This window comes from Biomphalaria glabrata, chromosome 1 (genome assembly GCF_947242115.1).
Source record: "Biomphalaria glabrata chromosome 1, xgBioGlab47.1, whole genome shotgun sequence".
In the NCBI taxonomy this organism is placed as follows: domain Eukaryota; kingdom Metazoa; phylum Mollusca; class Gastropoda; family Planorbidae; genus Biomphalaria; species Biomphalaria glabrata.
This window is the reverse complement of record NC_074711.1, coordinates 35,230,355-35,470,628: the sequence shown is the minus strand read 5'-3', so window position 1 is coordinate 35,470,628 and position 240,274 is coordinate 35,230,355. Positions and strand designations below refer to the sequence as shown.

At 33.3% G+C, this 240,274-nt stretch overlaps 12 protein-coding genes across 26 annotated transcripts in view; 7 read left to right on the top strand and 5 right to left on the bottom strand.

Moving 5' to 3' along the window:
- The first annotated feature begins 6,085 nt into the window (after positions 1-6,085).
- LOC106068532 (histone RNA hairpin-binding protein-like) lies at positions 6,086-21,429 on the top strand. Of its 4 annotated transcripts, XM_056034161.1 has the most exons (11): positions 6,086-6,221; positions 6,346-6,473; positions 10,775-10,879; positions 12,993-13,118; positions 14,601-14,756; positions 14,842-14,985; positions 15,506-15,559; positions 15,680-15,748; positions 16,181-16,270; positions 16,369-16,521; positions 19,423-21,429. In XM_056034161.1, the coding sequence occupies exons 2-11, from the start codon at positions 6,358-6,360 to the stop codon at positions 19,610-19,612; spliced, it is 1,203 nt and encodes a 400-aa protein (XP_055890136.1). In that variant the 5' UTR covers positions 6,086-6,221; positions 6,346-6,357; the 3' UTR covers positions 19,613-21,429. The 4 variants fall into 4 exon arrangements, with proteins under 4 accessions (XP_055890136.1, XP_055890143.1, XP_055890152.1 ...); XM_056034168.1 differs by having other exon boundaries at positions 6,178-6,473; positions 14,604-14,756; XM_056034177.1 differs by lacking the exon at positions 12,993-13,118 and having other exon boundaries at positions 6,180-6,473; positions 14,604-14,756.
- A 4,217-nt stretch (positions 21,430-25,646) lies between these two features.
- On the top strand, positions 25,647-38,838 carry LOC106068533 (CREB3 regulatory factor-like). Of its 3 annotated transcripts, none has more exons than XM_056034142.1 (7): positions 25,647-25,675; positions 30,869-31,004; positions 31,221-32,217; positions 35,585-35,680; positions 36,016-36,489; positions 36,886-37,029; positions 37,214-38,838. In XM_056034142.1, exons 1-7 carry the CDS (start codon positions 25,662-25,664, stop codon positions 37,321-37,323), a joined length of 1,971 nt encoding a protein of 656 aa, XP_055890117.1. In that variant the 5' UTR covers positions 25,647-25,661; the 3' UTR covers positions 37,324-38,838. The 3 variants fall into 3 exon arrangements, with proteins under 3 accessions (XP_055890117.1, XP_013083378.2, XP_013083377.2); XM_013227924.2 differs by lacking the exon at positions 25,647-25,675 and adding an exon at positions 29,760-30,013; XM_013227923.2 differs by lacking the exon at positions 25,647-25,675 and adding an exon at positions 30,306-30,629.
- A 4,939-nt stretch (positions 38,839-43,777) lies between these two features.
- Positions 43,778-60,204, top strand: LOC106068534 (T-complex protein 1 subunit eta-like). The gene is made up of 12 exons (XM_013227925.2): positions 43,778-43,866; positions 48,209-48,362; positions 49,023-49,129; positions 49,269-49,394; positions 49,529-49,581; positions 50,314-50,485; positions 50,798-50,962; positions 51,771-51,904; positions 52,121-52,273; positions 53,517-53,668; positions 53,820-54,008; positions 59,660-60,204. The coding sequence occupies exons 1-12, from the start codon at positions 43,855-43,857 to the stop codon at positions 59,866-59,868; spliced, it is 1,626 nt and encodes a 541-aa protein (XP_013083379.2). The 5' UTR covers positions 43,778-43,854; the 3' UTR covers positions 59,869-60,204.
- Positions 60,205-62,363: 2,159 nt separating this feature from the next.
- LOC106068536 (ectonucleoside triphosphate diphosphohydrolase 2-like) lies at positions 62,364-87,097 on the bottom strand. Of its 4 annotated transcripts, none has more exons than XM_013227929.2 (12): positions 87,001-87,097; positions 82,985-83,258; positions 81,877-82,004; positions 79,277-79,397; positions 72,930-73,080; positions 71,514-71,682; positions 71,110-71,343; positions 67,946-68,104; positions 67,713-67,853; positions 64,845-64,967; positions 64,410-64,550; positions 62,364-63,673 (listed from the first exon to the last, which is right to left on the bottom strand). In XM_013227929.2, exons 2-12 carry the CDS (start codon positions 83,229-83,231, stop codon positions 63,446-63,448), a joined length of 1,842 nt encoding a protein of 613 aa, XP_013083383.2. In that variant the 5' UTR covers positions 83,232-83,258; positions 87,001-87,097; the 3' UTR covers positions 62,364-63,445. The 4 variants fall into 4 exon arrangements, with proteins under 4 accessions (XP_013083383.2, XP_013083384.2, XP_013083387.2 ...); XM_013227930.2 differs by lacking the exon at positions 87,001-87,097 and adding an exon at positions 86,475-86,624; XM_013227933.2 differs by lacking the exon at positions 87,001-87,097 and adding an exon at positions 86,486-86,575.
- A 31-nt stretch (positions 87,098-87,128) lies between these two features.
- On the top strand, positions 87,129-130,591 carry LOC106068535 (AT-rich interactive domain-containing protein 5B-like). Its single transcript, XM_013227926.2, is given in 12 exon segments — positions 87,129-87,179; positions 87,181-87,450; positions 118,378-118,702; positions 118,830-119,066; positions 119,421-119,551; positions 119,671-119,812; positions 120,090-120,142; positions 120,378-120,475; positions 121,036-121,171; positions 121,525-121,602; positions 121,708-123,183; positions 123,561-130,591. Coding segments are annotated over 12 exon segments (3,282 nt in total). The 3' UTR covers positions 123,846-130,591.
- Positions 128,989-142,224, bottom strand: LOC106068537 (ELMO domain-containing protein 3-like). Of its 3 annotated transcripts, none has more exons than XM_013227934.2 (13): positions 142,101-142,224; positions 140,108-140,319; positions 139,539-139,710; positions 138,343-138,494; positions 138,156-138,231; positions 137,472-137,501; positions 135,958-136,046; positions 135,702-135,825; positions 135,317-135,439; positions 135,064-135,194; positions 134,167-134,243; positions 133,409-133,533; positions 128,989-133,244 (listed from the first exon to the last, which is right to left on the bottom strand). In XM_013227934.2, exons 2-13 carry the CDS (start codon positions 140,258-140,260, stop codon positions 133,072-133,074), a joined length of 1,425 nt encoding a protein of 474 aa, XP_013083388.2. In that variant the 5' UTR covers positions 140,261-140,319; positions 142,101-142,224; the 3' UTR covers positions 128,989-133,071. The 3 variants fall into 3 exon arrangements, with proteins under 3 accessions (XP_013083388.2, XP_055890093.1, XP_055890099.1); XM_056034118.1 differs by lacking the exon at positions 142,101-142,224 and adding an exon at positions 141,713-142,062; XM_056034124.1 differs by lacking the exon at positions 137,472-137,501.
- Positions 142,225-142,477: 253 nt separating this feature from the next.
- LOC106068538 (hexosaminidase D-like) lies at positions 142,478-156,815 on the top strand. 2 transcript variants are annotated; one of them, XM_013227938.2, is made up of 7 exons: positions 142,478-142,637; positions 143,745-144,549; positions 145,958-146,191; positions 147,119-147,315; positions 151,202-151,370; positions 151,911-152,020; positions 152,442-156,815. In XM_013227938.2, the coding sequence occupies exons 2-7, from the start codon at positions 143,749-143,751 to the stop codon at positions 153,415-153,417; spliced, it is 2,487 nt and encodes an 828-aa protein (XP_013083392.2). In that variant the 5' UTR covers positions 142,478-142,637; positions 143,745-143,748; the 3' UTR covers positions 153,418-156,815. The 2 variants fall into 2 exon arrangements, with proteins under 2 accessions (XP_013083392.2, XP_055890030.1); XM_056034055.1 differs by having other exon boundaries at positions 142,516-142,759.
- Positions 156,816-159,755: 2,940 nt separating this feature from the next.
- On the bottom strand, positions 159,756-190,472 carry LOC106068569 (transcription elongation regulator 1-like). Of its 2 annotated transcripts, XM_056034017.1 has the most exons (22): positions 190,040-190,472; positions 176,892-177,243; positions 176,745-176,762; positions 175,744-175,926; positions 175,185-175,347; positions 170,975-171,031; positions 168,994-169,124; positions 168,635-168,764; positions 168,322-168,449; positions 167,661-167,755; positions 167,062-167,201; positions 166,764-166,812; positions 166,457-166,622; positions 166,042-166,250; positions 165,798-165,948; positions 162,925-163,092; positions 161,441-161,626; positions 161,156-161,332; positions 160,949-161,032; positions 160,615-160,715; positions 160,452-160,512; positions 159,756-160,301 (listed from the first exon to the last, which is right to left on the bottom strand). In XM_056034017.1, exons 1-22 carry the CDS (start codon positions 190,417-190,419, stop codon positions 160,161-160,163), a joined length of 3,270 nt encoding a protein of 1,089 aa, XP_055889992.1. In that variant the 5' UTR covers positions 190,420-190,472; the 3' UTR covers positions 159,756-160,160. The 2 variants fall into 2 exon arrangements, with proteins under 2 accessions (XP_055889992.1, XP_055889999.1); XM_056034024.1 differs by lacking the exon at positions 176,745-176,762 and having other exon boundaries at positions 190,040-190,471.
- LOC106069642 (uncharacterized) lies at positions 178,249-190,011 on the bottom strand. The gene is made up of 5 exons (XM_056034037.1): positions 189,606-190,011; positions 187,232-188,758; positions 186,878-187,128; positions 186,642-186,730; positions 178,249-186,554 (listed from the first exon to the last, which is right to left on the bottom strand). The coding sequence occupies exons 2-5, from the start codon at positions 188,740-188,742 to the stop codon at positions 185,661-185,663; spliced, it is 2,745 nt and encodes a 914-aa protein (XP_055890012.1). The 5' UTR covers positions 188,743-188,758; positions 189,606-190,011; the 3' UTR covers positions 178,249-185,660.
- Positions 190,473-198,863: 8,391 nt separating the features above from the next.
- Positions 198,864-201,952, top strand: LOC106068541 (la-related protein 6-like). Its single transcript, XM_013227940.2, has one exon. It carries the CDS (start codon positions 199,050-199,052, stop codon positions 200,619-200,621), a length of 1,572 nt encoding a protein of 523 aa, XP_013083394.2. The 5' UTR covers positions 198,864-199,049; the 3' UTR covers positions 200,622-201,952.
- Positions 201,953-217,410: 15,458 nt separating this feature from the next.
- LOC106068542 (peroxisomal carnitine O-octanoyltransferase-like) lies at positions 217,411-234,732 on the top strand. Of its 2 annotated transcripts, none has more exons than XM_013227941.2 (16): positions 217,411-217,736; positions 221,312-221,435; positions 221,554-221,678; positions 222,559-222,737; positions 223,391-223,518; positions 223,740-223,945; positions 224,037-224,150; positions 224,902-225,003; positions 225,817-225,900; positions 226,079-226,186; positions 229,956-230,086; positions 230,342-230,465; positions 230,629-230,707; positions 230,820-230,913; positions 231,973-232,092; positions 232,199-234,732. In XM_013227941.2, the coding sequence occupies exons 1-16, from the start codon at positions 217,560-217,562 to the stop codon at positions 232,335-232,337; spliced, it is 2,034 nt and encodes a 677-aa protein (XP_013083395.2). In that variant the 5' UTR covers positions 217,411-217,559; the 3' UTR covers positions 232,338-234,732. The 2 variants fall into 2 exon arrangements, with proteins under 2 accessions (XP_013083395.2, XP_055889957.1); XM_056033982.1 differs by having other exon boundaries at positions 217,412-217,728; positions 221,310-221,435.
- Positions 234,733-236,530: 1,798 nt separating this feature from the next.
- Positions 236,531-240,274, bottom strand: part of LOC106068543 (dynactin subunit 3-like) — an 8,148-nt gene continuing 4,404 nt past the window's right edge. Inside the window, exons 2-8 of one of the 2 annotated variants that reach the window (XM_013227942.2) lie at positions 239,262-239,282; positions 238,819-238,903; positions 238,642-238,728; positions 238,315-238,398; positions 237,850-237,908; positions 237,424-237,483; positions 236,531-236,854 (exon numbers count right to left, since the gene is read on the bottom strand). In XM_013227942.2, coding sequence (XP_013083396.1) covers positions 236,765-236,854; positions 237,424-237,483; positions 237,850-237,908; positions 238,315-238,398; positions 238,642-238,728; positions 238,819-238,903; positions 239,262-239,282 — 486 coding nt within the window. In that variant the 3' untranslated portion in view covers positions 236,531-236,764. The remainder of the gene's footprint in view (positions 236,855-237,423; positions 237,484-237,849; positions 237,909-238,314; positions 238,399-238,641; positions 238,729-238,818; positions 238,904-239,261; positions 239,283-240,274) is intronic. The other variant, XM_013227943.2, reaches the window with a different exon arrangement.

Here is a 240,274-nt window from a genome sequence, read left to right as displayed (position 1 = left end):
CTCCATTTATTACGTAAACACAAGCGGTGTTGCACTGACGCGCTAGTGTGCAAATGTACATATATTACTATTATGTTACAGGGACAAAAAAGGAAAGGTCCTTAATCTATTAGTCAAGATAAGTAACTAACGAATTTTAGTATAGAATTCGCGAAAAAAAAAAAATATGAGTCGGATGTAAAGCTAACTACATACAATGTTGTTATTTAAATTTAGTAGAGAAATGAATCCATTTTCTGACGCGTGAAAAAAAAAAAGATACAATTTCAATGTCTCATTAATTAATGTTTCTAATCAAATAGTTTCAGGTCCATTACATTTCGTTTTTTTTTTGTTTGTTTTTTTTTGTTGTTTTGTTTTTTTTGGTACTTTTTCGTTTACGTAGCCCGTAGCCCGTGACACAAGTGTCGGAAATTGGCCATAGGTCCAGACTCACTCATAATTTACATGTGAAAAGTTTATATCAGATATCATATATGTAATATGAATATATGTGTGTGTTTTGTGTGTAGGCCTATGTGCGTTTATACATAGGGTTAGGGTTCACTGTTGAAAAGTTTATATCAGATATCATATATGTAATATGTAAATATATGTGTGTTTTGTGTGTATGTGCGTTTATACATAGGGTTAGGGTTCTTGTTGTTAGGGTTCATCATCATCATCACTCCTTTGCGTTCCTCATGGAACATAGGGCCTCGACAAAAACACGCCACTTTCCACGGTCTCTTGCTAGCTTTTTGATGGTGTCCCAGCTCTTCCCGGTCTTCTCTGCTTCTTCAAGTACACTGCGTCGCCATGTTCTTTTTGGTCTTCCTCTGCGTCTTGTTCCCTAGGGGTTCCACTCTAAGGCCTGCCTAGCTCTGTTGCTGGTATTTTTTCTAAGGGTGTGACCAATCCATCTCCACTTCCTCTCTAAGATCTGCACTTCTATATTTTTCTGTCCACTCATCTCCCACAGTTTGGTGTTTTCTACTTTGTCATACCAGTGTATTTTTAGGATATTTCTCAGGCATCTGTTGATGAAGGTCTGTATTATTTTTGTTGTGGCTTCAGTTGTTCTCTATGTTTCAGAACCATACAGTAGGACAGCCTTGAAATTAAAGTTAAAGATTCTTAGTTTAGTCTTGTTTGAGATGTAAGGAGATTTCCAGGTTGGTTTTAGCTGTGTAAATGTCTGACGTGATAGATTTATACGGCGTTTAATGTCTTCATCTGTTCCACCTGATATACTGACTACACTCCCAAGGTATATACAATTTACTACTTGGTCTATTGTCTGAGAATCCAATACTATGTCTCCAATTTGTTTATTGTTTACTTTAAGTACATTAGTTTTTTGGTGGTTTATTTTGAGGCCTACTCTTTTTCCTACTTCGCTTAAAGCTGTGACCTTTTCTTGCATATCCTGTAGTCTGTGTGATAATAGGGCTATTGTTGTTATTGATTTTCAGTTGAATCTCCATTTGAACATACGAGATAAGTTGTCCTATGCATGGTCTTCGATGGTTTTGAATATCTGACTTAAGATGTCCTCTAAATCTGTTACGTAGGCCTAGTGAATTTCCAGTAATTTCAAGTAATTTCCAGGAAAAAAAATGTACATGTAATTACATTCGTCTATTCCTTAAATTCCTTTATCTGGCATCATTTTTAAATATTTTTATTATTTATTTATTGGCAAATAAACACATAGGTCTACAAAATCAGGACGCTTTTCTTTCACAAAGTTTATAAATATATCTACTCACTGTGTCTGATAAAAAACGTGTAATTTTTTTTTCTCCCACACCCAATCTCGGATCATGTTGAAATTTTGCACAATTAATAGAAAATAACCAGTTAGTTCATTAACTATTGGTTATAAATTATTTTGTTTGGTATCGAACAAGGGAAAGAAATCGTTTTTGACAGATGTGGGGATAGGCCTATACGTTGAATTAGTCCTCTTGAGGAAACTTGAGCCCTGAGTTCGAATACAAGCACTGGCGGATCCAAGGGGGGGGGGGGGCAGTAGGTGCGATCGCCCCCCCCCCACACTCGGCCGACCCCCTCGAATTTTAGTATAGAATTAAACATAATTTGTATACAAATTTATTACTTATGTTAATAATATATACTAATTATTTATATTTCAACTTTTTTAAAAGATTATTTCGCCCCCCCCCTCTAGTATGTAGGCTGATTTGGTGGGGTCGGGAGGGGGGATGGCATCAATCCGCCCCCCCTTCCATAAACTTTCGAGTGGGGGGGGAGCGGTCCAATTTATTTATGGAAATCAAAGCTTGCTAAAAATATCAATTAAATATCTCTATGATTAAAACTTGTTATTGGTGTTTTAACTAATCTTTATATTATGTCGTTCCCCTGTGAGCCGATTTGGGGGGGAGGGCGAATACTTCTACTGCCCTTCCCACCTAAACCCTTTGAGTGGGGGGGGGCGGTCCTATTTTTATGGGGAAATCATAGTTTGTGAGCAAAATTAGTTGAATTAAAATATAATTTTTATATTATGTCGCTCCCTTAATAATTTTAATTAATAATAATAATTTTATTTATAAAGCGCTGTTAACAAACAAAATGTAGGCTCAAGGCGCTGTAACAACATTACAAACAAAAACTCCGGAGATTAAAAGACAGTTAATCTAAAAAAGTTTTAAACAGATAGGTCTTAATGTTCTTCTTAAAAGTGGTGTAGCATGTTGTCTGTCTGAGATCAATGGGGAGTGAGTTCCCCTTCTGGTATCTTGGCCGATTCTGTGGGGTAGGGGAGGGGGAAATTGCATGTACTGCCCTCCCCACTCTAGCCCTCTGAGTGGGGGGGGGGCGGTCCTATTTTTATGGAGAAATCATAGTTTGTGAACAAAATAAGTTGAATATCTATATAATATAAGCTACATATTGATAACTGAACCCTTGTATATTATGTCGCACCACACTCTAATATCAAATTTTATCATTAGTAAATATAAAATGAAAAAGGGTTGTACCAGGTGGGAGGGGCGATTCATGCAATCGCCTTCCGCCCATCAGACAAAACATTACTTTTTTTTTGTTTTATAGTTAAGATATCACAATTTAAAAAAAAAAATATGTCACTAATATTATTTATATATGCTATAAATTAAATTCTTATATCGAGTCGCCCACTCCTATTATTTAATGCCAAATGCAATCATTAGTAAATATTATAAAAAGGAGCGAAGATTAATCGTTTCCACTCTACCGCCCCTTTTTCAGACGAAAACACGATGTTTCAAAACAGACAAGTTGAATATGGCGACAGAGTTTATGTAATTTCATCATTTTTTATCATAATTTTTTAACGAAAGACTTTATTTGGAAAATTTAGAATTCATACCAAATTTCTCAGTAGAAGAGTAACGATTTAGATGAGTTCTGAACCCAAATATTCTTTTCCGATCCGCCTTTATACAACCTTTACTCAATCTGCAATTTTTCTAGTTAAAGTTGGTACTATAGCTCACAATTTATGCTTGAATCCTAAAAATGCAAAACAAATTAGAGTAGAATCTAATTGGCCCACTTCATTTCTCCTCCCACTTCAGAAATTTTTTGTTAGAGCTTTAGATTATAGTTCTGTAACAAAACAAAGTTACAAACATGCCTATTGAAACAAAATGTATAACTGACAAATGAGCTTTTTTTTTTGTTATAAATATTATTTTTCGAACTTTTTTTTCGGCGGCGATCCTCAAAGCCTTAATCTAAATATGGGTATCTTCTAATCGTTTAATTTGCAATGTAGTAAAGGCCTATAAATTCATATTAGAATATTTTTCAAGTAAAACATTTTTCAAAAGTTCCTTTTTAATAGGATGAATAATGAGCTGTAGATGTCATGGAAATGCGTTTCTGCAGTGAAGAATGCAAGAAAACGCTTTTGGCGTCTGGGCTTCGCCCCAAACTCCACTAATGAATAATGAGCTGTAGATATCCGGAGAATGCGTTTCTGCAGTGAAGAATGTAAGAAATCGCTTTTGGCGTCGGGGCTTCGCCCCGATCCCCATTGATTACTAGTGAGCTGTAGATGTCAGGAGAATGCGTTTCTGCAGTGGAGAATGTAAAAAAATGCTTTTGGCGTCGGGGCTTTGCCCTGAACCCCAATGAGGAGGCTTACAGTGCTCCCCCAGAACCCCAAGCTATCAAGAGAAAGGCCTCAGCATGACTGTTTATATATATATATATATATATATATTATATATATATATATGCTGTACGCACGTTTATGCATAGGGTTAGGGTTTACTGGGCGTTAGGGTAAGGGTTTGGAAAAAAATCGCCCCCCCCCCCACTCCGAAGTTCTGGATCCGCTAGTGAATACAAGTCGTACCATTTTTTATGCATTTAAAATTCCATCACGGTAACATTCATGCAGATACCCCTTTAATCTCTCTCTCCCCCCCCCCCCTCCCCCAAACCCTTAGAACTAGTGGTCCAGGCAAGGGATAGGATCATAGCGCAATGAATAAGTTAAAAGCTCGAAATTGCGCTAAACAAAAACAATAGGTAGCTTAAAATATTTTAATCGCACAGATATATTATTGTTAGTCTAAATCTATTGCAAATTTAATTATCCAAACTAATTGATGCAATTACACTCAATATAAACTTTTTTCTTTCAATTATTCCCTTTGCTTTTGGAATGGTTGATTTGTATGTGCAAAATTATTCATTTTTAATCAATACAAGAAAAACATTAAAAATAAGTGTGTTTTTTTAAAGAAAGACAATAGCTCATTTATACAGCTTAAAGGGCGATTGTTTTTCTCTTAATAACTAATGAATGGTAGATGGTAACTAATGAATGGTAGATAAAAAAAAACAATGGAACATTATTTATGCCGCCCAATTCTCCCCGAGAAAGATTCCTGGTTAAGCGAATGTATAGATCTATTGGCGAAGCCAAGGGAGGGGTTGGGGGTATTTAAACTCAAAACCATCAGGGGGGTTTTAAACTTTAAAAAAGCCCTCTGGAGGAGGGGGTTTTAACTCAAAAACCCCCTTGGTTTGGCTACGCTCATAGAATTTTTAGTGTGTAATTTGCCTTTTATGTTACCCCAGATTCCCTTGCTGTCAATGGCGGGAAGTCTAAAATAATTTCTCACTATCTCAGGAAGAACCTATTCGAGGGTACAATAAACGTCTTCCGAAAGAATGAAGGGTCAGAATGTAATGAAAATTAATTATGTACACACACACACATTTTTTTTGCGGGGGGAAGGGAGAAAAAAATCTCCCAACCCGCGCCCCCTCCGGAAAAAAATCCTGGCTACGCCCATGCTGACTATACAATATCTCTATTAGAAATTGATTAAGTTGATTTTGGTTTATAATAGTTGGAGATATGCTGCTATAAACAGAATGGTGTCAAACGGGATATTCGTCTTTTAGGGCTATGAAAAATAATTTCAATAAGCCTCTAGAAACAAAATCAGAATCGTGTCGCAACTGCCTCTCCTAGATTTTCCTAGAAATTTAACAGTTGATATATATCGCTGATAAAAGAATTAATAGCTCGTTGGCTACACTTTGAAAACTCTAATTTTACCTTCAAGCCTATAATTTTTCAAAGTAAGAGAGAGAGAGATTCGAGAGAGAGAGAGAGAGAAATACATTTAAATTTGGCTAGAGAACTAGGTCTAGATCTAGATCCAACATTGGTTTTGAAAGGAATATCGCGTTCTTGAAAGGACTAACGCGCTCGGGAATTTCCGAATGTAACGCATTAATTTTTTATTCAAGATTTTAATTAATTAATATTCAGGAAAGTTTTGCGCATCGTTTTCTAAGTCTAAAAAACTAAAAGCCTATCATTAATTTTCATAAGTGCTTTTTTTGTGACGGCACGCACCGGTACGGCGTACCGGCATCTTTTCAATGTTTGGAAAAATATTACTTTTCTTGTATTTTAACGTTTATTACTAATTTACTAGTAGTTAGGCAATCCATCACTGAGTACCGGCAAACAACTATGATTTATTTATTTACTTTTACATATGGGATCCTGCTTTAGAATAATAACAATTAAAAAATACCTCCAGCCTTTTGAAAATTCTGGCCACTTTTTGAGACGCGGGAATAAATATTTCTTTTTGTATAATAATTCGTTTAATCTTTTCTGAAAGAGATAGAATTTAATCAAAGGGGATTCCGTTTCGCGGAAATTTCAGTATATCTAGAATCTAATCTAGATCTAGGTATAATTTATACGGCAATACTAGATCTATATTATATCTACAACTACTAGCTAGATCTAGACCTCTATTAACTCTATATCTACAAAACAAGTAGGATTATTCGATTTTAATAATTTTTTTCTAGTACAACTCAAACATGACAGATTTGTTGCAAGAACATCCTGATTCTATCGGCAGTATCGGCAATTGGGCGGACATCACTGAAGACGCATTCACTTCATCATTCAGCAAAGCAGCTGAAGAATCCGAGTGGTAACTTAAACTACTTTTGTCTTTTAACTAGATCTAAATCTACATCTAGCTAGATCTAGAGTAGATATCTAGATTAAAAATTACTGTGAATTACAATAACTTTGAATAACATTATTTTTTTTATTTTTCTACTTGTTGTAGGCCTATACTATAGACTTAACACTTAACTATAGAATAGACGACAATAGTATAGATTATAATAGATATAGAATATATCTAGATCTATATATATATATATACTAATAATATAGATTATAGATAGATCTAGATATCTAGATTCTACTAGATCTAGATTCGGGTATTACTATTAGTACTATTAGTATTAAGTATTAGTATTAGTTAGATCTACTACTATTATTATAATAATTAATTATTCTATACACTTAATAATAAAAAACTTAATACACTATTTACTAGTATTCTAGTAGTATTACGACTATACTAGTAACTATACTATAATACCAGATCTAGATCATACTATAGGGAGGTGAAAATAAAATTTATCTTTGAAAAAAAAATTTTTCGTGAGTACATCATTAAAATACTTTAAAAGAACTTTCTAATGGTGTATAAATTATGACTATGTATGTTTAACATTAAGAAAGTTATGATCTTTTTTGTGCCGTTTTGACCTAACATTGGTTGACATGGAGAAAGTGAAGTGAGAGCTTGTCACTGGCTCATCCGGCGAGACACACCCCCAAGGTCAAAAGTTAAAACGTTGGAATTGAGTTTCGTAGACGATAGATCTACTTATTAAATAAGAAATTTAGTAGTAGATCTAGCTAGTATTCGTAGTAAATCTCTAGCTCACAATTCTGATTTCATTTATATTTATGAACTTCAGTTGTTTAAAATGTAAATATTGATGAAATAAACAAATTATCGGATCTAGATCTACAAGAAATGTCAGAGAGGCGGGGACAAAATGGCGGCGTTGTGATGGCAGAAAATAACAAAATATTTTAAAATTGGGATCAAAATCGCCTGAAACAATTTTTTTTCAAATTGCGTTTTTAAAAAAAATTGCAAGGTAAAAAATCTTTCAAAGTATCTAGATCTGTAGCTAATAATATCTGCTACAAGATTATAATTTCATTTGTTGGTGACAAACAATATTTTCTATTAAAAAAAAATAAAACCTGAAAAGTCCATTGAGGTCAATGTTATTTTTTATTTTTTCAAGTGTGTTCGATGTTGACAATAGATCGATCTGAAAATTGGTAGGAATATAGCCAGACACATGTACTATTAGCAGAAAAAAAAATCAAGTGGGTACGACTTTCCTGTGATGAGTATCAGCAAAAATAAAAAATATATATACTTACAATGCAAAATATTTAAATAAATTTTTTTTTTTCAAAAAATTGTTAAAGACAAAAATGTTCTCCATCATCAAAAGTAATCGAATTCACTCTTTTTAGCATTGATATCAATAGATATAGTGAGCATAATCGATTTCAAACAAAGACCTATGTAGCAGTAAGGAAAACTCTTGTCTCAAGTTTTTACGTCATTTTTTGGACACCGGAAGTTCTGGAATTTAACATCCCTACATACTAGATGATAGCAGATCTAGTTGGAATAGATCTATATTCCTGTAGCCACTGATACAATTATAAAGTTTAATAAAGCATTGGTCAGTTTGGTCCCGGCGAAGCTCTGAACAGGACAGGGATAACGTCACACCTAGTTCTGCTGTAAATGGCCAGTGTTTAAAGGTACAGAAACAGTACATAAAAAGCTGAGAAAATCACTACCTATATGGAATGGTAAACTATGGTAGGATAGAAAAATTGGCTAGGGATTGGTGACCTTTATAATTCATCTGCCCCATAGATTGCAAGTCTGAAAAGGGTACTTTACTTTTTTTACTTAAAAGTTTGCTTATTTAGCATTTTATCTTTGCACTTGAATTGACTTCTCTGATAAGTTCAAGACTCCCTATGCCCTATACATATTGTTCTTTCCTAATCGCATTCTGTAATCACTGCTCAACACAACACATCTAACCTCAAGTTCCAAAATAATGTGAAAATTTAATTAGTAATAAATTTCTACCAATACTACACAATATCCAACAAGATAAACTGACTGCAAATTCTACACTGTACATCACCGTACAGCTATACTAAACTCTTCTGTCTATCTCATCCTGGACTCACACTGATTCACTCCAGGACTCAATTTACCCAGACTTTAATCACTGTCTGAACTGAACTTCCTCCGTTACACGCTCTGTCTCTAGTCCCAGAAGGCTTTCAATCACATGATCATAGCACGTGTCATGTTTAGGTGGAATATTCATACTGTTGTGAAAGGATTTTGGTGTGTGTGTGTATATGTTGTGGAGTATGAGTGTCACCCTTAAGTTACGCCCCTGTTCTGTACCTGTCCTGCGGTTGAATGGGACAGCCTAGCGGGGTAACGAGTTCAGGAATGCAGAATGACAGTTGAGCATCTATGCCTGTTGGTGTAGGTTGTGAGGTAGAAACTAAATAGTAAATAAAGTGCTGCAGATTAATATAAAGTAAAACTATTCGAGTTTGTTACTTTGATCAGGTGTTTTATGGTTCATTACAATTAGAAAGCCATCACACATACCAGTACTGTTCCTTGTCCATTAACATAGCCAGCACGCTGAACTGTATTACTGGCCTGTCAACTGATCACACACAGTTAACCCTATTTTGCTGTCAAAATAGTTACAACAATGTATAAAAAGTAAATATTTTCCCTTTCAGACCTTGCGATCTATGGGACAGATGATGTAATGGTCATTTGTTTCTGTGGCCCACTTTTAACGAGGGTATCATGTGGCCAGCACAACACTTTACTTTTACCCAACTAATGTCAGATATCTGTTAGGCGTCCAAAGATCATGAAATTAAAAAAATCAAAATAAGTCTTCACCAGAATTTGAACATGTGACCGCCTGTTTGGAAGCCAAGTGCTTTACCGCTCAGCCACCACGCCTCAAAAAACAATGTATTTATATTTTATATACATGTGGCCATGACCACGAGGCACATCAATCTGAATTTTTTTGTTTTAGGGCTACTGAAAAAAGTCTTATAGGGCATTTGCAAATGCTGCTGTAGTCTTAGAATACTAGCAAGCTATTGAGCTTTGGATCTGTAAGGACTCCATGCTCAAGATAGGAGAGGAGAGCTGACCAACTTATTAAATCAATTTTTTTTTATTTTTTTTTTTTTTGTAAAATGGGGAGGGGGGGATTTTTTACATCTAGACTGTATCATCTCGAAAACCTTGAAGAGATTTTGTAAACAAACATAATTTTGGAATATTTAGAACTAGATAGGTTAAGGTAGAAGTTTAAGAAACTTGAAGAAAATACTAACAGCGTAAACAATGGAGTTGCTCTGAATCTTTTATCTACTTTAAAAAGTCACATGGTTATGGTCTTATACATGACAATAATGGCAATGTCTACTTATGATAAGATGTAGATCTAGTAGTAGCCTAGATCTAGTAGTTCTACTAAATAATCCTATCAATTGGTGAATTATTGTAACCTACTTTTTATTACTTAAAGATGTTTAGAAATAGACAATTTTCATATACAAATTACAATGAAATCAAATGAGGCAATTATCATTAATGTAAACAACACTACCACATGACATAGAAGTAACACGGAACAGCTCCATTCAGAAAAGTCTTTGTACGATGTTATATAAGGGACATAGATCTAGCTATCAGGGTTATTGTTTCAATTAGATTATTCAGTGCTATCTTCTGTGATGGATAGTTATTGATAGTTAGTATCTTCGCTGAGCTTTATTTATCAATAATAATATTATATGTCAAGTCACGTTATTATTTTATTGTACAAGTAATTTGTATTTCATTGTTTGTTCATCGCTGGATCATTTGTTTATTAAATTGAGTTTGAAAGCATTAAACTTGAGGAAAATACATTCAGCTCTTTCTCTTTGGTGTGTTCAAGTGGAAGCAATAAGACTTTTATTAACTTTCCTACATCATGTAATTTGGGGAGACAGTACTGTTCTTCAAAACAACTCAGGACAGTGTCTTTATCTGAGCTTATTGTGCCAGTTTCTGTTTTTAACCATCTCTGCTCTAATAATATAGATCTATTCAATTACAATAGTACTTACTGCACATCTTCCTAGATTTGTAAACATTGTACTACAGTAATGTGTAGAAACTATTGCTGATGTAAAAATGTTAAATTAAATATTTTAAAAAATCCATCACTCTCTAAAGCTATGGTAATGACATATTATTTAATGGTATTTGTATAAATACATTTTCAGTATATCTTGTGATGAATCAAAGCAACAAAATAAGATCAGCACAGATCTGGAAAAAGAAAGAGTATTGCAGAAAAATGATCTCAGAAATAAATTAAAAAGAAACAGGTAACTTGTGTTTTCTTTATTACCATCACATAAAGATAACTTATGGCTTACTTCATTGCCATCACAAACAGTGAAAGAAGTTTTATGCTGAAATGACAACTAGATCTATAGTTTATATAAATGTCTTAAAACATGATCATGTGTGTACAATTTGCAGATAGCATTTCTGTTCTTTTCTTTTGGGCTTATAACTTGTTCATTTCAATTTTCCTGTAGTGTTTTCTTCTTGATTTAAAAGCATTCACACTTCAAATGCATTGTCAAAAAATTCAGTATGTTGTGGTTTATTATTGATCAGTATGTTTGTTGTTTTTTTGTGTGTTTTTTTTTTGCATTGTCTTGGTCATAACATGCTACTTTAAAAAGAATAATTTTCTTATTTCCAAACATAAACCTTTTTGAAAAAAAACAAAAAACAAATTTGGCTAGTCAACATCTTCAGTCAGAAAATCTACCATGAAGTTTTGTTTAATTGCAAATTCTTCATTCAGCAGTGTTAAACTGTACATTTAAGTCAGTATTAAATATATCACACAATTAGTGTACATGCTGTGGGCATTTTCTATGGTGGTGGTTATTATTATATTGTCTTTTAAACCCCAAATTAAAGGGAAACTGATAGTTTTTTTATATATGTGTTTTGATAATGAATATATTATTATTTTTTTAAATTTGCAACAACTTAGTAATTTATGTTTTTCAGATGTAATTTTCCTGGGCATCCAAAACGGTCATACTTTCACCTGGTTTCTATGTGTGACATCACATAAACCTATTAATTTAATCTATTGACTTACTGTATAACGGAAAAACCATACAATAAAGTTTACATTCTTGTAAAAGTAATATATCTGTCTATGCAGTTAGATCTAGATCTTTTAAGCAAAGAAAAAAATGCAAGTACATTTACATGCTTGACTAACCACAGCAGAATGTATTTTCCTTGCCTGACCACTCAACACACAACAAACACTATCACTTCATGGATGCAAGATTGCCGGCATGCTGGCAAAATCGAAGTAAAAAATAAAGTTTGCCGCAAAAAGTCCGACTGATTGCCGGCTCGGTATCGGACTTTTTTTTTTTAACATTCAATTCTTTCAAACTAAAACTTAGTTGTTTGTATTCAAAGATAAATATATATATATATATATATATATATATATATAGCGGTAAATGTTTTATTTATGTTGTGAAGATATAAGAGGCTTGCAGGTTTTTTGGGGTTGCTGACCCTCCCTTGCAGGCAAAACGGGGCTCTGTTTCTTGCATCCATGTCACTTGGTTGTCTTGTCATGACCGACTACATGTAGTCTAGACTAGCCTTACACTGACCAGTTTGTTAGAATTAGTCAGACACACGATCTATTTACTTATTAGGGGGTTAGATGAAAATGTTACTTTTTTTCTCAAGTTGGTTATCCTAATGCGTTTAGATATATCTTTATATATATAACTGTAACATAGCTCTGGACTAGGCCGTCATTAAGCTTAACAGCTACTGTAAGAATGAAGTGATACGTTTGGTTAAATCTAGTTTCACTTTCAGCATCTTTGAGGGAAGTGACATTTGCCTAAGCTAAAAACAAAATCTCAAAGAACCCTGTTGTTTTTTTTTTGTTTTTTTTTTAGATTTACTGACAAATTTATTAAATATAAATGTTTCTAAGCATTTAAATAAAAAATGGTAAAATTTTTACTATTACAACTTTCTATGTAGAATTTAAATGTCAATAACTCTATTTGAAAAACCATCAGAGTTCCCTTTAAATATTATTTTTACTTAGGGCTTTTGTTAAATTAAGAAAGAAAAAATAATAATCTAAGGTATATCTCTTCTAATATGTTAATTTACCATTCTATGGAATAATTTCTAGCTTAATTATTTTGTGTATATCAATATCTTTAATTATTTGCCAGTACTGTCATACATAAACGTAAAATTTTTCTTTAAGTTAAAGTTATTAGATTTCCTATATGAACAAACAGCAGTTATCCGAATGATTTGTTATAAAAGTAAATGTGGTTATTAAGCATTTAAAATTACTAATTTAATGGGTAACTTAACAATAGCACAGATGACAACTTGCAAAATGCTCACTCTATTTTTTAGTTTATCTTGTGATGAATCTAAGCAACTAACTCACACAGACATGCAAACTGGTGATAGTACTATTGATGTATCACCAGAAAGAAAATGGCAAAAAAATGATCTCAGGAAAAAACTGAATACTGACAGGTATTATTAGTGTTTGCCTTTTAAATACCTTTTAAATTTCAAAGCTGTTATGGCTCAGAGTGTCAGGTGGGTTAAGTCGCTTAAGTAGGGTATGATATGATGGTCCCGTATCCCCAGCCTGAACAGAGTAACACAATGTGACAATAGATAATGGCATGTAAAATACGAACATCGAATAACAGTTATTCAACTGAACAGTTAGTGAATAACAACAATTATCAATATGAACAATATTTAATAATAATTAATTATAAGTTATCAACATATTTACATATATATCACTATCATTGAAGTCATCATTGAATTAATAATTAGTCTAATATCACGCCAATAAATTTACATAACACACCTTCACGCTCACACTCCATCTCGGCGCCCAACGTAACCTCAACTCCCTACACCTCAACAACAAGAGTTACTGCAAAAACTCCAAAGGCGGAAAGGCGACACGCTTTCCCATAGCCCAAAGCCATTACAAGGGGGAAACAACCAGCTACCTAGCTCACAAAAGAAGCTCTCTCTCTTGCGGGAACTAAGGATGACGTAAACACACACACACAATATTCTAGACAACAAACGCACTAAAAAGAAACTACTTCCTATACTCTAAAACACCAATATTAAATGTAAAGAAAACTTCACGCGCGCACGACACAGAGCATAGTGGTATCGAATTCTCTTGGGTTCTTGTCTCACTCACTCACTCACTCATCTGTCCCCTAAACTGTTGGACCGTTTGGGGTGTTATGAAGTGTGTTTCTATGGTGACAGGAGGAAGAGGTTAGCCATTGGTTGTGAATGATGCAAGATAGGTGGCATTGTCATCATTATTCTTAGTTAGGACAGACTACTCCAGAATTTTAGACTGAAAGGTTGTGTTATTGTAGTGAGTTAGATTTTGTTAAAAAAATAGTACATTTATGTTTTATTTTATCTCATAATATCAACTTGATTTTGTCTATATTATAATAAAAGTAGTTATTCAAGTTATTTGAAGTTGAGATATATTACACCTACAGCAGTTTAGTTGTCTACCTGCAGTTTGGTGCTATAAGTCAACGACTGCCCATAACATGATCCATCAACTGTCTTTCTCCATTTCTCTCTATCCTTTGTCAGGATTAAAGTCTCTTCCATAGACAGGCTCCTCCATTTCTTGGTGTTGTACTCCCATCGCTTCTTTTGTCTGCCTCCCTTTTTTCCCTGATACTGTTCTATGCATAAGTCTTAGTGATCCCTGAGGATCTCATTATATGGCAGAACAGTCTTAAGTTGCATTTTTTTATCTTTTTTTAAAAAAAAGAAAAAGTTGGCTGGTGATAATGCTGACCAAACAATGCCTCATAAAACCCTTGGCTCTTGCTAATAATAAACACTGTTTTACTTGCCAAAGACTTAAAGATCTTGATGGGCATTCACAGTAGCTAAATCTTGTATATAAATGGTTGCATTGTTTTACTTAATTCTATTTATACTCACCAGAAGAACTTATGACGAGGAATGCACTCCTGAAGAAAGAGGCAAAGGCTTTTATAGATATAAATACACACATCGTCCAGGAGACTTGAGCCCTCTAAGAAGTCCTATTGAACGAAACAAAACATGTGTAACAGAGCTAGATAACAAAACTAATGACAGGTACACAGTATGCAATAGCCATATTTTGATACTTGAACATTTTCTTATGATAACCCAAATAATATACACATTTTTATTTTTCTAGGTTTTCAAGCAAGAGGCAAAGTAGTTATTCAAAAAATAATCATCATAACAAACATTCACCAACAAAATATCCTAGAACCAAATCGATGCAAGATACAACATCTGGAGGAGAAAGCTTCACTCAGTTAGACTCTGATTTGGAAAGGTGATGATTTTCCAAAATATTTCTTGTATTTCATTCTTGTAAATAAGTCTTTTAAAACTAAAATTAACAGTTTACAAAAAGCATGCTTGTTTTATGATCTTCATTAAAAAGTAACATTATAACATATAACACAAACTATTATTAGAACATAGCCTGTATAGCAAAATACATATAAATGCTACTTGGCAAATAACTAGATATTAAACATTTAATAAAAAATCTGTACATCTTTCCTTCCATTTCATATATATCAGTTTTTATTTTGCCTGGTTTTACAGTTTATATACAAAAGGGTTTAAATTTGTAAATACCTTTTTTTTTTTGTTAGAAATTATATCACAAAAATACATTTGTCATTTGTGTTCAAGCTATAAGCTTAGCTGAACATCTCTGTGAAGACATTTTTCAATATATTTTTCATTTAAGCTTTTTTTTTTTTTTTTCAGTGGCTTAACTATTCATTTAAGATGTGCCAGTGAAAAATGATATACTAACAGAAATGATTTTTCTTATTTAATAGTGGCACTCCTGTCTTTACAAGGCTTAATTTTGGTCTGAGATCTCGTCAGTCATGGTAATTTTTTTTTTATTCTATTGAAAATAAGTAGTCATTGTCTTTTTCGGCACCATGCATATTGTGATAAATCAATGTATCCCTTAATATATTTTTTTCTTCTAAAATATTTGTACAAAGGTCACGAAGAAAGCTCCACCTTCCATCTGAAAATGAAGAGTCTGATGACAGTTCCAAAATGATGGAAGAGTAAATATTTTTTCCCTCTAGTTTTTCTTGTTGTTTTGTGCCAATAATGTTTACAATTACTAGTACAATTTAAACATTAATTTTGTTTACTAACACTAACATATTTTTACAAATATTTTACTTCAATTTTTTGTTTTTGTACTGAAAAGTTTGTAATATTTCCACATATTAAAACCTTGGTTGGCTTGTGTTAAATGTGCTTCTGTTAGTATTTAAATTTGTCTCTGTTTTAATTGACATTTAGGATAATTATTTTTTAATACATTTTTTTTTTCATTTAATAATTCAATTTTTGTTAAGTTAGCAGATTATAACTTTGTGTAACAAGTTGATTCATTATCTTTATCATTTAATAGTTTCATTTCATACTTTTTAAAGTTATTGATATTCTAAGTATTTTTTATTATATTAAATTTTTTTTTTAATTACAAGAGATGCTGTGAGGCTGGCAAGGCGTGAAAAAGACATATCTTATGGCAAAGCTACAGATGCTTACAAACAGTATGTCCAGATTATTCCAAAGTGAGTAGTTCATTGAATAGTTTCTAAGTTTAAGAAAGTTAAAACATGTTTATATTTTCAATTTACTTAAAAATTTGATTATTTTTAAAAATCAATAGGAATTTGCGCAGTAGGGATTTTAAATTACACCCACGAACGCCAGAAAAATTTAAGAAATGCAGTCGCAGGTCTTGGGACTCACAAGTAAAGATTTGGAAACGACGACTTCACACTTGGGCAGAACTACATTGTAAGCCTAATAACAAAGAAATGTAAGTAGAATTTACATTGCATTTTTCCAGTTTTGTGTTTTTAAACTCGTTAAGATTATATTGTTCTAGGTCTTTTTTTTTTTTTTTTAAGAAAAAAATATAGTAAAATTATTTTCTTTGCTCGTGGGTAGTGCACTACCATGTTTTTATTAAACTTCTATATTTTTTTGTTTGTGAACAGAAAATGTTACAATTAGTATAGAATAAAGGGGAAATGCATACCTTTTTTTTATATACTACACATTATTTTTTATTAAAAACAAGCAAAGATATTTTATTTATGAAAACTTAGTGACTGTGAACAATATTTCTAAATCAAACTTAAGAAATATTTAATGATTCTTATATAATTTTTAAAAAATTAATAATGTATATCTGTTTACTATACATAAATAGCACATGTAAAAACATATAAAATAGAAATCTGTTTTATTCTAAAAGTAATAATTTTATTACCAAGAAAACAAAGGTTCTAGTGTCTGCTAAAATACAATTAAAATTATTTTACAAATAATCAGCTTTCAAAGATTTTCCTTTTTTTTTTTTTTTTTTTTTTTTTACTTTACAATCTAACCTTATAAAAGAGTAAAATTTGTACAACTTTTCTCAAAGTTTCTGCCAAGATATATGGTAATGTTTCTATTCCCTCAGTTATTACAGTTCATCTCATCTCTTCCTGTGGTCCTGTCTGGGGCATAGGCTACCAACCAGCTTTTTCAAGGCGTCTTGGTTCTGGGCGAGTCTCTGCAACTGTCCCCATGTCTTGCCAGTGTGCTTGGTATCTGCTTCCAAATCGCGGTGCCATGTATTCCTGTGCCACCCCCCTCTTCCTCTTTTCTTGGGGGTTCCTTGTATTGTTGTATGCAGGCTTATGAAAGGTCTGACCTATCCGTCTCCTGCGTCTCTGAAGGATAGCTACTTCAATGGGCTGCTGCTTTGTTCTTTGCCACAGTTCCTCATTTGAGATCTCGTCTGTTATTTTGCCACATATATGATACTGTTTCATAAATTACTTCACTATCTGGATACCTATTGTCATTTTATTATTGTATTATTATATACTTAGAAATCTGTCTAGAGCATAGCGAACTATAATATGTACTAAGCTAAGGGGATATAAGCTTTGTGTAGAGAAATAGGTCGTTGGCTTAAAAATTTAAAATAGATTATAAAATGTATTTTTATTACTACTTGAATAGCTCAGTGGCAAACGTGTCAGCCTTTTATTGAGGAGGCTTTAGTTCGCATTCAGACTCCAGCAATTTAAAAAAAAATAGCTTTTGAAAAGGCTTCACTTAAACCTTCTCCCACATAGCCACTCCCCACACTCAACTGGTTTACAAAAGTGATTGGAGCAAAGCGCACTGACATGTTATAAGCATGAAAGTTTGCGCTAAACATAAACAAATAATATTTCCAATTACATAATTTTATTTTTGTTAGCTAGGTCAGAGGTTCTCAAACATTTTTGACCCCGGGGACCCCTTAATATTGTAAAAACTTGCAAACAGACCCCTAAAGCTATATAAATGCATATTATATGAGTGACAAATGTAAAAAAAAACATTTTAACGAAGGGATGTTTGAGATTATAAAAAGTTTTAAATTCATGACTTAGATGAGATTTTATGAGTGTATTTATGCCCAGTTCAACAAGCACAAATGTCTATTCGGTTTCTTTTATTTGTCATGAGGTTCATTATGTCAATGAATCCACTAAGTACCAAATAAGAAGACAGAAAAGCAGTCGACATTTTCTTTACAATGACCCATTCAGGATATACATTTTTTAAAGCCAGAATTTGTGGTATCCTTGTTTAAACCTTGGTTTAAGTTCCTTGTTTGTAGGTATTTCAATAAGCTGCTCCAGTATTATTAAGTACAGATTCATCTGTGATTGGGATATGAGTTTGCCCATGCGCAAAGTGCTCAATGCCTAGACTGGAATATCCATGTGAATAATTTTTTCAAATCTTTGGTTTAGGTCATCATATTTTAATTGTATACAATTTTCAAATTTCTGCGGACTACCTTCGGTCATCTTGCGGAACCCCTAGGACCACAGTTTGAGAAACACTCAGCTAGATCTATTAAAAACTAATTACATGATTGATTCAAAACAATTGATAAAATTTCACTCAATATATTAATATAAGCTTTATATATATATATATTCTTAAAATATTTTTCTTTATTTTCAATCTGTGATCAGTTGCTTATATATCATGGTTTTAAATAAAATTTTGTCTAATGGGTCAACTGTAAGCACTTACAAATGGGCTTGTAGATTTATATTTCTTTATAAATATTGTTGTAGAATTTGTATCTCTTAATAATGGTGCATTCTCCCATCTTCTCCCTTACTGTGCTGTTCAAAACATTTTATTGGCACATACTTTTCTTTTAAACTTGTGAAAATCTCTGTTCAAAATCTGCACATCTTATCATTTAAAAAAAAAATGTGTTGCCTTGGTAGGGTAGAGATTAGATTATAATTATGAATAGAGAAGGACTGCCTGCTTGAGTATTTTCCCTGTTTGATGATTCAAAAGACTCATTTTTAGAACTTAGCATTTAGTACTTCATCTTTTAAAGGTTAACATAAAAAATACTGCCATTGTAATAATAATAATAATTATCTTTATTATCCATAAGTGGCCTGACGTAGTCCTCAGGTTTACATTGTACATTGCAGTCACAATTTAACAGCTTTAATTTGGTTGTCTCTGTTTTTTTGATAAGACTGGCTTTAGGCTTAACAATAATATTGCAATCATGAGACTAAAAAGCGGAAAGGGCAAATTTGTATATGGTATAGAGAAAACAATTAGAATAAAAATGTAATCTCAACATAAGATTGTTGAGTAACTATTTGAACAAAGTTTTTGTTTTTGCTTTCAGAATAACTGAGATCATCAATTCTCAAGAAAGTTGTGAAAGCACAGAAATGCCTCCAAAACAAGAAATGGGTAGTCAGGAAAGTGATGACGATTTACATTTATCAGATGATGAATCTTTCTTGGATTGTGTTGATATCAACTTTGAAGTGGCAGAGCTCATGGAGGATACAGTTAATCTGAATGACAATTAGATATTAAGTTGTCTATAATTTACCACTCAAAAGGCAGCATGACTGAAGGTTTTGTTGGTGTAATGAGGAAGTTGTAAATGAAAATACACTTTAAGGTCATTAGAGCATGGGATTATTTGCATGCCAGACTTAAGTCCTGAATTATTTTGTTATTTTCAGCATACAATTTTTAATTATCCTGGTAGATTTTTATAATTAGTCATCTAACCATAAATTTATTTATATGATTTTTAAAAAGAACAACATTTTGTTTATTCTAAAAAATATTTAGAACAGGAATTTTTAAAATAAATGTATTGGTTGTTGAATGGCAAATAGTACAGCAATGTTTTAGGTGTTGTTTTTTTTTCCCTTTACTGGTATGAGATTTGTTAAGAGTTGCTAAAGTCGTCAGTTTCTAACAAAAAAAAGATTTGTTCAGTATAGAACAAACTAGAGGACTTTGTGTAGATTGTTTCATCTACTATCCTCCTTCTTCTCTCCCCACCACCCCCCCCCCCCCTTTTTTTTTTTTTTTTTTTTTTTCTCATTGACCATTTTATCCATTTTGTAAGCAAAAACCTAAGTGATAAATATTTCACAGTTTATTATAAACAACAAATGTTTATGCTTCTGTCATTATTTAGAAAGAGAGAGACAAAAACAAAGTGTATGACGTTTCTTTTTTAGTGAAAAGCATATTGAGACTTTGAAAGTGGCATTTAATTAAACTTTGATTGGTACTAGATCAAAGTATTTTATATTTCACATTGAACTTATGAATTTTTTTGAAGTCTATCTGTATTGATATTTCATTGTATATACTTAGAAGGCTTTTTATATTGCATTTGTTTGGGTGTTTTTGATGAAAAAAGTGTAATAAATATTGAAATGACTATTTATTTGTCTTCATATGCGTTTTTCAAAATTTACTTTTTGTTACAGAATTTAAATATCGTACTGTATCTGATTTTATTTGAGCAGGAAAAATGTAATATGATCAATGTTACCATAAGTTTGACTTCATTGAATGTGTATATTAAAACCTCTATAATAATTAGCTCTCAAACAGATTATACCTGATATTGTTTTAAAATTGTGTCATTTATCTGATGCTGAGACCAAGATAAAAGTGCTGTGTGTTTGGCTGAATTTGTAAATAACATCAAGTCAGATTTGCACATTAATCCTGTTCAACAAAACTTATTTAGACTAGTTAACCTTCTTAGCTGTTTTATGTCTGTTGTGTTCTCAAAGTGCCTTGAGTCAACATTATTTTTGTTAACACCATTCATCTCATGACTGCCTGTGGTGTTGTCTAGGGCATAGGCCACCAACCAGGTTCCTCCAAGCTGGGCGAGTCCTGTCCCAATGTCTTGCCCATCTGCTTGGCGTTTGCATCCAAATCTCTCCTTGGGAGTTCCAGTTGACAGTTATGTCTTGTGATGCAAAGTGGTGGCTTATCTATCACCTGCATCTATGGAAAAAAAATATTTGTTCATTGGAACTCTGTGTCAGTACTAACCAGTAAATTCCATCCATTCTTCCTGCTATCTCTGGCTGTAAACTCTAACCTATTTATCTTGTTTTCTTTGACAAATCTCCTGCATTTTTTGTCTGTGTGTTTACTCTCACTACATGATCTCTTGATGTCCATATTTTCTTTTCTCACTAGTGTAATACCATTGAAACACACAAACAGGAAGTTTATATTTTTATTATTGAATCTAATAGTCTAATTGGCACATGTTTTAGACCATATGGTTAAACAAGTATCATGTCACTTAATTTTCCATTTTGTGTCTTAAAAAAAAATCATTAAACAGTTGAAATTTAAATTAATTGTCTTTATCATGAGTTAAAAGTCTGTAACCAGATGTTTCACAATGTGCTACAATTTCTGAAGACCAAGTATATCTCAACAATTAACAGAATTAAGAACCAAGCTTTTACTTGTCCACTATGTTTCATTACCATAAAAGTCTTTTTTGAGATACCAGTAACTAAAAAGTAATTTTCAAAGTCAAATATTTTTTTTTTAACTTGATGCTCTGAATTAATTGTAGTGAAAAAGATATTTTGCTCAATCTCTGTCTTCATGATGAGAAAAAAAAATGTATATTTGTTATTCATAAATAATAAAATACTTAACAGATTTTTAGCAAGGGCAAAAAAAAATTGCATTATTTTCAACTTGAGTGGTGAAAGAAAATTTAGTTGGGAATACCGGTACTCCTTGTTTGGAGTTGGTTGATTTGAAATATCTTTTACATAAGTAATATAAAAAAAATAATGTCTATTTTTTTTAATATTATAAACAGCATCATAGTAATCTACGTCAATCTTCGTATTGATAATAAGTAAAGTTCCCCTTTCAGACCTTGTGACCTATAGGGCAGATGATGTAAAGGTCATCTGTTTCTGTAACCAGCCCAACAACCAACCACCTTTAATTTTCCCTAGCTAATGTCAGATACCCTTTTGAGCTGGGTGGACTCAGAGGCACCCTAAAGATCCCGAAGGCAGATCCCAGGATTTGAATCCCCAAGCCCTTTACCACCCAGCCACGGCGCCTCCTCTTGGTGATAAGTACAAGGCTTTTTCTGCTTCTTTGTAATTGTCCTACTTCAGTAGAAGACTTGAAATTCTAGGCCAACGGAAGCTTGCCTCCATCTGCCTGTCAGAACAAGCTTCTGTCTGGGAAAGATCCAAGCAGACTTTTTGTTTACATCTCAATTACCGATATTTCGTAGAGGCCGAAGCCGAACACACCGGGCAAAAAAGTTTCTCCGCTTGGGGAACTTTCTGTGCTCCCATAGACTCCTAACTGGCTATGGGAGAAGCGAACGTACATTTATTTTTAATTTTTTTTTGTCTGAAGGGCGTCAAAAATGAAGTTGAGCAGTGCTTATAATAGGGTACAAGACGCTCCGCTGGCGCCATTCATTTTTAAAATAACATAAGTGCCCTCATTTCGGCGTCACTGGCATGGAGAAAAAGCAGATGGCATCGGGTGGCCTCTGAATGAGACAACTGGAGCTCTCATGAAGATCCAAAGAAAAGCCCTTGCAGAAGACAGATACAGACGATTAAAACTTCAATAAATCCCCTGCGGACAATGGCTAAAATTTGCCTCAAATATGGCTAAACATGCAGATCTTCCTGGTTTGCATGAGCTGCCCTTCGGAATAGAAGGTATTAATTGCTTATGTATAAAATCTAAGTCATAAGCTAAAGAACTGCTAAAAATCTTAGATGAAAAAATCAATTCTAGCCTTCACTGCCTTGTGATAGCAAGAGGAGGTGCATTTGTAGGCTATACCGCATCACTCGGGGAGATGTGCAGGAAAATATTTAAAAATCGAAAAGAAAATAAGGTCAAGAACCCTCTGACTAAATATTTACGTTTGGATCTGCTTTTAAACTTTGACAGCAAATCTCGTGAACCACAAGTAGAATATTTTTCAGTCGATCTACATTTTAAGTACCGTTAACAAAACAAAATGTTAGTTTTATCTAAGATTGACTAGAACAATCGCTGTGTTAAGTAGCGAAAACAAAAAATATTTACTGTAAGAAAAAAAAATGCAATGTACTTTTAAAATCTATTTTTGCTATTTGGGTTTCCCACGTAGTTATTTATAGTAACAGGCGCCACACGTCGACTAGCAGTAGCAATGAGCAATGTGTAACAAATGATGTGTAGTCAACTTGGACTACAAACTACAAGCACACGTGACTACTGTTGACATTGAAGTTAAAATGGCAAGAATAAGAGTTTGCAGAATCAAAAAGTCAGACAAACTGATAAGGAATATTAAATGAAATGCTCTTTCTGGATTTAAAAAAAATTAGAAACTAGATAACTAAAATATCTAGATCTATATACCAATGTTTTGATGGGTCAGTGTGATTTTCGACACGTAAATCCACCTAGCTACAATCATTGGTCTGTTTTAGTCCGTGTTGATTAGCAGTCCCGGCCTTACCCTTGCATGACAGAAGGACAGCTAGTCTTTGAATCTCCACCCGCCCCTCTTTTCCTCATTAAATGTAGAATTGATCTTATACATATTTCGGATGGTCATTCAGAAGATTATTACATCTTAACCCTAATCTCCCGCAGGACAGGGGAGGGGGGTAGGTAATGCGGGCAGGGTTCGAACTCGGGACCATCCATGTGCTGGAAAACTGAACAATCTTGTAACAGGTAGGCCTAATACGTCTCTTTGCAGTCCTCCAATGTCTGCAGATTTGTTGATTTGAATATGTGTAATGTTTGCAGATTAGTTGATTTAAATATGTATGATGTCTGCAGATTTGTTGAATTCAATGTGTCTAATGTTTGCAGATTAGTTGATTTAAATATGTATGATGTCTGCAGATTTGTTGAATTTAATTTGTCTTATAGTTTGTTTCAAGCTCAATGATTTCCATTCGAAGACTTTCATTGACATATTGTGTTTGTTCACTGCCAATTAACAGGTTCTGAAACATGCGTACCGGTATATCAGCTTCAAAAGAAGCGAAAAAGCAGTCAACAGCTTCTTTACAATAACCCATAATGCAGGATATAAAGTTTAAAAAAAAAATAATTTTGAAGGCAGAATTTGTGGTAACCTTGTTTAAACCTTGGTTTAAGTTCCTTGTTTGTAGGTATTTCAATAAGCTGCTCCTGGGCATTATTAAGTATGGATTCATCTGTGATTGGGATATGAGTTTGTCCATGCGCAAAAGTGCTCAATGCCTAGACTGGACCTAAATCTTTGGTTTAGATCAGGGGTTCTCAACCTGTGGGTCGCGACCCCTTTGGGGGTCGATTGACGATTTCTCAGGGGTCGCCAAAGACCATCGAAAAATGAATTGCTATTGTCTGTTCTTCTATTGTCTGTGTGCTGGAGTGGGGGGGGGGGGGTCGCGGCAGAGTGGGGGGTGGTAAAAAGGGGTCGCCGAGCCTAAAAGGTTGAGAACCGCTGGTTTGGATCATCATATTTTAATTGTAGGCCCTATACAATTTTCTCATTTCGGACTGGGTGTCCAAATCGGCCAAGGCATTTCTATACATTCCGGCCCATAAATTGTGCATCGTACGATGGGCCTCCAATTACAGGCCTACCTTTCCTCAAAATCACTGTTAAGTTTAATAATGTATCGATATATGGTTTTATCGAGCCTCGGCGGGCCACGTGTAGCCCGCTTTCGTGTGTTGCCGACCCCTCGATTATAATATACTAGTGCTGGTTATCGGTATTTCCCCTTTAGCTTCGAGAACGTTCCTGAGTGATAGTCCATCCAACTTACATAGGTAATTGTGCCGACAAATATCTTTACTCTATTTAAATGTAGACAACTAGATTAAACCAGTAGAGCCTAAGCATAAAGGTTTTGAAACCAAAATAAAAATAAATAAATGGTCCGACTTAATTTATAGATTTTTAATGATAAATAAAACAATTACCAGCACGGCACGCTGATTTTTTTATTTTTTTTTTTTTTTGTCAGTAAAACAAAATGGGACAGGATTTATGGACAGTGTGTGTGAAATAATATCCGCCACACGTCTGTCAAAAATTGTTCTCACATTTATTTGAGAGCTAGCTCTGGACGAGAAGCGTAAAGTATTTCATTTTCATCAGCTTGTAAAAATATGTGAACTTAATCACGTGCGGGATGTTTTTAGTACCGGTAACTCTTTCAAATTTCTAGGAAGCGTCGATAATGAATATTGTGGCCATTGTGGCGCCAAGCACGACCACTCCGTAACTGGTAGCAGAATTATCAGATGTTTTTATTTTCTGTTACACGGAAGCTATGATATCCTGGTCGTAGTTTAGTATAGTCAGAAGGTCCCGAGAGAGTCATGGTTTCGTCATCGGCTCAGTGGTGTGACTGTGGTAGGGAATGGGGGGGGGGGAGATTAGTTTCGTAGACATAGTCCTCCCTTCTTTTATTGACCCAAATCTATCGCATTTGTAAAAGGTTATAGTTCAATCTGTAAAAAAAAAAAAAAAAAAAGCAATATAAAATGTTTAAATTAATAAAGTATGCTTCTTTCTGTTCTACGGTTGCTATGGTGATACAAGGGTAAGAAATGTTTTTGTTGAAACCTATTTAGCTTTTAGCCATTGAATGAATTCATTTCTTGGTAAGAAACTGTGTTTGCGTTGTAGAACACGTTTTGTCATAGATTATATAACTATACTAGCATTACATCTAGTAGGCCTACACGTTTTGTCATAGATTATATAACTATACTATACTAGCATTACATCTAGTAGGCCTACACGTTTTGTCATAGATTATATAACTATACTATACTAGCATTACATCTAGTAGGCCTACACGTTTTGTCATAGATTACATAACTATACTAGCATTACATCTAGTAGGCCTACACGTTTTGTCATAGATTATATAACTATACTAGCATTACATCTAGTAGGCCTTCACGTTTTGTCATAGATTATATAACTATACTAGCATTACATCTAGTAGGCCTACACGTTTTGTCATAGATTACATAACTATACTATACTAGCATTACATCTAGTAGGCCTACATGTTTTATCATAGATTATATAACTATACTATACTAGCATTACATCTAGTAGGCCTACACGTTTTGTCATAGATTACATAACTATACTATACTAGCATTACATCTAGTAGGCCTACACGTTTTGTCATAGATTATATAACTATACTATACTAGCATTACATCTAGTAGGCCTACACGTTTTGTCATAGATTATATAACTATACTATACTAGCATTACATCTAGTAGGCCTACACGTTTTGTCATAGATTATATAACTATACTATACTAGCATTACATCTAGTAGGCCTACATGTTTTATCATAGATTATATAACTATACTATACTAGCATTACATCTAGTAGGCCTACACGTTTTGTCATAGATTATATAACTATACTATACTAGCATTACATCTAGTAGGCCTACACGTTTTGTCATAGATTATATAACTATACTATACTAGCATTACATCTAGTAGGCCTACACGTTTTGTCATAGATTATATAACTATACTATACTAGCATTACATCTAGTAGGCCTACACGTTTTGTCATAGATTATATAACTATACTATACTAGCATTACATCTAGTAGGCCTACACGTTTTGTCATAGATTATATAACTATACTAGCATTACATCTAATAGGCCTACACGTTTTGTCATAGATTATATAACTATACTAGCATTACATCTAGTAGGCCTACACGTTTTGTCATAGATTACATAACTATACTAGCATTACATCTAGTAGGCCTACATGTTTTATCATAGATTACATAACTCTACTAGCATTACATCTAGTAGGCCTACACGTTTTGTCATAGATTATATAACTATACTATACTAGCATTACATCTAGTAGGCCTACATGTTTTATCATCGATTATATAACTATACTAGCATTACATCTAGTAGGCCTACACGTTTTGTCATAGATTACATAACTATACTAGCATTACATCTTGTAGGCCTACATCTTTTTTCATAGATTATATAACTATACTAGCATTACATCTAGTAGGCGTACAAGTGTTGTCATAGATTATATATAGGCCAACTATACTAGCAATACACAACGGTTACGCCCGTTAATTTGTTCCCATGATTAATATTGCTTATTATTGCCGGAACATTCGCGTCCTTTTCGTTGTTTTTTTTTTTAACTTTTCAATAAACGTTCCACATAACGATCCCCTAGCACTTTTTTTTTAGCTCGTGAATTAGTCACTGTATGTGTTACAATGAAATTTAAAATGAAATTAAAAGTCTCACTCTCTTTCCTTCTCTCTCTCTCTCTCTCTCTCTCCGAAACCCCCATTTTTTTGTTAATTTTTAAAAACCTGCGCATCGTAAGTTCTTGGACTTAAACTTTTTGAGTTAATGTAAAAATACCCGCTTTATAACGTCACAATCTGACAAACACACTCGATTATGCTTAAATCCATGAATTCTAGTATCACTTTTATCCTACTTATTCACTCCCTCCCCCGACCCAGAACAAAAAAAAAAAAGCTAGTCCTTCGTAAAATGTCTTGGGTTCCTCAATTCAATATTTAATATACCTTATGTTGCTTTTCCACCGTAGTCCCACACACACACACAGCCGCTCAAATATTTTTCGGCCCTTTTTTATTACAATGAAAACCTTTTTTAGCATCCTCCGAGTTTACATTATGAAACTATATAGCCTATATAATATCACCTTTTTTTAGTTTTAGATTTGTTTTCATCCTTTAATCATGAAGGCAAGTGCGGTATCAGACACCGCAAACAGTTCTTTAGAGACCATAGGTTGGAAAAAATGAGTTTTCCGAAGGCCCCAATTGAATGCCCTAGTCCCGTTCCCCGCGCTACATTTATTTTGGTTTTCTGTCTTCTTAATATAAGTATTATTAATTGTAATTCTTTATTTGATTCCTTTTTAATGTAGAAAAATGACAATGATATAAAGTATCATTGCTTGCTCCCTCTCGAAAAATAATAGTCTCTAGAAAAGTCTAGATCTTTTTATTTGTGTGCTATTAGGCATTAGTTTTTTATTGTTTTTTTTTTTTTTTTCTTATTTCGGGCGCGTCTAAAAGGAAGCGGAAACTAAAAATAAATTGACTTAGGGAAAAAGAAAGAATTCGCTTAAAAATACGGAATTTTTGTGCTATTTCTATTTATGCTTTCTATATAGACTGCTGCCTTTTGGGGAAATACCGAAAAAAAAAAAATTGATATGGTAGAAAGCTTGTGTTTTTTTGTGTTTTTTTTAATTGCGGTGTTAAGGTTGCGAATCAAAGCCGCGTCTTAGCGATCACCTAAGAGATAAAATGAACCTGTGTACGAAATTTCAAGCGAATCCCTTCGGCAGTTGATGAGATCTTTTGATACCTGAGTCTGTCAGTCAGTGTTATTTACAATTATGATATAGATTTAAATAATTTAATGTTGTTGTTTTTTTTTCTTTTAGATCTCTATAAAAGTTACAGTAACGGTTTTAATTGAGATTATGGATGGATTACGTTTTTATAAGTGTTTGATTATTCATTTTCTTTTTTTAAATATAAAAAGGGGGGGGAATATAATGTACTTCTACAAATATAAAAATGATACATTTCGCCTACCGATACCAAGAGAGAGATTGTGATAATTTATCATTGTACACTGTTGGGTTGTATGCTTTTTTTTTTTTTACACCTCTCAAATTATACAATTCTAATCACATTGGTATTTCACTTTACTCTTGGATTTAACCGCCCTAAAATATTTTGCTTGTAGTAGCCCCTTTTCATTTTATTTGGGAAAAATAGGGTGGGGTTGTTAAACCTGGGACCAAAATTATATCGGTATGTCCTGTCGACCTCGAATACCGCTACAATTGGGTCGTCTTGCACAACACTGGAGGAAACCCCATGACCATATAAGGATTTTTTTTTCTAAAATTAGTCATTGGCCTGAATGGGGTTTCCTGTACCTGCAACTATCAGCCTTGACCTTTTACTCCTGGAGCGTCCTGTTATAAAATATATCTTATTTTACAGTTTAACATTTACACTTGCGAACCTTACTTTAGACCTACATTTTTACTGATCAACGAACCTGGAGGATTTCACTTTTATAAATTATATTATTTTAAGTAGCCTATATTCTTTATGCCAACTTTACTTGAACGATTTATTGCATTAATTAAAGCAATGCAAATAACATGATTGAATTATTTTAAACTGATTTTTTTTAACACTGCCGCTAATGTATAATCCTAAACATTTCATTGTCTTTGTTGTATTTTTTTAATATAAAGAATAGTTCTAGTACTCTATATACCTCCCTTTAGGCTAAGCTCAGCCCCAGTAATTTCCTTTGACCTTAGTGACGTAAGTGAATAACATGTTGTTGACGCCTAGGCGTAGTAACTGGCCTTCACCGGATTTTTCTGTATTTCCATGATGTCACAATCTATTTATAAATTCTGTAATTTTTTTTTCAACAGAATTATGCTATCTAAAATAATTTTATTTAATCATTTTAATAATTGATCTACATAGGCTATGTTTGCTGAAAATAATTATCTTTCATTATTCTTATTAAATTAGACGTTCGATTTCAGAGATTTCACTCGGCCAACCTTTCAGTAAGACGAAACTGTTCCTTCTAGTTCTCTCGAGGTTATCGAAAGAATGACGAATCAAAAACGGGCTTATTTTTAGAGCAGATGCCATTGGTTCCTTTTTCGCTGACTTCGATATATTTGCCTTGGGTCACGAGCTTGATCAAAACAAACCAGCGTTGAGCACACGAGAAGATTGTTATATGTTGTTTATTTCTTGTATTTATTATTGAAGGATTTACAGTTTTCAAAAAGTACAGCTGATATATTTAAGTTATACCTTTAATAAGTAAGTACAAATAGTCAGTTTTTTAAGCTTCATCTAGATTTAGTCAGTCTACTTAGGATTTAGATCAAAAGTAAATACTAGAGTACTAGCCTAGAATTTTTCTTATCTTAATACTTAATGAATCATTGAATGCAAGTGCAAGCGTTGTGAAGTAAGCTGACTCGCTGAGGTTATCATTTTAACGGGTATTCTGCTTTTTAAAAAAATGGTCTAAACATCAATTAATGGTTTTATTAAACACAGATTCTACCACTATAAAATTATGGAAAATCTTCAATGTGTTGGCAAACCTTTCTTGTTTACATTTTATGTAAGGTTGACCTTGATGACCCCCTCAGCTACCTCCAGTGATGAATCAAAATCGTGTGGGCAGAACACTCCCTTTATCTCAAAACTGGATTTCCATATTTTTTTAAAAACTATTGGCTGTTAGTTTCGGAAATTTTAATCCGTTTTTCTTACGTAATACTGGATAATTTTTAGTAGCCTACCTTATTCGGCCTTTTCAGTCTACTTTGGTTGGAAATTAGTGTAACATTCTTCTGTAAATGTCAAAAGTCAAAGCTACTGAATTTCCGCATAGTCTTATTAATTCTATATCGTTCATAAAACAAAAGTATGTAATGTTTTGTAGTTACTAGTTACCCTATTCATTATCATTTAGAAGCTTGATGTTTTTGTTCATTATCTATATAGTTAGCTTAGTGATTATATTTGTTATTCTGGGTAGTATTCTACCTAGATCTATTTATAGTAATGTCTTTTAAACATTTATTATTAAATTATTTTGAACCATTTAGTTAGAAGCACTTAAAGATGAATCATTAAAATTTTGCTATAACTTTTTCTTTGCAGCTGTGTAAGTTTATTGAATATTGATAGTTTTAATTCTCAAATATTACCAAAGATAGACCCAAAATCAAGTCCAACTACTTCTAGTATTTCAGCAGAACAGTGTACTCTGCAAAAACCTTTGCCTCAGAATTTAAAGGTAAATATTAAGTATTTTGGCTATAGCATATAAATTAGAAAGTGATATATATTTTTAAAGTGTGCATTTTGTTAAAAAAATAGTTTTACTCACTGAAATTTGAATTTTATATAAATTTAATTTGAAACTGTATCACCTTGCAAGCATTTGAATGTCTTTTTTTTCGTACATATAGCAGGTATATGTCTAACATTACATTTTTTTATTTTGTTCTAGAGGCAAGTGGTTGCAGTTAAAATGGCTGATATGTTTGTTCCTAGTCCAGGGTTATATAATGTTACTAGTCCTCATTCATCAATTTATGATATGGACAGACCTGATCAAAGTGCATGTTGTGTTCCCACATCTTATTCAAACCCAAGTGACTCTATTTTTTCTGATGAAATAGGCCTGGACGACAAACTAGAAGACAGTAACTTACAAAATTACCTTACTCCAGATGTAATCAATTCTCTTCAAGCTGCACAAGGAATCAATAACCCTTTAAACTTTTGGTCTGTAAAAATGGAAAGTGTTCCTGTAGCAGAACTTATTGACAATTTGGACACCAATCCAACACTGACTCAGCTGAACATGGAACCAGAAATGTCCTTCGTCAGTGACATTTTGAATTTGGACCAAGACGACAGCAAAATGAGCTATTCCTTGGATTATTTGTGTAGTGATGTAACCAGTAGTCTCATTGGTCAGTGCAATTTGAACACTATGTCAGTGAACTCTTTAGAATCACCTTCAAATTCAATACCTTACACAACAAAATTAACTTCACTGGACCCAGTGAAACTGAGTAAAGAAGGACAGAAACCACTGGCTCGTGTTGAACAGGAATATGTGAAAAGCACCAGTCAAAACAACAAAAGTAATTTCCCTCCACGAGCCCAGCAGCCTACTCTCATCGGTGTTGTGTCACCTGTAAAAAACAATGAGGATGACAGCGTGAGACAATCCCATACACTTCAAGAACTCTTGACCAAGAAGACTCTCATTAAAACTGAACCAGATTCAAACAGTTCAAGTGATAAAACCGCTCAGATTGTGCCATTTTTAAACATACTGAAAATGAAAGGAGTGTGTCAGGTTAAAGAAGAACCTTTATCTCCCCAATCCAACATTGTGGTAAAAGATGAATCCACTGAGGAAAAATGGAAAGACATTCAAAAATTCATACACAGTCCAGAACAGGATAGTCCTGTCAGAAAAAGACGGCGCTATGGTGAGTATGAAGTATAAGTAGATATACATTTTTGGTTGTAGAGCCCATGTGCATGTTGCACTATTTAACCTTTGGTCACAAAAAAAAATTATAAATCCCAAGGACTTGAATGATGTCATAACCATTACTTGTATGTTTTCTCACACACACAAAACACTGTTACTATTATATAGACTTTAGGCACTATTATCACTAGACCTTGCTTTAGAGACATCCCACATTGTTTTATAAAAATGGGCGATTAGCATCAACCTGCAAATCTATCTATGAAATATTATGCGTAATTATTAACTGAAACATGAAATGCATTTTCTGTAAGTAACCCCTTGCAATTAGTGTACCAAGTTTAACCAGGTTTTACACTGTTGATAGGGTTTTAATATAGTTAAGAATTTGTTAGTGCAATTAAGATATCTAGATTTACACTTCTAAAAGTAAGCTTATAGGACCTACAAAATATATTTATAATATACAAAAAAGCTTTTAAATTAATTGCTTTTTCACTTAAAGACGTGTTTAAAATATTTTGTGTATAATAATTTTTAGTTTAGAACTAGGTCTAAGCAGAAAATGGAATCTTTCATAACATGACTCAGTCTGAGAACGATTTTGAATCATACATGTATTATTAATAATCATATGACTATGACTCTCTTTTGTGAGCTCACCGTGTGAAGTGTGTATTTAATTGTAGATTCTATTCCAATTTTAAACTAAGTGTAAATGTAAATACTATTGTACTGCTACTAGAATCTAGAGTTCAGTCTATTTTTTATTTGGTCACATCTTGTTTTGATCGATTAAAAAAATTCGTGATACAATAGCCAGTAGCCTACATGTCATATGTTATATTCATCCTGACCCACTTTCATTGTGATAAAAAATAATTGTTGGTAAATTTCGGAAATTCTTTTTTTAGCCCAATTTTATTCAAAATATTTTGGAATAACATTTAGAACTGGAGGTCTAGATCTAATAATAACATTAATTGGATAACATCAAACCTAAAGCTAATGTAGGTTCTATAACTAGATCTATAGTCAAGAATATTAGATGTCGTCTAGATCGAGATCTAACCTATACTAACCCTGTCCCTGCTGCTCGCTCGATGATGCGCAGTTAGTTGGGGTCAAAGTTTACTTGGATAAGTTCCATTTAGATAAGTCTAAAGTAGATTTTTAATAATAGAGCTAGAGTCCAGATCTATTGATTTTTTACTTGTGCATCATTATGTAGAAATATTATAGCAACGATAATTTTACCGTTATTAATTAGATTATATACATAGGAAGAATAAAATAATCGTTTAAATGACACTATTTCTTTCAACTATTCCACTAGAAAGATCGGTGACCTAAATGATGAAGCAAAATAGGCTCGCCATGCTGCTTGTTTTGTAAGCAGTCACTGCTAGGTCACGTGCTCTATAGCACTAGCAGACAAACACTAAACACGTGTAGTTAATATTAATAATACAAGCAGTAGTATTTCATTTAGTCGGAATACTTTTCACTATTTGTCTAAAATAGATCTATTTACTTAAAGTAATATATTATTATATATATATGCTACTCATTTGCTTGTAAACAAGTTTAATAGATTCAGCTTTATTTTAGATCATATGCTACTATATTACATTTACTCGTGTATTTTTTTTACAATGGTGTATATTCACTGTATATATTCTAATATATACATATGACACAGCTTATGGTGTTAGGGTGAGATCTAGTTCTAGATTCTAGACAGGTTTTTAAAAAAAATTGATTTTTTTAAAGACAAAAATATAGACCTAGTTGGCCTGTGGGCCTAGATATATATTTCTGGATCTAACTGATATCTGTAAAACATTTCTAAAGGCCTACTCTATATAGATTTAGATCTAATTATAAATCGTAGCTTTGTCTCGCGCTGTAAAATTATTATCGTTTAAAAAAGGTCACTGATCTAAGTTATTTTTTGGTGAGTGAAATCTAGACTACATGTGCTGTATATTAACTTTTTTGTTTATTTATTTTTTTTTTTTTTTTGGTGAAGTTTATAGAACCTAGATTCTATATAGAGTCTAGGACTAGGTAATAAAAGCCCGACTGGTCGATTTTTTAGGTAAACTGGTAAAACACACTGTAACACAGTAACCACGCGTGGTTTTAGGTCTACGAGTAGTTACTAACTTCAGTTTTAGAATTAGACCATTATCTGTCTATGACAAGCTACTGTAAACAATAGCTGGTCAAACAGGCACCTAAAAACCCCTTGTACTGAAAAACATCCGCTTTTTTTTTATGCGGTAAAGGAGTGTTCCGCGATGAGTGACTACCACCTCCTAGTTCAAAGTGTTAAGGAGTGTTCTACACTAGTAGGATCCTGGGATCTTTTCATATTCCCATTGAGCCGCTTGTCACATTTCGTATAGATTGGGATATATTTTTTTCTCTTCAAGTTACTGTATTTGTTTTACTAATTTCAAGTCAGTCTTACCAAAAGCAATATATTTTTTAGTCATATTTACATTTAAAATTTTAAATATCGGGATACAATTGAGCTAAAAAAAATGGATTCCTGAAGAGATCTATCATCTATTGATTTTGATTTAAAAAGTGATCAAGGGAAACTAATGCTGTTTCTTTGTATACTTAATACTATATAGGCCTAGTTATAGTTCCTTGTTGCAAAAAGATAAAAATAAAAAAGATCCTTGTTTTAAAGGATCTGAGTCAGCTGATTTAACATTCAATCAATGGATTTAACTTGCATAAGTTCACTGCCTGTTCTTGGCAATGATGTGTTATGTTTATTGAAAGGTAAAGTGGCCTGCTCTATATGTAATTGACACACATGAAATGTGTACTTGATTTCATTTAGTAAATAAATCATTATAATCTTCCAACTTCTGTAACAGAAGTCATTCTTGATTTAAAATTTATTTTATGACTATGAACTTTGGATAACTTTTTCATATTTTATTGAACTGGAATTTTAAAAACTATCTGTGATAAGTTCCTACTGTGGAAATTTTTGGAATATTTCATAACTTGTATAATTTGTATCTTTGCAATTGTTTGCTTATTTATTTATTTGTCAATCTTCAATTTTGAACCTACAATATCTTCTCTTTTTTTTTTTTTTTTTTTTTTTTTTTTTTTTATGTTTTGTTGTTTTTTTTTAATTTTGTTTTTTTACACCATATGGTGTTACTTTTGCTTTAGTTAATTCTTTTTTTTTTCAATATTTTGAAGGACAATTTTTATTTTTTCATGATCTATATTCATTTCCTATAAAGGTTATATTTGTAACACTAAATAGTCTTATCAATAAACTTTTTAAACAAACTAAATAAAGAACAAAATACTTCATTTATTTTCAGACTCTGGGAGTTCAAGCCATATTTCAGAGGATGATGATGAAGATGATGACAGAGATAATGATGACTCTGACTACGATGATGTTGATTCAGATATTGGTATGTATTTTGCACAAAAATATCCCATATTTTCACATATTCTTTTGAACATCATAGCTAGATCCTTAACTTTGAACCCAGGATGTTTGTTTTTGTTTCAATATTTGCAAAATTTGGTTGATTTCTTAACATTGTCCTCCCTGCATTTGTAAAAGACAGTGTTTATTTGTTGTTCAATTGTTTTCAACATTTTTCTGAGTCACATGGCTAGAGGGGAAAGGCTTCAATATGTGTCCACAAATACTGTTTCAAAATCCTATCTATATTTGCTATTCTAAGACTTTAAAAGTATCATTAATATAAATAAAATTTTATGCATTTTTTTTTCTGATCAGATGCAGACATTGCCCAGATTTCTCCAAAAGACTGCGAATCTCTGGTGGCTACGGGTAAAAAACAGAAACAGTTCTTTTGGCAATACAATGTCCAGTCTAAAGGTCCTAAGGGGACTAGACTTAAGCTTGCTGTGGAGTCACCAGCTGACCCTCATGTGTTGAATGACTTTGAAGATCCAGTTTTTGATGAGTGTAACACAACTATTGCTGGTATCAGACATGGAGGCAAAGCCAGAAAAGGGGATGGCAATGAGATTACCCCAAACCCTAAAAAACTCTTTATGATTGGTCATCAGTTGATGAAGCTCAATCGTCAAATCATGGCTTGTCAGTTGGGAGCTGATGTGCCAACAGCCAAAAGAAATGAATCTCGTAAAGAAAAGAACAAACTGGCATCCAGGGCTTGCAGGCTAAAAAAGAAGGCTCAGCATGAAGCAAACAAAATAAAACTCTATGGTCTTGAACAGGAGCATGGTAAGTTAGTTATATCTTGACTTGAGTTGATTTAGTTTAAAAAAAAAAATCTTTTATATTTGAAACAATGATAAGTGTAAGCCCATGTTCTTGATTAACAAACAAAGGGTCTTATTATGAGTTTAAATTCTTGGGTCTTTTTTTTTTTTTTATGAATTCAACAGCTTCAAGTCCACCCATATAATAAGTACTTACTTTTTATTGGAAGGGGGGGGGGGGGGCTAATAAAATAAATCTGATGGTCAATTGTTTAACAAAAAAAAATGTTTGAAACTTGGATCATGTCATGTGAGACTCGAGGTATAATAAGAAAAAGTTACTTATTTCTTGTTTGTGACTTGTGTGACTTAAAATTACTTGTACTTACATTATTTAATTTTATTTTTATTTTTTTAGGCCAGCTCAACTCAGTGCTTCACTATCTCTGGCCTTACATTCAAGAAAGAGCTAAATGTATTCTAGAACAAAGCAAACTTTCTTTGACCTCACCATCTAAGTCTTTAACTAGCATGTTGGAAGCTGCTATTGCCCAGTCCATCAGTAAGTCTTGTTAGCACATTTTTGAAATATTGAGCTTGTAAATGGTTTAATGCACTTATTAATAGATGTTATAAGTAACAATTTTTTTTAGATCATAGAAAGCTTGAAATGATAAAACCAGTTTTAAAAATGTTTAAATTGTTTTTATAAAGTATTATTTAAAAAACGCACTTTTCTTTTTCAGAAGACAGAATAGCTGGCAATACTACAGACTATGTTAACTCAGTTATTTTGAAAGTTGAAAGTGGAGATCAAAATGGAGGCCTCACAATCAAGAAAAGTCGCAAATCATAGTCGAGAACTCAGCACTATAAAAAAAAAAAATACCAGTCAAGAAATGGGCTTTACTAAATGAATGTATGTCTTCAATTAAGACATCCTGAACTTGCATGGCACTCCATATTGCATTCAGAAACATTCTTTTACTTACTTATGAAAAAAAACATTTAATTCTTGCAGTTTAATTTTGAAACTCCCTATGAATGAAAAATGCTTGACCTTTAATTTTTTTATTGCAAAGATTTATCATAATTTACAAAATTTGTATCAACATAATTTTTTTTTAAAGTGTTTTAAAATAATTTTAGTTTAAATCAATTAGGAAAAGGTTTAGTTTATTTTGGGTCTCTTAATAAGCTGTATTATTGCCTTGGGCAAGGCTATTGTTACTGTACATTTTTTGGTTTTCTATTTTAATTTAGATCTGGTATATTTTTTTCTTCAGGGGGAAAAAATGTATATTAAAATATAAAACTATAGTTTTATAGTGGTTTTGATTTGTTACAAATAAAAAAAATGAATACAATAATCATTTATGTTTTGAAACAAAACTTCTCCACAGTAAGAAATCCTTTAAGAAATATAACTGTCATATTCCATTCCTTTTTTTTTCCATATGTTTTATGTGCATAAAAAACTGTGTATACATCCTCTTGACATATGCATTTTGTATATAATATGTACACCATGTATGTAAATATAGAATTTTATATGTATTACTGATAAGCTTTACATATCAGTTCTGCTTTAAAAGTAGAAACCTTTGTAATATTTTTTTTCTTTTTAAAAAGAGTTGGGGAAAATCTATTGCAAGATATTACTTGAGGATTGTTTTTAACAAAAAATCTTGCCTCATGATTCAATAATATTTTGTAATATGAAACTTAACAAATAACGTTAATTATCTTGCTATAGTGTTTAATTTTTTATTTTTTTTTTAGATCATTACAAATGTCTAAGTATTACTTTTTTTTATATTAAACTATTTGCTGTTTACATTTTTTTCTACTCTGTGACCAGTATTATTAGAGCGTAAAAGTTGTACACGTTCTTTTGTGTAATATTTCTGTTTGGACAAATTAATTTTTTACTACATTTTCTTATTGAAAAATTAGGAACAGTTAGGCTATGTTTTGGAGGAAATATTTGTATGTTTCGTTTATATGATCATTATAAAAAATTAGGTGCGATGCATTTAGTCACTGTAATTTTGGTGATAATGGATTACGTTGCAGGCTTTTTATTATCTTGTGTTTTATATGCAACTATATAAATACATGTGACTCAAAAATTGTCTTTAAAGTAATAGATTTTTTTTTTCATCTTTCATAGTTTACTTATATTGTACATTTGCTTACATCAACTGCTGTAAATATTCAATGCTGTACTTGTACAAATCTCAAATGCTTTTGTTTTAAAGAAATTAAAAATGCATACTTGATTAATTGTTAATGAAAAAAGAACCGATTGTGATATTAATTTGTTGATGTTACCACAGTTTCATCTAAATGAATAAAATGTAAAACCATTTTTCTAACCTTTTTTTTTTTTTTAAGTTATTAGTATGAAACTGAAACTGTATTTTAATTTTAATACGAGTTAATGTTTACCATAAATTACATATAATATAATTCAATGTCTCCCATACTGTGTTCCGTGGAAACTACTGGAATAATTAACTAATATAAAAATAAGCAAAGTGTTACGCTAAATACTCAGAATGTGCGAAGTTTTCTGTTAAGGAAAAAATGTGGGTAACACTGACATAAATGATTGTGTTAAACCAGAACAATAGCAACACTATTTCAGTGGGACTGCTTAACTTATAAAAATATAGTCCTTTTAAATCTGGAACAATAGCAGCACTATTTCAATACAGTGATGTCACTATGGTAAACATTGGTGTGGGCTGCATTAGAAGACATCCTCAAGGGGCTGATACCCAAGTGGAAGAAAAAAAAAGGCACTTTTGCAAATCAGAAAATTTAATAAAGAATGTAACAGTATATGGATACCCGAACATATATTGTGTATCATTATTATTATTTTGATAAAAATAAATTCGGTTGAAATTTCATCAAAATATCCAAAACTTTATGCAATGACAAAAGTTTTTTAAAAAGGGGGGGAGGGGAAAGTCTTTTTTTTTTGTTTTTGTTAAGGTTTCTTCAGTTGCTAAGTTACAATGGATCATCTATCTTCTATATATATATAATTCTCTTCTTCCCTCAACAGTTTAAACGAGAAGTAAAGGAAAGATCACTCTCTTATTTCTGCAGATAGTCACGAGAAACGAGTAGTAGTATTCACACTACGGATGACTGGCTGCGCGCTTGACTGTCGTTTAAATTTATCAAACCCTGCCCGCTCCCATCCCCATTTGTCCTGCGGGAGGTTTGGAAATTTAAGAGTTTGTATTAGAAAATAAATTCGTCTATGCATTTTATTCATTCTTTACTACGTACAGAGTTACTTTACGAGCCTTGCGTGTAGCAAAGTCATACAGTATATTATAATAATTCTGTTTCCTACATAGATCACGCTCAATAGCAAGAATTACCAAATGTTTCAATCTAACTTTGAGAATTGTTGACCTCAAGTAATTCTTTATTAGTTTGAGGCGCGAGAAGCTTCTTTCACCAGATTACACAATTACGGCTGATGCATGATGCCGCGGGTAAGATTGGCGTTTTCTATATTGAATGACACCCCAAAATGACCATTTTAGTGTGTATATTTCCGTATATTTTAAGGACTTTTTCGTATATTTTGAGATTTCGGGAGATTTCCAGGAGCTCCTGGTAAATCGACAGGAGGGCGCGGGAAATCTGTTTTAAGTTATAAAATGGTTTAAATTAATAATTTATACACCTTGAATTAGCGCGGACCCTATGAAAGTGCGAATCCTTTGAAAGTGGGGGCCCACTGCGGTCGCATAGGTTGCAGTGGGCTAAGACCTGCCATGCAAAATAGCGGCGTATGCTACGCCGCCGGTCGACTAGTATCATTGTAATGAGCCTGGTAATTAGCTATGACCGGGAAAATGACGCTTATTGGTTTAGAGGCAGGTCGCTTCTCTGTCCTTTCCTTCAGAGCCATGGTCAAGTTAGTTTTTGATTATGTCATTAATGTGACTGCTGGTGTGCTGTTGAGCGGCCACTTATGCTAAGATGGAAAGACTGCAACATCACGGAAACTGGTTCAAGAATGGATGAATAATTGACGACAATTAAAAGACAAATTAGAAACACATGAGAAGCAGGCACCGATTACACATATGCAGTTTGTCTGGTTTCATTTACAACCGTTATTTTAAAATATGCCAAACAGAGAAAGCTCTTCTTACAGTTGTAACTTAAAGCGCGAATGAATTCTCAGTCCATCGTCTCACACAAAAGAGGTAAATTTAGCACCAACGCTCTTGCATGGGACTGTTACGGAAAAAATAGATAATCTTCTTGACGACACCAACAGCATAACGTATATCTGAAACGTCATTCAAGTCAATCATAACAACTGCGACGGACAAGGTCTGTATTTGTGGATATTTTTCACTAATCCTTGCCTGAACACAATTCTGAATGCTGCCAATCACTGGGCAGCCATCTTAGCCTTGGCCGAGCAGTTTGTACTTGTCTAGACTGTACTTAATGTATTCGCTGACAATAACGCTAGACACAGTGCGTCTCTCTTAACAATATGGACAAAAACAATGAATTCTTCTCGAATACAATCACCTCAACAAATCTAACAAATCTATTCAGTGGCAGAGATATCTGCATATCGAAATACCAAGAAAACGCAGTTAATTAATGCTGCTGCGAGTGCTCCATCGATAAAAATCAAAGTTTTGACCCCGATGACATGGGAAGATTTTTTTTTATCTCTTCTTTCCTAAACTGGTGGACGTATTTAACCTGCGATTGTATCGAGCGCTAACAATGGCCGCAACTTCGCAAGACGTAAATAATAAGGCTTGTTTTCGAGTGCGAAGATTAGTGAGGAATGCAGTATTTCCCGTGGCTGCGGACCTACATATTTTGCCACATCAGGACAAGCATAACCATTGTCCGCAGGTGGTCGATTTAGATTTTCTTTTCGCCGTCTGCATTTGTCCTCGGCAACGAATTTTCTTTTGGTCTCAAATGTGTATCCCGAGGCCTTCGTGAGTGACATACAGCTGTCTCGTTCTGAGGCCGCATGCAACCAGGTGCTCTCTTCTATGTCAGTCAAGGAAAGTTGACGCCTAAGCTGGTCTTTGAAGCGTTTCCGTGGGGCGCCTCTGTTACGTCGACCACCTTTTAGCTCACCAAAAAAGACTGCCTTTGGCATATGTTCGTCTCGCATACGGTATACGTGCCCTACCCAGCGTAACTGCCGGACCAAAAGAAGTCCAAACTGTCCATACCGTCGTTCGCAAGGACATCGCTGTTTGTAGTTCGGTCCTGCCACCGTATGTCTACGATGGAGCGCAAGCATCTTTGGTGGAAGCGCTCAAGAAGTCTTTGTTGTTTTCTGTATAGTGTCCATGTCTCAGAGCCATATAGAAGGGTTGGGAGAACCACCGCCTGGTAGACATTTATTTTTGTAGGCTGGCGGTTTCGCCAAACTCTCGCCTGAAGACGTCCAAAAGACCGAAAGAATCGGCAGCGTATGCAAATTCGTTTACCGCGTTCTGGAGATCATGTTCATTGTGAGCTAGCAGGGCGCAATCATCGGCATAGAGAAGCTCTGTTATGACCATCTCCTTTGTTTTTGTATGGAATTGTAGACGTCGAAGATTGAACACATTACCGTCAGAACGAAACCGGATGTAGATGCCTTTGTGCAATCGCTGCCTCATTTGACCCAGCATTACGCCAAAGAAGATTGCGAATAGAGTAGGAGCAAGTACACAGCCCTGCTTCACGCCATTTTCTATTGGGAAGTGATCAGAAAGGTCACCATTGTGTCTGATCTGGCCTTTTTGTCCCACATGAAACTGCTTGAGAATTGATAGGAACGTAGGTGGGCATCCCAGCCTAGCCAAAATCCTCCACAAACCATCGCGACTGACCGTGTCGAAAGCCTTGGTGAGGTCCACAAAGGCAACGTATACGTTTAGGTTCTGTTCTATGCATTTTTCTTGTAATTGTCACAGAGCAAATATCATGTCAGATGTAGGCCCTACCTCTACCGGCTCTGAAACCACATTGGCTTTCAGATAAGACCTCGTCCACTAAAGAGTGGGTTAGTCGGTCGAGCAACACTCGAGCAAAGATCGTTCCTGCTACTGACAGAAGTGAAATGCCTCGATAGTTGGAGCAGTTAGACTTGTCACCCTTTTTGTATAGGGATATGATAACGGAGTCTCGAAGTTAGGTGGGACCACGCACTTCTCCCAGCATAGAGCGAACAAGTCTGTTAGCCTTTCGGTTAGGGCGGTGGCTCTGATGGACTTCCCGCTGAAATATTTCCAAAAGACGTAAATACATGTACCAAAATAACTGCACTCTTCAATCTTGTTCAAAGAAACTTTCACACATATCAAATCGGATGACATATGGCAAGGATTTTTCCTCAAAGAAAAAAAAAGATAACATAATGATAACTATAATCATGTGCAAATAAAAACAAATCGTCACGACTAAAGTGCTATAGAATATTGAATTGCAAGCCTATAATAAAGTACACATGGTCGGACATTAACTACAGATTAGCCTATTCTAGTTAGTTACAATAATAGCTTATCCTTATTAACTTTATTTCAATAATGGAAGTACTACATGTTAAGTTGCTTCCTTGATTTGAAGGTGTAAAAAAAAAATGGCTAAAATTTGGTTACTCAGAATTCAGAGGGGTACACGTACATGGTCAGCCATCAATTCCTGATAAGCATAGGCTAGTCTACTACTACTGTGCTTCAGTCACCAGTGGAAGCACTACAACCGTTTTCAGTGGCTACTTAGATTTTAATTGATATGATGGTGCAAAACAAAAATGGCTACAATTTGATTGCTCAGAATCCAGGGGAAGTGCACCCCCTTGCGGGCGCCCTGGTAAATTGACAGGAGGCCGCGGGAAATCTGTTATGTTATACAATGGTTTAATTTAATAATTTATACACCTAGAATTAGTGCGGGAGCCTTTGAAAGTGCGGGTCCCACTGCGGTCGCTTAAGTGCGGAGCCCTCTGCGGTCACCTAAGGCCGGCCGTGCAAAATAGCGGTGTATGTTACGCCGCCGGTCGACTAGATCATTTTATTCAATCAATTTTTAATGTCAGTAGTGTTCTCAGGATTTTAACCCAACAGCACAATATGGTGCCATAGTAAGGCAAAAGAATTTAATTAGGTACCGATTACGAAATTATATTATATTTTTGAAGGAAAGTCTGTAATTAATAACATAAAAATTAAGATTAAGGAATATATGCTAGGATATCTTATAATATAAACCAATGTTTCATTTGTTTCTTACTTCATAAATATTCGAAACTTTGTAAGTATTTTTACCGGAAGTTTATACACGGTTACCGTTCGTTTGGATTCCTATCACCATTGCAACAATGGCAAGACTGGTATTAATTGTTTTGATTTCTCAATCTTTAAAAATCGCTATCATTTTCTGTCAATCACCCACTCATATATCATATATAAAATATACAAATACATTTTAGGCGTCCAGCCTTTTATTATTTAACATGTTATTAGATCAATAATATAATAATAATTGAAGCCGGCATTCAGTAAATGGCAGCCGTTTTGCACTAATTCCGTCGAATATAATAGTTTATTAGATTCTATATTATATATAGATCTATGCCAGATTTATCAGGGTCCTGTCTTATTCGTACTAAAAGAAATGAATAAAACATTCTGTTGAAAAAATAGAATATCAAATTATCTAGATCTAGTCTTTACTTTAACTTTAGTTTAATGTCCTTGTAAGCCTTGTTACCTTGTGCCTTGTTTTAGTTTGGCTTGTTGAAAGTTGGTCTTGTTCTAGAATGTACTATTAGTAGACTCTATGTAACTATGTATGACTCTATCAACTCTATGACTATGAGAATGACTCAGTCAGTATGATCAGAATTAGACTCTAACTCTAGTCTACACTACTCTGAGTCTGATTTAAATCTACTAGTAACTAGTCTATCTAGACTTTTAGTGTCATGAATTGAGTCATGGTCTTCGATTGTAGTGACTTGTCTTGAGTCTTGATAGTCTTGACTAGAATTAAGTCATATAGATTATAGATCTAGACTATTCTTGAGTAATTTATAAAATGTATTTATTCTAGCCATTGCATGAATCAGTACAACTTGCTGTTCTTGTGTTTATTACTATTACATCTTTATTTTGATATTTAATAATATGAAACTAGCATTTGTCCATTTTCCAATGATTCTGACCCAGTTTCCTCCCATTTCTATTGTCTTTTTATTTAAGAAAAAAGAATTTCAAATTTGTAAGTCAGGTTAGTCAGGTTTTTTTTTTCCGATGTTACCAGGATGACTTTACCTCTTCCTAGGGTTAAGACTATATTTTTTGGTTGGCTAAGACTAAGTCTATGCTAATGAGCCCACCAATATTTATTGTGTATTTTGGAGCTGATTTATTTTATTCATAAGCCAAGTTATTTGATTCCATCAGGGTGTTTGTATTAAATAAAATTACTATTTTCTTACCAAAATTTATTTTAAACAACCAGTTTTGGACATCAATGTTAATGATCTTATAAATATTATATTTGTTTGTTTTGTTGTAGTTTTTTTCATAGAGAATAAATGGGCAAATGTTTGGAGTGAGCTTGATACATTCAATACATTGAATAAAGTTAAATGCCTAAATCTAGACTCTAGACCTACTTAGTCTACTAGATTGTAACTAGATCTAGATTATTCTAGATTTATATAGAGCGTATATAGAGGATTCAGCTATTTAGGCATGAATGGCCATCCTAGCCTGTTATAGACTACAAGAGATCATCTGTATTAGAAATTTACTCCATAGTCTATTCTAGTTAAGGCTAGATTTAATTACGTATACTCATTCTGTGACTTGTTGGTAATCCTGTACTGTAGGCTGTAGATCTAGATTATTCTAGATCTAGTTAAATCTAGTAGACTCTAGATAAGAAGATTAGAAAAATCTGGTGAATCTACACATATAGATTCTAGATATCTAATCTAGAATTGTCTAGATCTAGTTAGTGTAGACCAGTGGTTCCCAAACTTTTTTGTCTGGTAGACCCCTTGCCATGTTTTCTGGTTTTCCGTGGACCCCCTGCTTAAGTTAGGCCTATATTGAATTTTTGAAAATTCATCAATTTCAAATTACACATTTTGTTTAAAATAATATCTAACCAGTGACACAAGGAGTGAAAAAGTAATTTAAAACTACATTTTAAGTTGAATTAATTTTTTAAAATAAATTGATTAACAAAATTCAAATTTCAACCCCTTATTTAATAGTTAACACATACAGCACACAATCACTAAACACATTGGAAACTTTTTGTTTTTAAAGGCTTGCAAGCTCACTATCCGTTGCTACAGAGATTATTTTTCAAATACGGATTTGTTGAAGTAGTTCTTCAAAACATTAAATATTATTGTGCCTTAAGTATCATAGTTAAAGTTTTCACAAAGAGCAGTTTTTTGTGGATTTCTTGAGCCATAATAATTTGAATAAAAAAATCATTACCAGACAAGGTTGATTCAGCCAGCTTTATAGAGAAATATGTTACAGAAATATTTCGTTTGCAAAGACTTACATAAGAAGAAAGAAATATTTGACTATATTCCAACAGAGATCAAGAATTTAGTGAACTCTTCTACAAATCCATCGCCCTAACAACCGATGGGTCAGAGTTTGCATGGATGGTTCTCAGAAAGCCACCACAAACGGAGGAGCTGGAATACTCATTTAATGGCCAAATGGAGAAAAAATAATATAAAAATTAAGTTCATTGTAACTAATGAGCTCTATGACAACCACAGAGAAGAAATAGGAGCACTGGATCTAATAGCTACCATGCTAGCGAATCAGCAAAATTCACCAAACAATTAAATTTATTTCGTGACCAATATAAAAATAATCCTTCGAAGCTTGACAAACTCTGATGCTTCCTGAATAAAACAACTCATGATGCATGGACTGACGATCGGTTTTCAACTTGCCTGCTTGCATCTCCCTTCGGGAGATTTGGGATAGGATGTAATTATCCACATAATCTGAAGGAGCATCCAAAAGATTTTGCACAAAACATATTGTGTGACCTTGTAAAGTGCAACAACAGCAAGAACACTGTTCTCCAATGTTGAAATAGAAAGAAATAGAAGGCTAACACACTTGCCAAATGTAAGAAAACAAATACACACTTGAACATCGCTCTCTATCAGGAAGAAATGAAGAAACTAATAGTGAATTGTAAAAACGAGAAATGGACAAGCTCTTATTCGATATACAAGAAAGATGAAACCTATTATAAACTATCCCAATTATAGGACCACGTATAATTGTTCACATCAAAACTGTACACCTCATAATGAGAAAACATATGTTCCGAAAACTTAAAATTGGGACCATTGAAATTAGCCCTTTGGGAGTGTCACCAGAAAATGCCAACCATGTCTTCAAAATTGCATTCTTCATCAAGAGTCCCAAAACAAGACACCGGCCACAAAACCCAAACATGAAATTCGTTTAATGATATAAGTTTGTGTAAGAGTTTTTACAATTTCTTCAATGGCTGCTGAAAATCAATATCATGTGAGGTTTTCAGTATTTTACTTTAATCATCATCTTCTCAATATCGGGTTGAAGAGAGATTTTGTGGGTGTATTCTGAACTTTATCTTTAAGTATTTGAAAGTTTTGCAAGCTTTTATCTTTTTATCGGGTGGCATCATCTCAAATTATGCTCCAGCTTGATTGGTTTCATAGCATCATAAAAAAATGGCACATTAACACTCGCTTGTTTGACAGGGAAGTAATGAAGTTCAATTTCAAATACTTAACACTGAGCAGTCGACATTTCTTTTTGTTAAATTTATAACAAGACAAAACTACACTATTTAAATATAGTTATCAAATTAAATTAAACAATATTTCATTTACTCAGCAGGATACAAATTTTAAGGATTTCCTAAGGTACAAATCATAAATGTGTGGATGAAAAAATTCCAATTGTCAAAATTAAAGTCACGACATGCTGAATTGAGATTCTTTATCGTAGACCCCCGAGCACATCTCATAGACCCCCTATTCCCATTTTAACTTTCGTAGACCCCTTGGAAGTCTTCGTAGACCCCTGGGGGTTTATATAGACCACTTTGGGAATCACTGGTGTAGACTGTAGGTAAGGTGGTGAAATTATCATTTTCAGAAATGACTCCACTGCTTTTCTTCCATTAGACTTCAAATTTGTGATCTAATTTGTCATAAAACATAAAAAAAAAAAAGGGGGGGAACTAAGTGCCGCCCCCCCCCCCCCCCCCAATGCATTAAGATGTTTTTTGTTTAGTTCCTGTTAGCAATTTTTAAAAAATTGTAATATTGTAATATAGATCTGTTTTACTATGTAGACTAGATTTTGGGAGCTGGATTGCAAATAGTAGGGAGCTAGATTTGCCAAGCCAAAGTTAACTTTGTGTGCTATCCATTTTTAAAACAAGTAAAGGAACGGATGTTTTATTTTTCAAAGAGCTCTGGTGGAATGTAGGCTAATCTCAGCGTACCCTTTTGAATAGAATCTATAATATACTGAAGCTTATTGCTCTAACTCTTAAGACATATAAGCAAAGACCTTTACATCAATGGTAGCTGTTGCCTTTTTTCCCACTGGAAAATAATTATGTTGTTATAATCTATACACCAAGATTAAAAAATAAGTCTAAGAAAATATTTCTATTTACAGAATGCTCCAATAATCCTTCTTAAAGAAGGCACTGATACTTCTCAAGGAAAGCCACAAATTTTAAGTAACATAAATGCTTGCATGACAATAGCAGATGCTGTGCGAACTACACTAGGTCCTAGAGGGATGGACAAACTTATTATTGATGAAAAAGGTAAGTTATAAATTATAGTTTTGATAACATCTGAATAGTTCAGCCTCTTAATTGACATTGACATAAATAAACTGCCCCCTAATTAAGATTTACTACCAAGTAAACATTTCTCATTTCCCTCAGTGTCAACATGCTGTCATTACATTCATCCTGACTTATTGTGGTCACCTGTCTATCTATGAACTTAATGTTATGCACTAGATATACCCGCACAGCTAGACAGTCGCTTGGTCAGCTTGACATAGTTACTAGCCCACTCAAAGGTCAAGACAAAAGTAAAAAACAAAATGTGCCATCCATTACAGTTATGTATGTAAAGTGTATTTATAATGATATGTTTCATTTCTATTTATATTAACATGCCTTGTCTTTGTAATAAAAGTTGTTTGGTGCATATTCATATATTGTAAAGCACATTATTGTATATATATATAAACTTTAATACATTCCATAACAGACATAAATAAAATCATGTCCACTTTATACATATTAAGAGAAATGTAGGTACTACCATGTACTTTTTTTTTTACTAGGTGATATTGCAGTGATATTTGGCCGGTGCCGGAACTACAATCCAGTGCATCCCTACTATAAATAGCTCATAAATTTCTTTCAAATAAAATTTTGTTTTCAAATGATATGTGTACCACTAATTTTCAGGTAGTGTTGTGATATCAAATGATGGTGCTACTATATTAAAAACATTAGACATTGTTCATCCAGCTGCCAAAACTCTTGTAGATATTGCCAAGTCTCAGGATTCAGAGGTATGGTTTGAAGTGACGTCAATGTCAAGAAAACTTGTTAAAATGCTCATTTTAGTATTTAAATCTTTCATTTGTAGGTTGGAGATGGTACTTTTTCCATAACAATACTCATCTTAGTATTAACAATTTTTTTGTGTAGGTTGGAGATGGTACTACTTCTGTAACACTTCTAGCTGGAGAATTCTTAAAGCAGTTTAAACCATTCATTGAGGAAGGAGTTCATCCTCAGATTATTGTTCGTGCAATACGTAAAGCCTTGGCAATGGTAATTTTCAACTTAAAAATTTGTTCAAATGCATCAAGATGCAGTTAAGTTAAGCATACAAATTGACTATCCATTTATATGCAATAATTGCCAATGAATTGAGGCTAACCTTCACATTATGCTTCTTTTTTTAGGCTTTAAAGAAAATTAGTGATATATCTGTTCGCATTAAAAAAGAAGATGCTAAGTAAGTATTTCTTTCTTTTTTTATTTTAAAGATTAAAATCTATTAGATTTCTTAAACAGGTGTTAATGATAAAAAAAAATGGAAATGAAATCTTTGTTATTAGATTTATTAAACAGGTGTTAATGATTAAAAAAATGGAAATGAAATCTTTGTTATGGCTTATGTCAACAAGGTTACAGATGTTGATATTTGGCTGACTCACCTTAAATCTGTGAATAGGTTCAATAAAAAAAGTGCAGAAGAATCACTGTTATATAATTTTTATGTTTTATTTTTATATTGTTTTGTGACACCAAAAGAATCTTTTTTTGTTTTTTTTTAGTGATTAATTGGGAATTTTAGAGTTTTAAAAACTTATTTCCGCTTTAAATATTCTGTAATGTATAGCTTATTTATATTAAATACACCAAATACATTTTCTGATACAAACAACAAAGCTATTGAAACCCAATCATAACAAGGGTAGTGAAATAGTAATGAGAAAAATGAAGAATTCCTTTAAAACGTGGAAAAATAATTATGGAGAGAAAGAGTTAATGTACAGAAGTTAATTAAATTAATGAATTGTTTAACGTATCTAAAAATGCTTTTCATATTTTATTTGTGCTAGGTTTATTTAAAAAGATTCATTTGATTACTTGTTTACTCTTGTTTACTTGACACCTTGTAGGAGCCTTGTTGATTCTGTCCATATGTATAAAATGTTAGTTGTTATTTTTTCCATTTCAACAGAGAGTTCAGAGAATTGCTAGAGAAATGTGCAGCAACTGCTTTGAGCTCCAAATTAGTGGCAGCACATAAAGAATTCTTCTCCACAATGGTTGTGGATGCTGTACAAATGTTGGATGATTTGCTTCCTTTAAATATGATTGGTATCAAGAAAGTTCAAGGAGGTGCACTTGAGGTACAGTTCATTAGCACTTGTTTCACTATATGCATTGGAATATTATTTTAAATATAGTTCAGTTAGGATTATTCAATTAGGACAGCTGTTTATAAGACAGGTGCCATTACTAGTATTTTCATTTCGTGCTTTTGGCATTATATATAATGTTTAAAAAAAAATTCTCTTTTGGTAGCATTTAGTTTTTTTAAATTTTGTATAGTGACTAGATTTCAAACTTTTCTTCTAAACCATATATCTTCAAACATATTTTTTTGCTCATGAATTAGTTTCAACTAATATGGTATATGGTGTTTTTTTTTTTTTTTAAAGGACTCTTTATTAGTAGCAGGTGTCGCATTTAAGAAAACATTCAGTTATGCTGGATTTGAAATGCAACCCAAGAAGTATGAAAATCCTAAAATTGCATTGCTCAATATTGAATTGGAGTTAAAAGCTGAAAAAGAAAATGCGGAAGTCCGAGTTGAATCTGTTCAGGTAACATTTTTACATTATCAAACAAAATAAAAATATATTGTCTCATATAAATGTTCAAATTACTAAAGCAGAGTTGCCTACAATTACGCATCTTGCATATTTTGTACGAAAATACGTGAGTACCATTTATCGTCTGAAAAAATGCATTTCCAGTCTGAAAATACGCATTTCCCCATCTAGAGCGCCACCCCTCGAAAAAAATAGTAGTTATTGCTAATCCTATATAGATCAGTACATCAATGCCTGGAAATGGACTGTTCTTAATAGAAAGAAAAAGCAACCTTAAGAATTTAAAATGTTTGTTGTTAGTGATTGTAGAGGATGCCAAAGCTTTCATTGAAAACTCTGCAAAGAATTGTCTGAAAGTAGAAAATCTGAATTTTTTGTTAAAATGTGATAAAATATTTTCAGTGTCTGGATAACTTTTAAAGAAATTACATATAAACAAAACTACACTACATTATAGAATTTGATGTATCTGATCCAGCTAAGCAAGTCATTAGATCTGGTTTTTAGTGTAATTTCACTTGTAACAAAAATTCCCATTCTTTTGAATGAATTTTTTGTTGGGCTTTTATGGAATGTGGAATACATTAGAGGCATTATTGTCCCAAAATATCAATGCAAAAAAAAAGTGCTATTGAAAATCTTATTTTGTCACCATCAATTTAAATATAGTTAATTTCATATATACAATTTTTTCTTTTTATGATTAGAGGGATGTGATGTTTTATTCTTTTTTTTTAACAGCCTAATACAACATGCGCGCAAGGCTTCATTTCTAATAGAAACTTTTTAAATTATTTAGGAGTACCAAAACATTGTTGATGCAGAATGGAAAATTCTTTATGAAAAATTAGAGAAAATCTATCTATCTGGTGCCAAGGTAGTGCTTTCAAAGCTTCCAATTGGTGATGTGGCAACACAGTATTTTGCTGATAGGTATACTCATTTTTTGTTTGTCTTCAAACTTATATGAGAGCTGCGCAAAATTTAGAGTTGAAAAAAAAACAACATTTTTATGCTATAGAATATATTTTTTACTTTTGCTAATTTATTATTCTAAAATTTTTTTCAAATCTCTTTTTTTTTTGTTGTAATTAAAAATATTGTTGATATGACATACTTGTAACAGTCAATTTAAAAATTTGTTTTTAGAGATATGTTTTGTGCTGGTCGAGTTCCAGAAGAGGATTTAAAACGTACTATGAAAGCTTGTGGAGGATCAATTCAAACATCAGCTCAAAATCTGACACCTGATGTCCTTGGTTCTTGTGAAAGTTTTGAGGAAAGTCAAGTTGGCAGTGAGAGGTAAGAAATATTTCACTGATTGGTTGTAAATGTAAAGACTTCTGGAAATATGTTCATTCACTATGAACAATATTTTCAGTAATTGCTAATTTATTTAGAAAAAACTTGTCTTCAGCTTAGGAAGGGTGAGGAGACCAAACTGCCAGATAAACATCACATACTGGTGCGATCCTTCTGCAATGTAGTTTATGCGACACCAAGAAATGGGATAAAATGAAAAACTAAAATGTTTCTGCTTTGTGTTTTCAGCTACCTTGAAGGGAAAAGACACTATTAGTTTAGTGTGGAGTGTCCGTCCGTCCATCCCATTTAGATCTTGTAAACTATAAAAGAATGAAAATCCGGCATCATATTTTAGACCATTCAAAGTTCTGATTCAACAGCAACTTTTTTCTTTTCTAAAAGCGAAAAGTCTAATTTTTAAAATCACTAATGCAAGAATTTTTTCATAAAAATACACCACTTTTACAACTGGAGGCTCTTTAGTAGGGGAGATCGTTATTAACCATATTTTTAACAGTTATGCTAATGGTTTTAGATTTTTAGAATTTTTTCCAAAAAAATTTTTTTTGTTTTACATTTGTATTGCTAAGTTAAGTAAGTTCTGTCATACTGACTACTACATTTACACCAAAAAATGTTTACTTTTTTTTTAAGAGGAAAATCTAGTAGGCATATAAGTTGGACATAATTTAAAACAATTAATAATTAGTTTTTCATACTATCGCTTGAACTGCAGCGCTGCAATATAGCTATAGAACGCTTAACTAAAGGAAAACTATTTTTTTTATGGAAAAGTTTTTTTCTTGAGGATTTGAATAAGAGATCTTTACAAAACAATTAGATCAATTAGATATTTTTTTATAAGACCTCAGTTAAGCCAGGTTCACATCTAACTTTGCATTCACTTTTACCTATCATTTGGTCTGCTATACCGCTGGGACACCACATAAGATCTGTTAACCTTCTTTCTCCATTCTTCTCTGTCATTTGTCTATGATAGAAAGTCACTCTGATGTTCTTTCTGAAAATATTAAAACCTGCCTTTTTACCTGCCTGGGTGGACCATTTTGGGGGCCGATTTTAAACACAAACTGTCTTTGTAACCTTGTTTGTTTATACATTTCTTCAAAAGTAAAAGTTTTTGATTCATATTATATCTGTAAAATGTAAAAATTCTCTTAAAAAGGTTCTCTTTTTAAAATAAAAAAATAATTCAATATTCTTATTATGAATATTTCAGGTTCAATTTCTTTAAAGGTTGCCCTCAAGCAAAGACATGTACCATAATCCTAAGAGGGGGTGCTGAGCAGTTTATGGAAGAAACCCACAGATCACTTCATGATGCCATTATGATTGTTAGAAGGGCAATGAAAAATGATTCTGTTGTAGCAGGTTGGTGGAAGCATAAAACGTTTTATTTTTATTCATTAATTTGTATATTCTTGTTACTTTTAAGGTTTTTCTACTAGCTCTAATGATTACCTTTCATTTGCATGTTTATGCTTTTACCTGGGGTAAAAAATAATTATGTGTTTACTTGCAGGAGGTGGTGCCATTGAAATGGAACTGTCCAGCTATTTGAGAGAGCAGTCTAGAACAATACAAGGGAAAGAACAACTACTTATTGCTGCTTATGCCAAAGCTCTGGAAGTTATTCCTAGACAGTTATGTGATAATGCTGGATTTGATGCCACTAATATCTTGAACAAACTTAGACAGAAGCATGCTTCTGGTATGTAAAAGTCTAATATAATGCTTATGACTTATGGATCTGAATGTTTTTTAAGTCAGACACAATGTAAAGATAGTAAAAAAAAAAGTAAATTGTATTGGCCTTTTTATGTTTCTATTTTGAGCTTCTTTTTTAATTTTTTTTATTTATTTGAAAGATATTTAAACTTAATTTTTATTCCAGTTAAGACCTTTACATCTAAAATTTTATGATAATATAAAAACATTGTAAAAATTTTTTTACCAATCTCTGTAAGTGTTAAAGGCCTCCGCGCGGTGTTGATTCTTGGCAATCTGTCTAGTGTAGATCTGACTGGAAGTAACGCTGAACTCAACACTTCAGTAACACCAGCGAAAGGCCGAAACAATCAAATATGTAGTCGACGCTGATATGTTGTTCTACAAATATGTTTAATACTCAAGAAGGGAATCGTCCGATGTCAATAATGTCGTACTCAAGTCTACTACTCTACAAGAAGCGTCTTCCTTTTAGCGTCACTAAGAGTGTTCTTATTTTTAAAAGATCTGTCACGTCACTTGTCGCTAATTAAAACTTTCCCCTTATTCCCGAAACAAATAACTAAATCCTAATCATGTCATAACAACTAATCCCCCTCCCGCTAAAAAAAATTGCCTGTCAATTTTTTAATCTACTGTCTTAGTCTTACAATGTGCAAGGGCCAAAATGTAGGGAAACATAAAAGACAACACAACTTGAGTCTTGATTGCGATTTCAACTTCTCTTTCTGTGTCCACAATCAAGTTCCTCTGAACACATATTTCCCTCCAGTGTCACTAACTGGTACTGTCCAATGTGATGTGCCATAGGTGACCGCAGACATAGTTCGTTTGCGCTGACACTATAGGTGTGTCTATCTATACTTCATCACATCACGTTCCAGAGGTTACACCGCTTTCCCTCACACGTCAGGACAGACAATTTACCTAATATGACAAATTGATATTTATCAATACTCGTTCTCCCACTATACACCTAACGTTCTTTCGGGCATTTACAAGTGTATTTAATTTTCTCTCTCCACTTACTTGTCCCCACACGACCTAACTCTTTACTGATGTATGATCATGATCAAATACAAAGAATATATTATAAAACTTACTTTTTCGTGATGTAACTACATCGTCGCCTTATAAATGCCCTTTCTATTCATACCAACATACATACTACCCGAAATTAAATAACCAACATGAGCTAATCTAATAATAAAGCAATCGCATATACATTATAACATTAATATCATATTCAAAGATACCTTAACACAACCTAATACCCGTCTAGTTATAACTACTAGTTAGGTCAATTAATTAAGAATAAACAATTTAAATAAAATCCAACTTATTTACACACTACGGTCTCATAGTGCTATGTTTCACAGGCTATCTACACGACTCATACATTTGTTCTCTCCAACTGGAGTTAACATCTCTTCTTACGCCACTATAGCCAGCGTGTGGCCTTCTACCTCGGTATGACTTGCGATTACCGCTACCACAGTCATCTCTTCTATCATCACTATCGGGTACAGACCTGCGCCTCCTATCCGAACTCGCAATCTTCTGCTCAGACTGTTCTGCCCTACTCCAACAGTCTTTAGCGATGTGCCCATGTTTATGGCAGTTAAAACAAATTATGTCCTTTCTAGGTTTGTTTCGCTTCTTGTTGCTATACCTGCTTTTCCAACTTCTAACCTGTTTGTCAGAAGCGGCTCTGACACCTGCTACATTTCCAAGTAAAACATCTCTAGATAACCTCGGCATGGCTACCCCTTCGCAATACCCTGTGTATAATGGAGATCGAAGAAACACTTTGCACGCTTCGAATCTCTTAACTGCGCCTTCTGCCAACCTGACTGATTTGGTATAGCCTAAATAATCCTTAGATTTCACTAATCCCCCTCGAACTGCGAGTGTACTGCTAGCTGTGTCCCGGATCACATTTACCTGTTTATTATTTATCATGCCTGGATATAGTTTAAATCTATCTTCCCCACAATCAACGTAATTAATTTCTTCATCTGGTTCACTATGTCCACTATCACGATCCCTATCTTGGATGTTCCTCACAAAATTAACCCTATCTGGTGGCCGATTATCCCTCTCTTGTCTACGGTTTCCTTGATTACCTCTCCTATCACTAGTGCCACTATTATCCTGTGTATTCCCATTGCCAGCTCCATTCCCTCTATGTTTCCTACATTGGTATGCCATGTGTCCCTTTTCCTGACAGTTAAAACATGTAACATCCCTAAGGTTTCTATCACCCGCTTTAGGTCTATCTATTCTCCTATCATAACTTTCCCTGCCATTGTTTTCATTTTCCCAAGGTCTATCATTTAAGCCCTCATAACTATCTCGACCATTGTTCCCATGTTCCCTGGACCTATCATTTCTCCTACCATACTCCCTATCATTACCATCATTTTTCTTTACATAATTTACCAGGTCAATAACTTTTTTGTGGTCGCTAACTGAAAGTGGGTTGTTTGGGTAAGCATTCTTAAAGATCCTAATAATTTCTACCAAGTCTTCAATTACCTTAGGGTTTCTTTCTTTTACAAAGGACTGTAGCTGAGGGTCGCACTTATTGATAAAGTTATCAATCAGAATGAAGTTCTTCAACCCCTCGTAGGTGTTCTCTACATTCTCGAATGCGAGCCATTTAGTGAAGAAGTCCTTCTCTGAGTTGATGGTTGTCTGCGGATCAACTTGGCTGGATGGAGTGTTTTCGTAATACTTCTTTCGGAATGTTGCCGCGTTGTGCCCGTATGCGTTTAGCAGTTCCTTCTTTAGCACCTGATAGCTGTTTTGCATAGAGTGGTCATGGTTTTGGCAAATCGTGAGAGCTTTCCCATGTACGAAGTCCAACAAGATTTCGGACCACTCCTTCTCCTGGACATTAAACTTTGCAAGTTTAATTTCAAAGCGTTTCAGATAGTCGCCGATGTCGTCCTTGTCTTCCGCAAACGGTTGGATTTTCTTTTTCATCCATGCGGCGCTACTATGGCTTTCTATGTTGGCACTATTGTTGCTGTTTCCTTCGGTGGGCACACTTACACCAGCCTCTATCCTCATCTGTTCAACTTGAATTCTCACTTTTCTGTCCGCCTCTTCTTTCTTCTCCCTCTCTACACGTTCCGCCTCTCTAACCTTTTCCCGTTCTACACGGTCTTTCTCTTCTTTTTCTTTTTCCCTTGCTCTCTCAGCTTCTCTGACTCGTTCCCGCTCTCTGCGGTCTGCCTCTTCTTTTTCTTTTTCTCTGGCTCTTTCAGCTTCTCTGACTCGTTCCCGCTCTCTGCGGTCTGACTCTTCTTTTTCTTTTTCTCTGCCTCTAGCTTTCTCTCTCTCCAAGCGTTCTGCTTCTGCCGCCACCATCTGCTGTACATAAGCAGTTAGTTCTTTGCCTCGCAGTTCTAGTTCTGTCTTAGCTTCATGAATTAGCTTTTTTCTAAATTCTTCCAGGTCGTAACCTGAAGTAGCTGCCATATTACCTTTATGTTACTTTACCTCGCTTTTTATTTAAATTATCTTACACACAGGCCTAATAGCTTCTATTACCTATGTTCTATAAATCAAATTACCTTTTGAGCGTAACCTCGCTCCGCGGCTACCTAATACCTCTTGATTCAAATAAATTAAATTCGTCACTCTACCCTTGGCGTCTAGACTACCAAATCCGACTTATAATAACTTCTGTACTTTCCAAGATACACTTAGTATCCTTGGTACCAGTGTGTAGGCTACCCTTTGACCTGACTGAATACGCTGTGCGACACACGCACACTCAACCGACTACGTGTTACTCACACGAGTCGCCGTTAAATAGACCAACCTGTCTTTTTACAAATACTAAAATTTACAAATGGGCAATCAGGCTTCACCTCGATTGTTCCCCAGATCTAGTCTAGATTATGCTAGATCTTAGTTACTTCTTACCTGCTTTCACAGCCAGGAGTGTATATAACTTACTCATACAAATAAACTATGAAAATAAACTTAAATACGATAAACACCAAACTATAGATCTAGTTCTAATGAATGAGACTTTCGTCTGACAGTAAGACTTAAGACGGGAGTATTACAACCAATTAATACACAACGTTACTACAAAAAAAAATGCTTAACTAAATGATCCACATTCACACACAGGACGAATTAACAGCTAAACGTATATCTGGACCTCTTGCTAGATTACACCTAATTTTTTAAGGATATCCCCAATCCACCACGATTTAACCTGGTAGTGATAATCTAGCGAGTGGTCACTTCCCTACAGACTCTAATTATTCTAAGGAGAAAGTAGTTAAATAACACTTGACTTATCTGTCTAAGAAGCTGCGATAACTCCACAGTCAGTCTCGGGTCCACTCTTCCTACGCTAATGTCTGTCCCGGCGGCAAGGTTCACGGCGATGTCTTCCCTAGCGGTGAGATAAGGACAGCGAACGTTTCGGCTCTCCAAGGTTCTTCTGTACTGGTCTGCAACGGCTCCGGTTCTTCGGTGGTACGGCGTCTGGTTCTGGTTCACGGTGATCTGTCGTCTGGCTCAGGTTCGTCGGTGACGTAGAGTCTGGTTCCGGTTGCTGGTTCCAAGGCAGGTACGGTGGTTCCAGGTGGTCGTCTGTCCAAAGTGAGACTGGAACGGTCCAACAGTTGACACAGCGACAAAGTCAAAGTCCAGTGCTAAAATACCGGCTATCTGGCTATCTAAGGTGTAGCACAGATTCAGCTGAGACGTAGATCAAATTAGCACTACTGTACTTAAGTGCCGTAGGCAGTAAGATGGCTCCTACGTCAAAAGTTCTTTGGCGGGCGTGACCTCAACGGTCAATCTTAGCCTTGCAGAGGTGACCTTCACGTTCGTTCTCAAGATGCCGGGCAGGCGATATCTCTTCAGTACGGCTTCGACAGGATGGTTTTCTTCCCTTCCACAAACTGTAGCCTTCTCGATACCGAACTACAGGCTTCAATACGATGCCCCAGCGTATGGGTGTTTACAAATTACAAATGTAGATCTAGATCTATATTTCGTTACCTCCTAGGTCTACGAGTCCAGGATCTCACTGGCTTTCCTTCGCCGACGTGGCTGTATAATCAGGGTCTAGCTGCAGACTAGGCCGATGACGTAACTTCTGCCTCCTCCTAACAGAGGGCTTCTATCCTTCTGGATGTTGATGCCAGTGAGCTCCGAGTCTGGGGTCGCCACGTTGTTAAAGGCCTCCGCGCGGTGTTGATTCTTGGCAATCTGTCTAGTGTAGATCTGACTGGAAGTAACGCTGAACTCAACACTTCAGTAACACCGGCGAAAGGCCGAAACAATCAAATATGTAGTCGACGCTGATATGTTGTTCTACAAATATGTTTAATACTCAAGAAGGGAATCGTCCGATGTCAATAATGTCGTACTCAAGTCTACTACTCTACAAGAAGCGTCTTCCTTTTAGCGTCACTAAGAGCGTTCTTATTTTTAAAAGATCTGTCACGTCACTTGTCGCTAATTAAAACTTTCCCCTTATTCCCGAAACAAATAACTAAATCCTAATCATGTCATAACATAAGTTGGTATTAATTTGTGACTATCCAATTTTTCAAATTTAATTTTATATTCAAAATGTATTCTTATTTTATTTTTCAGGTTCTAAATGGTCTGGGGTTAATATTCTTCAGGAAGACATTTCAGACAACTTTGAGGCTTTTGTCTGGGAGCCTTCTGTTGTGAAAATAAATGCATTAACTGCTGCTTCAGAAGCTACTTGTCTGATTCTCTCTGTAGATGAAACTATTAAAAATCCTAAATCTGCTCAGGATGCACCTATGGGCAGAGGAAGAGGAAGGCCAATGTGATCAGTTTACTTTTGACATTTGTAAAAAAAAAACAAAACATTTTTTAAGATCTACTTGTCTTTGCCTGCTGCATTAACCAATAGGATAAAAGACATTTTTTTCCATTATCAGCTTAATTTTGATCAAATAGTTGGAGTTGTTTGTTCTGTGAGGATGTCAAGAAGAATTGTGTGCTGTTTCTTTGTTCTCATACATATTTATAATTGATTAAATAGATTTCATACAAAACAAATATTTACTTTTAAAAAATTTTTTAAAATAGGGGTTAAGGGTTAGGATTAAATAGTTGTCAAGAATTTCTGAAAATGTTCTGAATAAAATTGGAAAATCACTTTATTTGAACTTCATCTTATAATCACTTTTAGTTGTTAACCGTAGGCCACAGAACCAGATGACCTTTACATCATCTGCCCTATAGACTACAAGGTCTAAAAGGGGAACTTTATAATCACTTTTCCATTTCAGTGAAATTCAATACAGGAAAAGTTAAAAGTGTCACTAGATAAAATAGAGTGGAACCAAGTAATCAGCTCATAAAGAAAACAGAATTGAACCAGTCAGCACATTATTAACAAGCATGATTGTGAAGTGTAAAACTTTTCAAACAAAATTGCATCTGCTCAGTGATACAATATAGCTTTAAATATGTTGGAAAACATTAAGATTCAAATAATCAGGGTTGCACAGTGCCTGGAATTTTTGTTGTAGCCAAAATAATCCTGGAAAGCCTAGGAAAATTAGCATTTTTCTTGAAAAAAAATGAGAACCTCTATTATGGATCGATTTTTAAGCGTTATTAAAAATACGACTTGAATTCGAGCTTGAGGACTCCCGGTAATACACTAACCACTGTGCCAGTGAAGTGCTTATGAAAATAGCTAGTTTCAAACACTACACAAAGTTCAAAGGGGATTAATTCAGCTTGTATCACCATAATAGTACAATTTCTTTCCATTGTTCAATACCAAACAAAATAATTTAACTTGTATGTTGTTTTTTTCTCTACTAATTCTTGTTTTGTCAGTACCCGGTTACAAGAAATAATTGTGCACAATTTGATCATATATGACAAGGTCTTATGACAAGTTAGAGAATGGTCAAAAGACAAATTAATTGTGGCTAAGATGTTTTTTTTTGTTAAATGTCTCCAAGACGACAGAAACATTCTCTAGGCAGTATCAAGAGGATAAACTAATACGTCCTTTCCTGGCAAATGATAAACTTGTCTTATTAAACTTTTAGGAAATTGTTAGCTCCGGATACAAAATCAAATGCTACTTAGAAGCCAGTTTCTACAAGTTTTCTTTAACAGTCCATGAGCCAGACAAATCATTTGAGAAAGAGACATTCTAAGATTCTTTAATTCAAAGTGGAAAGAAAAAGTTTATTCCAGATAATACAGTGTGTAAACATTTTTTTTTATTCATTACTTTAAAAGTTTACAAAACCAGCAAAAGATACCGTAGTTGTTTATTTTAGTGCTTTGCTTAATTTGTTATATAATTCTTTCTATAAACCCAGCATATGATTTTTTGGGTTGGCATGAGTAAATTTGAATTTTTTTAAAGCCTGGAGTGTGGCAATCCAGAAATAATGTTCCTACTCTATGTAGAATTAAAGCCAGGTTTCTTAAATTGACTTGCGGCCTTATCAGATATAAAATATGAAGTACACAATCTGGTTAGGTGTAATACTGCACTCATCCTTATTCTTTGGTTTGAAGATGATGTCCATCAGAATTAATATTTTAAATCATCACAAAATATCTAAACATATTTAAATAAACTATAAATAAATTATTCAAAATTTTATTCAAAGTGCATATCAATATTGGAGAGGGGGGGGACAAAAATAAATTTCTACTTTATATGATCTCTAAAAACTATATGACTTTTTAAAAAAAGCAATATCTCGCATTTCTATTTTCCTGATAGAGGTTTGTGTTAAGAGAATATCAGTTTTTTGATGATTTAGATCTCAAAAACAAAATTAGTTTTTTTTAGTATTGCAGACTAGATCCATGGGCTCTAGTTTTTGCCAGTCTTTGATTATTCAGCTGGGTTTAACAAGCTACTGGCAAATTTAAAAGCCATCGTAATGTAATCATGATAAATTGAATACTTTTTTCTTTTGTTTTTAAAACAAAATTTTATGCTTGTTTAATTGTAAAAGCATTTTAATTTGTATACAAATAATTCAAATTGATTTAATTATTCAATATTTTATTTTACACATTATCAAATCATTATAGGTGTCTATATTCCACAAAAAAATTCTCAATATAATTAAAGCAGTTTAAATTTGAAAATAGATGTGAAAAAAAAATATTCAAATTGGAATATTTTCCCCCCCCTAAAGACAAATGAAGAAAACAACTCCAGTAACTATTATTTAAAAAAAAAGATAATATATAATATACATTTGAATACTTTGTGACTAAGGAACAATGTTAATTTAAAATTATCTTTAAAAAGAAATACATGCTTTGTAAAAAGTGCACTTTCTAATATAGTTTAATAAATAAAAAACAAACATAAATTTATTAAAAAAGAAAAATAGATTGTATGTGAGCTAGGAGGAACTATTATTGTACAGAGCATATTGACACTTGAATGTATGACATTCACAAGAGTTGGCATCTATGTAAGTAAATATTACATAGAACTGAATTTGTAAGGTACCAAACAAAAGACTAAGTCAGCCATTTTTGCACTTTAGCACCATGCCTACAAGATTAAGGACAAGAACCCCAATGAGGAGGACATGTCCTCTTTTCACTACTTGCCTGGTGACCCTAAATATTCTTATATTGTAAAATTTGCTTTTATTAAAAAAAAAAAAAAAACAACCAAGTAATTGCACTAATCCATAATTAAATGGGGAGTAATTATGAGCATAAATGTGTACAAGTAAAACAATAAGTCACTGTAACAATCAGGATCATCATAAATTGACAAAAAAGCAAACAAACATTGTTATATACAATGTCTAACTGAATATGGAATGCCTATAAAACAGATGTTATGGTATTAAATATGTAACAAGTATCAGTTATAATAAATGAAAGACATTATTTCATGTAATGAATTCTGTGAGTTTTGCCTAGATAACATTAAAATATAATTAAATGAATATAAAATATGACTCAGTACAATTAACTATACATATATTAAATATAAATGAATAGCAGCACCAGGGACAAACTTTTTTTTAAATGAGAGAAAGTAGTGAATTAAATGCTACGAAAATAAGGGACTGCGCCAACCAAAGCTCAAACCAGTGACCCTGGAAACAACACTGCCTAGTGATAACCACTAAGCGAACTTAAACTCTAGACCATCGGAATGTCCTGGAGTGAGCTGCTATTCATTTATGTTTAATATATGTATTTATCACATTTGTTTCAGCACCCAGCTTCAACTCTATATTTACGTACAATTAACTAGTAATGCTAATATTGTAAAATTTCACTTTTACACAAACAAAGGGTTTAAGTCCATATTTATCACATTCATTTTATTACGGTACCAATGATGAAGGTTAATGTATGTACTTAATTACGTTTTGTGACTAAACATTAGATGGCACCATATGTACTCATTTTTCTATATTTAATGTCCTTGGAGTTATGCATCCTTCTTCCTTGAAGTGCCAGTGCAATACTAACAATAAGAAACAGACAGAAGAGAACAGTAAGCAGGGCAAAGGTTACAGTATAGATTAATACTTCAGGCTCATCAACTGGATATGTTAAACTTTCATTGAGGATGTAACCCAAAGACCAACCAACTTCAGTACTAGAAATCTGGAAAATAAGGATGACGGGGAAAAAAAAAGATTAACATAAATGGAGCTCTAGATAGCACTCGAATTCAAATCAATGCAAATGTTAAAAATCTTAACTTTATATTATTGCTTTTATATAGCTCTAGATAGCACTCGATTTCAAATCAATGCAAATGTTAAAAATCTTAACTTTTTATTATTGCTTTTATATAGCTCTAGATAGCACTCGATTTCAAATCAATGCAAATGTTAAAAATCTTAACTTTTTATTATTGCTTTTATATAGCTCTAGATAGCACTCGATTTCAAATCAATGCAAATGTTAAAAATCTTAACTTTTTATTATTGCTTTTATATAGCCTGTCGCTCCTATAGCATGGTCAATGCAATCTTGTTCATTCTTTTTATGGAAAGGTGTAACTGACAGAGGATTTCCATGCTGCCTTAGGGCAGTTAGAAAACAACATGGCCTGAGTCAAATTTTACATTAAAAATTCATAGTCCACATTGGGCTTAGAGCTAAGGTTCTCAATTAGTTTCATGGCATAGATCACACTATTCTGCAAGGCACAGTAATAAGTGTAGGTACTGAAGGAAAATAAAAACTAACAAAAATGAAGAAGAATGATAATAAGGCATTGCCCTTACTATCCATCACCTATTCTCAAAGGATTAAAACTGGCAGCTGGAGGTAATGCATGTCAAAATATCTAATCAATTTTTTCCTATTTGACAAGTGTTGAATCAATTATTACCTTTTCAACAAAATTTATATCTGGCCATTTGGCTTCAGAAAAATTATATCCTTCAAACAGTAATAGATTGATGTAAGTAGACTGTAGACAATACCACATCAGATTCTCATGTTCTTGTGGTGTGACAGGAAGGTTTAGAAGCTGTAGGATAAAAAAAAGGAGTAAATTATAAATTATTAGAAATAAGGTTCTTTTCAAAATGCTAAGTTTGTTATATGGTATCGATAAATTTTGGTTATTTTGAAAGAGAAAATGAAACTGTATTGTTTTACTTGTAACAAAAGTGATAGGTCCATTTTTTCATAGTGAAATTGTAGAAAATGATTACTCTAAGGTGATTGATGTTAACTAGCATATAAATGACAATCTTTTCAAAGTGATGTAATGGTATGTTAAAGATCAAAATTTGTATGAACAATATAATAAATATCTCACCTGCTCCCAAGAGGAATTACAGATTTTATTTTTAGCACTGACTAAATCAGCATGAGGAAAGGAGCTTTTAGTACTTGATGATAAATTCAGAAAGTTAGTAATATAGTAGAAACTTGAAAAAGCCTGCATACATAGAAGTGAAATATATTATAAATGCTGGAGTGTTTCTAAATGAGTCATTTTAATAAAGAAGTTACTTCAATTTGATAAGAATATGTGAAATTTTTTACTTTTATCCTTTGTTTTTTTTGATAGTCTTTTAATATAAAATTTTGTAGTTGTGGAAATCAAACAGAGATGCATACTCAAGCTCGGGTCCAAAATGAAATAGCATGTAAGTTTTATGTTCTGTTTAAATTAAATTTGGAAATGTGTTTTTTTCAATAACTCAAAGCCTTGTTAGATTAAAAAAATTTTTTTTTGTAAAGTAAGTAAAGTTCTCCTTTCAGACCTTGCGATCTATAAGCAGATGATGTAGAGGTCATCTGTTTCTATGACCCATGGTTAAAGAGAGTGTCATGTGGCCAGCACAATGACCAAATATTTTCTTTGTTTTGGAACTTGTCATGACAAGCTATAATTGATTTCCCTTTTCTGCTGCATTTAGTCTTGGTAATACTTCAGTATCTTGTGTGTTTTCAGTCCTTGTAGGAAAAAAAAGTCCTGGGAAGGATTAAGGGTTTGCGTACAACACTAACTTCCTTTGTAATCTTTTTTTTTTTAATTGTTCACAAAGAGTCAAGTATTCTAGGGCTGAAGGAATGTAAATGATTAGGTTTAGAACCATTTATTTTATAGTATGTTTTTAAGGAAATAATGAATTCATTAAAGGGAAACTCCGATAGTTTTTCAAATTTTAGTTATTGACATATTTAAATTCTGCGTAAAAAGTTGTAATAGTAAACATTATATCATTTTTTATTTAAATGCTCGGAAAATTTTATATTTAATAAATTAGACAGAAAATTCTTCACGCCCCCCCAAAAACGGGGTTCTGCGAGATGTTTTTAGTTTTTAAAAACGTGACGTCACAAGGGTGCTGGCTAGATTTAGATCTAGACCTATATAACCGATAAACTCTCTAGTGTGATCTAGACCTATCGGATCGCATTTATTGTTACGCTTCACAGCTAGATGTAGTCTCCACGTTGATTTATAATCGGTCTTTGTTTATAAATAATATTCTAGATCTAAAACTCTATTTCTACTTGAAGAAAATGAAATACTGTTCTTCAGCTTGTTGCAGTAGTTCCAATCACAAAGATAAAATCAGCAAGTATGCTGATACAGAAATTAGTGTCTCTTTTCATTTGTTTCCAAGAGATGAAGTTTTAAAGGGAAAAATTTATTCGCCAGAAGAGCAAATATTTTTACAAAGGCATTAGCTAATTCCTGTTTATGCTCAAACCATTTTGAGAGAAGCTGTTTCAGCAACTTCATTGCTGTGGAAATGGGATTTGAAAAAAATTGAAGTACCAACAATACATTGGATTTCCAGGCCAAGAATTCAATTAATGAAACTACTGAGACATTTTAAACAACTGAAGTTCATAAATATAAATGAAATCAGATTTGTGAGCTAGAAATTTACTACGAATACTAGATCTACTATTAAATTTCTTATTTAATAAGTAGATCTATCGTCTACGAAACTCAATTCCAACTTTTTAACTTTTGACCTTGGGGGTGTGTCTTGCCGGCTGAGCCAGCGACAAGCTCTCTCATCACTTTTCCATGTCTACCAATGTTAGGTCAAAACGGCACAAAAAAGATCAGAACTTTCTTACTGTCAAACATTCAGTCATAATTTATACACCATTAGAAATTTCTTTTAAAGTATTTTAATGATGTACTAACGAAAATTTTTTTTATCAAAGATAATTTTTTTTTCGCCTCCCTATCTATAGGATTTGAGTGCACACTCGTAACGTCACACAGAAATTCATTGAAAATCTGACTGTTTTGGATGCGCAGAAAAATTATGTCACAAAAACATCAATTACTAAGTTATTCTTGCAAATAAAAAAAAAAGGATAATATATTCATTGTCTATAAATCAAAACACATATTATATCAAAAATTGTCAAAACCATCGGAGTTTCCCTTTAACACCAAAAATGCCAAAGCCTTATATGTTTTTTTTTTATTGTTAATGCTTGTTTAAGGTAATATTATTGTCATTTAAAAGTTCATTATTTTCTAAGGCTTTAAAAATCATCTATTAAGATTATTACATCATCATCATCCCAGTGGCGCTACAGCCCATGGAGGGCTCTGGCCTGCTTTAAAAATCATCTATTAAGATTATTAGTTTAGTTTAATTTAATGGCAATTTCTTATGTTTCTGTTGGGCTCAAAACATGTTTAGTTTAGCGTGGTTATTGTGTACAACACTATAACCAAGTTGGAATGCTAAATCAGGGTCAGCCTTAGGCATAGGCAAACTAGGCAGCTGAATAGACCTCTGATTGGTCGGGGCCTCGCACAAGATGCAAAACATTTTTTTAAGAGAAGAAATAGTGAAACTTGTGCCCATTGCTTTTGGAGTTAAATTGCAGAATTAAAATTTTTTTGCTATTTATTTATTTACTTTCCTATTTCATTAGGGGCCTCCAATTATCTAAGCTTCATTAGGAATTGAAGAAATAAATTGTTGAATTCCTCATGATACTATTAATTACAGCTATTGTATTTAAGGCTTTTAGATTTTTAGTGAACCATTTCTAGAGGTCCTAGAGTAGATTTGATATTAAAATATATGAAAAGATCATTGAGTAGCAAAAAAAAAAAAAAAAAAAAAAAGGTTCCCCTTTCAGACCTCTATAGGACAGATGATGTTAAGTTTAGTTTCTTTGAGTAGTAGCTTACATAAAATGGTCCTGAAATCTCAGGCTGATACACTCCATTAAAAGAACACCTGGAATGATGACAAACAGAAGTGTTGAACAAGGAGACCCTTATAAGATGTTCACACTCTGTACTATTGCTTTGACCTATAAATGTATAATTCTGAAACAGAGAATACATATATTTACCAGATTGCTTTCTATTCTTAATAATAAAAATGTTTTAAAATGTGCAGATTTTTAAGTACAACTAACTTGATCGTTTTGGACTGGTAGAGTAATACTGTGACCAAAAGTCTCAAGTCCAGCTTGACCTGTTACACAAGGAGAAGCAAACAGTTCAGTATCTGTCATGGTTTTATTATAATCTTTTGGCAGACATGGATGTTCAATGGTATAGATAGGGCTGTCAGGCTGAAAAAGAATTAATTCAAAAGGAATGAGACATTTTTTAAAAATATTTTTCAGTTCAATAAATAAATTAGCACTTTACTTCTTCTTCTAGCCAGCTTTATTGCTGCTGAGCTGTGAGCTCTTTTGCAGACTGTACCAAGGAAAAAAAAGTGTGCTGTTTCAGTTGTTCAGCACTGTTGTACAGGGTGTTGGTTATGTTGGGCTGTAGTGGAAGTAGGGTCTGCCTAAGGTGGATTAGGGAGGGGCATTCAAAGAGGATATGGTTTACGGTTTCAAAGGAGTGGGCGCAGTGTCTGCAGAGGGAGAGTTGTGTGGAGTTTATTTTGTTCAGGTGGTAATTTAATAGTGGTGTGTGTCATGTTCTTAGTTGGAAAATTGTAGATTGTTCTTTGCGGGGGAGGAAGTTAATACTGTCCAGTTTGTTAGGTGTAGTTATTTCTTTGTACATGGCTCTGCCTGTGTTTCCTGATGCCCATTGGTTGAGCCACTCCTCTTTGTGATTGTTGACTAACATTGACCTTAGGGTGAGGTAGTTAACAGGTCTATCTGGTTGTTCCATAGATGAACCTGCCTTTGATAGCTTATCTGCCTTTTCATTTCCCATGATGCCAATGTGTCCAGGGATCCACTGTAGTGTGATATTGATATTTAATTTTGATATCATCTGATGGATTATCACAATGAGTGTTGTCAACTCTCTTGGGCTGTTTGAAGTGCTGCTGTTAAGTGCTTGCAGAGTAGATTGGGCGTCTGTATAGACAACAATATCTGGTGGTGGTTGCACTCCTTCATATAATTTGTTTTCCACTGTCTGTAGTGCTATGGTAATTGCCTCAATTTTGGCTTGGAAGTTTGAGCAGTAATCGCCACAGGGTGCGCTTATCTCAAAGTGTTTATTTTTAGAGAAGACCAGGAAGGCACCAAGACCAGCATTGATGGTGGCTTTGAAAGCCGATCAGTCTGTATAAATATGGATAGCTGTTTTTTGATAGCTTTCAATTGTTTCAAGCGTGCCTACTTTGAGCTCCAGTGGATTTGATTCTTTTGTTAAGGTGTTATTTAGTAAATGTGTTTTGATGGTTGGTTGTTTGTAGTTTAGTCCGGGTGTAATGTTTGAAAATCTGGTAATTTTTTCTCTGTTATTGGGTAGGTGGTGTTTTAGGGCTAGTTCGTCAGTAAGTTGGATCAGAGTCCTTTGCTTTTTTTGGTTGTTTTTCCTATTTCTCTGTGTTAATAATTTATTTGGATGATCGTCCTCCAACCTTCTGTATCTCAATAGCTTCTAATGCTTCTCTGTTGCGCCTTAACTTAAGAGGTTCAATATTGGAGTCTATTTCACAGGCTGCTGTGGGAGTAGTTCTCAAACCTCCACTAATTAGCCGCAAGGCTTGGTTTTGGATTGTGTCTAATGATGATTGATAGGTTTTGTTGGCAGCTACTTGTATGGAGAGACAGTTATCCATTACAGATCTGGTTTCTTATAGTTATAATGTTTTTTGTTTGGTGTAATGCACAAATTGTAAGACAAATTTCCTTACGGATAATAAAGATTATTATTATTATTATTATCCAGTGTATAACTGTCTTAAGGTTTTCTTGTCAGCTACCCAGGATGTTCCTGCTAGGTGTTTTATTATGTTTAATCTTTGTGATACCTTTTCTTTTAAATCTGCCATAAAGTGTTTTAGAGACAGCCTTTGGTCTAGTTTTACACCAAGATATGTTGGATTTTCTTCTTTATTTATTGGCTGTGAGTCTATTTTTAGGATGTTGTTTCTTTTTGCTGTTTTGTTGCTGTGGCTAAAGATTGAATAAACTGACTTTTCTTTGTTTATTTCCATTTTCCATAATTTTGAATACATGGAGATAGTTGTGAGGTCTCTATTTAGTTTGGATCTAGTCAGCACTGGATATTTCTCTGTAGTCCAAATTAAAAGGTCGTCTGCATAAAGTGCCTTATTGACCGAAATGAGGTCTGGGAGGTCATTCATGAAGATTAAAAAGAGAGTGCAGCTAAGGGCTGAACCTTGTGGTAGTCCTTCTTCCAAACTTTTTTTTACTAGAAATGGCACCTTCGAATCGGGTTTGGATGGTTCTGTTTTTTAAGAATGCCCTGATCCAGCTGTACATTTTTCCATGGATGCCCATTTTTTCATCTTAAAAAATAGATCTTTTCTCCACACTCTATCATAGGCTTGCTGCAAATCTATAAAAACTGCTGTAGTGTGCTTGTTTTCATGAAACCCTTCTACTGTGTCCTGGATAAAGCGAAAGAGGTGGTCTTCTGTTCTACTTGCTTTCCTGAAGCCAGCTTGTGCATTGTGGAGTGAGCAAGTACTTTCTAGCCACCAATAAAGTCGGTTATTGATCATTTTTTCTGCCATTTTGCTAATGTTGGATGTTAGAGATATTGGTCTATAACTTTTTGGGTCTCCAGGTGGTTTATTTTTCTTTAAAATGGGTATTATGTTTGCGGTTCTCCATTCCTGTGGTATGTCTCTAGTTTTCCATGTATGGTTGATAAAGTTAAGTATACAGAGGGTATAAAATTTGAATCCTGGTAGTGGTTAGTATTTTTAGTTTGGGCTAAGTGGTCATAACCGAAGCCTCTCATATTTAAAAAAAAATAAACACTGTTCAAAGGATAAACAAACAACACTTTCAATAATTCACAAACATTACGTTAAATGCCCCACAGAAATTTAGGCAAATTGTATTTCTCATTTAACATGTGGGAAGCAAAAAAGCAAAAACAAGGTCATCCACGTATAGCCAAACAGCATGGGAGGACCTAAACCTAAGTAAGTCTTAGGTAAATTAAACTAATACTAACATCCAAATTTTCACACAGAAGTCACACTAGATTAATTAAACAATATATGCATTTGTTTAGTTTGAAGTGTCAAGAAATTAACCATCTAAAAAAATATTTTTCTGAATTACTATTTCAGGCAGAGTTTTTAATGTCACAGTACCATACACTTTTCTCACAACACTCTCCTTACCTTGATTAAAGAAGCCAGAATACGTTTAGTAACTTCAGCAACTCCATAACACAGGTAACTGTGGGTATAAACCCCATATTTTTTGCCAAAAAGTTTTACATCTTTTATAAACTCAGGCTCTGTAGATCGGTCTCGAGGTACAAATGTTATTTGTGTGGAAGCTCCACCCAGGTCCATTGCACCTATACTAGGGACAGTAGTGGGTGCCAAGTAATCTTTAACATCTGGTCGATCCTGCAATACATACACTTTACTTAAATGGCGGTTACAGGTACACATTTTAACTTAAAATAATGGAAAGTGTGAGCCACCCTTAAGGGATGAACTGAAAGCTACTTCTAAGTGATGAATTTAAAGGTGAAATAAGGCAAGTGCTGTCTGTCTTCCACAGCTGTTTAACTTACCACTCTAAATGCATTGGCCACATAATTGCTTGTTATCCAAGAGGATGTCCCTTCTTCAGTGCCAGATATTATTTTAACAGAAGTTTCACATATAAATTTAAAAGAAAAGTTGCTAAAAGCATCACATACAGATCCAAGAATCATTTCACAAGCTATAGGATTGGTTGCACTAAAGGAAAAAAAATGTACACAAGTCTTTATGTTTTTACTAAAATTCTCAAAAAAAAAAAAGAAACAAATTTTAAGTAAATTGGCTAGCTATGATCCACATTTAATAAGGATCCACATACAAATTTCATTTGTAAAACAAGTATTTACTTTTTGGCAGGAGATAAAAATCTATCTTTGGCAGGAGATAAAAATCTATCTAAAGAGGTAGGTGCCAGAGAAAATTTTCTTTATTTGGTGCCTGAGTTAAATTTCTGACTAAAGGTTAAGTTTTTATGGTGCTCCCCCCCCTTTTTAAACTGATTGAAACTGTGTGTATGTGGGTTAAAAAAAATTTCAATACTGTTAAATACAAGAGTTCAGTATCAAATTAGCAATTATTTGATTTAAAAAAAATACAAATTAAAGCCACATAATTAAGATCATATCATAAATTAAGTGCAACTGAATTATATTTATTTTTGAATTTATATGTTTTTAAAATGACAAACAAGCCCAAAAGATTTTGAAACTAGAATTCATAAACTTAACAGATATTTAATTTTCCCAAAACTAGTTTGAACTTCACTATAGAAATTTAGCTTGTGAATTAAAAAAAAAATATACTTGTTCGAATTGTATTCTTCATTACAATAATAGCAAACATGTTCTTTTTCTAAATTTAGAAACATTTTTGTTTTACCGTTTGCATTTTACCTGTTATGACATGATTAGAATTTAGTTATTTGTTTCGGGAATAAGGGGAAAGTTTTACTTAGTGACAAGTGACGTGACAGATAGTTAAAAAACATGAACTCTCTAGGCGACGCCTTAGAATGAAGATGCTTTCTTATTTACAGTAAGAATAAGAAGAATTATATAGACGGCTAGTAAAAGAGGATATCGGACGGTTCCCGTATTAAGTATTAAAAGTGTTTGTTGTTTCAACACCAGCGTCGACTCTATTTATTGATTGTTGGCCTTTCGTCTGTGTTATCTGTTCCAGTATTGAGTTCAGTGTTATCTCCAGTTGGACTTAGTTACATTTTCAAGTACTAAACACCGCGGAAGAGCATAACAACCTAAAATATTTTGGTTAAACAGATGCAATGATGTTGTACTAAATTATTAACAATTTTATTTTGGACCTTAATTTTCTATAAAAACAATCCAAAACCCAGGGATACATTTTAAACTAATGGGGTGACAGATACAATGTAGTTTTTGTAATAGCCATATGACTGTAAATTTCAAATCTCTTATACTTACTTTAATAACCTCATACCAGCTGTTGCACCTAAATAGATGGGTGTGCTGGAATGTTTATCTTTGGGTATTGTTTTCTTAGCTTCAGTCAGACATTTGATCAAAGACTGGCCAGCTTTATCTGGTGTATTAGCAAAGTTTGCAATGCCAGAACCTGGAAAAATATGCAGCATTACAACTTACAATAACAAGTAATGGTCTATCTATTGTCATAAAAGAAAAGTAAAATAAAGAATGGCCGAATCAACTAAACACTGTAAGCTTTAAATAGCAAGAACAAAAAGATCTTTTGACAATTAATGGTCAATGAATTGTAGCCAAAAATGAGTAATAAATGTTTGGGTTTTCATATTTCATAAATAAATGAAAGCTATGTAATGTACTAGTTTAGAGAGTAGGTTAGTTTTGTTAGTTAAATATATTGTGTATAGTTTTAGCGATGGTAAAAGTAATGACGTAGTAAGACAGACTAATGACGTAGTAGAATTAGGCGAACAAGAGACCAACATGGCGTTATGTTAGAAGTAGGCTGTGTTTTGAATAGTAGTTGAATAGTAGTTAGATATAGCGACGTTTTAGAAAGACTGGACGGATTCCCCAGTGGTTAATAAAGTCTCATTTTATAGAACTGAATGTTGTTATCAAGTATATCTATTTTGTAATGTTCTGTGGCTAATGTTAAGTAATTATTGATACATAGTCGAAGTCAGATTAGATTAGCCCACAACATTATTTTGGCGACCCCGAGGCCAGAACGAACGCCACGCCATTATTTTGACGACCCAGAGAAGGGATCGAAGAACGCCAGAACATTGCCTGAAGTGAGCCAGAAATTTGTAGCAGTTGAACTAGAGTTCGTGGAACATTGAGAAGTCGACAGTTTTACTTCGCTGTCAAGTAAGTCATTCGTCATGAAGACAGTATTTTGAGAGGCGCTCGTTATTAACTTTGCAAGGTCATCGAAGTTGACCGTTAGAATCACTTTGTCAGTTAGACAGTGATGTATAGAAGACGTCATTCTTCTAAAGTACTAGTCTAGATCCACTAGATCTACACACGAGTGATGGTATACCCTACTACCACACTGTGTGCTCGTCTGTTCAACCTGTGAGGTTGCGTATTTTGTTCATTGGAGAGAGAGTTGGACTTTGCAATTTTTTTTGTATCTCTCTTGAGTGAGACAGCACCACTAGCTTGTCTCCGTATTGCCGTTTGCATACTGTTGTTCCTGACCTGAAGATAGTGGAAGTGAAACATTGAGCTGTTATTTGTAACTTCATCTTTGTCGCCATCAGGATTGTTTTGAGTCGTCGCAGACTACATTTTCGTCGTATACCTCACCACATCTGTGAGCTTGTTTTCATCAAGGACTGAGCTGCACCAGAGACATTATCGTCGAAGTAGTTGTGAATTATTATTATCGTCGTCATCATTGAAACAGACGCCGTAGACGGGATTCGTCGTACATGACATTGAACTGTTGCTGCCAGATTGACTGCACTCTTGTCACTCTAGAACTCATTCGTCGAAGAGGAACCTGAACCGTTACCGCCTTGAGGAACTGTGGAACCGGAAGTTTGACTGAACCGATATCGTCACCTTCAGAGAACATTAGGCCTACACTGTATGTTTGGTGATTGCAACACTTTGCCAGGAGTTGAGCTGCAAACCGAAGCCTTCCAGATTGCCAGGACGGAGGAGCCTGAACTGACCACTGACCCTTGTGTGATACTTGTTGGCCGAAAGGGATTTCAATATAAAAGATAAGTTTATTTTTCCTTCTATTAGTGTGTTTAAAATAGATTCTATAGGACTCAGTGGCCACTTGCTAGTTTATTGCTACCAGGTTAAATCAGGGTGAACCGGGAGTGTTCTTAAAATTGGGTATTTACTAGCAAGGAGCCCACGTATACGTATAGTTGTAAACTTGTCTTGTATGTAAACATGAATCATTTTTTTTTAAAGTCTCGTACCGTTTCAAAACTATTGTATCACTTTTGTCTCTAATCTTTCTATCAGACGAAAGTCTCATCTTTCATAGATGTATTTGGTGTATATATTTATTTCTTTATTCGATTAATTTTTTTGTGTGATAATCTTACGTATTGATTAAGTAGGCTACATTTATTTAGCATTATCTAGCAGTAATCTAGATCTAAGGTGAGTCTAGACAATTAGCAGTATACTATTGTCTATGTAAGAAACCAGTGTTGAACTAAGTACCATTGACATATATAGAAATAGTGTTGTTGTCTAAGATTATAATAGTAACATAATGGCTACAGCTCCAGGAGATTATATGGAGACTTTTCGCTAGCAGATTATTGCTGAGGCTAAACAATTAGAACTTAAAGGGAAGGACCTAACTAGCTATATACAACAAATAGTGACTATAGAGAGAGAGAGAATTGATAAATTAGAAATGGAAAAGGCTAAACTAGAAACAGAGCGTAGGGAGAAAGAAAGAGATAGGGAAGCACAATTAATAAAAGAAGAGGCAGATAGAACATTACAGTATGATTTAGAGAAATTGAGGTTAGATGCGGAATTGAAGAAACAAAATACAAATACTAATAAGACTAGCAATGGTAATAACACAAATGATTGGCCTACTGTTCAGAGTGAAAACATAAACAATAGTAATAGTACAAGTAATGGTAATAGCATGAATGAAAATAGGGATAATCAAAGTACTAATCATTGGCTGATAAAGAAACTGCAGCCCTTTCTGGAAGATAAAGACAGTATTTCAGACTATTTAAAGCGTTTTGAGATCAAAATGAGCAGTTGTAACATAAGAGAAAATGAATGGTCTCAAATCTTACTTGATTTTGTTCAAGGTCAAGCATTAACTATTTGTCAGAACCATGATCATACCATTCAGAATAGTTATGATATATTAAAGAAAGAGCTTCTTAATGCCTATGGTCATAATGCCAGTACATTTAGGAAAAAATATTTTGAAAATTTTCTTAGTAGTCAGATAGATCCTCAAACAACAGTAAATCTTGAAAAAGATTATTTCAGTAAATGGATGTCATTTGAGCAAATAGATCAAAGCTATGAGGGACTTTATTTTGATAGATAATTTTACAAACAAATGTGAATCTCAGTTACAGTCATTTATAAAAGAGAGAAAACCAAAAACTTTAGAGGACATTGTTATTATTATGAGAACTTACAGCAGTGCTTATCCTAATAATTCATTTTCAAATAAAGACAAGAAACACATTGATTTTGTAGGATATAGTAAAGAAACTAAGAGTAAAGATAGACATGAGAGCAGAAATGATAGAAATAGAGATAATACTGACTATAGAGAGATCATCTGTTTTAATTGTCAAGGTAGAGGACATATTGCAGCACACTGTAAAAAAGTGAATTACAATAGATCAGAAAATAGGGATAGTTACAGAAAGCAGAGTAGGAGTAGGTTAGTTGAGTTTAAAGAGAACAGAAACAGAAATAACAAAAGTAGAGTGTATTTCACCAATGATAGGGACAGTAGAGAAAGTAGTGAAAGTGAAGAAGTAGAAGAGATGAACTATTGTTGGGGTGTAGAAGAAATAAATTTTGCAGAAGATGAAACCAACAGAGTGAGAGTACACTCTGGTTTTATCAATGGGAAACCTATGAGGTTTGTCAAAGATTCGGGATGCAGTACAGTTGGAATTAGGAGTAACTTAGTTAAACCAGATTGTTTATTAGGCTATGAGAAAAAAGTAAGGTTGATAGATGGCAGTATCAAGCGCTATCAAGCCTGTAAAGTTTTCTTAGAAACACCATTTTATACTGGTTATTGTAAAGGTTTAGCAATACCAGGATTGTCTCATGATTTGCTTTTAGGCAATATACATAGACTAAAGGAACTGACTCAAAGAGAAATAGATAGCTGGAATAGAAGACATGAATACAAAATGAGACAAAGAAATTCTTATGGTAAAGTGAGAAGAAACATTATTTGTTTTAAATGTCAAAGAAAGGGACATATTGCCAGGCAATGCAGAAGTTGTGACTATTCAGATAGAAGATCTGACCATTATGAGTATGGCAGAAATTTTGATAGCAATGTCTATGATAGACAGTATCATAGAGGGAACCCTCAGAGAAGATGTAACTCTGATGAGTGCCAGGATACAAGGGACAATGGTAGGTCATATAGACCTTACCAGAGAAGAAATGGAGAAGCAGAATATAGTTGGAGAAAGTAAATTCTTGATGGTTTACTTATAAGTATATATAGATATATATACCAGCATTGGTTTGATTGTATAGTACATGAACATGTTGAGTTCTTTTAGGTTGTAAATAAGTTGTATATGTTATGATATTTATTTGTATGCTATAGTATGGCACTCATAAGACTGTATTGATGAGAAAGGGAAATAATTTGAAGAGTTATAGTTTTAAAGGGAGATAATATATATTGAAAGCTTATTGGAAAGTAAGTATGGGCAGAAGTATTATATTTTCTTTGTGTGTATCATCACATCGATCATTTGTAAATTTTAGATTCCTGAGGAAATGGTAAGCGAAGGAAGAAATAAATTTGAATCTAATGATGGGTTGGAAATGTAGGGATGCCTCAAGTATCACTGTTTAAACGTTGTAATAAGTTGTTAATGGATTTTTACTGTTTGTATCCATAATAGAAAAATGTCATGAAGTTGTGATACTTCTTGAAGATGGACAGTGAGATGGACAGTGAGATGGTACTTGGCATCGTAAACAACATTATTGTGATGTGATGAACTTTTATCTTGTACAACATAACCTGAACCGTGTACAGCGTAAGCTGTGGTAACTACAACGTGATGTTTCGTACTCAAGGACTGTTACACTATGTGCAGAAAGGTTACACTTTGAACTATGTGTCACATCACCTACCACATTCAACAGAAGTCTTAGTATTGAACTGTGTATCACATCACTCAGCAGTATTGTGTCAGAGACTATATGGACTTTTTAAAGTTGTGTTTTACAGTGACATTACTATTTGGTCAGTAATAGTGTGTTACTGAGCTTACCTTGTTGGATGTCAAATGACTTACTTTGGTGAATTGTCATTGAACTTAACGCAGTGAGATGTCTGTGAACGAACTTTGTGAGATACCAGTGAACCTACCTGAGATGTCAAGAGAATCTATTTGTTGTGTTGTCCATCCCCATATTTACTGTATTTGTTTTTTCAAACAAAATTCTCCTTGCTATTGTAAAGACATTTTACTGTACTTTTTGTAAAAAATTGTTAAACAATTTTTTTTAGAAAGGGGGAAGGAAATGTAATGTACTAGTTTAGAGAGTAGGTTAGTTTTGTTAGTTAAATATATTGTGTATAGTTTTAGCGATGGTAAAAGTAATGACGTAGTAAGACAGACTAATGACGTAGTAGACTTAGGCGAACAAGAGACCAACATGGCGTTATGTTAGAAGTAGGCTGTGTTTTGAATAGTAGTTGAATAGTAGTTAGATATAGCGACGTTTTAGAAAGACTGGACGGATTCCCCAGTGGTTAATAAAGTCTCATTTTATATCTATTTTGTAATGTTCTGAGGCTAATGTTAAGTAATTATTGATACATAGTCGAAGTCAGATTAGATTAGCCCACAACAGCTACAAGAAAGAAAAAAAAAGCAATTTAAAAAAAGACAGTGGTCATATTTTTCTATAAATATTAAAGTTTTAGGTAAAGAATTCTATGACATGTTAGACATTTTATTTTTGTGTTATTGTATAAGGGTGGCCAAGATAAAAGCAGCCTGGTAAGATTACAGGAGTACTTACAGAAAAATAAATTATAATGCATTATAATGTTTATTTAAAAATAGTAAAAACAGAATATTATTAATAACAACATACTAATTAAGCATTTCATAGTTCTGAAGTGCTATATTCAAATATGCAGCATGACTTCTGGTCTTTTTTTTTCTTTTTAATCTATCTGTAATCATACCAGGCCTCTTTTATTTTGACCACCAGAAATAAAAGCCATTTTATAGTAAGTAATTCACAAAAGACGGCCGTTGTGCTGGCCACATGACACCACTGTTAACCGTGGGCCACAGAAACAGATACCTTTATATCATCTGCCTCATAAATCACTAGGTCTGAAAGGGGTACTTTACTTTCATTTTTTTAATCCAAAATAAAACAATATGATATTTCAAAAAAATGGACAGATGTAGTTTTCACTGTGCTGTATACAAATAACTTGACTTTTTATCTATATTAACTACTTCCATTGTTTGCAAAGAGGCATAAATGTTGAATTAATACAAATATATCATTTATTAAGCTTATTTCATAACTGAAGGAAAACCATGACAAATATTAAATGTTTTCTACTAAACCTTCAGCAGTGCACTTTGTTCCATGCTGTACAGCTACTGCAGTACCATTGAACTTAGACCCTTCCCACTTATATATAAACATGGCTGTATGTGTGGATCCAGCATCAAAAACAATGGCATACTAAATGAAAGAAATAAAGAGAAAGATGCCTTTAGGATCAAAGTAAAATGCTAAGTTACATGTAGTTACATCAAATAAAGACAACCCTATCCTTTTTGAGTTGAAACCCTATTTAATAATGCAAAGTGTTATAAAATGAATGACTTCTTCTTCTTCCTCGTTCTCATTGTTATGTTGGAATGTTCAGATGACTAGACCAATATATGAGATGAACTGCGCAGTGGTTTCCAAATCAGAGAGCTCTCCATATAGTTTCCTTTCCAGACATGCCTTCCCCCAAGACCCAGAATGTGGAACACTCAGGTTGAAAATGTGGAATTTTGGGCCCCAATGTGGAACATATGCAGGTTTATGTTTGTCAGCCATACTGTAGGCAATATAAATAAAACTTCAATGATATAACTATAATAACAATACTAGTTTGCTTCTTATAAATTAGATGTAAATAGTTAAAATAGTATAATTAAAAGTAAGAAAACCTTTAATAATTAATTATAGTCCTTTGTTTGAAATCAATAGTTCTAAATAAGTCCTCTAAGTCTAAGAACACAGATTATAATAATTATATTATTTATAGATCTAAAAATTTATGTCTAGATCTATGGACTTATTGAGAACTAAATTTATTACATAATGATACATAGAAATCTAGAGAGCTATCACCTTCTAAGTCTATTTCTGTAGATAGATCTAGATTTAGTATCATCTAGTTATCTATAGTAATCTTTATCTACTAATCTAGTGCTAGATCTAGATACTAATTTAGACTATGTAGAATCTAATAAGTAGATTAGATATATAGTATAAAGCCTTAATGGGGCTTATTTAGGCCATAGCCTTACAACTTACTGTGTCTAAGTTAATTAATTACATTTAGGTCTAGATCTAGATCTTTAATAACGTATTTTAAAAAAAAAAATCCTTTTCTTAAGTCTTAGATTACTTAGACTTAGAAACCCAAGAAACCAGTTGAGTTAATGTTAGAATAGATCATCTAGACTAGACTAGTACTACTACTAGGCCTAGATTCCTAGATCTAGTAGAGCCATTGTCAGGAAAAGAAAGGGATTTGAATGGAACATTTGGCTTATTGGCACTAACTTAACCTACTAGATTCTAAGAATAGATCTAGTATCTAGACCTAGAGCCTAGTCTATATAGATCTAGCTCAACAATTTCTTCGTAAATTTAGGACACACCGGGTCCGGGAGATGAAATATAAACAATAAACACAGACCTATATATATTTTATTTTGCATTCAGTATTTTCATTTCGCACTATAAATAAATAATGAAAAATCAGCGATTTTTGTGTGTGCCGGAATTCAGACTTGGCGGAACAAAAAATTGTGAATGCGGAACATGTGAGCTTTTTTGATGCTTTTGCGGGACGGTTCCGCATAATGTAGGACTGTAGGCATGTCTGCTTTTCTAATGGGGTGTTTTGGGGCCAGTGTTTTTTACGGGCCTCTTGATAAAGAGAACAGTTTTGAAGGATATGGTCAGCATTCTCTGGTGACACTCCAAATGGGCAGATTTCACTGGTTCCAATTTTGAGCTTTCGGTACATATGTTGTCTCATTCTGTTGTGTCCGGTCCTGAGTCCAAAGATTAGAGGTTGATCTTGTCAGGATAGCTTAAAGTAGGCATCATCTTTCTTGTGATTGGGATGAGAGCTTGTCCATTTCTCATTTATTTTATTCACTATTAGTTTCTTCATTTCTTCTGGATAGAGTGCAATGTTTAATTGTGAGTTTGTTCTCCCACTCTTTGCTAATGTGTCAGCCTTCTCATTTCCTTCTAGTTCTATATGTGCTGGTATCGATTGAATAACAGTTTTTTTTTTGCTGTTGTTGAGCTTTATAAGTGCTGTTCTGAGTCGTTTTATATAGAAGGAATCAGAGTTTTCCAAGCTTTGGAGGATTGTTTTCACATTGGTTAGAAAGACAATCTGACTGTGTGAGATACTTGGATGATTTGCTGGCATGGTAGCAGCTAGTTCTAGTCTTCCATTTCTGCTCTGTGGCAGTCAGAGAGCTCCTTAGACGCAATGGATTTTTCTAGTTTTTCTCCATCTGGCCATTCGATGAGTATTCCAGTTCCTCTATTTGTGGTGGCTTTATGAGATGAGCCATCCATGTAAACTCTGATCCCCAGATTGCTAGGATAATGAGTCTGAATGACTGAAGTTAAACTCTTCATGTCTCTAATAGCTGTTTAATAATGACAAAGAATTATAGATCCCTATTGTAAAGCTCTCTAAAACTATACAAATCACATTGCAGTTTTCTATTTAAAGTTAAAAAAAAAACAAGTTAAAAACAAGTTAAAAACTATTACCAATTAATACTATTAATAATTAATACTTTTTCAATAAGAATGCTTTTAAGATATGGAGAGTTTCTAAATTAATGAAAAACTACAACCTTACATAAGTATGTCCACAAATCTACTAAATGTTTGAAGACTACAGACTCACATCTGTTTCAGTACTAGTTTTGAACTTGAGTACACAAATGGCAGCCAATCCAACAATGCCAATGATGAAGCTTATCAATGCTAAAAAACAAAATGTGTTACATCTGCAGGGAGTTTTCACAGCAACATCTGTAATATTTTGAAGAATGAAATTTAAAAAATTTCTTATCTAATATAATATAAAAAAAATGAATTTAAAACCCTTAAAATGAAAACTAAATGACCAGGATTAAAGGTCATAAAATTTTCTTTTGCAAATTTGCACTTTAAACCTACATGAAACAAACCATATCATTTTAAGAGGAAATACTAAAGGATCCAGAATAAATTGAAAACATTTTCATAAAGTCAAAGAAAAAAAACCCATCAAGGTCCAAACACTAGCAGTGATAAATATTTTATTACATAGGGCAATTACAATAAAAACTCATGGATGATGTCTCTTTAAATTACAAAAGTCATTAATGAAAGAAACTAAGTTTTAAATCATTCATATAAAACTTGCTTGACTAGTATGAGTCATAGAAGATGTCAAGAGTGAAGGGGAATAGCCTACTACTGAATTGGTTACACAGTAGTTAGTTTGGAAAAAAGTGCTTGTGATATCATGCACTTCAGAATAAACTTGCATGAATGGAAAAATTTTAAATATCCATGCATCTGACTTGACACTAGATCTATGAAGATTAAAAACCAATTAAATGGCATAGGGCAGCGGAAGAATTTTCTTGTCCAAATGTTAATTTGATAGCTCACTGAAAAAAAAAAATCGCCGCCCCTTCCCCTTAAAAATCACCAGCAAAAACATGATGTTGATTACTTTGTAAGGGTAAAAAGGTGAGTGAAACAAGGAAAAAGCAAATATTAAATTCACAACCAGATTAGGAAAAATCAATAATTGAAAAAAAAAAAAAAAAAAAAAAAAAAAAAAAAAAAAAAAAAAAAAAGGAAATGTCTCATCAGTTTGGCACCCAGGCTATTATTGTGGTCATTTTGAAATGCTAATTTAAATGTTCTGGGGGCTACCATTTTGGTCCTAAAAAACTCTCTATGTATTACAATTCTAAGACATCTAATATTATGGTATGGATTGTTAAAAAATTTCATACTTTCAAAAGTCCAGTGTAGAAATGCACCATCTTGCACACCTATCTGAGATAGTATTGCTGTTCTCTGAAGTTGGTCATGACCTTTACTACGTAAACAGTATTCATGCTTTAATGGCACATCAGCTCTTCTACATAGTTCTCTCAACAAGGTTTCTACTGTTGAATCAGGAAATATGTTTATATGGTAACGTCCCTGTGGCTCATCTGATGGAAGAATACTCTGAACAATCAATTCAATTTCAGGCATTTTCTACATAAGATGTTAGCAGAACACCTGGTGAAATTTATAAAGAGTTCTTTGTATTAAATCATAGTCATTTATAAAAACAAGTATAATATATTTTACAAGTCGGATATGACCCACAGTCTTAAGTTTGTGTATCACTAAGCTTGTGCAATAGGTTTAGATATATGTCAAATATGGCGAGATAATTCCTTTACACTTTTTAATTTTCACATGAAAATGAAAGTAGACTATGAATTGGGGTTTACCCGTTAAACATTATAGAAAATCATATACCAACTAAATACACATCAAACAAAATAAATAAATGCTGGTTTAATAATAGATTAAAGAAGCTTTGTAAACAGAAGGAAAACCTATATAGAAAATTTAAAGAAACTAAGGCAGAAAGAGTTTATAACAAGTAAATAAATATTAAACACCTAACCCAAAAAGTAAGCAGACAGCTGCTGTGTGAATACATAAACAATGTAATATCTAAAGATAACAACAAAAACCTATGGTCATAGATTAAGTCTAAGAATATGGAAACAACAGGCATAGTGCCATTAAAAGGAGAAGACAACTTAACACATAATGATAATGAAACTAAAGCTAACATCCTAAACAAATACTTTGCATCAGCATTCTCAGCCCCAGGAGACAAAGACATATTACTTAATTTGAACCAAGTAGACAACATAGTAGATACAGAAGTACAAGAAAAGGGAATCCAAAAACTATTAGCCAACATCAAAGCGAATAAGGCATCTGGACCTGATGGTATTCCAGCTAGATTACTTAAAGAACTTAGCAGTGAGCTAGCACCAGTGTTCAAAATACTTTTTCAGGCATCTCTTAACCAGGGCAGAGTACCAAGGGACTGGAAATAAGCTAATGTCACCCCCCTATTTAAAAAAGGAGAAAAATATGACCCAGGAAACTACAGACCAGTATCACTTACCAGCATCACATGTAAAATCCTAGAACACATAATATGTAGCAACATCATAAACCACTTAGACAAACATAATGTTCTTACTCCATACCAACATGGCTTTAAAAAATACAGATCATGTGAAACACAACAAACAGGACTAATGGACCTCATTCACGAATCGTAAACAAACAACATTTAGTCACGTGATCTTATTGATAAAACAACGAAAAAAACTGTTATGTGACAACCATCATGAATTAAACATGAGATCGTAAATTATATAGAAGAGATAGAGCACCACGTGCTAAATCTTGTTTGTTTACGATTGGTGAATGAGGTCCATTGATGATTTTTCAAAAGGTTTCTAGATGAGCAAATACATGCTATCTTACTAGATTTTTCCAAGGCTTTTGACAAAGTTCACCATCATAGTTTGCTAAAAAAATTAAAATTTTTTGGCATTGATGGTCCATTGCATCAGTGAATTAAAGATTTTCTGATGGGAGAGAACAAACTGTAATAATAAATGGCTCTAAATCAACACCAATAACAGTAAACTCAGGTGTACCTCAAGGAACAGTCTTAGGTCCACTACTATTTTTAATTTACATAAATGATTTACCAAATTGCATTAGGAACAAAAGTCAGATTATTTGCAGACGATTGCATAATATATAGAACAATAAAAACAACACAAGATACAGAAATTTTACAAAGAGAATTAGACGAATTACAGAAATGGGAATCAAATTGGAGCATGTCTTTCCACCCAGAAAAATGTCAGTTATTAAGAGTAACAAAAAAACTAAAACAAATTAATTCCACTTATCTTATTCATGGCAAACCAGTAACACAGACTAAAAACGCAAAATACCTAGGTGTTATAATAAATGAAAAACTGTCATGGAATCCCCATATTGATGAAACTATAAAAAAATCAAACAAAGCATTAGGGTTTATTATAAGAAATTTCTATAAATCAAATAAGAACATAAAACTAAAATGTATTATTTAACCTCGGTTAGGCCAATAATAGAATATGCATCCTCTGTTTGGGACCCCTCAACTCAAGAAAACATTAAAAAACTGGAACAGACACAAAATAGAGCAGTGAGATTCATAACAAACGAATATTCACATTTGACTAGAATAACACCTTTAGTAAAATCACTAAATTTAGAAAGCCTTCAGAATAGAAGACTTAAAAGTAAAGTAGCAATTATACATAAAACACTGAACCATAATCTTCAAATACAAAAAAAATTAATAAAATTCTCAGAAAGATACAAAGATGAAGGCACATTCCTCGTTCCATATGCTAGGACAAATTTGTACAAATGCTCTTTCTTCCCTAGCGCTATTAGAGCATGGAATGGGTTGCCTGAGCTAGCCAGGAAAACCAGTGACTTGGCAGAATTTAGGTCATTGGTTAATATGCACGACTAAATGCATGACGCATAGGGCGTAATCATCTTCTTTTTTGAAGTAACGTCTGTATCACATAAGACATGATAAGATAAGATAAGCAGACCTATTCATCTAATACAAAAGTCTAGTCTAGACTAGGTCTCCACGGGTCACCGACATAGAATGTTTTGAACACATTTTAGTCATGAATTAATTCTGTATAATGTATATTACAGTATATAAAATAATCTTTTATTAATTATAATTTATAGAGTCTATACTATATATGAATAATATAAATATGATATAAGGGAATATAGATCTATAATCTATTCTATTTTTTCTATGGTATTTGTATAGAATAGATGACTTTTACATATATTAGCAAGAAACTAGATCTATTTAAATCTATTAACAGAGAAAAGGTGTAGAAAGTGATTATGATGTGAAGTCAGTGAAGACACTACTACTAGTCACCTAGTGACTATATTTATAATATTATAATATTATAGATCTAGTCAGACTCTAGTCCTAGAGATCTAGATCTAATACTAAAGAGAGAGTCTCTAGACTCTAGACCTAGAGACAGTCTAGACTCTAGACTTGTGTTTTTATATTGATTTATATATTACAATAGTTTTATTATTATAGTTACTATAGTATCGGACTATAGACAGTATAGTCTTAGTACTATAGTAGTATTCTAGTATAGACACTCTACAGACTACTGACTAGTACAGTAGTACTCTAAGTACTCTAGTTAACTCACTCTTAGCTGCTAGCAGCTAGATCTAGCTCTAGTCTCTACCTCTAGTAGTTCAGTAGTACGGTGTACTAACTATTCAGACTATTAAAATACAGAAATGTAAAGAAAAAAATATCTAGATAAAGTAAAAAAAAAGGAAAAACAATTGTATTACAGAGTAGTTACTGAGACTGAGTGATAGTCTGATAGTAATACATAGACTAGATCTAGATCTACTCTATGAGTCTATATGATATGTCTAGTCTAGACTCAAGATCTAGATCTAGTACATCCAATTTGGCAATTACAAAGTAAAAATGTATAAGCAAGTCATGTGTGCAAGGTGAAACAAATCAGTGTTTGATATTTTTGTGTGTTTGTTATCTAAAAAAATATTCATATAAAATGATAAATACAATGTGAAATTAAATATATTTTAAATATGCTTGAGTTTTCAACATCAATATTTCAAAACATTTTTTATGAATGGATTATGATAATAGCGTGACGTCATAGTTTAATTACAAGGGGGCAATGTAAAAACTATTGTGGAAGTTTCCTCATATCCTATAAAGCGATATTATTGTAAGAAGACACACATTGATTTAATTAGTTTAGATTGTACTTTTATTGCTCAATTAAAAAGCACAGCATTTAGATCAAGATCTAAAACCGACAAACATCTCAATTACTAAAATTACTTTCTGAACTTCATTAGTCCTGTCAAAATATAGATCTAGTTAGCGGAAGCACTTTCTTTGGATGTGTATTATTGAACAAGTGACCTAGATGTGAGTGTCGATTATCAGATTGTTGGTCTTATGTTCAAATGCATGCGTTGGCTTGTGAATACGGTGATATGCTTTCGATTGTGAAGTGTATTTAAAATGTCTTTCTTTCAATTTGATGGGGCGCCTTGCCTTCACCACAACAATTATGTGTTTTATAAAGCTTTTAAATATAAATACAGTGATCTAAACAGAATTCTAGCCATTGGAGATTTTTTTATCTTAAAAATATTACAAGAAATTTGTATCGGTGAGATTGAGCTGCTTTGGGAGGACAAGACAGCGAATCAACTTTTAGCTAGTCTACGATTATATTTTAGGCCTGAACATACACCAGAAGGGAGACAAGATGACACGGGAGAGGTATGTATTAATTAAATCTATTTTGAAAGATTTAATAAGTGTTTTAAAAATATTTGAAAATCATGTATTGTACACACTTTCACAGTTATTTGCTTAGGCTTAGTTTTTTTTTTTTTGATTAAAATTAAAATGAATTTCTAGAATCTAGTTAATTAATAACATTTTCACGAAAGGACCTAATCTAGAATCTAGATTAGATATAGACTATGACTAAGTAAGTTAACTCTAAATGATGAATTTTCGTCTGGACTAACAAACGAACAAATGCAAAAAAAAAACAAAAAAAAAAAAACAAAAACAAAAAGCAAACAATAACATAAGACATAATTTACTGTTAGTAGTGTTAGTATTACCGAAATCTCTAGACAGTACCCTATTACTTACTATGAATATTATTAATCCGCCTACACAAATACTGGCAGGAATGTTGCAATTACAGTTGAGTTGTTAAGTTTAATTATTAATTCTTTAAGTAAGTTTAAGTAGACTCTAATAAACTCTAATTCTAAATGTTATAAATAAAATAAATTGATTCATTCTACTCTATTCTAGATAATATCTAGATCTAGTAATTTTAGTAGATCTAGACTATTGCTATAGTATTTACTAAATTCAAAAAAAGAGTAAAACTATAGAGCTCACAATCATCTCATAAGTTATAATAGGTATCTAAATATAAAATATAATTAGTAAATTACTTCACTTAGGTTATGTTGTATGTTATTAGATTAAAAAAAAAAAGCTAATAACGTATACTCAGGATTTAGTCTTTATTATTTATAGATCTATCAATATATATATATCTAATCTGCTGGGGGATGGTCTGTAATATTCATAGGCCATTAAGTTGTTTTTTTTCTATAGTACCTAGATCTGTGTTCTATGTAATGGGGATAATGATATACACACACACACACAAAACAACATGATTTGTAAAGACATCAATTCTAAATAAATTTATTGTACAATCTGAAAGAATGAAAGTCAGTTTCACAACAGTATTCCTAGATGATAATAATATTTTACTAAGGATTTAAGTCGGGGACAACACACTACACTTTGACTACACGGATGGGTCAAGGACAATACATTACACAGCTATGCAGGCATTTATCGTTGAAGGATCAAAGTGCTAGCACACTTTTTTGAGACAACAATGATTAGCCTACACTAAGTGATAGGTGTTTCTTTTAATATGAAAAAGAACTTTTCTCTAAATCAATTGGTTTAGACTGTTACAATTCCTATTGAAGGACTTTTAGATCTAAATCTTATATATAATTATATTTCACTTAATTCTACGTAATTAAATGGGTGATAGTATAAAAATTGTACAAAATTTAAATATATTTTTAAAAAAGTTTATATATATATATATATATATATATACACATTAGCATTCTTTTCTAATTAAATTGACAATTATTTTCTTCAAAGTCATTTTACGTCATTTGATTATATTTTATACATCTTTCTGATATGTATATTAAAAAAAAAACTTCGCTTATTGTTTCATGCAACTAAACACGTTGATAAGATGACGGTAAGGTCTGATAGAAATATTGATTCTATTAGCGTGTGCTATGTTTGTACATGCGAGATAGCCCGAAATGGCTGGTAGTTGAAAACACCATGAAACTAATAGAAATAAGGCGAGTATGTAAATCGCTGCTTTAGCCACGGACTCTGCCATACTTCCCACCTTACCACACCCCTCTCTTGCCTGCTGGCGTCTGCTCCGTGGCTCAAGCTGTGTCGTGAGAAAAGGGTATGGTACGGGCGAAAGAAAAATAAAACACAAAACAAACCTGCTTTGTTTATTTTTGTTTGTTTGTTTGTTACATTGTTTTTGTAAAAGGGCACGTTATCCCATTAAATGGTTCTAGATTTCTCTATAAAGTAGTCCAGTACTCATTAACTATGAGATAATATCTTATTTCTCTTATATTGATTCGTATTTTATCTGTATATAAAAATACTTTCACATTGTTCGACTGTTACTATTTATTTCGTATTTTGTAAACTCTAGATCTATATCTACTTGACTGCGTCATTTATCCCCCATCCCGGGCCATTTTTTGCTAAGTAAATATTCATATCCGTATTAAAGTGAACTAAATAATTATTGAAATATATAAACAAAATACTGCTTATGATTCATAAATATAAAAGTAATCTTTATAAAAGAGTCATGAAATCTCAGAGATTCAAAATAATTGATAATCCAGTGTTGTAAACCATGTATTCAAAAGATTTATGATAAAATACTAGTATATATGGAGATACTCTTCCTTCTAAAAAAAAAAAGATTAATTTAACTAGAATTGACGTAAACAGGATTTTAGTTGTTAGGCAGATATTCAAATGTGTTGCTTCCCCACACAGGAGAAACCAGCTTTTACTCAACTGCCAGATAATAGAAATAGTTTTCATCCGTTCTCCGGTTGACAAGAAGCCATTATAGACGCTGACCTAGTTATTGTGGCTGTTTGGGGAAAAAAAGGGTGGTGGAAGGGGTTTAATTGCGAGCATGGTAAGGAAGTTGAATAGAACTACCTAAGTCGCCATGATTATCAATATAGGCCTACACTTGCGACTTCAAGGTTTAATATGGACTATTAGATCTGCATACAAGTTATATCGAACCTATATACGATCTGTTAATTTTCTTTAACTATATTTTACACCATTATCTATTGGCATTAGAACTAGTTCACTTCAAGGCTACACGTTCTAATTACCACTTTTGGTGGTGGTGATATGACCTTGTTCAATTATTTCAAAATCTAGATATATCATGTTATTTTTGAATTGCTCTCTATAAAAAAAATAATTTACAGTCTTTCATTTGTAATATTTATTGATTTTGAAGTCTTTTTACTGTTATACAACTTTGTGTGTGCAAGGTAAAAATATTGACATCGATTTAGCTGTTTCAACCAGCCGTCTTCCAATAATAATGACGCTGGGTATTGTCATTTAATTGTCGATAACTCTTAGCCGTAATAATGTGTATGTGTGTGCATGTAGATTCGATGGTGTGTTCAACTGAGGGTAGGATGTGTCATGCTCGCTCGATCGCCCTCCGCTAGCCTAGCGTAGTTTTTTTTTTTTTTTTTTTTTTTGTCAGTTAAATTTACTGCCTGCAGCGTGCTATTAAAATGAATCAGGATTGTGTTCGCCTTGGAAACTACTTATTGTGTGCACTGCCATATAAAAAGTAGCACCACATATGTGCCACGTATTACAATAATTGAGTACTACGGCCCACTATGTTATTTACCTGCTAATGGATTATGAGAAGGAAATAAATCTTCCTCATCTTGTTTTGAAACAAGAAACAGTTCTACACGAGCTCAACTATTTAATAATGTTTGTACTGGGACAAAAGTTACTTTGTCTATTCAGTAATTTACGTTTTGGAATAGTTGAGGTGGATTAAACCCAACTTGATGTTGGCCACGATAAACATGTATGCTCGCTTCTTGTAATTTGATTAAGGAGATTCTCTTTGGTCCTTTAACCTTGACCTTTAAAGTGAAGTGTTTGTGTTGTATGTTTTCTATCAAACCAGTGTTATATCCAGTCTGCACCAAACATGACAGCGTAGGCAAGCGACACTCCTTAACAGTGATGATCGACTGCAGTAGATATTAGATTCGATAACAACAACAACAACAAAAAAATGGCCTGACAAACTTACATAGATCTACTATTGATAGATCTAGTATTACTAGTTAATATCTAACCCCGAGATTCTAAAAATAGCTTTCGAAAGATAAAGGGCATGACCCACATTACTTTTCCCCCCATAAAAATGTAACAAGAAAATTATTATTTTTTAGACAGATATTTTATTGTTTACACCAAAGGTTTTGATTTCACAAATGATGAAAGACTCCTAGATGATTTCGAGGTTCCCATTTTTTTGTGAATGCCAAATCAGAACTATTCTAATTATTGTGCAAATTTCAGAAGCTTATGTGCAGAGTCTATTTTTAGACCCGCCTGCTCGCCCTGGGCGACTCACAATAACTCTGCACATAAGCTCCTTTCCTTTTTTTTTTTTTTTAGTTGACTTTAATATTTATAAAACAGGACGATGTTATCTGTCTAATGTATTTTAATCATTACTAACCCAGTTAGATCTATATTATTGGAACTAATTAGAAATAATTTCTAAAACAAAATATGTTTTGCTCATATCATATAGTTTTTTTTTTCTCTTCCTAATATTGATATCCGATCTTGACAACAAAGTCGGCCTACCGAGACTTACAAATATATAGGGTAAAGAAACTCAAATTTCATTTGAATCGTTGTGGCCTACATCATCGAAGTGTGCGGGTATGACCTATCGGTGTGTATATTTATGCAAGTCCTCGTCTATCATTTTAGAATTCTTCTCCGACTTTGACTAGATTAGCATCTTTTCATCGACCTCAAAATTCAGCAGACGTTTACAAGCGGGCAGCAGTTTCAACAGTTTGTTAATGCTATCCCCACGAGAACAGTCCAATTGGATTGGACGAGATACTCTTGTGTCAATGATCTGGGCTTATTTGATCCGACTGTTTCAAACACCTTTGATGAATTCAATTACAAAACATCTTTAGGTTTCTTTATAACAACAAACTTTGAATAAAAGAATTGATCACCAGCGGTTTTTTTTTAAAATATTTTTTCATGCTGCCCTATTGGTAAACAGTAATACCGGTATTTCCTTTTTTTTTTTCTCTCCTTTGCAGCGAACACGTCGTACCAATGAAGTAATTTCGAAATTTTCAAACTGTAAAAATTGACATCAAAAACAATTTTTTAAAAGGAAAAACAAATCTCGTTACATAGATCGATAGCCAATATAGCTCACAGTCTTAGTAGAAATAAGCATTTTTTTATGCTTTAACTTATACAAATAATGAGGAAGTATTCATTTTTAATTAAAAAAATGTATCTCAATTATTATTAATTTCATTTAGCATGGACCGTAGCGTATTGGATAAGTACTACATATTACCAACCTTTTTGTGAGGACCGAGTTTTTTTGGAATTAATGGTATCCAAATGAGGCTTATGAAGTTGTTAGATCTTTCTTACCTTTACCTATCACTTAGTCTGTTGGGCACCAAGCAAGACTCGTCGACCGTCTTTCTCCATTCCTCCCTGTCCTTTGCCTTGTTTAGAACCTCTTTCAATGGCAGGACCGTCCATTCTTTTATGTTGTCCTCCCATCGCTTTCTCTGCCTGCCTCTTCTTATTTTTCCTGGTACTGTTCCCTGAAGGAAGGTCTTAGGGAGCCCCGAAGATCTTGTAATATGGCCATAGATTTTAAGTTTGCCTTTTTTGTTTTTACTATAGTTAGCAGGTCATCATGGGGTCCGATCGCTGCAGTAACCTTGTCTTTAATCTCTTGATTTGTGATGCGGTCTTTGAATGTGATACCTAGGATCCTTCTGTAGCATCTCAATTCCATTGCTAGGATTTTCCTCTCTAGCTCTGCAGTCAGCGTCCAAGACTCACAAGCATATGAAAATGTGGCCATGACCATGATCAGTCTGATTTTGGTGCCGAGGGCCAAACCTTTTAAGTTTTGAAAGGGCTGCTGTGAACTGTGCTATTCGGGCCAATAGTTCGGGTTTCGTTCCCTCATCTGAGGATCCTCCTCTCTAGCTCTGCAGCCAGCGTCCAAGACTCACAAGCATATAAAAAATGTGGCCATGACCAGGGAGCGCATCAGTCTGATTTTGGTGCCGAGGGCCAAACCTTTGTCTTTCCATATTATTTTAAGTTTTGAAAGGGCTGCTGTGGACTGTGCTATTCGGGCCAATAGTTCGGGTTTCGTTCCCTCATCTGAGACAATAGCTCCGAGGTATTTGAAGCTGCTAACACTAGTCAACTTTTCACCTCCAATACTGATGCCCCCTTTTAAAGCCCTGTTGGCTATTGGTCATAATTTTGTTTTTTTCGGCATTTATTTGCATACCATACGCTGCGGAAGTCTTGTCAATGCGCATCACCAGGTCAGCTAGTTCTTCTTCTGTCCCTGCTAGGCCATCAATGTCATCTGCGAAGCGCAAGTTAGTGATTCTTCTTCCTCCAATGCTTACAGTACCTTCAAACCCTCGAGAGCATCTTCCATTATCCTTTCAAGGAAGATATTGAAAAGTGTTGGTGAAAGTAGGCAGCCTTGTCATAAGCCAACTGTGGATTTGAACCAGTCCCCGATATTATTGTTGAAGTACACTGCACTGGTGGTATCCTTGTAGAGGTTCTGGATAACTTTAATTATGTTTTATTTATGTTGTACTTTTCCATTGTCGCCCAGATTGCCCCGTGCCATACTCAATCGAAAGCTTTCTTGAAATCAATAAAGACATGGAAAAGATTCTCTTGGTGTTGGAGATATTTTTCACAGAGTATTCTGAGGTTTAGGATTTGTTCTGTTGTGCTGCGACCTTGTCTAAAACCCGCTTGTTCTTCTGATATGATTTTGTCTGCTATCGGTTTTAGTCGATTTAATATATTTCTTAACAGTGCTGGGATGGCGCGATAGTTTTTACAGAGTTGTAAATTGCCTTTCTTTGGAAAGGTGATGATGAGTGATTGGGTTCAGGGTTTGGGCCATTCTCCTGATTGCCAGATCTTGTTGCAAATCGTATAGAGTGCGTTTATCATGGTTTCTCCTCCCGCCTGTAGAAGTTCACCAGGAATGTTGTCAACTCCGGCCGATCTACTTACACCATTAAAAACTAGTCCAGAGAAGTGTGAGTGAATAAGATTAGCGAGGGGTAAACAAAAGTATCAAGAGAAAGTATGTATAATAAGTCATAGTTAAAATGTAACAGACAGATTTATCATTTTTGTGCGTATACAGATCTTATTGTGTAGGCTCATATTTTTTTCCTTGTAAAATAAAATGGATCTTGTTAAGCGATCAATTAGGGACTGTTCATCAACTCTCTATTGCCTACTAAGCTGGTGACCGTTGTAGAGTATATAAACCCATTATCCTTCGAGACAGAAAAAATGGCTCATATTGGCGACTTGAAGGATGCGTTTGATGTAAATGACTATAGCCTCAATCTCTTTGAGTCGAAATAGTGATGACTCTATGTCCTAAATCTTGCTGGAAGTTATTGCTCCACTGTTGATGTTTGGGCAGCCTCTCAGTTCATCCAAGATCTACGTTTTTCTCTCTGCGTTGGTTTATGCACAACCTGCCTGGAAACTCCTGGGGGAAACCTTCACCGCTTATTTATTATCTAAGGTGTCGTTAACTATCACATAGTTCCTTGGATCTCCTTCCCTCATGTAGTTCTGCGTAGCAATGTCGAGGCTATCGTCCACATAGATTGCACTTGACATGGTAAATCTTGCGCAGCGTTCATTTTATCTACATAGCACCTAAGCATTTTGGTTCCTCTAGTACAGCCACATTTTGCCCCCAAAATCGCTTTTAAAACAAAACCATGACTGCTGAGGCTTCCCTTTTCTACTTGTGACTTTCCTGTTAAGGTTGAAGCTTTGGTTGAACTGAAGTACATTAAGTCATCCAACTCCGCCAATCTGCAATTCTTGTGTTAAATGTCAGACAAAGCTATGAAATTCTGTAATAGGATTTGTTTTTGTTGAGATTGTCAGTCTGAAATCTTGACATACAACTACCAAAGCATCTACAAATCTTTGCAATGATGCCTTTGTATGACATTGTGACATACTGTAATTATCGAATCAAAGTAAGGCTGTTCATCATTCTAGCTTTGAGTCAAGTCAGGTGCCTTTATCAGATCAGCTTTCAAATGTAAATACTTGTCTTCCCAGAATTCCAAATAACTCATAAGATGACAACACACAATAAAATGTCGGTGTTATAACCCATCCTTACTTTACTCCAGGGCTTGGAGAGAGTTTTCATACTGTACCAATGCTTTGTATATTATAACGTAATGTTTCATTATTTCAATTAAAATCCTTTTTTTTTTACAGACCATTTCTGTTATTTCGAAGAACTTTTGTTGCAAACATAAACTCCTTATCAAGGAGCTACACTGTTCTCTGTCATGTAATAAGAACGTGCTATATCAACAGCTGGCGCATCAATTGACTTTTTTTTTCATTTAACCTAATTATCAAATGTTCATAGAAAATATAATTGAATGCAGTTGTTTTCCGGAAAAAATAAAGAGGGTACTTAAGCCACCTACACATAAAATACATTGACACACACGTTGGAATTCGTTTATCTAGTAGTTTTCTTTATGTGACTTTTTTGTGTGGCTAATATGTATTTATCATTGAAGATGAGAACTACTTTTGTCATTCTTTGGCTTGTCAAGCCATTTTTTTTCGCAAGTGTTGTACTTGAAATCCATAATTAACCCCAAACACTTTGCTTAATGCTTATTCTTGTTAGTAATTCTATCCCATTCAGAAGATTCAAGAGAGCTAAATAAAAATTGATTGTTTAGTAGCAGGCGGAGATAAACTCAAAGGTTTCAACTTGCCAGCAGCCGATGGGTGCAGATCGATCTAATCCTAATAAGCACATCCCGCATTAACCCTTCTATTTCATTCTATTGATTTGGTGCTAGAATGTTGCCCCCCCCCCCTTTGCACACGTGTATTGAACGATATTGTTGAGAGTCCGATATAATTTTGTGTACTTTATTGCACGTCTGAATCAAATTCCTCTTCCGTTTGTTGGCACTAGATAATATCTTTATGGAAAAAGTATTAGAGGCTCTTTTTACGACAGTGACGCAACTAAAACGTATTTATAAACATATTATGATATACTTCAAATTGCGGTAATGAAGCAAGAGTCAATACGAAGAACTTTTGAGTTATTTAGTTGGTAAAAGTGATTTTTCGATTCAACATCATTGACATTGCCTATTTATATATTTCAACCTCTCTTCCAATCGTTTCATTTTCTTGTTTTTCTTTGGGTTGCCTTTGATTACCCCTACATTTCTCCATAGCGCTTTCTCCTCTTGTTCTCTCTGCTACTTTCTGGATGAAATAGTGACAGTTTATCTGAACATACTTTTGTTTTCAATAGAATTGGTTGTAAAATACAAGTTGCATTATAGCTAGATGTTTGTTTATTCGAAATTATTTTATATAGATTTTAGGTTTAAAACTGAACGATGGGATGGTCACATTAGGAAATATACTGGGTGTTGGCTCTTATAAGAACTCCAGCATGGCTAGCCTTTATTACCAATGCTTATTTATTTCAAGTAACACATATTTATAATAGAAGTATTTTGTAATTTAAAAAAACAAAAGATGATTTCAGACCAAATTAAATAAAATATTTTAAATTAAAATTATCTATATCCATGGAAGCTTGAGCTCTGTGACTTTTTTTTTTTACCATTTTCAACCTAAAGTTCCTATTAGTACAATTCAATCACATAATTGTTGATTTTTTTCTTCTACACGCCCTATGACAGTGGCGGTGTCAAAATAATTAAAACGACAACACCATAAGGACCCTCTGTGTGTCTCTTTGTCAGGTTTCACCCCTTCCAGTACAGCTGCCGCACCTTCCTTGTCCTTAGGACATGGTTTCTTTGTTCACGAGCGAACTATCGTACAGGTCCCTTACTTCCCACTAGCTGGTGCTTGATACCAGCCATGGCCTTTTTGTGTTGTTTTTTCCTATCAGGCCGTCAAAGTAGCACCTTCTTTTTTTAACTTCATTTTAAGTACCGGTAGTTTGATTACTGTTATTATTAGTTCAATACTTCAATGAAAAGTTGGAGATCACACAATGACTAAACATATGTAGTTTCAATTGTAAACACGGTTACTGAGTGTGAAATGTTTAATGCGTTAATGTAAACAGTACTTTATCAAGTGAAGTCTTTGTTCTTACATGTGCATGCATTTCTAATCGAACGTGCCTGCACCTCCCCCCCCCCCCAGCCCCAGGGTCATGTCTAGGTGTGTGTTTATTTGGCTACTGCAATGTATTGATTTTTTTTTTTCTTACTTAGTGTCCCATGTTTCACGTCCACCAAATTTATTAAGAGAAAAAAAAAGGTCCTGGTGTATAGTGACTCATTAAATGATTTCATTTGTCATCTCTGGTGAGAAATATTACGTGACACAGAGAAAGTATGTACACATTTACCAGATCTAGTTGTTTACCTTTGTGACACGGCAATCATCAGCATATACACGTGTGTTGTCACAGACGACACTCTTTGAAATATGTGTCCAGTGCAGAGTTAGTCCATAACTAATTGGTTTATCTAGTAGAGGCTGATGAGAGGTTCAGGAGCTCGTGTCTAGTCTACGACCTTTTGTAGCACAGTACGCCACATAAAGATTTTCTACACAAGTAGGCTTAGTAGAGTAACCTACTCATTTCTTAATAGATTGCTTGAGCAGCTAAATTACTTAGCGCATACTCATAGTCATACATACAGAGAGAGAGAGAATGAAAGAAATATATGTATATAGTAGATGTTATATTGTATTTTCGACATCTGTTGTAGACTGGAAAAATTACATTCTGATTCTGACTATGTGTATATATATATATATATAAGGCATTTTACGTCTCGAGAGACGATCTTTTCTCTTTGCAACTTCTTGTATGACTAAAGATATATATTATATATATATATAGATATAGATATTTATATATTTATTTATTTATAAGAACTTGCTATCCGAACTTTTGTTTCAATTGTAATTCTATAAAAGGAATTCGTTACTTTTTTATGGCACAGCCATACTACATAATTCATGAAGTCCAGATCTAAATCTAAATTAACATTTCTAGAACAATTTTTTTAAATTATTAGATCTAAACAATGAACTTCGAATAATTTCAAGATTACTGCGTTGGACTCACACAGTTGGGGACGTTAATAAAATGTTATCAATCGTATTTAGATGCATATATACATCTTTCCGAGCAAAGCGCAATTTTCGTGCTTATAAACGCTCAGTGCGCTATAGACCGATATCTTTTGTGGACCTGTTGGGAAGAGGTGGTGAGATCTCCTTGCTTTCATCAGGCGCTCAGCAAATACAGCTCTGCTATCAAGGAGGTTCGAGTTCAAATCCCGATTTCAGAAGTTTTTATTTACTGGTCTCCGGTTTGATGATAAGGCGATAAGCGCTATTAATTTTATGTTGTCTGTTCTGTCGGTCTGCCACGTTTAGATCGAAATAAACTAGAAAAGTTAATTGAAAATCTAATTTCTCCTTTAGGCAAAAAAAATCAAAAAAAAAAAAAAAAAAAAAAATCATAGTAATATGTTAATCAGAAATCTCGGTATCGAAAATACGTTGTTAAGGTTGTTTTCAGATTAAAAAAACAACAACGCCAAACTGATTCCATTGACATATTACATTTAGTTTTCTTGCCATAATGTCTAAAAGTCTCGTTATCGATAATATGTTGTTTAGTTTGTAAAAACGCCAAATGATTCTTTGAAATCCTATTACTTTAGACAATGAAAACGAAACGATTCCTTTTCCATTGGCGGATCCTGTGGAGGTCATCTCGTGTGATAACACGATCTCTCTTTGTAGTCTTGTTATCGATAATTGTAGTTTCTATTTTATCCTAAGACTCGCGAGAATGTACTTGTATTTGTAACACAAATGTTTTCTGTTTGTGTATATTGCACATACTACAAGTAAGTCACACGTGTCATGTTCGATCTAAAAAGGGATATTCATAATATTGTTAATCACAAAATCTATTTGTTAACATTTAGATTTTTGTAAGATCCGGCTTACTTTCATAAGAAATCTCAAATAAAATTATTAGAGAGAAAAGAAGAGCAAGCGATATATCTATAAGGGGGCAAAACAATTGAACTGAAGGAAAAACTTAAGTAAATGAAAAGGGAAGATAGGTTGATTGCCTCCATTTATGAAATCCCACATAAATGAATATATCAATTAATTAAAAAATAATAATTTAGGTATCAATATATCGATTAAAAAAATAATTTAGGTTTGATACATCATCAGCATACCGTGAAGACAGCAATTATAAACAAACTTTCCCGTACACACATTGTCTTGTTTGTGATTTTAATTTCAAAGAAAGCAGTATTTTAGCAAGATATTTTGCGTGCTGTCTCCAGATTGTTTGTAGTTGGTATGTTTGTACTGTACTAGCATGATCTAGTTTGAAGGTTTGCTCCAACACAGAAGTCTATTGCATTGCTTAATATCCATTCTAAAAAGATCTACTCCATTACGGTCGGTCTACGTCAATGAATTAGACGAGTCGTCAGATAGTTGAGAGCTAGATAAAGAAACATCAAGTCGGCTTCCACTGCAGTGTTCTATCGATTCCCGTGGCTGTCACACTCCTCTCTAACCTAGATACAATACACAATTATTTGTCTGATACTTGTTTGCCTTTAGGTTGGACTGGTTTGGAACCCTTAAAGCAGCGGCCCCTTCTGTGTCGTTATTTTATATTGGACTGGTTTTAAACCCGCTTGGTAGAGGCTTTTTCTGTGCCATAATTTCACATTCCAGGAATTCATTTATATATCAGATCTCTCTCATTGTCTCTCTTTATCTCTCTTTACCCCATGATTGTCTTCCACCATAAATTAGATGTGTATAATTGTGTAATCTCTCACAAGTTTTAGTTCCATTTGTAGGTACTAGTTAAAACAGTTAACAAACTTGTATTGGTGTAGAAGTTAAAAACTGGATTAGTAGGAATAAACAAGAAGTAAATTGCCTGAGCCTGTGAAGACTTATAAGTGTAGCCGTTCTATAAATAGCCAGGTCTTTGTTGCACTGAAATGCTGATGAAGAGAATGACATGACATCTATGTAGAACAGTTTTAACAAAATACAGCATCGATTTTTTTGTCTGAAATTATCCGCCGCCGAAGTTATTGTGTAAACACCGAGTGTGAATTCATGTGTGTGTGTGTACACACCTCCTGTCGTAGCTATTGTAATGTATTTCTCAAATACAAATGTCGAAATAAAAGTTGATTGCAACATGCTAATAATGAATAGATGGATTCGGAAGTGAAAAGTGTTGGTTTGTTAAGTACAGCAAAACAAGAGAAAGGATCAACTTTCATAGATTTATCAGACATGTCACTCTACAATGTCGCCAAGAACATCATTTCAGATTTCACGATTATGTCATCATTACAAAGCTTATATCAACTCACTTTGTCTGTCTGTCTAGTACAAATTTTGAAGACGTTAAATTATTATTCTCGGATCTAGTTGGAAACTTTCCACAATTATTTTTTGTACATAACAAAACAGGAATCACTGAAAAAGTTTACCATTTAGTCAATTATTTATTGTACATAACAAAACAGGAATCACTGAAAAAGTTTACCATTTAGTCAATTATTTATTGTACATAACAAAACAGGAATCACTGAAAAAGTTTACCATTTAGTCAATTATTTATTGTACATAACAAAACAGGAATCACTGAAAAAGTTTACCATTTAGTCAATTATTTATTGTACATAACAAAACAGGAATCACTGAAAAAGTTTACCATTTAGTCAATTATTTATTGTACATAACAAAACAGGAATCACTGAAAAAGTTTACCATTTAGTCAATTATTTATTGTACATAACAAAACAGGAATCACTGAAAAAGTTTACCATTTAGTCAATTATTTATTGTACATAACAAAACAGGAATCACTGAAAAAGTTTACCATTTAGTCAATTATTTATTGTACATAACAAAACAGGAATCACTGAAAAAGTTTACCATTTAGTCAATTATTTATTGTACATAACAAAACAGGAATCACTGAAAAAGTTTACCATTTAGTCAATTATTTATTGTACATAACAAAACAGGAATCACTGAAAAAGTTTACCATTTAGTCAATTATTTATTGTACATAACAAAACAGGAATCACTGAAAAAGTTTACCATTTAGTCAATTATTTATTGTACATAACAAAACAGGAATCACTGAAAAAGTTTACCATTTAGTCAATTATTTATTGTACATAACAAAACAGGAATCACTGAAAAAGTTTACCATTTAGTCAATTATTTATTGTACATAACAAAACAGGAATCACTGAAAAAGTTTACCATTTAGTCAATTATTTATTGTACATAACAAAACAGGAATCACTGAAAAAGTTTACCATTTAGTCAATTATTTATTGTACATAACAAAACAGGAATCACTGAAAAAGTTTACCATTTAGTCAATTATTTATTGTACATAACAAAACAGGAATCACTGAAAAAGTTTACCATTTAGTCAATTATTTATTGTACATAACAAAACAGGAATCACTGAAAAAGTTTACCATTTAGTCAATTATTTATTGTACATAACAAAACAGGAATCACTGAAAAAGTTTACCATTTAGTCAATTATTTATTGTACATAACAAAACAGGAATCACTGAAAAAGTTTACCATTTAGTCAATTATTTATTGTACATAACAAAACAGGAATCACTGAAAAAGTTTACCATTTAGTCAATTATTTATTGTACATAACAAAACAGGAATCACTGAAAAAGTTTACCATTTAGTCAATTATTTATTGTACATAACAAAACAGGAATCACTGAAAAAGTTTACCATTTAGTCAATTATTTATTGTACATAACAAAACAGGAATCACTGAAAAAGTTTACCATTTAGTCAATTATTTATTGTACATAACAAAACAGGAATCACTGAAAAAGTTTACCATTTAGTCAATTATTTATTGTACATAACAAAACAGGAATCACTGAAAAAGTTTACCATTTAGTCAATTATTTATTGTACATAACAAAACAGGAATCACTGAAAAAGTTTACCATTTAGTCAATTATTTATTGTACATAACAAAACAGGAATCACTGAAAAAGTTTACCATTTAGTCAATTATTTATTGTACATAACAAAACAGGACTCACTGAAAAAGTTTACCATTTAGTCAATTATTTATTGTACATAACAAAACAGGAATCACTGAAAAAGTTTACCATTTAGTCAATTATTTATTGTACATAACAAAACAGGAATCACTGAAAAAGTTTACCATTTAGTCAATTATTTATTGTACATAACAAAACAGGAATCACTGAAAAAGTTTACCATTTAGTCAATTATTTATTGTACGTAACAAAACAGGAATCACTGAAAAAGTCGAAAAAGTTCACCATTTAGTCATTGAATTAGGCTCGGTGGCTGAGTGGTAAAGTGTTTGGCTTCCTAACCGATGTGTCCCAGGTTCGAATGCTGGTGAAGACTGGGATTTCAAATGTCAGGATTTTTAGAGTCCACCCATTAATCGGGGAAAAGTAAAGGCGGTTGATCGTTGTGCTGGCCACATGACACTCTCGTTAACCGTGGGCTACAGATAACCTTTACGTCCTATGCCGTATAGGTCGCAAGGTCTGAAATGGGAACTTAACAATTCATTATATGTAGAAATAACGTGGAAAAGATTTCACCCAAACAGACTGAAGGACTGAGCTATAAGCTTTGTAAAAAAAAATACTTTTGAACTAGAGATATAAAAAAAAAAAGTATCATGTATAAAGAGCCATCTAAAGTTGATTTTTGTGTGTGCAGGACTGTAATCAATATTTCTTGGCCTAAACTCCACCAGGCACTCATCGGAAAAGACACGAGGATGGACGCATAGTGAAAAATTATTTTATAACAATATGTCTGTGTGGGACGGATTGGCCACCATTCAATTAATTATCTTGGCTTTAGATTTTTTTTTTTTTTAGCCTTTTAAAAAAAAAATCTTGTTACCTGAACTGCACCCACAGATTGAAATGGAATCTCTGAACCTTATGAAGTGCATACCACTTGACCACATGCTCCTTAGAGCTTTTAATTTAGAGCTACTTTGGCTTCTAAGCTCCAGTGAGTAAATCTGAGATCTTTTAACTATTTGCCAAGTTGTCTATTATGGGGCAATAACTGAAACTAGCTTCTGTGCTTTTAGCTATAAATGTTGTTGTTTTAAATACAGGGTGATTTTAAAAAATGCGCCTAAACTAATGAGCTATATTTAAAAACAACAAGAACAAAAACCAATTTGCTACCTTACTGGACACAAGCCGATATGAACCCATTCTTCGCCAACACGCTTTATGATGTCGCCGTACACCGTGATAGTTAGTTACTGGATACGGTGGAACAAAAACCTTTATTTTGAACTTACCCCCACAGGAAAAAGTCGCTCACAGAGAGCAAGGTCTTTAGCAACTTTTCTACCTATCCACCGTGTTTGCGAGGAATTTTCATAACGGTTTTATGGTGGTCACGTTGAGCACTCGTAAAGTCTGAAATACGTTATGACACTTGTATCCAGATAGGTAGGCCTAACAATTATTATTTGTATTTTAGAAATAGCGCAATGGTTTTGCCGCCTTCTTTTTTAATCACCCTTTACGAAACATTTGTATCAATTTCTGATATCTAACACATATAAAACAAGACTACAAAGAGAGTTTGTGTTATGACACAAACTCAGAGGCGGCCCCCATCAAATTCACCAATGTTTTGATCGTTTAAAGAAATTTGGCGTTATTTTTCACATAAAAGCAAACAGTGCAACACATCGTTTTTGAGAAGACTCTTCTAACTCTTCTGGAATAAGCAGAGTAGCGTTAAGTGATCACCTAAGATCAGCACGGAAACCTCCCGATAAAGTGTGAGCTGATTATTGATTTTTACTCAAATGTAAAATCTTAATGTTAATTACATTTATTTGATTGTTATTGCACATTTTACAATAATACTTAATTAAAATTATAAATTATTATTATCTAAATGTTCATTTTGGAGTAGATCTAGATCTGGACTAAATCTCAAAACAATTTTATCTTGTTGCAATAGATTTACTGGTCCATGCATGTACATTGATGGAATCAGTTTTATCAATGTTGATTAAAGTAGGCTGCTTCAAAGGAATAATGAGGGTTTAAAATAACTGTGTGTGTGTGGGGGGGGGGGCAGTACAAACATTGTTAATATAAAATTGTACTAAATCCTCTTAACTTGTATTACAAGCTTTATCAATCAATACACACAAACTCTATTTATTATAATGATAGGCTTACTAATTGCATATTTCAAACATGGGGGGGGGGCATATTATGATATAGATCTACGTAGTAATTTACTACTGTTCTTCTTTCGTAAAATTTTGGTGCTTAAATTGTATATGCGGTACGTTTCAGGGTTGGTAAAGTTTGGGGTTTATGATTTCAGGGTTTGTAAAATTGGGAAATTCGGGTTTCAGGGTTTACTTGGTCTCATGGGTGGCAACCCTGGTTCTGTCATACTAAATACTACATTTACAAAAAAAATGTTAACCTTTTTTTTTAAAGAGAAAAAGCTATTTCTATGCAAACAAGTTGGACATAATTTATAAGTAGTTTTTCATATTATCGCGTGAACTGCAGAGCATACATAGCATAAAGGAACAGAACTAAAGGATTTACGGAAATTTTTTTTTCTTGAGGCTTTGAATAAGGGATTGACCCTTTACAAAACAGGATCTGTCAACCTTCTTTCTCCATTCTTCTCTTTCATTTGCCTTTGATAAAATTTCATTATGATATTTTTTCTGAAAATATTTAAACCTGCCTTTTTACCTGCCTGGGTGGACCACTTCTGACAGAATTTAAATACCGATATTCTTCTGAAAATATTGAAACCTGCCTAGGTGGACCACTTCGGGGCCGATTTTGAGTTTGTGTTTCCACACAAACTGTCTTTGTAACCTTGTTAGTTCATGGTTTCAATGACTTGCCGTATTCTGGTTTATGTGTGTTAAATCGTTAGTTTGGCTATAGGTATAGAGAGTCAAATGCATTTCACATACTGGGTTGTGCACTATGGTATATAAATATATACATCATAGGTATATTGTACAACTATACATTTTTATGATGGATTGTGTAGAAACACCCTTTTAATGCTCTTTCTATATTTTGTTTTTAAATAGCTCTTCAAAATACTTGCTGTATTTCTTGGTGGAAGATTATACATGTAATTGATTATTTGTTAATATCACCCAACTACTTTGCCGCCGAGCTATTGATTTTTTTTGGGTAGTTGTTTCAATATATGGCATCGGTTTTAGCTAAATACCCGATCAATAATGGACTGTGTTATTTACTGTATGTCATTTAACCACTAAGGAGTTAATATTGGCATTAACAAAAAACTAACTAACCGACAACGATGAATGACTCTAGATTGTTCGTTCGCTTCAGTTAACTCTACTACACAAGTACAATTACAGTTTAATTACAAGTAAACGTTTGGTTTGTCTATGACTCCAATGCTGTGCCAACAAATCATGTGCTATTCTAACACTAAGCCTTGACAGCTAGCGCCAAGATTGCCTAAAAACCAAACAAAAAAAAAAGCACAAACAGCACAATTAATATAACAATCTAGGCCTTCGTCTAATTTGTAAAGGTGTAAGAAAAAAACAACAACAGTAAATTGAATAACACTCGCCTAAAAAAAGGGGGGAAATGATACGTTTCAAGCCATTACTTATTTGGGAGAGACCAATTGATTTCCTTCTAATCTAATAAAAAGAAAAGTTGAACACAAATGTCATCTGGGCTGCTGCACTTTGATTGTATGATTAAACCTGTGACCAGGAGTCTCCAGCTGCTATCAATAACACTAGATGTGTTTGGCTAGAGAACATTGGAACTTTGGCTGGTAATCACTGGGGAAATAGAGCCTATGTAAGGCTGGTAATCACTGGAGAAATAGAGCCTATGTAAGGCTGGTAATCACTGGAGAAATAGAGCCTATGTAAGGATGGTAATCACTGGGGAAATTGAGCCTATGTAAGGATGGTAATCACTGGGGAAATAGAGCCTATGTAAGGCTGGTAATCACTGGGGAAATAGAGCCCAAATAAGGCTGGTAATCACTGGGGAAATAGAGCCTATGTAAGGATGGTAATCACTGGGGAAATAGAGCCTATGTAAGACTGGTAATCACTGGGGATATAGAGCCCAAGTAAGGCTGGTAATCACTGGGGAAATAGAGCCTATGTAAGACTGGTAATCACTGGGGAAATAGAGCCTATGTAAGGCTGGTAATCACTGGGTAAATAGAGCCCCAGTAAGGCTGGTAATCACTTGAGAAATATAGCCCAAGTAAGGCTGGTATACAGGACTAGAATGATCAACACAATAGATAGGTATTCAGTTTGAAAGGACTAGCAGTTGTCAATCAAGTGACTTGCCACTAATAAAACAACAGGCTTTTTATTTCCGTTGTTGGCCTGCGCAATATTAAACATCACTCTTCAGCAGCTATAAATAACTTGTCAGTCAAGCTCTGATTTAGAAACAAGAAATACTGGAGTAACATTATGTCCGCTGTGCTGTAGAGTAAGTAGTGTCAGGTCCGCTCTACTGCTTAGGTGCGCTTCATTGGAGTTGACTTACTATTTCTCTACCCTATTGTATAAAGAAAACACAGGAGAACAAAATAGAAGTGTTTGATATCTTGTATAATGGGGATGAATCGAAAGAGAAATAACTCTGTATTTGTGATAGTCTAAACGCGATAGCGAGTGGAAGAGCTGTTAAAGTCAAGACACTCAACTAGATAGAAGATAAGGAAACCAAATCTCATTGTTTACATTGAATAGATATTCTCACACAAAGCTCAATTTTGTGTAATCTTACACCTTTTTTAATTATAACTTAAAAAAATAAAACAAAACTATTTTGTGTTACTAACAGAAGAGCTCAACAAATTGATTCTACCGTGCTCATAAATGCAGATTATTTTATGCGTTTTATACAATCAAAAGCTATTTTAGGGATTTGCTTCCATTTATGAAAATCCCCATTACAATCAGATAAGACTGATAAGTTGCTCATTGATGCCCATACTGCGGCCCTTGAGCCTCATCCAGCCCAGGACGTGGTAATATCAGGCCCCTTGAAAATTCTGCCCAAAGTGCAGAGTTATGGTTCCTTCGGACTCGACGATTTTGTTTGTTTGGTGCTTCGGCCCGTGACCCGCGCGTGTGAACTGTATACAGGCTGAGAAAGGTTGGACACCACTGAGATTGTTGAACAGGTGCCACAACGTAACCGTTTTAGTCTTTTTTTTTTTTAAATTTAAAACAACTTATTACTAATGGTGGAATCATCGGTTTCCAAATTATCGCCAAGGATTTGCACTGAGGTCACGGGGTACAAGAATTCTGTGCTCATGACACAAAACAATGTTACGGACCATTGTGCGAGCCGATGTTCCATGTCTAGACATGAGTTCATTTTGTCCTGGCCAATCTTATTACCATTAACAATTAGATTTTAGATTCCATAGCTTGACTTTTGTTCAACTGATTGATAAGAATAATAAAGCAACCAGTTTGAATCACGTGTGTAGATACACAGCCAAGAGAAATACTTGTGTTGACTTTCAGTGACTATAAATGTGTTGGCTATGCTCTTCACTGTTGGTCTTCTCACTGCGTCACTTCCATAGAGTTATACGCCTTCACAAAGTCTTGTACTTGTTGGAGTTCTGTCTAGTACACAATATCTGAGTGGCACCATCTCCAGAGTCTTCATCTGGCTGTTAAGTTTTTTGTTACTCAAGCTTTTGATATGGCTACTCTATTGTTTGCGTGGTTTAGCTTTAAAGGAGGACTTTTGCTGTGGCAGTTACATTTAGTCTAGTCTTGCGTTATATAATTTTGAAGGAACAATTTTCTACAATTGCGTTATACAAATTGTATAACTTTGAAAGAAGACTTTTGCAATTTTCGTTTGATTGTATGAAGTAGAAACATCTACTTGTCAGCTGATTACAACTTTACCAGTTCGCCATTTCATAAGTAATTTTGTTTTAAACTTGGTGGAAGCAAAAAAAAATTGAATCTAGCTGTCACTGTTACTGTAAATGTCTATTGCAAACATTAAATATGATATCTAAAAAATAATAAAATATATTGAATATTTAAAAAAAAAAAAACACTCAATAACATTCTAATTTGCAAACAGGGGCTCTAGTCTATTCGTATTTTTTTGTACAATAACACGGTACTAATGATAATTTAAAAAAAATGCTTTATTGATTTACTTTGGGTAATAGTGCATAATGCCCAGCAAGACAGCAGAAATGAAAATAGGAAGAAGAGGACAAAGTGTGTGTGTGTGTGTAGTGTAGTATGAGTGCTAGAGAAGATATTTGTTATTTGTGTGGCTTGTACGGGTTTCTGTATTGATCATTGGCCAGGACAGTCTTGAGTAACATTGATCCTACCAGGCATACACTTTTAATAGCTTTCTGATGGAGGGTCTAGATAAGTTTAAAATTGTGTGTGTGTGTAAGCTTCAAGTTTGAAAGACAAAAAAAAAAATGTGTGTCTAAAAAAACTCCTGACTTCTATTTAACAAAGAGTTATAGTTCGCCCTCTTCTACACTCTGTTGACTTTGACTGCATGGCAGTGCATTCTGTCCAGGGGATGGGGGTGGATGTACTAATTGTCCTAACTTTGAGAAGATGGTCTCAAAATATTTGTATGTATCCAACTCCAAAAATATTTGTGTGTATCCAACTCTAAAAATATTTGTGTGTATCCAATTCTAAAAATACTTGTGTGTATCCAACTTCAATACATTGTTCTAAAAATATTTGTGTGTATCCAACTTCAATACATTGTTCTAAAAATATTTGTGTGTATCCAATTCTAAAAATATTTGTGTGTTTCCAACTTCAATACATTGTTCTAAAAATATTTGTGTGTATCCAACTTCAATACATTGTTCTAAAAATATTTGTGTGTATCCAACTTCAATACATTGTTCTAAAAATATTTGTATGTATCCAACTTCAATACATTGTTCTAAAAATATTTGTGTGTATCCAATTCTAAAAATATTTGTGTGTTTCCAACTTCAATACATTGTTCTAAAAATATTTGTGTGTATCCAACTTCAATACATTGTTCTAAAAATATTTGTGTGTATCCAATTCTAAAAATATTTGTGTGTATCCAATTCTAAAAATATTTGTGTGTATCCAACTTCAATACATTGTTCTAAAAATATTTGTATGTATCCAATTCTAAAAATATTTGTGTGTATCCAATTCTAAAAATACTTGTGTGTATCCAACTTCAATACATTGTTCTAAAAATATTTGTGTGTATCCAACTTCAATACATTGTTCTAAAAATATTTGTGTGTATCCAACTTCAATACATTGTTCTAAAAATATTTGTGTGTATCCAACTCTAAAAATATTTGTGTGTATCCAATTCTAAAAATACTTGTGTGTATCCAACTTCAATACATTGTTCTAAAAATATTTGTGTGTATCCAACTTCAATACATTGTTCTAAAAATATTTGTGTGTATCCAATTCTAAAAATATTTGTGTGTTTCCAACTTCAATACATTGTTCTAAAAATATTTGTGTGTATCCAACTTCAATACATTGTTCTAAAAATATTTGTGTGTATCCAACTTCAATACATTGTTCTAAAAATATTTGTATGTATCCAACTTCAATACATTGTTCTAAAAATATTTGTGTGTATCCAATTCTAAAAATATTTGTGTGTTTCCAACTTCAATACATTGTTCTAAAAATATTTGTGTGTATCCAACTTCAATACATTGTTCTAAAAATATTTGTGTGTATCCAATTCTAAAAATATTTGTGTGTATCCAATTCTAAAAATATTTGTGTGTATCCAACTTCAATACATTGTTCTAAAAATATTTGTATGTATCCAATTCTAAAAATATTTGTGTGTATCCAATTCTAAAAATACTTGTGTGTATCCAACTTCAATACATTGTTCTAAAAATATTTGTGTGTATCCAACTTCAATACATTGTTCTAAAAATATTTGTGTGTATCCAACTTCAATACATTGTTCTAAAAATATTTGTGTGTATCCAATTCTAAAAATATTTGTGTGTATCCAACTTCAATACATTGTTCTAAAAATATTTGTGTGTATCCAATTCTAAAAATATTTGTGTGTATCCAATTCTAAAAATACTTGTGTGTATCCAACTTCAATACATTGTTCTAAAAATATTTGTGTGTATCCAACTTCAATACATTGTTCTAAAAATATTTGTGTGTATCCAATTCTAAAAATATTTGTGTGTATCCAACTTCAATACATTGTTCTAAAAATATTTGTGTGTATCCAACTTCAATACATTGTTTTACAAATATTTGTGTGTATCCAATTCTAAAAATATTTGTGTGTATCCAACTTCAATACATTGTTCTAAAAATATTTGTGTGTATCCAACTTCAATACATTGTTCTAAAAATATTTGTGTGTATCCAACTTCAGTACATTGTTCTAAAAATATTTGTGTGTATCCAACTTCAATACATTGTTCTAAAAATATTTGTGTGTATCCAACTTCAATACATTGTTCTAAAAATATTTGTGTGTATCCAACTTCAATACATTGTTCTAAAAATATTTGTGTGTATCCAACTTCAATACATTGTTCTAAAAATATTTGTGTGTATCCAACTTCAATACATTGTTCTAAAAATATTTGTGTGTATCCAACTTCAATACATTGTTCTAAAAATATTTGTGTGTATCCAACTCTAAAAATATTTGTGTGTATCCAACTCTAAAAATATTTGTGTGTATCCAACTCTAAAAATATTTGTGTGTATCCAACTCTAAAAATATTTGTGTGTATCCAACTCTAAAAATATTTGTATGTATCCAACTCTAAAAATATTTGTATGTATCCAACTCTTAAAAATATTTGTATGTATCCAACTCTAAAAATATTTGTATGTATCCAACTCTAAAAATATTTGTATGTATCCAACTCTAAAAATATTTGTATGTATCCAACTCTAAAAATATTTGTGTGTATCCAACTCTAAAAATATTTGTGTGTATCCAACTCTAAAAATATTTGTATGTATCCAACTCTAAAAATATTTGTGTGTATCCAACTCTAAAAATATTTGTGTGTATCCAACTTCAATACATTGTTCTAAAAATATTTGTATGTATCCAACTCTAAAAATATTTGTATGTATCCAACTCTAAAAATATTTGTATGTATCCAACTCTAAAAATATTTGTGTGTATCCAACTCTAAAAATATTTGTGTGTATCCAACTTCAATACATTGTTCTAAAAATATTTGTGTGTATCCAACTCTAAAAATATTTGTGTGTATCCAACTTCAATACATTGTTCTAAAAATATTTGTATGTATCCAACTTCAATACATTGTTCTAAAAATATTTGTGTGTATCCAACTCTAAAAATATTTGTATGTATCCAACTTCAATACATTGTTCTAAAAATATTTGTATGTATCCAACTTCAATACATTGTTCTAAAAATATTTGTATGTATCCAACTTCAATACATTGTTCTAAAAATATTTGTGTGTATCCAACTTCAATACATTGTTCTAAAAATATTTGTGTGTATCCAACTTCAATACATTGTTCTAAAAATATTTGTATGTATCCAACTCTAAAAATATTTGTGTGTATCCAACTCTAAAAATATTTGTGTGTATCCAACTCTAAAAATATTTGTGTGTATCCAACTTCAATACATTGTTCTAAAAATATTTGTGTGTATCCAACTCTAAAAATATTTGTGTGTATCCAACTCTAAAAATATTTGTGTGTATCCAACTCTAAAAATATTTGTATGTATCCAACTCTAAAAATACTTGTGTGTATCCAACTTCAATACATTGTTCTAAAAATACTTGTGTGTATCCAACTTCAATACATTGTTCTAAAAATACTTGTGTGTATCCAACTTCAATACATTGTTCTAAAAATACTTGTGTGTATCCAACTTCAATACATTGTTCTAAAAATATTTGTGTGTATCCAACTTCGATACATTGTTCTAAAAATACTTGTGTGTATCCAACTTCAATACATTGTTCTAAAAATATTTGTGTGTATCCAACTTCATACATTGTTCTAAAAATATTTGTGTGTATCCAACTTCAATACATTGTTCTAAAAATATTTGTGTGTATCCAACTTCAAAGAATTGTTTTATAGCGCAGCCCTTTACACGCTCTACTACTCTTTGTGCGGCTGGTGGACGAGTAAAACTATAAGACACTATTGATATGTTTTCCTTGGTATATTTTATTACACGCAGCATGTTTAATGTTAATAGTAGTGAATGAACAAAACTAATGTGCCAGTACACTTAGGCAACAGTAATTTATAGTAGGGGCTACTTGTACAAATATTGGCGCTCTGACTATTTATAAACGTTTAGTAAATCCTATCAGTATTTTGGAATCACAGTTTTAGCGAGGTCTCTGATAACTTTGTGACTTCTTGTTAGAAGGTTTTAAGACATTTAATAAACTTATTTAGCTACGATCATGTTTCGTACTGTTGCTGAACTTATCATTGTTGACCATTTCAAACTAGAATAGACAGACGAGGCATTTTTTGTTTTGTTTGGTTGATTCATTTGACACTCATTTGTTGTATCGCTAAGTAGTTTCACTTTATACCTACAGATCTAATATGTTGATGGGTTGTATCGCTAAGTAGTTTCACTTTATACCTACAGATCTAATATGTTGATGGGTTGTATCGCTAAGTAGTTTCACTTTATACCTACAGATCTAATATGTTGATGGGTTGTATCGCTAAGTAGTTTCACTTTATACCTACAGATCTAATATGTTGATGGGTTGTATCCTTTAGTCGTCCAATAAGATGAATGCTACTCCGATAGTCCCCCACGGACGGCCATGCTGTCATTGTGTTGCTCTGTCAGGCCTGAACTCGACAGCTCTGCTCCGGCTCAAGAACAAAGGGACATAAATCTTTTTACAGTTTAGCTGAATCTGTTTTATGATATTATTTGTAATTGACATTTTGTTTCATAAGCGGCTTTTCTACATCAATGCTTTTTGGTAAGCATGGAGCTCTCGGAAATTGAAATATATTTCGGAGAACAAAACTATTTACACGACTGAGTTCGAGGTTGGGGGTGAATCATTACCATTATTACCAAATTAAAGTGTTTAAATTATGTTGAGATAGAGATATGAAAGTTGCTGCTTGATCGCGTGGCATGCGCTCTGGACTGTCGTCTGGATGGCCACGAGTTCGAACCCTGCTCTCCCTCTCTGTACGCTGATCTCCACAGGCTCTCCCTCTCTGTACGCTGATCTCCACAGGCTCTCCCTCTCTGTACGCTGATCTCCACAGGCTCTCCCACTCTTTACGTTGATCTCCACAGGCTCTCCCTCTCTGTACGCTGATCTCCACAGGCTCTCCCTCTCTGTACGCTGATCTCCACAGGCTCTCCCTCTCTGTACGCTGATCTCCACAGGCTCTCCCTCTCTTTACGTTGATCTCCACAGGCTCTCCCTCTCTGTACGCTGATCTCCACAGGCTCTCCCTCTCTTTACGCTGATCTCCACAGGCTCTCCCTCTCTTTACGTTGATCTCCACAGGCTTTCCCTCTCTGTACGCTGATCTCCACAGGCTCTCCTTCTCTGTACGCTGATCTCCACAGGCTTTCCCTCTTGCACGTTTAGAAGAAAACAAACATACATTGTAGATAGCAAGTTAGACCTTTTAATCTGTCAGACTAATCTAAACCCAGCTGAACACACAGCTGTGATAAGCTATGTGTTTTATTTCTTTAGAATAAGGAAGATGTCTCTTTCGTGTTTGGATTTTTACAATCGATTTTTCTACTACTTCTACTCACTCATCTTCATCAAAGTTTGCATACAAGCTCATGCTCGATGACAACACATGGATCAATCGAAAAATCAACCAAATAGTTAATCAATTAGTCGCAATTAAAAATTAATTTAGTTTTTATATTGAAAATGTAATAAGCTAAGGGGAGATAAGCTTTGTGTAGAAAATTAGGTCGCTAACAATAGACTATAAAATCTTTTTTTTTTTTTTTAACTTCTCGGATAGCTGAGTGGCTAACAAGTCGGCCTTCCATCCGCCAGGCCCGAGTTGAAATTCAGACTAGAGCAACTTAACAAAAAAATTGCTTTTGAATAAGGCAGCACGGAAAGATTCTTCCATATGTATGTCAATATAAAGATTATTTCAAAGACTGTATGTATGTTAATAATAAAGAACACTCTGCGGTGCATTTGTCAATTAACATTGTCTTAATTACCATTTTCACAAATGTTTTTTTCCCTTGTACAGTGACTAACATACATCATTGATCGCAAATGATTGTAAAAGTTTTAGGTTAAAAAGGCTAAAGTAATAAAAAGTAGGAAAAAAAAACAACGCTTACATTAAAACGCACTAAAAAGTAGGGAAAACAAAGTACTGGGTGTATTTTAGTTACAGTAAAACATTTGTAGACGTTATTTCTCCCACACCCAATCTCGTATCAAACTGAAATTTCGCACTATTATTTTTTTTTTTTTACCTGACAACACAAGAATCATTATGTTGTTTGGTATCTGGCAAGGCAAAGAAATGCCCAACTGGTCCAGACTATTGATAGGGTCATGGCGCAGTGAGAAAGCTAGAAGCATGAAATAGTGCTAAACAAAAACAATTGGTCAAAATATTTCTAATCGTACAGATTTATTAGTGTTAGTCAAGATCTATTACAAATTTAATCACATGACTGATCCAAACTAATTGATACAACTACACTTAAATTTGTTTTTTTTAAAGTATTTTTTTAAAATGTTTGTCTTGTTTTTTTTTCTAATATTGATTATTTTGTTAGTATGTATCTCGTGGCACGCTTCTTTGTTATTATGTTTATGGGGCACGTCTTTGTTATTGTGTATCATGGGCATATCTCATTCTTAGTGTGTGATGCGGGATACAACTGATTGTTTACTTCAGTTATTGCTGTCCCACACAAGAGAAGAAGATGGTGCAGTGAGACATGCGCTGGGCCAACATCAACCCCAAGCTAATGAACTATTTAGGGAGGAAGGAGGACAAGCGATCCAATTGGTTAGATAGCATGACAAAGTGTAGATCAGTTGTGGCACGGAGTTAAACTACGGTGTGGCATGGGCTAGCGACAAACTCTGGTCCACAATGTGGTACGAACTCAAGACTTCTTTCATGTACTAGGAGTTGTCATGTTTGGAGTGGAGATAGTCTAGAATTTAGAACCAGTTTTCTCATAAACTGATTGTGTCATTTGTCAGCAATTGTAACAGTTATTATTGAATAATGTAAAAAAGAACACATTCAGTGTATAAACTTGGTGGAAATAGATTTCTTTTCGGTTTAAAAATGTTTCAATGTTGTATGAAGATGAAAGAAAGAAATCGATCTTCCACATTTTTAATTCATGAAAACGTTTGTTGTTGTTTTTTTCCACTCCAAACTCTATGTGCATATTGTGTAGGCCTAATCTATTGTGATTTATTGAACAATCAGACATCCAGTAATACTCTGAGGTACTGGAGTAACACTTTCGCTGCCAACCATCGACATAGTGTTTGTGATTGAACACAAATTCACTTCACGAGGATTGTTGCTTGGGAGATGGGCGGGGTATTTATGTTTTAAAATGTAACATTCATTAGTTGTTCAGAGAAAAACATCGCTTTATACAGTGTATAACGGAGGCATTGTCTAGTTAAACGAGGTATTTGATATTCTTGATTTCCCCTAGAACCATCTATTCATTGGATTGGAAAACTAGGGTCTACGAAAAACGTGTTGTTTTTTTAAACTGAAACAACTCCATTCTTGTATTCCTTTTCTACAGGTGCGAGCACGCACACACACACACGCACGCTTGCACACATAGAAGGAAAAAAAAGATGGAGTATTTTCCTATTTCTTTTTTCAAACAACTTCATAAGAAAAATATGAACTGTAACATTTCTCTTCACTGACAACTCACTTATAACATATTTATTTCATATCTAACATATTTGTATATCGGAATTGTAGAGAATAGAAATGAAAGTACTGAGGCGAGGAGCAAAGAGCAAGGTCAACAAATGAGCTGAAACTTATCGCCTTTTTTAAGATGGTGAAATTGTAAAACATTTTCAAATAGGCCCAAGTTTTGAAGTACGTACGGTCCATGCAGCTAAACATTGTCAGGGACTTATCGTGTATAAATATATATAAATATATATATCTAGATGAATTCAAAGTTTTCCTCCTGATCAGAACGTATTGTTTGAAGTAGATCTAAAGGCTACGTCGAGATGGTAGTTGTTACTTGGGATCAACTTCGAGGTTGCAATGTCGCTTCAATAGCTCATCAGTTAGTTGGTTGAAAATAAAAGTGTGTATATGTGTTACCACGATCTCATGTGTGTGTGTGTACATAGTTTCCATCCCCTCATTCCACCCCCTCCCCCCATTGATTGATTTCTACATTTAGAACGTTGTTGTGACTGGAAGCGATAGAAAGGAATTGGGTTTGAAATTCTTTAAAACACAAAAAAATAAGCCTCCATTCCGTTTCAAGAAGAGTCGATATTGGACTGGTCGGATGATGGGCGCTATGTGCTCAATCGTTTCTTTTACATTGAAATTATTTACATTTAGCTGATCTTACCAAAAATCGTCGGATGCCAACAAATATAACCACTACTCATCACACATAAAGGAAAACTAAAAATTTCCCGAGATTCTCAATACACAATGTCCTACTGACTGAGGTTATTGAGTGAAGGTTCTCAGATTCTCAATAAACCATGTCATTCTTGCTTATGTTGAGTGAAGGTTCTCAGATTCTCAATACACCATGTCCTACTTACTTGTGTTATTGAGTGTGTTTGGCCAGAATAGGTTACCTTGAAAAGCAATCAACTACACACGTTAGTCTTTAGGTCGCTCTTGTTGACTGCTTTAGCCAGGATAACATAATCGCCTTGTTGACCCGCGACTCGCCCCTCTCCTGGGTTTCATGCGAACAAATTTTGATTGACTAGTATTTTGAGGTGTTGCACACTGTCGCTAAGAGTTAAAGATGACTACTAACCAATGACTAACTAGCATATTTCTTCCTGTACAGTCTATTTATAGTTCGATTGTTCTAGTCGACATTGATATGTTCAGATTGCATGTCTTGTGTAGACTTGGGATACTTTGTGCTTTCATTGTAAGCTTACTAAGTAGGCTGTATTTCTTGAAGCTGTTCCTATACTTTTAACTGGCTACATAAAAGGACAATGATATCTTGATATATATGTCAAACATCTGTACACTTTGTCATCTATCTGTACACTTAATCATCTATCTGTACACTTTATCATCTATCTGTACACTTTGTCATCTATCTGTTCACTTTGTCATCTATCTGTACACTTTGTCATGTATCTGTACACTTTATCATCTATCTGTACACTTTGTCATCTATCTGTACACTTTGTCATCTATCTGTACACTTTATCATCTATCTGTACACTTTGTCATCTATCTGTACACTTTGTCATCTATCTGTACACTTTATCATCTATCTGTACACTTTATCATCTATCTGTTCACTTTGTCATCCATTTAGGCAAAATGGGGTTGAATTCTGAAATCAAGATTTATTTTTCAGTGACATCATCATTTGAACACACACACACACACACACACACATTTACTCATAGAATGCATTGAATACAAAGAAACAGTTCTAAAACCCTTTCTCTGAGAGACTTTATGACTGCAACCAACAGGCACTAAGTATAGCTTTATATGAGGCACAGTAGCTGAGTGGTAAAGTACTTCTGAACCAGGAGTCCCAGGTTTAAAGACTGGGATTTTTACCTTCAGGATCATTAGGACGCCTCTGAGTCCACCCAGCTATAATGAGTACTTAACATTGGTTGGGGAAAAGTAAAGGCGGTTGGTCATTGTGCTGGCCACATGACACTCTCGTTTTAGTCATTGATACCAGTACAGAAAACTTTATTTTTTTTCTATTTTTTGTGTTTTAGGATGAAGTTTTGGCTCTAGTTGACAGACTAGTTTTGAAACTTGAGGACCTTGTGCCATTAATTCAGCATGAAGTTAAATGGACATATGGCTGCTCCGTTGGGGGCTTTGACCATGACAAGGTGTCCAAGGATGGTGGCAGAAGTATCAAAGACAGTGTGCACCACTACAACAGCCCTAAATATGGTTGTGATAAAATGTATGATGAGTGTAAGGGCAGGGCAGGTTGTGGAGACTTAAAGAATGGAGTAGTCAAAGAAGAAAATGGTCAAACTAAAAACTGTACAGTCTCTATTGAAAAGTTGGACAATACGGATTTTGGCTCAGGTAAGGTTATATTACTTCAATCAATTTTTGTTTGTTTTCTAATGATCTTCTTAGGTTTAATTATTTGTAACCCTTATATTTATGCACTATTTTATAATACATTGAGTTAACTATGTTTGGGTTTCAGATGAACGAACTGTTAGTGGAGCAGCCAATCTAGCTGTGCTGAGTTATCCAAAGTATTGTCGATACAGAGCCATGAGAAAACGATTAGAAGGTTGTGAGAATGAATGGTTACACCTGGCCATTGTTGTAGCTATTGGAGGCTTCTCTGGAAGAGCACCTTGCTGTAAAGTCATGTTTTGTAAAGAAACATTTTTGCATTCTGAGTTAGAAACATTGGACATTAGAATGGACCACCTGAGTAGGTTTCATTTACTGATTATAATTTTTTTTTAAAAATTGTTTTCATTGTCTTAATAATAAATAGCAAAGTTAAATTTTAATTTCATCACAAAAAAAAAATTACAGTACATATGGAAACTTAAAATAGTATGAATATCACATGATCAAACTAGAGATTTTAATTCTAAGCTTTCATATGTTTCTTTTTTTTATTACATCCCCTTTCTCTGTCTCCCCCACCCCTTTTTTTTATTGACATATAGATTGAACCTTTTTTCTTCTAACATAACAATTTTTCACAGGTACGATTTTATATTTAACTATTTTTTTTTAAATCTTCATACTTTTTTAACACTATGTTTCACTTTTTCAGTGCCTATTTTGAAGAGTCGACCTAAAAACAAAAAAAGCAAAAATGTATCCAGAAAAGATTCTCAGCATGATTCTGATAGTATGGAAGAATACATTGCCAATGTCACACCATCTATATCTTCATCCACCAGAGTAAGTAGCTTGCTTTTCATTATAGCTACTGAAAATATCTGAGAACAATAAATTGAAAATAAAAAACAAACTACCTTGTACCTAGCTTATAACGAATGCTATGAATTGTTTTCTTCTAGCCAAGAAGATCCACAGAATCTTCTGAAATCAGTGAAGATAAAGTCAGCACTGAGGAGCAAGCATTTCTTATTGGTCTACACAAGTTCATGCATGATGCCAAAATGCCTATTGGCAGAATCCCATCTCTGGGTTTCAAACAAAGTACATTTTTATGTTTGAGTTCTATCTTTTTTTTTTAACTAAACATTATGTTACTGTTCATAGTTGATAGTTATGTTTTTAAATCAAATAATTCCTTTCCTTAATTTAAGATGAAAATTGAGCAATTGTTGTCTTTCATTCCTATTTATGCAAAGTTCTCTATTTCTGTACTTTTGGACAGTGAAAAATTGTTGAAAAATGGGTGAACAATTTTTTATAATTTTAAAAGGAACCAGTTATACCAAAAATGTATATTCTTTTTTTTTTTAAATTGCAGTTGATCTGTTCTATTTTTACAAGCAGGCTGAAAAACTTGGTGGTTATGATTTGGTAAGTTTTCCAGGTTCTCTTATGTTTCTACAAGATACTCCAAAGATGTTAATCTAAAGAACCCAAAGTCCATTATTTTAGTGGTATATAAAAAATATTTTAAATTGGAATAAAAAAATATTGCTAAAAAAAATTAAACTTGCACATTTCTTCAATATAGATTTCTTAAACATTATGTGTATTTTATTATTTTTGTAGCTCATAAGATGTAATATAGAATTATTATTTTTTTCAGATTACTCACAAACGAATGTGGAAACATTTATATGACAAGTTAGGGGGCAACATGAGCAATACAAGTGCCGCCACTTGCACAAGAAAACATTATGAAAGGTAAAATAAAAGTTCTTACTACTTGTTAGGTTTTATGATAAATTGTACCTATAATGAAAGGAACAAGGGTACAACACCATTTATTAAAAATGATATTGTCACTATCAAAAGATAATCAAACAATCTAACTTTGCATCAGGCAGGCATTAAAGCCTAGGATTAGATGGTTCTTCTAGCCAGAGTTGTAACTCAAGAAGATGTTTTAGCAACTTAGTGGTTCGTGTATGTAGACAGATGTTACATGAGAATGAATACATCATCATAAAAGAGTTCCGTTTCTTGTCATTTCTGATCATGATCTATTTATCCTCCATACTAATGGCACTATTTTTACCGAAGGACTTTGAAAATGAAAGGCATGGCATGCAATTTGTGGGATATAAATACTGCAGTTTAATTTTCTTAACTAATTTTTAAAATTCAATCCTGTTCTACTAGTTCTCCAGAAAAACTTAGAATAACAATGCATTCATCTTTGCAATATTCCTTTTGGAATGAAAGTCTGTCAACATATTTACAATGTCAATTAGGTTCAGTCATTGTTCATTTTTTTTTTAAAGATTACTTTTGCCCTATGAAAGACATCTGCGCAAGGTGAAATCATTTAAAGCAAAGAAAAAACAAACACAACAGAATGATGGGGACAATAATACCTGTGAGACGAAAAAAATGGACAGTAAAGTGTTAGAGAAAGAGGTGAGCTGCGACAAATATGTATTTCATTGATTTTAAGCGAGCAATGGATTGGCCTATTTATAAATGATTTATACATTTCAACATAATCTAATTAATTTTCTTTTTTTTTTCTAAAAGGTTTCTTGTTTGACCATTACTTTACTCATTTTACTTTACTTTTATACTGACAAGAATATATATGTTTTCACACTAGCATTTTTAGCTTTGAGTTGTGATTTTTAAAATAATAAACGCGTTGTCGTAATTAATTGTGACATAAATCTTTTTCAAAATCATGCTGTCTTCCTGACTTTTAATGATGTCTAAAAGTCGATTTTCATAGCTAGACCTACATTGCCCTGTTACTGTTTTAGATTGTTGAGACCTCTGAGACTAAAGATGTCAAGACTGAACTCAAGGATGAGGAGAACATTAGTCAAACTTGCGTCAAGGTGAGAGTTACTCTATGCTACATAAACTTTAAAATAAAGCAATCATTTTTGTTAGACTTATTTTATGATTTGATCCTCATTTGGTCTACATTTTACTGTACACAGGAGGAGATAAAAATAATGACAACACAGGAAAATGTATCCAGTGAATCAAATGTTAATCAAGATAATATTGTGTCAAGCATAGCACCTGAACATTCCAAACTTGATTTGCAGGGGGAAACAGAAGTTTTGGAAATTCCAGTCATTGGGCATTGTATTGGTGGTAACAGTGCATTCCCTGCTTTAGAACTCAATTCTTTGGATGGTGCTAAGCTCCAGAATCTCCAACATCCACATATCGATCAGCAACAGCAGCAGCAGCATCAACAAGCGTCAAAATCTTTGGGTGCGTCCCAAAGTACCACATTGCCTGGAGAGAATCCTTGCCTGATTAATGCGAATTTGATGCTGAGAGGGGGCTACCTGATGCCTGTTATAAATCCTCACTTGCTACAGTCTCAGTGGGGAATAATGACACCTTCACCTTCATCCTCCACTTCTGCTTCTTCCCCACAGATGAAAATAGAAACTGTTTTTTTCCCACAAGCAGCTAACACTGATCCTACTGTAACACCCTCATCCACTAAATCTAATCAAAATCTCGGACCAGATAACTTCTATAATGCTGGTGGGGGGAAATTGTCCCAGTCACACCAGCAGCCCCCAATCTCTGGCAGCAGTGTTGTAAAAACAGCCCATTCAAACTCACCATACAAACCATCACCTTATCTATTAAATGATCACATTCAGGCAAAACACATTCCGAAAAAACTCAGCAGACTATCACATTATGGCCCCAATGATCTTTTAGGGAACTCTAGTCAGAACTTATCCCCAATTCTTCATCCTAAACCTCCTGGCCACAGAGCACAGAGTCATCTTCCACCAGCCCCTTCCACGATATATCTTCATCCAACATCAACAAATCCCTTTTCACCATTACAATCACCCATAACAAGTCCACCCCCAGTAGCCCATAAATATCCTCGTAAGCGAGCCTATCCATTTGAAAATCCAACAACCTCTTCAGGAGCAACTTTTCCCAGTCCAGATATGGTTTTAGATCGTATTAAAAACAGTACTAGTCTTCCTGGAGGCGCAGGTGTACAAGCACCCATCATTAAACAACAGTATGATGACCCACGGCTTATATTTGTGCAAGCACCACAGCCAGTGGCTCAAAGTCAGAGTACTTTACCACATAGAAAACAGCCCAGTTCACAGCCAGTACCTAGCAGCAAACCTGATCATAGCAAACCAAAAAATTCTAGAAAAACTCAACAACAAACTTATTCTCACTATGGCCCACTGCCACCTCTGGAACTTCAACAGCCTTACATGCAGCAGATACAACACTCCAATAGCAAGGCATCTGACCAAATGAGGTCGCCTAATAGTATAAATGGTTTGATTCAGAACCAGCAGTCTACAAGCAAATCAATGCCTTCAACACATCAAGGAAGCCCTGCTGCATCATCCAGTAAAGAGGGTCGCCTAACATCAGCATTATTTGGAACACAATTCACCGCAATGCCTCGGGTAAGGACATTTTCATATCACATTATTATCTTATTTACTCGACTCCATAGTTATGTTTTTAAATTAAATAATTCCTTTTTTTTTTTGAAGACTTGATAGTTATCTAATTGCAACAATAACTATTTTTCAGAAATCCTTTTATTTTGGAGCTATCTTATTTCCATCAATTTAGTATATAATACCTTTATTTAATTTAGTTACTTGCTTTGTTAAGTTCATTGTGTGTTCATCTTTTTTTGTGTGTTCATATTTTCAGTAATAATATTTTAAAAGTATATCTTTATATATATTTTCATAAGACAAAAAAAAAGTTCCTGACCCCTTCTTCATTTTTTACAAATGTTTGATTACATTACTTTCTTGCGATTTTTTTGTAGACGACCAAAGCTTCGGATCATCCACCTCAGTCACCTCACATGCCAGATCCTACAATAGCTATGTCAATGAACTCTCATCTTCATCCAGCATTTATGAACTTGTACATGCCAACTGGAGCACAGGCTCCTGTGAGCAACATAAATCCACAACTTCAGCTTATAGCCAATGCCTATAGAGCAACACCTGCTCAAATGGCTGCTTATGAAGAGTTGGTGCGACAGAATGGATACACTAATTTTTTACCAGCATCTCAACAACAGCTCAAAACTCAGAAAAAAAATTAACTGTAGAAAGTCATAAAAATCCTAAAACTAACAGCTGAATTGGTTTCTGTTGACCTTGCTGTGTGAATACAAATGTTCAAAGTGTAATGAGCTGTCATTGCCCCTCACTTAAAAGCTATTTAACTTTGAGTCCTATAAAAGATCTGCGGATCATTGTGATATTTTTCTCAGTATGAAACAAAGTGCCATTGACATGTGTAACTTAGTCAAACCTTTGTCAGTGCTAAGCCTAGAAAAACTATTAGGATGGAGACAGTGTTAAAGGTAATCCTATTATTCTGTTTGTTACTGTAGTGAAGATTGAATTGGGTCTCTTAGTGTATATCACATTATTGGCATTAGATTGAAGTCAAGTAGAATTAGCATCAGATGGCTGTCTTGTGGCAAGAAATCCGGTGATATGAATTGCAGCTCTGTTTCTTCTTACATACAATTCATCACAGGATAGTTCACTTTGTATTATACTGTATAGTTATGCTATTTGTTTGTAATTTAAAATCATAACCTCATTACATATACACTTGAATACTAAAAAAAAAAAAAGGTTTATTTTTACTATACTCTTTTGTTTGTTGTTGTATATGTCACTTACCTTACATTCAGTAAGTGAACTATTGACATTTTGTCCTATATGAACATTTAGTGTTACATGGCAAAAGAAAAAAAAAAAAGGAAATTATAAATTTCTTTCTATGACCAAAATGTTTCCCATCATTTTATATTTGTATTGAAAATTTGGTGTCATCAATGAATGTCCTATAAGTGCACTTTTGTCCTGCTACGTCTGCTTGTGATGATGGTTACGCAAAAAAAATTGTTCCATATTTTTTTTTTTAATAAATTTATGTCGATCTTTTCAACTTCAAGTAATCTCTATTTATTAGATTTTTTAAATTACTTGCTGTTTACAAATAACTTAATAAATTTGGTTTTAGACTGGAACCTGACCAGGATTTAACTAATTCTACATTTTGGCAGCAGTTATGTCCTAGACCTAATGTGATGTCAAATTGCATTGCACCATTGAATGTTTTTTCCCTCATAGGTAAGAGAAAAATTTTCTACACAAAATTGTGTCACTAAATATCAAGAGATCTGTAATATCATGCTCAGTTTCTGCTGCTTTCTGGGGTAAATTAGGGAATAGCTCCTAAATATGAAAAATATTAGTGAAAATTGTTTATTAGTTACAGAACTATAGAAATTGAACTTGGAACACTTTTATATGTTATTTGTTCAAATGTGAACATTAGAGCAGCAATGGCCAACAAAATGAATCAACTATTGAATTAACTGAACACGTCTCTATAAACATAAGCATTGTTTGGATATACAATTGTTTCAATTATACATTAAATCACTTTACAAAGCAGTGAAATGTTGAACATTAGATATACATTCTAAATGAAAGTATTTTTATATAGTTTAAGATTTGAGTAATCAGCTTGTCTATTTAATTGATGATTTGCCATTAATGGTATCTGGTGTCATGTACATTTAAATAGTAGGGGGCAATGTACACATTTTGTGACAGCAACAGTCTAGTAAAATAGAATATTGACATTTTGTTAGTCTTGTAACATACAGGAGATTCAGTTGTTAACATTTGTCAAACCTGTTTGTGATTAAAGTTCACATTTAGTCTGTAAATATTGTCTTCATCTAATTTATGAAAATGTTTCATTTTTAAATTATTTGATGATTGATTGAAAGAATTGTTTTTCACAAATCTCACTTGCTGTCAAGTACAACATCCAAATCTTCTTTCATAGAGATAGATTTGCAAAAACATAACTAACTTAACTAAAATATCAGGAGTAAAACATTATGTAGACCTGAATCATGTTCCATCAGGATTAACACATTTGGTTTCCTAGGTGTTCTGGTACCCGGTATATAGTAGTATTAATGTAAAAAAAAAATTAATTCCTGACGTTGCATAATTGTTATTGTATTTTAGACTAAGTTCAAAATAGGCAGCAAGTTTTGTTACAATGTGCACATTTGTCAATAAGCATATACTGAATTATAGTAGTGTCAATCTTAAAACAATTTCTGATTCCTAGACTGAACAACAACTGACCATTAGTTTCACATTCACCTTTTTATTATGTATATTAGATAACTATAAAGTATTTATGACTCTTTTGCCTACATATATAATACATAATTATTAGGTCAGGTGTATTTATTTAATAATGTTAACATAACATTTACTAAATCTGCTAAAATTAACTAAGTTCCTTAACTGCCAAAAATTTCAATTGAAAAATATGAAAGTGCTGTGTTGGGTTATCTCCCTGATGTCCATAACATAATTTTTGTCAATCCTCTTAACATTTAAAAACTATCCAAAACATAATGCATTCATTGCTCTCTCTCTAATTGTGATCAGGTTTATCTAAAACAAAAATACTATTAAATTAAAAACATTTGAATGGCCCTGTTCACAGACGTGGAGATGAAGAAAAAAAAAGGTAATTTTTGTTTGGCATTCATTGTTATTGAATTGTCTGTTTGTATTAAACCTGAACATTGTTAATTCTCTTGATTCTATGATGTTTGATTTATCTTTGAAGGAGTAATGTGTGTGTCTTAGGGATGATATCATCAATCATTCTATTATTATCTTGAATAAAATATGTTGTAAATAATTGTAGTTTCACCTACATCTTTGCCTTACTATGTAATTGATTGTTTGCATATAATGAAATGACTTTGACATTTGTATTGCTCTTTGTTTCCTCTTTAGACTTCTCTGTTCTGTATATTTTGGTTCACAGTTAAACTTTGATTTTGTTTTGGGGCTTATTTGTACACTATGGTAAAATAAATAAATAATAAACCCCTTAAGATCATTTAAAATGCTAGTACAATTAATAGAACAATCTGGAAGCTAGGCTCAAGTTATCAAGGTCAAACTGAAACTTGTGCATGTTAATACATACAATTTGATTTTAGGAAAGCTGAACAGTTCAACATTTACAATAAATGTTCAAACTGTAATTTGAATGGTTGCTTTTTAAAAAAGTGATTTTGTTACTTTATTGAATGCAACTCAACTTTTTTTGTTGGACTAGATAAAAAAAAACATTGAAAGGATGTTATTTAACTACAACGGAAAGAAAAAAAATGAAGGCTTTTAAAATGTGTCAGTTTTGAAGGCTTAAGAATGAATTTTGCTGTTGAGTTTTTATTTCTTTTGACTGTAGAATTTCATTTTCTCTATTCTTCTCAACTTGTAAAGTTGTACATTCTGTTTGTTTCAGGTCCTACTAACCTTACATTGCATATTGTATGTTGAAAAGGTGTTGTTGAACTTGAAAGAGTTTTGTTTTTCCCCATTCTTTTTTACTTTATAATCATACATACCTAAATCAATCAATATACACTATTGTTTGAAAGATTGTCAATCAGCTGTACATACAATCTACCACTCAGGAATACATTGTATCTTTAATTCTCTAACCTACAGATTTTACAAATAAAATATCAAATAATATTGTAGACAAAGTGTCGTGCATTGTATTTAAAACTTAGTGTCCTTTTCTTGTGTTGTAACATTTAAATTTAAAAAATATGTTATTTGAATTCAAAGGTTTTAGCAATTTTTGTATTTAGTCAGGTTAGCAAACAATAATAATAATCTTACACTACAGGTATAGAATTATAGATCTAGCATTCAAGAAACATGTTTGTAAGTTTGTTGTTGTCAGTTCTAATAATCTCAAAATCTGGTGATGTTTCAGTTTCTGATACTTTGAATACTTTACTTGATTAATTTTTTTTACTAATACTAGGCACATACAAATCTTTTGCTATCACTAACAGGCAGATTTGTGGGTGGAAAGACTCTCTAGTCATTAAGTCTGCTGGTCTGCTAATTAAGTCTGCTAATGAAGCCCCTAATAATCTTGTTTAGGAGATAGGAACCTTAACGTTCATGGCTATTGGAGATTTTCATACTTCAGGGTTATTCACAGTAATCTGCTTTTTATTTGCACTTTAATTTTTAATTTGATTCTAAGGTGCCAAAAATTAATCCATGGTCTTGAAAGTGTATAGTTTTTCAATACTTATATATTCAATATAGGACATACATCAATAAGCTTGCTATATATGGATTAGTCCCCAATCGATGAAATGATCCAATGCTTAATGCTTGACTGGGTAGAGAGAAGAGATGCTGAGGTAAAATTGTGACTGGGTAGAGAGAAGAGATGCTGAGGTAAAATTGTATGTAAGTTGGGGTGAGAATAAATTACTCAAATACTGTGTGTCGCTGGTAGATGGAAAAAAGTAAAATACCCCTTTCAGACCTTGTGATCTGTAGGGCAGATGATGTAAAGGTCATCTGTTTCTATGGTTCTGTGTCCTGTGGTCAGCACAACAACCAACCACCTTTACTTTCCCCAACTAATGTCAGGTATCCATTAGAGCTGGATGCCCTAAAGATCCTGAAAGTAAAAATCCCAGTCTTCACCAGAATTTGAACCCTGGACTTAAAGCTAGTGAATAATAAAGTGCATATGAAGAAGTTAAATAGATAATGTAGAATTCTTAATCATTTTTGATTATAATCCTTTTTCATTTAAAATAAGATTTAATTTAGCATTCTTCTAAAATTCTCTCAGAAATTCATAATAGTCCTAACCTCCATAGTCTAGGACTAGCCTGAAATCTATATATAATATATATCTATGATCCTGGAATGACACCATAATAATCCTTGCATGCTTAGGGGTGACCTAGGCAGCAGGTGACCCTGATTTGATCTAAACAAACAAAGCTGCATTGTGCATGTTATTGTATTGTAGGAGGTGAACTTACATAAACATTTGTGTAGTAAAGACTTGTAGAAACTTGTGTAGTCAATACAATGACTATCAGGCTAGATTTGGCTAATGTTGAAAATCAAGGGAACATAATTCATGCTGCATGATCCAAAATCAAAACTAAACTTTCAGTTTACCACCAAGTATTCTACAATGTCTTTCAGTTGATGGTCAAATACTTATCAGTTTAAAAGCCAGTCACTCTCACCTCCAAACAACTGTCTCTTACTAGCCAAAATTTCTGTGATGCATTTTCTTGTTATAATACAAGATAATTAAGGTAATCAAAAACATAAAATTGTAAATATATAATAAGATATTTTATTACAATTGACAATAGACATCAATTTAAAATTAGTTTTTATAAGGAAGATATTTTTTAACACATTTTTAGCAAAAACTAAGGACTTAAGTATCTATTATACTTTCAAAGGTAGTGCTTTGTAAGAGTTACAAGCCCCTGTCAACAATTATTAGAGAAATGGTACATTACTAGATAGCACAGCCAGGATTAGAATAAAATTAATTATAACTTACTAACTACATGTGCAATTGTAATAAATTAAAATACACACACACACAATAGATAAACTTTTATAGTTATCCTCACTTTTCAATGCCAGGGAGAAATTTAAAATCAAATATAAAAAAAATTTAAAAATGTAATAAATACATTAGCTTTGCATACTGGAATGAATAAATTTCACCTTTTCAGATGAACATGACATATGCAAATTTTATTATTATTATTTTTAAAAATTCAAGTCAGGAATGTGTCTAATGTAATAATTATTATAATAAACAATTTTCTACCTTGTTTTTAGGATTTTCATGATAATGTTAGTGTCATGTTTTACATGTAGATTATTCAACTTTTTATTACATACTGAAATTTCTCAAATAATTAATTTAAATTATTTAAAGCAATAATTTATAAGAACACCAAATAAATTAAAAAAAAAACTACTTTTTAAAAGAAAATCTCTAGTGATAGAATAAGTAGCAACCTACAGTATTCAATGACTTTGCTGATTAATTATTCCTCAAATTGAATTTTCTCAGCTTTACAAATTAGTGTGGATGGCCTCTATTAATTTTAACTTGATCAGAGAATGGATGTGGGAGAAATAATGTGTTAAAACTTTTTACCAGACAGACAGAGTGGATATAGTTCTCTTATTAGGAAATTTTAGTAACCAGAAATTACAAATCACTGTTGAGGGAAATGTAAAAACATCTTTTGCAGCCCTTTTGACAATCTGCCTGGAAATGCGGTATGCATGCTGGACTGTCAAAAATGTGTCTTCCATGTTTACCTTATTTAGAAAGCATCTAAGACTTCTTGAACAATATCACCAAAGGTGATTACACTTCATTATGGGCATTCTTTGGCAAGACTATATACTACACAAATATACTATATACTACACAAATATACTACAAAAAAAATGAGAACGATCACATAGATAGTATAAAGGTAGTACTACGTGTTAACAACTGTGCTGGGTAGGGCACTTATGTTTTACAACAGACAACAATATGCCAAAGAAAATATTTTTTTTGTGAGCTTAAAAAAATGATGGTATAACAGGTGCCTGCAGTAAATGGTTTAATGACCATCTAAAATGTAAGCAAGCCCTGGCAGAAAATGGTTTCCAAAAGAGACACATCTATAACCTTAAAACTATCATGAAATGAAGTTGAGATCCAAAGGAAAGCTACTGTCAAAGAAGAGAAAAGAGAACTCTTAAAATCAACCATAATAGAAAATAGCTTTGCAATAGATGAGACAAACTAAGTAGGTCACAGCTGGGTCTGTGTATCCATGTGATTTACTAAGAAATTACATTTCAATATTAAAGAGTTTAATTTTTTTTATTGTGTTAACTTTAGTAAATCGTCCCCCCCCCCCCCCCCCCCAAAAAAAAAAAAAATCTTTTAACAAAGCTTAATATCAACCCACTCTGTCCGGTAAAAAAATATTTAACACATTATTTCTTATTTCTCCCACATCCATTCTCTGATCAAGTTCAAACTTTGCACAATTATTCATTGGCAAAGACAATACATGAATAAATTTTTAAAAATCAATTAATTAATAAATTTTAATTGCTGGAAATGAATTATTTAATTTGGGTTTTTGTACACATTTCTTCAATACCCATTTTTTGGATCAAGTTAACACTTAAAACAGTTATTTGTTGTACCAAACAAAATATGAATCAATTACAAAATTGTCAATAAACTATAAGTAATTAATTATTTTATTTTATATTGAAAAGGAAAATAAATTCTAAGATAAATAGTTGTAAATGTGTTCTTTTCCTTATAATAATAATAATAATAATAATCTTTATTATCCATTAGGAAATTTGTCTTACAATTTGTGCATTACACCAAACAAAACATAATTTATTTAATTTATTGTTTACCCTAACCTTAGATAAGTTTTTTTAAAGTATTTAATATTTTATAGGCTTAGTAGTACATGGTTAAAACAATTAATATTTACTAATAGGGACTAGATGATTCTTCAAAAATGTGACATAGGGTTCTTGATTAACCATGTAAAACTGAATTATTTAATTGGACAGGCAGCTCTCAACTGCAAACAAAAAAAAAGAACTATCTAGGAACTTAACAGACTAAGATAATCAACTGTCTAGGAGCATAATAGACTAAAATAATGAACTTTTGTCTTGGAAAGGGGGGGGGGGGGGTCTGTGACAGTTCGTCTAACCAAAATCCTCCATTTTTCCCAGTCAGCAGCTGTTCTTAGTATGATATTTAATTAAGGCTCATTGAAAGTCAAATAATGGAAATATCTAGAAAGAAAATTAAATCTATTTCTTAACCACTGTTCATCATGAATTTTGTAGATTTAGAATAATACTAACTATCTAAAAGTTTCGAAATGAAAGATTCTTATTAAGTTTTGATTATGGGAAAAATAATGATCAGAAGGCAATGTAAAAACATTTTTTTTTAAACAGTAAAAAACAAAACAAAAACCATTATAAATATTTAAAAACAAACTTTGTATAAATATATAAAATATCTAAAAATGGAAAAGATTGGATGATAAATGTTTATACAACTTAAATCCCTAAGTCATCTTTCAGACAGTCCATATATTTTGATATGAACAATGTGACAGAGCATCACCATATTTTGTTTGATAGAATTTATACATCTTTAATATATTTAAAATTTTATATATGTTATATGAATAATCGCTGTGGCTGAATGGTAAAGCGCTTGGCTTATAAAACCGGAAGGTCCCAGGTTTGAAGACTGGGATTTTTATTTCAGGATCTTTAGGGCGCCTCTGAGTCCACCCAGCTCTAATGAGTACCTGACATTAGTTGGGGAAAAATAAAGGCGGATGGTCATTTTGCTGGCCACAGAAACAGATGACATATACACTATTTGCCCTATAGACCACATGGTCTGAATGGGAAACTTTTTATTTTTTTAAATGAATAATGAAATTCATTGACATGGATAGTAAAATATTTTTTTTTTTAATTTGATAATATAAAAGTTAAATCAACATTTAGATAAAATACTTAATGGTAATTGATACATTTTACCAGTGTTTACAGCCCATCAGATAGCAAAAAAAAAATCTGTGTTTTGGATCACATAGTAATATAAAAAAATAACCAACTTTTCAATATTTCTCATCTTTTAGCTTTTGTCAGAAACAAAAATTAACCATTTGACTATAAGCACTAAAAATTATATACAATTTTAGATTTGTACTTCAGTACACACACACACAAAATTAAAATGTATCACAAATCAATTCTTTTCATTATCACAAATGATTCTTTTAAATATATGTGTACAAAAGAGATATTGCACATAGATCTAAATCAGAGTTTAACGATGTTTATGACATTTTCTGTAAATCTATATATTTATGTGTAATTCTATTAGCATCTATAAATCATTGTTTTGTATATGCTTTTCCTCCAAGCCATCAGAAATAAGAGGATTTCTCTGCTAGTCCTTATGAGACCTTAACTTCAAATATTCTGTTTTGGACTCAGTTAAGAAGACTGCATTTAGGTTCCAGTTATATTTCATAAGGAAATTATGCTTCTCTCAATTGATTGAAGTATTTTATTGACCACCTCCAAGACTGTGGTACAAGCCTTTGATACCAAAGCTTCCAGAAAGAATTGGAAAGGATAAAAGTAGATGATGGTTTCAATGAAAAACAGATTTATTCAAAGTTCAATTATAGAAATCAAAGTTCTGTATTCAAAGAGGCATAAAAACCTGTGATCCTCCCAAATCTTTTCTTTCTATTTTTTATTTTCATACATTTTATTTACCGGTATCTTTTTTGTTTCCATATTTTTTCTGTATTAGTTTTGAAGGCTTTAATATAGTTCTGCTGCGGTTTTATCATTCGGTGCTTCTTTATTACAAACACTGAAAAATGTCAAATGTTCATGAGATTCATCTAGGCTACTGTTTTGCTTATTTAGGTTCTTAATGAGGTTGAAATCCTTGAAGACAGCTTTAGGATGTTTGTGCGCATACAGTTCAGTTTCTAGAGATAGGATGAAAAATAATGTTATTTTAAAGGTTTCTCTGAAGCTCAAAATTAGGTTATAAATGTATATTTTGTGTAACATATTAAATACATTTGATCTAAAACAAAACAAATTATAAAAACAAAAACTTGGTGATGACAAAAACTGTTTATTTTCTTACCCTGTAATATAAATCCAGAATCTGCTATAGTTTTTCCTGTTCTCCATTTGTTATATAAATAAAAAAAGAGAGATGCATAAACACAGTTGATAGTGTGGATGACATCTTTATTTTTATTACATTCCCTGTTGTAAACAAAATATATAAATATTGTTAGGGTATTTACATTAACATTAGGTTAATACAAAGACATAGGGGGCACAGTGGCTGAGTGGTTAAGCACTTGGCTTCCAAACCTGGGGTCCTGGGTTTGAATCTCTGTGAAGACTGGGATTTTTAATTTTTGGATTCTTAGGGTGCCCATGAGTCCACCCAACCTGGCTTTAGTTGGGTAAAGTAATGGAGGTTGGTCATTGTGCTGGTCACATGACACCCTGCTCATTAACCTTTGGCAATAGGAACAGATGACCTTAATATCATCTGCCCCATTGATAGCAAGGTGTGAAAGGGAAACTTTACTCTTTTTAAGGACATAATCTCTATTTCTCTTTCCCCAATAATGATGATGTGAAAGAATTTTTCAGTCGTTTCCACCATAACAAGGGGCATTGTGGCAGAGTGGTAAAGCCCCTGGCTTTCAAACCTGACATTTGGACAGTTGGGGATTTGCTGGCTACATGACAACCTTGTTAAGCATCAGCCATAGAAACAGATTATAACTGTTGTAAGAAGAAGACATAGTTTTTGAAAGCTAGACATAGATGATTATGGACTTCTCATGATGTAGAGTATTGACCATTAATCACAGAATGTCTTACTTGTTAAATATTTCCTCTCGCAAAACTTGTAAACAAATTCTTGTCAGGTTAATACCCATGATACAAAATGGAAAGTTCTGTAAAATTGTAACATTAAGTTATCCATTTCATGAAGTTAAGATCAGTTAAGAAAGAATAGTTACATCATGGCTTTTAGCACACTTTCAAGCATGACATAAGAAAAATATTGTACGAATAGAATGCAAAAGAAGAAGAGTGACTTAGTAGTAGTATAGAGACTTAATAACACATGCTAGGTTTGGAAAAAAAACTTAAATTATTTTGTTAGTAATTTATAAGTAGAGGATATTTGGTTAATTTATTTTCCATGTTTTTCCTGAAATAAATAAGAGCTAATCAAATTGATGTTTGACTGGTAACTAATTTTAACATCTTAGACAAATGTGATTTTAATAAAGAAAGCAAAAATGTATAGCTTATTTGAAAAGAGAATGTAGTCAATTTCAACTAAATATGTATCGACATAATGTAAACATTAAACATCCACAAAATCCCTATACCAACATGTCACTATAGACCTCACTAGAAGAATCCTTTAAAAATATCTTTTTATTACTATTACTCTAAGTATTTCCATAAATATCCCTGTACATATCTAAAGGGTTATTAAACATTTAGAAGAATCACTTTAAAAATATTATTGCATGAATCACTTTGCAGTGGCATAGCTGGGGGAGAGGGGTTTTCAAACACAACCCCCCCCCCCCCCCCCCGGCCCCCACTTGTGTTTTTTAACATTAAATATTACGCAAAATGCAGGGGCCCCCAAATTATGGCAAATTCCTAGCTACGCCCCTGTCACTTTGCATATCACTTTAGGTATACACACTGTTAATCTTTATCTAACATTTAGTAGTAGCACTGTAAGTATCAAACCTGAGTAGGATGCAATGAAAGTTTATAGATTTCTCTAGCAAGTTCCTTTGTACTGGAATCTCTTAATAAAAACAAAATATTTAACAATGCAAGCATTCCACCTCCACGAAGATCTGTGGCAGGATCCTGACCTGTAAAAGAATAGGTTTGAAATATTAGTACATATATGGTCTACATACAAAAAATATTAGTAAATTCTGGTGGTTAGAAATAATGAAAACACCAATAGTAAAAAGAATTTAGAAATAAAAACCTTGAAAGCCTATTTCTTCCCAGTGATTGCCGAAACGTGGACAATCAAATTTGGAGCCAGTCAGACAGCGGTAAATAGTTTGTAAAACTTGATTGTGGATTGGATTGTCATTCTGGAATGAGGCTAAAACAAAATTTTAAACTAATCAATAACATAATATAAATCATAGTTCAGTTAGCCCACAAATAAAACAAAGTGTGTGTAAAGAAGTGAACAATCTAAAAAAAAGGGTGTGTAAACAATCTAAAAAAGTTTGTGTAAACAATCTAAAAAAGTGTGTGTAAACAATCTAAAAAAAAGTGTGTGTAAAGAAGTGAACAAAAATAGAAAGAGAGAGAACAAAAAACATACTTGTTAATCAATGTAGAAATACATTAAAACTCACTGGCAGCTATACAAAACAGAAGATCTCTTTGATGCATTAGATCTCTGTGTAATTTTGGAGGTCCAAATAATAGATGGAGAAAAGCAGATAATCCTTGGCGCTCAACTGTTGGTTTTATTTGACTCTGTCATCAAAAATTAATAAACTAATAATAACTATACATTCTTGTATAGTGTATTTTTTGTTTTCCAATCATATTGATTATTTAATTATATATAGTAATAGAAAAAAAAAAAGAAAATTATTGCTAATTTACTTTAACTGGTGAATAATCAAGTGACTCAAACTGTGGCCAGATCTGACTGAATGTAACCAATGGTTTTGACACAAATTCAGCAGAAGAACCTAGGCATGTTTTCAAAAAAATAAATATAATAACAGAATTGAATTTTTTTAAAATTTTGCTTTTGGAACCTTAATATCCATGGGAAAGGCAGACATAATGGTTAATGGTAAACAGAGGTAGCCACAGAACAATGGCCATAACTTTCTATTTCAAATGAAAAGAACCAAGAAAGTTGGATTTAATACCACCAAGTAAAAATTACAGTGTACTATGGGAATAAAATATTTTGAGCTTTGGTTCAGCAGTCAGTCCATTCAGCTACCATTTGCCAAAAAATAATTAACTGATAAAGTTTAATTACTTAACAAATGTGAATGTCATAATTAATTTATGCATACTACATAATATTTATTTTTTGTTTGAGAGCATTTTACAGATTGGATATAAGTACAATCCCAACAAAGTTACCATCCCAAAATCAAAGAAAACATGATTTTTCAAACTCATCATTACTTTCCATTGTATAATAAAATAGATTATTTCCCAAAAATATGAACATGTATACCTTTTAAAAATAGAAAATTTGAGAGGAAAAAAAAGGTAATTGATATGCTTGATTCGAGTCTCTAGTTCTAGCTCTTTTTCTCCGTAATAATTCTCCACGTTCCGATAGAATTATTCATTTTACTTATATATATTTCACTAACCTGTTATGATTAAACTTTAATAATTTTTTTGTTTGTTATCAGAAAATATTATATTTGGTATAGAATTAAAGGAGAATGCACGCCCTTTTTAGATAATACAAATTGATGTTATAAAACTAAAATAAAAGTTTATTTTATATAATGGAATTTAAAAATAAAAACTTACAGACTGTGGACAAGTCTCTTTAGAACTAAATCTAAACTAGATCTAGGCAATATTTTTTTACCCAAATGGGTCTAAAATTATTTTTTTTGTGATAGTTATTCATATTTTCACAAAACTTGATATATAGTATATGCAAAACATTTACTATATGTCTTGAGGCCAGCACCCTATTAAAAAATGAATATAGAAAAATAGAGCCCATTTTAGGCCCTTATTCTTTAAAAACATTGTTTTTGGTAAAAACACATTAAAAATATTTTTTTCCAAAGGGGAAACTATTTGAGATTGTAAGCAATTAAAAATATTTTGGGAGCAAAGAAAACAAAACAACTGACTTTTTAAGCATCAACAATAATGTAGATTAGGCTGCACAAATCAATTGTAGTATAGTCAATTAGGAGAGAAAGAGTTAACCTTACTGTTGACTGACACAATGAGACTTACCCCTTTGGGAAAGGTAGTTCTTAAAGACAATTTATTATAATTTAGAATTGTATCTGAATAAATTAAAAAATTGTGCAATAATATGATGTTGCACATTTAAAATTCAAATTTGTTCTGCTTTCTCAATTTTACATTCACACATAGACTAATTATAAAAAAAACAACACCTTTTGGTTGTGCATCTGTTTGTAAAATTTCTGAAAAAAAGAAAGAAATTATCACATGAAAATTAATGTTTTCTTTTTCTTTTCTAGCAGATTTATTGTTTTTGCTGTATTCCTTTATGTTTGTTTCTTTTAATTTTAGGGCAGATATATAAAAAGAATAAAGAAGTCAAGAAAGTCAAGAAATCACGGAATCTATCCACTATGTAATAATAGGTTAAGTTTTAATCAATGTTTATTGCAGTAGTTTTCAGACCAGACAGATCTTAATACAGCCTTGTCTATTGGTGTGAGGGGGAGTTTCCTAGGGCCAGCATCTTGATCAGCCTCACTTAACTGAGTATACAGGCCAGAAGGGTATAATCAGTTGCTTGTTCAAATGTCATCTATTTTAACATGTCTCATTTTGCTGTGCCCTGTCCAGAGGTAAAATACCATATGTTGGTCAGTAAAACATATGGTAAACATACAACTTTCCTGTTTTATATTATTATTATTATTACTCTTCACCTTTTGTGCATAAAGTAAAACTTTTGTTTTCCTACTTCTGTTTTTTTATTTTTTATTTAGTTTATCTGTGTTGTGTTTAATTTTCGGTTTTGTTCTTTTTCTGATGTTTGATTGTTTTTCAGTTAATTATAATGAATGACTTATAAAGCTCTATGAATCTGTATAAAATAAGCTTACCAGGCTGTATAGTCTGTATATTATCCCACTCATCTGCAAATGAAGTAAGCAATTCCATTTTTGTTGATTCTTGCTCCTATGATATATAATTTATGTTATACACATTTAAATAAATAATGAAGATGTTCAATTTTTTTTTTTAAACATCTAAACTGAATTTTTTTTTATAAGGTACTTCAGTAATTACCTTCTTTTCATTATCCTGGTATTCTACAATATTAGTTTGATTAAAATATGTATTGACTTGTACATTGCTGCTTGCTTCAGTTGCTGGTTCATCTTTAGGAACAATCTTTTCTTCTATTTTTAATACACTGGTAAAACTAGTAGGCCTTAAGTCTGAAGACAAAAATCAGATTTAAAAAAACAAAAAACAACTAAAAATAGTTGCAGAACTCTAAACAGTCAACTATTAAGTTTGGCTAATATCAACCCTGATTATTGTGTTATGCATATAAAGAATAAAATTTATAATGGGTAATATTAAATCTATAAAACAATTTTTGAATAATGCTCTTACAGTCAATAAAATCAAATCATGTTTGAAAATTTATATGTTTTCTTTTTATTTAGCAGGTTAAATATCGATATACATCAGAGTTACCAGAACATCATTGGACTTTCATTCCAATGCAACAAATGCATATAGTTTTGTTTGAAAGAACTAAAAATTGATGGCAGGCATTCATCTAAAACATTTGGTTAAATGACTGATAAGCACACATTTTATTGTACCTTTTTAGTTTTAAGAACGGGTGGTAAAGGACTGACACAATGTCTCTGGCACACCAAATAGGAAATTTTTTTATAAGACAAGGTAATTCTAGCTCCTTCGACATAAATTTCTCAGTCTCAGTTTTGACAACAAACCCAGAGGAATCTGAATTCTAGATCATAACACAAAGGGTAGAGGGGATGAAGTGATTCTGTTATACCTGGTCATCAACCTCATTCCCCCTTGAAAGTCCAGGAATGTGAACCTGGGAAGTGATGGAAGATCAATAAACTCAAGATTTCCAAAATGTGGAGATCGATAAGAGAGAATGATGAAGGGCTTTTTCAAAGGGTACCAAAAGGCTTAATAGGGAAGCATTGAGCATTTTACATTGAAAATCATAACCAATCTTGTGGGTGGTGGAAAATAGATGAGTCTAATTCATGATTCTCACTTTTCTCAAAATGGGGACTTAATTATATTGTTTTATTTAATAATTAATAAAGATATTAAAAAGAAACCCTGAGAACTTATGATGTATATATAGGCTTACATTTAAACCATATGACATATCTATTGCCTCAGCACTCAAATGTATAAGACTATAAATGTACAATTCACTAAAGAATATATTATAAATTATTACTGGTACTAGTTAATCCAATTACCTATTGTTTCTGTAACATTGGGATTGCATGTCTCTGGAAAATCAAATTCAAATTCTGAATCATTATCTCTGTTTTTCAAGAGTGTTTGATTCAGAATTTCCATATTGCAGTCTTCAAAGTCTAATAATTGAGTCTGTTCATTGTGTATATTTGTGAAGTGATTTTCATTTTTCTGAAAGATAAATTAAACTAAGTAAATGTGAATGGAATTAAAAAGCATTATGATAAAAAAGATTCCAAATTTCTAGATAATAATAATGTTAAATTGTTTAGCACATAAACAGACAGACAGACAGAGTGAGTTAATATAAGCTTTGTAAAAAGTTTTTTTTGTGAGTGGTGGGCCTTAATATGCAGATATAGGAAGATGCAAGACAAACAACAGGTATCAGCTAATTTATTGATATAATTGTTAAAAAAGAATGTATGTTATGATTTTCTATAATCTTCTCTTTCATTTTTTGTGTACTTCAAATCAATATAAAAGTAAATGTTTCTTTTTCCTATTCTAAGTGTTTATGGCTGTATATTTTCAATCACAAAAACTGTAAAATGGTAATCATTATTACCTGACTAAGAAATGTTTCTGTGTTAACCTTAGCATTGTTGCATGGAAGATTTGGATTATCTGGGGCAGGTCTAAGCTTAATTGAAAATTCCTCCTCATTTATTTCAAAGGTCAATTCATTTAGAGATACCCCTGGATAATGTGTGTCATCCATCTTATGTTAAACAAATTCAGTTCTCTTATATATGAGGTAGTAATGCAATTAATGGATAACTGAAAAAAAAAGTATAGTATTTAATAAGAATTAAAGCATTTCATTATAAATTTAACATTAGTTTACAATGTATAAGGTTTCTCAATCTCATGAGTCCAGTTATATAAAAGAAATGAGGCCAATGACCAATTTATACATCTAAACATTTTGAAAAGATAAAGATTGAGCCACTGCAGGATTAATTGCTAGGCCCTTCTTAACAGATTTATGTCCCTAGTTCATATTCATTTCCACTTCCTTTTAGACATGGGTCAAAGTAAGAACAACACTAATAGTATCAAACAGATCTAGAGTCTATTTCTTTTTTTTTTATAAAGAGAGAGAGAGAGCAAGAAATAATAATGATTTTATGCATGTGTAGATAAGACTACCATACTCTGTAGCACTGTCTTTTCTCTACATTAAAGTGGGTATAATAAATAAGTACAATTAAAGCCAAATAGATATTTCCTTTTTTAGAAACACAATGCCAAAATAAATGTAGTGTGGGCAGGGGCAGACTGGGTGTCAAAAAGGGGCCAGGCATTTCTATGATGGATATCCAATTCTAGGTCTACCTGCCTTTGATAATGTAGGTCTATTGATAACTGTACACATACATACAGTGAACACTATATCCTTATAGGAAATATAAGTTTATGTTGCTTTTTAATCATTAAGTATGTAGGCCCTAAAAGTATGAAGCCTACTAGTAGCACTGTCTATGAATGAAGGCTATTAAATTATTTTGGAAAATGTGTTACATTAAATTAGTAATATCCTGTAGAGTTTGTAAAAGATTTTGTTTAAATATGACACTCAGAGGGCCCCTATTATTATCTAAGAGAATATTTTAAAACCTTTAACAATTCAATATGCAGCACTTTCTGTGGCCTACTGACTCATTTGGGTACTGGCCCACCAGGCATATTTGCCTGAATGCCCATATAGCCAGTCCGCCCCTGAGTGCGGGGAACAGGAAGAAAGATTCAGTTGGAAAAGAAATATGGTATATTAAATATTTCAATATTGAAGTGAGAAGAAAACTCAGTGATTATACATAGACTAACTTTTTTGTTGTTAGAGCCTAATGCCTAATAGAGGTAGGGCAGGGAATAGAGATAAGTAAAAGTGATACTTGAATTCCCAGGCCAAAAGCATGTGTGTCTGGGGAACAGACATTATAAAGGAGGTTGTTCTAATTCAAGCCAAATGTCTATATCAGAAAACATTACAAAGGGCAGGATGAAAAAAAAAAGGGGGGGGGGGTCCAGATTTACCGGAGAGAGAGAGAGAATGAAAGACAAAGAGAGTGATCAGTTTCATTTTAGACAGATACAATAATTCAAGGGCTTAAAAATATGTTAGGGCTAAGGGAATGGTTTATTGAAAGTTAAAAAAAAAATACTTTACTATGACTATGTCCTTAGCTTAGCCACTAAGCCTTAGGCCTTAGGCTTAAATTAGACTTAGTCTTACTAAAACTTCAATTCAGACTCAGTCAATTGTGTCTAAAAGATCATTATCATTATTATAAAAAAAGGTATGATATTATATATATTATTATAGATCTAGATTAATCTAGAATAGATCATCATCATGACATCACGAATGATCATGATCATGTCTACAGTCTCGAGTCTAGAATAGAAATAGTCTAGAATAGTCTAGATTTAGTCTAATTTCTAATTTTAAATTAAATTTAGACTCTAGAATCTAGATCTACACAAAATTGTAAAAATTGTATAATTATCAGAACTAGATCTATGTATTTATTAAACAAAATAAAGATAACATTAACTGATTAACAGAGCTTTATTCGATTTCAGTCATGTACGCTTAAGTTTCTAAAATAGAAGTCTAGTCAGTCTAGGTTAGATGACTAGAATTCTACAGCCCGGCGTCACTGGTAGTCAAGTGCATTAAAAAAAAAAGAAAAATCAATTTCAACAGAACAAACCCCTTATTTATAGACTAGTACAGTCTACTTATTTTTTTTAAAATATAGAATTAGTATAAAAAATATTTGATCTAGACTAGATAGAACTAGTGTACAAGTGAATTTTTAAAAAATAATCTTTAACTTTAACTAGAATCTAGTCAATCTAGATCTATAGATCTAGACATCAATATCTAACTGATCTTGATTTGTTTCGTATAATAGCCAAATTCTAATCATGATACTTCGACTTGGCTTTTCAACTAGATCTAGATCTAGATCTAGTATTTTAGTATCATCTAGCATAGATCTATAAATCTAGAAGTCTAGATCTATTCTATAGTCGTAGTCTATAGATTAGCTAGATTCTATCTAGATCTATAATAAGTTTAGTTAATTGTAAGTTCTTAATTAATGATATTATATTATTATAGATCTAGAAGTAGATCTAGTAGAAGTCTACTTTTTTTATACTTATAGATCTAGATCTATATTTATATTAAATTATCTTCTTTTTTGAAGTAAGTAACGTCTGTATTATATTTATAATTATATTACTAATAGTAATATTGTAATATTAGATCTAAATCTAATATAAGTTATAAGTAAAGATAGAAGTTCAAACTTCAGTAGAACTTTTACTTACTTAGACTTAGTCGAATTACTCACTTACTTACCGACTTAGACTTAGAATCTAGATCTAGATTTAGATTGATTTAGAAGATAGTCTAGATCTAATTATTAATAAATCTAATTACTAATAGACTAGTTTATGATTTAGAAGATAGTCTAGATCTAATTATTAATAAATCTAATTACTAATAGACTAGATTTAGTAATAGTAATACTCATCATTGATATATTATATAGAATTTAGAATATTATACTTTATTATAGATCTAGTCCTAGAATCTAGACCTACTCACTTAGTCACAAAGTTAGTAGTTGTAGTCTAAACTCTTAAACTAAAACTTATTAACTAATAACTAAACAGTCTGTTAGACTTAAGACTAAAGTAATTCATATCTAGTAATAGTCATAATGATACTCATCCATGTGGCATGTCCATACTATTCAAACTATTCCGTATAGAATACTATTAATTATGATTATAATGACAATTATGTCATTATATATATAGTCTATGTAGTGTCTATAGATTAGTACAGATATAGATCTATATTAGTACTAGATCTACTAGATCTATATAGATTATAGATCTAGTCTAGTGATAGTATTAGTAATAACTGATAGTACATAATCATCCATGGACCAAAGGCCTAGAACATAATCATCGTCTTCAGAATCATCATTTTTACTTGATTGTACAGAATAATAATATAATAATTATATTTTATTGACTATTTTCCTTTTTTTTTCTTCCATGTTTCAATGTTTTCTTTCATTTTAACCATGCATTACTTTTTTTTCCTTCTACTTGTAAATCGAAAAAATTTCTGAAGTTAAATTTTAACCTCTATATAAAATGTTTAAATTTTTTTTCAGATCCATGGGTCGAAGAGGAAGCATGCGTGGACGATCTGGAATTTTATTTGTTTCTGTATTCGCCATTGGTCTTATAATATTTTACTTATCATGGCGTTCTCTGATTTCTCCTGATGCAAATCCAAAATTAAGTAGGATAAGTGAAAACCTTAGGTCTGAACCTCAGCTTGAAATGGGAGCTCCTAAAGGTGGTCTGGATTCTAAAGAAGTGGTGGATGAAAATGCTGAGCCTGATGAAGTGTACCATGAGTTGAATGAAAATCAAAATACTTTTGAGAAAAACAAAAAAAAATTGTTGATAAATCAAGACTCAAAAGAAAAAGATAGTCCAGATAGTTTTGACAAAATCGTTGCCAATGAAAAACAAAGGGAAAGACAATCAAATAAAAAGTATTACAAGTCATTTGAAAGTGTAGGAAAAACTGTTAAATTAATGTCAAGATTAGTACATCTTGACCTAAAAGGAGCTGCCCCAAAAATGTCGTACCTTAAAAAAGTCTTGCCTCTGATGTCGAAATTAGGTGCAACTGGACTTTTAGTTGAGTATGAAGATATGTTTCCTTATTCAGGTTCTTTACAAAACATATCTGCTCTAAACTCATATACAATAGAAGAAGTGAAAGAATTTTTAACTTTGGCTAAGAATAATAGTCTAACAGTTATACCCCTGATTCAAACATTTGGCCATATGGAATTTATTCTGAAAAATGTCTTTAGTAAATTAAGAGAAAGTGCTCACACTCCTCAAGTCATAGACATAACTACCAATAATTCCTACATTCTGTTACAAGAGATGATCAGACAGGTAATACCACTTTGTGTGTGTGTGTGTGACATTTTATTAAAGATATTCAAAAGTTTGATCTGCAATAGCTTGTTGTTGTAGAAGTTGTTGTTAGTAAAGTTCCTCTTTAAGACCTTGGGATCTGAAGTTCAACTATCTGCCTTGGCCAAGACTTTAACCTGAGATTCCTTGGTTTGGACTGTTTACTACACTTTGTCATTTTTCTAACAATAGTCACAGAAAATTATAGAAAAAGAATTCCTCTTTTATATAGCATGGTCAGCCCGGTATGATCCAGTTTGGGGGGGGAAGTATCTAGGAGAAAGTTTCTGTACTTCTTTTAGGCATTCAGCAAACACAACTTAGCTCAAGTCAGGTTTCAAACTCGAGCACTCTTGCTAGGTAGCCAAGCGGATTATGCCACCAAGCCCCACATTCCAAAATGGCACCCAATTATTTATTTCTAGAGTTGAATATAAAGTTTCTCTAAATGTTAACATCTTCACTCTTAAATAATCTTTTCATAAAAAAAAACAACAACAAATAAAACCATCACTTTTTAAAAGCAGTTATACAAAAAAAGGGGGAAATGACCTGAATTTGAACTCATGGCACAACTCTACTCAAGCTGACATACTGACCACTGTGCTAGTGATGTGCCTATGAAAATAGAAGATTGTATAGTTATCTTTTATTTGTCACAAACCTTAAAGTAGACTAATTCAGATTATACCACCACTTGAGTGCCGGAGAAATAAATTTTACAAACTTTTTACCAGATAGACAGAGTGAGTTAATATAAGCTTTGTAAAAAACATTTTTATTCAACACGTAAAACACCAGGCTCTTGAAGCCGCAACCATTAATTTGCCTGAATCGTCAAACAAACATCATTGCAGCATTTTGTAGGAAAGGGGGCCGCTTATTGGATTAGTGGTGAGTTGAGATGACATTAAAGAGCAAATCTTTGGAGATGAATTGAAAACTGTGGACCTATATTCTGAGCAATAGATAGAAGTATTGAAAGTTAACAGTTAAAAAGATGGAATAAAAGGAGCTTCTTTTAATCAGATAAGAAGGCTGCACAAGACATTCATGTTACAGCTTTCCTAATTTATTAAATTGTATAATGAATTGTTTTTTCAGACCTTGATCCAGGCTCTGCTGTAATTGTATTTAATAAGATTATGAAAAAAAGATCTCTGCATTGGGAACACATGCAACTTTTCTCTTAACATAATAACACACAATCATATCTCACATATCTACTCTCACACACCTATAGTGACCAGCCCACACAGATAAAATTTAACCACACATTCACACACACTATCATCCCTGCCTACTAATTATTTCTTTAACTCTGCTCTTTTTGTAAGATGACTTTTTTTAGTTTTTTTAAAACATTTTACTTGAACCTTTTCATTAGGTACTGGATGCTCATCCTGATGCCACCCACTTACACATTGGCTGTGATGAAGTGTATGAATTGGGTCTTGGTGCTAGTACTTTAATGAAAGACTTTGACAGAGATTCACTCTATTTAAAACATGTTTCCAAAGTGGCCAACATAGTTAAAGAGTTAGGCTTAGCTAACCAAAGGAAAGTAATGCCGATCATTTGGGACGATGAGTTGAGAAAAATTCAAAGCGAACTCATTATGGTAAGTTATGTGAAATCAAATCTAATATTTAGTTTTGTAACTTTTGAAATTATTTTTTTCTCTAAGTGTTGATGCATTTGGTGCTTCTCAGGAACACGCTTTGAAATATTTATTTTAGTAAACACTCAAATCATGCGAAAAATGCCTCTAAACATTTTTCACTTTTTAATACTTAGGTCTTAAAGCTTCTATTTCTGTTTATTAATTTGACCATTATGTGTTTAACATAGTAGTATCAAGAAGGGGTGAAAAAGGACAATTGTTAAAGCATTAAAAAAAAACAAAAAAACATTGATTAAAAGATTGATCAAAGTTCAATGTTTCTAAGCACTGCACGTGAGATGGAGTGGAAATAAAAGTCTCAAATATTGCTGATAGATAAGTAGACTCAACATAGAGTCTTAAAACTGTGGTATTGTCAGAATCCAAGGTTTACTTGAAAACTTTCAGTCACCCCATATTGCCATAGTAAATCATGCAAAGTGGAGCATTCATTGCTGAGATGTTGTCAATAAAAGTGTTGTTGCTTGGTTACTGATTTGTAGCTTCAGACAGCTAATACAACTAAACCAATGTAGGCATATTAAATTCTTAATGAAGTAACTTTGAACAAGGTTCATTTTAAACAAACTTGCATATCACTTTTATTTACAAATAGAGATTCAACTTGAGAGATAATTTAAACAAACTTTAACTCACTACAAATACACGTCAGTACTGACTCACGACTTTCAGTTAGTCTCCTTAAGTTTCACACCTTCCATTTTGTTTCACGAGTTACACCAGATCATTTGAAGGTTTCATTAGAAACTCCTCAGCCTACACAACCAAAACCATACTTCATCATTTTTACTTCAACATTGTAAAACAAAAGAAAAGTACAGTGGTCTATTCTTTTATTAGAACTTTAGGTTTTTATCTTTTCAGTCCTACAAACTGCCATCCTTAGTTGAGATTATGGTTTGGTATTATGGAGTTAATGTGTTAGAAAGAGTGAATATGTCTGTTTGGGATACATATTCAACACTCTTTAAAACAGTCTGGGTTGCATCAGCTTTTAAAGGTGCCACTGGCAGTCGACAATTTTACACTGAACCTTGGTTTCATTTGCAAAACCATTTCAGGTAAATAAAATTTCTCATAACATAAGAAGATAGAAATAATTTGTAACATTTTAAAACATAATTTCATTTAAAAAAAACAACAAATTTTTTAGACTGGACTAAGTAACTGCTGGAGTCACAGCCAAAAATATTTGTCACTGTCTGTATTAATAACACAATTAATATAACAATAGGCAATTAACATCAAAATGATGCTATTTTTAAACTTAAGTGGAGTTGTTCTACACTCAGATTATAAAGACACTATCAATGCCTGTCTTACTGGTTATAAAGACACTATCAATGCCTGTCTTACTGGTTATAAAGACACTATCAATGCCTGTCTTGCTGGTTATAAAGACACTATCAATGCCTGTCTTACTGGTTTTCCAAATTATAAGCAGCTTTTACCTGACTTAGTAAAAAAAAAGGGGGGTGGGGCAATAGGTCTAAACAAGTATCACTGTTAATATTAATAGCAGGAGATGTAGAGTCAAATCCAGGGCCTAGATCTAAAGATAGATGCAACATCTGCAAAAAAGTATGCACCATGAAACAGAAAGCCATTCAATGTGACACCTGCGATGAATGGTACCATGCATCATGTCTCCATATGATTACACCTGTGTATTATGCCTTAGGCAACAAAGATGCATCATGGCACTGTGTACCGTGTGGGTTACCTCAGTTTACATCAGGACTGTTTGATTCCTTTGATGCAGACACTTCTAACCCATACAACATCCTAAACACCATCCCAAACCAAACTCACCAACCACTAACCAGATCCACTCCTGTTAAACCTAAATCTACTAAAATTAATACAACAGCCTCACTAAACAAAACTACTAAAGAAGTAACACTAAAGAAGTAACACCAAAATACCTTAAAACCTTAGTAATAAATTTTCAAAGCGTTAGGAACAAAACAGCAGACTTAGAAATTTTATTAGAATGTGAGAAACCAGACATAATTGCAGGCACAGAAACTTGGCTACATCCTGAAATTTATAATGCAGAAATTTTCAATAGTAATTATGAAATTTTTAGAAATAAACTTTTAGCAATAAAAAACACTCTTATAGCAGAAGAAATTACCTTACCTAACTCAAAAAATGTAGAATCAACATTTTGTAAAATTAATACCACCTCAACATCCCTAATAATAGGCAGCATTTACAGACCACCAAATTCTAGTTTAGAATACATGCAGGAACTATGTAATCAGATTACTACACTTAAAGAGACAAATAAAAATGCAGTTTTTTGGATTATGGGTGATTTCAACCTACCTGATATAAATTGGAAAACACTAACCATAGATAAACACCAAAACCTTAAGGACATAAATGAGCTTTTCATAGAAACTTTACACAACCTAAGTTTAGATCAAATCATTAAAAAGCCAACTAGATTAAACAACACATTAGATCTCTTCTTAACCAACAGACCTGGATTAGTAGTTGATTATGATATTATCCCTGGTCTATCAGACCATGAGATCATAAAAATACACAGTCAGATAAAAGCAGTAGCCAATACAAAACCCAAAAGAAAAATCTTACTCTGGAATAAATGTAACCTAACACAACTACACCAAGCTGCATTAAACTTTCAACAAACATTCTTATTAGAAAAAGACATTAACCAACCAGTCGATGACCTCTGGAATTTCATTAAAAACCATCTTAAAAGCATTATAGAAAATCATATACCAACTAAATACACATCAAACAAAATAAATAAATGCTGGTTTAATAATAGACTAAAGAAGCTTTGTAAACAGAAGAAAACCTAATATAGAAAATTTAAAGAAACTAATGCAGAAAGAGTTTACAAAAAGTATATAAAAATTAAACACTTAACCCAAAAAGTAAGCAGACAGCTGCAGAGTCAATACATAAACAATGTAATATCTAAAGATAACAACAAAAACCTATGGTCATACATTAAGTCTAAGAAAATGGAAACAACAGGCATAGCGCCATTAAAAGATGAACATAACATAATACATAATGATAATGAAACTAAAGCAAACATCCTAAACAAATACTTTGCATCAGCATTCTCAGCCCCAGGAGACAAAGACATATTACTGAATTTGAACCAAGTAGACAACATAGAAGATATAGTAGTACAAGAAAATGGAATTCAAAAACTATTAGCCAACACCAAACCAAATAAAGCTTCTGGACCTGATGGTATTCCAGCTAGATTACTCAAAGAACTAAGTAATGAGCTAGCCCCAGTGTTCAAAATACTCTTTCAGGCTTCACTTAACCAGGGCAGAGTACCAAAGGACTGGAAAGAAGCTAATGTCACCCCCCATTTAAAAAAGGAGAAAAATCTGACACAGGAAACTACAGACCAGTATCACTTACCAGCATCACATGTAAAATCCTAGAACACATAATATGTACCAACATCATAAACCACTTAGACAAACATAATGTCCTCACACCATACCAACATGGCTTTAGGAAATATAGATCATGTGAAACACAACTAATAGGACTAATTGATGATTTTTCAAAAGGTTTAGATAATAGTGAACAAATAGATGCTATCTTACTAGATTTTTCTAAGGCTTTTGACAAAGTTCATCACCATAGTTTGCTTAAAAAATTAAAATATTTCGGCATTAATGGTCCACTGCATCAGTGGATTAAAGATTTTCGGATAGGGAGAGAAAAAACTGTAATAATAAATGGCTCTAAATCAACACCGATAACAGTAAACTCAGGTGTACCTCAAGGAAAAGTCTTGGGTCCACTACTATTTTTAATTTACATAAATGATTTACAAAATTGCATTACTTCAGGAATAAAAGTCAGATTATTTGCAGACGATTGCATAATATATAGAACAATAAAAACAACACAAGACACAGATATTTTACAAAGAGAATTAGATGAATTACAGAAATGGGAATCAAATTGGAGCATGTCTTTCCACCCAGAAAAATGTCAGTTGTTAAGAGTAACAAAAAAACTAAAACAAATTAATTCCACTTATCTTATTCATGGCAAACCAGTAACACAGACTAAAAACGCAAAATACCTAGGTGTTATAATAAATGAAAAACTGTCATGGAATCCACATATTGATGAAACTACAAAAAAATCAAACAAAGCATTAGGATTTATTAAAAGAAATTTCTATAAATCAAATAAGAACATAAAACTAAAATGTTATTTAACCTTGGTTAGGCCAATAATAGAATATGCATCCTCTGTTTGGGACCCCTCAACTCAAGAAAACATTAAGAAACTAGAACAGATACAAAATAGAGCAGTGCGATTCATAACAAACGAATATTCACATTTGACTAGAGTAACACCTTTAGTAAAATCACTAAATTTAGAAAGCCTTCAGGACAGAAGGCTCAAAAGTAAAGTAGCAATCATACATAAAACACTGAACCATAATCTTCAAATACAAAAACAAAATTTAATAAAATACTCTGAAAGACACAAAGATAAAGGCACATTCCTCGTCCCATATGCTAGGACAAATTTGTACAAATACTCCTTCTTCCCTAGTGCTATTAGAGCATGGAATGGGTTGCCTGAGCTAGCCAGGAAAACCAGTGACTTGGCAGAATTTAAGTCACTGGTTAATATGCATGACTAAATGCATGACGCGTAGGACGTAATCATCTTCTTTTTTGAAGTAACGTCTGTGTTATATAAGATATGATTATATAAGTAACATATATTATTATTATAAATATTTCTTAGAAATAAAGTTACCTTTCAGATCCATTAGACAGTCCTTAATTTTCATTTCTGTGGACAATGGTTAAATAAGGTACCAGCTCACTGAAACAAGAGTTTTATTCTATCCAACAATATTTTTTAATATCTTTGGTATATAACCTACTAAATTTAAAATCAATTTATTTACAGCTGGCTAGAAGTTATTGCTCTAAACAGTCGCAGACTGCGATTCCAAGGTATAGCATTGACTGGATGGTCTCGATATGATCATTTTGCTACTTTGTGTGAACTTTTACCAGTGGCTTTACCAAGTTTAGCTGTGTGTCTTGCTACAATGTCTAATGCTGGACTTTCAGAGGTAGGCCAATAGCACTTAGTGCCCTATACCCCGATACAGCATGCAAATATGTCAAGTTGACTAGTTCTTCTTAAATTGAGAACTGAAAGTTCTGTGAGACGCTGTGTCTGATTGTCAATCATGATTAAGGGTTAGGTGCTTTTATTTTTTTACAAACCCTTTATCATCTCACTCTGTCTCCCACACCCGATCTCGGATCAAGTCAAAATTTTGCACATTTCTTTCTTTTACCTGACAAAACAAGAATCAACAAAAAAATAATAACCAATTAGTTAATTAACTTTTGGTTATTATTTTATTGGTATCGAACAAGAGAAAGAAATTGTATATGACTGATGTGGTAGTATAAGATGAATTAGTCCCCTCTATACTTTGTATAGAGAAATAGGTCGCAGCTTTAAAGTTTGAAACTAACAATAGATAATTGTTAGACCAATTATTTTCATAAGCACTTTGCTGGCACAGTGATTAGTGTGTTTATTTTAGGAGGCTTGCTATCATTCTGTAACTTAAAATGTAAAACTGCTTTGTTTGTTCTAGGCTAATCATAGATCAGCCAGTAATGTGTTACATTGTAATGGATTAATTGAGATTGATTTGCCTGTCATTGATTCCAAGTCACATTTAGCTCAAGTGTCTCAAGACTGCAGGTAGGTAGATATTTCTATCATTATTCTTTTCCACTGTATAACCAGTTTAATAACAACAAAAGTTAATTGTTGAAAACCTTTGCAACTGCTTAAGTAGAGATTGTTGAGTAATAATAATAAAACACTTTAATTTTGTAAGTCATAAATAGTTTTATTCTGCTATTTCTATATAAAACTCCTTATTTATTAATCCTTTTAGATTATATATTGGGCTATTAATTTAGTCCAAGTTTGCTTTCCATAAATTGCCACTCTTACTCTACCCAATATTTGCATAAGTAAAAATTCTTTTAGAACTGAAGATAATCAATGTTTCTGTGTTATGTTTTCTATGTACCAATACTTAGTCTTGATACATTTACATGTGGCTTTATCATTTTTGTTATATTGAATCATTTTTTTTTTATGTTTTTTCCCACAGATTTCCTGGAAGTGTTTTATATCATGCTATGCAAGAATTTTATGGCTACACACAAATCAAAACAAAGTCAAAAATTGAAGGTTGGTTATCAGATTACCAAATCGCCCACAAATTTTCTAACCCAGGACAACTCAAATCACTAGCCAAGCTTCTAACTATACAATTCTCTGGAATAAATAAACTGGCTCCTGTTTTTAAAAACACTATGCAAGAAATTTATTTACAAGATACAATTGATGAATGGATAGCAGAAAATATTGATGAACGAAAAAAGGATATTGATGATATTTTATCAAAAGTTAAAATATTGATAGAGCCCAATGTCTGGCCACGTCGTCCTTTGCCATCACTTAAGTTGAACATACCCAGGTCTGCTCGTGAACCTCAGAATGAAAGATTGCCTATTAGCAATGAAAAAAAAGATCCTAAAGATGAAGAGCTGCCTGAAGACCAAGTCAATAATATAACAGTTGAGACTAAACCCCTGAATATACAAAACAGAGATCTCAATGTTAAGAAAGAGCAGCAGAAGTCTGATGTTGAGGAGATAACTGTTGCTTCCCTTCAGCAGTCAGAGAAAGCCTTTGAGAGTGAACCTAAGTTATCCTCAGTTTCTTTTGAAAAGAATAAAAGAACAGACACTGGTGTAAACATTGATAATATTCCATCCTTTTTAAAGGGAGATGAACAAGAACTGACTAGGAATATGAGCAAAGCAGTACAACCAAATAAGGATGAGCTCAAATTAGGTTCTATCATATTTGAAGATCAAGGCTATCAAGGCAACGCAAGATTATCTGGTTTTCAAAGACAAAAGATCAGCAGCAATGAAGTAGAAAATAATGTTAATAAAAATTTGTCTTTGCAAATGAAAGTGAATGGAGTTAATACTTCATTACCATTTAGAAGAAGGAATTACAAGTTCCCAGAAAGAAATATCAATGCTAAAAGTAAAAATAGTAACGACCAGCAATAAAATTTTTTTTTTTGTTTCTGATCTAAAATACGCCACTTTGTGATGAGATTTGTGTACATAAGGTATTTTCTGTGTTATAGTTGTATTCATTTAAATTATAATCTTTTTGTTTTCATCTATCTATATCATTACTTTTCCAATTTCAAAGCTTTGCACTAATGTTTGGACAGGATTATTTTTAATGTTTAAGGCGGGGACATTGTCATTGTGTACTTTTACCTTATTTTGTTAGCAAAATTGTTGAAACCTGATAAACTAAATACATTCCATTATTTTTTAACAGTGATGTATATACACTAAGACATTCTCATTTCTCATTAACATGCAGTGTATGTGTGTGAATGAGTCTAATGAATGCTCTTTAAAGAGTTATGTAGTTACAAGTACAAGAATATTTGTAAAGGGATGGCTTCCTGGCCTTCTGTCATGCTTTAAACTTTTCTTTGTAGGTCATAAAGTGCAGTAGTTTTAAGGAATTTATTTCTAAAACTTTAGTTTTCCTGAGTGTAAAAAGCAAAATGCAGTTATCATATCTCACTAGACTGGTGTCAGTAGTCTAATAAATTATTTTTAAAAAAAAGTATATTTTGGCATTTTTTTAAAGTTTCAGATGTTCCTTCACAAACTTTTTGCAGAGGGTTAGCGAGAAAAACAGGCAGGGTTTTAATTTCAGACCATTAAGAGTTTATGTAAAAAAAAATTATGATAGTAGATTATTTTATGTTGCATAATAAATTGTTAGGATAGACATTATTTTGTAATGGTTAATTTTTTGAGGATATTTCTTGGTTAAGTAACCAGTCAACTGCAATGAATATTTTGGATTATGAATGCTAAATATATTTTCAATGCCAGCAAAAATTTTGAAAAACTGAGCGCCCTTTTGTTTGAAAATCATGAGAATAAGTCATATGAAAATGGACATCATTTAGACCTCATTGCTATTATCAAACCTTAAGAAAAAGACAATTCCTCTTTGCTATTTGTCCATGCAGTTTTGTTGACATTTTATAGCTCTTGCCTAGTGTTCCTCATCACATTTCTTCTTCTTCGTTCTCATTGTTATGTTGGAGCATTCAGTGACTAGACCAATATATGAGATGAACTGCGCAGTGGTTTCCAAATCAGGGAGCTTTTCTTTCTATTGGGGTGTTTTGGGGCCAGTGTCTTATATGGGACTCTTGGTAAAGAGAGCAGTTTTGGAGGACGTGGTCGGCATTCTCTGGTGATACTCCACATGGGCAGATTTCACTGGTTCCAATTTTGAGCTTCCGGTACATGTGATGTCGCATTCTGTTATGTCCGGTCCTGAGTCGAAAGATTAGACGCTGGTCTTGTGGGGATAGCTTATAGTAAGCGTCATCTTTCCACACCAAATAAATCCAACATATTTCTTTCAAGTTTAGTTCTTCTTTTGACTTTTGTAATATCTAAATATATATACTGGCTTAATTGATACATCTGTTTGTCTAGATGTCATTGATCATGTCATATTGTTTCAACTTTTTCATATATACTTTTCAATTACATTATCAAATATTTTTTTCTAAAAAAAAATATTTTTCCATGCCATACATAAAATAATTGTAAATATTGTATATAACTTGCTATTCATTAATTTTTTATTTTTTTTTGTGGATGAATTATTTTAAAAGATTTTTTCAAAGGGGAAACGACAGAATCAACTCATTTTGTCATATATTCATTTTGTGCTAAATTTAGTGGTAGTGATACGCAAACAAGTTTATGTGTTTCCTTTCAACCACATTTTTTTCAAAGTAGAATCTGTAGACAATATGTTACACTCGATGTCACATTAATATGAAAATCATTTCCTTACTAAACCAAAGTCTTGACTAAGTGCACTGGTGTGGTGGGAACTACTGGTACAGCAATCTTTATCTGTTTGCATCAAATAATATAAAAATACTTTAAAATGTTGCTATGAAACAAAAAGAATTAGAAGTAGTACACTACAATTTATTATAAGGAGTTTCATTTTGTTGGATTTAAGTCATATTGCCAGGTGCATTTCAAAAACATAAACCAATTTCGTTGAAGTAATAAGACTACACTGTATGTTTTCAGCACAGTAATGTGTCTGTGGGGGAAGGGAGTATTCATGAATGACTAATTATTGGAATAGCTAGAAAGAAAGGATACCTAATTTCTGCATTTCCTGACATCTATGGATAATTTACATAATCTTGGCATTATGTCAAATATGATATTTATAAAGTAAATTGCAATTTTTAAAATTCTTCTTGTCAGATTTTGAACTTTGTTTTCAGAGAATTACCAATAATATTTAATTATTTTCTTTTTGCTACTTTATAATTGTGTTATTGTTTTTTTGTTGCTTTGCTTAACTTTAAATGAAATTTAGAAAACAAGATGACATCTTAATTCTGTGCAATTAAAAAAAAGTAAACTTTGAAAATGCCATTCTCTATGTTTGCTATTTTACTTTGTTTAATTTTCACTATTTAAGCAAATAGCAAAACAAGTAATCAAATAATTATTCACAAAACTTTTTGCACTCGTGTTAAACTAGGGTTCTTTACAAAAGCCCTAACCCATGCATTTTTATTTTAATAATAATGTGATTTCCTATCTTTTGTAATCAGTTTCAGACCTTGACATAATAACTATTTCTACTTGATTGTCATATGTACAGCATTTAAAAAAAGAGAACATTGATTCTATCTCGTGTCAAAAAAAACAAAAACTGATTACAGATGTTTACTTGGATACTTGTTGTGTTTTTTATTCAGTATTATCATTTTTCAAGCTAGCACACTCAATACATTTATGACTGTAAAAATTTAAAATGTAATATATTTTCTGTTTTGTCAAAATCAAAATTTTATTAAGCTCAGTTGGTTTCAATTTCAGATTTGGCACATTTTAAACATTTGACTGGTGGCTATTAACTTTGAGCTTCCACATGTTTTGTTATCGGCTGGCAAGCTTTACACCCATTTTAATCACTCATTCCATTTATGTTCACTGAATATCTTCACCTGATGATATATACAAATATTGTTTAATGTTTTAAATGAAGATTTTAAAATCCATTTGGGTTTCATTTTGACAAGGTATAAGCATATATGTTCAATGAAATTAGCACGCTGATTCAGAAATTAACTTCGTAGATACTTAACAAAGTTACACTTACATAAATAAATTTGATGTTTATTAAACCTTTTCTAGTTGCTCTATTTGCAAAATGAATTTTTTAAATTTGATGAGAAGGCATAAAAGTTTGCAGTATAAGTAAGGTTTACCATGACATTTTAATTAACTTTTTTGGACATGGTACCAGTATTTAGATTGAAGAAGCGTAAGTAAAAGTTAAAACTCTTAAGATTTCTGATTAAAGGACTCAATTTATCTAATTTACTTGTCTGTGTTATGCAAATTATAGACATTTTTAAACAGAATCTGTGAATGACTGGCTTTAAATGTAATAATCAGAATTAACAATGGACTATTAAATGGTCTTGTGCTATGCACTTCCATCATAATAATCATCATCACTCCTTTGAGTTCCTCATGGAACATAGGGCCTCGACAAAAACACGCCACTCTCCACGGTCTCTTGCTAGCTTTTTGATGGTGTCCCAGCTCTTCCCGGTCTTCTTCAAGTACACTGCGTCGCCATGTTCTTTTTGGTCTTCCTCTGCGTCTTGTTCCCTGGGGGTTCCACTCTAAGGCCTGCCTAGCTCTGTTGCTGGTATCTTTTCTAAGGGTGTGACCAATCCATCTCCACTTCCTCTCTAAGATCTGCACTTCTATATTTTTCTGTCCACTCATCTACCACAGTTTGGTGTTTTCTACTTTGTCATACCAGTGTATTTTTAGGATATTTCTCACATCATAATAATGGATGGGTTCAAATGCTGTTCAATGACATCCACTGTTGGCATGAAGGAACATCCAAAAGTTACAAAACATACTTTTCCAGTCAACATATGAAAGTAATGCAAGTTACTACAAGTGTGCAAGTTGACAACTGCAGCCTGAACTAAGAAAGAACTTGCGTCTGCTAAACTGAGACCACACAATAGATACATTTTCTCATTATAATCTCTACACTGCTCTCTTCTAGTTAAGAAATATGTGAACGTGCACTCCTCGACAATGAAGATATTTCCATACTCTTATTTTAGATGATATATACAACATGTTGTGCCTGTTTCTCATTTCCTACCAAGGTTTAAGGCCCAACAAAAAGATTTCATTGCAGCCACTATTCTCAGATGTGGCTGAATGGTAAAGGGCTTGATTTTTTAACTAAGAGGTCGCAGGCTTGAATCTCAGTGAAGAGACTGGAACCTACAATTTTAGGACACCCCAAGTCCACCAAACTCAAATGGGAACCTGACTTGTGTCAGGGAAATTTAAGGCAGTTGGTCATTGTGCTGGCCACATGCACTCTTGTTAACCTTAACTGCCAGCCATAGCAACAGATGACCATAACATCATCTACGGCAGTGATGCCTTGCTTAATTCGACCTATGGGCCATTTTAATTTTCGACACTTGTGTCGCGGGCCACATGAAAGAAAACGTACGCCTACAAAAACTAAATGAAATTGACCTGAAACATTTTGATTAGAAACCTGTAGATACAGTGCTTCATTAATTAATGGGATATTTGAAATTTTTCAGGCGTTGGAAAATGGCGTCATTTCTCTAAAATATGAGCAACATTGTAGCTACTTTTTCCATCGACTCATTTTCTTGTCTCTTTTTGGTAAATGTTCCCATCGATCCAACAATTTCTAAGTGTAGTGTAACAATCTTTTATTCGCGGTTCAAACCAAGAATGTCATAATATTTGTGCTATTATGCCATTTATAGGTTGTTTTTTTTCTCTACACTTTTCCTGGTAGATTCTACATTCACAGTTCCATTCATAAATGCACAAATGTTAAATGTCATGGTACCAATCCTCAAAGAAAAATTAGACTTTTTTTTTTAAATAAAGGGGGATTTTCTACACTGACATTTCGGCGATCCGGATGGAATCACATCGTGGTCCTTTTCTGGCCCGCGGGCCGTATTTTGGGCATCACTGTTCTACGGTACTCTATAGATCCGGTATGAAAGGGGCACTTCAGTTTCAGGACATAATAAATGCAATGAGACAAAAGAAAAAAAAACTCTAGCACATAATAAGTTAATATATGTAGACAGGCTTTTAACTTTCCTCAGATGCTATGCACTTGTAGAATCTCAACTGAATTGGAGCCTTGAGCTCAAATTATGAATGGATTATGCATTCTGTTTGTGTTAATTTACCTGAACATGAAAACTATACCTAAAATGCAAAAAAAAATAAAAATTGCCAGTTACATAGTGTTTCCCTGATTTACTATAAGTTCCCCTTTCAGACCTTGTGCTTTATAGGGCAGATGATGTCATCTGTTTCTGTGGCCCACAGTTAACAAGGGTGTCATGGGACCAGTACAACGACCAACCTCCTTTACTTTTACCCCAACTAATGTCAGGTACCCATTAGAGCTGTGTGGTGTAAGAAGTGCCCAAAGATCCCGAAATTAAAAATCGATTTCCAACCTGGGAGCCACCACGCCTCCTCCCTGATTTTTAATAATAATAATAATGGCAATGTCTTTGATAACGAAGATAAAGGATGAGTGCAGTGTTTCACATGACTATGCAAACCCAATTATGGCCTGCAAATTTTTCTGCATTTTGTGTAGACAAAGCTGTTGTCTTCTGTGCCCGTCTTCAATTAGGGTTTCTTTTTGGGGTCTCGTGTGTCATGCAGCCTTTGTGAGAGCTCTCCAATTGTCTCTTACAGAGGCCATGTTCCTGTAAGCTCACCTTTGGCATGCAGTTGTTTCCCATGTGGGATAAGTGTCTGACCCAGCGCAGTTGTGGAATGGTAATTAGTGCTTCTTTACTATCATAGTATTTTAGTTATTTGTAGTCTTGCCAGCATATGCTCATGGATTGAAGGCAGCTTTGATGAAAGTATTCAAGGAGCCTTAAATGCCTTCAATATAGCACCCAGATCTCAGAGCAGCTTTGATGAAAGTATTCAAGGAGCCTTAAATGCCTTCAATATAGCACCCAGATCTCAAGAGCAATACAAAAGTGTGGTGAGAACCACTGCTTTATAAACATATTTTTGTTGTTAGGTGAAGAAACCTATTCCACCATTCTCTCAGATTTTTAATAGTGTTGTGTATTAGTATTTTTTTTAACCATTCAAACCTACTTTGCTCTTTTTAAAATGAATTCTCTTATGTTATTTATATGCCATGATGTTTTAAAACAAATTGACCTTTTAGAAGACAAACATCTATGAAATATTGAACAAAGCTTTATTCAAATTTCTCCAACATAAACATCCAATGTGTCTGACAGATCAATAAAACGTAAAACACAGTGATGAAGTTAAATATTAACAACTGTTCCACATACCTACCCAAACACAAGTTCTAGTCATGAAATGAACAACACAAATCTATACAGAAATAAATGTGTAAAATAAATGGGGGAGTGGGGAAGAATTGTATGTCACCTTATTTAAAATATGGCTATACATTTGGAAACAAGATTTGTCCATGAATGTAATTCATTAAAATATTTCACACTTTAGTATCAATCCAATCAATTCAACACAAATGGCTAGAAAAAATATATTTAAAATTGTTTATGTTGGCAACAAGATTTTAAGAAAGTTTTCAAAAAGCTCCTAAGATGCTCCATTTATTTGATTCCTCTATGGGAAGGTGCAGATGCTGTTGGTGGTGGAGGTGGACCCTTCTGGGCTAATTCATCAATGTGAGAAAGCAATATCTTTTTACGCTCTTCTGGCACACACTCTAGTGTCAGGTAACGCTTGTCATTCTACAAATACAAATGTCCCACAAAATAATAAAACATCCCCTACTGCTAACTTAATGAGTTTACAGCCTAACCAGTAATTAATTCATGTTTGGTTTGTTTGAACATGTAATAGAAAAATTAGGCCAATATAAGAGCACTAAGTCAACTTACCTCTAAAACTTTTTCAATATCTTCAAGATGTCCTTCAGTTTCTTCAAGAATTTTTTTAGTTCTATTAAGAGAATAAAAATGCCACATATTATTTGTTTAAAATTTAGTTTTCTAATATAGTGATGTGTACTATTAAAAAAAAAAGGTCAATGGAGATACTTACTTGTAAGTAATGACTTTTGTTTCCCTTAACAATTCACGGAAATCTGCTTTGGCATTGACAAACTTTTCATGCATATACTCTGTGAATTCTTTCTCTCGTTTCTAAACAGAAAAAAAAAAAGCTTATATTTATATATATACTTATTTTAAGCTCAACTGTCTAAATGAAAGTACCACACACAATGTTCATAAAAGTAAAATTGAAAAAAAAATTGGTTAAAATATTGTTTATGGGCTTTGTGGGTGAATTTTTTTTTCCTGTCTCATTGATAATTTAAAAAAAAAAAAAAAGTAAAGAAGACTTAAAAAGAAAGAGGTAAGGTTACTAAACTTACACGATCACTGGAGGAAAACTTGCTGTACCTTGGATCTTCTTTGATTTGTTTTTTCACCTCCTTCCAAGTAGATGTTAGTGAAATCTGGAGAAAATTATTAGGAAATTTTATCAACAACAACTTAAATTATGTTTTACTTTCCTAATCTTCAAAATGTCTAAAATGAATTGTGATAATGAAACTGAGGTACATGAAGAAAATAGGCACCTCAGTTTCATCCAGCAAGGAATGGAACATGACACGATTTCTTTTATAAAGTCCTTCAATGTGAGCTTCAAACAATTTCTCTTTTTCTTCACGCTCCAAGGAGTCAGTCAGCTCCCATCTATGATCTTTGCGGAGTTGCTTACGAGTATCTCTCCAAGTCACTTCATTATTTCTCACCTAAAATACAAAGGACATTCATATTAGATATCAACTGAATTCAACTATTAATACTTGAAACCAGTGTTTTCCAAGTGTTAAAGACTATTATAAAGACCATTTGTTTACCAAATCAGAAAGTAGAGCATTGAAATGTTGAATAGCTTCATCCTTTTTATGCTGTTCACGTTCCTTATCTCTTTCCCTTAAAGAAGAAGACAAAGACTGTTTGACTTCCTCTTCTCTTTTCTTGATGCTAGCTTCTATTCTCTCTTGTTTTTCCCTTTCCCTGCGTTCTTCATCTTCTGAAGTAGCCTGCAAATAAACAGATATATAACAAGTTTGAAAAGATAGTAAAAAACTTACAAAAAACCCTTACAAGGCATAATTAGTATACTTTGGGGAATTATTTTCTTAAAAATACTCTTCTGCGAGTAAAGCTGAGTGGTAAAGCACTTGACTGCTGCTTCTTCTTCATTCTCATTTTTATGTTGGGGTAATCAGAAGACTAGACCAATATATGAGATGAACTGCACAGTGGTTTCCAAATCAGGGAGCTCTCCAAATAGTTTTTTTTCTATTGGGGTGTTTTGGGACCAGTGTCTTGTTCAGGCCTATTGGTAAAGAGTGCAGTTTTGAAGGACATGTCAGCATTCTCTGGTGACACTCCAAATGGGCAGATTTCACTTGTTCCAATTTTGAGCTTTCGGTACATATGTTGTCACATTCTGTTGTGTCCAGTCCTGAGTCAAAAGATTAGACGTTGATCTTGTCAAGATAGCTATCTTGTGATTCGGATGAGAGCTTGTCCATTTCTCATTTATTTTATTCACTATTAGTTTCTTCATTTCTTCTTGACACTTGGCTTCTGAACCAAGGGATCCCGGGTTTGAAGACTGGGATTTTTATGGCACTTTATGGTCCACCCAGCTTTAAAGGTAACTAACATTAGCTGGGGAAAGTAAAGGTGGTTGATCCTAATGCTGGCCAGATGATAACCTTATCAACAGTGTGCTACAGAAAAAAGATGACCTTTAAATCTTCTGCCCCATAAATAGCAAGGTCTAAAAGGAGACCTTAATTTTTTTTTTTACTTTATTACTCATTTTAGATATGAAATAAATATTTTTTCATTTTCCTAATGTTTTGATGGCACATGGAATGATTATTAAATCAGAAAAATATATTAAGTAAAATAATTTTCTGAATCAATTTCTAATAATGATAAAAATCCACAATTTTACTTGTAGTAGTCTCTGAAAAAGATTTTTTTTAAAGTTGTTGGTTGTAAGTAAGAAAAGTTCACTTGTTTCTCCAGCCAATGGTGTACCTGGGTGTTTTGAGGTCAGCACATTTACCAAATGCTGTTGCACCCCGAGGGTACACACATAATGAGTAATTAACCAGCGACTTGTTCAAGACCTACAATAAAATAAGAAATCCTATACCAACAGGACCAAAAAAAAATTTGGACAGCCTAATAATCACAACCATTTGGCCACTTGGTCCTTTCCATTGGTTAGTTTTTTCCTCTTTTTAAATCTACATTTTCATCATTTTGCTTATAGTTAGACATCAAGTTTACCGACTTCATCACTGTTAGCATTACATACCTCATCTAGAGTTTTGACATAGTCTTTGAACCAGTCCTCTCTTCTAGAACTACTATCAACTGCTTCGTAACGTGGATCATTGTTAATTTTCTTTTTAATGTCGCTCCACCTTGAGTTTCGTTCAATTCCTGATGTTTCTTTGAGCAGTTTCAAGAAGTCTGCCTTCAGCTGAAACAAAAATGCAAGAAATATAAAGCTTCAGAAAATGAATGCAAGCAATCAATAACAGACATCATAAAATTCAATGGTCAAAAAAAGAAATACTGTACAAAAACATTTTTTAAAAATTTACGTTATAAATAGTTAAATTTTAACCTTAAAAAGAGAGTTCCATAGTTAAATCAAATTGAAAGTACTAGATATGTTATCAGTTCAACATTTTATTTCTAAGAGGCAACAATTATAATATAAATAATCATCAACATTTACATAATAAATAAATGAACATTTAGAAACACAATCCTTTATTTCTCTTTTGTGGAAAATGTCAAGAAAATTTGAAGCATCACAAAATTTAATTTCTGTTATGTTTCTATTGTGTGATACTACCCAACAAAATGTATTAATTTGTTTGCCATAAACACACAATTTATGCAATGTAATATTGGTAAATGAATCCAATGAAATGGCACAAGACAATACTCTCATTATGCACCAGAGAGTTGCCATCTCATTTACTAATTTCAATCAAAACATTCTTTCACAATGGTATTCAAAATTTTAGTCCAATTCCTGAAAGAAAAATTTTTACAAGTTTATGCACAATAAAATGGAGAAGCCACAGCTTTTTTTTCTTTTACAAATACTTTGAAAGAGTGCCAAACAGTTAAAAGCAGTTAGTAAATTAAGGATGGCAACAATAAATCAACAGCAAGGGAGAAAAGAAAGTGGGACCATTTTAATTTGTTCAAATAGTAAAAATATAAAATAGTTAAATGTATAGTGAGTGATCATGAGATCAACTAGATTTCAATAAGTAAAGCCTTGCTATTGACTTTGATCTCCAGTGCATAATCCTTGACTTAAAATGTACAATTATAAATTCTTAGGAAAGAATCTAAGTAAGAAGAGACAGATGGATCAATGAGAAATAATGTCAGGAAAGAATGAAAAGTAAGTACATAAAAGTATTGGATCTATATACCAGGTTAGACCACCACAAAGGCTTTCCACATCAGGGTCAAATTGCACTGGCAAATGACCATCAGTCCTATCAACCATGCTGTCTACAGCTTCCTGAAGTAACCTTCCTCTTCTTTCCATGGGAGGAACACAAAGTTTAATAGCATTAGAATATCAGCTAAAAATAATCGACTCTTAACAAAATACAGCATTCAAAAATGTTTTCATTTTAAATCAGCTCAGATCAATAAAGATTATATTATCTATATTTATTTATTTTGCTATATAGATTAAACTATAAACTATCAAGAAATAACACTAATGAGCTGAAATCATTTTTAGTTAAAAAATTAGAAAAAAAAAAAATGGATGTTTATTTTTAACAAATTTTATAAATATTAACACCTTAAGCTATTAAAAACAAATATAAATTTAACAGGACATCATTATCAATTAAGTAAAACTAATTTCAAGAGCTAAAGCCTTAATTTAATGAATGAGAAAATCTTAAAATTTTTCAAATCTAAATTTATAATGTTCAATAATGAATTAAGCACAGAATATGGCTAGTTTTCAGAGTACTACTATATCTCATCAACAATGTAGCTATTCAAAGTAATCATTTGCCAACTTAGACAACTTACAAAGGGTAGAAAGCTGAAATAAAAAGTCATTTTACAGACAATAGCAAGTTATAACCTAATAAAATTTGACCACATTTTGAAAATGAAAAAACATCACTATCTATTGCACTCATAAGTATCTATATCATTAAAACTAATATTGCAATGTTGAAAAGTAAATTTAAATTACAGAAAACTGTGGAGAAAAATTGTTTATTAAAAGAAAAATGAGCATTTGATGTCAAAGAAAAATATATGATCTTGTATGACAATGTTTATTAAAATCATTAAATATAATATTCACAATATATTAAATAGTATACTTTATAGAATAATATACATTGGTAAAAGAAAAAAGTAAATTATGATAATACTAAATAAAATAAATCAATATTTGTATTGAAAACCCTTGCGCTGAAAATGTAAATATCAATGACAATTCTTTGTAACATATTTATTAAATAACATTTTGTGTTTAATAATGTTTAATCAATAGAAGACAGACATGAAACAAAATGATTTCAGACATTAAATATATAGAAGAAATCAGTAGTGCTGATTTATCAGCATCCCAAGATTACTTACATATCTCAGGAAAAATCTTTTTTTTAACCATCTTTCAAACGAAATTAAAAAAAAAGTATAGCAGCCATTTCTTTATGTATTTTGTTTCAACAAAATTAAATGCTAAAATCAAAACGACTTAATTCCACAGGATTTTATTAGGTACATGAGGAAAGCATTTAAAGCCTTCTTGAATATTTATATAAGTTGCTTTTTTAGGTTATTCCCCCATAATCAAATATATCACTTTTGTAATCGTGAATACATTAACTATCATTTTGGTAAGTTGTTTTTTTTTAATTCTAAAAAAATTATTTACTTTATTATTGTCAATATCAAAATGATATATTTGATTATTTAAACAAAATACATACAAGTTAGCTGTAAGATAAATCCTCTGAAAAAAAAAGAGGTTTGAACCAGATATTTTTTCTTTAATTACAAAAATTGTTGATGTACAAAAAAAAAAGTATATTAATTGTAAAATTTGGAAACCCTTTTGTTTTTTCAGAAGACTTTTCCTTTGTGTTTTTTTTTGTTCTATCTTAAATTTACATTAATTACCTTTTCTTTTAGTACTGACTTTTCTTCCTTTTCTCTTTTTCTTACTTCACTAACAAAATCCAAAAACATGGACTCCCTCTCTCGCATTTTGTCGATGCTTTTAAAACGTTCATCTTTTCCATATTTAGCAGCAAAATCACTGAATGATGACCTTCAATTTGAGAGAAAAAAAAAAGGCTAGGGTACTGAATTAAATATTTATCATTCAAAGTAACTTACTAATCTCTATAAAGTATGTACTTACTTTCCATGTAATTTACTCTCTTCCATAAGCTGTCTAAAGGCCTCTTTCTTTTCTTTAATCCTCCTGTGTTTTTCACGACGCTCCTCTTCAGCTCTTTCCTTAACATATTGCTCAAATACTTGCTTACGCTCTCGAGAGGTGAGTAAGAGATAGCGCTGATCAAACACAATTTTATGAAGTTCTTTTTCCCATGTAGAAAATGCAGAGACCTGTAATAATTTAGTACATTCGAAAGGAGAAGTTAAAAGTGATCTTTTTCAAATGTATTTAACTTTAAATTACTGAGTTTCAAATCATTTAAATTCATAATGAAATCATCTCTTTTAATAATTGTGGCAGAATTATCTGACAAACTATACAGTTAGTAATCCAAAATATTCTTAAGGGAGAAATATTTTGTAATAGTCAGACTTACTTCCTTTTCAGCCAGCATGTCTCTGAACTGTTTCATCCTTATCTCCAAGGGTACAATGGCTCTCTGTCGTGCAGCTTGTACTTCAGCTTCAATAGCAGCCTCTTTTCCAACATCTATTTGCTTTGGAACTGATTCTTTCTTCTCCTCTTTAGGCTCAGGTTCAGGTCTGGTTTATACAAACAAAAAAATATATTATAAGGTTCAAACAGTCAAAAAAAAAAAATTGACAAAATCAAATCAAAATATAAAGTTTTTTTCTTGCGTAACTGTGTTTAAGCAAGCTTGCTAACTTAAAAGGGCAACATACTTTTTCTTCTTAGCTGGTGGTTCATCTTCTTCCTCCTCCTTCTTTTTCTCTAGAAAAGTCAAAACATTATTTTTAGCACAACAGTTCAAATCTTTATGACAGTATGAAACGTAGCAAAATTCCATACACAAAAAAAGTATTCATGTTAAAAGATAAATAGCTTTTCCACTGGAAAACACTTCAAGGTACATTGCCTTAAGGATTGTCTTTACCAGCAAAACCTTTTTAATTTGTAAAGTTCATTTGAAGAGAGTTTATATATTGAAATACTAGCATGTACTAACATCACCTTGCTTACCAACTTTAGAATCAGGCTTTGAGGCCAGTAATTTATCCACATCTGGTCGATTTTGAAGATCTTCTGGCTTTTCCCAAACTGACAGTCGTTGGCTTGGATTGTAGAAGAAACAACGGCCATCCCCCGTCCAAACAACACACCTTAAAGAAAATACTTTGAGACATGAATAATGAATGAGTATGTAACCCAATGAGCCAAATATTTTTTTATGAACAATTATAGATATTTCCACTCACTTATTTTCATGCTACAAGAATCTAACTTGAGACACAATAATAAAAATTTTAATACATAATCCTTTTTTTCTTATCCAAAATTTTAGTTAGCACTATTATTGTTTTAGTGGGCTTTGGTAAAATGAAAATTAAATGTATAAGAACAAACTTTTTTTTATGTTAACAGGATATTTCAATTTATTTATACATACATACATAGTCATAAATTGTTAAATCCATGATACTCTACATAATAAAGAAAAATCACTTCAAAAATGATGTACCAACATTTACAGGTTAGTGATTGATTTTTGGTCTACATAATAAATTAACTTAATTAAAAACAAACTATTTTTTCTATGACAATAAACAATCAAATAATACCAAGGTGTTCCAGGAACAGGAGTACTAGAAACAGGTCTTGATTTCTCAGCTGCTTTTTGCTCTTCTGTCATTTCCTCTAGTTTTTCTTTTTTTTCCTGTTGATTTTTAAGCATTTATAAATATGACAAATAATTTAAACAAAAAGAAAAAAAAAAAATTAATTTTTTAGTACCAGTAAATAATAATCTGCTCCAATGCTAAAATCTAGTTAATTTAAATGTAAATTAAATATCTGTAATAGAGATTGATAAAAAAAAATTAATATAATTCAATGGATATTGCTTGAGAAGAAAGATTGTTTAGGTGACTTTCTTTCCAGTAATAGCTTGGTGCATCTTTTGTGGAAAATATTTTAAAGTTAAACAATATCCATAAGTATCTAAGCACGTGGTTAAAACTAATATATCTTACTATAAAAAAAATAAGGGACAAAAATGCTATTTATTTGTGACGTCATGGGGAAAAAAAAAGAACAAATATATAAAAAGAAAAAACAACAAGAAAATTTTTGGGTTAATGCCTTTTTAATACATTTTCTAAGAAAGTTTATATTGGGAATAATAAATTATATTTTCTAAATTTAGAAATGTACCAGTTAATCACTTTAAAATCTCAATTTTTGGACTATCTTTCTAGTTAAACTAAGTTTTTTATTATCTACCTCTTCGTCTTCTTTATCAGACTCTTCAGAACTTTCAGCAGTATCCACTTTTGAAACTTCTGGCTGTCGTTGTTGTGTTGCTAAAGTAGTTTGTTGACTACCTGAATTCTGTAACTGCTCAAGTTTTGCTGATATTGATCAAATAAATGGTGCATAACATAAGAAGAAATACAAAATGTTTTCTTAGTGTAGCAAACTAAAAAATTAACATTAAAATATGTGCGATACTAAACATGAAAATGTTTAACCTGAATAAATTTAAACATTTGAAGAGTGATTTATACTATTTAGTTCTTCCTACAATATTCTTTACCTTCCCAATCTTTAAGAACTTGAGGCTTTTCCCAAACAGACTCAGACGTTCGTGAGTTATAGTAATAACTCTTTCCATCAGTATTTTTGTGTTCTGTCCACTCACTCACCTCTGGTGGTTTGGCTGGAAGCTGAAAGTGAACAATTATTGATTTGTAATCCATAATTAAAAAAATAAGTTTTACCAACTTATTGAAAAACATTTTTTTATTAAAAAAAAAAAAAAAAAGGGGGGGGGGGGGAGGAGATAAATAAATGACCAACTAAATTTTGTTCTTTATTATTTCAGTATTAGGGTAAAAGTTTATTGATGTTTATAAATCATTTCAATGTTTTTAGTTTTTTTTTTTAATTTCATACTTGCGCTGATGGAATTTTTTGTACAGAAGATGAATCTTTCATGTCCATATTTCCAGAAGCCATATGATGTTGCATAAAAGGATTAGTGAATCCAGGTGGCAACAAACCAGGATTAAAAGTTTGAGGAGGAACTGAAATAAAACAGTTTTATAAAATGTAGAGATAAATTTAAAACTTAATTTCCTTCATTTTTAACAATACATTCAATCTAACAATTTGATAAATCTGCTAAATTATTGTTGATTAACACATTTTTTAAACAAATGTTACTGAACAGTTAGGAGGTGGACAAGAGCTATTTAAAATCACAACTATTGATTCTATGAATTAATATTATCCTGTTAGTTTTGACCAAATTTTAATAAAAACACGGTGAGCAACAAATGTTGAACAATCTAGTGGTTGGTCCCAGTGGGTCAAGTGTATTCACACATCATGTTACAAATTCACACTTGCATTCACAATAGTGACCTTGAATTAAGTGTGTGTTTTTAGACAAGAACAATTAGTATTGTTTGCCAAATTCTTTCGAAATCTTCTTGGAGTTGCCAATAAGATCCTAATCTGCTATTGAATAACACAAAAGCTTTTTTATTTTCATTTATTTAAAACATTGTTGATATATATGTGCATCCAATATGCATGCTTAATTTTAAAAACAAAATGATGTGCTTTCCAAAGTAAAAAAAAACAGACCTGCCTACCAAAAAAAGTCCAAATGCATAACGCTGATGGTCAAAATGCGTATTTTGGCACCAGAATGCGTAACACTTACGCGATCCACTATTTCGATAAATATATATATATATATATATATATATAATATTTGATCTAGATATCATGATTAGATCTACATCTACAATCTAAATCAATACGACAATAGAGATGATATCTAGCCTAGATCTGGATCTATGTCTATATAATGAATATAATTTACTCTAGAACTGGGCTCAAGAGTGTTACCGATGCCGTGGATCTACTACAAACGTAGGTCTACTCCAAACTTTCGTAGGCCTACCTTCATCCTTGATCTATTCTATACTAATACTAAGAATCTAGTCTAGATCTAGACTAGATGGTAGTAGATGTTATCGATCTAGATCTAGTCAATCTAAATCATACTACAACTAAATTGGATCTAGATTGTAGAGTAATGTAGAGAATCATGACATAACGTAACGACTAGCAAGATCTATTCCTGTATAACAAGTTATCTAGATTCTAGAGTCCAGAACTAGATCTAGACTAGATATCTACAATGTCACTCAATGTGTTTTGAATCGATATTTTTTTCTATATTAATGAATACGGGAATCAGGGATTCAACATAATTAATTTCTACTAATGAACTTACAAAAAAAAAAGTCACGTTGGTGTATCAGCTAACTGACGGTACCAACCTGGTACCAATCCGCCACTCCCTCACACTCCGTTCTTCATTTCTAGACTAAATCTAATTGTATAGATATGGACACAATGTGTTCCCCCACCCCCCACCAACAGGACGGCTTAGCGTGACCGCTCGTAAGCTAGTCAAGAGAGGGTGAAAAAAAAAAAAGGATATGAAATGCGTAACGCGACGGGTTAAATGCGTATTTGCGTACTGACTGTAATTTTTGGGAGATTTTGCGTGACAAATACACATTTTACCTAATGGTAGGCAGGTCTGACTGAAACCTTAACCTTACCATTATTATCCAAATAGGCACAAAAGCTACTTTTAAGTACATATTATGCACATTCATATATAAACCAATTTGAAAAAAAAAAAAAAATGTTATGGGCAGTCTGATTTTTTAAAACAAAGAGAATATTTTGTTAGATGATTACAATAAATTCAATAATGAAACTGATGAATAGAATAATGAGTTTAGATTTTAATAGTCCTTTTAGTTTTTGAGAGCTAAATGTAAAAAACTGACGAACAGACAGCACATAAATACTAACAAATTTCCTTTACTTAGCTCTTAATATATTTTACCTGCATTTGGTGGTCCTGATTGATCTGTGTTCTGTAGCTGCTGAGAGGCTGCCTGGGCTATAAATGGAGTTATAAAACTGTTGGTTGATTCAAAATGTATTTTAAACGCTTTATCTATACTAACAAAAAAATAATTAAAAAAAGCTTTATCTATACTAACAAATTATAAAAAAAAAATAAAAAAAAAACTGTTATATATGAAATATGAATGAAATAAAATCTTTAAAAAAAATGCCACAGCCTTGTTACATCTAATATGAAAATAGTATTTTCATGCTCTAAATGTAAGTTTATATGGTATGTCTCTAGACTTGAAATGCATACTATGATCATTGGCCTCCTTCAGTCGTAGAACAACTTTGGTTCATCTCAGAGCACACTTCCTCAGAGGGGCTGTGGAGCCCTATTTTGGAGAGACACTCCCGTCCACAGATAGAGCAGGTTAAGGTGGCTTTTGCTTCGGTGGTAGAGGAGCTGGCCATTTTTCAGATTGTGCGTTTTTCTTCCTGAGCTGAGACCCATGTACTTTCACTGTCCATAGCTTTCTTGGTCACTCTCTCTCCATCTGTTGCGGTCTAGAGCTATGTCTTCCCAATTATCAGTATTGATGTTCACTGATTTGAGGTCACGTTTTATTACATCTATGTAATGGAGGTGGGGGCGACAAGTTTTTCTTGTGCCAGTCGCGAGTTGACCATAGAGGATGACTTTCGGGATGCGCTTGTCCTCCATCCGGCGAATATGTCCAAGCCAGCGCAAATGGCGTTGTCTGAGGGCTGTAAAGATGCTGGGAAAACTTGATCGCGCAAGGATCTCAGTATTGCACACTTTTTCTTTCCATGTGACATTCAAGATCCTACGGAGACATCTCAAATGGAATGAGTTCAGTTTTTTCTCTTGCTTTGCGTAGGTGGTCCATGATTCACTGCCACACAGCAGTATACTCATAACGCATGCCTTGTAGACTTCCATTTTGGTCACCGTAGTTAGCTTATGGTTTTCCTAAACTCTTGGTCTGAGTCTAGCAAATGTCGAGTCAGCCTTCCCTATGCATTTTTTCATCTCCTCTTCTAGAGACAGGTCATCTGTAATTGTGGATCCCAGATAGCAGAATTCGTTTACGGCGTCCAGCTTGTTATCGTCTATGAGGATGGAGGGTGGTGCTGTAGCAGGTGGTCCCATAACATTTGTTTTCTTCGTGCTAATAGTCAAGCCATATTCTTTACAGGCCTGAGAGAAGCGGGACATAAGTGACTGAAGTTCCCCTTGCGTGTGTGCCACTACCGCTGTGTCATCCGCGAATAGCATATCTCTTACGAGGGTGGCTCTGATTTTAGTTTTGGCCCTCAGTCTGGCAATATTTAGGAGTTTGCCATCAAATCTGGAATGGAGATAGATGCCTTCAGTGGATTTGTCAAACGCGTTGTGGATTAGCAGTGAAAATAATATTCCAAAGAGGGTTGGGGCCAGGACACATCCTTGTTTAACTCCGCTGTTTATACTGAAACTTTCAGAGCTGGCTCCATTGAATTGCACTGTACCCATCATATTTTGGTGGAAAGATATGATTACATTTAGTAGCTTGGGTGGACAGCCTATTATCTGTAAAATTTTAAAGAGGCCATCTCTGCTAACTAGATCAAAGGCCTTTGTCAGGTCAATAAACGCAATGTACAAAGGCATCCTTTGTTCTCTGCACTTTTCCTGGAGTTGGCGGATGGAGAAAAATCATGTCAATCGTGGATCTCCCTGAGCGAAAGCCGCATTGTGATTCTGGATAGACCCGATCAGTGAGTTTTTGTAGCCTGGGAAGTATCACTCGAGCAAAGACATTGCCTACAATACTTAGGAGGGAGATTCCCCTGTAATTGTTGTAGTCGCTTCTGTCACCTTTGTTCTTATACAGTGTAATGATTTTAGCATCCCGCAGGTCTTGTGGCACAGCACCTTCTTGCCAACATTTGCAAAGCAGTTCGTGTAGAGGTTGGATTAGAGTAGTTTTGCATTGTTTTAGAAGATCTGGGGGGATACCATCGCATCCGGGTGCTTTGTTGAGCTCTGAAAGGGTGGGTGTTTCGTCTAGCTCGTTCATTGTGGGTAATTGTATGATGGCCTTAAGGGCTGAGTCAGAGACTGAGCTTGTTGTGGCGTAGAGCTCAGAGTAATGTTCAACCCATCTGTGCATTTGTTGGCACTTGTCTGTGATAATTTCCCCAGTGGTTGATTTCAGAGGTGCTGTCTTGTTTTGGGAGGGTCCGAGAGCCTTTTTGATTCCTTCGTACATCCCTCTTATGTTGCCCACTTGGGCTGCGAGCTGAATATTCTCGCTGAGCTCTACCCAGTATTCATTGGCACAGATCCTTGCTGTCCTCTGTGCATTGGCTCTAGCTTCTTTCAGGTTTAGCAGGTTGCGTTGGGTAGGTTTTGCCTTGTGAGTAGTGAGTGCATTTCTCTTTGCTCTGATGACAGGTGCTAAAATAACTGCTTTAGAGTCGAACCAATCATTTTGTTTTGTAATTTTTCTTCCAAAGATTTCCAGGGAAGTCTTTTGTATGGTGGACTTGAGGTGTTCCCATTTTTCTGTTGCTGTATTTTCAGAGATATTTTTATACTCGCGTTCAAAAGATTCAGCAAACTGTATCTGGAGATCAGGGTGACACATCTTGCTTACATCCGATTGGGGTCTTCCAATCTGCTTGGTATGGTGTATTTGTTTGGGGAGAAGATTGATCTTACAACATACCAAGGAGTGATCTGTGTCGCAGTCTGCACTGTGGTAGGACATGGTAAGCTTGACAAATTTTAAGCCCTTTTGTCTTACCATGATTAAGTCTAGTTGGTGCCAGTGTTTGGAGCGAGGGTGCCGCCAAGATACTCTGTGCTGCGGTTTAGTCTTGAGATAGGTATTAGTGACGCAGAGGGAGTGTAGTGAGCAAACCTCGAGGAGCCTTTGTCCATTTTCATATACTTTTACTTTTCCAACAACAAAATGCCCAATACAGCTGTCCCATGCAGAGTTGTCAGATCCGATGCGTGCATTGAAGTAGCCGAGGATGATAACCTGTTCCGTAATTGGGATCTCGCTAAGAGCAGACGAAAGGTTGTCATAAAACATATCTTTGGCATCTAGTGTGGAGCTCAGAGTAGAAGCGTAGGCACATATCAAAGTCATATGTCCAATAGATGTGTTAAGGCGTAGTGATAGGAGTCTTTCTGAACCGTTGCACTTCAGCTCTACTGTGTTCAGCAGTGTGTTCTTAACTGCAAAACCAACGCCATGTTCCCTTACTTCACTTTCGGCTTTGCCTAGCCAGAAGAAGGAGTAGTCTTTTTCTTTGATTGAACCAAAGTCAACTAAACGAGCTTTTCAGATTTTGTCCTATCCTCGTGTACCCAAACGAGGAAGACAGGTGACGGGACAGCACCTTATTGGCTAGGGGCTGCCCAGCTTGAGGCGTGCGGTAGCTGTCCAATGGAATCCTAGGATCCCTCCCACCGACGAAAGTGGCCCCTGGCGCTCTGCTCTACGTCAATTGAGCATCTGAGCTTATAACCGGTAACTGCCACTTCCCGTGTTTGGCCGACGCCAAAGGCGAAGCTGGAGTGTCCTCTCCAGTTTTTTGGGGTTGGGGCTTTGAATAAGTGAGATGAAAGCCTGGGCATTGTTTATGGTCGGAACGATGTCGCCCACACAGCAGTTCCCCCTCTCCGCGCAGCTGATGAGACCAAAGGAACGGAGTATCCAAATACAGTTTGGTATCAGTAGCGCCGCAGGATCTGCCAGGCTGTAGCACGGTGTGCCACAGTCTGCCTAAGGGTCACCAGCTCCTGATTTTTCCTCAGGGTTGTCTCCTGAAGCCTTTCCCATGTTTGGGTATAGCCGCAGGGCAGCGGAGGTTTGGATTCAGAGTTTTTGTTCTCTTAGATGGGTAGCTAACCAAGGCTAACGAGTCCCTCCTCCCCGAAGCTTACTGGTTTAGGCACCAGTTGCTCGCCTTTGCCCCTTCTCCTGTCTATGGTAACGGTTCCGCCAGGCTCAGTAACTGAGTGAAGGCCAGGAGTTGGACTGGTTGTCAGCGGCTATTTGAGACGCATGCCATTGGAAGCACTTTATACATAATGATGGGCTTAAGACCATTACCACTTCCTGCATACTATGAATCCTCTTTAATCCCTATAAAATCAAGACAAATGAATTGTGACGTATTACCTTGAGCTACGGCAGCCTGAGCTGCAGTAGAAGGACCTCCAGGTAGACCTTGCATTTGAGCCTGACTAGTTTGATAAGCTTCCCACTCAGACTGAGTCACAATTCTGGCATTTTCAGGCTTACTCCAAGCTGCCTCTCTGGTGCGAGCACTATAGTAGTAGGTCTAAAACAAGTTTTAAATTAAACTGATTTAATTGTGTATTCAAACTTAGAAGATTCTTTGCCATTCAAAAATACACTGAATTGTAAGATTTTTTAAAGAATAAACACATTTTAAAATGTTTTTTTTTATATTATTTTTCTAAGTAAAAACTAAACATTATGGAATTGTGTGTTTTAATATGAGTTGTTTATTTTTAATTAATGAAAGAAAATGTTAACACTTTTCTTTAAAACAAAAACAAAACACTTTTCATTAAAAAGAAAAAAAAAAAAAGTTGAATTAGTAATTATTAGTAACGAACTCACAAACAAGAATGATAGTTAAAGAGTAAACTTCTAGTGAATTATGAATCTTAACACAATCAAATGACAAAAAATAAAGCTAACACTAAAGTACCTTGCCCTCTGGTGACTTAGTTTCAATCCAAATGTCTTGCGTAGTTGGGTCAAGAGGAGGGTGTTGCATTGGGGGTGGCATATTCATTCCACCCATCATACCAGGTGGCATTCCATTGGAAAATCCTGGAGGTGGCATTGAAAAATTGGGAGGTGGAAAGGTAGGTGGAGGCATCATGGGCCTCTGTAAGGAAAAGCAATTGTAAAAAAAAAAATTTTTTTAATGTGAGCAATTTTTTTTAAAAATAATACTGAAATAAAATTGACAAAAATACACAAAGCTTAAATGAATTATGATCAAACAATAAATTTAATCATTCAACTCATAACATGAATTTCATAGAACCATTAACTTTTTTTTTAAGCTTTTACTTTGTTATGTAAAAAAAAAAAAGGAATTTTGCTAAGTTGATTTTTAAATTTAATTTTATATAGTAAAAATCAGTGAGTCTATTTACATAATTTCTGTGAATAGTAGTTAACAAGGGTGGAACAAATCAAGTTCACAATCATTCTCTCATCAAAATTTATAAAGCATTGTTGACCAGTGAAAATCCAGCCCAAAATCCAAAGTTTCTATTAAACAGGCTTTTTGCTATTTCAAGTATCAAGCTTGAAAGTGAAGTAAATAGTTGTTCTTTATTAAATAAGCAAAAGATAGATCATTTTCCACCTGCTTCAGTGAACTAATAATTAAAAATATTACAATATATTATACAATTTTATCAATGAAATTATATAGAATAAACATTTTGTTTTACATTAACTCTTCAAATAATCTTTTATTTAAATAAAAATAAAAGCAATACAGTTCTATTTTTTTACTATATAGATGGCTGTTATTTATAATATAAATAAAAATAACAAAAAAAAAAAAAAAATCCTAAAACATTGTAGAGTTTTAACTTTTAAGCCATTTTTAAAAAATGCAAAAAATTCAAAATATGCATTAAGAAAAAAGATAATTTCAATGCACGGAACATATATATTGTAATAACTTACTTTATTTGAATTCATGTTCTGAAAATTAAACATGGTGAATGTACGAAAATTAATTTATCCAACATCAAGTAATGGTCATTGTCATAAAATATTGATTATGGTATCACAAACTGCAAAATTATTTTATAAACAGAATTTTATACTTACCATTCCTTGTGGACCCATTCCTGGTGGCATACCAGTTGGACCCATACCAGGTCCACTGGGCCCCATATTAGGACCCATATTAGGCCCTCTAGGTCCCATACCAGGTGGTCCTCCCATCATGGGGCCATTCATTCCAGGTCCTTGCATTCCTTGATTTGGACCCATTCCTGGAGGACCAAAATTAGGATCAAAAGGAGGTCTGCCAAATGGTGGTCCTCTAGGTGGGCCTCGCATGCCTGGTGGTCCTCGCATGCCCATAGGGGGTCCTCGCATACCCATAGGAGGTCCTCTTGGGGGGCCACCGATGGGACCGCCAAATCTATTCATTGGTGGTCTTCCAAATGGTGGTATCCTGAAATTTTAAAGTATTGCATATAATATAAAAAAACAATGACCAATTAAAATATTTTATATGTTTATATAAAAGATAGCCAATAGATCTATAAAAGCGGCTTGTGGCAGCTACCACTATATGGCACTATAGACTATTTAGAATAAATCTATCATTTAAAATAAATCTGAAATTCAAGAATCTATGTTTTCTATAGATCTATATAAAATTATAATAATATATATATTAAATATTATTAATTATAGATCTAATAATTAAAGACTATAGATAATTAATTTTAAGTACGTTCTAGATCTAGATTCAAGTCACTCTAGAAGAGTCTAGACAATTGGTTTCTAATTTTTTTTTTACTTAGGGACCCCTATATATTTATACTAATATAGTCAAAGTTTGCCAATGGACCCCTAAGTGAATAAGCTACATAAATGCACAGTTATAAACAGTGGCGTCACTAGCGTCATTGCCACTCGGTGTGGTTAGCTCAGTGTGTCACTCCCTCTCTAACAACAACTTTTTAAAAAAATAAACACAATCATTTTTTTGTTCTTTTTGATGAACCAACAAAGTGAGCTGATTACCTACTTTCATTGATTGTTACAGAAATTTTATGTAAAATGACTGTCAATTTTATTATAAAATCCCATTGTTTGACTTTTATGCAATGTATGTATATTAAAATTAGAAACAGACTTAACACGACTTGAACATGAACATGACCAGAATATGTATGTGTCACGATCATCAATGGTGTTGATGTCACAATCTAAGATGGTGCTACTGTCACAATCAGACTTGAACTATATTGTACCATCAATGATCGTGATTGCCGAGGATCTTGAAATGATCTTTCGATAAGATGATCGTATAGAAGTAGACAGATCTATGTTGATAATACGATCATACACAATGTTGCCAATTGATAAGAGGATCATCTAGGTCTAGGAGTTACTACTTGACAGATATGATCTAAGTACATTCTAAATTCAATGAAGAAACTTCTCTTCGTCCAAAAACAATTACTTTAATTAATAACTTGAAAACACTATTCACAAATAGTTACAATGGTTAAAATGTACTTGAATTGAATCTACACAATAGTATATCTGAGTCTTGATACAAATAAGATATATATTCTCAATTTCACGTTACATACAAGTTAGATGTTAATACTACAACTTCCAAAACAAGACTGGCCGGGAGCTACACGCTTCATCCGGGCTTCAGCTCGTAATCACGTGATCAACAACTTACCCCTCCCAGACCAACCAATCATTGCAGTCTAATGTACAACAATTAACTTTCGGAACCAATGGAGTTCATTTAATTTCATGCTTGGTTTTTTTTCCCAGCTATGTCAAGCTATGTCGGCAAACAACCCGAAACTGTTACCATATATGGTCATAGTGTACGTGACAGTATGTTTTCCTTAGTCCCCTTGGTCTGGGGGGAGCACTTAAAGCCCCCACAGAGGAGTCCTGGCGCCAAGCGCTTTTAAACATTTCCTAGTTTCTGAAACTCATCCTCCTTAAATCTTGCTTTTGTACTATTTCTCCTAATAAGAAGATTGCAAGTCCCTTAGAATTAAATTAAGAAAGCATGGGAGTGTTTCTCAAACTTTTACTGTTGGTGCCCAGCTAAACGTAGAGTCTTTTTCTTTTTAAAAAATTGTGCATTGTAGATTATTTAAAAGTGTTTTGTATAACAAAAATTTTTTTTTTGGAAGATAGTTATAAGAGAATCAGGTTCCCTCTGTATCCAGTGATATAGTCTGGGGAAGCGCCATTAGTGTTCTGAGCTTCATAAATTCTTTCTCTGACATCTAAGACACATTTTTTTCCCATAGTAAGAAGAGCCCATGTCAATGTTAAAGTATTATGGAGTCTGACATTCCAATAATGAAGTATTTTAGTGGAATTTGAGCGCACTATTCATCCTAGTAAAAGCAATCGCTCAAATTAATTCTAATAAAGAAAGTGGCAGCTTTGACCAAAAATATTATGCAAAGAAAGTTTGAGATACATATAGTGCATGTACGTTTTAACAATAAGTGTTAAGATACACTTCATGTTAAGTAAGAAGCCTGCAGCAAACGTTTTAGTTTTTGTCAAACACAGGATTTTAACTCAATGTTTTTAAACGCTTGATTGAGAGAATGTTGACAATTCTGACCAATCAAGAAGAATCATGTAAGCAGAAAGGTTCTAAGATGTCTTCTTCAAAAAGTTTTTAAATCGATATTGCTGTTAATGCTTGTCACGAAAATGGTCGTAGCCATTTTAAAAGGTCCTTATAAGCCGATGATATAAAATCTTTATGCTTACAATATTTTAACTTTTTAAACCTTGATAATAATGTCATTTTACTGGGTTAATATTGAAATGTTCATTGATAACTACAATGAAAATACAACTTTTTAATTTTAGCCTTGTAAAATAATTTGAAATGCTTTGCCCCCTCCCCATTGGGCAGCATGCTATGCCTCCCATGAGAAAATGTCACACTCTCCTTTGGGGTGCCCCCAACAACTTGAGAAAAGCTGTAGTAGACCATGCAAGTTTGTAATGGGCTTGTGGTCCTAAGATCATCCTCAAGTTTAGCAAGGTGTCTTGTAGCAGCCCTATTCTGTTCACACAAATAACGTCAGCAGTACAATGTTCAAAGAAACTGGTTCTTTTCTGCCTTAACAAGGAGGTAGACTAAAGAATCACGTTGGTGAAGAGGCATTAAAATGTTTAATGTAAAAAAAAATAAAACATTTTATTGAAGGAGCGTTTATTGAAATTATTCCTTTTTTTTTTTATTTTAAAATAAATGTTAAACATTAATGACTTGGATTGGAGGTAGATGAGATTTTATTCATGACTCAGTATGAGTATATTTATGTCCAGCTCAATGTTTATAAGAACAAACGTTAGTTTAAGTTCTTTATTTATGGATATTTCAATAACAATAATAGTATTGATTAGTAGTATTGATTCATCTGTGATTGGGATCTGAGTTTGTCCATGCACAAAGTAAAAGGGTTCAATACCCAGTCAGGAATAGATCTATATCCGAGTGAAGAATGACTTCAAATCTTTAATTTTGTTGGTCCTCAAAGAATAGTCCATAATAGGCATATTAAACAAAACTGAAGTGAATGGCAAGTTGATTATTATTTAAATTATATAAATACTATCAGATAAACTGGCTCTTAGCGAAGTAATTATTTTAGCTTAATTTCATCTTTCTGCGGTCCCTCAGGACCACAGTTTGAGAACCACTGATCTACTCTGTCTTACTCTAGAGTTATAGATCTAGTCTTGACTCTATATTTTAATAGATTTTTCTAGACTAGATATAGAGTCTTGATCTCTAAATCTTCCGCACACCCCCTACTTTTTATATGAACGAACACCTCACAATATTTGTTAAAATGACCCTTTATTTTGATAGCTATGACTAGTATGACAATTATTATTATAGCTTTTATATAGCGCTACTTTCATGCTTATAGCATGCTCACAGCGCTTTTGGTCCAATCTCTTTTGTGGACCAGTTGGGGGGGGGGGGGGAGTATCTAGGAGTTGTTTTTCCATGCTGCCTTTAGGTGCTCAGTAAACATAACTCTGCCTGAGTCGGGTGTCAAACCCTAACCTCAAGCCCCCTTCTAGGTAGCCAAGTTCAAGCGCACTTGGCCTCTCGACAACGCTTCCCACAGACTATGACAGAACTAGTCTATTGTTGGTGTACATACTCCATAATTCAGACACATTTAGTTTCCTTTACTCTGAAAAAAGGAAACAGGTTTTACTTGGGCTTAAAGTGCACTGGTAAGTCGTAATTTTTTTTCCTCTAGGATAGAAGGAGGGTAGGTCCAGAGTTAAGGGAATGCTTCTAAATAGGCATGGAAACACATGCATATCATAGAATGTGTAAATATAGGGTGTTCCATTATATTCGTTTGTCACAATCAATGACATTAACAAACGTTCTTTATAACTATCAATGACACTAACAAACGCTATATTAATGTTGAAAATGCATATAAAGGGAATGTAACTCAAGGCTGGGAAATGAACATTTCTTTGGATTTAATTTGTAACATTTTCTTACTTCATTTTGTTTTTGTATTAGATTCTATGTTAAACCACGAGTGATGAGAATGGGTAAAAATAAAGGGAATATTGCTAAACATAGTGCTAATGAGGGGTAGAGTTGGACATAATATGAGTATGAAAAAAAAGTTTTTATGAGTGCCACAACCCTGCTCTCCCTCCCTTTTTTTTTATATTCTGTCTCTCCTTGGCGCCCTAATTATTGATTGACCATCCTAGGTAGGTACTAAGCATAGTATCACCAACAGTCAACACAGTACTACACATGAAAAAAAAAAAAAAGGGGGGGGGGACAATTATTGATCAATCAGGTACCAAATTAGGTCACAACCACTGAGTGGAGTGAGCAGGCTAGACGTGCAGGGTCACATAGTTTTTTTTAGGTTTTTTTGGGGTCAACTAGGTAAGCCACAGTATGTATTATAATATATGGCCCTTTGAGAAGTTTGTGACGTTAGGGTTTAGTAAGAAGGGAGCGATTGAGAATGTAAAAAAGCAGAGTAGGGGTCAAATGAGAGTGTAAAAAGTAACACTGGCCTGTCTGTATTGAGTTGGTGTAAAAAGAAATTGATATAAAAAAAATTGGAACAAGATAATTAACATTTTTAAACTACAATAACTATGAAGTGTTTGTCAGCATGTAGTACTTAGAGCGTTAGTTAAGTTACAAAGCAGGGAATGGTGTTAATGTGAGCGCTTAGCCTCATTAACATGACTCTCTTTGATATTATATTTTATTGTTGTAGCTATATGTAGTGAAACAAAACAACAAGATCTATTATTATTGACAAACGGATGACGAGTTTACAAATGAGTCAAATGTTTGCAGTTTTTTTCTAGGATTAATTGATGATTATGGAGCTATAAAATAAACATTCAAACTTAAAAATTGCAGTGGCAGCACTTGACTTAACTTGTTCAGAAGATGAAAATTTCTAGTAAAAATTATAAAATTATAATGAATGTGATCTTTTATTACTTTAGACTTAGTTTACGTCTCTAGGACTCTAGCATTACTAGATCTAGATCTACTATTGAGTATTAGTATTAATAGTTAAATAGTATTATTAGATCTAGATTAGTTTATGCTATTCGGACACCTATAGGCCCAAATCTTCTTTAGTTAAAGGAGAATAAGGATGACTACTATATTTGTACCCCTAACCTATATTTGTTATTATATTTAAGGTCAAAGAGGCCATGTGTTTTCATTTAATTCGGACAAATTTGACCCACATTATTTGATTCCGGACACCATAATTTATTTCGGACAATCTCTATATTTAGGCATCAATAAACTCAGATTTTAATTCTATATTAACATTAACTAAATTTTAAGATCCTCAGGCATAGCCCCTCACATGAAATCATTAAGATGTTTTCAAACTATGCATAAATATGAACACAAAATATAAAAATATGAACATACTTTTTCTACCAAAATTAGGTCACTGGGATAGTGACTTCTGCACCGACTTTTAGACTTACATTTTATGTTTGCATTATTAGATGTGTGTTGAATGTTTGGGGTTTGCATGATTAGATGTGTGTTGAATATTTGTGCTTTTTTGTTTATTAATTTAATAAATTTCTAATACAGATGATCTTTTGTAGTATAGTACAGGTTAGGATAGCCATTCTTGCCTAACTGAATCCTCTATATTCTCTCTATATAAATCTAGATCTATCTAGTATGTCTAGAATAGTCTAGATCTAAGCATTTAACTTCATTCAATGTACCAAGCTCACTCCAAACATTTGCCCATTTATTCTCTATTAAAAAAAAAAACAACAAACAAACAAATATAATATAATAAAGATCATTTTTATTGATGTCCAAAACTGGCTGTCTGAAATAAATTTTGTTAGAAAATCGTAATTTAATTCGGACACCCTATTAATTTTTTTTTGTATGGAATTAGACAACTTGGCTTATGAATCAAATAAAACAGCTCCAAAAACAGAATAAATATTGCTGGGCTAATTAGGAACAGGTAAAGTCATCCGGGTAACATAGGAAAAAACAACAACCTGACTAACAAAAATTTATTTGAAATTCGTTTTTCTTACATAAAAAGATAGCTAAATGGAAGGACATTGGGTCAGAATCATTGGAAAATGGACAAGCACATTATACAGCGCACTAGTTTTATAATAAATATTAAAATAATTATTTAATGACCACAAAAACAGCGAATGTCCGAATTCATGTAATGTCCGAAATAAATAAATAAACTACTATAGATTATAGCAGGGGTGGGCAACCTTTTTGTATCAAGGGCCGCATTAACAAAATTTTGGGAATGGGGGGCCGCATATATGTATATATATATATATATATATATAAATATATGTTTGTGTGTGTGTATACTTACAACTTAGAAAAATACGCTAGTTAACTGTATAATGTCTTTTAATTCATATTTATACTGTATTATACATTCACTTCTCCTTTTTTTCACATTCCAAATTGAGGAATTACTAGAGTTAGCAATAAAATTACAAAACCTATTCTCCCCTGCTGGCCTGGAGAAATTGGAAAGCCTTGTTTGAAAAGATTTAACATGCATTACATAAGCAAGCAGCCCATTGCAATAGCTACCATGAAAAACATAAAATGTCTTCCATTCTTCATTATATTAGTTTCAAAGTCACAATAAATATCCTTCTTAGAATATGGACATTTCTTCTTTGAGAATTTATATTCTTCTCATTACCTTTCCCATGCTAAGCCAGCGGATGCATCGGAATATTTAGTTTAAATATCTACAAGTACTTTTCTATACTGCCTGTGATTATGACCATGAGTCTGATGTTTTTATTAGGTATTTGTCCTTCGCATAATAGCAAGAGAATTCATGCAGCTTTGTGCAAACTTTTCTGTTTAGAGTTTATGGTTGGGATATTCTCAAAAAAAAAAGTTTTTCTCAGTCAAAGATCGAGCTCCATCAGTTGTTACACTTGCCATCTTGTTCCAATCATACCCAACACTCAACACAGTTCTTAAAAGCATTGAAGAAATACTGGCCTGAGATTGTGTCTTTGACTTTATATAATGAGAGTTTCGATAATTTCAAGGGAAATTTATAATTATTTTTAATAGATTAGCATTTTTATATGTATATAGTAGTATATACTATATTATATACTGACTCTTACTGAGGTAGGCACTTCAACATAAAAATTTAAACTACTCAGATTGCATTCTGATGCATTCCATTTAGTAGAGCTTGCCATCCCATTTCTAAAAGTGTTTAAGTTATTTTTCTAACTTGAATAGAAAAAAAGTTACGAATTTTTTTCTATTTTTTTTTTTTTCTTATTTGCCTTTGTTGCGGAAAAAAAAAATTGGTACCCAATTTTGTTAATTTTCAAGGAAAACTCTAATAACTTTTTTATTTTTCAATATTTTTATTTCAAATTTTCAAGAGACGTAGATCATGCATTTGGCAATACAATGAATAGTAAAGCTTTATTAAATACTTTTATGAAATACTCTTAAAAAATTCTGTACTTACATGTCTGAAGGAAAATAATCCAAAAATTCTGCGCAGAAGCTACAAAAATTTGAATAACTTTTTTATTTTTCAATATTTTTATTTCAAATTTTCAGGAGACATAGATCATACATATAGCAACAAAATGAATAGTAAAAATGTTTAAAATACTTATAAGAAATACTTTTTAAAAAACTTTGTACTTACATGTCGGAAGGAAAATAATCCAAAAATTGTACACTGAAGCTAAAAATGTTTCCTAGCTATTTTTTTTTTAATTCTCAGAAATAAATACATATATTAACAAAAGGGTTTAAACAGACTATTTATATCTATAAAAAAAAACACTATTCTTAAGAAAAATATTTTTACAATTATTTTCTAAAATGCTATCATTGAATGAAAAAAAAACCCTTATCAATAATTTAAATTGCTATGATTTAATTAAAAATTCTTTTACTTTTTACTATAAATACTGTAGATTTATTTTATATATTTTAAATTAATATTAAATATGAACAAAAACAAAAAGTATGAATAAGAAATGGTTGAAAATATATACTGATTTAGGTAATTATTATTTGAAATTTCTAAAAGTTTATTTAAAAAGTCATGGTATTACAACTATAGATAGCTAATTTAAATTTGATTGAATTAAAAGAGTGTTCAATTAATTTAATAGAATTTGAGATAAATCCAATAATATTTTTTTTTCTATTAAAAATGGTTAATACTGTAACAATAAAATTAAACGAAAACAAAACAAAATTAAAACTAAAATTAAAATGAAACAAAATAAAATAGAAAACAAATTCAAATACAACTATACAAAATGGAAATCTCCCATAACAACATCTGTAATAATTTGAGTTGTAGGGATGTCTGTCTGGCCTTCGCTGTCCCATACAATCCTGCAGCACTTCTTCTGCCCTTTCTTCACATATATGACTATCTTTCCATCAAACACTTGATCTTTCCCATCAACATCCCACACATGTCTGATAGACAGAGGAAGGCAGTCAAATCTTTCTGAAAGCAAGGAAGACAATATTAGCTTGGTCTCTGTGGAAAGAGCAACAAAAATATCATTTCCAAATCCTGCATCTTTCTCTAAACACCCCAAAACTTTTTTCTCAACCTTTTTCCTTTCTGTCTTATCCCTTTTCTGACCTATAACAATCTGTCTAGACATTATAGTCTTGCCCATAACTTGCACCCTCTCCTCTAAAACCTTTCTCTGCTTCCTAGCCTGCCTTACTGCAAATTTTATTAAGCTGCCCTGCTCCTTAACAGGTTTTGCCAGCAACCAGTCCATTGTTTTGTTGGCTTGGCATTTAACCTTGGCATCAACGAAACCAAAAGAAGCATTAGGGGCCCTGTGAAATTGACTGTCTACCATCCCCAGCACCCTCTCACTATGAATGTTATGTAAAGGGGCAGATGATGTTTGTAGCATCATAGCTTCCGTCGGGTTAGCCAGATCCCCTGTTAGATAGTCATCTAACTGCCTTTCTAGAACCCTAACAAAACATGACGCTAAGACAGATACTGTCCTAAAGAACCGTTCTCCAGGCTGAAGCTCCACATCCCTTAGCACAACAAGCACATCATCAACAAGTAAGGGGTGTCCGAAAACATCAAACTCCAGGGTGAGGATCGAAGCAGGATTTAGTTGAAGCTCCTTCAATGTAGTGATGCTTCGTCTCACAAAAGGGGTCTGTAACACACAAAAAATTTGTCAAATTAAACTTATAATTACTAATTTTAAAAAGCAGCTAGAAATATGAAATAAAAAAATCTTTACCATTTCCAAATGGCTCAGTTCTCTCAAACCACTGGACTTGTTGTAAAATAGTTTCATCCATGGACCCGTCAAGAGCTTCCCAAAAAGACCTGGGGAAAAAATACTCTGTTATATTATATTGCATTTATATGTATAATAAAAAGGTATGTGTAAATCTGTGTTGTTTTTTTCATTATATATTTAATTTTATAGTTACTTAGCTTCAAAGAATGATAAACAAAAGTGTAACATTATACCTAAGACTCTTATCTGCACCATTACATCTGGGTTGGTCAAATCTTTCTCTATTGCCTCTCTTAGTTTCATAGACTTGCAGAACTTTTCTAAATAGACTGCCAAGGAATCTTTAATCTTGTAGATTATCCCAGCAAGCAGAAATAAAACGTGCAATCTATTTCCAACATATCGAGGAATGTAAGTTTTTTTAAGACCTTCCCTCAGCAGATATGCCTTAAAGCCTTTGGGGTCTCTTGAGTTCTCCTTGTATCTGTGAACAATATTTAGTGCATGAGTTTAAAAATTCTAAACTGTGATTATATTAAAGGCTAGATGATTTCTTTTGATAAAAAGTAAATGGTCTACATAGGTACCTTAACTTTGACAGGGCATGAACAAGATTAGCTGCAGAGCCTTCATGTCCATACAATGAGGTACTGACACTCCAATCGACATCCAACTTTTTAAGCTCTTTCCGGGCTTCAGAAGCCATTCCATCTAAAGGGTGCAAGAAACATTTCAACTGCACTAGCTTCCTATCAACCATTTCTTCCAGCTTGTCAGACACACACTTATTCACCTTGGCTCTGTCAGTTAATGTTGCCTGCAAAGATTTGAATAAAGTGTACAGTACAATATGTTGCTGTATTCCATGGTAGGTAGAGTACTGACAACCAATATCATGTATGGCATTTAGGATGTGCTCTAGATAATCCTCTGTTGTTCCGCCAGGCATTCCAAAAGTTTGCAGAGTCAGGTTCTGATGCTTTGAGGAAATATGGCAGGAATTAATTTGCTGACCATCAAGTGGTGTCGAGTCCCATGAGAGTGTTAACTCATTTTCTTTAAACATTAGCTCACCAACTTGAAGGTCAGAGAGGATTCCTAGCTCTAATGCCATATTAGATATAGTCCCAGTACATGGTAGAGCTGTGAAAGAGATTCCTGTTAGTTCATGGACAATAAATTTAATTAATGAACAAGTTTTCTCAAACGGAACCTGATGCAAAATACAGCTATATATGCATTTCCTAGTGGAAGGGTCAAACATTTTAGGCTTTTTTAGGCACTCAACATCTTTTTCTACATGCTCTAGTCTGGTGGTATCCAACTCAAAATCTTTTCTTTGTTCCTCTAACTGTCTTAGCTTAGCCACCATTCTGTTCACTTTATCCTTAACATTTTTCAACTCCTTCCTAGACAATACAAGTTTTTCTTTATAATAAGATTTATTTACAACAGATGTTTTAGGTTTAAACTTTTTGGCCACTCTTAGTTCTACTTTCAATCTTTGATTTTCTTGCCTCAATTTCCGTATCACCTCATTTTTCCTGTTTTTCATTCTATTTACAAGCTTAACTTTATAAAGTCCAGAAAGAGATTTGAAACTTACCCTCATCTTCTTCAACTTACTATCCAGTACATTATACTTATCTATCCATTCTTGCCTTGTTGTCTCACATCGTTCACAATCGTTCCGTAGCTTCTGAACAGGAGTCGAGATCTCTTGAGCATGGTCTACATCTTCCAGCACATCTTCTGTTTCAGCCAAACTGGTTGAGGGCATCTGCTTCTTTCTTGATCTTGGCACTTGCACAGGACGTTCCAAAAGGTCTTGAATCCGCATCCAGTTGGAGCTCAACCGCCTTTTCCAGGAATTTATCTGATTCATCATATACTTGAGATTCTGCAATACTGTCAGCTGCTTTGATGTGTAACTGCTATCCCTCTTCTGCAAAAGTTGATCAATCTGTGTAGCAGTTACTTTCAAATCGGACTCATTCCGTCGGTACAAAAAAAGGGCATACCCATTCCTGACAGTTCCCTTTTCAGCATCATTGGCAAAAGTAGAAATGAAGCTATCCAAATCAGGTGATGAAGTCATTTCCAAAGGCAAAGAGCTTAACAGGATATAAAAAAAAATTGCTTGACTTAGTAAGAATCCGATTATTTAACTTATTTTATTATGACAAATAATGTTTTATAATATGAAATATCTAAATCTAAATTTTAGACTCCTAGCTAAACTTTGGGTCTAATTCTAATCACTAATAAAAACTCTCTTTACTTTTACAGTACACTTTATTCTCTTTAGCTTTAGGACACTTAAGTCTTAGGTTGAACAGGTCAACCGTCAGTGATTAGATTTTATTTAGTTAGTTGTTTTTTTTTAGATCTAAGACTAGACATTGTAGACTTGAACAGACTTTAAAGGAGAGGCAAATTAGAAGGAAAATACTAATAGAACAGAGGAACAGTGAATCTGAGAATGTCTGAATAATGAATGAGACTACTCATTTCACACTCATGTCTACTGAGACGTCTGAGAAGACAAGATTTTAATTTTCAGAAGTAAAAAAAAGAAAAATCTAGGCCTGATTAGTCAAGCAAAGTAAACACTAAAATAGCCAAATTAACAGTAATTATCTTTAAAAGATTTAAAATAGATCTATATAGATCTGTGTTTAATTATCAAGATTATGAAGATGTCTGAGAATGTTATTTAAAACAAAAAAATCGATTTATTTTCATTAAAAAAACGATTTTATTACTGTTTCCGGTTGGCTCGAAAATAGTAATGGCTACTTTCGTTTTAATAGCGATTTTGGCATTCATACCACAAGAGTGCCGGTAGAAAATGCATATTATTCTTAATTGATTAGTGTGTAGCTATGGATGCTTCAAATTACTAAGAAGTATGATTAATTACAAAGAAGAAACAAAAAAGCTATCAATATTCAAACTTACCTTATTTTCAACAGGTCCAAGAAAAAGAACGAACAAAACCACGCGGGTAAAGTTGGTATCAAAATAATCGGCTTTTCTTTCTGATTCAGATGACACCCAATTAGTATCGATTACTAAATAAAAAATTACGCTTTAATTAGTTTACCGGCGATAACGACGATACTCGCCCGAATATGGAGGACCAATTCTCACGCAGTCTCGTGGCGCGTGAGAATAGCGTCTGTTGAAGTACCTAACTGAGGGTACACATGATTTCTGTAGGTATTAGCGGGCCGCATAAAACACTTCAGCGGGCTGCATGTGGCCCACGGGACGTAATTTGCCCACCCCTGGATTATAGTCTATGTAATTCAATTTTTTTTAATAGATAGATCTATCTAATTTAATTTAACTAGATCTAATTAAATTTATAAGTTACTTTTTCTTTTACTTACCCTCTTGGCCCTGGGACGCCAGGTCCTCTTGGTCCAACAAAATTGCCACGTCCTCGTGGCCCTGGAAATCTGTTAAATTTATTGAAATCATTTGCCATTCCATCCATCATGCTCATATCCATTTCACTAGAATTTTCAGAACCCATTCCCATCATCATATCGTTACTCATGCCCATCGACATCATTCCGCCACCCATACCCATGTCTTCGTCTTCTTCGTGTCCCATTCCCATATCATGATGCACACCCATCGACATGTCATCATCAACATGATCATGCATGTGCATACCATCATTTTCTTCGTCCATCATACCAGAATTCGGTCCATTTTCATCGGGCATTTCATCTCCCATTGCATCCAATGCTTCCATGTCAGCCATTTTCTCGATTCTAGTCTGTAGGTACAGAAAATGCTACGCTAAGGTTAGAACAACCTCGTTTTCGGTGGCTAGCCCCAGTTCTGAAAAAAACTAATTGTGTTTATAGGTCAGTGTTAGATATATAGATTTTCTAGCTTGTTCTTCCTTGTTCAAAAACTTGTAGATCTGTATCTAGACTCTAGATCTAGATCTACTAGAGTCTAAGTAGAGTCACTATTGCGGAACAGTTTGCAGCTACTTTTAGTTTTCAATTTTTTGCTCAGTAATGGTTAGACCTAAGGAAAAACTGGAAGTATCTAGGTATTGCCCATCCATTTCCCGATAAAAATAGACGCTTTGTTTAGTTTTTCAACAGATATTTAAATTTTACATTCAATTCGACTGAGATATGGGTAGTCACAATTACGGAACAGGATTTTTAAAGAAGTCACAATTGCGGAACACGGTAAAAATGTCGGAACAAAGCCTATATAAAGCATATATTTTATTAGTCTAATACTTGAACTCCTTATCCTTTACATTAATTTTATTTTATTAAAGCTTAAGACAACACATTGTCACTTTTAAATTCTCTACCTCTTCTTTAATTGTATTTGACGTCACACTACCCTGATTTTCCTTAGAAGGTTTTTTTTTCCACTATTCTTTTTTGTTATATTAATATTATATATATATATATAGGCCTATATATGGTATTATGATTTGTCTTTTTTTTTTTTTTTTGCTGGACGTATGGCAATCATAAATTATATATTATATGCATGGGCGTAGCCAGGGGGTGTTCTTGGGGTTCAAACCCCCCCCCCCGAAATGAAATCCCCCCCACCAGGGGGGGGGAGTCGGAATTTAATGACTGATTTTTTGCTTTGATTTTGTTTATTTTAGGTGAGATTTTAATACTAAACCATCACTTGCCCTAGCACAACCAAAGGGGTTTTGAGTTTAAAACCCCCTACCAGGGGGGTTCGAGTTTAAAAACGCCTACCAGGGGGGTTCGAGTTAAAAAAAACCCTAACATGGGGGTTCGAGTTTAAAACCCTTACCAGAGCGGTTCGAGTTTAAAAACCCCTACTAGGGGTTTTGAGTTTAAAAACCCCTACCAGGGGTTTTGAGTTTTAAACCCCCTACCTGGGGTTTTTGCAGTTAACTCCCCCTCTTCTATAAAACAATACAAAAAAATGCAAACGAAAATCCCCTAATTCCAAGAGCACAGTTAAGGAAGATTTTGGTTTTAAAACCCCGTCTAAAATTTACGATAAACCCCCTCTTTAATATAAAAAAAAGCTAATTACGCACTCAAAATGTTATGAGCGTAGCTAAATGGATTTTGACTCAGTTTTGAGGTAAAAAATACCTCTTTAATAATAAAAAAAAGCAAATTATACACTAAAAATGTTATAAGTGTAGTCTATGGGGTTTTGAGTTTAAACTCCCCTCCAGTGGAGTTTGAAGCTAAAAAGTACCTCTTCAATATAAATAAAAGAAAATTACTCACTCTAAAATCTATGAGCGTAGTCAAAGGGGTTTTGAGTTTAACCCCCCCGCCATCTTCAGTGTAAGAAAAAAAGCGAATTACGAACTCAAAATGCTATGAGCGTTGCCGAAAGGGGTTTTGAGTTTAAACCCCCATTCAAAGGGGTTTGGTGCTAAAATATAAATATAACCCTAACCCTAACCCTAACCCAATATAAAAAAAAGCAAATTACACACTAAAATTATTTGAGCGTAGCCAAGCCAATAGGGGGTTTTGAGTTTCTTCTACAGATGGCTTTTTTTTTTTAAAGTTTAAAAAAATTAAAACCCCTCCAGATGGTTTTGAGTCTAAGATCCCCCTACAGAGCATTTTGAGGTGGAAAACCCCCAACAGAAGATTTTGACGATAAAACTTCTCTTTTCGATATAAAATCTAAAGCAAACTATAGTCAATTAATTCCAAGAGCGTATTCAAGAGAGGTTACACATTTTTATCAGTGGCAGGGCTCCATTAATAAACTGCAGTGAATAGTCATCTGCCGAAATTGAAAAACACTAAATGTGGCTCAACAAAGATGGCTAAGAGAGATTTTAGGAGTTAGTTATAGAGATCGGATCTAAATCAAGGAAATCCTATGCCGAACTGGGAGTCGACCCCTTAGTAAGATTGTGAGAGAGCGACGCATGAGGTTTGCGGGACATGTTCTCCGACAAAATGAATTACGCATAAGAAGAGTTGCAATGATATCCTAGTACAACTTGACGCCACTCATTCATGGAGATCCTCATGGTAGGTGGGAAGAGGCTTCAGACATTACCAGTGACAGATTTTTATGGAAACTGCTTGAAGGTCAAATGCTCCGAACGGCGTGGGAGGGTCTAAGTCAGTAAGAATAGCACATTAGGTTTTTAAAACAAAACTTTTTAATAACATTAAAAATGGACTGTAGATACCTCAGAATATGCATTTTGTTGGCTTTCAATACCAGAAATAGTGCTTGGCGGCGGGGCTTCGCCCCGCGCTGGGGAGCTTCTGGCGCTCCCCCAGACCCCTTTGCTAGTAATGGCGGGGAGTCCACAATTTTATGGAAACAGCTTGATGGCAAATGCGCCGAACGACGAGGGAGGGTCTAAGTCAGTAAGAATAGCACATTAGGTTTTTGAAATAGAACTTTTTAATAGCAGGAAAATGCACTGTAGATACCTCAGAATATGTATTTTGTTGGTTTTCAATATCAGAAATAGTGCTTGGCGGCGGTGCTTCGCCCCGCGCTGGGGGAGCTCCTAGCGCAGACCCCTTTGCTAGTAATGTCGGGGAATCTACAATTTTTTCACTAACTCATGGAAGAACCTATTCTAGGGCACAATAAACGTCTTCCGAAAGAAGGAAGTGTCAGAATGTAATAAAGATTATGTACACACACACATAAATACTTATAATTTTTTTTCGCGGGGGGGGGGGGTCGGAGGGGGGAGAAAAAAAATTCACCCCCCCAAACCCCCCCCCCCCCCCCGAAAAAAAATCCTGGCTACGCCCATGATTATATGTGTTATTATTCTCTAAATGTTTTTAAATTTATGTATACTAATACAAACTCATATTCAAATTCCGATATCTAAATCACAATGTAAATATTAAGCTAAATCAGTGATTCCCAAAGTGGTCTATATAGACCCCCAGGGGTCTACGAAGACTTCCAAGGGGTCTACGAAAGTGAAAAAGTAAATTGGGGGTCTATGAGATGTCCATGGGGGTCTATGACTTTAATGTTCACACCCCATTAATGTAACTATTTCAAACACTTATAAATGATTTGTACCTTAGTTATAAATATCTATATCTCTGCTCAAAAGTAAAATAGCTGTATTTAATTTAAATACTTATTTAAATAGTTAATTTTGTCTACATGTAACCAAGGCTTAACAAAAAGAAATCATGATTTTAAAGCGTTGATTATTTATTTCCTTGTTAAATAAGCGATTGTCTATAATAAGAGCCTTTTTATGACCATATGAAACCAATTACACTCGAGGATTATTTGAGACGATGCCACCCTGATAAAAAGAGAAAAGTGAGAAAAAAGTTCAGAATAGACTCACAAAATCTTTCTTCAACATCATATAGAAAAGATGGTGGTTTGTGAGCGTTTTACAAGATCTCTTTACCTATAGCCAAATACGGAAAACACTATAGATAAAACATTGATTTTACCAGCCCTTGAAGTAGTTTTAAAAACTCTTTTACACAAACCTTCATATGATATTATGAAACGAATTTCTTTTAGTAACATTACAGTTCAAGGGCACATCGGTGGGATGAGCAATAAAGCTGCAAACTGCCTAATGGTCTTCAGCTCCATATTTTTCCCCAAGGCTGACCCACAAAACCTTTCCCATGTTTGGGTGTATAGCTGAAAAGCAGCAGAGGTTTGAATTCTATTTTCCTTCGGCTAGGCGGCTGCAAGCCAAGGCTAATGAGTCCCTCCTGCCCGAAGCTTACTGGTTTAGGCGCCAGTAACTCACCTTTGCCCCTTCTCCTGTTAGTGAAAACAGCTCCGCAGGCCCAATATTTGAGCCAAACGTGAAAGATCAAGAAATCCACAAGAAACTCTTTGCGAAAAATTTTACAATAATACGTAAGGCAAACCGGTTATTTAATGTTTGAAGGATGATGAACATGCAAAAAAAAAAAAACAACAAACAAACTTTTCCAATGTGCATGGTGATTCCAGCAATACATATTAATTGTTATTTTAATAGGTTTAAATTTGAATTATAGCTGTAAAAAAAGATAGATCTCTCTAACTTATAATGTAGCTTTACATTACTTTTTCACTCTTTGACTCACTGCAGTTAGAAATTAGTTTAAAAAATTAGTTTGTGAATGTGCAAAAATGCAATATAAGTTAAGCAGGGGGTCTACCGAAAATCAGAAAACATGGCAAGGGGTCTACGAGACAAATAAGTTTGGGAACCACTGAGCTAAATGATAGTAAATGCGCAGGTCAAATAAATAACATCTATAGTGTTCCACAATTGTGACTATCTTAAAAAAGGTAAAAACAGGATAAACACCTCCTAATTTTTTTTTAATTGAATTCCTGGTAGATAGCTATGAAATGAAGTTTTCCCTCATCCATTTATAAACCGAAAAATATGTGTATCATGCAGATGATGTGCCATTATCATTTTTAAAAAGCCTTAAGCCATGGCCTATGCGGTTCTCCTGGTACGTGAAAAATAATGGACGATTCCACAACTGTCAACTTTAACCTGGAGTCAAAATTAATTTTCTGCTGTGAAAGAAAAACCCTTATATTGGAAATGTAGAGAAATGGACCATACGCAGTACCGTTACAGTAGTTTAGCAGAAAATTTCAAAATAAAGTAGATTTTAACTAATTTCGACGAGCTGTTCCGCAAACATGCCTGCTCCGCAATAGTGACTCTACTATAGATCGAAACAGACCATTAAAAATTTAAACCTTATCGCAAATGTCAAAACTGATATAGATATAGCCACTATATTACACGTCTAAGAACTAATGTGGAATTCCTGTTCTTTGAATAGGATAGATCTGTAATTTAAAATGTCTTATTTATGTCAAAGTAATCGCATTAATCCCTATGTTGGTTTTCTTAATTTGCTATCAAACCAACTAGCCTCTATTAGCTCCTTTTACTGTTATTTCTTGCTATTTTTCAGAAAAAAAGTGAAGCATTATATGAATTATTGCTGCACACCCTTCGCCCCCCCCACCCCCATGTTCTCTGCTAATAGCAGGGGCGTAACTAGGGATTTGGGGGCCCGGGGGGATTGACCTCTTTGGGGGCCCCTTGCATTTTGACATTCGACATATGACATGGAATAATGTACGCAAAAATATATAAGCCCCAAATCAAATTGGTTCAGTATATCAGTAAACTTAACAAAAAGTAATCAAGACTCTTTTAATGAATAAAAGCCTTGTTTATTAGTTAAATAATGCACAAGTGACAAATCTCAATTGATATCGCTTCACGTCGTGCATTCTGTGCAGCAAAGACATCTATAACATCAACTACATCGATACTTTCTAGTATTGGTGACTTCACTGACATTAAAGCCATGATAAGCCTTTCTTGTGTCATTGTGCTCCTGAGATAGCTTTTGATGAACTTGAGCTTTGAGAATGATCTCTCACATGACGTAATGGAAGTGGCCTGAGTTAGCGGTATTCGGAGGAGGTTGCAAGGTTTGAGCACACGTAATTACCATATGAAGCCTGTTTCCTCAATATGTCTATTGGTGATTGTATTACTGGTTTGTTGATGAAAAGTGCTCGTGAAAAAGCGATTTTCCATTTATTTCATCATACAAACAGGAAAAGTAGCACAGTTTGTAACAGGTGTCTTGGTTCAAGAAGAAACCCAAAGGTATCCATTTTCTTTCCAGCCTTTGAAATCTTCCCTTCATCTCCATGTGAAATCTGTCCAGCACTTCTGTCGCAACACGTTTGAATTGCAGTTCTATTGACAGTCCTACATTAGATCTCAACTTCCCATCAAGTCTTTTCTTTCTTCTGGTTGTTTTGATTATTATTATTATAGCTTTTATATAGCGTTACTTTCATGCTTATAGCATGCTCAGGGCGCTTTGGTCCAATCTAGGAGTTGGTTTTCCGTTCTGCCTTTAGGCGCTCAGTAAACGTAACTCTGCCCGAGTCGGGTGTCGAACCTCGAGTCCCCTTCTAGGTAGCCAAGACAAGCCAAGTTCAAGCGCACTTAGCCTCTCGACCACGCTTCCCACAGGGATTACAGGGAATCCATAGTATTCACTACCTTCTTTTGCTTTTTTGATGGATTGGGTTTTTGTCAGTTTCTCATCATTTTGCAGAAAGCATGAAAGGGTACTCATTTCTTTAGCAGCTTTCCATATATGCAGTCCAGACTTTTGTAGTTTCTTCCGAACTTTATTAATTGGGAGCAAGAGCTTTGACCAGAATTCAAGATAGGCAAAAAATTCTTAATTTTCCACTGCATGAAGAAGATTCTGTCCTAATATTATATGGTACTACGTCATTGTTGGTTGTTTATGTTTTGTGCGCAAGCAAAAGGATTCAGAGCATACAAAAGTGGGAAAGATCCATATCTCGTTATGCTCGAGTATAGAAATACTCCGATAAGTGGACTGCCGTATTCACCATCACAACTGGTGACGAGTAGAATACTCAGGGAATCATTCGAACTGATCCCAAACTATTGAAACCATCGGTAGCTGAAAATGCAGAGACATTACTCAACGAACGACAGATGAAAAAGCAAAAGCAAGACTACCTAAAGATTATTCTGTCGGAGAGTTCGTCTAGGTCAAACATGGCAGAAAGCAGTTGTCATAAAAAACATTCAGCACCCAGATCTTACATCATAAAGACAACGGAAAAACACACAGAAGAAATCAACGCTTTTTGAATAAGAGTTTCGATGAAGACATCTCTGGGTACTATGATACCGATGGAGACAATGAACTGCAAACTGTTGGAACAAACGAAATAGACAGTTATAGACCAACGTCTAGAGAACTTGTTGTGCCAGTCAAGACAACCAGAAGTGAACGAATTGTTAAAGTTCCTAGTAGACAGGGCCGGCCTTAGGCCACTGCAGCCTATGCGGTCGCAGTGGGCCCCGCGCTTTCATAGGACACGCGCTAATTCTAAGTGTACATTATTAAATTAAAACATTATAACGTATATAAAATAACAGGGTTTACGTGACCTCCTGATTTTCCAGGGCCTCCAGGAAATCTCATGAAAAGGCAAAATATACGATAAAGTCCTGAACCTTTTTTGAATTTATTCAAATCTCCTGAAGAATAGACGAAATTGACATTTTGGGGTGCCAATAAATAAAAAGTGGCATTGCGAGCTTTCATTTGATAAAAATTTATTGCAAAGACGAAAGTAGGCCTATTTTCTAATTTAAAAAAATAATATTGACATTATGCTCATCCCTACCCAGACTAGGCCCCGCGCGATCCGTTTTGCATAGGGCCCCGCAAATGGTAGATATCACTCTTAAGAACTTTAAAAGGAAGGGTGTGATAATAACTTCAAAAGGAAGGATGTGCTAATATTATATGATATTACGTTATTGTTTGTTGTTTATGTTTTGTACAAAAGCAAAAGGATTAGATGGAAATAAAAATAGAGTTTCCATTGGATTGAGGAAAGATGAATAGAGGGGTAATAACTCGAGTGTGAAGTTTAATTCTGAAATTATAGACACCAAACCCTAATAATGGACTATTCTTGCATTATTAAGAATAACTTTTGGATCTGTTATACTCGATTCTGTAAATTTTGCTTCAAGGTTAATTAGAGTAGCCATTTAGATCTATTATTAGTAAAGGTAACAAGATACCTGGAATTCGCTGTATATCATGCAGTTTTATTCCTGGCAACAAAGTTTAAAATGTAAAACTAACTTTAAAAAAAACTTTGATCTCTGTGGGAAAAAATATTTTTTAAATGTCAACAAAGTCAACGTACTGATAGACCTAGATCTAGGTTTAGTCTTTGTGATAAATTTTTAATCCATAAATGTTGAAAAAAAAGACACCCGTTGACACTATTTGTCAATCAAATATATTAATTTATGTATTTACAAATAAATTTCGGACACCCATTTGGGGGCGCCCCCACAGGTGGGGGCCCGGGGGGATTTTAAATTTCTCCCCCCCCCTCCCCCCCCTTAGTTACGCCACTGGCTAATAGTAATAGAATGTTATAAATTGTGTACTGTTGCTAATATAAATAAAATTAAATAATATGCTAACATTAACCTTTTCTATATTTTTTTTGTCTATTCAAATCTAGATCTTATCTATATTTTAAAATAATAGAAATATGGTCTAATGTTTTTGTTTCGTAAGCTAGCTTTTTGTTTTTTTATGTAAACTTAGCACGTGGATAAATATAAACAATTTTAAACCGGTTATGACGTCACAACGCATGAAAAATCAACAGTCTCAAAAAGGACAGAGACACCTACGCTGCTGAGTGTGTCCTCCACGACGTTAACAGGTTGGCAGGCTTCAAATCCAACGCTTTTAGGTCGCTTAGTGGCAGTATTTTCTTGTCTAGAAACAACTGCTCAGCGACCTAGATCTATCCGTCATTATGAGTGAAAACAAGGGAGTCACCGTGCCTGTTGTGATTGAACCAGGCGACAGCCTGGTGAGCACTGTCGTGGAGGATGTCTCGCATCATTTGGTTACATCTTCAGGGGGGAACGGCGACGAAGGTCCGACGCTAGGGTCGGAAGCTCCAGTTGTTATTATAGCCCCTTCTTTAAGAGTAGAGAAGTTAAAAGGCAGTGGTCACGATTCTAGCTTTTGTGTTAGCGAAGAAGAAGTCGGTGGGCATCATGATTATTCCGATGAAGGTGATGGTGATCACTCTGGCAACAACAGCAGCATTCCTGATTTGGCATTAGACTGTGATGCTTTGATTGATACACCGGATGAAGAATTACAGCAGAAAATAATATCTCTTGTTGAATATTATTTTTCAGATGAAAGTATTCTTAAAGATGCCTTTCTTCTCAAACATGTAAGAAGGAATCGATTTGGCTTTGTAAGTATCAAGTTGATTACTTCTTTTAAAAAAATGAAAACTCTTACAAAAGATTACAGAGTAGTAGCTTACAGTTTAAAAGCATCTGAAAAACTAGAACTTAATGAAGAATGTACTAAAGTGAGAAGAAAAGATCCATTGCCAGATTATGATGAAACTGTACCATCTAGAACTGTAGTTGCTCTTAATTTACCACTAGATAACCCAACCATGGAAAATATGGCTGAAATCTTTTCCAAGTGTGGATGTGTGAACAATTTTCGAATTTTAAGACCTGGTTGCTCAATTCCATCAGACCTGCATAAATTTGCATGTAAGCATCCTGAGTTAGGATCAACCATGTGTGCTGTTGTTGCATTTGAGAACTATGAGCAAGCTAAGAAAGCATGTGAAATTCTAACTAACAATGATGACTGGAGAAAGGGAATGCGTGTAGTTCCTCTCATGGTTCCTAAGAAAAAAGAAGATAAAGATAAAAAAGAGAAGAAAGAGAAGAAAAAGAATGACAAAGACGAGGAAAATTCTCCTGAGGAGCATTGTGCGGATGATAAAAAAAGACGTAGAAGAGGCGGGCGCAAAAAGAAGACACGGGTTGATGAATTGACTCATGATTCATCATGCTACAGCAGCGGATCAGAAGGTGACTCTCCATCAAAACCATATAACACTGTAACTAATAAATACAGAAGTGGTGATCATCTAAGCCCAAATATGACACCTCAAAGAGGTGGTCGCACAAGTCCAGCAGGGAGTCCACATAACAAGCGCAGAGGATACGGGAAATCTCCTCTTATTGATGCCAATACAAGTGTTAGTCCTAGGAGTAGTCCTGAAACAGTGCGCCGGGGTATTGATTCATCTGGTGGAGATAGCACTCCGTCAAGCCCATGGGTTCAAAGGCGCCTGAGGGTTGCCCAGGAAAAAATTTCTGGTGGGAGTCCACTGGGAAGCCCTCTTTTAGGAAGACGCAACCCTGATGGGACATTTGTTCATGGTTCCATCCCACGCATGTTAGATATGACAAACGTTTTGCGTCAGCCTAAAGGCCCCGATGACACCAAAGGATTTTACGGAGGTATTGGCAGAGGGAAACCTCGTAGCAGCACCATTGCTTAAAAGCTTTCAAGAAAGAACATTTTATAAATCAAAAATGTTTATAGAGCCTAAAGAAATGCTGTCTTTGATCTTGTCTAACTGATGAAAATGTTGTTTTTTTAATTTCTTCATCGTGAGTGGGAATTGCAATCTGTAAGTCGAAATAATCAGATTTGTAAATGTCTTCTTATTTGTTAGCATGGTTTTTATGTGTGATTAATTTTAGTAAAGATAAGTTTAAATATTGATGACTCAAAAAGAATAGCATCATATTAATGTTTTTTTTTCTTTGGTTTGTCAATGAATGGTTTAAAATTAAACTTTGATTTGTAGAGGCATTGTTTGGATTTAAGTTCTAATTTATTTTGTTCAAAGTTGAAAGTAATATTATAAATGTAGGAAATCCCTTAGCTGTGGATATTAAACATATAAGTTGTGTATTAAAATTTGGTAGTTCTTAAATTTGTTTGTAATCATTCCTTTTTAATTTTTTTTTTAAAAGTCATTTTATATTGTTTTAATTGCCTGTTTTTGTTGTACTATTACCAATTAAAAAGTCTTTTATCTTTTAAAAAGGAAATTAAGTTTAACCATAATTTTTGTTTTATTATTAATTAGCTTCTAAGGTTTGAAAAAAAAAAATTTAAGTGAAACTTTCAACTTTGTATACTAGCTGATGTTGGTTTTGAATAGAGAATACCGGTAGTGATAATTTATCTATAAAATGAAATGGGGAAAAAATATTTAATCCTGTTCTGATCAGTTACAAAAAGACTTCTTTTAATAAGATGGTAATTCGTCTTGAGTTTTTAAGAGATAAAAAAAAATTGGTGTAGAACATTAAGCATAGTATTTAGGTAATTGAGCAATTTAAAAGAATTTTTTGCTTCTTATTTTATGTTTTTTGTTGTTGTTGGTTTTTTTTTAAGGTTAAAGGTTTTATTTAAATGTTCTTTTTTGTTTTGGGATTAAGGTATTAGTATTTTTGTTTCTACGTTATACTTGTTACCGGTACCTGAATTGTGACAAGCCTAAAGTAGTATCAGTACATATTTATGTGACAAGAGTTCATTATAGAATCAATTGCTAGAGTCGAAGTGGATAGGCTATAACTAATCAACATTTTTGTTGAGCTTATAAAATACAAGTACTTTAAAATTATTTTCCATGTATTACTGAAATGAAATAGGTTAAACTTGTTAAAAGAATTTTTTAAAATTTCATTTTGTCAATACCGGTATGGTACTCCAATCTGTAAATGATAATCTCTCTATATATATCTTAAATCTTGTCTCTTTTGTCATTTGTTGTGTAAATTGGATTTCTCGACTTTATCCAGTTAAGTGCTTTTTTTTTTAAAATTTAATAATTTTTCTTTTGATATTTTCTAAGCTAAATTACCGTCTATAGTTTTTAAAAAATTTTAACTCACATCATAAAAATTGCTCTGTTGGTTGACTTTATCTCATGTTGGAAAAAAACTACCTGACACTGTGGTTTCCAAACATTAAGTCTATCTTGCTACCTTTTGCTGAAATAAGGCTTCCGTTCATAATCTTAAATCTCCATCTATTTTTTATTTACTTTATCATCTCCACTACTGATAGAATTATTCTTTTACTGCATGTGTATTTCAGTTAACAAACACTTGTATATGTATCATATTAAATAACTCAGATAGAATCTCTTATTAGTAAAGCATTTTATATAAATTGAATTCTACAGTTAAATTTTTTAAAAGTATTTATATACATATGTAATTATTGGAAAACTGAATCATTTTGCAGTAATTTTGATTATGCCTTTCTAACATTTGTTTTCAAATGCGTTGTTTTTTAATTATTTTATTGGCTGGTAGGTCAACTGTTCATTTTTTATGCATATATTATTATTGTTATTAATTATTATTATTATCCATTAAATCACTTTAAAAATAATACCCTTGAAATTGAAACAGGTAAATGATGATCTTGCTATTGTTTATCTGTGACTAAGTTCACAAATTTTTTTTTTAAAAGAAATCGATGCTCATTTAAAAAAAAAAAACAGACAAGTTGGTGTATTTTTGGTGTGTAAATAATCTTATTGTTCATATATATACATATATATATACATACAGGGCTTTTTTGTGACAGTACGCACTGGTACGGCTTACCAGCACCTTTTTTTGAAAAAATTATTAATTTTCGTGTATTTTAACCTATATTATTAATTTTTAGTAGTTAAAAATTAGGCAATCAACTACTGAGTATCGGCACCTTTTTTTTTTAACAAAAAAAAAAGCACTGTATACACACTATAAAGTAGAAAGTAAGTCGTATGTATGTATGTATCTTACGAATAAAAATCAAAACCGTTTGACCAATTTTGATAAAATTGGCATGAAAGTTCCTTGGGTACTAACTGGAACCGTGACGTATGTATAATAGCCCTAATACACACTTAAAACCCTTTAAAAAAAAGTTGCCCAACTCTATCAAAGTATTAGTATTTTATGGGTCTAGGCCATGTTTACATGAGAAAAGATCAAATCTAGATCTAATTTTAAGAACTACACTTTGCGCGGAGTTTTTTTACTTTTACACATGAAAATTACAAAATATAGTCTATTGATTTCATTATTTAATAAAATTAAGCTTCAAATTTGTCTTTCAAAAGCATTTTTACATAAATTCGTCCCTTATATCTGAGAAGCTAGAAGTCCTAACGTACTTTATAACCCCCCATTCATCTATCGAAGCCGACACCTAAGTCTAGACTCTAGACAGTCTATATCTAACTTTAATTCTAGATCTAATTCAAAGAGGAAAGATCTACTTTATACTTTAACACATTAACATACAAAATAAAGTCCATTCATTTCATATTTTAATCAAATTAACCTAAAGCATTTTTCATTCACTCATTCGCTATAGCTCCCATGTTGACATGCATTTTAATAGTGCCATTCATGTGTTGTGCACACCGCTATGTAAACACACCATGATTGGACAGGCTACATGAGGCTCTATATGGGGGATATTAAATATAACATACAATAATTAATAAGCTTCTTGAGCCATTAAATTCAACTTGTAATAGTAGGTCTACATCTATTATAATAGTATCTAGACTCTAGATCTAAATATATGTAGAACTAGAAGCAAATGTTTTAAATTCAGGCATTCACTTTCTTATAGCATTATTATTTTGTTTAATTTTTTCAAAACACTCTCAGTGACTATATCAACAATGATACGCAAATTAAGATCTGCGGCTAATATACATATGTCTAGTACCAGTATATAAATATATACATACATACATATATATATCCTTTAAAAACAAATTCGCATACGGACATGCAACATTTGCATCTTAATCTGTTAACTAAAGTAGTGGTGCCCAGTTGTTTTTTGTCATCCAAACTTATATGTTATATAATACAAACACTGGGACTTTCATTTTGGCCATGTTGAATCTATAAGTAGATATCATTAGCTAGTCTTAATTGTTAATGTTTTTAAGTGATATAATGTTCAGCCTAGTAAAATTAAGACTAAACTTAATTTTTTTAATTATATCATTTTCAGTGTAATATAAGAGGAATACCAGTAACAAATTAGCAGACTTCATTTGTGTTTCTTAAGCCAACTTTTTTTCTTTTTTTTTTTTTTCGTTTACTGGTATGGTCCTTGTTTTCTGTTCAACATCCGTGCTCAGCATTTTCTTAAATAGTACTTCTGATTGATTTGCTTTAAAATGTATCAAAAATATCTACAGGAAGATGAACATAAGCCTGGTCATGTTAAAGGCATTACTAATCTATTCTTTAAAAATTTCTAGAATATAAATTTTCTCTCATTAGAAATTACCAAATTATGTGTAAGTTACTAAGTAAGTAGATAAACAACACAAAAACAAAAATTATTAATGTTTTTTTTTACTAGAAAACTACAGAAAATCCTGCTCCAGATGAAATTATAAATTATGGAGTCATACATATCTGGTACATTTTAATTTTTGTTTTCATTAATCTCCCATATGTATTACTACTTAGATTTTATCTTCTAAAATTACATTTATAATTTAAAAAAAAAAAAAAGCAATACATTGATCAACTTGATATTTTACTGCCATTAATGATTATTGTATCAGTATCTTTGATTGCTCACCTTTCTTCTTTTTTTTTTTTTAATTTGTATTATTCTGCAAATTATTAATTAGGATTAATGTGGTTGAAGAGTGAAGGTCATTATTTTTAAATGCTGGTAATTTTCAAAGTAAAATTAAACTGATGTTAAAATCTGTGTTAATATGTATATTAGTACTATTATATGCATTATGAATTTTTGATGTGTGGTACTAAGAAATCAAATTGCAGAGCTATTCAATGTTGTTGTTTTTTAACATAAGTTTCAATGTATAACCAGAAGACAATTTAAAGGTAATACCTAAAGTTCATTTCATTCATAAAGGAAGTTCAATTATAACATGTCTGCACAAGATTAGTTTGGAGAAAAGGCCATTGAAGTCTTTCACTTTGCCTTTCTGTGATGTAAATTGTTTTGTGAATGTATCCTGTAGATAATCTTCTTTTTGAGAATGTAGTTCTGCAGATAAGAACCCAGTTAACTTTTGGAAAATATTTTGTTGAAAAATAGATATAATGCTTTTCAGTAGGTCTTTGCTGTAGTTACTTATTAAAATTAGAATTTTTGTAAATAGGTTAGTACAGATTAAAATGTCCAATAAGTAATATACTTTATTTCAGTTATTGTTCAAATGATCTTGAAAACATTGAAGTACCAAACACTTAAAGGTTTATCTGCTTTAGTACTGTTAAGTTTTGTATGTGTGTGCTTGTTTTCCAATGTTTATTTATTATATTTTTTGTTGAACAAAACTTTGCAGACTTTTGTTGGTACTATTCTTAACTTTCTTCAATTATTGCTCATGTGTTTTTGAAGCATTCATTGTTTGTTCAGATTTCAAGGAAATAACTATTGCTTACAATGACAATTATTTATATATATACATATTTATACTGGTATATTGTAAGGTGATATGATGTGAAATGCATTCCATTATGTTGTAGTTATTCTTCTTGGTAAAGATTTACTCTGAAGCTAATGATGTACCCTAAAACCTGCAGTTTGTCTAGTCATTTATTTAAAAAGCATCTTAAAGATTCATTGTAACATCTAGGCTCATTCAGATATTTTCTACTTGATTGAAATGTTTAGCTCAGTTTAGTTTTTCAAAGTAAAGTGAATACAGGTATTGTTCCTTCACAATCATTATTTTATTTTCATATTTATGTCCATTTATGACTTTGAAAAGTTTAAACTGATGATTAATTGTGCAGTGAAATTAAAACATTAAGCTATTATCAAATATTGTTGTAAATGAAATTTTCTGTTATTGCACTGATTTCATTGCTTTTTTTTTTTTTAAATCATCATTATTCATTACCGGTACTAATCAAAAATATGATTTTTCTTTGCTATTGTGTTGTTTAAAAATTATTTTTTTTTCTTAGTAATTGTTTTCAACATGCCTATGAAAAGGGAAAATAATCAAACTCATCTAATTTACTTTAAAAAAAAAAAAATCTTGTTTCTCAAGGTTCTGTATGGTATTGTTTTAATACAATTTTAAACAAAATAAAAATTTTATTTGATTAATTCTTTAAAAGTCAAGTAGGCTATATGTTATGACTATCAGACTTAAAATAAAATACCCTTTTGTTTATGACTATTACACTAAAAATAAATATTTTTTGTTTATGACCATTAGACCTAAAATAAAATACCCTCTTGTTTATGACTATTAGACCTAACAATAAAATACCCTTTTGTTTATGACTATTAGACTTAATTAGACCTATATAAAAATACCCTCTTGTTTAGGATTATTAGACCTAAAATAAAATACTGTATCTTGTTTAATGACTGAAAATTTTAAATGAATCTACATTTTTTTATATGATTCTACATCAGTCTCACTTAATTACTTGTTATTCATTAGTACACAAGTAGTAAAATACTAGCACATTATATTACTTCAAATCTGTTTGTAATATCTGGGTTATGGTTTTATTTGTAAATTATCTCAAGTCCTATTTTAATAAGATTTTTGTTTCCATTACCTTAGTTCACATTTTGTCCTCCATATTTCTGCTCACTCATTATTCCACTGAATGACTGGATTATTTTTTATGCAACCAATAGGTCTACAGTACTAAAAATTGATAATGATCTCATGTTGTACATTACATTTTAGATAATTATTACCCACACTGATCTAATACAAGTGAAAATAGTCACAAATCTCCTGTGGAGCCAAATAGAAGGGGAAAAAAATTGATTGTACTTAATTACAAAATAATTTAAGCTTACAATGCCACAATGGTTTCGTAACTTGATATTGTCTATAATTGTTTTGTATATCTTTTGAAACCCTTTTTTTTTTTTTTTTTTTTTTTGTCTAAATTTTTTTCAAGATCAAATTTTAATGAAAAAAAAAAGACTTTTTTTTTTTAGAACAAATATAAATTATGAAATATTTTAAATAAAATTAATTGACAATTGTGAATTTTGTCTTTTTTTTTTTTTTTTTAATGTCAGTTACCTTTGTTCAACCAATTTTAAGACCTTGTGCATAGAAATACATGTACCAGTACAATGATTGATAAATTTCTACATGTAATAGGGCAATTTAATTCTGTGTGTGCATTTGTTTTTGTTCAGAAAACTGAATAAAGATTTTTTTTTTAAATAATTGGATGCTTGAAAAAAAGAAATAAAGCATCACTTCCATTACTTATGTTTGACATTCGTTTAAAAAAAACAACTATTTTACCCCCCCCCCCCCCCCAATGGGTTTTTTAGGTTTAAACTACACTTTTCAATTTTAAAAAAAGAAAGCTGCAAGCATTACAATCAGTGAGCGTATCCAAGAGAGGGTTGAGGTTAAACCCCCTCCAATTAAACCAAAAAAAGGAAAACTACAGTCATTTGTATATTTAACCCTACCCCAAATAAAACTTCACACGTTGATGTGTTTCTCCGGTCTCTATTAAAAAAGTGCAGCGAATAGCAGATTTAATATTAAACCTACATTTATTTATTTTTTTAAATAGGAGTAGCAGAATATTGCATTGTATTCACTTTAAATACAGGAAATAATGCTTAGCTGGCAAGGTAGAGGTGATCTACTCTAATTCCAATAACTCCATTGAGAACCTTTTCTAGCGATTCAAAGACATCCGAAAAAAATAAGTTAATATAAAGCACAAAGTAAGCTGTATATATGTCCCGCATTGAAATCAAAACCGTTTGACCAATCTTGATAAAACTTGGCATAATTGCTACTTAGATCATGACTGTGAGCGTTATTGTATGTTCAATGACCTTCCCACAACCGGAGGGCCCTAAAAATAGACAAATAGTACCTAATTTTGTTTCTATTAAAGAACGAAACTTTTATTTTTGTTATGAATATATCGGTCGAACGGGTAAATCCATTTTCACACTCTACTTTCATTTCCGTGGGGTGTGTTACTTCAAAAAAAAAAAAAGATCATTAGATATCGTTGCCATGTGTCAATCTAAAATATTAATCAGTGACTTAAAGTCTGCCTTGTGGTTTTCTTGGCCTATTCAGGCAACCAAATACATGGTCTAATGGTACTAGGGAAGAAGGAGCACTTCTAGAACATTATACTCGCCCATGAAATAAGAAATGAACCTTTATCTTTTATTCTGCCTTTCTGAGTATTTTAATAGGTTTTGTATTTGTAAATTATATATGTTTCAGTGTTTAATGTATTATTGCTACTTTATATACACTTTTTAGTTTCTTGGGAGCTGGTAACCCTTTGGCAACACAGGGCTACTACCTGGCAGAACTTGCCACGCTACTGATCCTAAACCGGGGTCAAACTACATCGGATAGTTGCCGTTCTTTTGGATATAGGCCTATCAGCTGCGTGGAGAGGAGGGACTGCTGTGTAGGCAACATCGTTTCGATCATAAGTAAAGCCAAGGCTTTTATTTCATTTCTATGAGGCGAACCATAGTCGTTCTACGACTGAAGAAGGCAGGGGCGTCGCTAGGAATTTTCCATCGTTTGAGGGCCTGGGGGGGGGGGCTTGACCTCTTTGGTGGCCCCTGCATTTTGCGTAATATTTAATTTTTAATGTAAAAAAACAACAACACTTATTTGGGGACCGGGGGGATTTTCAAATTCTCCTTGCCCACCCTAGCTATGCCACTGGAAGGAGGCCAACAGAAAACACCACTTTGCAGCTTTCTGTACTGCATGGTCTCTATCAGGGCCGCCGCGAGGGTTGTGGCCGCCTGCGTGCGAAATTTAAAAAATGCCGCCCCCTTTTAAAGTAAAAAAAACTCTGGAAGGGGGGATATCAACCCCCTCCCCTCCTTGGCTATGCTCCGGGAATCTGGTGACTGTCGGCTGATTCATTCTGTGATAAACATTAAAAACTGATCTCGTTCTGACTACTCGCTTATGCTCCTGTATTTGCGACGATAATAATTGATGAGCTGCGGTGGGAATATTACAATGAACACATACAATTTCTCGATAACTTTGACTACTTTACAGTGTTACATGGTCTGGACGTGGATATGTTAACTTGTTTATTATTGTACGTTAAAGCACAATTCAAAAAAAAAAAAAAAAAAAGCTCGAAATACAAAAGCCATTAACAGTGGAACTTTTTAAAAACGTTCTGTACACTTTCATAATACGATAATTATCACAATTGTATTTTGGAGAGATCTGCATAGTATCCACAATCAACTGACGACTGACATACACGGATTCAGAGTTGCCTACAAATTTATCCAACAAATGAAGCAACTCGCGCTGAATATTTTTCTTGAGTTTAATGCAAAAAAATAATCCAAAGTACAAGTCATTAAACAATGACTTGAAATAAATCATAGTAAGACAGTGCTTCTCACAATCCCGGGAGACGACCCCCAAGGTAAAAACATTTTCGTTCGAGCCCCCTTTAGAAGCTGGAGCCCAGAGGAGCGATGTAGGCTCCCACAGCGAGATCCGTGAGTTATAAAAAAAAGAAAAGAAACTTAGTCACAATTTTTAGGTTTTATTTTTCATGTAGCCTATATTAATTTGAACATTGTGTAAGGAAACCAAATTAACGTCATGAAATTTCACTGAAACGTTGTTGTGGGTTTTTTTTTTTTTGGGGGGGGGGGGGGGGGACATTGTGTTGCCTGCATCATTTTTAAGCGTTGTAAAAAGTTTTTCCTGGAGGCAGAGTTGAAGATTTCCGCTCAAGTCGACAAGGGGTCTAAACACATTTTTTCGCCGCCCACTCCCCCCACCCTGTTGCTGTTCGGTTGTTGGCTTGTACCTCAAGACGACTAATAGGCCTACAATTGAGCCGATATAGGCTTTTTAAAATTATTTTTTCATAAATAAACCTTAAATAACTTGAACAAATTCCCTGTGAACAAAAAACTCAATATAATTGTAATTATTCAAGATTTAACTTGAGATGAAATATAGATCTAATAGTAATGAAATAAACTGATATTTAAACAAAATTTACCTCACAACAACAAAAAAGTCTTTACTCTTTCATGTCTTAAGATCGTCTCACATTTGCACTTGGTAAGATAATTTCATCATCGTCACTGCATAGCCAACAATCAATTGCTTAACCTCTTCTCACCGCCGCCTATAAAACACACACACTCCATAACACCCCTTTTTGCGCCCCCCCCCCCCCGTGAAAATGATTTTAAAATTGACTTTTTAATTACCGGTAATAAATCTCTTTACAATGCAGGCTATTCAATTGAAAAATAATATTACAAACATCCCGCGATGGGAAAACCGTGGAAATCCCTCGTATGCTGCTCTACTTTTTTGTTATAGTTTCCGAGATAATTTCTAATGTACGAATATTGTTTATATTTTAAAGGATAATGGAATAATAAGAATTTATATAAAATATTTAAGTAATATTTTTATTTATCTAATTTTTTTTTTAAAGTAACCTTGAAATAATGATTTGGCCGCCCCCTGAAGTCGGCCGCCTGCGTGCAATGCACATATTGCACAATAGGTAGCGGCGGCCCTGGTCTCTATATTTAGTGAATTTACTAATAGTGATACTCTAATCAACTGTGAATACTCGTTTGTTACCCTAAATCTCACTGCTCTATTTTGTGTCTATTCTAGTTTCTTTGTTTCTTTAGTTGGAAGTCCAAAACCGAGGAAGCATATTCTAATATTATCTTAACCTTTAGCGGATTGCAAGTAGGTTAACCGCTCCAGGCCCCGCGATAGGAGATTCCCTTGTCACCGTCAGGTTCGAAAACCAGACCAGTTCTCATAAACTAGGACTTGTTGATCAATATTTCTTGGCATCTATATAGGCCTACCAAACCATATATAAGCTCTTAGAGTCAAACAGTTCTGTTAAGTTGCCTTACAGTATAAAAAGAATTGGTAGGCTACTTATACTTAGGGTTTTTAAGAAGGATTCCTTGTTTTGTACTCTGGCCTAGTGCGTATTGTTATTCCGGCCTATTAGCATCCAGACATTGGTGAATTTGTTTTCATTAGAAAATCGTATCTGCGAATGTCAATGGACCACTGTACAGTTTGTTCTTAAACCAAAGACTAAAGGCAGTAGGTCCTATTTTCTTTTCCTAGTAAGTTGTTTGGTACGATAGCTACCGGGGCCAATCAAGAAACGAAAGCTGCTGCGACTGGAAACATCTTGATAATAAAATTCAGCAGCACGAGGTTTCTGTAAATCACGTTAAAATGTGTATAAAATGTTTTAAATGTTTCGGATGTTCCTTTAGAGTTGAAGATAATCTACATGGCAGGGAGCAAGGTATGAACCCGGGACCATCGGTTAGGGTTAGGGTTGCATTAGTCCGGGAGCTTCAAGACGACCGAACAACAGTCCAGCGCACATACCTAACACCCGGCCATGCAGCCATCCATACTTATAAGTAGGTCTATGCGTCAGCGTGGTTGTATTAAACTCTCAAGGAATGATTTGGCAATGATGCCAGAACAAATTAGAAAAGAAAAACCGCATTGGCGCGCACCAAAAAGATCTAATTATTTAGATCTTCTAACACCAGGATTGACTATCAGTGGCGGACTGGCTATATGAACGTTCGGGCAAATGCCCGATGGCTCGGTACCCTTTGAGCCGAAAGGGCCGCATGAATGTCAGTAAATTGTTTTAAGATTTTATAATCTCTTTGAGAGTCGTGGTTTAAAAAACAACAACACATCTTATTCATTATAAAAGTTAATACTTCGACCACGAAGGAGGAGCTATATTTATGATGACAGCATTTATGAATGAAAAGGCTCGACATTATAAGAAACACTAATACCGGTACCACTAATACGACGAAGATATAGACTTATATAGGTTATAGACTTTGCTAAAAATATGAAGCATTCGTTTTACTGAATGTAAGGATATTAAATTACTTTCAAACAAATGAACATGTTCTGTTATGTGTGTAGTCAGCTGTGACAGGTGGGGAAATGTGACGTGTGTTTGGCGCGTTTAATGTCTAGGGGATGATTATTTTTAAAGCTATCACACACCAACCTATCAGCATATGAATCGGGAGCAGGCACGCAACGAGACAAGCAATGAAAGATAGATACAAAAGTTAAAATAAAAGAATATTTATTTACATAAATATACATATAAGAATAAAAAGGGGGAGGGTTTGCATCTATCTCTAAATAATACTAGATTTAATCATCACTCTTGCACCTAATAACAGAGTATGTCACTTTGTTCTCTGACTTAGCTGGTTTTCATGTTGATGTCGCAGCTGGCTGTATCCTGGCTTGAGGTTCTGCAGCTGGAGGTGGCGCTCTAGCGGATAGAGGGACGCCGGTGATATAGTTCTTGTGGAGTCTCAATCCCAAGTTCTAATATCTGTAGTGGGCACAGTAGGGCGGGTGGCCGGCTACCGTGGGCACAAGGTTACTGTGGGCAGAGCTGATCTACCGTGGGCAGCGTAGTTGACAGGATAAGTCCAGTGAGTTGCAGAGGGTTGGCGTAGCTATGACGTCTCACACAGATCTGGGTCCATAGGGACGTCGCACCTAACAAGTTGACAGGTGGGCTGTCGAATAGGCGGGCAAGGCCGATAGCGCCAAGTAGTATAGTTGAGTAGTGTCGAGTGGACACTGAACAGCAAATAGCAGGTAGTTGAGTAGTGTCGAGAAGACACTAAGTGGCAAATAGGTGATTAATCCAATCGATAAATAGGCAGACACCTGGATACATAAAGACAAGTTAGGACATGTCTCTCATGCATCTTATCGATGCCCTCGACTGAGGTGCATTCGTCAGATTGGTAAAATTGCTTTAGAGCACAATAGGGAGATGATGACAAATGGGATTTGGGGAATAGATGGCAGATAGTAGCAATATAGAAATGTACATAAAAGGGGAAATAATAATATAAGAATGTACATAGAAGGGGAAATAATAATCTCAAATAAACAACACAGGTGGATAGAGAAAGAAGGGGGGGGGGTGTGAAATGGGCGGTGGTCAGCGACCAAGACGGTTTGTTTACATATGACCGTCGATCGAGAACAATAGAACGCGCTTGAATGGAGAGGGTGTCCGTCCAAGGGGCGCAACTCTCGTTAGAGTAAAATGACGACAGGGGAGATAATTCCTTACAAAAAAAAAGGGGGGGGGGGTAATTCATATCTCTTTACTAGACGCAGTATCAGTGGGCTAGTAAAATTATCAAGGCGGCCAACCGAGATAAAGGAAATAGAGTATGATGTACAAATATATACATGGTTGCATCAACGATCAATTGAGCAACATAGCATTAATAGATTAATGCAATACATAAATAAATACATAGGACATGTTTATGTCTTCTACTTACGCCAGTGAGAAATACACAATGCACTAATTAAATATAAATGAAATAATAAAATACACATAGTAGTCTCCAGTGAGAAATATGCACAAAGTAACTAAGATGGAACTTGTGATTAAGTTCGGCTTACCACCAGGTATTCCTCTAGGAGTGAGAATAAATGAAGTAGTCCAGACTCGATTGCTCAGATATAATGAGAAAGGAGAGAGAGTCTGACTTGATTTAATTTACCTTATATACAGGCCTGGAGAATGTGGGCGGAAACAGGAAATGTCCTAGGCTAAGGATTATCTCACACGTGTGTGACTTAGACTTGAGATGGGAGTCGCACATTGGTCAATGGGCGTGTTTGTCCTCGTGGTCTCCTAGATCAAAGAGAGACGTAGGTGAAAGGGGGGGGGGGAGGAGTGACTTGCATTCCACACAAGGTGGTGTCCACTGCGGCTGTCAGACATCCTGCCGATAAGATCAAAGAGTCTGTGTGTATCTTTGCCCCGGTCAAGGGAAGATAAATTGAAAGACGTGGCCTAGCTATCTCCAATGTGGTCAACTAAGTCTAGCCTGGAGCGGAAAAGGTGGTGCGGGTGGATAATTTAGGGGTAGGATGGAGAAATAATTAAAATAAAATAAATAAATAATGAAAAATAATAATTAATGCTGTGATAAATTTGAGTGACTCTGACAGCGAGTTTTTGACTTGTCACATCAGCTCTAAGATGCAGACAGTCAAACAAGATTTCCAAGTTATTGAGAAAGTAGTATATGACCCTCACGGGCGCCCGCAAGGGGGTGCACTTCCACCCCCCTGGATTCTGAGTAGCCAAATTCTAGCCATTTTTTCTCACCATCAAATCAAATTAACTTCTAAATAGCAACCGAACAAGTAGTGCTTCTACTGGTTAATGTAGCAGTAGAAATAAGTAGATTAACCTAGGCGTATGGAATGGATGGTCAACCATACTGGAATAGGCCTACATCTTTCAGATCTTTCTTTTTTTTTTATTACGTAGATGTAGATTTAGTCAGAATCAGGGGGAGGGGGTGCAAGTGCACCACCAAGTACCCCTCTGCGGGTGCCCATGCATTATTGATTCAAGAGTTTAATAAATTAATGTTCAGAAACATTTTGCGCATCGTCTTCTAAGTCTAAATCTAAAGGCCTATCATTGGAATATTATAAAGTGTAGTATCTTAACAAGTGGTGCTTCCACTGAAGTACAGTTGTATAGATATGCTATTATTGTAACTAGAATAGGCAAATCTGTAGTTCATGTCATGCCAAGTACAATTTATTCTAAGCTTGCAATTCTTTGCTATGTTCTATAGCATGTTAGTCGTGACGATTTGTTTATATTTACACATAGCTATATGAATGCCACAAGGTCGACAAGACATTCTGTATGGTGATTTAACATTCGTCCACTGCTAATTATGCAAACGCGACATAAAGCTCTTCACATGACATCATTCGAGTCAAAACGTTGATTTGGACCAACGGAGCATTGGCAGCAGCAAGAACCCAAAAAATAGGAGCTGCAGCATCATGACTTAACTGCATTAGTTGGGTATTTTAGTGATGAAACTGCAGATATATCAGGCACGGAACGGATGTCTTTGAGTGTTCGGTTTGTTGATTGCGATTGTATTCGACTTCATTGGTTTAATTCCTTGTATTTCAGAGAGACGCGCAGCATGTGTCTAACGTCATTGTACAGTCTAGACATGGACAAACTACTCGGCCAAGGCTGCCCCGAGATGGCTAGCATTCTTTTTTTCCGTAACTGTCCCTAGCAATAGCGTTGTTGCTATATTTACCTCTTTAGTGTGAGACACAAAAAAAAATGAAAAATACTAATCCATTCGATCTTTAAGTCTCAACATAGAAATTTTTGCCTTTTTGAAGGATCTTAAAATAACGACTGCAAGTGAAACCAGAAAAACTGCACATTTGTAGTAAAAGTCTCCTCCTCTTGTGTTACTTTGTCTTTTCATTGTCGTCAATTATTCATCTGTTCTTGAACCAGTTTCCATGGTGTTGCAGTCTTTCCAACTTAACATAGTGGCCACTCAACAGCACATCAGCAGTTATATTTATGACATAATCAAAAACCAAATTGACCATCCTGAGGAACACGTCAGAGGTGTCATCTTGAGGAAGGAGAGACTGCAGGCAGAAAAAACTGATACCGGATATTGAGTTGTTGCTGACGAGAATTCGCAGTCGACAGACACAATTAGAACAAACCACATCTTTGGATATTGGGAGTTATTACAGAACACGGCTTTACATTACATATCTAAATTCTTAAGTTTCTTCATTATGTCTCGCTTTTCGAGCAATAATAATGGTCAGTTCAATTTGTTTTTTGTCTTCAACCTAAAACGATGCGAAAGCTGCAATGCAAAGTAGAATATCAGAACTGCGCGATAAGAGTTCATCGCCAGCTTGTCCATCGCGACGAAAAGCAATTCATAAGTAAAGTTATTGACAGCTTCGGCAGCCACAGTCAACATTGGCAGTTTTTGTTTGATCGAACATAGGCAAGCACGGGCCTCACGGATAAAGTTAACAATGTTGTACAGTAAATACTTTTTTCACGTGTTTAGTTTCTTTCTTTTTTTTTTTTATTTAATGAAAAAAGAATTATTTTGCATTTAATATCGATTAGGTATAAGGGCCCGAATATAACAAGAAAGTTTGAGGATACGATTTTGAGCCATGGGTGTCAGCTTGCACCCCTCTGCAAAAAATCCTGCGGGCGCCCATGATAACCTTGTGAGTAAGGTTCCCCTTTCAGGCCTTGCGTTTTACAAGGTAGCTGACGTTATCATATGGCCAGCACAACGACCAACACCGCCTTTACTTTACCCAATTAAAGTCGGGTATCCGTTAGAGCTGGGTGGACTCAGGGGAGCCCTAAAATTCCAGTCTTCATCGAGATTCAAACCCAAGACCCCAGGTTTGGAAGCCAAGCGTTCAACCACTCAGCCACCGCGACTCCGTATCTTTAGAGATGGGCAGTTAAATAATGGAGAATGAAGCAGAGTTGTATCTGTAAATTGAAGTCCATATGCCTGAGAAAATGTCGAGGAGTGAAACTGTCTGGTAGAGTTGAGTCTTCGGCTCTTGGAACTCTAGGCCAGCAAAAGTGAACAAGAGCTCCCTCTCACCGGCCTGAATGAGACTTGCGGCCAGAGGCCGCGTATTTTTTTAATCAGGCTAACCGTGCAGGACAAGCCATTTAGGCTAACGGCCCCTTGAGGAACGGCGCCTGCGGATTGTGACAAGGTTGTGGGAGCTTTTTTACAACTTCGCACAGTGCAATGAGGATGCTCTCGCACCCTCTTATAGGCAACTTCAAGGGAGTCTTGTTTTGCTACTCTTTAGCCTAATCGTTTCCTCCTACGATCGTTTCCACCCGGGCGCCACTATGAGGCAGGGATGGGGGATCTTCACGTACATGTAGGCCTAGATCTATTTTGTTTATGCATATGGTAGCAGGAATTTGTTCACACTAAGAGATTCCCATTGCAAGTGTTAAAGAGTCTAGTAATAGCGCTGATCAGATAGTATCAAAGTCATCTAATAAATTATTAATATAGCTATAACTACTTATTTCGATACATTATTGAACTTTAAACAATGCTCTTGAGGACAGGTATAATTGGATGCCCATCATGTGGCATATAATTCGTGGGATTCTATAGAAATGCCCCCGCCGGTTTTGACACCCAGTTCGCCCCTGTTGACTATACTGTCACTATAGTTTAGTATAGGTTATACACCCGAAGAATTTAGTAAGTAGCCTAAATATAGATCTAGTAATCTAGTTCAAATATTGTCCAAGGCTAGATTTGTTCCCCCCTTTTTTTTTAAACTGCTGTAGTGTAGACTTAGTGGATAGACTAAATATTCTGTTGGACTTTGAGCAATAGACTCGTAGTTTGGATTATTTTAGATCTCTTATAAACTTATCTAATCTAGGTCTAGACTAGAGCTAAGCAGAGGTCTAAACGAGCGATTTCGATGTTTAAATATTTTACTAGCTCAAGCTCTAGATTGCATTTTAGCTATATTAGACGCATTAGCTTTACTAAGACAACGTTGACAGCAGAATTAACTGGTAACAAGTTGAACAAGCCTAACACTAACACACACAGTAACACCGAGAGTGAGACTGACAGTAACAATAATATTAATAAGGTGAGAACAGTAACAGTTCATCCGATAGTTGAGTGAATGACTCACAATTAGATATATTTATATCTCTTAGAGGCCTATATTAATAATATTAGGCTATATCATTATTCTATATCTATATCTAATTATAATCTATTCTAGATCAAATCATCATGATCAGTGACAGTGTTTCTCAAACTGTGTTCGCAGAATTTTAGTGTTCATGGGCGCTGAATAACTTTGAATAAGTGTTCTACAAACCACTGGAACTAGACCTATACTATTATACTTTATTATAGTATATATCTACAGCAGTGGTTCCCAAACTTTTTTGTCTCGTAGACCCCTTGCCATGTTTTCCAGTTTTCGGTAGACCCCCTGAATTTTTTTGGAAATTCATTAACTTCAAATTTGTTTTTCTTACAGATTCTAGGCCATATAAATATATATATCCATTGATGATATTCAAATTAAAATGAAGTAAAAAAAAATTATATGCATTGTATGAATTGACTTATCAAAAAAAAAAGCCCTATATTGGTTGAAAAGTTTGATAAGAAAATGTCCATATTGAGCTTATATTAAGGTTTAACATTATATCTTCTCGATTAGATAATGTTTGACTAAGTTAAATTTGGAAAATAACATTATTCATCCTGTCCAATGCATGCTACATTCATTTAATCCTCACAAGAAACACTGATATTTTAACTTCGCTTTGACAAAACTTAGGTTATCACCTTGTCGCAGCAAATAATAATAAAAATAATAATACGAGAAACATATCCTAAAACTCAATATTGTTGACAAATGCTGAAAATGTGGAAATGTGGGTGAGTCAATTGAACACATAATGGCGGGATGTTCCGCCCTATCGGAATCTGCCTACCTAGGTCGCCATAACCAAGTTGCAAAGCTAATACACCAGCACTTGGCTTTGACACACAATTTGATCGGTAAGGATACTCCTCCATATTACAAATACTCACCACAAGAGGTTCTCGAGTCTACGGATCATCTACTGTACTGGTATAGGCCTATTTTGACTGACAAAACGGTAGATTTTAATCGCCCTGATTTGCTGCTCATCGATAAAAAAGAAAGGCCGCTACCATTATTGACATCGCCGTACCACTATCTCATAATTAAAAAAAACTGAGCTGGAAAAACAATGAAAATATGGGAACCTTGGCTTGGAGGTTAAGCGTTTATGGAAATTATCTAAAATAACAATATGCCCCATTGTCATATCAACCGAGGGAATAATAACAACTTACCTCACAGATACCTTCAAGGCCCTTGGCATTCCTAGGAACATTCTCGTTGCCTGTCAGAGGGCGGTACTTCTGCAGACCTGCAACATCACCAGAAAATTCCTCGGTGGAAACTGATAAAGGGACTACGATGAATTTTGTTTCCCTTTAACGAAACTCGACCCTGGCTTCGCCAGAGAATGAATACTCGCTCTTTTATAATAATAAAAATAATCTTTATTGTCCATATGGAAATTTGTCTGACAATTTGTGCATTACACCCAAGGATTCAGACAAAATATTGTCACACTATTTAAGCCTTTCGACAACTATCAAACTTCAGTGTGAAGGAGCCATTGATCAAAAAGTAGTTCTTTTTGATTTTTTGATTCATTAAAAAAAACGAAAAATTTGATAGTAATAACACTATAAAATCGGGCAAGGCTAACTAGTCCAGCTTTATTTTTTTTAGAAGTAAGTCATTTGCAAGTAATTACATAAGAACCTTTCAGTGTCCGAACTTATCTTACCATTACACCTTTGAACTGTATTGTTGCTTAAAGGAATATTTTTCCTGATATCAGATATAGGATTGTGTAAAACAGGTTGTAAAACCTCCTCAATGGCTGGCAAAGTGTGCAGTTTTCTAGAGTTTGAAAAAGTAAAATATTTTAAAATGCCCACAAACCTCTTCTCTTTTGTGATGTTTAATCAAACTTTTTTTCTACTCTGGGTCTATTCTGAACTTGAAGTGATCCAAAAGTATTTCAAATCTGAATCTATTTTATCATGTTGGCGTTGTCTCAAATGGCTACCTGGTCGTGAGGTTTGCGCGCTGGACTGTCGTTCAGATTTATCGATGGTCCAGGGTTCAAACCATGCCCGCTCCCATCCCCCGTCGTCCTGCGGGAGGTTTGGACTAGGAAGTAATTATCTTCAACTCTGATGGAACATCCGAAACATGTAAAACAAAACAAATGATGTTCCAGATTCAATGGTTTCATAGCAAGTGACATAACTTTAAACTTTATTGCATAAAAAGCACAAATGTATTTGCTTGTTTCACAAGGACGAAATGAAGCCAAATTTCTAATAACCAACACTGGACTTTCTACTGTCCTTTTTAGACTAGGCCATGTACAATATTACTTTCATATAGACAAAATTAAGCTTTTTAAAAAAAAGATGTTAAAATTTCAAAATAAAATCATTCGACTACCATAGTTACAATTCAAATGATTAGCTAAGGCACAAATCATTAATGGGAAATGAAATTTAAAGTCTCAACATGCTTAAATGAGATCCACTATCATAGACCCCCATTTACAGGTCATAGACCCCCAATTTATTTTTTCACTTCCGTAGACCCCCTGGAAGTCTATATATAGACCACTTTGGGAATCACTGATCTACAGTGTCTACACCATGGGAATTAATCTCTCTAAAAAATAAACTAAAATACTCAGAATGTGCAAAGTGTTCCAGAGAAAAAGTTTTGGAAGCAATGATCTAGTTTTTAAATATTATTATTATATATTCTATATATTGAATATAGGAATATAGAATCTATATATAATATAGCTGATAGTAGAGAAGCAAAGTTTGCCATATATAGTTCATGATCGTTCTTGTTGTAACTCCTGTTTTAAATTTAAGGCTATTTAATAGGGCAGCTTTCTTTCTCTTGGCTATTACTGGTTCATTCATTTTGCTCTTGGCAAGATTTATACCAGCATGCACAGTCTGTCTCCATGTTGTCCAATCTTGCATGATTTCCTACCGCATGCTTTTTTTATGATTTTGCTTGCAGACATCTCTGTAGGTTAGCCTCGGGAATACCTTGGGTCTTACTCCCTCAATAATCTCAGCATTGAGGAAGTCCAAAGGAATTCTTCCATCTGGCATGTCGTGACATGTCTGAGCCAACATAGTCTTCTCTGTTTCAAAAGAGCATAACTACTGTGTGTATGGCCAGTTTCAAAACGTTCTTATTAAGATCCATCTTTATCTAGAGCTACTCATTTAGTCTAGAGTCTTTGTTTTACCATAATTGGTTTCTATAATTCACAATTTTTCTTTCATTAAAAATAGTCTTCAAGTGCTCCATTTTAAATGAAGATATATTAAATATGTATGTATAATGTAGATTTACTTAGATCTAGATTTATACCTATTAGAAAAAGCTTTATATTGACCAATAGACATCCTAGAGTTTTTATCTGTTGATATTTGTCTATGATAGGCCCCTATACTACATGCTACACTGGGCTACTTTAATGAAATTTTGGGTAATGTCAGACAGACAAAATATTATGTTCAAATATTTTTTAACTTTTTTTTTACCAGATGTCTAAAACTGTTGAAGATGTTATATTGTCAAAAACTGAATCAACTTTTCAATATGATAAAGATCTTTTAACTTTGCCCGTTCCAGACCTATCCAACACATTGAAGAAATACTTAGCTTCAGGTAGTATCAGATATGTCATTTGATTGAAATTGTGCTTTTCTTCAAATTAAATTTACTTTTATGAATTTTCCAACACATTTTTAAAATCTTAAACTTTTTTTTGTTAATACCTTTAAAGTAAAAGTGTTAGTAACAGAAGAAGAATACAAGAAGACAGAATTGATTGTTTCTCAGTTTGCTAATGGTGAAGGCAAATATTTACATGAAAAATTCAGAGCCAAAGCAGCCAATAAAAGAAATTGGGTAAATTTTTTTTCTCTTAATTTCTTTTAGTCTGCTATTTTATGTAGCATTTTAATTTTATTTTTACTATTACTATACCACTATCAGATTTCATTTTAGCTAAAAATAAATTCAAAAGTATTGGCCTAAACGTCATTCAGGGTTGACAACTATATCTAATGGCCTTACATTTTTACTAGAAAGTGTATTATGTCTTGAGGGGTATCTACTTGTGCATTGTGTGGCTGAGTGGGCTTGAGCTAGAATCCTGATGATGTCAAGGAACTTTCTAATGGTAGCAGATCTCCCAGATACCCTCTCCCTTCCACATGTCCACAAAAGAGATTGGTTCAGAGTGCAAAGAGCATGCTACAAGTGCATGGAAGACGTGGTGTGTACAAAAGCAAAAGCCCTTACATTTTTTTTTCTCTGTATAATCACTGTTCTGTCCAGATCACATTGCCACATTTGCTATTCTGTTTTACTATTGCTAATGAAGAATCGAGTTGAAAAATATTTTTTGCAAACACAGATTTAGATGAAACCAATTACATTTATATTACATTATAGATTTTTTGTATATAATGAAGACGACACATTATTTTCCTCACTACCGGTAATCTATATTCTATTCTTTTATGATATTAAATATATAAGGATTTTTTTTTCTAAGTGGTGTTAAGAAATAAATAATTTTACTACCTATCCTTACTTCCTGCTGAGTTGATAGTGGGTGGGCCATGTTAGATTGAATCGCATATCCTGGTCTAGGCAGCAATTCTATTATTCTAATTACTTGAATGAGGAAAAATTGTGTCATATTTTTTTAGCATTAAAAATAAATGTTTTGAAATGTTTTTATATCCATATTGTGGAAACTTGTTTCTTTATAATGACATAGCTTGAGGAATGGTGGGAAGATGCAGCATATTTAGAATTAAGACTTCCAAGACCTCTGATGAACATGGGTGGTCCAGCTCCATATTCTGAGGATGTCTGGCCTCCTGTAGCTGGTTCACAGATCCCAAGAGCTGCCATGTGCATGTATTATATTCTAAAATATTGGGAATTTACACGCAAGTATGTGTAGCATTACTTTTGAAAACATTGGTTCAAATTTTGTATTTTAATATCTCTTTGAGTTCGACAAATGATGTTTATTCTTTTAATTATTCATATACCAGCATGTTAGTAACTTTGTTTCAAATGCAATTTTATATTCTTATTTACATTTTAAACTAATTTTATAATTTCCACCAATGCTTGTCAGAAGCTAGGTTTTTACAATAGAAGGAATTTTATTTTTTATTGTGATTAGATTGTTTTGTTTCTAGAGAGGGTGTTTAGCTTGTAGAAAGTCAGTGTTTCTTGGAGCAGTGTAATTTGTTTTTTGTCTTAGATATTCAGTTTTTATTGTCTAGTTTCTACTATATTATTTCTATAGCATTGCACTTGTTTGACTTGAGCTTAATACTTCATGAAAAATCAACTGTTGTTGTACTTGTGAAATGGTTGTTTGGGATTGTTCCGTGAAGTAATCAACTTCTTGGGGTGGCTTTCAGTTAAAGAGATCTTTCCACCTGTTGATCTGAACTTTGCTAGGAACTTGGTGTTGATCATTTCCTTATTAACAGTTGAAACTGTCTCTTCTTCGTAATACAAATACAGTTATCACATTGTGTATGTAACTAACAATAATATTCTTTTGTACAACTTTTTAAACATTTTAATAGAGAAAAACACAAACCAATGAAAGATAGTAAAGGCCGGCCACTATGTATGTACCAGTTTAAGAGAATCTTTAATACTTGTGCTGTTCCTGGAGTTCAGAAGGATAAACTCATTCAGTATTTTAAAACTGGTATGTTGTGTGGTATATAAAATCACTTAGTGTTCTAAAACTGTATGTTGTTTAGTATATAAAGTCATTTAGTGTTTTGGAACTAGATGCTGTTGATATTGCAATGATGGTTTCAAATAAAAAAAAATGGCTTAAAATTTAAAGTTTTTATTTAAGTATGTTTACTATTACCGGTATGTTATTATTCAATAGTTTTTTATCTACATTTTTTTTTTTTGCAGAATCAGAAGGATTTTGCCCCACAAATGTCATTGTTATATCCAATGGGCACATTTTTAGTATTACCCCTTTTGATGACAAGGGTGAGATACTAACAGTACCGGAGATACAATTTTTACTTCAACAAGTTCGAACTCGTAGTAAGCTTTTAGGCTTAGGACAAGGGTTAACTTATTTGACTGCTGAAGAAAGAACCAAATGGGCCAAGGTGTGTTTGTTTGTTGATATGTCTGTCTGTTGCTAAATTTATCCTTTAAGTTCTTAAGTGGATAATGATTATTTTAAACATTTATTTCCAGGCAAGAAACAGACTTGTTGCACTCCACCCCCAGAACTATGTTAACCTGACAAAGATTCAAACCTCTATAATAGCTTTCTGGTTAGAAGATGGCGATGCAGGGGATGTGTCTGATGTATGTAGTAAACACACACACAATATCTTAATATATAAATATTTAATATAAATATATATATATATTTACCTTTATCTATCCCTTTGTCTGCTGGACCATTAGGGCACCACACAAGATTTGGCGATCATCCTTCTCCATTCCTCTCTGTCCTTAGCCTTAGTTAGAACATCATTCAATGGCATGCCCGTCCATTCTTTTATGTTGTCCTCACATCGCTTTCTCTGTCTGCATTTCTTCATTTTCCTGGTACTGTTCCCTGAAAGAAGGTCTTAGCGAGCCCCCAAGATCTTGTGAAATGGCCATAGATTTTTAGCTTGCGTTTTTTTACGATAGTTAGCAGGTCATCAATATATATATATAATCATTTAAGTCAAAATGTTTTTCTCCACTATTTGTCTCTCTGTTTAAATTAATTGTTCATTATATCCAAGTTATGCACATTTTAAAAGTCTCTCAGCATTGCAGGGGATAAGAGGAGACTATGTCTCATATTCTTTTGGACTATCCAAGACTTGCTAAATTCCATTTTGACAAGTCTGGGCAATCATATACTCTTGACCTATATGGTGACATATGTGCATAGTGCCCAACTGCAGGGGTTTCATCCAAGGCTTTTGGAAAAGATGATTTGAGTTTCTCAAGCCTTCACCCACATCGAGTTGCATAATCATCACAACTGGATGCATATACAAATCAAGAATATACATTTTTTTTTTAATTTGTGAAAATAAATTTTGTACATTATTTTCAGCTTGCAAATAGAGCCATCCTTGGTCATGGAGAAAATAGATGGCTAGATAAATCTTTATCCTGTGGTGTTTATGAAAATGGGCTGTTTGTTTCAAATGCAGATGTAAGTAAACATATAGTTTTCTTTGTGTCTTTCTTCAATCAGTATGGTGTATAAAGGAACTATTACTTTAGAAAATACTTTTTATTCAAATATATAGATAAATGCTTGTTGATTTTTGTTTTTAAGAATTTTAATTAGCACTTGATAGTCATCCATTGTTATATACTTTTGTAGATTTGAGAAAAAGATAGAAATTGAGATTAATAAAAACTGACCGTTCACACACACACACTTTTAATATTTTTTTTTCTTCCTTTGCATGCCTGCTTATCAGATTTGTATTTAGTGTTGTTGTTTTTTTCCATTCCCTGTTTAAAATTTCTCAATAAACTAGCTTAGAATCTAAATTTTTTTTCTTTTATGTCAAAATACAGCTAAACTTGAAATATTGAAAAGGAAATAACCTTCTACCCTATATGGTATACACATCTTTTCTTCCAAACCATACATTGTATAAATTGTTTTTCAATCTACTCAAAATTCAATCCTTTACACTATGATTTGCATCTAGTCCATCATTTTTGCTACCTATGTTTCACTACCTGCCTTTTTTTAAATTGGGAATTTATTGCCTTTTTTGTCAACTTTTTTTTTTTTTTTTTTTGGTTAAGAACTAATCCACTGATAGAGCTTTGTCTTATTAAGTTTTTCATATCCTGTGGATTGTGGTAAAGAGAGTTTTGTTTAATATTTTATATTTAAAATATTTTTAGCTTTTAAGGCCATACCTACTGATATCTTAAACTACTTACCCATAAATTACTTAATGAAACTGTTTTTAGTATTGTTAAGTATTTTCATGTATTACTTTAGCATACACCTGCCGAGGGTATTATGATGACCTATGTCACAAGTTATGTTCACCTTAAGCTTCGTGAATGTGGTGGACAGTGGCAGGTAATTAATTTGCTATTGTATCTTAATTAGCATACAGTATCAAGCACGTGCATCAATAATAGTGTTTAGATTTTATTTTGCTAGAGACATTACATACTATTTAAAACACTGAATAACAAGATATTTATTAATATTTAACTTTTTCAATATATTGCTGTCATTTTTTTCTTGTTGTTAGGGAAACCAGCAGTTAAGAAAATTAGAAGAACCTGAATTACTTCAGTTTGTTATTGATGACAGTTTGAAAGCAGACATTGAAACAGCTAAACAGAATTATTCTGTATTGGTAAGAATTACATAAAACAATCATTTCTTGTTTTGTCTTTTATCATCAACTCTTTGCATTGCATGTTAATATTTCAGGTAAATATTAATTTATGGTTTAAATTTTGCTCCTATGGACATTCAAGGTTAATGTCAAATGTGTCCTCTGTAATGCTCTTTATTTGAAGTGGGAAGGAGCATCTATATAGATTAACTTAGAATTAGAGGAGTTATAATTACCATCAACAAGGGAAAAGTGAATAATATGGATAGCCTAAAAAGTTACTGCCTTAGTGAAGTCCTCAAATGTGAGGCTATTTCATATTAAGATTTTTTTTCCCATTAATGGATTAGAAGTGTAATAACTTGACATGCTTTCTGTATGTTTGTTCTGTTTAGAATTTTGAAAATATCATTATCAAAATTTTAGCCACTGCACTGTCTTGTAGTAAAAAAAAAGTGTTGGCAGTGGTCTGATTCAGTTCAATGTTTACAACACAAGATACTATATTTAGTCAAAAAGTGGGTGTAGGCCTGAGTCTACATACAATGAAGACAAAAAACAGTGTTTGTGTCTGCTGTTTGCATGAGATGAGGGGGGAGAGAGATGGAGGAAGGGAGAAGTGTCTGTCTGCCAGTCTTTTCCCCTCATTAGGCACACCCACTTAATACCAAAATATAATGTAGCATACGGTATGCCATGCACACACACTATGCAAAGCTGGAAATTGATTGAAACCAGCTTGTTTAAGATTGGTGAATGCTACAGGAAACCGGGAGAGTGGCATGCAGCAAACTGAAACTTTTGGAATTTTTAAATTCTAGTTATCACAAACTGGGCATAATTTACTACGAATCATCCAAATGTGAAAAAAAAATCATAGAGTAAAATGAATTTGAATTATGCAAATTTTGATTTATGTGAATTTGAATTATATGGATTCCAAAGTATGCTCTATTTATATAGAACAGGGAGGATTAAAGATTGTGCCAGTAGAATAGGAACTTGAAGGTCTGTTGAAACTAAATATTGTACTTAATTCCATTGTGGTTTGTTGAAAACATTTTTAAAGGACTGCAGCCTAAATAGTGTTATAGCTTGGAAGGAAACAAAAAACAACAGCACAAAACAGTTACTCTAACATAAGTGAGCTCATCTCATATTAATATTGATTTTATACTAATTAAGATTAAAGATTAAAAAGGTGGCACCAGCTTGACCTTTGCATCACCCGAAGGATGGATCTGAAAAGTGTCATCCACACCCGTTCATACCATAGTGCGGACTGCAACTCAGACCATTCACTAGTGCTAAGCAAAATCAAACTACTTCTCAAGAAGGCTTACACTTCCACTCAACCCAGAACTAGGCGAATTAACGTCAACCATGTAGGTGACCCAGAGAAGTGTGCATTCTTTGGCGAGCTCCTGAACAGTTCAATCCCCTCGTTAAGTGATGAAGAAGACATCTCGATCAGATGGGAGAAATTAAGAGACGTAATCTACAGTTCGGCAATCACCGCCTTTGGGCCTCAAAAACACAAAAATGTAGACTGGTTTGAGGCGAATCTAGCACATATGGAACCTTGCATCGAGAAAAAACGATCTGCACACCTCGCTCACAAGACAAAGCCTAATCCAAAATCTCTGGAGGCCTTCAAAAGTGCTAATAAAGAGGCAAAACAAATGGCTAGAAAATGTGCTAACAACTTTTGGAGGGATACCTGCAACAGAATCCAAGACAGTCTCCACTCAGGAAATAGCAAAGCTCTATTTGATGTCATTAGAGCGGCCCTGGGTCCAGCAGTGTCTAAGCCTGCCCCCCTTCTATCCAAATCAGGAGAAAAAATTACAGATCAAACCAAGCAGCTAGAACGATGGACAGAACACTACCTCGAAGTCTATGCCACACAGAATACAGTAGACGATGTCGCCCTGGCTTCTCTACCAGATCTTCCAGTACTGGAATGCCTAGATGAGCTTCCGAGCCTTAGTGACCTCAAAAAAGCAATTAGCTGCTTAAAAAATAGAAAATCTCCTGGGAGTGATGGTATCCCAGTGGAAGTAGTGAAAGTCAACGAATCACTCCTGCTCCCTGAACTCTATATTCTCCTCTGCCGCTGTTGGGAAACAGGTCATGTCCCACAGGACATGCGTGACGCAACTATAGTCACAATATACAAGAACAAAGGGGATCGGAGTGATTGCAACAACTATAGGGGTATCTCTCTCCTCAGTATAGTGGGCAAGATCTTTGCTAGAGTGGCACTATCCAGGCTGCAAGTGATAGCTTCTAGAGTCTACCCAGAGTCTCAGTGTGGATTCAGGAGTGGTAGGTCCACTATAGACATGATATCTTCTCTACGACTACTGCAGGAGAAATTTAGAGAGAGAGACAGACCCCTTTACATTGTTTTTGTCGATCTGACTAAAGCTTTTGACATGGTCAGCAGAAGTGGCCTTTTCAAACTCCTGAGGAAAATAGGTTGCCCTCCCAAACTACTGAAGTTAATTGAATGTTTTCACGAGGAAACTAAATGTACTGTCAAATTCAATGGAGCCCAATCAGCACCTTTTGAGGTTTGCAGTGGTGTCAAGCAGGGATGTGTGCTCGCACCTACTCTGTTTGGCATATTCTTCTCCTGTCTACTGCATTACGCGTACAGCGACATAAACGAAGGTGTGTTTCTCCATACAAGATCCTCTGGAAAACTATTTAATGTATCAAGGCTGCGGGCAAAAACCAAGGTTAGGAAGCTACTCGTCAGGGAACTCCTGTATGCTGATGATGCAGCTATTGTGGCTGATTCTGATATTCAGCTACAGTCCATGGTTGACAAACTATCTGCTGCTTGCCAGAAGTTCGGCTTAAACATCAGTCAAAGCAAGACTAAGATACTTGTCCAAAACACAAACACTGCACCTCAAGTAAGCATTAATGGCCAACCACTAGAAATTGTTGATCACTTTTGCTACCTTGGCTCCATCATATCCAACAACACTCTACTGGATAAAGACATAAACTACAGGATAGCCAAGGCAATGGCCACCATGTCACGGTTGCAGAAAAGAGTCTGGGACAACATATTGCTGACTAGCAGTACTAAAGCCCTAGTCTACCGGACCTGTGTGTTGAGCACCTTGCTGTACGGAAGTGAAACATGGTCAACCTACTCATGGCAGGAAAAAAAGCTGAATGTCTTCCACCTCCGATGCCTAAGGCGGATCTTTAAAATAAGGTGGCAAGATAAGATAACAAATGAGGAAGTGCTACATAGAGCAGGATGCCAGGACATCCGCTCTGTTATCAGCAGCAGACGCCTTGGCTGGCTTGGCCACGTTCGTAGAATGCCAGTAGGTCGACTTCCACAGGACATCCTGTATGGCGATCTAATTGAAGGCAAGAGAGCCGCTGGTCGCCCACTTTTACGTTATACGGATGTATGCAAACGCGACATGAAGCTCTTCAAAATCGACACTGGCAACTGGGAAGAGGTGGCACTGGACAGATCCACATGGAGAGAGAGCATAAAGGAAGGGTCACAGATTGCAGATGTCATACACAACAGAAGCAGAAAGAAGGGTGAAAATGCAATGGCGCCTGGTGATTTTATATGCCCAACCTGTGATCGCAGCTGTGTATCAAGGATTGGCCTCTTTAGTCACACAAGAAGTTGCAAAGGGAAAAGATCGTCTCGCGAGACGTAAAATGCCACAGACAGAGACTAATTAAGAATATTTAAAAGACGATAGATAACAAAAATATTTGGGTTACGTTTGTTTGATTTCAGAGAAACATTGCTACAAATGAAATAAAGGTGTACAGCAAATATGGCAAAAACTATTGCAAAGAAAAAAGTATTCATCCTGATGCTTTATGTCAGCTTGCCATGCAGCTAGCTTACTATACTCTTTATAGAAGGCAAGAAAATAGTTTCATTCTCTTTAAAGAATTTTTTTGTACGAGTCGGTGGTAAAGTTGATAAAAAAATCTGAAAATCAAAAACTTGAAAAAAAATAAAAATAAAAACCTGCTATAGGTAAATAACATTTATTTGCTAATACAAAAATTACTTTCATTTGCATATACAACAATGTTTTAAGTTTTTGTAAAGTAACATTTCTCATGTTATGTTTACTAAAACAGTTGTATTAATTTATATATTTATTTTTCAAGAATGGCTCCTACATATGAAACTGCTCCAATCAAACAGTTTTATCATGGTAGAACAGAAACAATGAGAACTTCCACTCAAGAAGCTAAAAATTGGTGCATTGCAATGACAGATCCTTCAGTCTCAGTAAGTGGGCTGTTATCTAGTGTTTTTTTTTACTTCTGAGATATTTTTATTTAGTGTTACCAATCATTGTATGAGCTAGTTGGTGTCTCACACAGTCTAGTTTTGTTTTTGAAGGAACAAATTTGGTCAAATTTTGTTTTTGTATCAATTCTTGTATTTACAGACTAGTGAAAGATACAGACTATTTAAAGTTGCTCTTAAAAAGCATAATAGTGACTTCAGTGATGCCTGTGAATTTAAAGGTACAGTTATTTAGTTCTTAAATCTTAATAGCCTAAACTGTTCTTTGATTTATAAAATATAAATCTATGTATCTTTGATTACTGAAATCTTTGAAATGACGATATCCATAAGGTTGTGATCGACACCTTTTGGCTTTGTGGCTCACAGCAAAAGAGGAAAATCTTCCTGTTCCACAAATTTATCTAGATCCATCATATGCTAAAAGGTTAGTTTAAAGTGGATACCTGTTCAGATTCGAAACCAATAGTACATTTAATAATGAATTTTTTTCATTTTTTTTTAATATACATTTTTTGTTAACATTTTTATGGAAAAATAAGTATTACTCTCTATTCTGTAAGTTGTAGGTTCCATTAGACTCAATAACCCAGCCACTTTATTTCACATAATGCCACAGTGTCCCATGAAATGAAATCCACAGTTTAGTTGTATTAGAGTGTAATGTAATATACTCATCACAGTAATATCAGAATATCATAACAAGTTATTTAGGCTTTTGTTATATAAGTTTTATAGTTTTCAAATAAAATTATCTTTTTCTCTCAACATTAAAATCCAATTAACTTTCACTCCTTCCTTTTTTGTGGTAATCATTCACAAAAACATTCACTCATTCCCCTCTTTTGCTTTAGCTCAAAATGTTCAATTTGTCAACATTTGTTTTTTACTCTTTATCCTGTGACAACAAATGTATAAATCAAGTTTTAAATGTGAACAAATGTCCTCTTCAATTCCTACTTACATCCCATCACCCTTATGAGTCCACCCAGCTCCAATGGGAAACTGACACTAGTTGGTGAAAAGTAAAGGTCTTTGGTCGTTGTGCTGGCCACATGACATCCTCATTAACTGTAGGCCACAGAAACAGATGACCTTTACATCATCTGCCCTAAAAGTGGAACTTTACTTTACCCTTGCTGGGATATAAGCTTTCATGAACTGATCTCTTTACCATAGTTCTCTGTCTGCTGTTATTCTTTCTTATTCCAGGTATTACAGTCAAAACAAAGTTTTATCTTTTGTTGTTGTTGCAATAAAAATACTTTATTTGGGGTGGGAGGGTGTTAGTTCAACACCTAGACTTCCAAACAGGCAGATTAGTAGCAAGGGACAGTCTGGTGGAGTTAATAAGGCTATAGTAGTTGTATTTAAATAAAGCAATGTTTCATTTGTCAAAAAACTCCTGTTGCAACAATATTTAATGACATTTTTTACATTTTTGTTTCATGATAATTGTGTTTTCATGTTTCCCTTTATTTAACAGTGGTGGTGGAGGAAACTTTATCTTATCAACAAGTTGCATTGGGTTTTCTACTGTGATTGGTGGCGTCTTGCCCATGTGTGAAAACTGCATTGGGACATTTTACAGAATCAACGATGACAGGTAATCAGCATGGAGTAAAATAAAAATATGTTAGGCAACTTAGTCATTTTTTTGTATATTAACATTTATATTACCTCTAAAAATGTCCAATGATTCTTTTTACAAGGTTGTCATTTTTTGTAACAACATGGAATGCAGATAAAGACACCAACACTTCAGATTTTGCCGAAGCAATATGTTGTGCTCTAGACAAGCTCAAGGTCTTGATAGATGAACAACCCATGACCCCAAGTTCACGATTATAAATCTATATATTTAATCTTGATAGATGAACAACCTGTGACCCCAAGTTCATGATTATAAATCTATCTATTTATATAAATATATTTGTTATTGACAAATCTTCTAGATTTTTACTATATATATATTTTACTTAATTTTAAATTTTAATTTATATAATTGTTTAAAATACAAGTAGTGGAACAATTTTTTTTTCTTGTTAGAGAAGTCCAGAATCTACTTCATTATACATGCAAAATAAAACAATATAATTTTATAAGTATTAAGTGCACTGTAAAATTAATTTTATTGTGTTATTGTTGTTGCCAATTATGTTATCATAAATATTTTTTTTTCTACTTAAATAGAATCAAGAATTCTATAAGAAAGTAATGTATGTCCATTGTATCATGTACATACTATAATTTTTTTATGTACTTCCATGTTTTTAATTTGTCCTATATAATATTTTTATATACCATTTTGTAATATTTACATTTGTAAAATAGATTTATTTTGCAAATCCAGTAAATTAAAAATTACAGTGTTGCCTAATTAATGGATTAACATAAACCCTGGCATGACGAACTCACTTAAAAAAAACATTTATACACTTTTAGTAATTCACCTAGGCCACAGTAGTTTAAATAAAAAGTGTTTTTGCCAGGGTTATTTATTTATTGGATATATATGTTTGTTTCTCCATGTAAATGAAAAGAAATACTGTTAAATATTGCTAATTAGCGCTATCAGATCACAATATCCTGGTATTTCTCTCTTTTATTAACTCGTTTTGAAAATAGAATAGCTAAATATCTTTCAATTAAATATAGAATAAAATTGTTTTAGTTTTGCTGTTGTTTATATTTATTGCTCAATAATGACTGCATAAAATATATTTCTCCTCAGAAAATAACGTCAACAGACTTTCATTTATTTCTTATAAATTTATTCTAGTTAATTCTTTCTGTTAGTTCAATAACTATATAAGTAATTAGTTCGTATTATATATATATATATATATATATATATATATATATATATATATATATATATATATATATATATATACAGTGCTTTTTTTTGTAAAAAAAAAAATAAGTGCTGGTACTCAGTGATGGATTGCCTAACTTTTAACTACTTATAAATTAATAATAAACGTTGAAATACAAGAAAAGTAATAATTTTTTCCCCACATTCAAAAAGGTGCCGGTGTACTGGTGTGTACCATCACAAAAAAAGCACTATATATATATATATTATAAAGCTTGTCTTCGAGTCTCATGATGAATGCAATATTTCCCATGGCTACGCAGCTCCAGCTGTGACCTGCATATTTTGCCACATTCGAGGCAAGCATAGCCATTGTCTGCTGGTGGTCGATTAAGATTTTTATTTTTGACATCTGCATACATGAGTTTCTAACTAGCCATTCTGTAACGAAATGAAATAGAGCTTACCATTGTTCAACTCGCTTAAGAAATATTCCATTCTTTCTCCAAATCTTAAAATGAATTTTGAAATACTCATTTAAAAACTTAATTATGCTACCATCCAGATTATAGGAATTTTAAGACCGTGTTTAAATTGTATTGATGCAACTGATAATGCAAAGGGTAAAACTTGACCACATTAAAAGCTGAAGGAGCTCTTTGAAAGGAACAAGTGGGGTTCAGTGCAGGTGAAAGATGTGTCTATTATTTAACATACAAGTTCTGAATGAAATGATTCCATCCCAGACAACTGATGTATACATTTAAAGATTTAAAAAAATAATTTTCACATGGTTGGTCTTGAAAAAAATTGTCAACTAATGTAAGGCGTATGCATGTATGTCTCACATAGAAATCAAAATCGTTTGACCAATCTTGATACAACTGGGCACAAATGTTCCTTAGATGATAGTGGAGACTATAGTGTATTTTTAATGTACCCCCACAACAAGGGGGCCATACAAATAAAAGAAAATACCTAAATTTATCTGTATTAAAGACGAAAATTGTCCACAACTTGGGTAAACCCATTTTCACATTGTTTATATTGGATATGTGGCTAAACGGGTAAACCTATTTTCATATTTTTATTTTCGTGGCAAAATAAAAATGTAAAGGGAACATTCGCCATGTTAGAGATAGGTCTTAAATATCATCTTATCTTGAATACAAATTCACTATACCAGTAATACCCAAACTAAGGGCTGCAGGTAATATTTGGTTATATATATAAGAATGTTAAAAAGATTCTCAAGAAATGTTTCTGAACATTTATGGGTTCATTCTCCCAAATTCTATTCTATACAGTTTATCATAGAAATGCCAAAAGCTCCAATCTGTAGACCTGTTCCCTGTCTTTGGTGTTGCAGCATTATGTTGTTAAATGAGCATGCTCCGCCATTTGTAATAAATTTAGTATTAAAAATTATTGGAGTTGTAATTATTCTTTGGTAAAATTTAGACATTTTTATTTGAACATAATTTTACTGTTCTTTATAATTTTCTATGGTAGGCCTATTTAATTTATAAGATATTTATGAATAAATTAAAACTAATCTGAGACTTCAAATCAGTTCTCAAATGTCTATCATCTTGAGGTTTGGCTTGGAGCTGCGGCTCTCACAGTGGGGCTGGGGAGGGTGTAATGAGGAAGATAAGAAACTTATAGTTTCCAGTTTCTCTTTGCATATATTTACAATATATTTAGAATTATAATTTATCTAATGAATGTTCTTTAAACGTAGTCATTTAGCCTTTTTTTTCCTTCTGAAATTCTGTTTCTTAGATAATAGAGTTTTGTTTACTAGAAAAGGTTCATGCTTGACCCCGCCGCTTTTGACAGTCTATCAGCCTGTTCATTTCCCATAGTGCTTATTGTCGATGTTGTTGCACCCCAAAGTTTGAGAAACTCTGCTTTAAATATGATATATTGGAAACAAAAATCTTGAATTTGTTTCGCTTACAAAGATGTTTCCATTGATATTCTGTCATGTTTTGTTGGTAATTAGGCTACTTGGTGTATAGACCCAACTAAAAGTCACCTAAAACAAAATCACGCTCACATCTGCAATATTTTTTTTATTTTAAGTTTTAATATCAGACTTCATAGAATCCTAAATGCTGCTGGTAAAGCTATTGGGGAAAAACAAACCCCATTTGGGCAGCTGTTTGAGACAAATATTCATAAGAAAGCTAAAAAGATTCTAGAAATATAAAATCACCCTTTGGGTCAGGATTTTGTGATTTTACCATCACAAAAGAGATAAAAGACACCGATGGCATTTATCAGTTTCCACTGAGGAATTTTCTGGTGATGTAGGTCTGCAGCAGTACCGCCATCTGACAGGCAACGAGAATCTTCTTAGGAATGTTTAAAATGGCTCTGAAGGTATCTTTGAGGTCAATTGCTATTATCCCCTCGGTTGACATAACAATGTTGTTAGTCTAGATAACTTATATAAACGCTTAATCTCCACGCCCAAGTTCCCATATTTTCTTTGTTTATGGCGGCCCAGGTTGGCAGATTCTGATAAGGCTGAAAATCCTGCCATTGTCGTCCACATTTTCGGCATTTGTCAATAACATTGAGTTTTAGGATATATGCTTCTCGTAATTTTTTGTCTTAATTACTCTGTCCTGTATTGCTGTAACAAAGCCATCTGTTTCAGGGTAGGATGACCTGATTTGAGCCATGTTAAGGAAGCAGCCTTGTCAATGTTTTCACCATCTAATAAAGCCGGGAATTTTCTGCGGAGTGTTTTTTTTTTTTTCCGATTGGCGAATCTCATGATCTGTGTCGTCCAAACCAACATTAACACCAGCATTGTTTAAGTTCAGAGGGCTTGCTTCTGAGTAGTATTTGTTTCGGTAGAAAACTAGTTTTTTGCTGGAGGCGTGCAGTTTTGATCGTATTTTTAAAAATTGTATCTTACACCATTAGTAGATAGGCCTATCCTGCAATCCACGACCTCCATCCTTCTAGGGAGTTATAACCTTATGGTGGAAGACTTGTGGTGTAAACATCGAAAATTGGTTAGTAGTTTACTGTAGTCTGTCAATATTACGTAGGTCGGCGTCACTCCATTTTATGACAATAACATGTGATGAGGTTACTGCTAAACAGCTTAGTGTTGAGGATTTTATTTACTACTTGCTTACATTTACAATTAGGCTACTATTATTATTAAATGCAAGAAACTAATAGTAAAAACAAATCAAAGACAGAATGCTTTTAACATACAATTGAAGTTTATTTTGTTTCACATTATTAAAAAGAAGACTTAACTAAATAGTGTTGTAGTCTTTCACCTCTCCCAAGAGTTAGTATTATTGAAATGAATGTCATTAAGAAATTTTTTTTTAAAAACTAAATTTGGAATATTGCACATGAAAATTAATATAAATACACAAAAAATGATAATGTTAATAATTAAGCAAAACTATCGGGAGATCATTTGTTATCAATTGGCCATCTTTTTCTGCTTAGCTTGAAGTTCAAGTTGTATCAATGTTTCATCCCACATGACAAATTGTTTAGAGAAGAGAGTTATCTAGCAGCAAGTTAAGAAAACATTTAGAATACTGAAATGGTATTTATACTAGAATATAGATCAATAGAAAAATAAGCCTCTTTTTTCTTCCCACAATGATGATGTGACAACACAAGGATTTTGCAACTAGAATGACACAGATGACATACCCAAGTTAATTTGATAAATTTGCAGAGTCTGGTGTCTACATTTATATTTACAACTGGTTTACATCAAGTTTGACACAGCTATTACATTTCAGCTTTATATTCAAGCAATTTGTAGGTTCCAAGTGTTGCTATCATAATCATAATATTTAATGCTTAAAAAATACAGTAATAGTGTATAGTATAATAATATGAATATCAATTTAATTATTTATTTCATATTTATACTGCAACTCAATTTTAGTTATTTATACCAAATTTTGGTAGTAAGGAACATTCTCAAGATGAATCTCAAGAACATATTTAAAAAGAATTAGAATGAGGAACCCAAATTGTCAACACAATAATTAAGACACAGTCAACACTTTCAAATTCAATGAGAAACAATATAACTTCAACCCGGCAGTATATTAGAAAGGATACAATTGTATTGTATGTGTTGAGTAATCTACGGGTCTCCTCAGTAAGATTAGAGATATCATCCTGTTCAAAAATAAAATAAACATTTATTGTGTAAATAATTAAAGTGAAAATGTAACAATAAACTCCTTGATATGTAATGGAGTGTACTATAACAAACAAAACAACTTCCAGACCAAATAAAAACAAAAGTTATACTGGGTTCAAATGATAAGAAATGACATCAATGAATTGAAATTATTTTTCAAATTGTTACAAGACTATCAGGAATGAATTATTTCAAAGTTCTAACCTTAAAAATCTATAAAACTTAGCTACATAGAAATGTAGACCCCACAACTAGCACAATATATTAACATTTTCAGAACAAAACAAAAAACAATAACACTGACCTACATGAAGAAAAAAAACTTATGCTATTCTACCTACCTGCTGTGAAATCTGTGCCAGACTTAAGGTTTGCAGTTTATCCACAAGTTTGGGGACAGCTGAAAATAAAGAGAAACATTGTTTTCATATTGTTCAAGGTGACCAGCATTTTATCCTGCAACAAAAGTTTAACCTTCGAGTGCTAACTGTCATGCCGAAAACAAGGAATAAGACTATAAGACGGTACATTGAAAAGAGAAAGATGAAAAAACTATAGCATTTTTACTCATGTTCTTGTGAAATGAATACAGAAAATGGAAACTGTATCTTTAAACTGATGCACCGAAAGGCAAATTTCATGAAAAACTTTTTCAGCTGAAAATTGCTCAGTTGATAATTGATATCAAAATTATTATTGGTTTACCCCTAGCAATGTATTAATGGAAAAGATTCATTTCATTTCAAAACCTGTAAGTGTAGTACGAAATGTCAGATAGTACACTAGACTTAAGACTAGATGCTTACCTTGAATGTGTTCACTATTAATATTAGTTTCATTTTCCGACAGCTTTTGCCACAACCCACACTGTTTTTCCAAGAAGTCATATTCTACACATAAATCATTTCAACAATTATTTCAATACATATAACACATTAAATAAAATAACTATTTTATCAATACATTAAAAAAACTTTTTAACAGCAACTATATATTTATTTCTCTTTGAAGTCTATAACTTACTTAACAAGTCCAAAGCTTAAAAATGTTTTATTTTATTGAGATGTGAAAAATGTTGTGCTTCTGGACTAACCTACTTTAAAGTTAAAAAAGACAATTCCTGCTGGTGTTACCTGCAAGAAGTGACTCAAGCCGTGCATCTTCTGTTAATAGAAGCTCTTCTACATATGCGTGATCCAAATATTTTTTTAGTTCTGGTACTAAAAAAATAGAAAAAAATATATTGCTTGTTTAATATAGTCCTACATCATTTATATATAGAAAAACTACATTAACTTAAATAGTCTTACATTTTTCATATAGAGCAGCAGCCTTTTTTTTCCCAGATAGTGAAGTTGTTATCTTGTTTTGTATCTCCAGCAAACTTTCAAGACACTGTGATCAACAAATTTCAATTTAGAAATAGAACAGTTTTTAGGAAATGTGAAACAAAAAACAAGTTTATGTAAATAAGTGTTGGTCTTCAATGCAAAATGCTTAGTGATCAGTGACATGCACAATGCAACCAATGGAGCAATTGACTGAGAGTATTTCTTTTCTAAAAGTTAATGCATAAGCCTGTTGACCTGTATAGAGCAGTTAATCTTTTTTTAAATATACATATATATCACACACACAAAGATATCCTTTTAATGTAAAAAATGACAACTGTTTCAATATACTTGTAACCAAGTAAATAACTTACAATGCTTATAAAGAATAAATTTAAGTAAATAACCTTTGTGTAACTAACCTGAATTTTATTGGCTTTATTCTGAAAGAAAAACAGATATTTATAAATTAGTAATAGATAAGCATGCTTTAACATGCAAAACTTTTGCTAAGAAGATGACTTTGTATATATATGTAGGCTTTAATTTAAATAAACTCAATTTCTATTACATAATAACTGAAGGATTAATTATCCTATATATAAAAAGATGATTTAAAGTCACTTTTCTGTTTAATGAAGTTAAAAATTTGTTTTTTTTATAATCAAACCAATATCCAATATAATTTGTATTTGTTTTGATTACTAACATTTGCTTTATCAAACCAGTTCAAAGATTTCAAAAATATTTCTTGTACAATCAATTATAGATAAATTTCAAATTATTTCAAATATAACAAAAAATTACAAAGATAAAAAAAAATTAGTCAGATGGGGCAAAGAAAAAGAAACCCCAGTAAAAATGAAATAATTTTAAAAACTAACAAACTGGTCAATTCAGTAATTTTTTTAAAAGTCATATTTAGCTATTAGCAAAGCAACAAAGAAGAGACCTATAAAAGAAACTGGATGAAGTAAAAAGCAACAAGATGATATTAAAGAATAAGCCACATTTGACTAACTAGTCAAGTGTATGCTTAATAAATCTTTTCTGTCTCACTCATGGCCAAAATAAGGTAAAATCATTCTCTTAAAACAATAACATTAAACTGCAATATGTATAAACTTAATTTCTACACCAACTTGGAAAATAAACTGCAATATAATTTTATTTCACTATCTTAAACTAAACATATTACAAAAAAAAAAGCTAATGAAATTAAACCCAGTTTTTTTTATTTTATAAAAACAAATAAAAAAAACAACACTTTGAGGTAACTTATAAAAAATGATTCTAGTTTCTTTGGGGGAAAGTTGATTTGAATATGTGTTTTTATCGCAAGCTATGTCCCCACAAAAATTGCTAAAAATCTAATTCAGACTTTATAAGTTACTGTAGATGACTGAACAAATTTATTTTTAAACTCTTTGTTTGC

Excerpts from the sequence above, each read along its gene's own strand:
- LOC106068532 (XM_056034161.1), top strand. The coding sequence starts at position 6,358 with ATGACAGATTTGTTGCAAGAACATCCTGATTCTATCGGCAGTATCGGC. Across the intron at positions 6,474-10,774 it reads GCAGCTGAAGAATCCGAGTG|TATATCTTGTGATGAATCAA; the intron begins GTAACTTAAACT and ends ATACATTTTCAG. Across the intron at positions 14,986-15,505 it reads TTAGACTCTGATTTGGAAAG|TGGCACTCCTGTCTTTACAA; the intron begins GTGATGATTTTC and ends CTTATTTAATAG.
- LOC106068533 (XM_013227923.2), top strand. The coding sequence starts at position 30,562 with ATGTCAAAAGTCAAAGCTACTGAATTTCCGCATAGTCTTATTAATTCT. Across the intron at positions 30,630-30,868 it reads ATATCGTTCATAAAACAAAA|CTGTGTAAGTTTATTGAATA; the intron begins GTATGTAATGTT and ends TTTTCTTTGCAG. Across the intron at positions 37,030-37,213 it reads TGCTATTGCCCAGTCCATCA|AAGACAGAATAGCTGGCAAT; the intron begins GTAAGTCTTGTT and ends TTTCTTTTTCAG.
- LOC106068534 (XM_013227925.2), top strand. Across the intron at positions 49,130-49,268 it reads CCAAGTCTCAGGATTCAGAG|GTTGGAGATGGTACTACTTC; the intron begins GTATGGTTTGAA and ends TTTTTTGTGTAG. Across the intron at positions 54,009-59,659 it reads TAGACAGAAGCATGCTTCTG|GTTCTAAATGGTCTGGGGTT; the intron begins GTATGTAAAAGT and ends TTTATTTTTCAG.
- LOC106068536 (XM_013227929.2), bottom strand. The coding sequence starts at position 83,231 with ATGCCTGAAATTGAATTGATTGTTCAGAGTATTCTTCCATCAGATGAG. Across the intron at positions 79,398-81,876 it reads AAACTAGTACTGAAACAGAT|TATGCCATTGTTTTTGATGC; the intron begins GTGAGTCTGTAG and ends TCTTTCATTTAG. Across the intron at positions 73,081-79,276 it reads AACAAAGTGCACTGCTGAAG|GTTCTGGCATTGCAAACTTT; the intron begins GTTTAGTAGAAA and ends ATATTTTTCCAG.
- LOC106068537 (XM_013227934.2), bottom strand. The coding sequence starts at position 140,260 with ATGGATGACACACATTATCCAGGGGTATCTCTAAATGAATTGACCTTT. Across the intron at positions 137,502-138,155 it reads TATACAGACTATACAGCCTG|AAATTTTACAAACAGATGCA; the intron begins GTAAGCTTATTT and ends TCTTTTTTTCAG. Across the intron at positions 133,245-133,408 it reads TTCTGGATTTATATTACAGG|AAACTGAACTGTATGCGCAC; the intron begins GTAAGAAAATAA and ends TCCTATCTCTAG.
- LOC106068538 (XM_013227938.2), top strand. The coding sequence starts at position 143,749 with ATGGGTCGAAGAGGAAGCATGCGTGGACGATCTGGAATTTTATTTGTT. Across the intron at positions 144,550-145,957 it reads TACAAGAGATGATCAGACAG|GTACTGGATGCTCATCCTGA; the intron begins GTAATACCACTT and ends CCTTTTCATTAG. Across the intron at positions 146,192-147,118 it reads TTCAAAGCGAACTCATTATG|TCCTACAAACTGCCATCCTT; the intron begins GTAAGTTATGTG and ends TTATCTTTTCAG.
- LOC106069642 (XM_056034037.1), bottom strand. The coding sequence starts at position 188,742 with ATGACTTCATCACCTGATTTGGATAGCTTCATTTCTACTTTTGCCAAT. Across the intron at positions 186,731-186,877 it reads GGTGCAGATAAGAGTCTTAG|GTCTTTTTGGGAAGCTCTTG; the intron begins GTATAATGTTAC and ends TTTTTTCCCCAG. Across the intron at positions 186,555-186,641 it reads AACTGAGCCATTTGGAAATG|ACCCCTTTTGTGAGACGAAG; the intron begins GTAAAGATTTTT and ends TGTGTGTTACAG.
- LOC106068569 (XM_056034017.1), bottom strand. The coding sequence starts at position 190,419 with ATGGCTGACATGGAAGCATTGGATGCAATGGGAGATGAAATGCCCGAT. Across the intron at positions 171,032-175,184 it reads TCAGGCTGCCGTAGCTCAAG|CCCAGGCAGCCTCTCAGCAG; the intron begins GTAATACGTCAC and ends CTCCATTTATAG. Across the intron at positions 161,333-161,440 it reads ATGCTCTACTTTCTGATTTG|GTGAGAAATAATGAAGTGAC; the intron begins GTAAACAAATGG and ends TTTGTATTTTAG.
- LOC106068541 (XM_013227940.2), top strand. The coding sequence starts at position 199,050 with ATGAGTGAAAACAAGGGAGTCACCGTGCCTGTTGTGATTGAACCAGGC.
- LOC106068542 (XM_013227941.2), top strand. The coding sequence starts at position 217,560 with ATGTTTAAATATTTTACTAGCTCAAGCTCTAGATTGCATTTTAGCTAT. Across the intron at positions 221,436-221,553 it reads GAAGAAATACTTAGCTTCAG|TAAAAGTGTTAGTAACAGAA; the intron begins GTAGTATCAGAT and ends ATACCTTTAAAG. Across the intron at positions 226,187-229,955 it reads AACAGAATTATTCTGTATTG|AGAAACATTGCTACAAATGA; the intron begins GTAAGAATTACA and ends GTTTGATTTCAG.